Raw genomic sequence first — 288,358 nt, 5'->3', positions numbered from 1 at the left:
CTTTACTTCATTTTACAGTAAGGAAAACTTTTAAAAATGGATTTAGCAGGGGTGGCTAGGTGGCACAGTGGATAGTGTACTGTCTCTGGAGTCAGGAGTACCTGAGTTCAAATCTGGCCTCAGACACTTAATAATTACCTAGCTGTGTGGCCTTGGGCAAGCCACTTAACACCATTGCCTTGCAAAATCTAAAAATAGAAAAAAATGAATTTGGCATACCTATAGATATATAGTTCTTTTTTTTAGATTTATAATTGAGAGAGTGAGAGACATTTGGAGATTTCAGGTATAGTACTTTGTATAATGCTGTTTGTGCTATTTCAGAGATTGTCATGTATAATTTGCCTGACACCCCTATTTGATAAAGCAATGACCTTTGTATTATTACATTATATTAAAACCTATTTCCTCCTTTTTTTTATTTTCTGTAGTCCATGTAAGAAATTATAGGAGAAAATTGCAGAATAGATAAATTTTTCTGCTTTCCTTTCATAAAGGCATAACAGGAAGCAAAAGTCAAAACAACAAAGTATTACTCTTTTTGAAAACATGGCAATATTTGCTACAACAACCCTAGTATACACAATTCAGAGTTAAATGGATGTTTGTTTCCATTGAGCAGAGATGGACTCATATATATTCAGTGCATTCTCCATTCTAGTGAGTCTTAGAATGATCACTGTTAACAAGAATGTGAACAATATTGAGTCTCAATAAGAGATATGAACATTAGGTCCATGAGGTAAAAGAACTTTCTGCTTTTTTGTTTTTGCTTTTTTTTTCCTCTTTTTTTTTTTACTTCTTAGAAAAGACCTGAAGTGATCTGGTAGTTCAGTAAATTGGAAACCTGAGCAGGGGTGATTAAGATCTAAGGTCAAATTTGGTCTCAAATACTTACTATTGTGTCACCCTGGGCAAGTCACTTAGCCTCTTTCTGCCTGAACTTCCTCAACTACAAAATTGGGAAAATAATAACATTAATATCCCAGAATTATTTTGTGGATCAAAATGTGATAAGAGATAAAAAACAGTTAGTGTAGTACTTGGAGAATAGTAAGTATATAAATGCTATCTATCTATCTATTATTATTATTATTATTAGAAATAGAATTATAATTAAGAGCGTGAAAAATATTTTCTGGTAAAATATAATGACTACAAAAAATGCATGCACATTATTCAATTCAAAAAATGATTATTGACCATTTCTAATGTACAAAGACAAATAACATTCCATAGTGAAGACCAAATATAACTGGCTAAGTTTTAAGTTGATTTTTGTATGGCCTCCAAATTATGTTATAAATAGTCATATGGCCCCTTTCCCTTCTTTTCATCTAGAATATGATTTGTATTGCTCATTCATTCAAAGAATCAGAAATGCTAAATCTGTTTCTGAGTATTTGATATGTAATAAAATAGTTTGTATTGGGATTTTTTGTCATTGGTAACAACTTCCTAAATTCTCCAACGACCAGGGAGAACTATAATGTGGACCATGATGCACATGTATATGTTTATATGTGTGTATATGTATATATATATATATATATATATATATATATATTTATGCATATAAGTATATGAATTTGATATAGGATAGTGTGCAAATATATATGTATATATAAATATATGTATATAGCATTTACATATATTGTATATACACTTTATATTATATAATTATATTTTTAATAGTCATAACTAAAATATATGTTATGTACTTATATTTCATATATTTGCATTTATAAATGTATAATATAGTTACATTTATAATTATAATTGAAGAGATAGCCAGATATAGATAAGTATTTATATATAATATATATATATATATATATATTTTATATATAAATAAATATACTGGAAGATATAGATGGGTTGTCTTGTAACTCCAATTCCACTACCAGCCCTTCAATATCAAAGAGTACCAAACCAACTGAAGAAATGATTGATGGTGTGAGTTATTTATTATAGTGAGGGATATGCTATACAAGTCATCCTTCTCATTTATCTTCTATCCTATTGCATGATTTATAGGAAAGAGAAGTATTGATGATAGTATGGTAGTTGTAGGAGTCTCTTGTCCTTAAATTGATTTTGCTTCCTCTTATATAAGTCAGACACCACCAATATTGAGCAAGCACTATTATATGTTAAATTAATACCTAATACAGCGGAAGATAGCTGCCAAATTGGATAAAGCATTAGCCTTGGAATCAACCTGGGTTCAAATTCAGCCTCTGATACTTGATACTAGTTGTGTGAATATGGACAAGTCTCTTAACCCCATTGCCTTGCAAAATAAAAAAAAGACCTAATTACTGTTTGTCACTCCACTCAAAGACTACATAGGGTTAACTTAGTTTCTTACAAATTATTATCTCTTATTACTGCCTGGTGGAACTGCCTTACTGTTGATTTCCACCTTTTGGTATAAAATGTTTATATGAAAAAAATAAAATAGCGTCAAACTCAGGGACAGTGAAAATTCTCTATGAGAGGTTTAGTAAGTGTGAGAGTCCTACATGATAACGAGAAGTAAAATCAACTAAGTATTGTTTTTAAAGGTCCTTGAAATGACAGATTAGAAAACTTGGTTACCTCATTGAACATGTATGTGTGTGTGTGTGTTTGTGTGTGTATGTGTGTGTGAGAAATACATAGAGGGATGGATTTCGTCCAGTCAAATTTAGAAAAATATGACATATCATGATACTAATCATAATATTGATCTGAAAATATTCATTATGTAAGTCTTATAAATAAAATGCTTGATACTGTTCATCTAAATGTTTCACTGTTATTTACTCATTTCTACAAACTACAAAATATCAATGTAAATTTATCTCAATACCTGAAAGTAAATACTATGACTCTCAAAGACATTAATTTTAAGGTGTTCAAGATGTTTAGTATGTATTCAAGATGTTTTCCCATATTTGAAATGTGTAGAATGTTGGAATTCAAGTAAGGAAGAAAGAATCACATCCTCACTATGATGTCTGACTCTTTACAATGGTTAATGATTATATGACTTAAGCAACTTGTTATGATATAGCTACTAAGTAAATGAATAAGGATAATATGTGTGAGTGGATAGAATTTGCATCCTTGGAGAGACTGATAAAAAAACAGATACTCTGTCAACTTATAATATAAATTACCAGTGATTTGAATAAACATTCACACATATCATTTTATAAAACTTACTGGTTAGGATGTTTAATATATACATATATATATATATATGTATATATGTGTGTATTATAGGTATATTAATATATATATGTATGTATACATGTATATATATGCAAAGTGGTCTGAATTTTCATATGTTCCTTTACTTATTTTTATTATCTTTTAAAATAATTAATACAAGTCAAGTTTAGTTTTGAGAATAAATTAATAACTGATTTTAAAAAGTCTTGTGATATATAGTTTCATTTTAGACTATTAATAAGAATTTAATCTATCAATAGCATGATTTTTTTTAAGTCTTTGCAAGTCAGATGAGGTTAAGTGGCTTGCCCAAGGTCACACAGCAGGTAATTATTAAATGTCTGAGACCGGATTTGAACCCAGGTACTCTTGACTCCGGGGCCGGTGCTTTATCCACTACGCCACCTAGCCACCCCGATAACATGATTTTTAACATAAAAATTTTATTATTTTTATTTAGAAATTTCCTATAAGTGATTAAAAACAATCAGTTGGCAAAGGGATGTATGTATGGGAAGGAGTTTTTGTGATATTATCATTTCCCCTTCTCCACTGGTGGTTTTGTTAGATTCAACTCAATGCATATCCATTAGTCATCTAGTAAGAATAGAAGATTTTCCTACTTTCTAGATTAGTTAAAACAATAAAAAAAAAATAAAACAATGCTGTTTTAGTCTGGAATGAGCTTTTTCAAAAGTCTGTATAGTTTATTGCTTCTATGAACTCTTTAAAAAACAATGACATAAAACAACTAGGTAGTGCATTGGATAGAGCACCGGCCCCGGAGTCAGGAGGACCTAAATTCAAATCTGGCCTCAAACACTTAATAATTGCCTAGCTGTGTGACCCTGTGAGAATCATTTAACCCTATTGCCTTAAATAAATGTTTTAAAAAATTAAAAAAAAAAACAATGAAATGTGACCACTCAAATATAATTTGGGAGAGGAACAAAGTTAGATGTCAATGTGGACAAAAGTCTAAAGATAAAGGTCTCTAAGTCTAATTAGTTTATCCCAATATGCAATATTTTGAATGAAAAAAAATAAAAAAGAGAAATTAAATTATTTTAACCATCATCTCTAAAATCCCAATTAATGGTATTTCTATTAAAATTTAATATTTATACAATGTAACTTCTAAATATGCAAGTAGTTATATATATATATATATATATACAAATATGCTCACATGTGCATGCATATATGAGCAGATGCATGAATGTATTAAAGACATCTCTGTGCATGCATAACCCAAGAAATTTGTTTCAAAAGTTTCAAAGATAAGATTTCTTTTAAAGCATTTTTACATTTACCAGATGTCTGTACATATACATACATTCTTAAACACACAATATATATTTATATCTGCATATATGGTTGTGTAGTGTATACATAATTATATGTGCAATCTTATTGCAATGTCATGCATAATATAAATAGAATATTTTGTGTATATATGTGTATATATATTAACATATTAAACACAGAAGACACTTTAAAAGACAGCTTATTTATGAAACTTATGAAACATATATAATAAATTTTCATCTATCCATGAGAGAGTGGAGTAATGATTCTTGGAATAAAAACACTGGAGTTTATATCCATGATGTGATAATGGACAAATCATGTAATAGTTATATCAATAGAAGCTACTTCTCAGGGTTATCATGATATTCAAATGTCATAACATATTTATTTAATTGTTTGTGTGTTTTTTTGTTTGTTTCTTTTACTAAAGCAAACAGGGATAAGTGATTTGTCCAGGGCCACACAGGTAGCAAAAGTATCTAAGTCTGCACCTGGACTCACATAGATGAGCCTTTCATGCCCAGCTCTCTATCCACTGCACCACCTAGCTTCCTAAACTACTTTTTGAAGCAATTAACATTAAGTGATTTCCCCAGGGTCACACAACTAATAAGTGTCAAAGGCTGGATTTGAATGTGGTTCTTCCTGACTCCAGGGTCAGTGCTCTATTCACTGCATGACCTAGTTACTCCTCAAATGTCATAATATGTTTAAAGTGCTTTGCAAATAGTACTGCATTTGTAAATGAAATTATTATGATGATGTTGTAGATTATTGCTGTACTTCAGACAGAGGGTTAGGCACCTGAAATCTCCATCATGCCTTTGACCAAAGACATCTTGCCTACCTTTCAAATTCCTGAATGGTTTCCTATGCTTTTCTTTCCTTAATAAGAATTGTTTTCTTATTCTATAGAGTAATCATATCCATGCCATTATTCTGCAAAAAAGCCACTTAATATGAATAGTTAAATGAAAAATCAGAATAAATTATTCAAAAAAATTTAATTGCAAATAAGAAACAAAATAACTTGGTAAAAATGAATGATAACCATCACTTCAATTTGTCTACCACATGGATTGAGTAATGGAATTGAAGAGGAGGTAGTTGGAGAATCCCAAGTCCAATTTATCTTAACATATAATCTTTCATTATCTGCTGGGCAGCTATTCAGAACTCTTACTCATGCTGATATAACCAATGTGCTAAAAAGTTTAGGATTATTTCTGGGGTTTTACTGGAATAAGAACATAATCCACTAATACATTCCTGAATTATATATATATAGATATATATATATATATATATATAGATATAGATATAGATATAGATATAGATATAGATATAGATATAGATATAGATATAGATATATATAGATATAGATATAGATATAGATATAGATATATATAGATATATATTATCCTTGTCAAATAAAGAGGGAAAAACTCATAGGTCCGCTACAAAGAAACTTTATTAAGAGAAAGATTGCATTTACATATTAGGGTTTTATTGGGGGGGCAGATATAGGAAGAGGAATGGAGGAATTTGAATTTTGTACTTTATTTTTAAAATTTAGAATAAAACTCCATTTTCAAAAGGTAGATAATTTTCTTATGGAATAGTCATAGTCACACACAAAAAGAGTAAGAATTTTTTTAAAACCATATTCAGGGGTCGGATCTCTAATTTCATTCATATAGGAAAAACTCTGAAAATTCGATTTAGCAACACTGTTTGACACCTTTAACTCAGGTTTAGAATGTTAGCCTAGGGCACTGAAAGTTCTAGCTTTGGGCACAAATGATATACGGTGTCATATAGTCAACATATATTAAGAACAGGACTTGAACCCAGGTCTTTTTAGCTTCCAGGCCAGCTATTTGTCCATAACATAATGATTCCTCTCAATAATTGTTTTTAAAATTTCATTTCTTACCAGAATTCTTCTTGACAAGACATCCCAAATATTTAATTCATCCAAACTCTCACTGTGTTCCTTAGCTGTAAATCAAAATCAAAAATATTTAATGATATTCCATATTTTACTATCTAATGTTAACTTGTGTTCTATATTTAAAATAACTCAGGAATTATAAAGTGAATTCCTAAAATTCTCGAATAAGAATAACCCCCAAATCTGCATTTCTGATATGACATCGTTCTGAGCATTTGAAAATGAATCCTGAAATTTCACCTCATCTGAATTAAGGTGGATAACATTTGTTAATATAGTTTAGCACTTTTCTAAGTGTTCTAATATAGTTTAATCACTTTTCTGATGAAATATCATAAGAATGCACTACACTACATCTGGTAGATTAAAAGTATGATTTCTTATAATGTAAAGGGAATCACTCTTTCCTCTTTGACCTAGATAACCCAGAGACGAAAATGCACAAATAAAGTAGCAATGTCTTTAAACCCTCAGCTCTTTAATGAAGTGAATGAATCAGTGGAATTTACTTCTGACCCCAAATTTTAAATGTTAACAAGAAGATAGTACTTACAGGATTTGAAAATTTGTAAAAATAGGCCAAACATTGTCAAATGTCCTATCCTCCTTTCACATACTATTTTCCCCCCAAACTAAGTGTTTTTAATGCTACCATTGTAGCATATACTTTTCCCCAAATGAGCAAAGAAATCATTTAGGGATAGAATATATCATTTTTGTCTTGGTATTCCCAGTATCTGACATATTGCCTGGAACATATTGAATACTTCATAAATGCTTACTGAATTTATAGAAAGGCCCTGGAATATATAGAGTATAAATATTTAAAATAAATTGGTCTTGAATCATTATAGCAACATATTTCCCCTCCTGGTCAGTCAAATCTAATTCTGATTCACTGTTATACTCTTTACTCATTGACAATTACAATGTTGATTTAAGATTATATTTAGATAATTTTTTTTTCCTTTTGTGTCTTTTTTGAAGTATGCTCTGGGAGTGAAAATTGGAATTCAGAGCTCAGTTTCCTACATCAACATGATACTCTACTGAATGATAAAATTACTATAAGATGAAATAGCTAATTCCAGATGGAGCCTATAATTTAAAAATAAGTGGGCCTTGTATTTTACATTATGTGTGAAAGTTATCTCCATGGGGTATACCTATGCTTTAAGAATCAAAACCCATGGTGACATAGCATGACTTTAACATTTTACTCTGTTGGAAATTATTATTATAATGCCTTGCCAGTTTTTCCTTAGACTTGTGATTTCACGAGGGAAATGTCTAATGCCTCATCATTGAAAAGCAATACTTCTTTTCTAATTTATAAACTTAGATTATTACTTGAGAAATTAAGAGATTAAATGCCTTGCCCATGTTCACAAAGCTTGAGTCAGAAGAACTGAATTCAGTTTTTCTTACCATCAAGGTTACCCCTCTCTTCCCTATGAAATGTTATTTCTCTTTGTACATTAGAAGTGGTCAATTAATATTTTTTGAATTGACAAAACTTACTTTTTGGGAAGACTGTATCATGCAGTAAAAATTTTGCTAGATTTATAGTTTGAAGTCCTTTGTTTAAATCCTGAATTTTCAATGACCTATTTGCGTGACAATGGTCAAGTCACTTGGGTTTCAAATTTTATATCTATGGTTTTATAAAATCTCTATTAATTAAGTTTTCTCATTTATAAAATTAGTCTAACTGGACAATCACTTAAATTTCTTTCTGGCTCAAAATCTGTGATCTTATGTTCCCCTAAATTCTCAAGGCAAACAGTAAAATTTAGTTATTAATCTTAATAAAAAGGATTTATGTATTTTCAGGAAATAAATCATATTGATTTTCTTGTATATTTTAGAGACATGGGCATTATATATATATATATATATATTATATATATACATACATATATGTGTGTGTGTTTATATATATATACATATGTGTGTGTATATATATATGGCAAAGATGAAACAAAGTCCTGTGTGTGTCCATTAAAAACCCAAAGATATTTATGTTACTGAAATATGGATTAAGAATCAAAAGTCCTGTCCACTTACCAAATTTACAAGGGGACTCCTTCATTATAATCAATATTTTTCAGGTTTTTTTCTTATGTTGATGTTTTGATATTCTTATTATAGTCACATTGGATAAACTACCCATTTTTTATCTTATGTGTTATTATGCTTATAAAGAATCTCAAAACAGGGTTTATGTTTATATAACTATGTGATAAAATCAATTTTAATTTCCAGAAGATAGTTTTCTTTTTAGGAAATTCTGGCAAAAATATTCCTAAGAACTCCAGATTTTATAATTTCAAAAACTTTACATATTCTTAGAATTTTCTTTTTCTTTATTTATTAGTGCTTTTCAGTAACTAGAACATTTGCTTTTGTAGATGGGAAAATGAATGATTTGTGTGACTGAAACCTGTGAATTTTCTCAATGCAGTGATCTTCTTTTGGGGAAACTCCTTCAATGTCAGTTGTTTTCCCTGAAACTGAGTCTTAAATAGTTGTCTGATACTATAAAGTGTTAGATGACTTGCTACAGGGCCTAAAAATCAGTATGCAATAGAGATTGACATGGATCACTCTAACTCTGTAACTACAACCTTATCTGTTAATTCACATAGTCTATAATAAACCACATGGATATTTTCATTACTATTTTACAAAAGAATAAGTGAAGGTGCTGAAGAGTTAAAAGATTTGCTCATGATCACATAGAAATCAGATGCTTAGTTTAAGCACGTTTCTGTGCTTACAAAAATTTTGAGAACAAATTCTGAACTCTTTCAATTACTTTGTTACTTTAATAACTAAGAAGTCTGATTTTTGACTTGAAACAATTCTCTCTGGTATAACAATAGAGGATACACACACACACACACACATATATATATATGTATATATATATATATATATATATATATATATATACAAAATAGATAAAAGCAGAGGGATAATATATATTTATATAATTAGTTTTATAGCCCTTGAAAATACACTTTTTTCTTGAATAAAATCTTTATAGTAAACTTATTTACTAATGAGAAAAAATGGAATTCACATTAAAAAGAAATATTTTTCCCAGGCATACAAAAAATATAATTTAAAAATATTCGATGAAAAGTAGAAACGGTTTTTTTCCTGCTCTTTATTTTTGGTGCTAGAAACTGCTTTTGTAGTAAACTAAGAAAGACTACATGATAACATAACTGGTAACTATATGGAGCTGTGATTTACAAAGCAATCCACATAGATTATCTCATGAAATCCTTTAAACAACCCTCTGAGGAAAGAGATGTTGATAAATTTCTCCACCTTACACATGTAGAAAAAGAATTAAAGAAGTTAAGTTGGTACTGTGAAGTCTTTTATTGGATAAGTAATTTATGATAAAGGCAGAGGTTAAACCAGGATCCCTTGCTCTTTCTGCTAGACTACAATTTTTGTCATTTATCATCAATTTTCAAATTATCATAGGAAGTTAGGATTTCATACAGTAATACATCCTTTTTATTTCATATATGATAAACTAGAGACCTAAAAATAGTAATGTTAACATCTATGATGTGTATTACAAATATGCACAAACTGAGTAACAAATCAGATAGCAAAGATTTTTTTTATTTAAAGTTCAATGTTCTTTCAATAACAAAACATTATTTTATGTCTTCTCCTCCCATCTCTATCTTCCTCTACTTTTTCCTTCTTGTTTGGTTTTTGCTAAATATGGAAGTTTACACAGAGTTGCTACCAGAGACTAACAAATTTGGTACACATCTCCTGAATCTTATTTGAACATATTTGACAAATTCATCATTTGTTTCTTTAGGGTTTAATATTATTGTATTAAAAATTAACTAAATCCAAAAATGCTAAAAGTTAAATTTCTTTCTAATATCTAGATATTAATTTCTTTTTGGCAAATATAACAATACATATGGATTGTGATAAGCATCATAAAGTGAGCCTACCCTCAATGATCAGAAAGATTTGCTGAGTATAAAAGTAAATCACATATTGATGTAAAGACTTCTGTGTCCCTATTAATCCATTCTATTTTTGTTATATTCATCAACATCATATCTAGAGAAAGCCAATATGATAACCTTGACCTTTGATGAATATATTTCTGACTTTTAGAGCCTAGTCAGGGCTCTACACATTTCAGAAAATTTGAAGAACTTCATCAATAGAGATTTTTCTCACCATTGTGGTTTATTGTACACAGTTATAGAATGGTCAAACCTGTACTTCAAGAAAATCACTTTTAAATCTCTATGAAGGATAGATTAATAGGTTGAAGAGAAAAAACTTGAGTCATGGATATCAATTAGGAAGTTATTAAAGTAGTTTAGAGATCATGAGGGTTAAAGCAGTGGTTGTATAAATGAAGGTATACATGAGAGATATTAGGGAGGTATAATGGATGTGGTTTTATAACTTCTTCTAGGTATGGGGATTAGGGAGAATAATGATCTAAGGAAGATTAAACCTGCAAACCTGTGTGACTGTTAGCATGCCAGAAAATGAAATTTAGAAGTAGATTTTAGCTAAAAGAATAATGGCATCTGTTTTCAATTTTTAAAAAATAACTATAGCATATCTAGTTCAGTATTCTCAGTATCTGATTGGTGATTTGAGTCCAGAACTCAGGAAAGGGTCTTAGTGATGTCCCACCCTCATGATTTCTTACATATGAATAAGTACTATTATTCTCCAAATGATAGACATCTCCTTCCTTTCTTTCTTCTTTCTTTCTTTCTTTCTTTCTTTCTTTCTTTCTTTCTTTCTTTCTTTCTTTCTTTCTTTCTTTCTTTCTTTCTTCTTTATACTAAATATAGACAAAGGAAGTTTCCAACATTCATCTATTTGCAAGTTTATGAGTATCACCCTGTCTTCCCTCCCACTTCCCCATGGCAGCGACCAATCTATAAAAATCAAATTTGAACATAATTGTGTTAATATATTTTCATTAGTTGTTTTGTAAAACCAGAATTAGAACTAAGGGGGGGGGTATAAGAAACAAAAAAATAACTTTTAAAAAGTGCCCCCAATATTCATTCTGCATTATGTTCTACATAACATTTCTGTTTATTTGTTTTGTTCTGTTTTTCTGGATATGTATGTCATTTTTCATGACAGGTCTCTCAAGGTTGTCTTTGATCACTGAATTAATGACTGAGAGGAATAGCATCCATCACAGTAGATCTATCTCACAGCACTTCTATTAATGTGTACCATGTTCTCATTTGGTTTACTTCACTCAGCATCAGTTCATGAAAGTCTTTCTAGCTACTCAAGATTTCTTGCAGAATGCTAATAATTCCATAATATTCATATGCCATAATTTGTTCAACCATTCCTTAATTGATTGATATCAGTTTCTAATTTTTGCCATATTTTACACATCTCTTGAGTCTTGCATTTAATGATCAAATTTTCTGGTCAGTTCGGGTCTTTTTTATCAGAAAAGTTTGAAAGTCTCTATTTCACTGAAAATCCATTTTATACAAAGAGTATGCTCAATTTTTCAAAGTAGTTTCTTTTTTGTTTGTAATATAACCTTTGCCCTCTGGATTATCGTATTCCAGAACCTCTGACCCTAAATGTTGAAGCTTGTAAATCCTGCATAATCCTAGCTATGACTTTCATAGTTTTTAAATTGTTTCTTTTTGGGTGCCTGCAGTATTTTTTTTTTTTTTGCTTAGGCTGAGAATTCTTAAATTTGGTTATAATTTCCCTTGGAGATTTCATTATGGAGCCTGTTTCTGGAGGGTGATCAATGTATTATTTTAAGGACTATTTTTGCCTTCTTATTCTACTATATTAAGGCAGTTTTCCATAATAATTTCCTGGAATATATTGTCTAGGCAATTTCTTGATAATGGATTTCAGGATGAAAAATAATTTGTAAATTATCTCTCCTGTATCTATTCTCCAGGTCAATCATTTTTCCTTAAAGTTACTTTATGTTTTCATCTTTTTTTTCAGACTTTTCATCTTGTTTGATGGAATCTTGGTATCTCATAGAGTCCTTAGATTCTTTTTTTCCAATTCTAAATTCTAGGGTCTAATTTTCTTCAGTTAGGTATTGGGTTTCCTTTCCTTTCCTTTTTTTTTGTTTTTTTAGGCTTTTGCAAGGCAAATGGGGTTAAGTGGCTTGCCCAAGGCCACACAGCTAGGTAATTATTAAGTGTCTGAGACCGGATTTGAACCCAGTTACTCCTGACTCCAAGGCCAGTGCTTTATCCACTACGCCACCTAGTCACCCTTGTGTTTCCTTTTCAAGTTGGTCAATTTTACTTTTAGATGAGTTACATTTCTTTTACAAATTGGCATGTTTTATTTTAAAAGCAGCTGATTTCTTTTTTCCATTTGACCAATTTTAAAATTCTATTTCATGACTGTCATTTATTTTCTCCATTTTTCATCTTACTCTTTTCTTTGGTTTTTAAAATCTTTTTTTTTAGCTCTTTCAACATGTCTCTTTGGGCTTGAGACCAATATAAAACTGCCTTTGAGGCTTCATATGCAGGTATTCTGTCACTATGTTCATCTTCTGAAAATAACATTTTTATCATCTCTATCAGAATAGTAATTGTTAGTGCTCCATTTGTTTTTTTTTGCTCATGTTGATGGTTGAGTTCTGCTCCTAGGGTCACAGGGGGATGTAATCCCATGTTTTCTGTGCTGGTATCAGATGTCTGGTCCCTAGTTTACTGTTTACCTAGTTTATAGCCCATTATGTTTTAGCAGCTAGAGGTTTGTTCCCTTTGTTAGGATTGCCCAGTCCAGTCCCACCTATTTCACTAGAGTTCCTGGACTTAAACTATGCCTTCTGAGCTGGGGTCCGTGGCTTCACTGCTGCAGCATTGGCTTGTTGAGCTGGGACCTGAGATGAACTGAGACTAAGAGCCTTCCACTGGCTTCCTAGTTCTCCCAACTATGCTGGGTGATACACCACTTTTACCCTCTTGAGACTGATCTTTTCTGAATTTCTTCCATGATATCTTGAGTTGGGAACTTGCATCTTAGTTCCACCCAGGAAGTCCTATACTTTCCATTCAAAATAATTTGTATACCCATATTCCAAGTTGTGCAATACTATATTTCTTGTGATACCCACCATATAACACTTTTTAAATAATTTTTTTCATATAATATTGTCATATTATTCACAAATTCTGAAAAATTAAGCAGTCTTTCTACCACTTTAATAAAGAATTTGCTAGAAACATTTTCCAGTGTTTCTTTATTGGAATAATGCTGACTTGCAAAGGATGAAGGTAGCAAAGAATGATTTTCTAAAGGGAAGTCATAACATGATGATGTATCTCTTACTGTATTACAAAAAGCTCAGGAGCAGGATTATGTTGTTTTTTATACTTTAACCCCCCCCCACCAATTCTTGTTCAGTAACTTTTACACATAATAGACTCTGAATAAATGCTTGTGGATTGAAATAAAGAATTTTTTAAAATAGTCTTACTAATGTGTTTTCCCCAAAGTAAACTGTAACTTTAGGAAATAGTATAATATATTCTTGGTCACTGGGCTAGTCACAACTGAGCTGAGGGGGCTATGAATACTGATGAGTAGACTCATTAAAATACCTAGATATTTGCTCCAAGAAAGACACAAATTATTCTAGGAAGAATACCAAGCCTTGTGATATCATGAGTTAAGTGGCATAGTGATATTGATGGCATTTCATTCTGAAAGACCTGAGTTTAAATCCCACCTTTCAAGCTGTGTGACCCAGAGCAAATCAATTTACTTCTATTTCCCTTATTTTTTACACCTGTAAAATGTGATCATTACATTGAACTTCTAGCATTGTTGCAAGATTAAAATGAGATAATATTTGTCAAGTTCTTTGAAAAGCTTTAATTGGTATATAAATGCTAATTACTTATCATCTATCAATGTAATCCTAAAATATATCTGTTGTTTTATCAGTAACTATGCTCCAGGGTTTTATGGCACACAGTTTGAAAGATAATAGACTAGCCAATAGAGTTTCTGAAATTTCATGAAGGCACAGCACTTCTTCCACTACTCTTTTCTCCCCTTAAGCTCTCCTCCTAAGCACAGACACACACACAATTGCTATACTTGGATCACCTAGACAAGATTCTTCAAAATATTTTGAAACTAATGTGATAACAAAGATGTCTTTTTTGCAATTATAGTGTGCTTACTTCTAGGAAGTTTAATATCTCATGCTAATATAAACTCTAATATTCAATAGAACATAAACATGTTTATATTTCTTCTTAATTGAGTAAATTATTCTAATTATAGCCTTGGTATTTGAAAAGTAAGTAATGGCAGCAACTTTAATATCCAAGCTAGTATTTTCTTGCCATATATACAATATTCTATTAAACTTCTCAAGTATGAACAAATCTTGACATATAAAAGGCAAGTCTCACTTGAGTTTGCAACTTTTTGAATTTGAGACTTTGAGATGATTATTTCTGACAGTACTGAAATAAGAAATAGGCAGGTTGACAAATATGCATAGATTCAAGAATCACATTGAACTGGTTCCTGTAACTCAAATGATACCATCTTGCTTTGGAAATGGAAAGATAAGGATATCTGTGGTCCTTGATTTCTATGATGAGCTAAATTCTATGACAACAAAGAAAAAGCTATAATATATACATAATTTCTTCACAGGATGATAATGAATTAATTTTCTTATGTCATGAAACATTTTAATAAAGCAGAGTTCATGCTTTAGTCATTCCTTATGAATTGACAAAAACTTAGTGGTTTTGCCCCACCAGCAACTTATCATTCATATAATTTACATTTCTAATTTCATGAAAAAGCACATTTACAAAGCATTTCAATTCCTACCATTTTAAAGAAAGTAGAAATTAGCACCATAGAGCAGCTTGAAGTCAACTGTCATTATTTGATTGATCTGAGTTACAGTATCCTCTAATGTTTGCTTAAATTCAGGCATAGTCCTGTAGTGTATTAATTATAGTGGAAAGATAAAGATCATTATGTTATGAAAAACATAATTAAATTCCTTTTAATATCTTGTATAAGAAAACTTATCCAAGACACTGGGGTGCATATTGCAGAATTCATTGTTTATCAGTTTTATTTTTCAAATTATTCCTTGTTTAACATTTCTCCCAAAGAGCAGGAGATTTGCTAAAGAGTTTCTCCTAAAAAATAAATTCCAAAACATATTTGGGATATATTCATGAATATAATATTACTAACATTTTATAATGCACATTTCTTTCTCGCAATAATGTCTGAATAGTTGTTCAGTCAACAGATCTCATTCAAATACTTCAAGAGAATTCTCTAAAACATAATATGATTATTTGTGTTGTTCTTTTTTGAAGAAGGTTAAAGCTAACTGACTTCATATTCATCTCTTCACTGCATATATTATCCTTGTGCTAATGTTGTTATTCTTTCATGTTATCATATTTAAAAGGCTTCCATCAGAATTTTGTAACTCAATTGTAAATATATCTACTTTGGGTCTAAATGATTTGTAGACATACTTTAATCTCAGAGTAATAAATACAAGGTATCAGAGGAAGAGCTTCAAGCAAAGTCCTTTAAAGAATGAAAGATTTGATGCAAATGATCCCATAAATGTACCATATTAATATTAATATCTAATAAAATGGAATGAGAATCAAGAAGCAGATACAACAATCCATGTTCTGAACTATAGTTATGTCCATTATTATGCTGCCAGCCAGTTCTTTTCCTTTATATGTGTACCACCCTGTCCATCTATTAGTCATAAATGTGCAAAGCGGCAATCTGTTTCAAGTCAGAAGTCATAATTTTAATGGTTTGAGGTTTTCCAAGAATATACATAATCATGTTGAGTTAATAATTAGTGAATCTCTTCCTTTTATCCATGGAATAGTGATATTTCAAAGGAAAAAATAAAAGTTATAATTATTCACAGAAACATATCCTTAGACTCAGAAAGGGAAAGGACTAAAGAAGGAAAATAAACATTTATTAAGTTTTTTTTTTTTTAATTTCCCCTCCTCACAAGGGTGAAGAGGTGCCACAATGGATAAATACTGGGTCTGAAGTCAGAAAGACTTTCTGAGTTCAAATCTCATATCTCTAACTAGCTATTTGACCCTGAATAAGTCACTAAACCCTTTTTTGGCCTCAGTTTCCTCATCTGTAGAATATACAAAAGAAGAAAATGTCAAATCACTCCATATCTTTGCCACAAATACTCTAAATGGGGTCATATTATATTGTACATGACTAAAATGATTGAATAATAGTAAATGCCTACTAAGTGGAAGATACTGTTCTAAGTACTATATAAATAATATTATTTAATTCACCAAACAACTGTAGAATGGACCATAAAGGTGATCTTGACTAGGTATCACATTTTAAAGTTGAATAAACTAGGGATCTGAGAAATTACCACCCATGATAGCTCTGGTGTGGGTCTGAACATTGACTTAGGAGAATCACTCTCCTGAACATTTTGTGATAATTCTTGTATATATTTGTCTTCCATTTTTTTCCTTATTCCCCACTTGTACAGAAATAACTGTAGAGTTAGCTGTCTCAATGGCTGCCACAACAATTGATATTCCAATCATGATGCAACTAAGACATCTCTTTTGCCTAGTTCTCTATAATACCTTTTCTAAGAACTCATCAGTAGAAGACATATACCAGCCTTCTACCTTGGTGGGTACTATAGCAAATTTTGGTTGTCTTATCATGAAAATAACATCATCATCCATCACTTCCTTATTTACACATGCTTGAATAGTGCAATTGTAACAGTTAACATTATAACCCCCCTTTTTCTCTGATAATATTGAGATTTTTGAAAGATCCTATTATGAAAGCAATATCTGGTCCTGTGCATGCAGTCACAGACAATTTCTTTTCTGCATTACATATTTTGCTCAGTGTCTTATTCCATTGTATATATCTTATCTTATCTTTTGCTGTCATAGCCTTCCATATCCATGAATTAACTAACCCTATTTCTGGGTACATAATTGGTTTAATATAACCTGGAATACCCCCCATGAAGTGACTCTATCAGGAGAATTCCACACTTGCAGCAAAATAGAATGATAATAAATTCTTCTATTTGGAGTATAACAGGCAACTCAGGGTGGAAAGCATTCGCTTCATGTTGCATATCCTTATTAAAAATCTTTCTGTAGGTGTTAATTGTTTATCATTCAATGTTAAGAAATTCATGGTATATAAGGTGAGATTTACTCTCCTTCCTTGTTTCCCCTTTGTCCCTATATATTTCCCCTTCTTTTGCACTTCCGGAAATTTCTTAAGATCTTTATGTTTTCTTTCTACTAAAGCTTCATTAGTGGGGTTATAAGGAATACCTGTAATATTTTTTTATTGTAATATAGGCAGAATTGTTTAAATGCCAAAGAAGTATATTCAGGGTCATTATCTGTTTTTGTGGATTTTGGTATGCCTGTAATAGCAAAACAATGAAATAAATGATCAATCACACCTTCTATAGTCTCTGAATTTTGTGCTGTTGCCATTGTATATGAACTAAATGTATCTACAGTAATATGAATGTATTTCATTTTTCCAAAAGATGCATAATGAGTCACATCCATTTGCCACAATTCATCAGCAACCTGGTCTCTAGAATTCTTAGAATTATTTGGAGGGGTAGGTAAATATGGAATGCATTGTTGATAGGATTTTACTATATTTCTTGCTTGCTCTCTGCTGATTTTAAATTCTTTCCTTAGTAAAGAAACATTCTGGTGAAATTTTTTAATGAGACTGCCTAGCTTGCTCTTCTACTAAGTTTATAAGAAGTGGAAGGGTTAATTGATCAGCCCTATGATTGCCTTTATATATGGGCCCCAGCAATCCAGTGTGGGAATGTATGTGTTCAATCAAAAAAAAAGATTATATCTATCTCATAACTTGTAAATCTTTAAAGAATTGATATAATTCTTCATCAGTGCTATGTTTAATAAAAGCTGTTTCTGTGTATCTTGACTACATGACAATTACACTTACTATCTGTAAAAATGTTAAAGATTTGTGGCTGTCCTATTAATACCATTAATCAGGCATATAGTTCATTCTTTTCTTTTGATTAAAAAGGAATTTGTAAAAGAATTTTTTTAATTGCATTCATGCTTGGACCTACAGGTCTAGAATAAGGTCCATCACATAGTTTAAAAACTTCAGATATTTTCCCTCATTACCTCTACAGAGCAATCAATCATTAACTCCAGGCTTTGACATCATTACAGTAAAATAGCTTATGTTCATAAAACTGGATCATATAACTTTTCAACATCTTGCTCATCAGTAAATTACCTAACCATGGGCTACATAATATTCAATCTCCCAATGATTTTTCAAAGCCTCTCACATTTATTCAGTATTATTGGAAATAATTGCAGTTAAGCTATAACTTCCCAATTTCTTATACAACCTTATTCTAAGTTTACCATTTTTGCTTCTTTAAAATTAAACATTAAATTCTTAACCTACATGAAACACGTTTCCATGCTTACATCTCATTCTCTTAAAGTTAACCTTATAACTAAATATCTGTTACACACAAATTTCTTCCATATCTCTGCTTTATAAGCTCATTTTCCTCTTGTTCAAATATACTCCTATGTTCAAAGAGAAAATGATTCTATGAATTTAGTTTTACACACACACAGACACACATATAATAATTTCAAAAAATCCAATGTAGTTTTATATATATATATATATATATATATATATATATATATATATATATATATATATATATTAATTTCAAAAAATTCTATGTAAAACTTTTACCAATGACGGGGTTACAGGATACATATATAATTTCTTCTTCTTTATAACAGACATTAGGGGCAGCTAGGTGGCATAGTAGATAAAGCACTGGCCTTGGAGGCAGGAGTACCTGGGTTCAAATCCAGTCTCAGACACTTAATAATTACCTAGCTGTGTGGCCTTGGGCACGTCACTTAACCCCATTTGCCTTGCAAAAAAAAAAATAACCTAGAAAGGAAATAACAGACATTAAATAAGTTAATTTGATCTTACATATAAATATTTCCTTTAAGAAACACTAGGTGGAAGAGTACATCTTTTCACAATCTCTCTGAGCCAAAAGACCTTGAGAAATATAATCTTGTTGGCAAGGTATTCTCCAGTTTTCTTATAACAAATCTTGACAAAGGTGATGGATGATACTTCAATTCATCCATTATAACAATCTCAAAGTTTCAAAAAATTGTCTGAATCTGTTCTTATACAAAGTTTACTAATTATACATAACATTGTATATTCCCTTTACTCCCGAAAACTCTGTAATGCATAAAAATTTCTTGAGACCAGTTGTTTCTAAAAATCTCTTTTTATAATTAAAGGATTTTCTCTAAATTTCTCTTAATAATCTTATAAATTACAAACTCATATTCAAAATTACCATAAATTATTTTCCTTTTCAAATAATAAAAGTTTACAAATCCTTCTTATCTGTATCAGTGCTATTGTAACTTCTCAATGCTCTAACTTAAAAGAACTTTATATCCTCATTGACAAAATGATGTTCTGGGAATTGGAGTTTCCTCACATTTTGAGATATCAACTAATTATTTACCTTTACTGTTTATCATTCCTTGTTCACCCCCCAAAAATGTTTTTATATTTTATATATATATATATATGTATATACATATATACATATATTTTTAACATTCTAATTAAGACCAGTCCAAAAAAATAATTTTAGGGACAATTTCATTTTTTTCTAGGTCCCTTATAAGTATAATTTGCTGAATCAGTATATAAAATTCTATTAGTCTATCAGACCAGAGACGATAGAAAATAAGAAAAAAATAATTGAAACCCTTCTCCTCCAAAAACAACATGATTCTCAAGAAAATCTCCTTTTTTGGTACCAATGATGTGTTTTAGAAAAAAAGAAAATCTAATTTTGAAAAGCAAGAATGGAGAGAAGATTGGCCAATCAGAAAACAGAGAACAGCAGATCTGAGAGACAGCTGAGCGCTTCTCTTTGCCTGTATTTTAAAGCAAACACATATAGACACATAAACAGAGACAGAGCACTTATAACCAGAGAGGCCCCCGAAATTCAGGGAACCTCACTCTGCTCTCACACTCGAGGGTCCCTTTAAACATTAGGCGAAGACAAAAGACAAGATATCAGATAAACATACACACTGTGGCCAGAAAACAAACCAAACACCACCAAAAGTGACAAATCTTCCAAGAAACCAGAGGAAAAATTCAGAGAACATTCCATTTTTCACAATACATTTTTCCATTCAAAGGTTTTGATATCTAACACTTCTTGATTTTAACTATAAAATAAGTATAACTTTTGAGAAGGCAAACATTCATTCAAAAATCCCTCAGTCTAATTGGAATATCCCCTGTCCCCTTTCAGCTTAGAGTAAACCAAATAACTTCTTTTTAAAGGAACAGCCTTAAATCTTTTCTGGGAGGGGAATCTTTTGTTTTTAAATCCTCAATTGCCCCATTATTTTCTGTAATAATCAAATTATGTACTTTAAAATAAACCTGATTATCTTGTCTTTCTGAGACTAAATAGAATTTTTTAACATTTTAATTTATTTTGTTTTATTTTATTTTACCCAGTCTCTCTCTCTCTCTCTCTCTCTCTCTCTCTCTCTCTCTCTCTCTCTCTCTCTCTCTCTCTCTCTTATCTAGTGCTTTTTCTTAATTTTAATTCCTTTCTCAGTTAACTTCCAAGATCCAGATAAGAGAGCCATGAGCAAACAAATTATCTGATCTCTCATATCCTTGTAAACTATCTGTTGCAGCCTAGCAAGATATTGTGCAAAATCTTCATTAGCTCCTTGTTTTACTTTTTGTAAATGAAGTAAGTGTTGTCTCCTTCCTTTTAAGGAAATTTTAGCCACACCTGTTTCGAAGTATGTTACTGTTCCTGTAAACTATACCCAATTTGATTATCTACTCCTGTCCATGGACAAGTTCTAAAGAACATTTCAAATGTTAGTCTTAACCCTGCTGCTTCATTTATCTCGGCTTGACTAGTACAATTCTCAAAAAATTCAGTTTTCCACATTAAGTAATCTCCTGGTGTAAGAGAAGTTTTTGCTATCATGGTCCAATGTTCTGGGGCTAATATTTGTCTAACTAGTATGTCTATCATAGTTAAAACATATGGGCTATATTGTTTGCTGCTGATTTTAATTCTTTAAATGTTTTAAAATTTAAATTATTGTATTCTCTTGAAAGAATTCTTGGAATCTTTGGATTAGGTCTCTCAAATAAGGGAAAAGAGAACAATTTTTCTCTCATGCCCCATGGAATCTCCTCTCTTTTAGCCACTGCTTTTTGAGTAACATTTATAGGCCCCTTATCTCTGTTAATGTTTTCTTCTTTAGACAGTAAAGGAACAGAAGGTGAGTTATTAAAGTTAGGAAAAAGTGGAGCTGGCTGGGGAATCACTGCCACCAAAGTCCAATAGCATCAGCCAGGGAGACAGCCTCAGGGGGGGGCCTGGCTTTCCAGAGACTTTCTGATTCCTAAAGTGGAGCCAGAGGAGGATTCTCCTGGGAAGGTATGGCCCCATGGTCTTGGTCTTCACAGCCCTCCTTCCACCCAGGGGCAGGCACCAGAGGTGGCGTTGGAGGTAAAAGCCACCACTCTTTTTTACTCTTACCTTCCTGCTGAGTTTGAATATCTACATCAACTTTTAATATCCTCTGAGCGAAAGGAACATCTCCAGCTGGAGTCAGATAGATTTTTAAAATATTCCACAATGAAAAGACTCCTATTGGAAATGTCTCCTGACCTTCCTGTTTAAAATGTTCACTCATCTGTTTCCCCACAGTTTCCCATTATTCAGTACTTAGAATTCTATCTTCTGGAAACCAAGGACAACATTTTTGCACATTAAATACATTCTTCCAATTTTTTTTTGTTGTTATTAACAAGCCTCTTTCTTTAACTATCTGCTTTAGTACTTCCAAATAATGTCCTCTATCCTTAGACTGTCCCTGCCCCATATTAATGCTCTCTGTTTTAGATCTGATGAAAAAAAAAAATTATTTGCCTTAAACTGCCTGCTGTCCCTTTAAGAGCACAATTTATTTTTTGACCTAAAGGTGTCCAGACAGTGTCCTTCCTTTCAAGACTGATTCTCCTCCAGGTGCCTCCATCCCTGTTCAGGCAGCAGTCACCACCTGATTGCTCTGGTGTGGGTCTGGACATTGACTTGGGAGAGTCAGGTTAAGTAGAACTGTACACAAATGCAAGGTCATGAAGAAAAATTCTACTGGTTTTAATTTCGGAATTTCAGACTTTTTATAATGAAAACTTATCTCAGGAATGACCTGTTAAAGGACACCTAGTTTCATAATTTCCTAGGTAAATTTACAATATTTGTTCTTAGAAATCTGCATACTTCTCTATCAGAAAAGCCTTTTACAACCACCTCCAGAGTCACAGATTATCCCAGGTCAGGTTTCACTGGAGAACCAACAAATCCTTATAAGGAGCAAGAATATGTACATATCTCTGATGGAAAAGGTCACCAAGGAAAAGTGTAAATCACTCCCAGGAGCTGGCCTTCAACACCAAATGATCATAATGGAAATAGCTAGAAATCAGAAAAGCTAGATTTGATCTAAGATCCTCTAAGATACATCTTACTTTTTTCAATTTTCCAATGTTCCTTTATAACTCTAATTCTCTTGGAAAATGTGACTAAGAAAAGAATAATAATCTCATTATTTTACTATTATGATCCTCTCCAACTTCTGGATAAATTAAGGTTGTTATCTTCTCTCATTATCCCTCATCTGTAAACTATGGTCTCAGAGATCCAAAATCAAAATACAGGTGTTTATTGCAGCACCACTACTTATACTCCCATAGTTATCAACAAAAAGGTAGTTGAGTATTCTGGAAAAAAACGTTTTAGTACCACTTCAATGTAGCATGTTTCTAATCATCTCAACATTCAGTTTGGAATTTCTCTGAATTTTTGTATATCATTGTCCCCGTACTGGTGTTTAGTCAAAGAACACTTTGCAACTTGAACTATAAAGCTGAAAAATATTGCTTAATTTTATTCTTTCTAGTTATCATAAGACAAAGAGAAACTATTTCATGTCACAAAGGGATATTCTTTGACATCTTGCAGAAAACTCTTATTTGTTTTACCTGGAGAATGGGGGGGGTGACTTACCATTACAGAATGATACAGATATTCTTTCTGGCCATCAGCTGTTGTGGTGCTCTGCTAAGATTATCATAAATTTGATACTGCTTTCTATAAATGCAAATATGAAAGTTTTTATATATGAATTCATTTTTAAGTATGCCTATAATAAAGCTCATCTTAATTTTTATACCAATTTAAATATGAAATGCATTGGAACTTTAATGTATTTAAAGAAGAAAATACAATAAAATAGTTAAAAGAAATCCAACTAAATAAATATGCACTCTATTAGGAAAGAAATATCCTTTTTGCATAAACATTCTACTTCATTCACTCTCAAAGCATTACATTGAAAATGGATTTATAGACAGGGGGAATTAATCACAAAGTATGCAAAGTTTGGGATATTCTTCTGAGTGGTTCTTGGATTCTTAAGAGAATTAAATGACTTTTAAGAGCAAGTTTTATAACAATATGCTCCATAGCTTTAGTCAGTTTTAGGCAACCATTTTAAAAGATATTTCATTCAAATAATGGATTTGTTTTATTCTCAGATAAGTCAGCCAATAATCCCTTGCTTTGCAGCTTATAGCTGCCATAACCAAGGTTAATTAATTAGAAATATTAAAGCTTGGATTAACACTTGGACCTGATTCACAAATCATTTGCTTGACAGTTCCATAAGTTTCCCGATGGATTAAAAGGAAAAAAAAAATAAAACTTAACATTGCACTAAGAAAAAAAAAAAAAGTTAAATCATTTCACACTCCTGTAGACTCATGCTCTTGGCAGGCCACAGGAAATGGAAGGGATGCTTTTCAATCTAGATTTTTACATCAGCCAACAGGCCTCAAGCATTCTTTCTTTACAATCATTCCTGATGGTTCCTGCCAAAATTTTGTTGCTGTGTATTACGTATTTGTCAGGGCAGTGACTGTCCATTTCTTAAGTGTCTTCAGGGCAAGCAAAGATGTATGATATAATCATGAACCTTCATAACGAAAAGCAGCCATATTCTATCATAAAATTTAGGAAATAATATAGAATAGTCTCAACTACCCAATGATTTAATGGGAAAGAAATATGTAAATGTTTTAATAGATATATGATTTCATTAATATGTGTAACCCATTCATATTTGTCCATTCCATACATTTTTCTGTATAGTCTATAGCAAAATCACACAAAGGGTCTACTTAGTGTTTAGGGGGAATTTTTATAGATCTTTCTTGACTACATGGATAATAATGATGCAAGTGGGCTGGTTTTTGATTATCTGTGTGCCTAACAATATTTTTTTTTCAGTTTATACATTTTTTATATGAAATCAGTCTTTATGTGGCATCTTCTGCATTATTCCACATTTATACTGTGTTGGAGCTTGGTCATGTAAAATGCAATTTCCCATAGGTTATGCTATGAACCTTAATACACTTTTAGACTATGGCATAGAGTTGGATGGTGAGCTCATTGACTAAGTCCATTGTAAGAAAAGAAACATTTTTAAGTGCTTAGAGTATACTAGACACTCTTCTAAGCACTGGGGATACAAAAATAAGGGAAAAAGATCCTCTCTAACCTTACATGCTAAAAGGGGAAGACAATTCAACCAATGGAGTTAAAGAGAGGACCTGGGAGAGGGAATTAGGGTCTGGTATAGGTACATGATTTTGAAGTCTATTACTCAGCAAAAGGGGAAGGGGAGGAATGAAGCTTGACTAGGGCCTTTCCACAACATAGGGGAACTGGAAGGAGTTCTCCAATGGGAAGAATGGAACAAGTTTTGGAAATGAATCTGCCAATTGGAGAAGGATAGATATCTTTGTATATTACTGGTCAATGAGGTTGGTTCTTGTTCTTTGTTATCAAAGAAGACCAAAATGGCATCACTGTGTTTGAGACAAATTACAGTGTGTCCAACAGTGACTGATAAGCACAATATGAGTTTGGAATCTTCCACCACAGATTGGGTGCAAATAATCCATGGGACCACCTGAAGTGGGTACTCTAAACTTAAGTATGTCACATTTTCTTTGAGCCTGCTTCAATTCTGCCCTGCTCATAGCACACAGCCCCTTCACTGATGAGGGCAATGCTGTGCTGGGTGGTCCTATGTCAGTGTCTCCCAGGCTGTACAATCAACTCTAAAATTTTTCAATTAGACCTTCAGGATGTCTTGGTATCACTTCTTCTGACTCTCGTGAGAGCTTGCCCTGTGTGAGTTTCCCATAAAACAGAAATAAGAGTACCTCACAAAGAGGAAACTTACTAGCTGAAATACTAAGAAAAGGATTAATAAAGTTCATTTTTGTTTTTAACTCAAGATATCAGGAAACAGGACCAAGAAGTGACTATGCCTTGAAAAAAAACCCACAACATTTAGATAAAACCAAGATTCAGATTTGAATAGGGCAGAATTACATATGGCAAATTTTAATTTACTTTCCATGACACCAAACTACTTCCTGAAACAAAAGCCCAGCTTTATATCAATCAATGTATTTTCAGTGATTCTTTATTGATATGAATTATAGAATGCCATAATCTCTAAAGAATCAAAATTACAGAAAATCCTAAGAGAAATAAAGTATAGACTGGAGCTTATTGACAGAAAGAAATGTAGATCCAACGTTATATAAAATATGATTGAATTTTAAGTGGACTTCAACAGTCACACAAATTATAATTTCCAGTGGTTGTAGAATTTGCACTTGATTTCTTCAAACTCCAAATTCTATATGAATTTCATTATACAATGTTCCCACTGAACAAATATCCTACATTTCTAACTGTATCACATGTCCACCTGAATGACCAATAACTATCTTAAATACAAGTCAGCACATCCTAAACTGAACTTTATTTTCCTATCTAAAAATCACTCCTCTTCTCAGTTTCCTTAATTAGACTAAAAATATGCTATAGTCTTAAGCACTCAGACATAAAATCTTGGAATAACCTTTTAATCTCCCATAACAAAATCTCCCAAAATAAAAATATAGCTGTAAATATCTATTTTACTTGAAAACTAAATGATCAGGGGTGGCTAGGTGGTGTAGTGGATCAAGCACCAGCCCTGTAGTCAGGAATACCTGAGTTCAAATTCGACCTCAGACACTTAATAATTACCTAGCTGTGTGGTTTGGGCAAGCCACTTAACCCCATTGCCTTGAAAAAACCTAAAAACAAAGAAAACTAAATGATCAAAAATGCTTCACTAGGATATTATGATATATTGAGCATAATAAAAATTCTTATATTCTTGAGTATTCAAATATTCTAGTGGATTTGTGATATTTTAAATTGGACATTTCTTTTAATGAGGTAAATTTCCTTCTATTCATTTTAGCTCATAAATGCAAATATAGTTCACCATCCAGTATAAGTGTAGTAAATGTCTTTCTCTAAATTCACTACAATTGATTCAGATAATATACTAAGGGTTTTCCTCATTGACTTGTATTATCATATGAACAGCAGAATATTTCTTGGCTTGCCAATTTGTTATTCCTAAATCTTGCAATGTAATCTATCAATCTTCTCTATCAATTATAAATCCATATGAAGGAATGCTGGTTCTTTTTAATATTCTCTTCTCTATTGTGTCATAAACTATTCAAACCTACCAGGAATCTCTTCATTGTTTTCAAAAATGATACACTGTTCTGTTCTGTTTTATTTTGTTTTAGAGACAGAGAATAAGAAACACAATTGGAACATGATCAATGACAGAATTTATTTCCATTTACTGTATATTTGTGGCAAGAGTTTTAATTTACTTTTTCCTTTTTTTCCAAATGATAGAGTTGAAGGAAATGAAAAATATGTTAGTTAATTAAAAATGTTTTGAATACCATAATGCTTCATAATTTATCTCCATACTCTAACAATGAAAAATATGCATATATATATATATATATATATATATATATATATATATATATATATATATATATACATATGTAGGTTGAAAAAGATAGACTGTTTTTTCCTGGGGTGGTTAATTCATTTGATAAACTTTGAATTTCCTTAAGGCAAGCCACCCTACTTTTATTTTTCCTCTCATTGAATCATTGAATCCTGGACCCAACACATTTTCAATTTGTCTATACAAAATGCATATCTATATGCATATATACATATATATATATTTATATATATGTACTAAACACATACACATATATCAAAAATATATCAGCAATTTGCTTTATTGTTTCCTGTGGGAATGCTTAGACCAAATGAACAAGTGTCCAAGACATTTAGTTCAAAATACCTTAGGTTAGAGGTTATTACTCCATAGGGAGATTATAATCATTTGCATGGATTTGATAATTGAATCCATGGATGCTGCTGAGATCACAAATTTAAGTAATATAGAGGAAGAAGAACATGTGTAGAGAAGCAGTCAGTTGACAAGGAGGGAATGAAGACAAGTGAGAGAGTGGGGTGACAGGATATTTACAAACTCCATAGAGACTTGTTTGGATAGGAGCTAATACCATATCATTCAACTTGACCAATTTTCTTTGAAATTTAGTTCAAATGTTCTCTTACCATATTTGAAAACTTTTGGGATCCTTTCAATTGCTGTGATTTCTCTCCACAATATTATGTTTTCCATATACTTTGCATATCTTATTTTAAACATACTTGTATGTTTTCAAGTTGTCTCTTCATGGAGAATATAATATTTCTGAAAACAGGGATTTTCTATGTATTTGTACCCTAAGACATAATCAATTTGTTTTGAGTGGTTAAAGAGCTCTTAAAGAAAGTTCTTTGATCTTCCAGGACTTAATGAAAACTGCTTGAATACATATTCTAATTTCAGCTGGAATTCTTCATCAAATGTCTTCATTGATAGTCTTGATATACAAATATTTTCCAGATTTATATCTCTTAATTTTACTGATGAAAGTTGAACAAGATTCTTTCACTTATTATATGTTATACGTATCTTCAAATATTATCAGTTTTGAAAGGGAGACATCTTGTTAAAAAAATCCCATTTAAAGCCAGATGCTGCTCTACCAAATCATTTCTTTAATCAATAAATAAGAAAAATTGTATGTTGTATTCTCTCTACCATTCAGGCAGCTGCATGATATCAAATGGGTGGTTTATTTTTGAATATTGTTTATTAAAATATTAAATGAAGATCTCAGTGTTGCAGGGATGAATCACACAATATAATCTTATAAACTGCTAAATTGAATATTACATTTTCATATATAAATTTCTCTTAGGAATTATATAGATTAAAGCTAATTTTATTGATAGGAGGCACCTTAACATTTGTCTATTCTAACTACTTCATTTTACAGTCTAGGGAAGTGAAGCCACAAATGGTTAAGTGAATTGGCCAATATCAGGCAATAGTTACTACCTACAATTAACTCAAAAATCTCATTTCCAGTGTTAATTAAGAATCCAAAACATAGTTAAGAAGCAAAAGTAAATTAAAATGTCCTCTTAACAGGAACATGAAGAGCTGTCAAAAAGTTCATTCGCTTTTGCCTTATAGGAAACATGTCTACACAGTGTAAGAATCTGTGTTAATTGAAGCAATATGAGTCAGGCAGGGAGGAGGGGGAAAGGGGAAACCCATAAACAAAAAGATGGATGTTTTGATCATTGCCTTTATTAATATAAAGATATTTTCTTCAATTAAAGGAATTGCATAATTTCCTTGTCCTGTACTCTTATCAGAACTCATCTAGCTTACTGTGTTCAATTTTGGACACTACTCTAAGAACATAAATATGCTGGCACATGCGCAATAGATATTATGATGGACAACTATATTATAAAAGAATTGTTTAAAAGACTTGTGTAATAAGTCTGGAGAATTTCTAGAAGCAACATATTTTTTCCTTCTATATAGAAGAGGAATGGGACCTACCCTACTTAATTCCTATAACCAAAAGAAAAGTAAAGGGTGAATGTTGGATGAAGGCAAATTTTTCTTAAACATGAATCAAAACTTCATAAAAATTAGAAGTTTGCAAGCATGAATATGATACTTTAGTAGGTGGTAGCTAAAATAATAATAATCAGGAAATTAATGGTAGATAATATTGAAATTTGTAAAATGCTTTGTTTTTCAAAGCACTTTACAAATATTATGTAATAATATACATACTTATGTATATATGTATAATATTTTAAGATTCACAACTACCCCAGATAGGAGGTGCTATTACTAACCTCATTTATAGATGAAAATACCAAGGTGGATTGAAGTTAAATGACTTGTCCAGGGTTATCCAGCTACTATTAGTGGGTGATATTGAATGAGAACTAAGGTATCCCTAAGTCCAGTGCCATTCATTGTGCCATCTAGTACCTTAATGAATCACCCGTTTTTCAAAGTTCTTAGACCAAGAATAGATGAATATATACAAAGCATGCTGAAGAATAGCTTTCTCTTTAAGATTAGATTGAACTAGAATATTTCTATTTCTGAGATTTTTTTAAGAAGAGTAAAATGACAATCAGTCAATGATTGCCAATATTATATATGACATTAAGGTAAATAGTTGATTTTTTTTAACTTTAGTTAGATGACATAGGTATATTTTTATTCCTCCAAACAGTATATAAACTCTGGAAATATGAAAAGTATCAGGTTGGGTTGGAAAAAAGATGGAGATTAGAAAAAGATATACCATCAGCATCAAAAAGTTATTTCTGGGAGTGAGATGGAAAATGAAAAAAGTAAACATCTAAAGAGTAGAGTACTTCTGGACATTAAGTTCAGCTACAATCATCCTTGTATGCTCAGAAGGCACAAAAGACATCATTTATAATAGATGACAGTAGTTAACATTCATAATGATTATCCTGGATTTTCAAAAAAAAAAAGGCCAAATCATGTTTAGCATACTACTTAACGAAACAATACAATGTAATGCATTTTTAAAAGCTGCTATGAAAAACAAACTAAAAATTAATAGGTAATAATAGTTAGAAATTATAAACCACTTTAAGTTTTGCAAATCACTGTACATATGCTAAACTTATTGTATCCTCACAACAATCCAAGGAGTTAGCTGGGATGATTATTAATATTTTACAGATGAGAAAACTGAGGCAGATAGACGCTGACATTTGCATAATTGCATAATTAGTCTCAAGTAGGGTTTCAACCATAGATCTTCCAATTCTATGCTAGAGTGCTCTATTACTTCATTACTACCTAGTATTTTTAAATTTAAAGGAGCAGAGAGATTTCAATAATCCTGAACTTTTAATTTTGTTAAAAAATACTTCAATATTGGGCACATATTAGGAAATGAAGATGAGAATAAACATTTATATTAGTCCATACACTTACAAATATTATTTCATCTGATTCTCTCAACAGTCATGTGAGGTAAATTGTAGTATTATCTTAATTTTAGAGCTGAGGAGCTTGAAGCAAAAGAACATTTAAGTGACATGCTCAAGAAATATTTGACACCAGATTTGAGCTCAGTTCTTTGGGACCTCAGATCTACTTCTTTCTCTCCATCCACTCTACCAATAGCTCCCTCAAGTAGCTGATTAATAAATGTTTGTTTAATTGACCTGAAATGTAATTGTAGCAATTCCTTTCATGTTAAATTTGTAAAGTGACTGAATTCTTTGGTTGTAATTTTTTAATAGAGTATAAATTATTTTCCAAAGGAGCTTATGTAATCAAATATAGCTGTGGGAATTTTAAACAATAACTTAATAAAGTGGAACTGTTTAATGAGTTAACTTAAATGTCTAAAATGTAAAATACAAGCAAAAACTTTTCAATTCTGCAACTGTGAAATATAAATTAAATGCAGATCCTCAATAAAAATTGTAAACTTTTTGGTATATTAATGACAAAAAATTTCTGCTTTGTGTGCCGTCCACATTATATCTAGACTACTGACTAATCAATTTTGGACTGATAGGAACTTCCTGGTACCCTTCAAAAGTAACAATAAGGTTAAGAAGGCTAGAAGAATTGAGAAATGACTGCTGTCATAAAACTGGGATGTGGAATCAATTGTAAAATGAAAAAGAATTACTATGTGAATTACCACTTTAGAAGAGGCACTTGACTTTTTAGCTATTCTTTTCCCCATTCTTCAAATACAGCCATCAGACACACTTTACACAACATCTTTCACATTCACAAATGCTCTATATGATAGATTTCAACAAAAGATACCCAAATGCCTGCTTAGGGTAGGACAATAATAATAGCAGGAGAAAATATATCCAGAGCCTATTTTTGAAAAGAAAAAAATAAGGTTCCAATTCTAATTTTGTCTCTATCTCTGTCTGTTTCTCTGTTTAATGTCTCTTCCTTTGTTTCTCTCCCTCTGTCTCTGTCTCTGTGTCTTTTTCTGTCTGTCTGTCTGACTCTCTCTCTCTCTGTGTCTCTGTGTCTCTGTGTCTCTCTGTCTCTCTGTCTCTCCGTCTCTCTGTCTCTCTGTCTCTGTCTCTGTCTCTGTCTCTCTCTCTCTCTCTCTCTCTCTCTCTCTCTCTCTCTCTCTCTCTTTCTCTGTTGATGAGCACCCAGTTTTGAATCGGAGGACATGAGTTTGAATCTCTGCTCTGACATATCCTGTGTGTGACCTTGAGTATGTTAAAGGGTTTATGAACCTTAACTTCCTTAATTTATAAGATAAGACTAACCATTTTAGGTGTCTTCCAGCTCTAAATCAATGTTCTAAACTAATGTATATAAAACATTTGCAAGCTATATAAAGAGCAGTTCTTATTATTTAAAAGTTGGAAAAGTTTCTCATACTGGTCAATTGTGATGAATGCTGTGTCTATCTGTATACTATTCTGGTTAAATTCAGAAAGACTTAAAATCATGAGGCTGGTAGGAAGATAGTGATTATTTTCATCTCAACAATTCACAAAAATCATCTATCATGTAGTGAAAGAGCCACAATTGCCATCAATAAAGATAACAAGCAAATATATTAGAAATTATGCATCCTCATGAAAACTGCTTGGTTTAAATCTGGGATTTTGTTTAATTTTCCTTCCTCCTTTTTCTTTTCAACTAATTCAGATTTTTGTTTTGATATTGTATTATTTAGAAAGTCTATTTAATACTTTATAAATTTACCCACAGTGCTTGGAGGAATAACTACCACCATCCCCTTATACTACCTTCACTTCTGAAGAGAGGTGGGTATTGGGTTCACTGCTTAATTTAATTCCTATATAGTATTAATTCTAACAAAGTAAATTCTAAAGCTCAACTAGGTGAGTATTCTAGGACTCTTACTTTTCAGGTTTATATTGCTATCTTGATTATAACATACTGACTGACTATAGGACTCAGAAATTGTTGACACTATAGCTCTTATTTTGAAGATGCCATTCCCTCAACCTAGAATTGAAAAAGACAACATAGACACAATCCCAAAGTTCTCTAATTTGAGGGAGAAGGTAAATACACGTAATTTTACACATAAATATATAAAATATAAATAATAAAAATATGAAAGCCTTCTAAAAACTGTTTATCTTTTTTCTAGAAATGTTTTCATGTTGTCTCATCATACAACCTTTCATATATTGTTACTGCTTTTTCTTTTCTTTCATATTTGATAGATTCATTGCTGAAGATGTTATTAATTTATCATTTAATTGGTGAATTTTGTTTGTACCCTCTATATTTTTGGTATTAGAGCCTGTAAAGATTAGATTTATTGGTATTTTTTAACTTTTCAAAAACATTATGTTTCTGTTTTGCAAAGATAGATAGATAAATATTTGAAATAGTTACAATTTGTTGCTAATAAAATGGATAATTTTAATGTCTCCATTCAAAACTTATAAATTCTCTAACTAGTTTAAAATAGTATATTTGCCTTCTGTATATCTGTATGTAAGATTTGCCTCTCTCTGAAAGAGGAATATTAAAGCTTTCTGCTATTACTGTGTAGCTATCCCTTTTTGGATAATTCAGTTTTCTTTGCCTTTATTAATATAAATTCTGTATTATTTTGTATATTTATATTTAAAATTGAAATTAGGTAATTGTCTATATCATTGATATATCTTCCTTTTTAAACACTTTATGTATGAATCTTTATTTTTGATCTGTCTTAAAACATTGATATAATTATCTTTTCTTTAGAGTCAATATTGGCTCACAAACTTTGCAACATGAATTTTAAGTTTTGTTAGTGTATGTTTGTTCATTTCACTTCAATCATCACTATCATTGACTTTGTGTCATTATTTTTGCATGAAATTATGCCTTTCCACACTTTTCAGCATTCATCATGTTTGCCTGATTCTTTTTAAATAATCTTTTTTTTATTATTTTATTTTTCTTCAATTACTTCCAGGAATAATTTTTAACATTCATTTTTAAATTTTTTGAGTTCCAAATTATTTCCATCCCAACTGTCCCACTTTGGAAGGGCAAGGGTTATAAATGTGATGTCATACAAAGCATATTTTCATATTTGTCATGAAAGAAAACACAGAACAAACAAAAAAAGAAATAAAGTTTCAAAAAAAGAGCATAATTCTAACCTGATTCAGACTCTATCAATTCTTTTTCTGTAGATGGATAACATTTTTCATCATAAGTTGTCCAGAATTATCATGGATCATTGTATTTGAGGATAACTAGATCATTTATAGTTTATCATAGTATAATTTTGCTGTTACTCTGTATAATGTTCTCCTGATTCTGCTCATTTCACTTGTATTTCCAGCTTTTTCTAAAAACATCTATACAACATTTCTTATAGCACAGTAATATTTCAAAACAATCATATGCCACAACTTGTTCATCCATTCCCCAAATAATGGACATCCCTTGATTTTGCATTTCTTTGTCACCACTAAAAGAGGTGCAATAAATATTCTCTACATATGTCTTTTTTTTGTTTTTTCTTAATACAAAGTAGTAGTGGTATTGCTACTATTTTTATATGTGTTGTGAATTATATATATAAACATATGCATATGTATGCATACACACACATATACATATATATATATATATATATATATATATATATATATATATATATTGGGCACAATTACATGTGGGTGTGTATACACATATATAGGAGTTAGTGGGACTTGGAGAAAGTGACTAATTTGCCATGTTGCTATAGTTCATTCACATCACACTCAGGAAAGATTTCTAAAAACCTTCAGACAGATAATCTTTGGTAGAATGAGAACATTTGAATAGGGTGATTACATAACATTTGAATAGGGTGATTACAAAAACTAATATCTTTTTAGCCAAGAAACATTTTTTAAGTGCCTAAAATTTTTCATGTTAAATTCTCCTTATTCTAACTTTTAATATCTACCAAATGACTGAGAAAACTTTTCATTTTGAAATGATGTCACAAATATATGTCTCTAGCTCAAGAATATTTTCTTATTGTGTTATTAATCTTCTCTCCTTATTTGTTAGTATGTCTACCATTGACATCAACAAATGGCCATATAAGGACAATTGTTATGTATTTATTATTTTTCTGTAATATTATTGAATTGAAATACTTTTTTTGTATTGCTGAAGCATAATATTAAAACTCAACTGTGGGATAGCTAGGTGATGCAGTGAATAAAGCACTGACTTTGGAGTCAGGAGGAAATGAATTCAAATCCAGCCTTAGACACTAATTACCTGGGTGTGTGATCTTGGGCAAGCCACTCAATCCCATTGCCTTGCAAAAAAAGGCAAATATATATATATGTATATATATATATATATATATATATATATATATATATATATATATATATATACACACACACACACATATTTGTGTGTGTGTGTTTACACATGTTTCCTGTTATATTGACCTTCAAACTTGATTATGTGGGTTAAATTAGAGTATCAGAATCTCAAAGTTAGAAGGAACATAAGCAGCCATCTAGACCAATTCATATGTGAATAAGTAATATGGTGCAATGTAGCAAGTATTGGATTTAGCATCAAGTGGTGGGGATTCAAATTTGAACTCCATTTCAACTCATTTTTTGTTCTTTTTTATCCACATCTGTGAAATTAAAATGTGTAGGTATCTAAGATACCTAACTATATCTATTCACCAAAATTACTCTTTAGGATGGGATATAAATTTAATTAAATAACAGAAGTGATTTTCTAGGCTTAAATTAAATATGTCAAGGGAAGTTAAATGCCCTACTTCCTAAGGCAGTTCACTCTATTTGGGGATAGTTATTTTTTCCCTCATAAATTCTGAACTTATCTTTTGTAGTTTTTGTCTTTTTCCCATTTCAACTCATTTTTTGTTCTTTTTTATCCACATCTTTGAAATTAAGATGTTTGGGTATCTAAGATACCTAACTATATTCACCAAAATTACTTTTAGGATGGGATATAAATTTAATTAAATAACAGAAGTGATCGTCTAGGCTGTGATTAAATATGTCAATGGAAGTTGAATGCACTACTTCCTAGGGTAGTTCATTCTATTTGGGAATAGTTATTTTTCCCTCATGAATTATGAATTTATCTTTTGTAGTTTTTGTCTTTTTTTTCTTTCTTTTTTGTTTTGTGGAGACAAATAGGATAAATCTAACAGAGCCATTCAGATACATAAAATTTATTCCCAAGCATTTACTTCTCTAGATAAAATAACTTTTGTACCATTTAGCAATTCTAATATAGTTCAATTTAAGATATATAAGGCATGACTCCATGAAGTATTTATATTTATGGTGTGAAGTGAATTTTATTGGAAGTATGCAAAGGAGTAATGATCCATCCAAAATTCATTGTGGTAATGCATACATCCAAAGCAGGTTCAGACTCAATTTTCCCATTGGTCATAATGTTAACCTGAATCTCAAACTCCAAAATACTTGGAATATATCCAGTTATAAGAGTAGTCATATAATGAAGACATATGAAAGCATTTCTAATGGTAATAAGTGATTGATGCTTGTTTAAAAATGAATGGATGATTTTGAGAGATTTTTATGTCTCAAAGGAATGTTTCAGGAAAACATATTGACAGTGCCCTTGTAGTAGGTCACAAAAGAGATTTGTATATAAATTCCTCAAGGAGAAGTTGCAAGTTTGAAAATTTTTTGCCAAGTGACATGACTTTTCTAATCTGATAAAGATAAGTGAAGCTAATTTCTGATATTTAGAAAGTCAGAAAAGACCAACAAAAAGATGAATATGTGACAGTCATCTGAGCAATTACTAGAATTAGCCCAGTAATACAATTGGTGTCCTCCACACATGGTCTTAAAGTTCCTCACCATTCTAGTCAGTCATCCTTAAAATCTATCCTTTTCCCTTATCCACACCATCCCAACATTTGTTCTTCCTAGAGACTAATAATAGAAATTGTTGGCATTTAGATTTTAGGAGCATCGACTGTAATTATATTACTTTTCCTATAAATAACAGAAGCATGGGTGCTTTTATGATGGAAATGAACTCCAGTGATTGAATATTTATGAATTAGAATCTTTTTTCGAAGAGAATATGACAGTATTGAAAACATGCAATTACCAGAAATACCTACGATGATTAAAATGTTAATTAATGATAGCTACTTTTATTAGCATAAAAGAAAGTATATGCATATAGTAAAAATGAAAATCTTTTAAAGTGCTTTAACCACAAATTCATATAATCATAGAACAAAATCACTTAGCTGTCAGTTACTTTTTTAAGAATTAAAAAAACCTGATAAAAGGAATATATCCAAAGGACAGAATTATACATCATTTTAATTTCTTCCTCCCACTTCAAATAACATAGTGCAATCTAATATTCATGCCTTACAATTTGAAAATAAAAATTTTGAAAATCCCTAAGATGTTGATTACCAGTATACCTTCACATTCAAAATGGAAACATTTTGAAATAATTCAGCAATAAAAGTTCTGCAAGAGTGAAGTTCTTTCATTCTCTTTGCCTTTGTCAAATCTGATGTCATGTAAAGAACATTAAAGTAAGTGACAAGAGAACCCTGGTCTAGCAAATCACTTAATATCTTTTTTGTTCCCTCCACTTTTTAAAGTTGCAAAGAAAAGGGGCATCTAGGTGGGGTAGTGGATAAAGCACTGGCCTTGGAGTCAGGAGTAACTGAGTTCAAATCCGGTCTCAGACACTTAATAATTACCTAGCTGTGTGGCCTTAGGCAAGACACTACCATTTGCCTTGCAAAAACCTAAAAAAAAGTTGCAAAGAATAATTATACTATCTGTCTCACAAGTCTGAGGTAAGGAAAACAATTTATAAACTTCACTGTCATATAAATGTATGCTGCTATTAGTTATGAATTTATTGGTTGTAATAATATTAACTTTTGATTACAAATCCTTTTAAAAGTAAAATATTCATTATATTAATGGAATTCTATGCAATAAAATGTTTTGTAAATATGACCATTAGGGAATAGTGAAGTGTTTGTTTTTTTCCTGTTTATTGTACATTTTTTAGTTCTTGAAAATCTCAAAGTATAATAACAGAAATTTTGAACTATTGCATTTTCTTAATGACCTTCTTTTAATTACACAGTAATTCCTATTTTGATCTTACCTCTTTCTCTTATAATTTTAGTAACTGAGCAATGACAAAGAGTCTGCAGTTTTGTGAAGGTTGTCTCAAAACCTAATCCAATTGAAATAATTTAGTTCTGACATTATTTCATCAGAAAACAAGAAGCAGTAAGATAGAGAATAAAGCCCAGCTAAGCACAGAGTATTATTAGATCCTCTTATCTAATACTCAAATATCTATCATAAAAAAGTGTTATTCTGATAGTGCATTTTGTTCTAAAGTTATCTCTTGGCTTTTAAAGGCAACCAATCAATAAAAATAAAAATCCTTTTATTAAGTTACTAGCTTAAGAAGATAATACTAGGCCATGCAACAGAAGAGTTTATTTGTTACAGAGATGGTAAATAGCAAACCCAGAACCTGAACAAAAGTCCTCTGAGAAAAAAATACAATAATCTTTGCACTGTATAATAATGTATAATAATGTAAATCTGGAATTATTGGTAGAAGGTACATTATAGAGTCTAGAGTAAAGACTTTGAATTTCCTTACCCTGGCAATACTGAGCTACTGGAAGTTTTTGATGATCACATCTGAGATATAGGAATGTCACTTTTAGCAGCTTTTAGGAGAGTGACTTATAGAAAGAAAAAAAAATCAGCAGTGAAATTATCTATGTGAAAGGTGATAAGGGCCTCAAATAAGCTGGTGGCTGTATGAGTAAAGAGATGAAAATGAATAATATAGCTTTTGTTGAGGTTGAATATGCAAGATTTGTTAACTGGTTTTAGAGAATTATAGAAGGGAAAGAGGCAGGAACTATTCTAATATTATGAACTTAAATGACTTTAGAAATGTTGGTAGGGAAATTTGGAGGAGGGATGGGTAGGTAAGGATACAATACTTCCCAATTTGAAAATGTTGAATTGAAATATTTATGAGATATCACGTTATAGATCATTCATCAGCAGCTGACAATTCAGCATGAGAGTAAAGAAATGGGATCAACAAAAACCATACACATGGAGATAATAACTAAATCCATAGAAGCTGATGAGATGACCACAAGAGATGTTGTAAAGTCCCAAGTCAGAACGTTGATGATATCCACACTGTTTCAATATTATTTTATATTAAGCTAAGAATGTACCAAGGACAGAAAATACCTTCAACCTGACACATCGTTACTGAATGTATCCATATTTTGTTTATATAAAACTTTAATTCCCTGATACACATTTTGCTTTATAAAGTAATGTGAATTAATATTATATTTCATTTTGCTAGCTATTCAATATGATTGATGTTTATTTTTAATGTCTTAATTTTACAGAATGATTTCACTTTCATATAGTCTAGTTGGAAAAGTGGAATGGAAGAAAAGAAGTTTCAATGAATGCCTGCAATAACCCTGGACAATTTGAATTATTAGTCTGTCTTAATAGTTGATTCTTTTATAGAATTTTATTTTCTTTTATCAGCTCAAAGAATCAAAAGAAAAAGAAAAACATTAAGTGTAACTTTTATGTTCTGAGAAAAGTAGATGTAAGTACATGAATGGGGTTAAGGGATACAAACCTGTACATAAACCTAGCCTTTCATTTTACTGCAGTTGTGTCCTTCAAATAATTAGTTTCTAAAAATCATTAAAAAAATTAACCTCTCCCAAGATGAAAATCAGGCTTCACTAGAGCCTATCTTGAATGAAATCCTCACTTTAAAACCTTGACATGAGTAATTTTAGAGTGTGTGGGGTTTTGGAATGTTTATTCCAGCCATGGCTCTGATGTCTAAAAAGATACAATAGGAGAAACACTAGGGGAAATTTGAGAGAATAAAAGTGACATCAAATTATTTGCCAAATGTATTACATTACTAATATCTTCTTTGTACCAAGTTAAAAAAATTAATCTTGGAGGCGAAGGCCCTAAGGGTTTTTAGCCAAAACAGAAACAATTACTATTTATATTCACTTTGAAACATCCAAACCCTAACAAGGACCAAGGAAGGCTTGGACTAGAACCTAGTCATGGCCAACCCATAAGATTTAGAGTGATTTAGGTTTAAGATATGGTCTTTAAAAAATGAAATCTAGCCCATAATCCCCAAGATATCTTGTGATGTTTCTGGAATAAAAATGTATGTTCCTTTGGACATGGTTATTCACAGGTAAGGATGTGATTCCCTTTGTGCCCCATTTCTTACCTAGCCTTAAACACTGAATAGGCATTGTCAAAGACTTTGTATAGCTTAAATTTCACTTAAATCTAATTCACTTGCTAATCATCACATAACCCTTCCTGATGCCATGGTTCTCTTGAAGAACAAAGTTGCAAAAAAAAGGAACAACAACAACACTAATGATCTATTTTTGCTTCAATAATGCAGAAAATTATAACATAATATTTTCCTAGTTATGGAGACAAGAAAAATGATATTGTAGCTAGGGTATAAGTCATCAAGTCAGAAAGAACTAAATTTGATGCCTATCTCAGACACATAATAATTATGTGAACCTGGATATGTCATTTAACCTGTCTTGGACTCAGTTTTTTAAGATATAAAGTGGAGATGATAATAATTCCATACAAGGCCTTTATGATGCTGTTGTGAGATTCAAATTTTGCAGTATAGACTAAGCATTTTTATATATATCAATGAGCTTTATATTATGAACAACATATAATTTTTCTTTTTCAAAATATATGTTTGCTATTCTTAAATAAATCTTAAAACAATCTCCATAGTTTTATTTTATTAAAATTTCCTCAATAAAATTAAAAAGCAATAAATGTATGCAATGAGTATATCCAGTAAAAGAAAAAATAAAGTTCCTACTCTGCACAAAAAATGGCTTTGCTATTGAATTATTAGAATAAACTCCACAGATGAAAGACTTTATCATCAAACAAGCTTCACAACTTTCAAAATGACACTTTTTTTACATTATTTTAAAACATTTCATCTGCTCTTTTTTTCAACATAAAGGTTATTTTAAAATAAAAATAGTTATTGCTGAAATAAAAGTAGAACATTGTAATGTCATGTAAAAGTCCTTACTGTTTCACTTATAATTCTCTTTACTAATGAGAGTAGTTCTTTTAGTTGTTAATAAGCCTTATCTCATATGGATTTAGATAATTAATCTTCAGATAAGTACCTAACCATTGATTTTCATATTAGATGCTTTCTGACACAAATGCTATATGAGAACAGCTGGAAAACAGTGTCCAACTGACAAATGTTATTGAAGAAATTGACTTAATGCCAATTTACATTTAAATATTATAAAAATCTGAATCAATTAAAAGATGCTTTGATTTTCAATTTAATTGTTTAACATTAAATGAATATAATTAATGTAAAAAGAATATTTCTTCCTTCTAGAATGTTTTAGAAGCTTCAAATCAAATCAAGAATTCTTGTAATATAGTATTGCATTTTTCTCCACCTTTTCATCATTAAAATACCATTATTCCTTTTCAAAGATATTTGTCTCTGATTAATAATAATTTTTATCTATTTCATAAAATCTTGCACATTTTTCATGATATTCCATTATTTTCCTCAATTTCCTTGAAATTCAATATTTTCATTTTTCCATTCTTGTCCCTTTGCTGCAGCTTAGTCAAATGATATGGATAGGAGAATGATTCTTTTTTTCACTTTTCTCTTCCAGTTGAAGCACTACCCAGAAAAAGAATGATGATGATGATGATGATGATGATGATAATAATTAACCCAAGTTTCCAGTCCACTTTCTTAATTGTTGATGAGGATTCTTTGTTGCTGTGTGCCTGTGTAAGGGATAGAACTGATACTAGAGCACTGAGGAGGAGAGAACATTTCAGGATTAAATCAAGGAGGAAGAGAGCAAAAATACTTCAGGAAAAAATCCATGTTAACACATTCCTGATTTTCAACTTGCCTCTCTAGAGACTTTGGGGATTTTCCTCTGCCTATAATTGGGTCTGTCTAGGTTGAATAAAATCTTAGCTTGCTGCTTTCTAAAGAATATTTTGAATTTTTTTTTGTATTTTCTGATTTATTCTGATCTGAAGAACTGATATTTCTCTTGGCTATTTGTTTGGTTAAATAGATTTACTTTCTTTTTACCATTTGCTAAGGTCTTTCATATAACTAGTATTTGGGAGAAGTTGTTAAAAATGGAGTTATAAGTTTGAGGTACCTTTCAGCTTTAAGAAATATCAATCAGGAAAGGAACTTAAAACTAAAAAGAAATGTGTCCCTAGACCCTCAATATATAGGGATAAGGCATGAGGCATAATTCTAATCTTGTATACTTTTCTCTATGAAAACAATGGCTAACTTTATTTCTTCTTCTTTTCTTCCCTTTGATATTTTTTCCCTTCATCCTTGAAAAAAACTATGATATGGCAAGTGATGCCATGACAAGTACATGAATTGGATTTGAATGAGGGGTTGCTGTGCTAAGTCACTAGCCTCTCCTTCTCCTCCAGAGTTATCTGGGTCCGGTGGCCAGATATGAATCAGAATGACTGGAGATGGTACTGGATGGGATGCAAGCAGGGTTAAATGACTTGCCAAAGGTCACACAGTTAGTAAGGGCAAGTGTCTGAGGCTGTATTCCCTCCTGACTCCATGGCAGGTGTTCTATCCACTGTAGCATCTAGCTCCCTCATTTTGTTCTCTTTAATGCCAGAAAGAAACTCCCTTGGAGAAGGAAAGATTTAGGAAATATTTATCTATGAGACATATTTAGAAAATTATATGAGCATGTATATTCTATTTGGGCAATATATGAATTTACTTTTGAAAGATATAAATTTATAAAGAAATATTTTACCATATATAAACTTATTGAAGTTTTAATTCATAATTTCAAGTGACTAAGAGTAAGAAACTAAGGAAAATAAAATGTGGAGAGAGAAAAAGGAATGAAAATGATTCTTGAATTGTATTTACAAAGTACTTTAAGGATTCAAGCTTCATAACTGGAGTAATATGAATATATACCTTCTATGAATGAAGAATGCATACCTATTATAAGAGCTTGATATTTTATGTAAGAATTGCTTTGACAACAGTTTACTACTTGTGTGACTGTAGGAAATTAGTCCCCCACCTCCACCCCCAGGCCCTGGTTTCCTCATCTATAAAAATTGAGAGTGTTAGTTATGATAGCTTCTAAGAGTCTTTCTAATGCTACATCTATGATTCTATGGCCATTTAATACAAATACTGGTGATGAGTCTCTCCATAATTAACTAGGTTCGTCCTTAGGTTACACAGAGCATTATCAATCAGGTTTGTACTTGGAGACTTGACACCTTGCCACAAGTAGTTTTTCCACAGTTATAGCCTTCAAGTAATCAGATTTGCCACTATATCATAGTAAGACCTTAGAGCAATACTTCTGGGAAAATATTGGTTTGTAACCATCTAGGAAAAAAGGATTTATTTAGATATTAAAGAATTTGATGTGGTTTTGAAATTTCTTCAAAGAATTGCATATCTAGCTACAATATGAATAACATTGCTAAATAATTTATTAGGAATGTATTTTAAATAATAGTGATGATTTTTCAATTCAGAAACTTTCATGAAACACTGAAATATAAATGCTTCAGGAAACTGTATCTCTCAAAGAAATCTCTACAAACAAGCTGTGTACAATATAAATAGGAAATAATTGACAGAAAAAAAAGAATTAGAATTAAAAGGTTGTTGGCAGAAGTTTCTTATTGATGAGTTTTTAGTTAGGAGGCTTGAAAGAAGCGAGAAAACCAAGAAGTATAGCGAGGAGGGAGATCATTCCAGGTATAGATCTCAAGCAGAGTAATTGTCTAGAGCTGAGAGGTGTAACTTGTTCAGGGAAAAGCCTAGAACAGCTAGTGTCATTGAATTCAGGAGTGTGTGGTGAACAGTAAGTTAGAAAAAAAAACTGTAAAAGTGTATTGTGGAGACAGTTCAGTAGTACAGTGGATAGTGCACTGACCCTGGAGTCAGGAGGATCTGAGTTCAAATGTGACCTCAGATGCTTAATACTTACTTAGCTGTGTTACCTTGGGCAAGTCACTTAGCCCCATTACTTTGCAAACCCGCATAAAAGAAGTATATTTGTGGAGGAGGGTATTAAGGGACAATATTTTGCTATTGTTATTCAGCAACAAATGTGTACAAATAAGGACTTAGAGGTGATAAAGAGCCACTAAATGGTCTGACCCATGCTTTGACAGTTGATTGGAGGGTGGATTGGAGTGGGAAGAAACAGAGAAAGGCAGATCTATTTACAGGCTCTGAAAATAGTGCAAGCAGGAGATGAAAATATTATGCACCAAAGTAGTAGCAGTAAAAGAGAAGAGAGCAGGGTTTATTCAAGCAATGATGCTAAGATGAAATTGAGGGGACATTGGCAACAGACTGGACATGTAGAAAGACATATATTGGAGTAATCAAGGATGACCTCTAGAGCAAAAGCCTTGGAGACCCGATGATCAGTAGTTTTCTCCACAGTAATAAGAATGTTTTGATTATAGAGAAGTATTAAGGAAGAAAGATGACAAGTTCACTTTTGTTCATGTTAAATTTAAAATGTTTATTAGATATCCAATTTGAAATATCTGAAAAGGAAGTTGAATATGTGAGACTGGAGAACAACAGAAAGATTAAGGATAGATAAAGAAATCTGAAAATCATCACAAAACATGGTAATCCAATCCTTGGCACTGAAGATCTACATGAAATAACAGAAGAGAGAAAAGAAGAGGGTCCAGGACTGAGCTTTATGTAACATTTCTGTTTAGAGGGCATAGCTGAGAAGGGGAACAAGCAAATAAAACTGAAAAAGAGAAACAAGAGAGAATGGCATCTTGAACACCTAGAAATTATCAAGTTTCAAGAAAAAGAGGGTGGTCAGTAGTGCCAGTGATTGAAGAGAGGTCAAGAAGAATAAGGACTGAGTTCATTGGATCTAAAAATTAATAGATCATTGACAAATAGGAGATGATGAATTAAAGGAAGAGCTTGTGAAGGCTCTAGAAAGGACTTTGGAAGCACCTTACCTTATCCAAACTTTTCGAGAAAAATAGGGACAAACCCAATATCACACATTGTAGTTAGTGATATGCTTAAATTTAGAACCAAATCTCCTGGTTCTCAACTGCAATTTATTAAGCCCCTATTTGTACCCTACATGTTGTTGAATAACAATAACAAAATCTTGTTAGGGGCATCCTTTCATAGAAAGCTATCTTTAATAAAACAGTAGCATGATATAGGAGAGTGAAAAGGCAGAAATAAATAGAATATTGATAGTTTAGTAATAACAACCTGGGATGCAAGTTATGTTTTTACATATTAGATTATAATATTATAATTTAAAAACATATTTTCATAAGTACTTACATATTAGATTGTAATAATTGAATGTCAGTTCCTTTTTCTTTAACATGGTGAAAAAAATATCAGTAGGATTTGGTGATGAAATGAGATGATATTTCCCAAACATTTTGGATATTGTGAATAGATAATAAAAATGCGTATGGTTATTGATTATGTAGTAGTAGAAGTAGTAGTAGTAGTAGTAGTAGTAGTAAAAGTAGTAGCTTCATCATCATTGTCTTAGCAGTCCCATCAATCATTATCATCATCATCATCATCATCATAGTATCTAAAGAGGCATTGAATGGCTCTTCCCATATATTACATCATATAAATTGTCTTATGGGCAACACGTTATGAAAATATATATTATATCCTGAGATGATTAGATGACTTGAAGTTGGAGTTTCCAAAGACCCTTTCAAATTGATCATGCCAGGAATTTGCTGCTTTGAGAATTCCTTTCATCCATACAAATTCAAGACTGCCTAAGAGCCTATAGAAAGGTAAATAAGTCTTCAGCTGTTAAGTGAAGCTAGAGTGGTTGGCTCAAACAATTTCTAAGTGTCAGAATCAGTTATTGATTCCAGTTTTTGTTTTTGTTTTTCTCTTGAGACAAGTCTAATGCTCTATACATTGTGTCAATTATTCTCATAGTAATGCCTGAGTACCCCCACGAAGCCTCCTAAGACTTTTTCAAGGACCACCAGAGGTCAAAAATATTTTCATAATAATATCAAAATATTATTTTTCTATTAAAATTTTCATTCCTTTTCCAACTTCACATATAGTTGAAGTCATATTTTATTCATATACTTCAAATTAGAATAATATCTATGACAAAAGAATGAATGCAACAGATATAATAATCCTATAATTACTGACAGATAGAACTTACAAAAACAAATACTTTGTGAGATTCTTGATAATATTCAAGAATGAAAAGACATTTTAAAATTATTCATAAATTTGGCATTTATTAAGTGCCTATTTGTGCCAGATCTTGAATTTAGTGCTAGAGATACAAAATGAAAAAATTATAATAAAGTTTCAGTACTGCTAAGCTGTGACCTTGTGTATATAAATATAAACATATACCTATAAATATATATATTGATATATACATATATGTATTACAATTATACACATTTTCATTAAAATTAGATAAATCTATATTTAAATCAATTCTATGGCAGAATGTTTACCCAATTGAGAATATATCAAAGGAATTTTTATGGACAGTATGTCGAAAGTTTATTTTATTCTAATGTCTCTGACAACCTCATCCCCCAGTAAGAATAGTAAGATTTTATGTAGCTAATATGAGGTAACAAAGGCAGGAAATAAGATTGTTGAACTCCTCCCCATTTTTCTGCCACTGTGGTCTTTTCCAGTGAGTATTCAAAAACCTGAATGTTTTTCCCATCCAGATCCAAAGAAAAGATTTAGCAGTCCTCTTCCTTTAGTTAGAAATTGGGAGCAATAGGACTGAGACTATAGGCTTAATGAATCATCAAGGTTCACACAGTTAATACAGATTTGAAATCAAGACTTGCTGAATCCAGGTCCAGTACTTCTTTCATTTTGACAACTAGCTGTGTTTTATGTATTCCTTAAAAATTTAGTAGCTAATAAAGTGAAGTAGAGTGGCCAGCTGACCAAAATAAGGTATATTTAAAAGGACAAATGACTATAACAAATGTCACAAAAATCAGATCTCAGAGTTCTGATATCTCATTGTCTTGATCAAGAAGGTAAAGATGAGGAATTATAGAAAATTAGCTTATGATGCAAGACTATTTCAGACAATAATTTCATGATATCTGAATTCTATTTCCACAATTTTCTGCTCCTTTGTAACTTTGAAGACATGCCTTCAGTAATTAACTATAGATTTAAAAAAAAAGAAATGGAAATAGTAAATTACAAAAATACTATAATACCAATATGAAATCTAGTCAACATTTTTAAATGCATACTTTGGAATAAAATAAATGAATGAATGAATGAATGAATAGATGGATGAATGAATGAATAAATAAATAAATTGGAAATCTCAAGTTCATTGTTCATGCACACGTGGTACATTCCACTTCAACTTTAATAGGAACTGTGAACAGTAAGGTAAGAAGTGACCCTGTAATTCTTGAAATGAACTAGTTGGTCATGCACTGCTAAATTCATTGCTAAATTTAGTGTAGCACAAGGGGAAATTAATAACTTATAGTTTAGTGAGTATTATGGTGAGTTATACAATTGGTTCTCTGAAATGCTATATACTTTACAAATAAATTTCAATTTTAAATATTACAACTCATCTTGGTTTAGTAGTACTCTTGCCTTGACAACATTGAATGAAATGTTAGAGATATGATAAGCCTTTCGGCATTATTAGAATCTTTTAGATGAAACTGAGAATTCAAGGATTGAATAAAATGGAATGGGCTAACTTTGGTATATTACATAAATATTGACTATGTCCCCAATTTGCGATATATAAAGTTTATATTTTAATATTAAAGATATTATATTAATAAATATAAAGGAAAATAAGTAAGAAAGGGAAGCCACCTAGATGAACAAATATTCTACCAGTGAATCTTCTATATTTTTATCTTTTTTATTAAATTTATTATTTTTATTTTTAAAATTTGGGTTCCAAATACTATCTGATCCTCAGATGCCCTGATTCATTCTCTGAGAAAAAACAAAAGATGACATCAATTATACTTATGTTGATATCATACAAAACATGGTTCTATATGAGTATATATGCTTTTCCTACAATAAAACAGTAAATTATATTCTAATTTGTAGTCAGAGTTAATAAGTTCTCACTTTGGATGTGAAAGCCTTTTTTTTACCATGAGTGATTTGGAATTTTCTTGGATCATATTGATGAGAGTAGCCAAATGTTTCAGAATTGAACACTATTACAACATGGCTGTTACTTTGCATAACGACTTATCATCCTTATCTCTTCTCTTCAGATCAGTTCAAAGAGACTTGCCATGTTTTCCTAAAGTACTCCTCATATCATTTCTTTTAGCATAATAGTATTCTATCAGTGGTTGAGTTGCCCAATATTCCACATCAAAATTTTTTGAGTTTTTTTTTATCTTTCTTTCTATCTACATACACACACAGACACACACACACACACACACACACACACACACACACATATATATATATATATATACACACATACACACCACTCATTCTTTTATCTGCTCATCCATTTATTCATTTACATATTTATTAACAAGCAATAGATCATTAGAGATCTTTTTCACTTGTCTTTATTCTACTTTTTTATCTTTGATGATCTCAGGATATATTATTGAGTTAATTACAAAGAATTCTTTAAACTGGTTTTCTTTTTCTTTTTCTGCATTTATCTTTTTCATAAAGTCATAATTCCTCTATCATTATTCTTTCAAAATATTTTACTATCAACTATATATTCTCACACGATAGTGTCATTGGTTGCAATATATATATATATATATATATATTAATCTTATCAAAACTTCTCAAGGCAAATCATTGTTCAGTGGTATCCTCAATATCCCCAATAGAAATGATATAGCACACTAATGCTATGACTTTTATGCTGTTAACCTCCTATGGAACATCCCCTTCTCTCCTCTCTATCTATATAAATGTGATTCATCTTTCATTGTTTAGTTCCTTGCTATATTATTCATGAAACCTTCTCTTGACACTTCAGAAAGTACTTGGTTTTGCTCTCATTTGCCTTTATTAAGTATTTCAAAGTCTAATTCATGGAAATCAGAAATTAATGTAATTTCTTATATTTGCCTAGCTCATAACTAAAAATTAGTCACCCTAATCACATTGTACATTCCTAAACTGATTAAAGATAGTAGCAATTTTAGATATTTTCTTTAAATTTCCTATATTGACTAGAAAAATGTTATTTACACAATTTTAGTGACAACTGTAGTAGTAGAAGTAGAAGCAATAGTAATAGTATTAGAAGACAGAAAAGAGATGCATTTGCGTGTTGTAATAATCATAGTCATCAGAGTTATATTCATAGTCATAACCATCATCATTGCCATTGTCAGAGCAGTAGCAGTAAGAGTTGTAGTGATAGTAGTGGTGGTGGTAGTAGTAGTGGTAGTAGGAGGAGGAGGAGAAGGAGGAAGAGGAGGAGGAGGAGGAGGAGGAGGAGGAGGAAGAGGAGGAGGAGGAGGAGGAAGAGCAGGAGGAAGAAGAGGAGGAGGAGGAGGAGGAGTAGAAGTTAGCAGCACCAGTAATAGATGACATTAGGTGGAATAGTAGGAAGAACTTTAGCAAATTCTTTCCTATCTACTTCCCCAACAATTCTTCCACACAGACCTAGAAAATGTAACAGAGCAAATGGGGAGATATAAGGAAAGATAATTGACTCATTTTCCCTGACAAATATGCTCAGGGAGTCAAAGAGAGAAGCCTATGGAAGAGGAAGTTAGGATCTGGATAAGAAACTAGGAAAAAACAAATATCCAGGAAGAGACTATTAAAACCTAAAAGTCTTGAGCACTATAGGTGGCAATCATCATGCATGTGAATCAGATGCAGGAGTAGAATTTACCATTGTTTCCAACTTCTTGACAAATCCAAAAGCTAGAGAGGAATAATCAGAAGAGGAATCCCTAAGCAAAGCTTAGCCTTAAATTCTGTACTTGAAGCCAGAAAAGCTTTCAGTGCTAGATGAAAGAGGCTGAGACCTGCAGTTGTCTACTGTTGCTCAGACTAAAGCTCAGTGAACAATTTGCTTAGCTCAGATCAGGATGGGAGCATTCAGACTTTGCAGTAAATCAGATCACTTTGAGATCACTGAAAGTTTACAAATTTCCAGACTAAGCTGCCCCTGATGTTCTGGACCATACTATATTCGATACCACAAGAAAACAGCAACAAGACCAACCCAGACATTTCCTACAGAAATTCATAGAACCTTGTCCTAATAACCACTCTCAAGTTGAGAACAGACTAGAATAATGAGCAAACAATACCAAAAAAAGAATCACAACATAAGAAGCTATCAAGGTGTTAGAGATGTTTAAATTATAAAGAGAAGAAAATGATTCAAATGGTTCTACAAGAACCATAGTGTGGGCATAAATTCATCTAGAATTGCTAGAAGATATTAAGTAAGAGTTTGTTTTTCTTGAAATAAAAGTTAAAATGTGTTTTACAAATAAAATGTATGTGCTAAAGGAAAAATTTGGAAAAGAAATGAAATCTATGGAAGATTGACTCAACAAAAAGATTTAACAACTTGGTATAAGAAGTATAATTTCTTGGGGCAGCTGGTAGCTCTGGATACAGTATCAATGCTGCAGTAAGGAGGACTTGAGTTCAAATTCAGCTTCAGACATTCAATACTTAGTTGAGTGACTTTGGATAAATCACATAACCCCATTGCTTTGCAGAACAACAACAGCAAAAATAAATAGAATTCCTGAAATTAAAATGAAGCAAACAGAAGACAATGACTCCATGAGACAAAGAAATATTAAATCAATGTGAAAAGATTGAAGAGAGAAAATATAAAAATGTTTCATAGCAAAACAACTGAGTTAGAAAACAGATTGAAAAGAAAAACAAAAGAACTATCAAACTGCCTGAATTATGTGACTAAAACAAGTCCAGGATAATATTTCAGAAATCTTAAAAGAATATCAACCAGTTGCTTCAGAACCAAAGAGGTAAATGAAAATGGAAGGAATTCACCATTTACTTCATGAAAATGAAAATGAACGGAAATATTATAGTTAAAATTCAGAAATTTCAGGAAAAAAGAAAAATATGCAAAAATATGCAATGGGGGGGTAATGTTTCTGAATTGATGAATGGATTGGGTGGATCTCTATATCTATCTCTCTATCCATCTATCTGTCAATCACCACAATGTATACTAGTCAAATCAGTCTCCAATATAGATTTCAGTTGTCTTAGGATAAAGAATCAATATTCTAAAATCAGAAAAAAAGGCCAAGCAAACATCAGTTTTGAATGCTACAAGTTGATCTTACTAAATAATTTAAAAAGAAAAGCAAGTTTTATATAATAGAGACTTATAGTTTTATATATAATTCTCTTTTTTATTATGCTATCCAAATACTTATTCTATTTGATATTTGTAAAGATCGGAAAAAATAAAATTTATTTTTAAATAAGAAACAGCTAACATTTAAAGCACTTTGTATAAATTATTTTCATGAGTTTCATAACAATTCTGTGAGATATAGGCTATTACAATTGAGAACTGAGACCTAGAGAGTTTAACAGATTTTTTGATCATGACATGGGCAATAAATACCAGATTGAAGTTTCCACCCTAGTTTGCTCCTCACTGAGGATAAAGCAGATAATTAAGAAGAGAAATGGGTTATTTTTGAATCAGAAAAATCAGGATGCTCTCACAAATAATTTGCAATCATTTAAAACATAAAAAAATTAAACCTTGAAAAAGAGTTTATCAAATAAAGCACTAAAAGTAAGTTAATTTTCTGTTTTCTGCATAAGAAATAAAATAATTAAGGCAACTTTACCTTGGACCTTGATTGAGAAACATATGATTAAGAACATATATAATATTGAAATTTGGTGTTTTAAAAAGTAGGGTTTTATGCTGACACAATTTATGGACTTGATAATTCATCTAACCTCTCAAAGCCTATTTTCTTCTTTTAATGAAATGTTTTAACTGGTTGGAAACTAAAACTCCAGTTTCATATCTCAAATCAGTCTGGAATCTAAGAAAAGAAAAACTTCTTATAGAATAGAGAAAAGGGCCAATAAGAATGGAAACCCAGATATGTACTAAGATAAGTTATAGTGATTATAAACATCTATGTTTTGTCCTCATGAAAAAGAGGAAAATCTGTTTAGGAAGGGGAGAGTGATATTGTTAATAAATAAGATGTTTCCCAAGGTTATTAGAAAAACTGAAGGGTAAAAGCATGGATTAGATAACCAGAAGAAACACATTATAGGAATAAGTTATCAATTAGCCAAATTCAGCTGAGTCTAAATATTACTTCCCAAGACATGGTCATCAATAGAAACATAATATTTTAGAGCTTACATTTTTATAAAATATGTAAAAATTTTTCTCCATTCATTGTTTCATTTCATGAAGTCATATATTTAGTGCAATAAGCAGACTCAAGATGATATTATTGATAAGAAAACTGAGGGCCAAATAAATTAAGTTCCCTGCCAAATGTCACAAAATAAAGCTAGGATTTGAACTCATGTCATCAGTCTCTAAATTCCTAGATTTTTCAACTGTTCTACAAAAAAATATACTGGAATAAAGCTCATAAACATTGGTTGTTAATTTGAAACATGAGTATGTACAGTTCAGAATACTGGAAACATGAATCAGTTTTGGTTTATTGTTCTGTTGTTCACATGGATTTTAAAAATGAGAAAATATTTATAAAAAAGATGTATCTTAAAATTTCCCATGTATATGCATCCCTTTTAAGTGTGCTTTTATTTAAATAAATTTATTTATTAATCCAACTACATGCAGATAGTTTTCAACACTTGTTTTTTTGTAAGATTTCGATTTCAACATTTTTCTCTCTCTGTCCTTTTCCTCCCCTCCCCTTGACAGTGAGTAATCTGAAATAAGTGTTACATGTTAACTATGTTAAAATGTTTCCATATTAATTGTGTTGCAAAAGATGAATCAGAACAAAAGGGAGCAAAATCCATGAAAGGCTAAAAAAAAATAAAGTAAAAAATATTTTAATGGAAAATAGTAAGCTATTGACCCTAGAGTTCTTTCTCTGAATGTTGATGGTATTTTATATCACGAGTGTTTTAGAATTGCCCTAGATGCCCCCTCATAGCAAAAATTGGCTTCTAACAGACTAAGTGATCATAAGGAGAAGAGAAAGACACAATATGAGAGTGACAAAGGCAATGAGTAATGCAGAGTGCTGTACTGATCACAGATGCATCCTCTCTAAGCTAAATATTGATATTCAACAAAAATGGCAGCCCCAAGGCAAAATTAACACTATAAAAATTAATGTCAAGAGTTTAGAATATCTCTCTGAACGGGAACAATTTGTTTCTAACTTGGAGTGAAACCTACACCAAAACACAGTTGGCAATACTGGACAGAACAAGAGTAGGCAGTTTTCAGAGATATGGTGTACAGTGCTGCTTTTTCACATCTAAGCCAGAACACTTACAAACATGGAGACATCTATGATGAAAATGATGGGGAATTACAGAAGCTTCCAAATGAAAAATGAGAACTCCACAGGGTTTACTAGCAATATAGCTTATCGATTTCTAAAAAGGCAACATTTAATTCCATAAAAAATAAAATGCAAATGAAACTTAGAGAGTTTCAGGACTCCTGGCTCAGTAGGAAGGCAGAGGAAATTCACTTTTATATAGGAAATAACAAATCAAAATGTTTTTATGATGCCCTGAAGGTTATTTATGGACCAAAGACCTATGGTGCATCTCAACTACTGAGTGCTAATGGATCCACATTGATCAACAATAGGGACATGATCCTAGAGAGATAAATTGAACACTTCCATTGTATGCTTGAGAGGCCATCATCAATCAATGCAGAAGCCACTGACCATTTACTTCAAGTTGAAATCAATCAGTCCCTAGCTGAAGTTCCAACCAAAGAAGTTTTGAATGCCATTATATTCTTTTCAAGTGGCAAAGAACTTGGTGCTGATTCTCTTCCAACTGAGATCTACAATGTGAGGAGTCCATTGCTCATCAAAAACTGACTGAAACTTTCCAGTTTATATAGCATGAAGAGGTCATCCCCCAAGAATTCAAGGATGTCTCTATTGTCCATCTCTATAAAAATAAAGGGAATAGATTTCCCTTTGATAATCACAGAGGCATTTCTATTTAGCCAAGGTTGGTAAGATTCTTGCCAAATATGCCAAATGATACTTCACTTGGAAGATGGTCACCTCTCTGAGGACCAGCGTAACTTCAGGAAGGATCAAGGAACAGTCAATATGGTGTTTGCTACCTTTCAACTCCAGTAAAAATGCTAGGAACAGAATAGAGATATGTATACAACACTTATAGATCTGACCAAGGTCTTTGATACTGTCAGTCATGAGGGTTTATAGAAAATTTTGTCAAAATTTGGTTTCACAAGAAGTTCAGCAACATTGTTCATCAATTTCATGATGACATAGATACCTAGGTTCTGGATAGTGGACAATGCTCTTGAGAGTTCCCAGTCATCAATGGAGTAAAACAAGTATGTGTCTTTGCTTCCATAGCTTTTTAGCATCATATTTACAACAATATTTTTAAAAAAACTTCATTGAGGATGAACATGGCATTAAAGTCAGCTACTTCATGATGTCAAATTATTCAACTTGAAAAGGTTACAGACCAAAGTACAAGGAATGTTAGTGCATGATCTTCTATTTAATAAGAAGCAGCCTCTAAAACTGAGATGCAACAAAGTATGGTTTAAATCACTGCTGCTTATGCTAATTTTGGCCTAAGAATTCACACCAAGAAAACACATGTGCTCCATCAGCCAGCACCAAACCATCCATATGTGCAATCACTGGTTACAGCAAATAGAGAAGTTCACTTACCTTCACAGTAACCTTTCCAAGGAGGTACACACTGACAATAAGGTTGATACTTACATTGACAGATATAGTTAAGTATTTGGGAGTCTCTGAAAGAAAGTAGGGGAGGGGGGATGAGGTATTAGACTGACTACCAATCTGAAAGTCTACAGTTGTTGTGCTGACCTCATTGCTATATGCTTGTGAAGTCCAGACAGTCTATCAGAACCTTGTCAGGAAACGGAATCGCTCTCATTTAGTTGTGTTAGGAAGATTCTAAAGATCACCTGGCAGAAGGCAATATTAGACACTTAAGTCCTTTCTCATACTAAATTGCCTAACATTCCAAACTACAGAGAGTACAACTATGATGGACTGGTCATGTTGTTAGTATGCCAGAAGTACATTTGCCAAAAAGTCTATTCTTTGGAGAGCTCACACAGAGCAAATGCTCACAATGGGATCAGAAGTAATACTTGAAAAAACTGAAGATCCTCTTAGGAAATCTGTAAGTGATTGTCCAGCATGGGAGACACTGGCACAGGACCATCCAGCATGACATGCCTTCATCACTGAGGGTGCTGCATTCTATGAGAAGGGTAGAATTGAAGTAACTCAAAGTAAATGTGACATTCATAAGTTTAGAGTACCCCACCCCAGGTGTTCCCATGGATTATTTGTGTCCAACCTGTGATAGAGGATTCCAAACTCATATTGTGCTGATCAGCCACAGTCAGTCACATTATAATTTGTCTCAAAGATAGTGATGTCATTTTGGTCTTTGATAACAAAGGACAAGAACCAATAGTTTTAGATCTGGTACAGCCAGGCCAACTACCTTGGCATTTTTCCTTTGATAGTCTTGATTAATTTGCCTTATATTCTTGAATTTTTATTTCTCCAGGTGAAGTTAGTTACTATTTTTTCAAACTCTAAAATATTTTTGGTACTTCAATTGGTATTGCATTGAATAATTCATTTCCCAGTTACCTAGATCTGATTTTCTGTGGAGTGTCTCTTAATTGTTTTAATATAGTTTTTGAGTTTGTTTTGACAGACTAACAAGCATTTTATTTTCTCTACAGCTACTTTAAATGAAATTTTTCTTTTTTATCTCTTGCTGTTAGACTTAGAAATGTTGATGATTTATATGAGTTGTGAGTTTATTTTACATTCTAAAATTTTATTAAATGGTTATTTCAAGTGTTAATTGATTTTCTAGAATTCTCTAAAGTAAACCTTCATATCTTCTGCAAAGAGAGTTTTCTTTCCTCATTGTCTATTCTCATTCCTTCTATTTTTTCTTATTACTAATGTAAAATTTTTTAATACAATATTAAATAGTAATGATATTAACTGACATCCTTATTTCATCCTTGATCAAATTGGCAATGTTTCTAGCTTAAACCCATTACTAAAATGTTTTGCTGATAGCTTTAGATAGATATGCTTATAATTTTAAGACAAACTCCATTCATGGTGTTTTTTACAGGAGAGGGTGTTGTATTATGTCAAAAACTTTTTCACTATTTACTCAGATAATCATATGATTTCTGTGAGTTTTTGCTATTGATAAGGACAATTAAGGTTATGATTTTTTCTAATTGTGAACCAACCCTGCATTTCTGGTGCAAATCCTACCTGATCTTCTCTTGTTGTTGTCTTTTAGGTTTTTGCAAGGCAAATGTGGTTAAGTGGCTTGCCCAAGGCCACACAGCTAGGTAATTATTAAGTGTCTGAGACCCAATTTGAACCCAGGTACTCCTGACTCCACTTTATCCACTGTGCCACCTAGCCACCCCCTGATCTTATCTTATTACACTAGTGATAACTTGATGTAATCTCTTTGCTAATATGTTATTTAAAATGTTTGCATCAATATTATGAAAATTCATCTATAATTTTCTTTGTCTGTTTTGACTCTTCATAGTTTAAGAATCAGTACCATTATTGTTATCATACAAGGAATTTGGCAGAACTCCTTCTTTGGCTATTTTTCAAGTAATTTATATGGAATTAGAATTAATTATTCTTTAAATGTTTAGTAAATAAATCCATGTGGTTCTGGCGATTTTTTCTTAGGGATTATATTTACTGTTTCATTAATTTCTTTTTTCTGAAATGGGATTATTTAAGTATTTTATTTCTTCATCTGTTAATCTGGGCAATTTATATTTTTGGAAATAGTCATATTTCATTTATGTTGTCAAACTTATTGGTATATAGTTGGGCAAAATAGCTCTGAATTATTATTTTAATTTCCTCCTCATTGGTCGTGAATTCGTCCTTTTAATTTTTGATACTGGTAATCTTATTTTTTTCTTTTTAAAAATCAGAGTAATCTTGTAATTTTTTATTTTTGTTATTTTTCTATTTTTTCATAAAATCAATTTTAATTAATTTAATTAGTTCAATTTTTTACTTTCAATTTTACTGTATCTCCTCTAATTTTCAGAGTTTCTAATTTTCTCATTTTTTTAGTAGCATGTGTGATTTCATTGATCTTCTCTTTCTCTTTTTTTTGGTATGTAAGCATTTAAAGATTTAAAATTTCCTTCAATAGCAGCTTGGATATATCCCACAAGTTCTGGTATGTTTGTGTCATTATTGTCATTGTTTTTAACAAAATTATTAATTATATCTATGATTTATTATTTGATCCATTCATTCTTTGAAATTAGGTTATTTAGTTTACAATTAATTCTTAGTCTGTCTTTCCTTGGCCCTTTATTATCTGTGGCATCATGATCTGAAGAGGATGCATTCAATATTTCTTCCTTTCCAGATTTCATTGCAGAATGTGTGATCAATTTTTATGTAGGTGCTATGTATTGCTGAGAAAAAAAAATTATTCATTTTTACTCATTCAATTTTCTGCAGAGAACTATCATATCAAACTTCTTTTAAAATTCCATTCACCTCTTAACTTACTTCTTTTTTATTTTATCATTATATTTTCTCTAATTTTGAAAAAGGAATATTGAGGTCCCCCACTAGTTTAGTTTTGTTGCCTTCCTGGAAATCATTTAGTTCTCCTCTAAGAATTTGAATGCTAATCCACTAAGTGTATATATATATAATTACTATTGCCATAACTTCATTGTCTGTGGTCCCTTTTAGGAAGATGTAGTTTTCTTCTTTATCCCTTTTCATTAGATCTATTTTTGCTTTTGCTTTGTCTGAAATAAGACTTGCTTCCCCTGTTTTTTCACTTTAGCTGAAGTATAGTATATTGCTGTTCAGCTTTTTTTACTTTTACTCTGAATGTATCTCTCAGTTTCAAACTCATTTCTTGTTAAACAACATATTGCAAGTTTCTGTTTTTTTTAATCCATGCTGCTATCCATTTTTGATGGGAGAATTCATCCTATTCACCTTCATAGTTATTAATTCAAACTCTGTATTATCCTCTATCCCATTGTTCCTCAGTTTGTACTCTCTCTCCTTTCACTCTATTCCTCTTCACTTCTTCACTTCTGATTTCAACCAATCTCAATCTGTCCTCCCTTTTATCAGCACACCTCCCTTTACTTTCCCATTTTTTTTACTTCCCCCCATTTTTTCCCTTCCTTCTATCAATCCCTCCTACCTTTTCCCCCTTTCCCCTCCTAATTTCCAGTATGGTAAGATAGGCTTCTGAAATAAATGAGAGTATATTATTCCCTTCTTGAGTCAAATACAATGAAAGTAAGATTCAAGGAATTCTCACCCCCTCCCTTCTTTCCCTTTATTGTCATAGGTCCTTTGTGGCTCTTCATATATATATTCCTTTCTAACTCCCCTTTCCTACTGTCCCATTACAATCCCCTTTTTTATTGTTTTAATTTTTTAATATAATCTCATCAACATCAACTTAAGTCCATACCTTCTATTGAAGAGTACTCCTTCTAACAGCATTACATTTCTCCAGAGTTGTAAGCATTCTCCTCCTATTATAGGTATGTAACCACCATTGAATAACATTCTTTTTCTTTTCCCTTTTTTACCATTTCATATACATATATATGTGTGTGTGTATATATATATATATATATATATATATATATATATATATATATATATATACACATCAATTGAGACTCATGTTTGAAGATCAGATTTTCTCTTCAGCTTAAGTTTTTTCATAAGGAAAAATCTGAAAGGCACTTATTTTGTTAAATATCCATCTTTTCCTCTGAAAAGTGAGCTCAGTTTTGATGGGAAGTTCATTCTTAGCTGTAATCCAAGTTCCCTTTCCTCTAGAATAGGATATTTCTAGTTCTTTGAACTTTTCATGTTGATACTGCAAAGTAACTTGTGTAATCTTGACAATGGTTCCTACATACTTGCATGAGTTCTTTCTGGCTTCCAGCAGTATTTTCTCCTTGATCTGATAATTCCAGAATTGGGCTACAGTATTACTTGGTATTTACATTTCAGGATGCCTTTCAGGAGATGATTATTGAATTGTTTCAAGGAATATATTATCTTCTTATTCTAGGATATCAGGACAGTTTTCCTTGATGATTTCTTGAAAGATGTTGTACAGGATCTTTTTGATCAAAGCTTTCAGGTATTCCAGCAAATCTTAAATTATCTTTCCTGGATCTATTTTCCAGGAAAGATTTTTTTTTTCCCAATGAGGTATTTTATGTTTTTTTCCATATTTTTCATTCTTGTTTATTTTTCTTAGCTAAATCTTGATATCCTACAGAGTCATTGACTTCAACTTGTCCATTTCTAATTTTTCAAGGAATTATTTCCTTCAGTTATCTTTTGCATCTCCTTCATTTGGCCAATCCTATTTTTAGAGAGTTCTTTTCTCTGCCTATTTGACAAATTAAAATTTTAAGAGATTTATTTTCTCCAGTGTATTTTTGTGTTTCATTTTGCAAAATGTTGAATTTCACTTGGATTTCTTTTCTCAATTCTTCTACTTGATTTTTAAAATCCTTTTGAAATTCTTCCAAAAATATTTTTGAATGCAGACTGATTCCTGTTCCTCTCTGGGGTTTCACATGTAGCACATTTTTCTGCCATCCTCTTCTGAAATGTTGTTTTGCTCTGTATTACCTTCAAAGTAACTTTTTATCAGCATATTTTTTTTTCTGAATTTTTTTACTCATTTTGGTCTCTTCTCTCCTTAGCTTCTTGTGGTGGGGATGGGCCCCATTCATAGACCTTCTGTTTTGGGAACATTAGTGACTTCTTCACTGGGCTGGGGCCATCCAGTCACACCAGTTGAACAGAGAGTGTGGCTTGGAGTCTTCCAACTTGCTTGCTGTGCTATTATTATTAGTCTGAGGAGCCAGGAGCCAGTGACCTCTGATGCAGATCTCTGCTGTGTCTGAGAGGCTATGGTTGACCTTATTTGCACCCATCCCGGTCTCAGCTCCTGTGCTGTGCACTGCTCTGTTCCCCACATTGAACCGTACTCACATCTACACTAGTAAAGTTCAATTTTTTCTGAAATCTAGATATCTATCTATATCTATATATCTATCTATCTATATCTATATCTATATCTATATCTATATCTATATCTATATCTATATCTATATCTATATCTATCTATCTATATCTATATCTATATATCTATATCTATATATCTAGATATCTATATATCTATATATCTATATCTATATCTATATATCTATATCTATATCTATATATATATGTAGATATATATATATAGATATATATATATATATATATCTCAGACCCAGTCCAAGCAACAAAAAAAAAAATGACTTGGATCTATACTCTGTATATCCCAGGAGCAGAGCTAAAACAGCAAAGATGAACAAAAAAACTATAAGAGTGCTCAATATAGAACACTACTTTACAAAGATGAAAGTAATGACATGTCTGAAGAAGAAAGCTGTAAAAGTGAAAATAATCACTCACAGAGGAAGTATCAAAATAGTCTATAAATTGGTCACAGATACAAATGCTCATCAAAGTGCTTAAAAAATAATTTAAAAACCAAAGAAGAGAGGAAGAAGAAAAATGGAAAAAAAGAAATGAAAGTCATGCAGAAAGATTATGAAAAATTGACCAAAGAAATAAACTCTGTTAAGAGCAAAAATAACCAACTGGAAAAGGAAACCCAAAAGCTAATTGAAGAAACTAAAACTCTAAAAAATTACAATTGAACAAAGAGAAGTCAATGAATCTACAAGACTATGAGATTCTATCAAACAAAATAAAAAGGCTGAAAAAATTGAAGAAAATTTAAAGTACCTTTGAGGGAAAATGAATGACCTGGAAAATAGATCCAGGAGAGACAATCTACATATCATCAGACAATTAGAAAGTCTCTATCATAAAAACAACCTAGAAAATACCCTGCAGGAAATTATAAGGGAAAACAGTCCAAGTGCACTAGAACAAGATAACAATATCACCATTGAAAGAATCCACAAAGCCCCTCCAGAAAGAGACCCCAGGATAAAAACTCCAAAGGCTATAACTGCCAAATTCCAGAACTCTCAAATAAATATTCCAAGAATATAGTAAGCAGCAAAAAGAAAACAATTCAAATATAAAGGAAAAAGAATCAGACTCACACAGGACCTATCAGTCTCAACATTGAAGGATTGGAAGAACTGGAATAGCCCATTTCTGAAAGCTAAGGATCTGAGATTACAACCCAGAATGTACTACCCTGCAAAATTCAGCATATATTGTCAGGGGAAAAAGACGGATGTCCAATGAAATAGAGAACTTCCACAATTTCCTGACACAAAGACCAGAACTGAATGGGGAATTCAATTGCCAATACTCAACTCAAGAATTGCATTTAAAAAAACGATAGATGAAAAAGGGAAAGAAAAACTCAAAGCAAAACAAAACAAATGTTGGTCAAGACTATCAAATTGTATATAGCCTTAAAAGGAAAGATATGACACTTAAATTCTTTAGAACTTTACTGCTCTTAGAATAATTAAAAGGTAGAATATAATTGAAGAGAATGAACCTAAAGGATATGGGAATAATTGGATCTTATCTCTCAATTGAAGAGGTCCAAGATGACATCTTCAATTTAATTGAAGACAAAAATCCCTGAAGAAAAGCAGGGGTATTAACTTTAAATTTAATTGTCTCATTATCCTTTGACTCACTTTAATCCTAAGGTGCTTACCACCTTGTCTAATGAGGGCATCATAAACTGGGAGGACCTGAGTCACTGTATCTATAACTTACATCATTTGTAAAGTTCTCAGGTGAGACCTTCAGAGCTTCCCATTACTTTAATCTTTAAGATTCTCACAGTTAATTTGATCAGGGTTTGCCTTAATTGATGCTTCACTTGTCAAGTGGTTAAGTATCTTAGGTGGGGAGGGAGAGGTAAAGTACCAAGGAAAATAGGACTGGGGAGAAGGGCACAAATAGTTCAAGCAATGATATGGCTTTTGGATGATACTTTGCTAAGTGAGGAGGATTGTGTGTACTTGAAAGAATCCATTTAGAGGTTTCATTAATACTATTTCTAAGGAAAGGAAAGGAGAGTCTAGGGAAGTTGCTGACCTCTCCCCACCATTTTGACTCTACCCCTCGCCATGTACTTTGTCTTTTCTCCCAAGAGGAGTAATTTTTAAATATTTACCATCATATATCTGTAGTTCTCCTTCATAATGGTACTATTTGAAATACAACTTGCAATTCTATCCCTATTTTTCGGATAAAGTACATTAAGTTACATTATTTGAGGTCACATATCCAATTGAATGGACATAGGGAGCTAGATAAGCAAATATATATGTATTGAAAAAAAGCCTTGGACATTTTATGTGTGTCTAAGGCTTTTTTTTTTCAATACAGCATCTAATTACTTTTATCCTATTTTTGTCCATATTTCAGTAGAAGGAAGTTTGAAAACAAGGCAACAATTCAGAATAAGGCTATATATAATAATGAAACTAGATAAGGTTGGTTTCCAAAATGTAGAAATTATTACTATTGGCATACAACTACATGTTATGATGGACATACAACCACAGAGGTCCAGAATACCCAATAGATTCCAATTGAGACTTTCTCAAGTCAGCATAGTTCTATTTAAAACTTCTGGGTCTGGACTTAGAAGTTCAAGGTTTATATCTGAAGATTTATTAGCTACAAGCTATATGACTTTGGGTATATACAAACCTTCCTGAATCTCAATTACGTGTTAAATGAAAGGTATTTGTTAAGTGAGCTTCAGTGTCCCTGCAAGCTCTAATTTATAAAAAGAATCTCTCTTCTGGTATTCATCTCACTGTTTTGCCCTAGACTAATTTTCATCATCACTCATATTGTCCTAAAATATATTATTTAAAAAAAATCTAAAATTCTTGAACTAGTGAGGAGGGAGGCAGAATGAGATACCAAGTTACAAAATGAACAGTTACCTCCCCCAATGGAGCCATTTTAAAATTGTTGCTTAGATGATTTTTCAATGCTTATAAATTATCCCTTGCTTGCTTTATAGTTGGTACTTATTAAAGTCCCTTGAAATATGACTTTCCTTCATCTGTTCGAATAAGGGACAAAATGTACCTGAGAAGCATCCCAAAGGGATAATTATCTCTTTATAACCAGTTCCCCTCTTTATCTTAGTACTAATTAAATTAATTAATTAAGTAGCCTTTTCACAAGCAGACATGATTTAATGTAGTGTATACAATTAACAACCTTCAAAAGTGGAAATGAACTTATTTTGTTGATGATTGGACAAAGGCATGTTGAAATCATATATATGAGATGAATTCTCATATTTTTCATCATACATATAAAGAAAACAACAGCAATTTTTTACTATTCATGAAAACATATGACAGTCATTGGAAGGATAATAGACAAGAATCTACTGTCAAGATTATAATTTATGTTACCTTTAAAGTTATTCAAATTGAGAATAAAATTGGAACATCTCTATGTGGTATGGATATTGGTGGAAGAAAGGACTGAAGGACATTTAAGTCAAATAATAACATATATACAGAATAGAGAGATATTAGGAAGGAGATAGCCAAAACATTTCCTCCAAAGGAGCAAAAATAATAAAACTAATTCTGGCAATTAAAATATTAATACTTTACATTTTAACTGATACCCTGTAAAAATAAGTCTTCTCTTTCCTTTATTATTATTACAACATAAATGTTCAAATTAAATTATGGAAATGTCAGCATTAATTTGTTCTATTTTAAATATTTATGTAGTTAAATAAATTAGATTCTAAAGCATTTGGGCTAAACTTGCATTGAAATTTTACACTAGATATTTAGTCAAATTTGAGACATATCCTCATAAGCTAAACCAGAAAAACACAACTTTTGACAGTTTTTAGCAAGTCAGGCTTCATCAAAGACAGGCAAGATAAGATTGTTAAGGGACAAGCAAGAAGTTAACTGTAGGTCTGACTTTCAAGGAAGCTTGAAACAATTGTTCGACTTGGTGCAATTCTTAAAAAGAAGAGGACACCTGGTATCTGAAGGACAGGGGAGAATCAAATAAAAGAGTAGGTCAGTAGAGCAGAGCAGCTCAGTTGAGAACCAACAAAAATCAGTGTAATAAAATACCCCAAGAAATAGTATCAGCTGCTTTGGAGGGAAGCAGTAAATGAAGACTTAAGGCACAAGAAGATATTCTATATGGAATGTAGCATTTGGAGAGTTAACTTGCCCCAGCCCTGTTATTGTGTCTCATTAATAGCAAGGGGTAAATGGAATATTTGTTATTAAACTGACAAAGAAATTTTACTTTTTTTATCTAAGACTATCCAAAATCACAATTTAAAAAACACAATTAAAGAACTTTATAGAAAGTAAGTTCTTTGATGAGAAGACTTGTATCAATTCTCCAATATTTTGAACAATGTTTTACATAGAGTAGGCAGTCAATAAATATTAGAATAATTAAACGTATTTGATCTGATTTAAATAAAATCAGTTAATCATGTAATTTTCAACCTATTCTGAAGATTTCAATTTGTTTTCCAAAGATCAATTTTAGAATCACAGAATCATAGCATATGAAAGATTTTGACAGTTTCTCCATTTCCACCTTTTAGATGTGACCAGATCTAATTAAAGGGGGTTGACAAGAGCCTGACTTAGCCAAGGAACCAAATATGAAAGAGAAAGTCAGAAGAATAAATTCCCCTCTTCCTATTGCTCTATGATCTTATATGAAATGCCTGTTTGGGGCTTCCATGTTTATTTCAACAACCGAAATCTGCTTTTTCTTTTATCCAGAAATTTGTTCCAGGTTCCAGTCCTTTTTCACACTCCTGGGTTTCCCATAATAGACTTTTTGCTTTCCCACATATGATTTTTGCTCCTGCTTGTTGGGATGCTAAAATGGACCACTTTTTTTAGCATCCCTGACCAGCCTGCCTTTTCCATGAAAGTTTCTAATTCCCCCAAAGCAGTGCAATAGCCTAGTGTAATATACCACTCCGACTGGAATCACCTACACTTTGTCTTTGTGTATTGAAGTAGGACTGGAACAGTAAGGAAATAACAATATAACAGTGCATATGGTCTTGGAAAAAATTGACTTCTTCTTGATGCATGAATTATTCTTTGTGAATCAAATACTAATCCCAGCACTCCAACAATTCTGGGGCAATTGACTTAGAATAAGATTCTTTCTGTCTTTTCAAGATACTGGAGGAACATTTTGAAAGCAGAAAGACCCTCTAAAAGGAAGATAGAAATCCTCATATCTTGGTGAATAGGACATAAATCATCAATATTCAATGTATTGAACCATGAACTGCTGATTAATGAAGGGTACTGACCTACACTTTTTAATACTAGAACAGACACAGATATCATTGCTTATCATCTTATAGTTAGAGGAATTATTACAAGGAAATTACCTTGTGGGGGGGAAAAGTGTCTATAAGGAAATCTCAAATCTGATTTTGTACACATATCCACTAACTTAACAGAACTAAAATAATGCCTTTTCTATCTGCTTTCTAACAGGGTCTAGAATAAAATATCTGATCCTGGTTCATAAGACTATATTGAGCTAACAAATAGTATTTCCCTGACAACTTACTGTTCTTCAAATTCAGATAAAATTCTGTTTACTATCTTCTTGTCTTTGCATAGATAGCCAGTCCTCTATTGTATGAATATCCTTCTTTACTCATCCCCATGTCCTTCTTTCCTCATTCCCAATGCTTAGAATCCCTAAGTTCCTTAAAGGACAACTTCCTTTAGGACATCTTTTTGAACTTCAGTTATCAATCTTGTTAGGGTCTTTTTTCCCTCCTGAAATTATTTCTGTAAAAGTAATATAACTCCAATACAAAGCAAGCTCCTTGAGGAAATATTTTATGTTCTGTCTTTGTATCCTCAAAATGAAGATAGGGTCTTGCCCATTTTAGTTGTTTAATAAATGGTGGTAATAATTTAATTATTGATTACTATTTAATAAATGGTGACTTGACAGTATCTTGGGGTAGTCAAGTGGTGCAGTGGATAGATCACCTGTCCTGGAGTCAGGAGAACCTGAGTTCAAATCTGACCTCAGACACTTAGTAATTAATTAACTGTGTGACTTTGGGTAAGTCACTTAACTACATTGCCTTACCAAAATAAAACTTTTTTAAAAAAGTATCTTAGGAAATTTTTGGCAAAATTGACACCAAAACATAATTTTTGAATGGGTATTGACAAAAAGATTTTTATGGAGATAGATTATATCTGGAATCATGCTAAATAGTGACAAGGAAGCATAAGATATAAAGTATTTTCTACTCTTTAAAATGTTATTCTCATCAAAAACTAAAATTTTTCTCCATAAATGCATTTCAACATTTCTTACTGAAAATGTCATTCTGGGGCGGCTAGGTGGCAGAGTAGATAAAGCACTGGCCTTGGAGTCAGGAGTACCTGGATTCCAATCTGGTCTCAGACACTTAATAATTGCCTAGCTGTGTGGCCTCGGGCAAGCCACTTAACCCCACTTGCTTTGCAAGAAAAAGAACCCTTAAAAAAAAGAAAATGTCATCTGTTTGTTTTATCTTGTCCTATGCTTTGAAAAGGCAAAATGATGATTCCTAAACAAATGCACTTAACTCTTCTCAAGATTTTACTACTATGTTATTTATCCAGAGCAATAAAATCTTTATAAAGTAGTGTAATGTTCAGTGTGATGTAATTGCTTGTACTGCTTATTTTTTTCAATCAAGGAAGGCTTATATACCTGTTATTGAGATAGATTATCATTTCTGGTCTGTGCCAGAATTTTAAACCTCCTTTCAATTACAACAATTCATTTTAATTTATTGTTCAGAATTATCAACATGATTTAGCATAATGAAATGTTGCAATAAATTCACCAATGCCAGGTAATAGCCAGTCCTTGGGATGATATCACCTGGGGCTTAAGATAATTTCCAATCTCTATAGGTACTTCCCTGCCAATTGTAAATGATGAACAAAATATAGTTCATCTTGATGGTTTAATATATCTGTCTTCTTTTAGTTTTTCCTGTTAAAAAATATGCTATTGAAAATAAAGTCATGACCATAGCATTGACCTCTTCAAGTTATTTTCTGTGATTCTTTTTTTTCCTTTTCCTCTTTTGGGCTTTTACAGTATTCACAACACCACTCTGGTTTTTAAGTCCTTTAATAACTTGCCAACTCCCTTTTTCAGTATACTTTCAGTATTCCTTACTCACCTCTATATACTCTGCAATACAAAGTCATTGACATCTTTGCTGTTTCTTGAATAGAACACATCATCTACAAACTCCCAGAATTTTCAGTAGATGTCCTCATCATGCCTGGAATGCTCTCCCTCCTCATTTCTGTCTCCTAGTTTCCTGGTTTCCTTTAGGCTCAGTTTCTATAAGAAGCCTTTCTGAATTTTCATTAAACTTAGTATCTTCCTTCTGAGATCACTTCTAATTTATATTGTATATATGATGATAGTGCAAAATTATTTTCATGTGTTCTCTTCCATCAGAATGAGTTTCTTGAAATTAGGATTGGACTTTGTTTGTATGTTGGTATTTTGATTTTTCCCTTTATTTGTGTCCCCAGTATAGGGGATCAGTATAGGGGCTAGAGGCAACTAATATCTTTTTAGAGTGGTTTAAAATTAATTATGATCATGTAATCTATTAGCCAATTTGAATTACTTCTTGTTCTCTGAATTAAATTGTTCATTGGGTCTCTGTACCATATCCATGGCTTGATCCCATGTCTATAATATTCAGTATTTTAAGCCCTGTCTTTACAGCCCAGTCTTTCAAGAGTCTGCTCAAATTCATTTCATTATTACTTCCCTTCCATGCACTTTACCCCATTTTTCTTATTTCTTCCATGCATATTTCATTCATATTTTTTAGTTATTATTTTCCCCTCAGGAAAAATTAATAGATTTGAAAACAATAAAAGTTTTTGTTTATTTTCTTACTTGGTTTTTTTATGCCTAATGCAATGACCCACATAGTAAGTATTCTAAGTATCTCAGAATTGTTACTCTGTCAGTTTTCATCTTTAGAGGGTGGGGGATTAGGTTGGGAATGGTGAGTGAGTGGCAGTGCTCATTTCAGTAGTAGTAGTAGTAGTAGTAGTAGTAGTAGTAGTAGTAGTAGTAGTAATAGCAGCAGCAGCAATACCCAATATTTATGTAGTGCTTACTTTGTGACAGTCACTGTACTAAGCACAAGACTAATATCTAACTTGATCCCCACAACAGCTCAGCAAAGTAGGTACTCTATTATCCTCATTTTACAGTTGAGGAAACTGATGCAAGCAGAAGATAAATGATTTTCCTGGCATTTCACAATAAGACTGGATCTGAATACAGGTCTTTCTCAATTCAGCCTCAGCATTCTATCTACAGTACCATCTAGCTTCCTTTTTCATTAGTCTAAATATATGACTAAAATTTGACAGCAAGAAATATGTAATTCTCATTTACATAGCACTTTACACACACAATACCAATTGATCCTTATAACAAATCTAGGAGGTTGACACCATTTTTTTTTTTAAATTAGAGTTTTACTTTCATTGTCATAGGGAACTGTAGGTGTGGAAACAACTTCCAATATCTCCTTCCTATTCTATAATTAATGATGCTAGAGACTAATCTAGGATATTAGAGAATTTAGGTGACTTGCTCAAAGTTCCATAGTAGGTATCAGAAATAGGGCTTGAAATCTGGTCTTCTTATGCCTAAGGCTGACCCCTTAACCACTGATTTAGGCTACATCATTGTCTAATCTCTATTTTGAGCTAACAAAAATAAATACAGTATTAATCACACATCTTCCTTCAAAAACTGGGAACTCCTATTTCTAATTATGTGAAGATTTCTAATTCATCTACATTTCAGAAACATATTGGCTTGTTGTGTAGCAACTGAATTCTTATCTTTGTCTTGTTAGACTTGGTTCCACATTGTTAGATTTTAATTAGTTACTAGGGTCAAATACATGTTTTATCAGATCATGTGCTTCATAAATTAAATCCCAGTGTTGATGTAGCATTCTTCAATGGAGTAAACCTTTTTTGCTCTAATGGCATGTAACAAAACCTTAAATATAAAAATGAAGCATATACTGGTCTACATAAATCAATAGAGTTTTATATTTGGATTATTAGGAATAATTTGAGAATTGATAAAGCATGCTACTCTATGATGGTAATAGCAGAATTACCAGAAGTATAAATTTTCCAGTAATAAATCCTTGAATTACAGGTCATCTCGTGCTACATAAGGTCTAAGTATTTTGAAGGAATGTCTAGGTTTATTATCAGGCACAACAGGAAAGTTGAGGAAATATATGTATGTCACTCTCTCTTTACTCTCCTTTTTCTACCCCCCGATACTAAGACCAATTCTGTATTTTTAAGCATACAGCTTACAATATTTCAGATTTTGCTATCTTGTAGAGAACAAGAAATTGTCGAATTAGCTTTTATCATTATCAAAGATGATTGTAATTCTCTGAAAAATTATAGTTGGGAATATGAGAGTTCCTTTGGTGGAGAAGGATCTTTTCCTTTATCACTACTTTCTTGATCCAATATTCCCTCTTTGTTAAGAGAGTGAATTTTTTTTATTCTCTTTATTATTTCATCAGCTTCCTCTACTCCTCTTAGGATTCAAAACAAGTCTCATACCATCACTTAGGCCAGAATTATAGCATCAAATATCACATTTTTGTGCTTGTCCAGCAATGGGGTACACCTTGGTGCCTCACTAATATGGGAGGAAGAGAAATCAAGTAGTATCTGAGAGAAAAGATGAAACTGAAGACTAGTCCATTGAGAGATAGGTTAGGATATGTCGGGTCATCACATTCTGTATCCAAATATCACATGATAGTGATTGCCTGGCATTGATGAAACACCATGGTACCTCACTGATACAGGAGGAATCAAAGCCAGTTGAAGGCTAAGATACTCCCATAGCAGCCAGACCAGCTCCAATTATAAGGCAAAGATGTAGAACTATTCTAGGAAAGTGAGAAGGATGCCCTGCACAACATATAAAAATAAATTAAGTAAGTGATAACTCCATTTTACAGAGAAAGAAACTAAGCTTCAGTAACTTGCAATAGGTCAAGCAACTAGAAAATGTATGAGTGGGGAATCAAAACTAGGTGTTCCTGAATGAAAGTTCACTATTCTATTGTGCCACAAAAAACTCACTCTAATTGAAGTCATGGCTAAAACTATTTAACAATAAAAACAATTTCATTTAAAATAAAGACACAGAATGAAATTAATGTTATATTATTAATAACATTCATAATTTATGATCCATCATTTTCCCTCCTATTTTGGTGTCAAGACTCTATTCTTGGAAAGTCTCATCATTCTCTGAAGGACTTCACTAAGTTTTAGGATCACTCTTATCCCCAAGCACCTGTTTTCTTACCTAGTTTGGACTGAGTCCCATCAAAATGAAACCCTACCATTTTCTTATCTACTATTATAGTATCCCATAACTTGAGCCCCCTTCCCCCCTCCCATTAAGGTACATCCTACCCTGTTGCTAAAGTAATTTTCCTTAAGTCCCAATCTGACCATGTGATTGCCCTCCCCAAATCCAGGGAGGTCATATTGGTTGTAGGATGAAGTGTAAACTGTTTAGTTTTTTAATGCCTTACCTGATCTCATCTCAACTTATATTTCCAACTTTACTGGAAATTTCTCCTTTTCCCAGATTGTACTGTGTATGCTACTACATTGACCTCTTCTTATTCTTTACCATTTCCCATCTCAGTGCCTCTGACCTGGCTGTCTTCCAGCCTGGAATGTATCCTTCTATTTGTCTGTCTCATAGAGTCCTTCTCTAATCTTTAAAAGTATCTTTGGAACTATCTTTTTAATTCTTTCAACTGCTAATGAATTCCATCCCAAATATCTCAAATAATGTAAAGACTATCTACAACAATATACTGACTAGGGGTCATCTACTCTCACCTGAAATGAAATATTTTTTTATTTTATTTTTTTTAGGTTTTTGCAAGGCAATGGGGTTAAGTGGCTTGCCCAAGGCCACCCAGCTAGGTAATTATTAAGTGTCTGAGGCCGGATTTGAACTCAGGTACTCCTGACTCCAGGACTGGTGCTCTATCCACTGTGCCACCTAGATGCCCCCACAATGGTATTTTTGAATGGCACTAATGGTTAGGGACATATTCCTTATATCAAAGCTAAATTTGTTGCTTTAGAATATCTATTGATACCCTCTATTTCTGTTCTTGGAGGATGGGAAAGAGATATTTTAATATCATTTATTCATAACAGAAAATCAAAGGCAAAACATTTAGATAGGATGATGCCATCATTTAACTGACCTTTATGAAAAAGAATTTTTTAATGAGCCTTGTTTTTTCTTTTGTTCATTGATCATTGATTCTGACAAAAAAAATAGGGTCTAGAATGAATATGCCTTGAATGCACTATCATTAATACCAGCAGATAAGGGGAATGGTCAAACAAATTATGGTACATAAATACTATGGAATACTATTGTTCTATAAGAAACCATAAATGGTTAGACTCTAGAGAATCACGGAATGACTTACAGCATCTGATGCTGGGCAAGGGGAGTAGAAACAAGAGAACAATGTACACATTAACAACAACATTGTGAGATGAACAACCCTGATGGAAGTAGTTCCTCTCAGCAGTTCAGAGAGCAAGGACAATTGTATTAGACCAGCTATAGACAATGTTATCCTCATCCAGAGGAAGAAAAACAAAGCAAAACAAAATAAAATTTAAAAAAAGCTTCCAAATCTGATAAACACTTTATAAAAATTATCTCTTATGAATCTTTCCTTTAATCCTAATTCTCATGCTGAAAAATGGCCAATCTATAAACGAATTTATCAAAAATATTACATAAAATGCAAAGCTGACTGTTAGCTGCTGAGAAGGGGGGTGGGGGTAAGAATGGAGAGTGGAAAGAATTTTATAACTTAAAAATATATATGTGCATATGGATGAAAATAAATTAAAAATAAAGAACACTAGATGAATTATAAAGTTGGTAAAAGGACCACTAGCCTTTATTACCAGTCACTTCATTATATTCCTGCTCAATCTTCTATTCCTTAATAATCTCCTTTTGCTGTTTTGTTTACCTTTCTTCCTTTTAAAACATGTCCCTACAAAAAGTTTTCTGAAATTCATTTAAATATGAGTATAAATAGTTAACTTATCCAAACTATCCAAAAGGTATTTCCAGTTTAACAGAGGATAAAACGTCTTTATCTTTAACTAAAATTAAACAGTACAATTTCCCAAAGAGAGGGACAGTGTAGGCTACCACTGTGAAATGTTAATCATAGGCACTAGCCAGCTACAGAGGGAAGATGTAGCATCCTTTCTGGATAAAGGGCCACTTTTTTGACACCTTGGAAACTTAGTTCCATATTTCAGTTCAATCCAACCAGCATTTAGTAAATGACTATGTAAATACTATATACTAGCCTTCAGGGAATATAAATTCTCCTGGAGAAAAACAATATTTGCATACACATAAGTATAAAATTCAAAGTAAATATAGAGCACTTTCAGAAGAGAAGTCCTAATAAGTGTAGATTTATGGAAATCTTTATGGAGAAAACAGTGTATAAACTTTATCCTGAATGGAGATAGAGTTTCCAAGTTAATGATTTGAGGTTCAGATTTGACCATTTCCCCACAGGTATCCTTACCTGATAAGTTTCAAAAAAAATTGAAGTCCTTGGTGCTATGGGGAGGAAAAGTTCCAGATTGATTCAAAGTTATTTTAGAACTAGTTAGCAGATTCTAAATAACTCATGTCTCTTGGATCTATGAAATTGTGTATTTGTTTATTTAATTGCATACTGTTCTAGTATATTGAAATTAAATAGAACAGATAACAGAGAATTAAATCCCAAGCAGTCAACACCTTAGTGACCTCCACCAATCAGTTTTTTACCTGCTGTATTCAGGAAGTATGCATCTACTTTAACTCTTTGTCATAGTATCCAATATGTTAACTTTTGTTTCTACTCTAGGTCTCATTGAAAAGATAAACAGACACCACACATTTTTAAATGTCTCAATATTGAAAGAAGAGAAATAAAACTAAATTAAGGAAAGTTATATTATCTGAAAAAACAAAACAAAACATAAGACATTTTTCCATTAAACTCTTCCTTGATCAGGATTATTATTTTGAAATTTCTGGCACCATATTTCTAGTATATACATTAATATCAAAGAAGAATGACCAGTGAAAAATCTTGAGATGTTGCAATCTAAGTACCAGTTGAAGAAATTAGACTAGCTTAGAGAATGGAGAATGGAGTGAGATGGAATGATTATCTTCAAATATGTGAATGACTATCACATGGGAAAGGGACTGAATTTATTTTACTTGGTCTCAGGATAACAATTAAAGGCAATAGTTTGAGGTTGGAATGAGATAAATATAGTTTTGATTTGGGGGAAGGACTTTAAAACGTTAGCCCTACCCCACAATAGTGTGATATCTCCATTATATTTTTTGAAACCAAAGCTGCTTGCCAGGTATGGATTGTAAAAGATATACTCCAAGGATTCATCTAACCAAGAAATTCTAATTCCATAAAAGCTTTCTTTATAATTATTCTAAGCCCAAAATAATTCTTGTTAAGAAAATATCTCCTCCAAGCTCACAATATTCAACTCCCTCAGTACATTGGAGAATAAAACTTTCCAGTCAAAGGCAGGACAACAAATTGATTAAAGATAGGCAACATGGTTGTTTTCTAGGAAATTTAGGCATAGCACCACTGAAGAACAGGTACAATGGCATCTTTCTTTGATTCAAATGATTTTGAAGTCAGAGAGTTGTAAGAGCATGCTTTTTATAGCATTGTGACAAAAAGGTTAATGACTTGTTATGCTTCAGTGTCACTCACCTTGTCTGGAGAACATCAGACCTAAATTGAAAAAGGCACATCTTTTTGATTTTGTCATTGTCTGATTAAAGGAGGAAGTCAAGTCCGGTACTTTTTAAGTGTTTGTGGATGTTTCTATTTTAAGGTCTAAAGATGGCATTCATATTAAAATGCCTATTTGGTGCATAGTCAAAAAAACAAAAAAAAAATCCTAATTTGTATATCTAAATGTGTGTGTGTATATATATATATGTGTGTGTGTGTGTGTGTGTGTGTGTGTGTATACATATATGCATTAATGCAAACATAAATATAAATATATGTAGTTTCACATATATACAAATCCATTGAACAATGTGTTCAATCTATTAAAATATTATATTGCTATATATGTCTAAAATAGAAATGCATATTGAGCATGTTTATATTTGTATAAATGCATTTATACGTAATTGTATATTTTCCTTTGGTTTATGCTATGTTGATATCAATATAGCTATTGATACTGATATAGATGGATATTTATAGATAGTCATGAGAGAAATAGAGATAGAGATATAAATGGGAGTTTAGAGGATAGAATAAAAAACTCTTCCCAAAGTATCTCTTTAAAAAGGACTCAGAAACCTAATCAATGGGTCATTTGCCACCAGCTGCCCTTGCTTGGTTTGGACTCCTCTGTCATCATACCAGATGTAAGTTATTAATTTTTATTGTATTATAATGCATCGCAGTGTGCTGAATTATATAATCATTACCTCATTTTAACCTCACAATCTGTGACCCTAATGTTAGATATAGATGATAATACTTCTAAGCATCCCTTGCAGTATGGTTAGTCAATGAAAATTTGTCAAGTCCTTACCATGTGCCAAGTACTGTGTATGCAAACACCATATCATTTTTCCCTCCACCCTTTCTGAAGCCATACTGGCTCTCAGGTAGATGCTCATCTTCCATTAAGGAGAATTCTAGGAAGAATCTTATCAGCAATGACAAGAAAGAGACAGAGACAGTGGGAGGGAGAAAGGCAGTGGGGGGTAGGGAGATGAGATACAGAGACAGAGAGAGAGAGAGAGAGAGAGAGAGAGAGAGAGAGAGAGAGAGTTTTTGTGTAAACAATGGACCTCCTACCTTGTAAATCTGTTCTTTGCTAAGCACCTTTGCCTTATGAAAGGAATCTAATGGCATTCAAAAGTTTCTTCAATTAAAACTTCAGCTAGGGAGGGATTGACTTCAAGCCGAGTTAAATGGTCAAATGACTTCAGCATTGATTGATGATGGTCTGATGAGAACTCTGAAAATATTCAGTCCATTTCTCTAGGATTATGTCCTTATCATTAATCAGTGTGACTCCACAAGTATTGAGTTGTTGAAATGAACTATTGATCTTTGGCCCCTTAATAGCATTCAGGGTTTTATAAAAGAGCTTTGGATTGTTACTATCAGCAAAAAATTACATTTGATAGAATTAAATGCTGCCTTTTTTAGAGATGGATGACTATTTTTGCTGGTAAATACTGTAAAGTTCTCATATTGTTTTATTTAGCAAATATCTGAATTTTCCCATCATTTTTGTCAAACTAGACTTGATGTTTGTGATTATTCTGCCCAGATGAGGAAATGTTGTGCTGTACACTAAATCTCTGAAAACCGTTCACTCCTTTTTAACTGTTGCCAACTGTCTGCTGGCTCAACTTACCTTACAATTTAGCAACATACTATTATAAATCAGAGAAGCATTCTAAACTCTTGACAATAATTCTGGTAGTCATTTTTCCTTGGAGCTGCTGCTTTTGTTGAATATGAATTATTTAGCATGGAGAGGATGAGGCTATAATCAGTCCAGGACTCTTCACTACACATTGCCTTTGTCACTCTCACATCCTTCTTGTCTCTCCTTACAATCACATAGCTTATTAAATGACAATCTTTGCTGCAAGGGTGCATCCACAAAGTTCTATTGTGCTTAAGTAAATGGAAGACAGTATTGGTGATGAGAAGATCCTGAAAGGCAGAAATCTTCAGTAGTGACTATTGCTGATACTGTTTTCTTCTCCATTCCTACTAAGGAATTCTTGCATTGTCTGATAGTTTGAACCTTCTCTAGCATTGAAGTCATCCAGAATTATAAGCTTGTTCTCTTTTAACACATTGATAATAAGGGTCTCCAGATCTTCCTAAAACTTTTCTTTCACCTTATCAGGGTGCATCATGGTGGAATTATAGACATGGATGATGGTAGTACGACATTTTCCAGCAAGTGGCAACTGCATGGTATGAATCTGTAATTCACTTATTTTAATAGGCATGTAAGTTTGTTGACTAAATTAATTTTGATTGCAAAAGCTACACCAGTTTTATGGCACCCCCCTTCACTATCGACTCAGAAAAGTGTGTATACAGGTCTGACTTTAGGAAGTTGGCTTTCATTTGCCAGTCTTGTTTTCATTCAGAGCTGCTGTTTGATTGTGATAACTACTGTGTTTTCTTGCTACAAGCTACTGTTTGTCTTTCAGGTTTACTGGATTTTGTGTTGACTATGAGTGTGCATACATTCCGTGTACCAATTGTGAATGGAATCATCTTTGTAGATGTTTTTATTTTGCTTTGGATTTTTTTACAGTTTTTTATTTTGACCTCAGGGTGAGATTAGGCCAAGGATGCATAATCTGACAATTTTTGGGACACATTTTCTAGCCCCTTCCTCACAACAAGAAGTGAGCAGTGTGATCCCTAAAAGACTACTAAGAATTCCAAGGGGTTGCCAAATTCCCTAACTGCTTGCAGTAAGAAGATCCTAAGGCCTGGGATTTCTGTGTGCAGACTTGTGACCATGGCTTCCAGTGTAGTTGCACTTACTGCTCCTTTACTTGCCAGTCTTCACATGACTTTGAGATAGGTAAAAATTGTTAAATGGTATGAACCATGTCTTGATTCATTTGTAGGTTGAATTTAAGTGAGGCAGTTTCAGGAAGTCTTTGGTCTCTCTCTTCCATGATTATCATAGTCAGTGACAGAATACAATCAAGACAACTGGTGATAGTTTCAAATACAGTGGATGAGCTTGGCATCTTCAATGTCTAACCAAGATCTAAGTTCTGCCCAACTTCTGCTTTAACTGTTTTTATCTGTTTCATCAGGGAAAGAGTTCACTTGGTAGATAACCCCATAACTCACCCTGAGACCTCTTGATTACCCTTAATCTTGTTTAGTCTATCTGCCAAAATACTTTACGAGCCACTGTGGCCAGTGACAACTGTGTATGCTAAAACTTCTTGAGTCACAGGTAAGAGTTGGGTAGATCAGATGAACACCAAAGTTGGAAAGCAGCCCTATCACCAGAGGTACCAATCTTCTCTGAGCATAACCTACAATCCATATATATCCATCTATGGATACATACATATGCATGCACATACATATATACAACTATACTTTCATATACCTTCATATATACACATGTGTCTACATGTGTGTAGCTAGATATAAACATGTAGATATATATGATTTATTCAAAACCCACAGTTCATAAATTATAAGGTCACACTCAAACTCAAAACTATCTTCTAGTCTAATCAAGCATCTGCTCTATCATGTTAGTTATATCAACCTTCTTAAACAACTTAAAGGGGTAAAAAAATATTATTGATGTTTTTCTTATAGATTTAACCCAGGCATTTATCAATATACCACCCATATCCCATTCCACATATATCCAGTGCTTTCTGAATTATAAATATATTATCTATAATATATTATTAATATACTATCTATTGGAAGAGGGAAGATACAGTACAAAGTCCCTCCACTGAAGCATATATGCATATTTTATTTAGTTTTCATGAACTAAAGTTTAAATGACTTGCATTTTGGCAAAAATGTAAGATATGCCAAAGGCAAGGTATGAATTCATCACTTTCTGTTGGGGAGCATATCCACTACATTCTGTTCCCTGTAATCTTAAAGTAAATTAATGAACATACCTATCATCAATGAATAAAATGCTATTCACAGTGGGGAAAATAAATGAAGGCTCTAGAAATGATTATTTGTGTAAAATTCAGAGTATTAATTAATTAATTGTTTTGATTATTTATTAATTTAAACTATTGATTGATTATTAATTAATTAAAATTAAATTATTAATTAATAAACCATTAAAATTTGAAGTCAAGTTGTGGATAAAGTTTGGAGATGGGGTCAGGAAAACATGTTCGAATTATGTATCTAATAGTTACTAACTCTTGACAAATCAATTAACTTCTCTGAAGCTGAGGGTGCTCATCCGCAAAATTAATAATTTTTTTCCACAGGGGTCATTGTAGAAAATGTGTGCAGAGTAATTGATAAAATTTAAATTTCTTCATAAATATTAATTTTTAATATATCAAATATACAAAAATATTAGGAAAGACTATAAAGTATGTGACTATGTAAAGTCAAATATCAAATTAACAATTTTATTTTATTTTTGCTGTTGATATCATACCTGATCTACAATAGCTATTCTTTTTTTTAACAAGAATACATTTCATAAAATTAATTCATCATGCAGAGACTGTTGAGCACCTTGTTATACCTTCTTTTCTTGAAGTTCTTCCTTTCTAAATAGAAGATACATAGCCATAGAGACATATACAACTGTTGATTGACATCATATGTATTATCTAAATGAGTGCACTTTTGATTAAATTGACTTGACATTTCGAGGTTATGTGAAGCTGATCTCAAATAACAACTGCTCTAGGCCAAGCATCAGGCAAGAAATTGTTTAGTTTTGTTTTGTTTTTCATTCTGTTCTTCCTGAGCAAATACTCTGTTTCCCTGCTGTTAAATGAAAGGTTTGTATGTGTAGGTCCCTTACATTCCTAAAGTCCCATGAAACTGAATAACTGCAGTTCCACATAATTTGAATTGAATTATCACCACCTAAAATAAATACATAAAAATGAAAAGATTAGAATCTGTCCCATCATATTTCTATCTGTATTTGACATTGTTTGAATTATGTATATAATCTTTAATAGTTTTTTAATAGTCTTACAATCAAATAACTATACAATACTTTTTTTTTCCTGTTAACTGAGATGTAGTAGAAAAAGTACAAGTTTTGCACTGAAGACCTTAGTTCAAATTTCAGTTCTTTTGTTTACTGCCTTTATCTGGGTTTCAGTTTCATTACCTGTTAAATGAATAGAGCTGCTGCTGAGTTGGTCCCTTCCAGCTCTAGAGTTTTGCCCAACAAGTGATCACTAGATTCAGCTAACTCTCAATTCAGTCCATTCTGAATTGAATTGGATAATTCAAATTATTTGAAAGGTTTAGTCACAGTTTAAAATAGCACCTCTGGTCAACAGGACCTCTTTCATTCAGCTTAAGCAGTTGCATGTAAGAAGTGGAATGACAAAACAAAACCACTGCTAATTTCTTATTTATTTCCAGAAGTCTACTAATAAACTGTCCCTTTAGCATAATATAATCTCAGTGAGAGTAAGATCTATAAATGTTAAATCTTCAGACCCTTCCCCTCACCTTTTCTTAGTTCATAAACATCTTAACATTGGAAGAGAAAATGTAATGGAAGGGTTTGTGATGGATAGTTGTAAAAGTTTTTAAGTTTTATGTGCATTTGTGTTTCTGATTCTACCTATGTACATATGTGTGTGTGTGTGTGTGTGTGTGTGTGTGTGTGTGTGTGTATGGGTGTGGGGGTGGCTATAGTGATATATTTAACAATTGTTGTTTTGCTGTTTAGTTGCTTTAGTCATGCCCAACTCTTCATGACTTTATTTGGGGTTTTCTTAGCAAATATACTGTGATTTCCTTCTTCGAGCTCATATTACAGTTGAGGAAACTAAGAAAAACAGGGTTAAATGACTTGCCAAGGGTCACACAGCTAAGAAAATAGCTGAATCTGGATTTGAACTCAGGAAGATAGGTCTTCCTGACCAGGTTTGGCATTCTATCCACCGAACTTTCCTTGGTTTTAAAAATTAGAACTTTTTAAAAAATTGAAATGAACAGCTAAATGAGGATATATAAAGTTCCTACTCATTAGATATTCTTAGATAAAGTAGAGTGATGATTTTTGTGAATGTTAGAGGAAATTTATGTTAATTAATATATTTAGTAGAATGGCCTCTGAGGTCTCTTCCAATTCATATTCTGCAAATTCTTTGGAAGGAGAACTGCCAGATTTAGTTAAGTGCCATGGTGGATAGAGCACCATATAATGAGGCAGGAATCCCTGAGTTTGAATTTTTACCCTGACATTTACCCATTTACCAGTTTTATATGAGATGATCAAATTTACAAATATTTGCATGTGGACTATTTGTACCTGACTTTGATAGAGCCTTCCAGGTTCATTCTGGTTTGATCAACCATACTCCACTACACTTTACCTTGACAGCAACATACTGATGTCATTTTAGTTCTCTTCAAGAAAGGACAACCAACCAACCAATTCTTCTTGGTAACTGGTATTTCTGTTTTGTTTCTGTGTTTCTGTCTTGCAAAAACTGTCTAGATTTGTCATCTTTCTAAAGTTGAACATATTTCTATAATAGAAGAAAACTCTGACCCACCCTGTGTCTATACATCCAGTTCAATTTTTTCTAAAGCATATGATTGTCACTTGGGCTAAAAGTTTCTCTAAGGAATGTAAAATATATTTCTATACCCAATATGAACCTTTTTGAATCTGAAAATTTCTTTTCATACATCCCAGAGACTCACATAAGCTAGATATATTTGTATGTACCTATATGTGGGTATGTATACACACTTATTGGTGGGTGGGTATACTTGTGTATAACCTGGGATTTTCACTAAATTCCATTTTTTTCCTTTGCTATTGTCAAGTTTCATTAGCAGATCTAGTCTTTTGGAGGAAAACTGTCAGAAATTCAAACGTTTGACCGAAAGATTATTTCCATCAGGAGGATTAGGTGAGGGAATTTACTGTCTGAGTTGATGAACATTCATTTATCTCCAATAAGCAAGTAATAGAAAACTGGAGACAGAACTATGTAAAATGGAATCTCTCAATTCATCAGAAGAAATTATTAATGACCTTAAAATAACTTTCAAAGGTATTTCAAATTATTTTATGAATGTTAACTTTTCTTTTTTTTAAATCTTTAAAATTCTGTATCATCATTAACAATTTACATTAATGTTTCCAATTTCCTTTTTAAGTAAAATGATGGTAGAAATTTAGATATTCTCTCTTGTAGAAAATAATAATTCAAAAATCCTTAAGCAAAAAGGTGACTTTGTACCTACTTTTTACAAAATTATTTAAAACATCAATTCATTAATGTGAATCTGACTTTTTATCCCATTCTATTCAGTTGAAACCTGGTTAATTCCACATTAAAGCACCTGACTTTTCCCTCAGTTGTATTTGAAAAGTAGATCTCTGACTGAACACTTCCTAACAAGAGGAGAGACAGCTTCATTTCAGTTGCTTCATACATATCATAGCTCCTGCTGAGCTATCTATTTCTCTGTGGGATCATAAGTTATTTCTACATTATGCAAAATGCAACATGCATCAAAGGTGACATATGCCATTTTGGGGCTTTATTATGGCTCACCTAACAAATTGTAAGGACAGTCAAGTCAAAATGAGATTTTCAGAATACCAAATATGCATTTTGGCCTGTGGCTCATCTGATGTGAGACTCTTTTATATTCTTGTTCTGTTGCATTTAGGAAATGCCTCCAGAGAGTCAAGTATAAAAAGGAACACTAAGTCTGTCTCTCACCAAGCACTGCCTATGTGTTTGATTCTGTAATCTCATTTTAAATGTCTCTTGCAAATTGAGTCATGTCCTGTGAGGATAGACACTATCATCTGCAACAAAAATACACAGTTAACGACATACTGTACTGTTCACATATGGCTAAACATATTCCCTAATATGTTTAGGTGAAAATAGATGTTTCTTCTGCACGAGGCTGCATACTCTGACACTTTCTTTTTTTCCCCCAACATATGGTTGAGAGAAGGCATAATCCCTAATTATGGTACAGAGGTAACAAAGAGCAGAGAAATTAAAGCTGAGATATTTTCTCCCATATTCTTAAAGAAATACATATACCAGACTGATAGCCAAAAGAAAGTTTCCATTCCACTTTTTTTCAGTTCCTATTTTTGCCAGGGAGAGAAGTCATGGTTTGAGAGTAAGAAGACCTAGTGTTTTATTCAATTTGTTGAAAATATTTTGGCTTTTTTGAGAAGGTTTGCCACTGTCATGGAGAATATCTAGGGTAGAAAAATATGATCTGTCCAGAAACTGAGAGCTCACAGAAGTAAGAGAGTTGAGGTTAGAGGATATAATCAGGAAAAAAAAATTGTAGCAGTGCCCGCAAAATACACGTGTGTAGCAAATAGCTAAAACTCATTGTCAATTTTGGTTATGTAGCTCAAACCAAGCTCCTACAAGTTATTTTGTTTCATATTTGAAAAAACATCTAGGCACTCCTTACTGTCTCTGACTGTGCAGTAGCGCTAACCTTAATCCTGGTATTTAGTTTTTGTTTATCATTTTACCGGGTAAGAGAGATTTTTCCAACCAACTTTTCCAACCATGCTATGTTTTGCCTATTTCTTCTTTTCCTCTCCTACTTTCATGAAGAGAGAAAATTTTGATACATATATGAGAACAATACAGACCTTCTTCAATGATGTGGCCAGACCACAACTTGAGGGTAAGATGAGCATGAAAGTAAGAAACAATACAACTAATGGAAATTATAAAATAACTGAAATACATGGATACTTCTTCTCTATGACAATAGCAACAATAACATGATCCAGAGAAACACAAGTCCTTTCTAGAAGGAAGGCAATGAGAACTGCATTCAGAACAAAAGATCTGTTTGTAAAGTAATTCTGCCACTTAGTACTTATGTGACTTTAGGTAAGGGACTCAACCTCTTAGTTATTTTTTTAAAGAAGCAAGCAAGAAATTTAACTAAGTGAACTCTAAGGTTCCTTCCATGGGCAGTTGGATTTGAAGTTAGGAATTTCATCTTCTTGAGTTCAAATCTGGGATCTTTCACTAGCAGTGTAAACCTTGAGGAAGTCACTTTATATCTCTTTACCTCAGTCCATATATAAAATGAGCTGGAGAAGAAAATGGAAATGACACTCCAGTATTTCTGCCAAGAAAAGCCTATTTGGGATCACAAAAGAATTAGATACAAATCAACTAAATATGTGAATTTAAGATTGTATTTCTTATATGAATACAATTTCACAGGGAAAAATTAATAAGGATAGTAATCATGCGAACATTAAGTGTTAGGTAGAAATAAATATGAAGGAATTTTTGAAAGTTCAAAATCAAAAACTATATGAGAATAATCAAATTTCATTACTGGATTTTATAAGTGAGAGTAAAAACAAGCAGGATATTAATCTGAATTCAACTAGAGTATAAAAGCTGAATAGGTGAATGTGACTATTCATAATAGGTGTAGAATTAATGAGGATTTTAAGAGCCATAGGCAGAAAATCCTTTAAAGAATTTGCTAACACAGATTCAGATCTGGTTTTGATGGAATAATTGAGTTCTATGGATCTTTAAAGGCATAGTGGTATACATCAAGAAAAATCACCTAAGAGATTCTAATAAATGAAAGTCAAATTTAAAGAAAAACTATATCTTTCCTTAATACTTATCCAAACCAGTTTCCAGTTGTTCATTATCCAATATTTGAAGAAAGTTAAAGCACAGGAATTTACAAGACAGCAAGGCAATGTACTTCATTTTGGGATAGTTTGATTTTGGAGAAAAACTTTCTTCATTTTAAGTCAAAATCTTCCTTTGTAATAACATCTTGCTCCTTATTCTACTCCCTAGAAACAAGAATTTCTCTTTAACAAGAAAGATCTTTCTAAATTTGGATATACTTTTCAAGTATCCCCCCCTTTCCCAATATATTATAAAAGCTTTTCTTTTCCAGGCTAAATATTCTGTTTCTTCCACAAATTCTCATATGGCCCATTCTGTTGTGTTTCATTCCAATACTTGTCTCCTAGATAAACTCTACTTATCTTTCCTAAAATATGTTAGTCCAGAAGTAAAGACATTATTTTTGACTAGATCAATGTATTACCAAACTAATACTTTCCATATTCTTCACATTATCACACTAAATACAATAAATACAATTTTAGATGACATTTCTTTCCTTTTTTATTTCCTGAATTAACTCAGATGATTTTCATCAACTTTGAATTTTAAGAAAACCACTTCCTTTCACAAAATATTATCTAATAAGATATCCACAATACCATATTTACAGAGCTAGATTTTAGAATTTCAGGTTTTGATATTTACATTTATTTCCATTAATTTTTATTATAGTATAATTATTCTACTTTACTGAGATCTGTTTTGGATCCTGCTATCAAATATATTAGATATTTTACCATGCTATGTGTCATCTAAAACTTTGATATGTATCCTATATATTGATATAAGTTATTGACAATAATGTTGAACCACATTTGGGAATGGATAGATCTTTGAGAAACATAAGCAGAGATTTGTATCAAAAGTGACAATAATTTTAGCTCTTTGAGTGGGTGCTTTATTAAAGCTTATTGATAGTTTAATAGATTATTAATAGATCAATCCAATAATGATTATTGTAATTCTGTAATTTTCCATGTATAAATAACCAAACTATCATGTTTTAAAGCATAACTCTTTTGTCAGTGCTTGTCTGAAATCTAAGAATTAAATGTTTAGAGTATTCTGATCTGCTGAGCTAAGTTTTCTGTCAAAAAAGGAATTTTCATTTATCTGGAAATATCAATTTTTTTAAAAAGTTAGCAATAAAATCCTTAGGTAAGATGTCATGTTCTATGGTGGGTTATTAGACTATAAATTCTTTGGGGAAATGAACATGGGACACAACCATATGGAACTACTTTTAGTCTAAAAGACTTTATGTCCTAGAAGAAGAGGGCATTCCTGTAGCAGTGCATTGCTTGTCTCTCTTGGAGTCCCAAGTTGATTTTCTGTTGTCTCATGATGACCTTAACCCAAAAGGGTATTATGACCTGTCTCTTCTCTTTCTATTGTTTTATTTGAATATGCAGATAAGATAATTTCTAATATTTTTAGGGGAAGCACAACAAAAAGAAAATAATGAATAGCCTATAAGATTAAAATATTCATTGTAAACACAATGTTGGATCATAAATTACAAGGTAATTCAATTTAATCTTTTTATCATTATTTGTTACCATTTATATTATTCTAAACACAGAAATATGCCTTATTGAATTCTCCTCTTATTTACAACAAAGCTTTATAAATCTTTTTTGTTTCATCATGTACCTGGCCTTTGATCTTTCCTAGCAAAACATTTCAGATAATATCCCTTATTCCATTTTCACCATGAAGTACTTTAGTTGTGATAATCAGCAAGATATCCATTCCCACATGCACCTTTGCCTTTCTTTCTTGGAGACCAGAAACCTTAATTCTTCTGACATTATATTTTCTGAATTCTATAAAGATCACAACAATAAGAATTCTGCCATTACAAATATAGGGCAAGTTTTTCAGGTCTCACCTTGGAATAATTAAGAGTAGAAAGCAAAATTTCAAAAGTAATTGATTCTTCTACAATTTGACAGATAAGATCATTTCAATACTATATCCAATATAGATACCATTTCATCTACTCTCTCCTTCCTTAATTCTTATAGAGTATATTAGACAGCCTAGCAAATTGTAGACTAACTTGCTCCAGGTAGCTTAAATTACTAATGCATGTGGCTTAGTCATGGAATAACTGATTAGAGAATATTCAAGCTATGCAAAGCTTAGTGACCTACAGCATCCCCTGGCCCATACTATCAATCACTTTCAGTTTTGAGAAATTGAATCCAGTATGAATCAATGACATACAAAGCATATTTATACCATAAATAAATTAATTAATTAATAATCAAGAGCAGGCCAGCTCAACGTCTAGTTCAGGATATTGCCAGAGAAAACATTTGATAATTAAATGTTTTGTTTGTTCTAAGTCCCTACTTTTGGTTTTATAAAAAACAAAACCAACAAAAAACCCACAAATCTCAAGATTAATGAGTCAGAACCAAACTGTGACTAATCTCTGTGTCAAATAACTCTGCCTTTGATTTCATTGATTATTACCTATGTGCATCTTCAGTTTATTACCATCACTAAACATTTTTATCTTCCAAAGTTACCTAAGGATGATTTAAATAAATTTCCAAATAGAACCAGATGTGATGTCTTTATTTCCAGAAGAGCAACATTAAGTTTGTGAAATTTAGGGAAAATGAAAAGATTTGGTCCAGGTATGAAGGGTAACAAGTACTGATAAATATAAGAAAAGGAAATCCTTTTTTTCATATGTGTTTAGTTTTGGTAACTAGTAGGGAATTTTTTGTTCAATAATAAGTGTACATAAAGGGATGTGTATGTGTGCGTGTGTGTGTGTGTGTGTGGCACTATTGTCATTGTGATTTCCTGTTATAACTTTTGAGGAATAGGAGCAAAAATATTACAGAATTGCAGAATTATTTGGAATGTCAAAGACCATCTTGTCCAATCCATATCTAAATTGATAAGAATGTATTCTGTATATCCAAAGAGTACCATGGAACTGATAAACCACTAAAATAGTCTGTTCAGGGGCCACTAGGTGGCACAGTGGATAAAGCACTGGCCCTGGAGTCAGGAGTACCTGGGTTCAAATCTGGTCTCAGACACTTAATTACCTAGCTGTGTGGCATTGGGCAAGCCACTTAACCCCATTTGCCTTGCAAAAAAAAAAAACCTAAAAAAATAGTCTGTTCAACTTTCAGAGAGCTCTAGTGGTAAGAAAATATTTTTCCCCTGGAATCAAGTCCAAAATTTCTTATTTGCAGTTTTCACCCATTGGTCCTCATTCTTCCCTCTGATGACAAATGGATCAAAGTAGGTATCTCTTCTGTAAGAGGACCCTTCAAAGTGGGTAACATCTAGCTTGCTATTTCTTTCCCCACAAGTTTAATCTACTCTATTACATATATATATATATATATATATATATATATATATATATACACACACACACACACACATATATTTACATACACATTTGCATGCATGCACATATATGCATATATTTGCACGTGTTTATTTACATACATATGTGCATGTACATATATACATTAATACATACATATTTATGTATATATGTATGTGTATATTTATATATATATATATATATATATATATATATATATATATATATATACCATTTAGTAGTCATTAGCTATGAGAATGGTCACTTAACCACTTTAAGAATCCAGGACATAAAGAGAGAATGAATGGTCTTTCCACATTTCTAGTACATAACCTCCCTATATTTCTGTAGATAGTTTTCCAATTGGAAAAAATAAGCAAGTCTACATCAACTTATCAACTTTCTTGTGATAAACCTCTTTGCATTTAGTACATAGCAGAAATACAATGTATCTCTGGGCCTTTATTTGAATGCTCACATTGAGTAGAAATTGACAAATTTAGATCTTTCTTGTTACAGCATCATGGCAAATCCTTAGTTTATTGGAGAAAGAGCTGGACTTGGAAGATTCAAGTACTTAAAAGCTTTATGACTCTAGTCAAGTAACATCCCGTCTGGGGCTCAATTTCATTGTACAACAAGTGAGTTCTACTTCATGACCTTTAAGGTCCCTTTTATCACTAAGTCTATGATCTTAAAATTTTAAAGCAGCATAACTCTGTTATGTCATGATTTGTCACTCAATCGTATGGATCACATTTCTCTGAGTTTTCATACATTCTTTTCATAATGGGAGAAGAGTTCAGAAATATACAATTTGGGTAAGTGTCATTAATCCATTATTATTTATTAAAGACTTGCTTATATTCCAGGTACTATTCATTGGCAAGGAAAATATAAAGACAAATAAACTAACAAACAAAAATACAAAAAATCTATACCTCAAAGTCCTGGTATAAAATTCTGTTTGGCCCCACCATGGCTGCTCCAAAGTTTACAGCGGTGGGTGGGGGGGGCAGGATGAAGGGGTCCGCTGGGCCGCGTCGTGGGGGTCCCACAGAGTGATGGCCAGCTTTGCCGGGCAGCCGGGCCGCCGGCACGTCCTACAAGCCCAACTCGGGCGCCCCCCGAGTGGGGGACGTGTCCACTCTCCTTCCGCCAGCATGGCGACATCGACTCAGTATTGGCAGCTGATCAATGACTATGGACCCCTATCTCTGGGCTATACCCAGGGTTCGGGGAGCAGCCAGGTACCTCAAAGCCAATATGCAGAACTTCTAGCTATCATCGAAGAGCTAGGGAAAGAGATCAGATCCACATATGCAGGGAGCAAAAGTGTCATGGAGAGGCTAAACCGGGCATCACTCATGCTCGAGGATTAGTCTGGGAATGCCTGGTGGAGACTGAACGCAATGCAAGATCCTAGCCTTCCACTTCACTTCCAAAGTTTTCGATTTCTTTGTGAAGAAAAAGACTAACACATTCCTCTGGTGACTTTCAAAACATTCATATCAATCTCTTCTTCTGAATGGTCCAAAAGTTTTGGTTCTTTCCCCTTTTCTTCTTCCCATCCCCAGCACAGTCTGTAAGAATAGGAGGTCATTTTGTAGTTAAGATTTCTATTATTTGTAGTTAGCAACCTAGGTCACTTTTTTACAAAAATATTGAGTCCAGACCATGCATGTAGAAAATTCTGCTTCTGTTGCTGCCAACTCTAGTTTACTGCCCTGCTAACTTAACCCCAATCTTGGATTTTCTTCCTTTGAATACATTTAAAACCACCCACCTAAATATCATTCTTTGCACCTTTTCCAGAATCTCCAATAACTTTTTAAAGATTTTTTTCACAAATCGATGCCAACTGCATTGACATACCCTGACAGTTGGGTATCTCCCAGTTAGGGCTACATGATGATCTATGCTTTAAAAAACAAAGAATGTGGGTTTGTTTTTGTTTTGTTTTTGGTGTGTGAGCTTTTTTTATGATTGTTCCTGCTTTGAAGTCAATTTAAAATGCATGAGTTACAAATACAGATGATTGATCAGCCCACTAAAAAATGAAGAACACACAGTTACTTTTCAGACAAAGACTATATGTAGATTTCAAATCTTGAGTTTGCCATAGAATGATTTAAAAAATCTGGATAAATGACTAAAACTGTTATGTGCATCTTTGTAGGTATTTATTACTTGATGTAATAAAGCTTATTTTCATTAACAATTTGAAAAAAAAATTCTGTTTGGCAGCATCTCATTAGCATTCCTCAGAATAAGGAATCACTATGACTATACATAGCATGAGATAGAAAGTTGGATCCGGTTTATGTATTATATGACAGTAGGGTCTAAATTCCTTCATGTAATTCATTGAACAGTGGTCAGCTGTCAATTCTGGGAATATTCCTAACATTCTTTCTAGGAATGTTTCCTATAGATGATAGATAGATGGATAGATTAGATAGATAGATAAACAGGGTACTTATTTTGTTTAAGCTCTCCACCAACTACCTCCTGATGAATCATTCCTCTAGACCCTGAACTATTTTACATCAAAATTGAATTCTATTCACCTATTAACTGACTCTCACAAATACTTAATTCAGGCACTCAGTCCACACTCCTTCTTTGCACTAGTTTCTAAGTTACACTAGTTTCTAAGGGCTAACACAAGCCTGGACTACTTTCTGACTCTTATACAAAAGTAGAAAATTGGAGACAGCTGCACTCTCCCATGGCCTCAGGCTTACAGCTGTTCCTCATTTCCTGGCATATTCAACTTAGGAACTCCTGCCATATAATCAAATACCAGAGGAGAGTTTTAGTGAAGGTAAAAATTGGCATGAACTGAAGTCATTCATAGCCTATTACTTTTACCTTATCCTTGGTTTTCATCATTTTAATTTAATTGTATTCATAATGAATCAGCTTTGTATTACTTACTCTACATATTCTCTAATTTATAATAAATGTGCATGTATGTAACCAGCATCAATAGAGAGATACTAACTAAAATTTAAAGGAAAATATCTCATTGAAAGAAGCATTAATTTAATCTATATTTGTGACTCTAGGCAAATTACTTAACTTTTCATTCAACTAAGAAACTATACATATTTTGACAACATTCTATAGAGAGTTGTTAGATCAATGATAGATAGTAGGTAGATAAGAGATGATAAAGACAAGCACACAATATGTTCATGCACAAATATACATGCATATACAGATGTAGATGCAGATGTGCATGTCCTATCTATGCACATAAACATACATGCTTATAAGTCCAAGTTTGTAAACATATATATATATATATATATATAATATACATATATATACATATATATGTCTGTGTATAAGCTAATTCAATCAGAAGAATTAAGGAATTCTAAGGAATAAGGAAGAGTATTTTCCTGTTAGACTCTGGTAAGACCTAATAAGTATTCTTATGCTCAGTCCGAGAAGTCAGTTTTAAGGAAGACATTGATCAGCTAGACACATTCAGAAATCAATAACATATGTTCATCAGTTAAAGGAAATGAGTGTGTTTATGAGGTAGAATAGAAGACTCAGAAAATTTGATAGTTATATTGAAAGGATTAAGATGTACTAGGCTGGGGCAGCCAGGCTGGCCCTGGAGTCAGGAGTACCTGGGTTCAAATCCCATTTCAGACACTTAATTACCTAGCTGTGTGGCCTTGGGCAAGCCACTTAACCCCATTTGCCTTGCAAAAACCTAAAAAAAGAGAGAGAGAGAGATGTAATAGGCAGATTCATTTTGGGCCCAGGAGAAATTAAATGATGGAAAATGCACAGAAGATAAATTTTGGTTTGGTGCAAAGAAATCTATGAAGAACAACTTTGTTGAACAACAAGATTTGAAAGAGTCTAGGACCAATTAAGATTTATTTGAGGGGTCCTCTTTTTAAAATTTTCTGATGTTATTTTACTAAGTTCTTATTGGGAAGAAAGTTATTTGTCTTAGATAAGTTTTAAAAATAAAGGCACATTGATTTTGAATGGTAATGATTTTTATTTGAACTATGAAATCCAAAAACTGAAATGATCTCATCATAGAACACTGAATGGAGAAAAACTTTGTCTGTTCTCATACTTCACAGAATCAATTGTTGTCAGTACAGATGTAGTTAAGCTAAAGAAATACTATATTTCAAATATAGGCCCTCTTTGGGAATATACATGCTTTAAATCATGCAACAAATTTTCCTCTGCCTAGTAAGCAGAAGAAATTTAATCTGACTTTTAATGAATAAAAATGGAATTGCACTTCACAAGAAATCATTCTAGCTAGTTCATGGTAATATTTTTTTAAATTTATTTAAGGTAACCCATAGGGTTAAGTGACTTGCTCAAGGTCACACAGCTAGGCAATCATCAAGTGTCTGAGACTGGATTTGAACCCAGAGCCTTCTGACTTCAGGGTCCATGCTTTATCCACTGAACCACCTAGCTGCCCTTCTTGCTAATAATTTAAACACTGATGGGAACAATGAAGATTGTGCCTGTCATATAGCAGATGCTTTATAATTGGCAAACTCACTGAAAGGGAGGAAGTGTGAAATAGTCAATAGAGCATTGACTTTGGAATGAGAAAAATCTGAATTCAAGTCCAGACTCTAATATATATACTACCTCCATAAATCTCTCATAGATCTATGCAACTTTGTAAGACTTAAATTTCTGAAATGTCTTTCATGAGTAGAATCAGAACATTACACACACTAACAACAACATGGGATAATGATCAACCATGATGGACTTACTCATTCCATCAGTGTAATAATCAGAGACAATTTTAGAGAATTTGTGATGGAGAATACTACTGTATCTGGAAAAGGAGCTGGCGAGTTTAAATGAAGATCAAAGATTATTATCTTTAATTTTTTTAAATAGTCTTATGAAATATGTAATTTTGCTATCTCTAATGTATTCTTTCTTTCTTTTGGATCTGATTCTTTTCTCACAATATCAATTTCAATCTATGCTTATCATGAATGTAAATGACCTATATCTGATTGCCTTCTGTCAGGGGCAGAGGGGAGAGAAGGGAGGGTGGGAGAAAAACTGTAAAACATAAAACCTCACCAAAAAAAAGTTTGTTAGGAACAATCATTGAATGTAATTAGAAAACAAAATATTTATATAATAAAAAAGAAAAAAAAAGAAATGTCTCTCACTGCATTGATAGCACCTGCCATTCTTAGAATTCCCTTTACCATAAACTCACACATGCAGACCTAAATAATAACAAAACAACAAAAGGAACTTCCCTTCCCTATAAAAAAATATAATGACCATTCCTTATTTTTCTTATTTGTCACCATTTTATGATATAAATGAAGATTTTTAAGACAAACATATTTATACAAAAACATCAGGTGACTTTTAAAGAATATGTTGGGTTTTGCCTCTTTATCTTACAGAGATATAAGTTGTGCTCTATCATCTATTATTTCATCTTTTAAGTGTCAATATGTTTGATTACTTGGACTTTATTTCCCTAGCATTGCCTACACAGCTTGAAAATAGTTTTGTTGTTGTTTTCTTCAAATCACCATTTTCCTTCTAACTGTTGAACACTAACCATATTCCTGAGGGGACAAGAGAAATAATTACTTAGTACCAAGATACATGAGGTAATATTATGATTAGAAGATAATGTTATCTAAAAACACTCATAAAATCCAGAATAGAGAAAAATAAATAGCAATTTGAACACTTTATTACTAGAAATTATCTGGCAGTACAATAATTTTCCCCTAATTTTAGAAATGGAGAAACTGATAGAGAAATGAAATTTTTCAGGTTTATTCAGTTAGAAAAATGCTAAAAAAAGAAAAAAATGCTCAAGCAAAGACATAAACTCTTTTCTTGTGATTACAAGACCATTTTACTTAAATACTACTGCCTTTATAGGAAGGAAATCATAAATAGAGATGAAGCATAGATTATTTAATCATCACTGATGAAATATTTTAAAAATTAAATTATAAATTATTTAATCTAATTATAATAAAATAATTGAAAAATAATACTTTTCAAGAAAGTATTAATTTTTTAAAAATATTTCTCTTTTCCTTTTAGAAAATCATTTCCGACTCCAAGTCAGATCCCAAAGATCCCAAGGGGCTTAATTCAGTCCTGGAAAAAAAGCTTCACTTGTTCAAGCAAAATGAATTAAAAGGCTGAGCAATTAACCACTGACCAAATAAAACAAATAGATCATTTAGTCTCCAGCTAACTTCCCCAACCTCCCTAAGTTTTTTGTTGAAACTCAGTAAAATTGACTGCAACAGTGGTAGTAGGTTTTCTGGGAAACAGTTTTGTCCCACTAAATTTAGTTGATTACTGACTGAATAGTTTAAAAGACTCTGTTCCTGTATAAATACAATATCCTGACTCAAGTAGGAACTATAATATGTCAATAAGCTACAAATGATACCTCCAAAAGTTTAAATCACAGTTTCTCTTGCCCATTTCTCTTTTTTATAAATCTTCATCTAAAATTAAAAGCCCCAAGTACAAATTTACTTTTAAAAAAATGGTCAATTTAAATTGACTATCAATTATGGGATGAATATGTGCTTATTTGTACTTTTATACTTTGCATATAGAAATCTAGAGATATTTACAGATGTATAGTTTCATATATTAGATATCTGTACAAATATGATTATCAAATAATAGGTGAATATATCTATATGCATAAATTTATACAGGTAAAATTTTATAAGGAGATTTTTATTTCTATCTAGCAATCTACTGCAAATGTCACTTGTATCTAAATTAGTATCTCTATCAAGTGTGTATGTGTGTGCCTGTATTTTTGCATAAGGAAAAGACAAACAGCCAGAGACAGCCAGAGAGCCTGAGATAAATGGGGGCGGGGGGGGGGGGGAGTCAGAGAAAAAGAGAGAGACAGAGTAGTTGGGAGAGAGACAGAGACAGAGAGAGAGAGAGAGAGAGAGAGAGAGAGAGAGAGAGAGAGAGAGAGAGATACCTTACATTCTTGCCCTTAAAAGAAACAAATCGGTTTTTAAATTTGGTATCTGTTTAGCACTATTTCTATCTTTCCACTATTTATGTCTATAAATGCACACACACACACAAATGACTAAATGACTAATCATTTCTTCATGCACATACATAAATACATAAATACACATACACACATATATATGAATGTACATATAAACACATACCAATTGATATTAATATAATTATAATGAGAGATAGGGGAAGGAGGAGGAAGGGAGCAATACATCTATGTGTATATATTTTATCTTTATATTTCTACATGTATATGCACAAAACATATAAATGCTTATGTAATTGTGATAATAAATTATATGCAATGTATATACATATTTAAACACCACTTACGCATATGTTTATGTGTGTGTATATACATAAGCAAAAGTTATGACAGCCTTCAAGTGTACATAAAATACTCATTTGAGTATTGGCTTCTCTAGATCAAATATCTCTAGTTACCTTGTGTTGATACTAACATGATTACGAGAATCATTTGATTCTAGTATTCAGAATGAGTTTTAAAAAGTAAAAGTAATTTGCTAGCTCTACCTTAAGTAATTACCAACTGTCAACTTGAACAAGATTTTTCCTAGAAGAAAATTTAATTTGGGCTGCAATGCATTGTGTGAATATTTGGAAATATAAAAGCACAAGACTTAAACAGACTGAGAAGGTCTAAATAGACTCAAATTTGTAATATTTCAAGTTTCATTTATAATGGCTGTATCAAAAGTCAGTAATACCCTAGCTTCTTGCTTCCATCAATAAAGAGTTGTCTTATTCCTTTAAGACAAAGAACTCAACAATCATAATCTCCAGGAAGTCTTTCCAGGTTTTCCCAAATGTTAGTGCTTTTCCAAAAACCATCCTGCATTTAAAAAATTTGAATGTATTTATCAAACTTGATTTAGATTTGTGATGTAAATTTACATAAAATATATTTAATTATGAATTTCTTGTCCCCTATTAGAATGCAAGTTCATGGAAAATTGATATTACTTTTTCTTTATACTCATTTTCCTCAGTATTATTGAGGAATAAAGATTATTAATAAATTTTGACTTAGGAGAAATTCAATGATAAAAACTGAAAAGAAGTTCATTATCTTTCTTGATTTAAGAGACCCTTCCTAAGCTTCAAGCTCTTTTAGAAAGAGAAATCCCATTCAAAGTAACCTCAGACAATATAAAATACGTTGGAGTCTATTTGCCAAGACAGACTCAGAAACTTTTTGAAAACAATTCTAAAACACTTCTCACACAAATTAAATCAGATTTAAATAACTGGGCAAATATCAACTGCTCATGGATAGGTAGATCTAATATAATAAAAATGACAATTTGACCCAAACTAAACTACCTGCTTAGAGCCCTACTAATCAAAATTCCAAAAAATTACTTTAATGAGTCAGAAAAAATTGTAAGTAAATTCATATGGAGAAATAAAAATTCAAGAATTTCCAGGGATTTAATGAAAAAAGGGCAAAAGAAGGGGGCTTAACCCTACCCAATCTAAAATTATATTATAAAGCATCAGTCATCAAAACTGTCTGGTATTGGCTAAGAAATAAGGTGGTGGACCAGTGGAATAGACTAGGTGTAATTGCAGGAAACAATTATAATAATCTGCTGTTTGATAAACCCAAAGAGTCCAGCTATTGGGATAAAAACTCTCTTTGATAAAAACTGCTGGGAAAATTGGAAGTTAGTGTGGAAGAAACTTAGATTAGACCAACACCTCACACTCTATACCAAGATAAGATCCAACTGGATAGACATAAAAAACTTTAGACATAAAAAACAATACTATAAGCAAATTAGAAGATCAAGGACTAGTTTGCCTGTCAGATCTATGAAAAAGGAAGCAACATATGACTAAGGAAGAGATGGAGAATATCACTAAAAACAAACTAAATGATTTTGATTACATTAAATTGAAAAGCTTTTGCACAGATCAGACTACTGTAACCAAGATCAAAAAAAAATGTAGAAAACTGGGAAACAATCTTTACAACTAATGTTTCTGACAAAGGACTCATTTCTAAAATATACAGAGAACTGAGTCATATTTAAAAAATAAAAGCATTCCCCAAATGACAATCAAAGGATATGCAAAGGCAATTTACAGATGACAAGATGAAAGCAATCCATAGTCATATGAAAAAATTGATCTACATCATAACTTATTAAAGAAATGCAAATTAAAGCTTCTCTGAGATATCACCCCCCACCCCATCTCCTCAGACTGGGCAATATGGCCAGAAAGGATAATGATCATTGTTCAAAGGGTTGTGGGAAATCTGGGACACTATTACATTGTTGGTGGAGCTGTGTGCTCATCCAACCTTTCTGGAGAGAAATTTGGAACTATGCCCAAAGGGCAACAAAACTGTGCCTACCTTTTGATCCAGCAATACTGGGTCTATACCCTGAAGAGATTATGAAAAAGGGTAAAAGCATCACTTGTACAAAAATATTCATAGCAGCCTTATTTGTGGTGGAAAAAAATTGGAAATCAAGTAAATGTTCTTCAATTGGGGAATGTATGTCATGGAACACTATTGTTCTATGAGAAACCAGGAGGAATGGGAATTCAGGGAAGCCTGGAGGAATTTGCATGAACTGATGCTGAGTGAGATGAGCAGAACCAGAAAAACACTGTACACCCTATGAGCAACATGGGGGTGATGGTCAACCTTGAGGGACTCGCTCATTCCATCAGTGCAACAATCAGGGATAATCTTGGGCTGTCTGCAATGGAGAATACCATCTGTATCCAGATAAGGAACCATGGAGTTTGAACAAAGTCCAATGACTATTCCCCTTAATTTAGGGGGAAAAAACTGACGTCTTATTGTCTGATCTTGTTATCTCTTATACTTTATGTTTCTTCTTTAAGGATATGACTTCTCTCTCATCGCACTCAACTTGGATAAATATAAAACATGGAAACGATGTAAAGACTAATAAATTACTTTCTGTGGGGGAGTGGGAGGAAGGAAGTCAGACTGGGGGAAAATTGTGACTCAAACTAAGTAAAATTTTTAATTAAAAAAAAAGAATTCAAGCTCTTTAGAGCTTGTCGAAGACTCCCTTCATTGGAGGTCTTCAAATTGACTGTATCACCATTTGTATGCTATTTTATTGGGTAAATTCTTCTTCAGATTCTGTTAATGTTTGGTGGTTGTTTTTTTTAAGGTTTTTTTGCAAGGCAATGGGGTTAAGTGGCTTTCCCAAAGCCACACAGCTAGATAATTATTAAGTGTCTGAGACCGGATTTGAACTCAGGTACTCCTGACTCCAGGGCTGGTGTTCTATCCACTGTGCCACCTAGCTGCCCCAGATTCTGTTAATGTTAATATTAGTTGTAAATATATTTAAAATAATTGACCTCTATATTCTGACTCAGATTTGAAAATGCAGCTGTTGGCAGATGTTGACAAAGAAGTCAAAGAAGCACAAAAAAATTAAGATAAGTTTCATGAAAATAAGAGAGTAAGAAAGAAATGTCTTTCCTATCTTTTCTTGTGTTATTCATTTTTCCTGTGGTTGTATTTTTTACCAGGAAGGATGCTAAGGTTTTAGTTGCCTAGTTATCTTAGGAAGAATTGATAAATTGGTCAAAACTTATTAGTATATATTATTAGTGTGGGAATATATATTTTAGGCCTGTCGATTTTTTCAGGGATAAGTATTTGATAATTGTTGTGAAGCTCCACACTTGTTCCATGTCTATATACTATATGTGGAAAACTATGTGAATTTTATATTAAATTAACTGTTTTTCTCTATTGCCAACTTACAAATCTACCTAGTGGGATGCCAAAATGTGAATGAATTATTTGTTAAATTATTTCTTCAAATATCATGCTATTTGATTTTTCCTTTGACTCCAGTCCACTAGTACTACAAGCTCACCATACTACACTTCTTTGCTTTCGTACTATCCTAATGAGTGTTGTATTTCCCATTTGCATTTGGAAAAAAGCAAAACAAAACATAAAAGAAACAAATAAAAAAACAGCTAGTCATTATTTATATGTCCCCTTAATAATATAGGAATTTGGTCCCCCAATTTTGTCTGTTTTGTCTAGTGATCTAACCATTCTGTTTTCTGATTTGATTTAGAACTCTAAATGAATTGAAACACTACTTTTTACTATAATGGCATAGACTAACAATGAAGAACAAATATTAGTAATTATTAAAGTCTCCCTTTTATTTTATACTCAAGAGATAGAAAGAAGTAACTATAAAATAACCAAAGACAACATTAAATACTTAGGAATCTACCTCCCAAGCCAAACCCAGAAACTGTATGAACACTGTTATAAAACACTTTTCACCCAAATAAAATCATATCTAAATAATTGGGAAAATGTCAATTGCTCTTGGTTAAATTGAATTAAGATAATAAAAATGGCAATTCTTGCCAAAATAAAGTACTTATTCAGTGCCATAGCAATTCAATTTACTGAGCTAGAAAATATAATAAATTTCATCAGGAGCAACAAAAGGTCAAGAATGACAAGGAAAATGATGGGGCAAAAAAATGGAAAGAAATGTGGCCTAGCTCTACTAGAACTAAAACTATACTATAAAGCATCATTAATCAAAACTGCCTGGTACTGGTTAAGAAATAGAATAATTAATCAGTGGATTAGGATATGTTCAAAAGAAACCTCAGGTTTTTGTTCCTCCAAACCTCACACCTCTCAGATTGGCCAATATGACCAGAAAGGACAATGATCAATGTTGGAAGGGATGTGGGAAATCTGAAACACTAATACATTGTTGGTGGAGCTGGGAACTCATCCAACCTTTCTGGAGAGCAATTTGGAATTATGTCCAAAGGGCAACAAAAACGTTCATACCCTTTGTTCCAGTAATACCACTACTGGGTCTAAACCCTGAAGAGATTATGAAAAAGGGTAAAAACATCACTTGAGCAAAAATATTCATAGCAGCCCTGTTTGTGGTGGCAAAGAATTGGAAATTAAGTAAATATCCTTCAAATGGGGAATGTCTTAACAAACTGTGTTACATGTGTCTCATGAAACACTATTCTATTAGAAACCAGGAGGGATGGGAATTCAGGGAAGCCTGGAGGAATTTGCATGAACTGATGCTGAGTGAGATGAGCAGAACCATAAAAACAGTGTATACCCCGATGGTGGTATGGGGGTGATAATCAACCTTGATGGACTTGCTTATTCCATCAGTGCAACAATCACGAACAATTTTGGACTGTCTGCAATGGATAACACCATTTGTATCCAGAGAAAGAAATGTGGAGCTTAAACAAAGACCAAAGACTATTAATTTAATTTAGAAAAAAAAACTGTTATCATGTAATTTTGCTATCTCTTATACTTTATTCCTTAAGGATATGATTTCTCTCTCATCACATTCAACTTAGAGAAATGTATGCAATGAAAACAATGTAAAGACTAACAGACTGCCTTTTGTGGGGGGTGAGGGGAGGGAAGCAAGATTAGGGATAAATTGTAAAACTCAAAATAAATAAAATATTTAAAAAATAAAAATAAAAATGAAATATCAGTAAATGACAATAGCAACCTGCTATATGACAAACCCAAAGACATCTGTTTCTGGGATAAGAAGTCACTATTTGAAAAATTTGGGGGAAAATTGGAAAATAGTATGACAAAAACTAAGCATAGACCCACATTTCACACCCTATAACAAGATAAAGTCGAAATGGATGCAAGATTTAGACATAAAGGGAAACAATATATTTGAATGAATATACCAAGAAATTACCTATCAGATTCTTCAAAAAAGGGACAAATTTATGACCAAACAAGAAATAAAGTATATTATGAACAGCAACAAAAATGGTTTTGACTATATTAAATTAAAAACTATTTGCACTAATCAAATTAATATTACCAAAATTAGAAGGAAAGCAGAAAACTGGTAAACAGTCTTCAGAACTAGGAGTTCTGATAAGGGTCTCATTTCTAAAATATATAGAAATTTACATCAAATTTATAAGGTTACAAGTCATTCCCCACTTGATAAATGGTCAACCGATATGAATAGACAATTTTCCAATAAAGAAATTAAACCTATGTAATTATATGAGAAAATGCTCCAAATCATTATTGATTAGAGAAATGCAAATTAAAACAACCAAGAGGTATTAGTTCACACCTATCACATTGTCTAGGATGACAAAAATGAAAAATTATCAATGATGAAGAAGTTGTGGGAGGATTGGGACATTAATTCATTGCTGACAGAGTTGTGAACTGATCTAACCATTCTGGAGAGCAATATGAAACTATTCCAAAAGAACTGTAAAACTATTCATTCCCTTTGACCCAGGAATTCCAATACTAAGTCTATATCCAGAAGAAATTATAGAAAAAGGAAAAAGTCCTACGTGTACCTAAATATTTATAGAAATTCTTTCAGTAGTGGCAAAGAATTGGAAATTGAGGGGATGTGCATCACTTGGGGAATGGTTAAACATGAATAGTATGGAATATTACTGTTTTATAAGAAATTATAAATGGTCAGATTCTAGAGAAGCATAGAATGACTTGCAGGATTTGATGCTGGGTAAAGGGAAAAGAACCAAAAGAACTATGTACACATCAACAACAACAACATTGTGAATTGAACAATCTTGATGGAAGTAGCTTGTATCAGCAGTCCAGAGAGCTAGGACAACTGTATTAGACCAGCTATGGACAAGGTTAACCCAATCCAGAGGAAAGAAAACAAAATAAAACAAAACAAAAACAAAAACAAAAACAAAAGCAAAAAACACTTCAGAATCTGATGAACACTTTATAAAATTTATCTCTTTTGTATCTCTTCCCCTTCATCATTCCACATACTGAAAATGACTAATCTGTAAACATGTTTGTCAAAAATTTGTATGTACAATGGCAAGCTGACTGTTCACTGCTGAGAGTAAGGAGAGTAGGAAAGGTGGGTAGAAGAAAAAACATATAAGATCATGTCATACCCAAGCAGAACAGGCTGATTAATGGCTCCATAGGAATCTGTCCTCACATTTTTGTCTTTCTTTCTAGAATTTTTTTTTGGTCATGTCACTTCCACAGAGTTAATTATGTTCTCTATACTGATGGTTTTTAAATATACTTATCTAGCTGTATCTCTTCTAATCTCCAAATTCAACTCCCTATTAGTCATCTCAAAGTGTATGTCTCAGCGACATCTTAACATGTCCAAAACTGATTTATTATCTTCTCCCTCAAATCTTCTAATCTTCTTATTTCTCCTATTAATATTAAAGGCAACCATATCCTCCTTCAACCAGGCTCACAATCTGCCTGTCATACTTGATTCTTCTCTCTGTCTCATTCTTTATATCAATCTGATTCCAAGTTCTATCAGTTTTACTTTTATAGTATTTTCACATTTTCTATACTTACTCTGCTTCCACCAATTTACTGTGAGCCCTCATCTCATGACTGAAATTTTATAATTGCCTGCCAGTTAGTCTTGCTGAAAGTCTACACACACAGTATTTCATTATCCATTCAACTCTCAAAGTGTTTCTAAAACTCTATCAGGTCTGATAATGTCAATCAATAAATTCCAGGTGCTCCCTAAGAACTCAATAAATTCCAGATGCTCCTTAAGAACTCCAGGATCAAATATAAAATCCTTTCTTTGGAATTCAAATCCCTTTATAACTCATCTACCCCTAACCTTTTCACTTTTTTTTAATTCCTTTCTCACACTTTATTCAATACTTTTTTTAGGTTTTTGCAAGGCAAATAGGGTTAAGCGGCTTGCCCAAGGCCACAGAGGTAGGTAATTAGGGATTTGAATCTAGGTACTCCTGACTCCAAGGCCAGTGCTTTATCCACTATGCCACCTAGCATTCCTATTCAATACTTTTTGTATGTGATCCCAATGACACTAATTTTTCTTTCATATGACATTCCATTTCACAATTTTCCATTTCTGTAACTATGGTCCAGGCCTGGGATTCTGTCTTTCCTTTTCTCTGCTCCCTGGATTGCTTCAACTCCCAGTTACAATCTCACCTTCTGTAAGATGCCTTTCAAAATTAAAAACAAACAACTTTTTGTTACCAAAAAGGTATTGAGTTCTAATAGGAGAATAAAAAGTACTGTGATCCTCAAATAAAAAAATGATAAACATTTCTCTTCTCTCTCTCTCTCTTTCTCTCTCTTCTTTCAGGACATAAGGATGGAGACTGACCCTTCGATTTCATTCATAATAGGAACTGGCAGTTGAATAAATTTCTTTCTGTTAATTCAAGTCAAGACCTTTTCTTCAAGATATAGTTTTTAAAAGTTTCCCAAAGAATTTAGATGTCACATAACTTGCTCATGGTTCTGCATAGTTCTTTATTTTTTACAATCAAGATAGATATTAACATAGTTCTTAAATTTAAGCTCAACTCTCTGGTCACTAATCAAAATACCTCTCTTTCTTTTTGGAGGCAGACAAAAATTAGTTTAGAATAAAATTGGAGAGCACAAATGAATGGCTTCAATCACAGTGAAATAACACCATCTTTTAGCTTAGAAATTAAAATTCAGAAATGTCCTATTTCTAGTATAAGTCACATTATTTTGCATCAAGAATATCTTCATTTATCCTTTTTCAGCCTTGAGGTAATATACACTTATAATTAGGGAAAGATTCATGAAACATCCTTTCTAGTGATGCTATCCATGGCTCTCTAGGGCCAGATTTGAACTCCGGTTTACCTGTCTTTAAGGTCAGTGCTCATCCCCTGTGCAAACAAGCTGCTACTTTGCTTAGCAAGACAAAACTAAATATAGAGGTTATAAAGCTTCCTTAGAATTTGGAAGAACTGAGTTTGTCTTACTTTTTCATATCTACGATATAAGAAATGTCACAAGTTGAAGTCATTATTTCTCAGCAGTGAAGCCAATTCTTCAAAATTACAAAATGAAGAGAAAATATTGAACTTCATCGAAGGAAGGAGTTCTCTAAATTATTAAAATCACCCTACTCCTAAAATTAGGACAGCTGCATAGTAAAGACAGCACTGGGCCTGGAATCTGGAAGTCTCATCTTCCTTAGTACAAATCTGACCCCGACACTTAGAAGCAATGTGACTCTGGGTACATCACAGCACTATTTGCCTTAGTTTCCTCATCTATAATGAGCCGGAGAATGAAATGGCAAACTACTCTCCTATGTTCAGCAGTAAAATCTCAAGTGGAGTAGTTATACATGGCAAACAACTCAACAAGAACAACCCTAAAATTATTGTTTATTATTTCTAAAAAGTCATGGCTACGTGGTGCACTAGATAGAGTAACAGATCTTGGAGTGAAAAAGACCTAAGCTCAAATTTGGTACCTCATAAGATTACTGACAATTTGTCTCTGGGAAAATCACTTAATCCTATTTACCTTACTTTCCTCATCTATGAAATGGATTGAAGATGGAAATGACAAATCACTCCAGTCTGTTTGTCAAGAAAACTTCAAAATGGAATCACAAAGAAATGGACATAACTGAAACAACTGAACAACATTATTGGAGAAATCTAATAGGCCAAGTTCAATTGCACCCTGTCTTAGGTCTTGGGTATAGAAAATACTAGGGCCATGTTTGGGGAATAGATGACCTATCTCAAAAAGAGTGAGAATCCAGGAAAACATTTAAATATGAAAAACCAGAAGTGTATATGAGAGATATACAGAGTGAAAAAAGAATAGTCTTTTATAGTGTAATGAGGGAGATTTTTTTCCAATTTTTTTCTGAGAGGTGAAAGAAATCTGTCTCATAAGGTCAATGACAGCTAAATCCTTGAGACCCCTATCTAGAAAGGACCTTTTCCTTTTTTTCTTCTGATATGTGATTGAAGCATACATAAAATATTAAAGGATCCAAAAATACAGATATTTTCAATATTTCCTATGCCATGGATAATTTATATTACTTTAGTATTCAAACATTATGGTCTAAATAAGACTCAATAATGAAAAGAATCTAATCTTATAAAATAAATTTTTCTGAAGATATCTAATGAAGAAAAATCTGAATGCAAAAGTTCTGCATACCAATTTGCTAAAATGAACACTAAATTTGTATTTGAAATGTATTTGCAAGTATTTTGTTACTAAAGAGGCAATTTATTTGTATAATTAATCAGCAAAAATGTCCCTGAGGATTTTTCTCCATGCTGAAAGATACCTTTTGTCGTTTGCAAGTATTGAAAACATTTCATCAAGGCTTGGTGGTGTGATTGATTGTCTTTGTTGGTGATTTTTTTTTATTCCTTTGTCTGAGTAGTGCCTTGAGCTCTTTTATTCACTTTTGTGGTATTTAGAACATGCTTCTAATTCTTTACTATTAACAAGTGTTTCCTCTATAGGAAACCATTACCCCTACATTTTTAAACACTGCAAATCTTTATTTTGATTTCAAGCTAGGATGTTTTTGCTTTTGTGTTGTCTACAGATAGATAATCTACTGAATAATTTACCAGGAAAACCTTAAATGCTTTCAAAAAGGTAATTATCAGAAACTAAAAGCCTTTTTTTTAAAACTAAAAATATATTAACAATAAACCCAAGAATTCTAAACCATTGTGCTTGTCCTATTGTAAAAACAAAACAAAACAATGACTTGGCACTGGAGGGGATAAAGAAAGGTCTATGCTAATTTCATTTTTATTTGAAATCTTACATAACAATATTTCTAAATCATTCTCAAAATAAAGGTCAAGTACCAGACTATAGGGGATCCAAATCTCATTGATGAAACAAAGAAGTTTCTCAAAAAATATACATTGAAGAGAAACAGTAAAATATTATTTTACTGCTAATGTGTAAAGGGGAAAATTAATCTTACTATGACAGATGAATAAGTTTTTACTAAATTTCAGGTTGGATTTGATATTGAGAAAGCAAAGTTTACTATACAATGTACAGAAGTTAATAAAATATTAAAACAACTTAAATATAACAATTATAACATAAACTTCCAAAAAAGGGAGAAAGCAGAATGATGACTAATTTTCTGACTTTTAAAATTATTAATTTTTATACCTCCATAGCTCTCTAATACCATTTAGTTCTTCATAATAAAGAAAAATAGTCAACTAAAAAATAGTTAACTAATGATCCATTGATTGTATTTGACCATGTGTGCTTCATCTTGCCTCCATACCCAGCCCCAATTCTCTACAGAGAATAAGGATATATTTCATTAATTGTTGAACTAGACCAAGATAAAGTGCTACCTTGACATGACAATTCATCAGGTTGCAAGTCTGGTAGAATAGAATATGTTCTTTGAGGGCAGGAAATATTTAGTTGATGTTTTTATTTATCTAACACTCTGTACAATGACTGTCACACAGTATGTACTTGCCAAATCCTTATTGAATATATAAGAATTTTTGTGAGGGGAGGGAAGATAGGTGTTCCTGTCAAATTTGTTAAAGCAAATATTGTTCTTTTATTATATTTACTATTTTTTGTTTCAGTTCATACCAGTTGTATGTTTCCCATTATTCTTTGGATTCCTCCTTTAGTTTCTTATTTATTTTATATTACTATATTTTCTGGTTGCAGAAGAGTATTTCTTATGCTTATTTAATATATTTTCTTCATCTATGACCTAACTGAAATATATTCCCTTTTATTTCAACTTTATATTTCTACTCTGGTGTTATGAAAATGTTGGTATATATGGAATTTATTTCCTCCATTGTGATCTTTTTGAGCTTTATTATAGATTGTGAGATATTCAGTCAAGTGGCATTAACAATTTCAATTCAAGAATCATGGGACTAATTCACAGCTCCACACAAGAAATAAGCACAAAGTTGATGTTTGAGAAGTATTGTTTAGTTAAGATTCTGAAAGAGCTCACAACTTCTCGATTCAATGGCTGACTACATAGAAAAGTAAAATATCATGGAATGAAATAGGGACTGTGTGTGTGTGTGTGTGTGTGTGTGTGTGTGTATTTGTATTCCAGAAATGCAACATTATAGATGATTGCTACAGGATCAGATGATTCCTATTAACAGCAATTCTGGGCTTTGGGGGACTTAATTATAGTGAAAGGACAAGTCTTCAAAATATTAATGGGAGAAAATATGTCAATAATTCATCACATGATATGATATATCAATCTTTAAAAACTGTTAAAGTAAACATTTGTAATAACTATTATAATCACCCTATTTAATGCATTTTCTGAAATGTTGTTTCTTTTTAACACTATTTTTATGTATAAACATCTACAGTGGCAGATAGGTGTTGCAATGAATAGAGTACTGGTCTTGGAATCAGGAAATCCTGAATTCAAATCCTGCCTCAGACACTCACTAGAGATAAGACATTAGATAAGTCACTTAACCCCTCTCTATCTAAGTTTTCTTATCTGCAAAATGGAGATTAAAATTTTAATTCACAGATTCGTCATGTGGATCAAACGAGGTTAGGTGCTTTGGATACTTTAAAGTGCAATATAAATCCTAGCTATTATGAGCATTATCACTGCAGCTGTTATCATCATCATGGTAATTCTGTACTTAAAATACTTTTCATTTTAATTTTGAAATCTATGAAAGTCACAGTAAAATATAATTATAAATATAGCAGCTTCTGATTATGAAAAAATAAATGTTTTCAAAATGTTTGCTTTAAATATCCAAAGGTTCCCCTAAGATCAAATGGAGATAAGAAGAAAATGTCAGTAATTTCTGAAAATTATAATCAATATAGAAATAAGTAACAATGTTGAATAAAAAAATGCTATCTAAGAAAGTAGATTTGGTTACACTTACCTCATATATACTTGGAATGGTTTTAGGCCTCTGTGGTAGATAACACTTTATAGTTGATGTTGAAATTAAAGATGACAAATATATAACATAAGTTAAGAGAAAATTTGAATTAAATTCTTCTTTCATCAGTCATTAAGAATTATTAACCTGACACCTAGATGTCTCTGTGGATAGAGCACTGGCCTTGGAGTGAGGAGGACAGGAGTTGGAATCCAGCCTCAGATACTTGCCACTTATTAGCTGTGTGTCCTTGGGCAAGTCACTTAACCATGATTGCCTCTCATTCAGGGACATTGCCAGTCATTCTGATTCATTTCTGGCCATTGGATCCATGTGGCTCTAGAGGAGAAAATGAGGCTGGAGACTTAGCATTGCACACACTCTCTCAAATCCAATTCATGTGCTTGTCATGTCATCACCTCACTGATTCCATGGTCTTTGAGAAAGAAGGACAAACATTATTAATAATTATCATTACTTCTTCATTTCAAAAAAGCACTTTTTGCAAATTTCTTGAACTTTACCCTGGGATACAGGATTTGTAAATATTTTTGTTATAACATAAAGATATTCATGAAAGGTACTCAAAAAAAGGAAGAGATATGGACAAGCTCAAAAGGTCCCTTTTAACTTTTTTAGTCCTAAGAACCTAAGAAGGAGATGGAGATCCAGTCCCTAAGAAAACTAACATCAGAGGAAACAAAGTGAGAAAATGAAGAGGAAAATAGAGTCAGAAAAAAAGACTGAAATTAAATAAAGATATCCAGAAAATAAAAACTGAAATACCTTGAATACAAGCAGTTAAATCGATAGGAAAAATAATAACAAAAGGGAAAAAATATGGTTTCCATGTTTATTAAATGAGTTCAGGCATTGAGAAATAAATAAAACAATGGTAAATAATGAAATGGAAACTAGCAAAACACTTGGTGAAATAGAAAATCCTGTAGTATGTAAGGTCATGAAACTAGAATATGTATTTCCTTAATAGTTCAAAAGGTAAATGAGAATTATTATGAGAGAAAAATTTAAGACTCATATACAAAAATAATGGGGCAATAAAAGAAAACTGGAAATGGAATTTGTAATGGCAATTTCATCAAAGAAGCAGATGAGAAAATAGTAGCGTATAAATACAGATCTGGAACTATAAATTATATTCTATGAGAAGAGAGGCAAAATATACTCATTATACAAAAGGAGTATTAAAGGGAATGCTCATTATACAAATAAAAGTGAAATCTCAAAGATAAGATTCAGAGAGACAACCTAAAAGTAAACAGCCTCCTAGAAGAATATGATTATCAACAAGAATGCAACTCATAATATCATAACAAAATAAAATAATATAAGAGCATTGTCCCAATCTTTAAAATATAGAAAATGAAACACTAATTGGAAGAATTCACAGATGTCCTACAGGAGGAAAAAAAAAGTGAACCTGCAAATCTCAAGATTCATGGCAGTTAAATTTTTCAATGCAATTCAGAAACAAATTCTACCCATGATCAGGAGAAAGACAAGGAAATTTAATGAATTAAAAACTATTTTGCATCCACAAGAAAATGTAGGAATTCTTGGAATATAATATGTTCTGAGGAACAATGCATCTCAGAATCCAACTCAGGGGGAAATACACTGTAAATCTGATCTCAACCATATATGGTAAAAGATGAATTTCAATAATAAATAAGCAATTAAGACATATTTAGAAAGTTATAACTGAAGAGATTATTTCTTAAATATTTCAAATGAGAAAAATGCATAAGTCAATAGATGCAGTTACCAAGGAAAACAGTAAAGTTAAAGCAGAGAAATAAGTTAAAAATAAAACAAAATAAAACCAAAAAAATTCTATGCGAATACAAGGAGATTTTTTTAATTTTGTTTTTCTATAATAAATACCTTGGGAAACATAATTACATTACAGGAAAAGGAGAGCAACCAGATAATTTAGAAGCCATGAATCAAAGAGTAAAGTTCTAAAGAATACTTAATAAAGAATGGATAATAAAGAGTGAAATAAATTCTTTTTTTTGTAAAACTGTCACTGCAAAAAAAACCCCAAAATTAATTAACAGAATTAATTGAATTGGCCAAGAGGAATGGAAATCTTCTTGACCATGTGAGAGTTATAAAAGGAGTTAATATTTATTTAACCAGACAAAAGCAGTTAAATAGGATAGAGATTTAAATTAATAAACAAAACTCAAGAGGAAAAGAGGGAAAATGAGAGTAAATTATCAGAAATGAGAGGAAGAAAGGTATTGGGGGAAAGGCCTCCTTAAGAAATGATTATGAGAGAAGATCTAGCCAAGACTGAGAAGTAATCAGATAGGTAGGATAAACAAGATAGAGTACCACTCAAACCATAGCAACAACCAAAAAGAGAGAGAGAGAGAGAGAGAGAGAGAGAGAGAGAGAGAGAGAGAGAGAGAGAGAGAAAGGAAAGTATGAGAAGTACAAAGTGGAAAAGTGTCATTTGCTTCACAGAAGTGAGGAAATAGGCTATGAGGACAATAAATCTGAATATTAGCTGAACAATGGAAAGAGAAATTTTAGTGTTTTGATGAAATTAAATTCAGATTATCAAGGACTTTAGAAGTAAGAGGAGAAAAGAGAAAATGAAGGTACTAAATTAAATGGCTCTGAAGAGTAATTTTTGTTGGAAGCTTGAAGAGAGAAATGATTTCAAATGACCACAGTGATGAGTAGAATCAATCAGTGAGAAGTATTTATATTTCTTTATTGTAGTACATGACTCAGTTGAGATTATAAAGCATAAATTTCCTATGGATCTAGTTATTCCAGTTTTGTTACCAATTCATTCTATTTATAAATCTCTTTGGAGGAGTAAAAAACATAGATGACAGTAACTCATAATTAAAGTTTTGGAAGGGATGACAAACAATAGTAAAAGGAAATAAGGGAATAGAAAAATGATAGTCTCTGGTTGAATTAGTTTACAATGAGACCAAAATTTACAGTGCAGGAGAACAAAAGAGATTGCTTCAACTCATAATAAGGAAAATTTAGTCAAGATTATAATGAGGACAAAGAAAAGATTTAGGCACCTAAAGAGAGAGAGAGAGAGAGATGAAGAGATTATAGTTGAATTAAGCATATTCAGAGATCTTGAACATGAAAGAGAAGAAAATGGTGAATGTTTGCAAGATCAATGGTCTGACCATACTGATGTGTGCCTGATATGGAATGAAAGAATAAATTTCATAAGTTGAATAGATTGAGGGATAGGTAACTTGATGATTTGAGAGAACAGAAACATGTATATTGAAATATCATAATAAAATGAAGAGCTGAAATGAAGGGGACAATAAATCAGCAAATTCATTGAGAAATGAGGGATGATATTCTAGAGGTTGCTCAATAATGGCAATCAGAATTTGTTTGGAGTTTAGAGTTGAATATGTTTGGAGTACATGAATCTCAAAGTACAGGTTTACTGATTAAGGTAGAGGGGGACCACAGAGTGATAATTGAGAAGTATTCTACAACAATTACAATTACCTCCTCCAGCATGAATAGTTAGTCAGGAAATATGGGTAAATGTGTACACATTATCAGAAATCAAATCCATGAACTCAGTGTTATCTAGAGAGTCAGGTCTAAGATTCCAGAAAAATGAGATGACTGAGACAGACAGCAAAGCAAGATGAAAGATTTGTTAATTTTAGCTCAAGTATTATAGAGGAAGAGGAATGCAGAAATGGAGTTAAAAAATAATGGGTGGTCACGATGATGATGATGATGATGATGATGATGATGATGATGATGATTTTTTTTTGTCCTTCATCCTGTAAGAAGACCATGACTTCAGGCGAGATGATGACATGATATGTAAATGAAATGGATTTTATGAAAGGAGTGTGCTGTGCTAAGTCACCAACTTCACTTTTTTCTCCAGAGTTATCTGGGTCCAGTGACCTAGTTATGAATCAGGATGACTGGAGATGACCCTGGATGCAAGGCAATCAAGGTTAAATGACTTGCCCAAAGTTACACAGCTAGTAAGTGTCAGGTGCCTGAGGCAAGATTCAAATTCCTGTCCTCCTGGCTTCAAGTCCAATATTCTATTCACTAAGCCACCTCACAGCCCTTAGGTGGTAGTGGATAGATTGGGAATGATGTAACAGATGGCTTCACCTGAGAGAGAAAGTTTGTTCTTTAGTATTTGGTGATTTGGTAGTACAGAGATAAAGAGAGTAAGACAGTTGTGACATTCTAACCATTGGGAAATATTAAATTATTTCTGCCATTCCTGTTATTACTCAATGAGTCCTCAATTGTGAGAACTTGGATGCTTAAGTGAGATTATACTAGCCTTGGTTATTCCTCGGGAAACTGACAAGCTCTCATGGCCTCGCTTTGTAAATAAAAATTAAGAGAATGGAGTAGACTATATTTAATGTAATTTTTTTCTCTTAAATTTTATGGTAATTGAAATCAAGAAATAGTCTATCATATGAGAAATGACTAAACAACTTATTTCATGAGAGATTGCATATACTCTGATATATTTATTTTATTAGTTGGATTTTGGTTAAATTTTCTTTGTTGGGAGGAAAGTTTGAATGTTTTACATTTGAAAATGGTGACAGTGTAAAAAAAATTAATAAATCATAAAATAAAACTAAAATTAACTAGTAATAGAATTCAAAAGTGGTCAGAAAAAATAAGACAGTTATTGTATAGTTAAAAATGCTACATAGAAATAAATAATTTTCATCTATCTCCTACTAACTCTGCCATTTGTCAAGTAGCTACTAATTAGATATCTATGAAAGGGTTTGATGTTTTTCCTCAATCTCAGAAAACATGTCTGTTATTGAGGTGTACAACAGATTTCTTTCATGTTCTAAAAGCTGTGAATTAAAAAAAAAAACAAAATTGGTTTCTTCAGAGGAAAAAGAAATTCAGACTAAACTCACAGAGTATTTTCATTATCAAAGCTACATTTTTAGTTGGTGGTATGTTTCTATAACAATAAATATAAAATAAAAGGGAACTAAAATTTTAACATTTAATAATTTAAAATGGCCAATATGAAAATGTTATTTTATAAAGACCACTGTCTGAATTCAAAAAACCTGGGCTTGCATTTTTCAGCATTGCCATTAACTAGTAATATTACCTTTGCAAATTCTCAAACTGTTTGAGCTTGTTTCCATGTTGAAATATGCCCTATATTATTTATCAATTTTTTATTTTTCCATACTCTTGTTTTTCCTTTCTCCCCTTATGTATCCTTCTCTACAAATAAGGAAAAGTTAATAGAGGAGTTTACTTAAGTTTTAAGTGATTTATTATATAACAGAATACTGATAAATTGGTACATTTGAATTTCAAATTTGAATTGATATGAATGAATTGATAATATTCTCTTTTGATGCCTTTTTCCTCTCCTTTTTGTGATGCCCCACTATTACTATAAGCTCAATTTTTTAAAAAAGATGTTTCCTTTTAATTATCTCTCCATACTCCATTCTACTTATACATATTCCCTCACTGGCCTGACATATTTCTTAAGGATATTTTCCCAAATAATTCTTTGATTCTTTTTATAGTTGAATATATTTTTCCACTAAATGGTATGTGTGTGTTGTTTGCATATGCTATTTTTTTTATTGAGTTGTGATGAAAGAAAGTTTCATGGGGAGCCTATTCTTTATCCCTTTATGTTGCTACACTACTTATCTTTGGCAGCTCTATCATGTTAGATACTAAGTTCCTTCCTTTTCTCCGCTTCTTTCTAATACATTCCCTTTCCCCTCCCTGTTAGCTCCTCATACGAAGATGATCAAAATAGTAAAAAAAAAAACATTTATAGACTCTCTGTCCAATTTAACTTCTTTATGACACATGGAAACAGAGTTTTGAGAGAACATTTAATCCTTCTCGTCCTGATAACAAATAATCTATCCAGTAGTAATATTTAATCAATGCTTCTTTCTTATTTCTATATTTCCCTAAGACTTTTTTACAATTCTGATCTTTTCATTAGGAAAGTATATAAATCTACTATTTCATTAGAGTCTATATTTTCCTCTCTCTTAGTTGATACTCAGCTTTCCTATATAGGTAATTTTTGGTTCTTAGTTTTTTTCTTTCAGCTTCCTGAAAAATATTTCAAACTACCTTCTCCTTCACAGTTCTATCTGCCCTGAACAGAGTGATCCTGACAATGTTTCATATTAATACTCATATTAATTTTTTAACATTGCTTCTAGTATCATTGTTTTCTTTGATGTGGAGTGTCTCAATTTTGACTGTGTTGTTAAGTATATTTTGGTTTGGGATTTGTTCTATTTTAATTTTTCCTTATGGTTTTATGAAACACTTATGGTTCCTTGAATTATATTATACAGGATTTTGGGGGGAATGAGGTGGCATGTTTTTGAGTTAATCAGAGATGCCTTGACAAATTTTTCAATTCAGTTCTTTTTAGTGCTGTTTCTTTTTCAGCATCTGATATTAATATTTCTTTTTTATTTCATGGAGTTATTTTATATTTGGTTCATTCTAATTTTAATGAATTAATCACTAACTTCTAAGCTATTAATTCTCTATGACATTATTTTCTCTCCACTTTTTATTTTATAATTCTTATTTCTTTTCTCCCAAGTACTAGTATTGTTTTGTGTGATATTGGTATCTCAACTTGCTTTTTCTTGAGACTATATTTGAGTTTGTTGTGCAACTGCTATCTTCTTTTGGGTTTTTATAAACCAAAATAATAGCAACAACAAAAAGGAGCAAAAATTATCATTTATATAAAACACTGATGTTTGCAAGTGCTTTGTATTTATAAAGTACTTTGATCATCACAACAATACTCTAAAGGCAGGTTTTATTATTATCCACATTATACATATGAGGAAACTGAGGCAGACAGTGGTTACGGAACTTAACCAGGGATATACAGCTAACAAAGGTCTGGGTTGGGGTTGGAATCCTGGGCTTCTTTCAGTTCACATTATTTCTTTATTGTGTTTGATTTATGTTTCCTGTATAGTCATATCTCTAGATTATTTTCTTTAGTGTGGCTTTTTCCTTAGGTCAGATTCTTTTTGTTTTGGATATTTTGGATGATATTATTGATTGGTGACAAAGTGACAAAGACTAGTCCTCACCTTCTGTTGGAATTGCTGAGTTTAAGCTCACATTCTTCATGGAATAACTCAGGATTTGATCACTTCTTGTTTATTTCAGAACTGATTAAGTGATTGCCACCCTTCATTATTGAAAAAGACTATGACATCAATTTTAATGATGAAATGACATGCACATTATGTTGATTAAAGTTTGAGTAAGATTGTGCAAAGGCATTCTTTTTACTGACTCTTCCAGATCCTTCTACATCCAGTGATCTGCTAGTATAAGAATCAGGATTAATGATGTTGATGTGTATACAAGGTGAAGCCTTGATCATTTAGACATGATTGCATATAATCAAGTCACCTTTGTGTTGAAGTAACACTGAGCAGAGCAACAATAAGATATTTTTGATGATAAATTTATAACATTATGGTAAAGCTAACTTGTCCATGGATGGTCTAAAATGTTAGTATGGTGATTTCTATGTTGATTCACTTTGAACAGTAGGATTAGGCAAAACCTACCATTTGATGTTCCACTCTTCAGTATGGCAATTTCATGGCAATGCGCTAACCTATCTCATGATGTGCTAATTTATCAATATGGTAATATTTGGTGACAAGGCTTTTTAGTAGGACAAAGTTAACTTCACTAAATGGTCTAAACTACTTTACTCTAATACTCTAAGCAAAGACTTTGGTTGCTTCAAAAGTTGCCTGTCTATTCATGGATATAAGGATCACTTATGGTTTGAATTAAGATAATATCCTTTGTCTTTCATTCTTTATTAATGAAAACATTCTTGGCAAATGCTTTTGCTCTAGTATATCAGAAATTTGTCCAAAAATTTTACAACTAGCAGCACAATATGAATCTCAGCCGTCACTCTTAATTATGGCCCAGTTTCAAAATCAACATTAATTCCTAGGTGGGGTCTTCAGGCAACCTGAGTCTGCTTTAAAAACTGAACTTGTTCAAAGTCAGTCTTAACCACCTCCAACAACTTATGGATGATTGTGTTTGGATCCGGTTTCCTATAAAGCTGTAGGAATTTTGCAATTCCAGGTACTGACTTGGCCTTTTCTTCTTTCATGGTTTGGTGTATATGCTGCCTGAGTTCTGATCTCTTACTCTCCTATAATTTTGTGAAGATATGAATTGCTTAGATTTTTCACTGACCACTAATTTATCTCTTTCTCTTGCACTAAGTCCATGATGCTTGCTAGCATTGTTCATATTTTTGTCCATCCATGTCTTCATTTTTCAGCAACTACTTTGCTTGATTTCAACTTCACCATCATCTTCAATAGGCCATTCCCAGGATAAATTTTTCACTAGAAAATCCCATCACCTGGAAGCTTATGATGATGGTAATTGCTTCAACTTTGTTATTTACACCACTCTCTAATTAAATGAAAATGGCTGAGTGCTTTGTGTCTATGACCCTTCTCTACTTTTTCCCTACAAGGACCTGAGAAATGTTGCCCCTATCTTCTCTAATAAGTGTGTGTCCAGAAGAAACAACTTCTTAATCAGATGGCGGAAGAGGAAGAAAGAATGGAGGGGAAAGGACAAATTACTCCCTATCTAATATTTACCGTAGTTGGACCATTTTTCTAAAAGTCTTTCTTTACCAAACTCTTACTTTCCCCCATTAAACCAAATATACCCAAGAAGTCAAGATTTTTAGGACTTTGTACAGCAAGATTTGACTAGCCACTAATTGTAATCTCTGCAGATAATACAGCAAGCAATCCACTCTTATTCAGCCTGGCAAAGAGAATGGAAGAGAGAAAGAAACAGAGACAGACCAACAGTGTGACAGAAAAAAGAGAGAAAGGTGAAGGTTCAATAAGTTTGGGAATAGAATGAGCCATAGCAAACAACCACCTTGAATAAGATTAGTTAAAGCATTTCTAATTTACACATCTTTTAGAAGAAAAGAATAAGTTCAGAAAGAATTGAAACTTGAATTAGGGAGAATAACTGAAATCTTTCTTGATTGATATTTTCTGGAAGCAAATTCAGAATATCTCCATGCTATATCTTCACCCTGTCCTTAAGGATTTCCCACTATTAATCTTTGGGTAAAATATCATAAATAATCATATCTTCTAACTCTGAATATTATATCTTTGGAAGGAAGATCTGCCTGTATAACTAATAGATTTGCATCATGGTTGTCTTCCTAGTTTAACCAGCAAAATCTGGATGACAGCAAATCATGTTCAAAGTAATCAGGGTGAAAAATTTTAAATTTCTGAAACTTTGACTAAAATTAATGAAGCCATTTTCCTTTTTTGGAAGAAATCAATATGACTATATAATTTTCTATCATGCACAATTAATTTTGTTTAAAATGGTAGCTTTTTTTCCTTTAAGAATTTGAAAGTTTGCCATGTAAAAGAAGATTTGTGCAGCTTAAACCCAGAAGGCAGAATCACATCTGGAGCAATGAGAAGCTGAATTGTTTTTTTTGCCAGGGCAAGTAAAAAGCAAACAAAATTCCTATAATCAGAGTTATCCAAATGTAACATGGGTTGCTTTAGGAGATAATGGTCTCAACTTCATTGTCTTCAGTTTTATTACAGAAGAGATTTGGGGATGGGGTACAATGTTTGTATAGGATGACCCTGAGTTCTTTCCAGATCTACCATTTAATGATAAAAGATAGGATTAAATAAGGGTGAGCATGTGCTCTTGTGATTGACTACAAACCTTTTGGTCCAGAATGTCACCAAAATTTGCTATATTGTCCTAATAGCCTCTGGGAAAACTAATTATATGGAGAACCAATTTGTCAAATCCTTTTATAACACCACTTTACTTAAGGACTTATTGATTGATCTGATGAACTAGACAAACAAAAAGACATTTTACCCCATTATTCCCCATATAATAAGATCATTTTAAATTGTTGGTACAAACCCTGCCCTTATCCCTACAGCTAAGAGTTCCAGGAAAACAAAACAAAACAAAACAAAACCCCATAAGGTCCTATTTACAGGGACACTAAGAATTAAATTTTCTAAATGTAATAAGTGCTACAATCAATCTTTTGCATTTAAAAGAGTTTAGAAGAAGAAAACAAAACCACATAATTCTTGAATATTACTGCTATGTGAGCTGCTATCTTTTAGTCCAATTGACTTACAAAAATTATTGAAATATGAACATGAATCACATTGTCTAAATAGCCAACAATAACAAAATTCACAATTAACTTGAAATATGATTTTTTTTAAAACTTCTATACCAAAACTTTCTCACAAATTGAGAAACAACAAGTCAGGCATAAGGAGTTAGAATTCATTTTGTTCAGGAAAGACCTGAAGAAGTGACTCAGATTTTGGTTGCATGGCTGGTAGAGACCCAACATATTTCATAGTCACTAACTGTACATACACACATACACACACACACACACACACACACACACACACACACACACACACACACAAATAGTGCAATTCACTATTTCATGTACTACAAATATATGCATATGAAAACATATATGAACAGCTAACCATATATAAGATTACATTCTGAAAATATATAATTCAATAAAATTATCAGATTTACTTTAGTACAAAGGAGAGCTCCCAATGATCAATTCCACTGGCAAATCACCTTAGAGAAACTACTTTTCTTGATTATCTGGATTTTTATATTGATATATAACCTTTAAACTTAATCTTCATGTTTAGTGACTGTAAAGAAAGTCACTGATATAGCAGAGGTACTACAGTTTACCTTAATACCTGCAATATAATGGAGACAAATGCTTTTTTTTGCTACATATGGAAGTCAAAAAGAGTGTTCCTTGGAGCTTGATACAGCAAAGGAGACCTCACATTGATCCCACAAAAAGTTAGCATTTGATGCCAAGAATTGCAAAATGTGAATACAGTTCAGGGAACAAGGAATAAAAAAATTCTCACAGAACCAGAAAAATTGGTCTATATGTATTCCTATTTTAATAAACTATTTCTTCTATGTATATGATCTGTATAGATTCTACATTGTTAATCTCCAGCACTATGGACAGATAATTCACATACTATGTCTTCATATATTTTTTAGGAAACATACATTTGAAGTATAAACATACCGAATGAAATGTCAAATCAAGGAAAATTGCAGCAAGGCAAAGAGAAGTTACAAAGAAGATCAAAAACAGAGCTGCTTGGGGTCACAAGATCCTTATTTTTTTCTATTCCTCATTATTACTCTGTATTAAATCTTCTTGAGGCAAAGTGATGTAAACAAATCTAGAGAACACTCATGATTAACTACTGAAAATTATTGTTAAAAACTCTGATTAATTCTTTTCCTTTACCTTCTCTTATTCCAATCTTGAGCATAAGACTAGGATCTGATGCATCCTGAAATCTTCCCTGGAGTGTAGCTTTCTTTTTCTGGTGTACAGAACGATTTATTGCTTCCTCTTACTGCCTGCTACATACAATTAGCTTCCTAAAGAAAGTAATGTAAACCATGTTCAGAACATGCAGCAGCATGCCTTTAGCAGAGGAGGTCAGAGAGCATAGAAAAGTTAATCAGTAAATCAATAAAATTTATTTAGAACCTACTATTTTCGGAGCTCTTCATTGGCTTTGAGAAAACAAGTACAAGTTACATTTAAAGGCTAACTAATTATATCAGAGACAACTAGTGATTGGGAAAAAGAGTAAATGAGTTCAAAGTACTATATTCAACATGTAAATAAGATATCACCCCAAAATATAAATATAACAGGATTTGAAATTATGTGATAATGTGTAGCAAATATAAACTGGAACTATTTCTAAATTTGAAGAACTAGGAAGTATAGCCATTATTTTCAACTAGAATCATTTTGAACTCGTGTAATTGTTACTTTAATGAATTTTCTGTAATCATTTCAGTCAATAGCTTTCTCCAAACTCAGTTCAGATGTCATCTTTTAAAACAAATATTTCTTAATTCTTGTGTACAAATTAATGCCCCACCTCTGAAGTCACTTTGTGTATGTATGAAGGAATATATTTATGTATCTGAATTATCTATTTAAACCTCTCAAGAGTAGGAGCTGATATAATTTAAGATTTGAATTCCAAGTTGTACAACAATGTCTTGAACACAGACACTTGCTATGTAAAGGAAAAAAATGCATTTTGAACTATAAATACATAAAAATGATATTTTTTTCTTTTTAATTTATGGAATTAAAGAAACATTTCCATTATATAGTATATTTAAAAAGATGCAAGTGTACTATGAAAAACTTGTTATTCATTTCAAATATACTTCAAAATTATCATGCACATATCTTTTTGTTCCCCTCATCCATCACTCACCTTGAAGATAACAGCAATTGGACTCAAATAGGTTGCCTATGTCTGTGTTACATGTATACATACACATATTTTATATGTAAAATTATTCTATGTACATTTCTATTTATCAATTCATTCTCTTGATGCATTGAAGGAAAAATATTTATCTAGCTTTTCTCATGTATCAGAACTATTTGTGCTTGTCTGATATTTTCTGAGGACTTCCTATGTACCCTTCCATTATTCAATGTAAGCCTCTAATCAAGTGTAAAGTCTGTCTTCCTTTCCATTGTTCCTTTCCATGGAAATTCACCAAGATAATAGAAAGCAACTTCAGCTCATTGCCCTATCCCTCCTCCACCTCCCTGGTTCTCAATCTTCCAAAGTAGCTTATGACCCCAGTCAGTCTAGGTGGGTCATTTTTTGACCCATCTGACTCCTCCCTGCAAAGAAAGGCAAGACTTTTCCATAAAGTCTTCCATATATGTTTGACCAGCACCATCCTACATGTTGGACCTATGTGGTCTAAACCCAATAATTTCTCCAAGGAATTCCTTTCTCTCTTTCTCCTCAAATATTTTAGACTAAATCTTTATAATTCAGTCTGCCTTAAGAAACTCACATTCTCTACAGAGGAGTTGAATTTGTGAACTACTTGTGATTATCTATGAATTACAGTCTGAGTCTATGTTACTTCCCAGGTTTTCCCTGAGATTTCTACTTAGAGCAAACCCAAAATTTAAGCCCTTTCCCTGAAGGCATCCATTTTTCCATCATCAGATCAGATATAGCAATGTTATTTTAATACTACAAAATGGTAACTCTATAATTCTATATCATTCATATAAATGATTTAAGTAGATAAAGGAAGTACTAGGTTTTAATAATGTTAATAGTCCTTATGTATGAGAACGGAGTATGAACAACAATATTTTTTTAACCTTTGAAGTAAATGTGACAGATGGTATTACCATGTAAGTTGTCCTTTCAGATATTGTTCTAACCTCCCAGTAACACTGTGTGCGACCCCTTTAATGCACCTGCTCTTCTAAATAAATGCCATGAGTCCCATCTTTAGAAAGGGCTACAAAGGTACGGCCTCAGGGAGAAAATGTTAGCAAGCTGCACTTTCTCTGTGATACTAGCAAAGTGCCATATCATTTAATCAACTGGGGCTGAAAGTATAACAGCTGTAACCTGCTACAGACAGCTTTTGAAATAGGGACTTTCAGAACTTCATATTAAGCTGGAAATTCCTAGTAGATCACAATGAAGCCATTAGTGGTGTTTTCTAAACATTTCCATGAAAAATAAAAGCTGCTGGGGGATTAGGGTCAGGATCATCCTGAAGTTTTAAAGAAGCTAACTTTTTTTTCTCCCTGTTATCAGTTTCCCTGTTTCTCTCTTTTATATTCATGATTCTTCCCTCAGCCAAGTATTTAGTGACTTCACAGTTCTCTAGAAATTCAGGAATTTTCCCTCCTGTGAATTCCCAAATCTGGACATGTTCGATTCTACTTCTCCTTCTTAGTCTTCTCCAGAAATCCTTTCCTTGGCCCTTCCTCCTCTTTTCTTCCATTCCCTTGGAACTTTGCTAGTTACTTAAAAAGATGACTCAATAAATTAATTTTGGACAGTGTTAATAAGTTAGTGCACTCCTGCAAAATATTATCATTTTAAAAATAAAGATCATCATGATTTTGTTCTTAAGAATGACATGCAATGTGAATTTCAGAGTACAGGTTCCAGACCCACAGTTGTTTGCTAATAACTGCAAGAGGATGCAAGGATTTCCTATGGTCTTTCTGAAGAAAACCATTGGGTCTGAATGATTCCTGACTTGAATAGATGATAAATAGCTGGATGGTAGATAGAAAGATAGATAAATATGTAGTAGAGGAAATATTGGACAAAGAAATACATTCTATTATTAATTTGTTCCTTCTGCATTGGCAATATACCTTATATTAACACTGATCCCCATCCCATTGTCCAAGCTATTAAGATTAACAATACTTTTAGTAAAGCACCTTGCCCTCCCTGATAAGGATTCAGTAAATCCCTGTTTCCAGGAACAAGACAAGCCCCTATCAACAAAACAATGGGTTCCTGCCTTAGTCTGAAAGGTTTAAGTCTTTGAATTTTGCCCCTCATCTACATTTCCCTCACTATTTCATCTCTATTCTCTGAGTTATTGTCCCAATCCACTTAATTACCTCATTTTCCTACCCCTTTAAAATCTCACTCACTGCTCAGTTGAGTTGCTCCTCTTCCTTTGGGAAGCAAGTCTTTTCTTCTGGAGTATAATTTCACAGAAAAACTCTCATGACCCTATATCCTTCTTTTGCTGATCACAGCAAAGGATTAGTTGTTGCTGCTGCTAATCTCTCTCTTCCCTTACTTTCTGCTATCCACAGAAATACCTAAAGAAACTTTGTTTTGTCTCTAAATTCTTCTGAGTCAGAGTCCATACTTTAATTAGTAAACTCTCCCAGTCACTTGAATTTTTTTTAATTATTCATTTTAAAAATTCTAATATTAAAATATTAAGTGTTCTATTGGTTCTGATTCTGCCATTCATTAAATTATACAAGGTTTTTCACATGTCTGTACCTATTATTCATCATGTCTTGATGTATAATACTATATTCATATACTATCATTTAATTCATCCATTTCCCAAATTATTAAGTACAAAACTCTTTTGTGTTTTGGAGCTTTATCCTACTTTCCCCAATATTTAAAGCATATTTTCTGTTAAAATGTTGATTGCTTAAGTTATGCCCTACTACTATCTGGTGCTCTGGACAATTTGTCTTTGTAAACCCCTGAATTTCATTATAGTTTCTGTTTCATTTCTTTTGTTTTTGTTTGCATTTAAGATCCTGCCCATCAAGTCATTGTCATTAAATCTGACAATATACTTCCTATTCCCTTATTCTATTCCTAAAGGAAATTATGTACACTTGATACTAGGGTGTAGCTTAGGTAGTTTAGGGAGAAGGAATGGGAGCACAATAAAAATCATATCCCATTATAAAATTATCTGATATTCTCATTGTGACATACTTGTTTCTTTCATTGGAGTTAACAGGAGATAAATATTTGACTCCAGAGAAATTTTCAAAGAGAGAGTCAGAAAAAGAATCTGTCACTATAATTACAGTTCATTATTTCACCCTATAAAACAGTTCCTTCAAATTTTAAGCCAATGTAGTAGTAACATATTCTTCTTGAATATAGTATCATTTGATTATAAATCTTCATCATTTGGAGTACGATTAGATCTTCATATTTTGTCATCAACAATATTCTCTTCAATACAAACATTCAATACAATATTCCAGATAGTATTAGTTGCTTGCCTATAGTCATCTTTTCCTTTCTTATTTTGATAGATACTTCTCTATGCTCCAGGATTAATTAAAATTGAACCCGTACAATTCAATCCAAGTAACTCCTATTATTTGTTTTTTTTTCCAGTCTCACAATCCTGAAATCTGTACAGAAGCAATTTATTTAGATGAATCCTCAAATTTTAAATTGTTATTTTTATTCTCATTTGTTTTTTATTTTAATTTTCTTATTTTAGCTAATGTTATATCAACATTTTTAAAAAGATTTTTTAATATTTACATTCCTGAGACTTATTGCTAATGGAAAATACTTTCCCTTCATTTGTATTATTATATAAGTTTATATTTCCTTATATTCAAATGTTAGAAGTAAAAAGTAGAAGTAAAATAGCAGCTTGAGCAGCCATTCAGTTAAACCTACCAAAAATCAAGAAAAATGAGACTTAAACATGCAAAAGTTTTATATTTTTTGAATCCAGTCTTTAGTCACTTATTATTGGCTTGAGCTTCAGGAAAGTAGTTAGCATCTATCTTCCTCAATTTCCTTGTCTCTAAAAATGTAGATAATAATAGACTCAATCTCCTGGGTTGATATGAAGACAAATGAGGGACAACTAGGTAGAGTGATAGATAGATTTTAACAATGTTAAAAATTGTTTTTACATATAAATGGGGAAATAAGAAATAGGAAGAGGGTGAGAGAGAAACTGAGAGAACCAATAAGAAAGCTCATATAATAGTATAGGTAAGAAGAGAAAAAAAGTTTGAACCCAAAGGTAATTCTATGAATAGAGAATATGGAATAGTTCTATGGGGAAAGGAATGATAAAGAATCTAGGACAGTTCAGAAGTTGTGAATGTGGCTTCTTGGAAGAATGGTGATATTCTCACTTCAATAGAAAAGGGAAGTTAAGGCGAGGAATGGGCTTGGGTGGAAGTAGAAGCAATGAATTCTGTTTGAGACATTTTATTTGAGTGTAACATTCAGTTAGAGCTATTATCTAATAACTAATTTATGATTTAGCACTGAAGTTCAGGAAAGGAAAATTAGGAATGTATTTAAGTATAAATGAATGTAGCCTGCAGTGAAGTCATATTTGAAGCTGTGGGAGCTGATAAAAATAAGAGAGAGAAAAAACCCAGGATAAAAATCCAGCTTATACTCACTCATATAATAAGATAGGATGGGAATGATAATTCAGGAAAGGTGAGTGAAAGGGAGTGGTCAGACAGAATAAACACTTGAAACAGTCATAAAATCCTAATTTGAAAGATGAAGTCAAAAACAAGATCTTGAGTGGCTGAAAAAGCCCAGAAATGAAGGAGGTGAGACATATGTGGAATAACTTCAGGAGATCATATGATGAAATCAAGAGTTTTGTTTTGTTTTGCTTTTTTAGAATTAGGGGACCAGGATTTCACTTGAGGAAAACATTTTTTAAAAAGGAACGAAACACACAGCTTAAGCATGTACTATATTTCAGGTACTGTACTAAATACTTTAAAAAGATTATTTCATTTGATCTTCATAACAATTCTTTTGAGGAAGAAGCCATTATTATTCCAATTTAAAGTAAAGGAAACTGAAGCAAACTGAGATTAAGTGATGTTCTCAGGGTTACATAGGCAGTAGGTGACTGAAGCTAGATTTTAAACTCAGAACTTCCTGATTCTAGGTTCAACCAGGTATGTCCAAATCAAGACCATTCATGTGGCATTATTACATTTTATTATTAAATTTATGGGTAATATGGGTCACAAACTAATCTATATGTGGCCATTGAGAAGAATTTTGTTGGGTGATGCACCAAGTAGAGATAAAAAATTGGACATTCAGTCATCGTATTATTTTTTACTATTTTTTGAAAAGAAACAGTGGATAGAGGCATGAAAAATTAGGAAGGGCATGACTAAATCCCCAAGTTGAAGAAGAGCAGATGAGATCAAATGCACAACCAGAAGAGTTAACATTTTTAAGAACTACCCCTTCCCCATCAGTAAACTTATGCAACTTGAGCATGGAGAGCCACCTAGTGGTGTTCTTAGAAAGAGCAGCTTGAGCAGACACTGGTAAACCTACTAAATTATATTATAGAGATCAAGAAAAACTCTTCTAAATTGCTTTCTAAAACAGATCATATATCTTAGATCATAGAATTGACTGAAAGATGAGGGCAATGGATCAAACTCTGGGTTAATTTTTTTTTGTATTTTTAAATATTCAGAAGATCAAAATGAAGACTAAAAATATTATTTCCTTATAATTAATTTTGTGGAAAAGCTAAGTGGTTCAATGGATAGAGCACCAACAATGTAGTCAAGAGGACCTAAATTAATATTTGGACTCAGACACTTAATAACTGTGTGACCCTGCGCAAATTTCTTAATCCCAACTGCCTCAAAACAACAGCAATAATAATTTTTCATGCCTAAGTGAAGATCATGATCATCTAATAATCTTTCCATCATTTACATTAAAAAGCTATATAAAAAGAACTCATGACTGGCAAAGATAGTCTTGTTGTACAAGGAACTGTATCAATTACATCTAATCATCATGATGTTTTCCCAGCATTCTTCATGATTATAGGGAGTAGTTAGGTAGCATGATTGACAGATTCCAATGGCCTTGGAATCAAAAGGATAGGGATTTGAATGTGGCTTCTGAACTTGACACCAACTGCTATGTCCAGTCATCCTGATTCAAGTTGACTACAGATCTATTTGGCTCTGGAGAAAAAACTGAGGCTGGTGGTATAGCACAACAACCACTCACTCAAATCCAATTCATGTAATTGCCATGGCATTACCTCCCCTGATGTCATGATCTTCTTTGAAAATGAAGGACAAAAATCATCACCCATGATTACTCAAAATCAAACAAAAAAAAGATGCAAAAATGCCTAATTTCCCAACATGACATTAAATTTAAATAATTATCAAGTCATTGTATAAACATGCAAACAAACACATTCTCTCTTATGTAAGGCCAAAGAAAAAAAAAGATTAACTCAATTTAGGAAAACTAACTGGATTTTGTTTAAAGAAATTGCTGCAGTTTTAAAACTGTCTTCTCCTCCAACACATAGATGCATTAGAAAGAACACACTCATGGAAAAATATCTTTAAAAAATATCAATGATTTCCCAGATGCTTACGCATGATCACATATTTTGAACCACCTCAGTCTCTGAAGAATCACTTTTATGAGTGACACAAAAATTAATGGAGAGACAAATGATTGAAAAAAATTGGCAGAAATATACTTTTCATTAGGTCCAAGAAATTATATATATATATATATGATATAATCTAATATATATATATATATATTCAGAAAATAAGGTGAGCTATTTCTACAACAAGAGGAAAAGTTAAGAGACAGAAAGTCAAGTTAAAGATGAACTTATCATGTTGGCAAAACAGACATTTAGTACACAAAATAATCTTTTTTTAGTAGACAGTTTTTGTCTAATAAAATTTTAGTCAGCTTATATTTCATACCACATCTGTGATTGTCCCCTTCTTTGTTCAGAGAAAGTGAAATTTATCCAAGTCTGAGTCAAATCATTAAAATTACTCTGTAATTTAGAAACTACAGTGTAATTTTAATGGTGCTCTCATGTATGTTAATTAAGTCATTTTATGTTTGGTTCTATATCACTAATAGAGTCTTCCCATATTTATCTGAATCCTCACTATTATCATTTCCTATAGCACCATAATATTCCATGACACATAATACAATTTGGTGAGCCATTTTCTACTCAAATGGCATCGATTCTGTTTATTTTAAAAATATCTGATCTTATGTACAATATGACAGTAAGTCTATTTGTGCTCTGAGTTCCTTCCAACAATATAGATTATAACTCATCTATGCTAACATATTCTGTGGAACTCTCATCTAAATTCTTACACAAATTTACCATGTGAGTCCCAAAGAATATTCTGAGTTTTTCTCCCCACATTATATAAGATAATAGTTGACAATACTATTTGTCTCTTATCTCTTGCTTTCTTGATGTGACCGGACAATCTTTCTTTTATTTCACACATCCTTTATGTTTGTTATTCTTTAGATTTTTCCAATGCATATATATTAGAAAACAAGTGTTTTTTATTTCTCTCTGCATGAATGCTTTTCATTTTTCATTCTTCAGAAGTAATGTTCTAGCTCTTCCTAGTCCAGTGTTGCTCTTTTTAAAAATGTTGTTGCTCTAGATATGAATGAAAATAGGGTGTTGATTTTTTATGTTATTTTTTATTAAATTTTGTTTAATGATATCATCGCCATCTCCAAGGTTGAATCCATCCTTGTGATAAAAAGTTAAATAAATTAAATTTAGAAGTCCATCCTACTTAGAGATTAACACATTATTCTGTTCTACTATCCCCACATGAAGATGAGATATATTTCATTATTTCTTTTTTAATTGTTTTATTTTAATTGTCCAATTATATGCAATGATAAATTTTAATATTCATCCATTTGCAAATTTTTGAGTTCCATATTTTTCTATCTCTTTCCCTTTCTATTTCCCCTCCCCATAATGACAAACAGTCTGGTAAAAGTTCATATTTAAGGGATCTACGTAAGAGTAATATTGTGAAAGAGAACTTAGAGGTAAGAAAAAAACCATGAGAAAGAAAGGAAAAACATAAAAGAAGTTTTTTTTTTTAAGTGAAGACAGTATGCTTTGTTCTTCTCTTAGACTACATACTTTTTTCCTTTGGATGTGGATAGTGTTGCCCATAGCAGATCTCTCAGGATTTTCTTTGACCTTAGAATAACTGAAAGGAGTTGCTCCATCAGAATTGATAGACTAACTTTATTGCTGTCAAGGTGTATGAAGTTCTCTCAGTTCTGCTCAGTTCACTCAGCATCAGTTATTTCAAGTCATGGTTTGCTTATTTGTTTGTTTGTTTACTAAAAGCAGGAGCTTTTATTTTTTCATTATATCCTAAGTACCTTGCAGAGAGCAGACACAATAAATGTGTTACATTGGGTTATCACTAGGGGATTATTCCCTATACCTTTTTATATAATGATGAATCTACAATGAAATAATAGAATCTAACAGCTTTAGTCCACAGGAATAGGGTGCCTGCAGTCCAGGTGAGAAGCAATGCTGTCTGTTGTTGTTTTTTAATATTTTACGTTATTTTTCCAATTACATGTTATGAAAGTTTTTCAACATTTATCAACTTGCATTTTTTTAAGTTACCCATTTTTCACTCTCCCTTTCTTCCCACTCCCCTCACCCCCCACAATGTCAAGCAATCTGGTAAAAGTTGTACATATACCCTTGTGTTTAATATGTTTACATGTAAGTAATTTTGTGTTTGAGGAATTAGGATAAGGGAAAAAGAAGAAAACCATGGGATAGAAAAGAAAAAACATAAGAGCAGTGTTTTTTTAAAAAAGTGAACATGGGGGCAGTTAGATAGCACAATGAATAGAGTACCGACCCTGGAATCAGTAATACTTGTGTTCAAATCAGCCTCAGACACTAGCCCCTTTTCTTTGTTTTTTTGGTTGTGGTTTTTCTCCCCACTAGATATGAATGGTGTTGTCCATAAACAGATTTCCAAGAATTGCCCCACATCTCTCAACTGTTTATTTATTTATTTATTTTGCAAATCAATGGGGTCACAAAGCTAAGTAATTATTAAGTGTCTGAGTTTAGATTTAAACTCAGGTCATCTTGACTCCAGGGCTCATGTTCTATCCATTGTGCCACCTAGCTCTCCATAGCATAGAAGTTTCTTCATCCTGTGTTATTCTGACTATGATGCCATAATATTTGAATTATTTCATTTTGTTTACCTGCATTAATTTCTCCAAGCTGTTAACTCTTTTTATAATTCTTTTTTCTTTTAGGTTTTTGCAAGGCAAATGGGGTAGTGTCTGAGACCAGATTTGAACCCAGGTACTCCTGACTCCAAGGCCGGTGCTCTATCCACTATGCCACCTAGCCACCCCTTTATAATTCTTTATAATTCTCTTTCATCATTTTCATTTCTTTTCTCATTTTTCTAATTTATCTCTTATTATTTTAATGTCCTTTTTGAGCCTTTCTATGATTTGTTTCTGGTTACAAGATATGGGATTTCATCATTTTTGATTCTTCATGTAGTGACACTGTTTCAGTATAGCCATGGGGAAAATGAGAAACACTCTACCATCCTCAGCACATACCAGATACATCCACTAGGACCTCAGTTCAGTACTAGGCAAGCTGACAGACCCCTATGTTCTCCAAAAGAGCTAATCATGCTTGACTTCATCCCTTCAGTACGACACCAGACATGAGAATTCCATGTAGGACTCTGGGCAACCAACATAGCACCAGGTAAACAACCAATGTGTGAAGTCATTGAGACAAGAATCCTGAGACCCCTTCAACCCTAGCTCATATTTTTTTTTTAAAAAGAAAAAGATCATGGGCAGGTAGGTGGCACAGTGGATAGAGCACCGGCCGTGGAGTCAGGAGTACCTGAGTTCAAATCTGGCCTCAGACACTTAATAATTACCTAGCTGTGTGGTCTTGGGTAAACCACTTAAACCCATTGCCTAGCAAAAAAAAAAAAAAAAAAGATCAGAAGAAGATGAATGAAAAACAACAACAGCAACAAAAAAGAATCTGAACATAGAAAGGTATTACATTATAAGGGAAGACCAAGAAACAAATGTGAAAAAGGACAATAATGTCAAAATACCTATAGACAAATTCCCAAAGAAAAACAGGAAGCAGTCTCAAGCCCAGAAAGAAAATATAGAAAAGCTCAGAAAAGACATTAAAATAATATAAAAGAATTTAGAAAAATGAGAAAAGGAATGAGAATGATAAAAGAGAATTATGAACAAACAGCTTGAAAAACTATTTAAAAATAAAATTGGCCAAATGCAAAAGAAGATAAAGAAAATCATTGAAGATACTTCTTAATAGCATAATTGAAAAAGATTTTGAAGGAATTGCAAATGCTAATTGAGAAAACACACCTTAAAAGCTAGAAATGGGCAGTGGAAACTAATGCCTCTATCCAACTCCATCCAACTCCATCAAACAAGTTCAAAAGAGTGAAAAAAAATGGAAGACAATGTAAAATATCTAATGGGAAAAACAATTGCCTTGGAAAATAGAACCAGGAGAAACAATATCAGAATCACTAGCCCTTCTGAAAACCACAATCAAAGGGAAGTCCTAGATAACATTCTTCAAGAAATTATCAAGGAAAATTGTTATTAAAAACTAGTGGACAAAATAAGAATTGAAAGAGTCCACCAATTCAGGAAAAATCTAAAAATAAAAATTCCAAAGAACAATGTAGTCAAATTTCTGAATTACCAGATCAAAGAACAAATATTGGTGAGTCAGAATTAACATTACCAAGGAATTGACAGCTGATTAAAGAATCATACATGCAAAATAATATTCAGGAAGACAAAGGAACTAGGACTATAACTAAGATTCACTTATTAAGCAAAGTGGGGAAATGGTCATTCAATGAAGGATTTCAAATTTTCAAAAGCAAAAGACAAGAACTAAACCAAAAATTTGACCTACAATATCAAGAGATATAGAGAATTTTTTTTTAAAAAAGGAAAAGAAGGGGGTGGCTAGGTGGTGCAGTGGATAGAGCACCAGCCCTGGAGTCAGGAGTACCTGAGTTCAAATCCAACCTCAGACACTTAATGATTACCTAGCTGTGTGGTCTTGGGCAAGCCACTTAACCCCATTTGCCTTGCAAAAAACCTAAAAAAAAAGGAAAAGAAAACATAGAGCATGGAGAATGGATACAGATAAATGTATATACACATTATGGAAGTTGTTTTACTTTTTTCCTTTTTTTAATTCATAAAGTATCTCAGATATATAGATTTCTTCTGTGCTCCTTATAGAGTCTTGAAGCTTCCTTTTCTAGATAGGTTTAACCAGGATTTATACCTTCATCCCTTGAATCTTGACTCTAGATTTAGGGCTATTTCTACTATAGCACATTGTTTAATAAAAATAATTTCAAGTTAATCAGTAGCCAAAGCTATTGAAGAGCATAATTCTATCGTTTCTATTTCTTATTATCTATTTGTCTATCAAATAAAGTTATATAAAAGAACTAAATATGTAGGTATATATAAGTGTGTGTGTGTGTATACATATGCATATATGCCTCTTATGTGAAACAAATTAACCCTATCAGTTTCTGAAGGAAATGAAGTTGGAACAAATGGAAAGGGAAATTGGGTGAATTTGGGAGGGCAAGAAGATCAAGAAAAGAAAATTTTTCTACAGTCTCAAAATTTAACAGTGCTACTTTTTCTCCAAGGCAGATTCAGAGAAGGTTTTGAAGTTAACCTAAAAGACATATAGTCATTTGAAAGATTTGAGAAAAAAAATTTCATACTTCTAGCAAACATGCCTACTTTTTTGTAAAAATCTGTTCAGCCCAAAGAAGGCAAGGAAAATATTATTGTATAAAAAGGAAGGAAATGGCAACTTTAATCCAAAATTAAAAATAAAAAATTATTTTTCCTTCAATACCAGATTCTGTGGTATAAAAGAAGGTTCATATAATTTAAAAAGTATACAAGCTCTAACATATGTGTGAGAATAATTAAGGAAACAAGAGCATGTAATATTTTATTTAATTCACTTTTAAAATTATCTTGTGCATCCTAACAATTGTCCTGTAATACAACTTATTAAATCTCTTTATAAAACTATTCATGAAGATATTAGAGATGTGCTTAGTCTCAATATACAATCAAGTTAAAGAATGTGCTATAATCTCATGATTCATAAGGAGTACACTTAAAGTGTGTCCAAGGGATAATGGGAGGTCATTTGTATTCTGTTTATTTAGAATTCAACTGATATTCTGATATTATCTTCATAGCTGAGTTAATATTCATGGTTTTATGTGAAGTTAAGAGACTAGAGTATGTTTTTTTTTTGTCTAGGCAATGGGGTTAAGTGACTTGCCCAAGGTCACACAGGTAATTATTAAATGTCTGAGGTCATATTTGAACTCAGGACCTTGAAACTCCAGAGCCAGTGCTCTATTCACTGTGCCAACTAGCTGCCCCAAGAGACTAGAATATGAAGTGAAAAATTATATAATTATTTGAGATTTTTTTTAATGCAACATAAGAGGACTAAATTAAGAGAATATGAAACAGTTATAACTTGAACAGGTAATCGATTAAACTAATGAAAAATTTGAGACAAATGGGTTGAATTAAATTCAATACAAAATAATTAATAGTAGAATCGTGACTGTTTTTATAAGACTCGCATAAAATGTGGAAAGAATTTAATATGTGGTAATAAACAATATATATTTTTTACTGAAAGTAGATTAAAGTAATATTTTATTTTATGGAAATTTGATGTGACAAAATAGCATTTAGACTCAAAAAGTATAAAAAAATTTAATGTACTACAAAAAGAAAGCACACTGAAGGTTTGGGGTTTAAATGTGAAGGGAAAATTGCATCAATAAAAGAAGCCAAAGGAGACATCAAGTTATCAAGAAGGAAGTACAGTCTATATAGGCTCAAAAAATGACTGGAATTCTGAGATAAAGTTTAATTGAAAGAATACACTTAGAATAGTTTATACCTATATAATACTAACACTAACATGCATCTTTTGGCATGTTAGAAAAGATGATAATTCTAGAAATTTTCTGAATAAAATATATATAATTTCTTTTGTTTGCTTAAAAATTACTTATTTTGAACATTCATTAATGTTAATTGAGTTCCAAATTCTCTCATTCCCACTCTTTTTTGTACACTTTGAGAAGAGAGGCAATCTAAGATTGATTATACATGCAAAATCATTCAAAAATATTTCCATAATGCCTGTTAGAAAAAAAAAGAAAAATAAAGAATTCAATTTTCACTCAGTTCATTTCTTTCTTTCTATGGAGATAGATAGAATTTCCCATCATGTATCCTTCATAATTTTTCAGTTATTTATACATTCATTTATTCATTCATTTGTTTTTTTCAACTACATGAAATAGTAGTTTTCAAAAATCCTTTTTTGTTACATTTTGAGTTTTGTATAAAATATATATGATCTTAATGAAATTTAAAGTTTATCATCACCCAAAGCAGCTATAGAAAATTACTATCTCATTTTTAAAAAAAGTCCAAACCTTGCAAGAATATCCCCAGAGCACATGATAAAAGTTTAAAGAAATACTTTAGTAGCAAATAGACTATTGCTTCTCAAAGAAGTATTAAAAACTGGCAACAAATGTCCACTGATAGATTTATTTTGTGCACTGGAAGGTGATTTGTTTCTGAATGGAACCTATAGAAATTGCAAAGATTAAAGACAGGGAACAAAAAACCTTAAAAAGTCAACTGAAAATGCATTAAATCCAAAGACATTTTCACATAAATGTAGAAAAAATAATTGGCACATATGCATGAATCATAATTTTAAAATGGGAGTGGGGGGTTTAAGTTGGAAATTCCAGATTAATATAAAAGTATCACTCCCAGATATGATGGAAAAGGAAGAAAAGGGGTAATGTCACAGATACTCAACATAATAATTATATCTTTCAGCTATGAGTGACTTCACTTCTTTCAGTGCTGAAGACAAGTGACTCAGTTATAGCTTTTAAAAATTTGTTCCTCAAGATCTTTAATGACTACATCATTTCTAAAAAAATCATTCTTTGAAGATTGACTAGATGATTTGTTAAGTTTCTTTTTTCTTTGAAATTTGATGAATGGGGAAACAGAGCAAGCATGCTAGAATGAAGGCAGAGACTTTCTTGAGCTTTACCCCAATTCCCTGCAAAAGAACTTTAAAAATAATACCAGTGGATCTAGGTTCATCCTCCCCCCCTTCTGATATAGACCTTTCCTAATGATCTCTTAAGTTGCTCTAGACTGGGAAAATCATTTTACTTCAATCTTTTTTTGAGTCTCTACCTCCTGAATTTAGAAAAAAGAGATGACCTGGAAAATAATTCCAAGAAAGATAATACAATAAATATAGAAACATTTGAAAGTCATAATGAAAAAAAAAATGAGTCCAGAAATCATATTATCAAAAAAATTGGGCAACTAGGTGTTTCAATGGATAGCATGCTGGGTCTTAAATAATGAAGACATCTTCATAATTTCAAATCTGATGTAAATATGTACTAGCTTGTGACCTCGAGCAAGACATTTAAGTTTGTTTGCCTCAGTTGCTCATCTGTAAAATAAACTGGAGAAGAAAATAGCAAACCATACCAGTATTTTTGCCAAGAAAACTCCAAATGCGATTACAAAGTGTTGGACATAACTAAGAAACTGAGGAACAGAAAAATACAACCAAATAAAAGAAAAATGTTCTGATTATCCTAAAACAAGAGGGAATATAGAAATTGAAAGCATCTAATAGTCACCTCCTGAAAGTCATTTCAAAATGAAAACTCCCAAGAATACTATAGGCAAATATATCTCCCAGATCAAAGAGAAAATATTGTAAGCATCCAGAAAGGAATAATTTAAATTTCATGGAGATTCTGTCAGAATGAAAAAAGAGAAAAGGAAATCCAAATTGAAGTCACAAAGGGAGGACATAAGCCAACATATCTGAAGATGCAAATACAGAACAAGCTTGTAAGTAAGAAAAAAGGAAAAAAGGGCTTCAAAATTGAAATGGAAAAAGTTGTATTTTGTGCAAAAGACAATTAAAGACCAGCAAAGCTTCTTGACCAATGAAGTGGCTTGGTCAAATATGCTCTAAGCATATGTAGGTAATGATAATCTGATTTTTCAGCAATACATACACAGAAACACATATATGAACACATACACATATATAGAAAAATATATGTACACACATATATAGTGTGTGTGAGGGTGTATGTGTGTGTATGTGTATGTTTGGGTATCACATAGGTTTTTTTTTTGTCTTTTTATCACTTATGTCTACTGATGCCTGGAATTATAAGATCTTAATGCTTGCTTAAAGGATGAATGAATGAGTGCTTTGGATTTAAATCTCTGTACATATCATTTAATATATGCATTTTTTGAATTTTTTGCCTTGTTAGCTCTATTAAAGTGATCTCGTGTGTAAAGTTCATTTAAAAAAAAAAACTACCTAAAATAGTTATTCCTCAACTATTCATTAAATAGTTCACCAGAACAAGGCTAAAGGAAGAAGTCCCTATCCCTATCATGTGGATCTCTTCCCAGCCCTATTTTAATTCATTGAGTAATCAACACTTTGTGGAGAGTTCAACTGACTGTAATGTCAAATAAGACATCATTTGGAACATATTTTGCCACCTTATCCAAAAGGTATCTTCAGAAACCTTAAAAATATTTGGTTCACATCTAACTTCACTGACTTTATGAAAGTAACAACATAAGATCTTTTAGGAAGAACATTTTTGAAATTTATTTTAGACACAAATCTACAATGGTAATTCTGTGTCAAGGGTATGCATAGTTTTCTCCCTTTTGGCCAGTTACAAATTGCTCTTCAGAAAGAATGGGATAACTTCACAATTAGCCTCAACCTCAATTTGAATTAATGATATGAGGGAACTGTTAATCAAGGTCATAGGTTCTGACTATTTATTTAAGAATATAGTGTTGCTTTAATGAAAAATGATAATCCTGATGTTCATTCTATTCTACAATAGTCTAACCACATGTGGACTATAGTATCCAATTATATTCATCATGAATTATATTCATCTTTAAAAAAAGAGACAAACTGAGAAGCAGTATGAACTAAGGAAGAGATTAAAGCTCATCCTCTCAGGAAGATCTTGATTCAAATGCTGGCTCGGCCATTCACTCCCTAAGGAATGATGAGCACACCACTTAAACTACTGTGAATCTTAAGCAACTAGTTAAAACTTATCATTAAGTTACAGAAGGATTTTGATTTCCTTTGTTGAAAGATCTTTATTCCTACTGAATATTATATATCTATTATGTATCAATGTACTTATAAACTGGAAAAAGTCTGCTATATTTGTGTAGAGAGAACTTGGAGGTATGTGATGAAGGACCTTTTATTATAAAAGAAAATTTCGAAAACAATGAGAATTTAAGGAGTTTAAAGGGAGACATGATAGTGGTCTACAAATATTAAAAAACCTAACAATCAGAGAAATGAGTAGATTCTATGTGGCTCTAGTCAGTCAATCAATAAATATGTTTTAAGTTCCTTCTATGTGTCTAGAATTGTCCCATGCACTAGATATACATAGAAAGACATTTTGCTCTCAAGGATTTCAGTCTAATTGGGAGACAACTTGCAACACACACACACACAAACACGTGTGTGTGTTCCTTGTACATTGTACATATTTGTATATGCATGTATACATATATATGCATCATTGTATACAAATATTATCCAATGAGAGTTATTATTTTCTTATTGATAAATATTAATAATGATTTAATTTAGTTTCTAAAAATCCTTTTCACAGGTAGACCCTAAACTGAGAATCAAAAAGAATGAAGCAACTAGAGTAATTCATTTCAATCTTGACAGAACTGTATTCTTTTCCTGACCTGTAACACTTGCCCGTGTTAAGCGAATGAATCAAAAAACTGTGTAACTTGGTCTGTACCCAAATGAACTCACAAGAATAAACAATCACATACCATAGGACTCAAGGATACCTGAATTATAGTACTTGAATGGTCACAACTCCCAAAACACATAGTAAATATTGCATTATTTTTTACTGGTGGGCTTATCCTGGGAAAATCACTCATACCTTGATACTGATTTTTCTATGATTCACCTCCCTTTCCCATTATGCTCATATATATATATATATAATATCTGTTTCCACCACAGGATGGTGGAGCTCCAATCAGGAGAGAAATCCTGAGATTTTCAAATCTCTTCCTTGCAACGAAAGCAATTAATTAAATTGCTATCTGATTACTGGCAGTCTGTCTCTGGTCTGCTTAGTCATGCCCTGGTAGGACATTGGTTTAGTAAATGTTCCATGAATATCTGCATATCTACTTACAAAAATACAAATACAAACATATATGCATTTATATATATATATATATATATATATATATATATATATATCATATGGAAATGGAAGACAGTTAGTTGATTTAGAGGATAGAGTATCAGCCCTAGAGTCAGTAATATTTGAGTTCAAATCTAGTCTCAGACACTAACTAATGTGTAACTCTGGTCATGTCATTTAACTTTGTTTATCTCAGTTTCTTCATTTGTAAAATTACCAGCAGAAGGCAAAACAAACTGCTATAGTATCTTTAGCAAGAAAACCTCATGAAATATCAGACATGACTGAACAAACTAGAAAATAATGACAACTATCATCAAGGAGGATTGGGAAAGACTTGCCATAGAAGATCACGTTTTCCTGGGATTTGAAAGAAGTCAGGGAAGATTGCAAAATGTAGAACTAGGGAATATTTTCATTTCAAGTGAGGAATAATTACCTGAAAATAATTACATTTCTTTATCTCATGACATATATCCTTATCATATCCTCTAGAAATCGGTAGTCAGAATCCAAGACACCTAAGGGATAAATGAAGAATTATTACAGCAGCCGCAATGGGAGAAAAAAAAAATCCTGTGACTGGGAAGAATGAGGCTTAGAGAATGGTTGGAAGAAAAGGAGGGTGGTGTGAGTCCATGGAGGTCATCTCAACATCTTACCACAACCTATTAACTAGAACTACAATAAATCATTACAGAATGAGTGGCACTAACCTAAGTGAAAATATTGGAGCAGACTGGCAAAACTACCCTCTTTCTTTTTTGAGCAGCAGTCTAATTCAGATCTATCTCTTTGAAGTAACTGAACTGTAGCATAGTAGAAGTAGAGCTCTCTTGGACTTTTTCAGGTCTTCTAAACAATATACAAACAATATACAAATGCTCCTTATGAGATTATGGGGTTAACAAAGTTTAATGATTGTATTTCTTTTTAAGGATGAAGGAGACCTGAAAAAGTTTTTAAGCAATATGAAAGCACCCAGAACATATGGAATGACTGAAAATTAGAAGGGATAGTATTAATAAGAAGGTCAATATCTGGAGGAGATGGAAATGCAGAAGCTGAAAGATTACAGGGTGTGTGCAAAGGAATAAGTTTCGGTAAGGAAAAGGTCAGCCTCTTCAGAAACTTGAGCATTCTAGTTCTTATTAGAGGAATGAGAGATGAAGTTACAGAAAAACAACACAGAGAAAGTAGCTAAGGAAAAACCCATCATTTAAATAAAATATAAAGTGATCGGGTTCTAAACTAGGATTGTGGTAGTAGACATTGAAGAGAGATAGAGAAAAAAGGAAAAAAATAGAATACTAAGATAATTAAATAAAATACTAAATGTAGACAGCCACTGCTATTTTTATGAATATGTAATCTTTTTTACATAATTATGCTCATTCTTAATAATTTGACCTCTTGCATATATTTCCCTGAAACACCCTTGCACAAGATGAGCAATTTTCACTTTTGTCAGCTTATACCTGATATTAGAAAATGTGGTAACCATCAATAAAAATATTCAGAATTGCTTTTTTGACATTATAAAATGATTTTCTTTAAGTAGAGAGCTTTTGAAGCCATTTCTTTATTTTGGAAACTTCATCAATGATATTTTCAAAGTAACATGAATGTCTTTTTTTTCCTTTCTATAAATTTGTTTTAGTGATAATAGGTACAGAGTACCAGGGAGCATGATGTGCTCAGGTTCTGACATAAATATCTCAGCTATTTGGAAGAGATAAAGGAGATTCCATGGAAAATGTTATATGGATGAATTTTCTTACTGTGTTTATTATTTAAGTAGCTACAATCTCTGAAATGCCATGATGGTCTCCAAGTTTCCTTTCCATGAAAGATTTAACTGTTATTTTAAAAAAATAATAAAATGGAGAATATTTTTGGAGAATATTTTCTTGGAGTTATTTTTCATTTGATTGGTTTAACAAAAAAAAAACACACTAACACATAGAACCAAGTTTGTTTCCATAATGTGTTCAGACTTTAATAGGAAAAAAAGAGGTGATAGAAGTTATGCTGTTAATGCATTCATTTTTAGAAAGTGTGATAGTAATTGAAGCTCCTGGTAAAAGTTGCTAAAGGTTTTTTTGTGATTTTATGGAATTGTTCTATATTTAGAGTCTACATATTTGCTAATGCATCTCATGAATGAATTTCAATCATTCCTCTTTTAATATGTTAACCAATAGGAAAATGTAGCTTTCTTTGGAGAAAAAAAAATTCCTACTGTGCCAATACACACTAAATGAGCACTATTTCTTGAGAAGTACCATTAATATAAGTTACTATCATTAACTTCAGAGGGAGATTCTTTTCTGTGTTGCTTGATATTAAGAATCTAATGGAAGTAGGTCACAATATCAAATGATAATTTATCTTCATCATGTTTCAAAAAAGCTTTCCAAATTAACCACTGGAGCAGTTATGTGAATGCTAGTGCAAAGGCACTAAGTTTCTTGATTCCCCATCACCTAGTGATCAAACTAATTGGCACCCATGTCAACATCAAAGATAGAAAGAATGGGCCCATGAATTAAGCAATATCATTAATTGGGCATTGACAGAACAAAGTATAATATATAGCTATAATGAAATATTATTTTGTTGAAATATGATTAATATGATATATTATGAAGGATATATTATATGAAATAAAAGACCATATTCTGTGTATGTTATAATGAGTATTTCATTTTAATAATGATTAGCCTACATAGTTCTTTCAAAAATGCATTTAGGTAGCACAGTGTTTACAATAATGAATTTGGATTTAGGGAATTTTTTAAAATTAAGCTTTAGACAGTTATTGGTTGTGTGACCCTGCCTGGTAATTCATTTAAACTTTAAATGCCTCTGACATCTCATATGTAAAATGAGTTAAAAAATAGTACTTATCTTTTAGAGTTATTGTGAGGATAAGAGATAGTACTTTTTTTGTTTTCGTTTTTGCAAGGCAAATGGGATTAAGTGATTTGCCCAAAGTTACAGAGCTAAGAAATTAACTGTCTAAGACTGGATTTGAACTCAACTTCTCCTGACTCCAGGAACTGTGCTCTATCCATTGAAACACCTAGAATGTGCTCCAAGATAGTATTTTTAAAATAGTTTTTATATCTTAAAGCACTGCACAAATTTTGTTGTGGCTATTGATTACTATTTACCATCCAAATCTAAAATTTTGTGATTACGTTAACTAAGGAAGCACAAAGTAGGTAAAATTGAAACAAATATATATATATATATATATATATATATATATATATATATATATATACACAGTATCAACAATGATGTAAACAAAAATACACTCAATGATAGCTAAGTTCTGAATATTTGAAGTGATAAATCTTATTTCCTCCTCCCAGCAGAAAAGTGAGTCTAAAAGTGCATACTATGCTATAATAGTCAAACTGAATCACTGTGGGTTCTTTTCACTGAGCTGTTTTTGCTTTTTGTTTTTCAATGTTTCAAAATTAACTCCCTTGTTTGGCTTTGCTATAGAGATATCTCTGTTGTGTATCGAGTTCAATGAAGCAACTGGTCAAAAATGAAAGGTAATAAAATGCTGATACATATCTACTCATGTATAACTATATCTATTTATATGTATACATACCTTCTGGTTTGTTACTACATCAAGAGATAAAGGATCTATGATATATATTCTTTATCTCTTGATGTAGTAACAAATCAGAATATATGCATACATACATATATATGCTATATCTAATATGCATATTGTAAATACATGTATACATATCCAAAAGAAAAAAAAAAGATTAAGACTCCAGTTACATTTTCAGTTTCATCAGGAAGAGAAATCAGAAAGAAATTGTATTTTCCTGAAGGGAAAAAAATGTAACTTTTAAGTGAGACATCCCTCTTACTCTATTAAACCATTGGCATGGGTTTTAACCTACCTACTTCTTTTCAATAATCTAGTCTTGACAACTTGACAATGAACTCAATTTTAGCATCCTAAAAGATAATAAGTTTCAGGAAAACATTTGTGTTTGCCCCTGGTATACCTTGATTATTTCCTGCTTTCCATTTCATTGCCAGGGGGAAAAAAACCTGACAACAATCGTTAAGTACTCTAGCATTATACTTCCCCATCATAGAATCTGGAACTTTAGAGTTAGAGATCTCCTGCTTCAAAAGCTTCATTTTGTACATAAAAATATACTCAGAAAGAGAAAAAGTGATCACTTACTTAGGGGAAAATATCCACAATTTATCCCAAGCAATGTTTATTTTCACTCCTGTTGCAAAAATACAGTAGCAAAAGATACGATAGATTATTGAAAGATGAATACATATGCAAGGTAACACAAGGTAAGATCAAAATTAATTCACTACATACACAAAAAAAGAGATAGTGCAAAAAATGAAGAACAAGGAATATATAAATATTCATACATATATGCAATTATATATGTCTATATATTTACAAATATATGTGCTCATATATACTCTCAGATTTTATGGATAGGTACACAATCTATAAGTAAACAGAGGATAGAGAACAGTGTGAGGTGTAAAATGAATAATTTTGATTAAATTGGAAGGTTTTTTCCAAAGAAAAATGTATTCAAGATCAAATAAGAAAAAAATAAATTGGAGGAATAAATACACACACACACACACACACACACACACACACACACACACACACACACACAAACACAGAGATTCTCAGGAAAAAGGTCTCATGCCCCAAATAAATAATGTTGTCAAATCTAGAATAAAAATCATTCCCTAACTGATCAAAGCATATGAATAGGTAATTTTTTGATTCAGAAGCCAAAAATCATTATTGAGTAGAGAAATACAAATTAAAACAAACTTGAGATATCATTTTATGTCTATCAGATTGACTAAAATGTTTAGACTGGAAAAGAACAAATGTTGGAAGAGATGTAGAAAAAAATTGAGACACCAATTCATTGTAGGTAGAACTATGAACTCTTCCAACCATTTTGTAAATCAATGTGGAATTACACCCAAAGTCTTATTAATCTGCTACTGACACAGCCTATTTATTGGTTCTGTTAACCAAGGTGATCAGGGGAAAGGGAAAAGAACCTATATATTTTAAAATATTTATAGCATCACTTTTTGTTGCAATAAAGAACTGGAAATTGTATAGATGCTCATCAATTGGGAAATGGCTGAACAAATTTTGGTATATGATTGGGATGGAATACTATTGCGCTATAAGAAATGATGGGTTTGCTGATCTTAGGGGGAAAAAAGAACAATCACATAGATAGACTTGCACAAAATAATAAAGCAAAAATGAGTCAAACCAAGAGAACACTGTATTTTTTAAGAGCAACTTGCAGTGGCTAACTCAAAATGACTATAAAAGAAATATGAAGGAAAAATTATCTGTATTCAGAGAAAGAACTGATAACATGATGTATGTATATGATGGTTTTAGGTATATACAAATGTGTTTAATGATAGTTGTCTCTAGGGCAGGGACAGGATGAAAAAAAGGAAAAAAAGAAAGTTACATAATAGCTTTATCATATATGTTGAAAAGGAATAGAAAGTTGTCCAAAATCGATTTACAGTTTAAATTACAATCATGTTTTCTAATTTTCTATATTTTGGGAATATGTATTTCATATATTCACAATAAACTAAATACAAAATTAAAATGCATAAATAGGAAAAACAAGTTAAATGTATGGAGAAACTGATTTGATTTTTTTATTCCTTGTCCTGAATCATGTGGCTTTTGTCTATTCAAAAAAGGGAGCTTGTGGTGATTTATAATAATCTGATCAAAACATTCAGCATCTGCAATATTACATACATATATTTCCTTTATCTCCACTCATATACAAATTCAATATACTCCTCACCCCAACTCAGTTCAATGCCCCCCAATACCTCACTTTGGAAATATTGCATAGCTTTCCAATTATTCTTCCTGTCTTTAACCTCTCCCCTTTCTAATTGCTTATCTAATTGGAAAATTGACTTGTTGAAAGAGTGGATTACATAAATTTCTGTAAACATTTTCATTAAAATATGCATTTTTTCCTAATGCTCTGATGGAAATAGTCTTGTCTACTCCAATTGAGACATGAGTTCCTTATATTCAAACCCTGAAACTCAGAAATCACTGGCAAAGAAATTGAGGCTGTAAGGGTCGTCCTTACAGTCAGAAAACTAAAGACAATAATATTATTGTAATGGTTTTTAAATTTCATATTATATATAATCTCATAAATGTCAAAATAAAAAAAATAGAAGGCAAACTATGGGAAATCCAATAGGATAAGTGTTTAATTTCTTACTTGCCACCTGGAAAGACTGGGATGTAGAGATCTTTAGGAGTTTAACTGCCCTGGAAACTGGCAAGTCTTTAATTAGTCATCAGTTCACAAAGGAGACAAGTCAGAGCTACTTGTTAAAGTTGCTAATTATATCAAACATTTTTAAAGGATTTTTTTAGGGTTTTCCAAGCATGCTATTGTAGCATCTGCAAAGAGTGAGAGTTTTGTGTCCTCATTGCCTATTGTAAACCCCTCTGTTTCTTTTTATTCTCATATTGGTAAAACGAATATTTCTAATACAATGATGAATAATAGTGGTGATAATGGGAATCCTTGTTTCATTACTGATCTTATTGGGATTGCTTCTACTTTATCCTCTTAAATATAATGCTGGCTGATAGTTTTAGATAGATTCTGCATCTCATTTTAATGAAAATTTCATTTATTCCTATATTTTCTAGTGTTTTAATAGTAATGTGTTGTATTTTGTTAAATGTTTGTTCAACATATATATATATATATATATTCAATTTATTTCTGTTAATTTGTTATTGATTTTGTCAATTATGCTGATTTTTTCTAATATTGAACCATTCCTGCAAATCTAGTATAAATCATATTTGACCATAGCATATTTTCCTAGTGATAACTAGAAATCTCTGCTAATATCTTATTTAAAATGCTTGTATAACTATCCATTAGGGATATTAGTCTATACTTTTCTTTTTCTGTTTTGGATCTTCCTAGGTTAGATATCAGCACCATGTTTGTGTCATAAAATGAATTTGACAAAACTTCACAAATTTTTCAAATGTTTTTTTTTTTTTTATAATTGGAATTGTCCTTTTAAATGTTTGGTAGAATTCACTTGAAAATCCATCTGGCACTGAACATTTAATTTGTTTTAGTTTATTGCTGAGTTCTTCCTTTTCTTTTTTTTTTCTGAAATGAGGTTAAGTATTCTATTTTCTTTTCTGTTATCAAGGGAGTTTATATTTTTATAAAAATCTATTTCACTTTTATTGTCAGATTTGTTGACATATGGTTAGGTAAAACAGCTCTGAATTATTGTTTTAATTTCCTTCTCTTTGGTAGTAAGTTAACCCTTTTAAGTTTTAATAGTAGTAATTTAATTTTCTGAATTTTTAAAAATATCATCTATTTATTTATTTGTTTATTTGTTTGTTTGTTTGTTTAGTTTTTAAAATATTTTTCAAGGCAGTGGGGTTGAGTGACTTGTTCAACATCACAGCTACATAATTATTAAATGTTTGAGGCCGGATTTGAACTCAAATCATCCTGTCTCAAGGGGCAGTCCTCTATCCACTGCACCATCTAACTTCCTCTTTTTAAAAAAAAATCACATTCAAAAAGGTTTATCTACCTTATTTTCCCCCAGAAATCCAATTCTTAGTGTTATTTACTTTTTCTATAGGTTTTTCTTTTGATTTTATTAATTTATTCGTTGAATTTAGCATTTCCAATATGATATTTAATTAAGGATTTCTAATTTTTTTCTTTTTCTAGCTTTTTTTAGTGGCATGTCCAATTCTGTAATCATCTCTTTATTTAATTCATAAAAGCCTTTAAAGTCATAAAATTTCCCTTAATAACTATTTTTGCTCTATACCACAAGATTTGCCAGGATGTTACATCATCATTGCTTTAGATTAAATTATTGATAATTTCTTTTGTCTGTTGTTTGAGTCACTCATTTGTTAAAATTAGGTTATTTTATTTCAAATTCATTTTAATTTATTTCCCATTCCCTTTATTATATGTTATTTTTAATATAACATGACCTAAGATGGATACATCTCATATTTTTGCTTTACTGCATCTGATTGTGAAGATTTATGTCCTGATACATTGTCATTTTTGGGTAGGTGTCATGTGCCACTAAGAGCAAGATATAATCATTTCTAAACCTAGTTGGGAATGTGCATTATTCCTTCATTGAATCAAGTATGTCAAGAGTAAAATTTACTCAAGGCACATACACTCCCTTCTTTTCCTCTCCTATATTGCGTCCTTTGTGGTTCTTCATGTAGTGTTATTTATCCTTTAGTGTCTCTGTCTTTTTCTCTCAGTAAAATCATTTGTTATGTCATAGTTGTTTTATACCTTCTTTGTACCCAAAACCTCTATCAAAGTATCTTCCTTTCAGGAGTCCTGATGTAAGTATAATTCTCAACGGTCATAAGGGTTACAAGCAGGATTGTCATATCAATTTATAACCATACCCTCTGTCCAAGCACACTTTGTTAACCTGTTCCAATAGAAGGTAATTCTCAAGAGTTATAAATATCTTTGTAATAAATTTATGCCCTCACCTTCTATATAAGTCAATATTCCTAAGAGAAATGCACAAGAAGTATTGAATTCCCATGCAGGAATATAGATATTTAATTCTTATTGGTTAACATTTTTTTATTGCCGTTTTACTCATCTCTTGAATTGTGTTTTTGAAGATCAAATTTTCTATTCATTTCTAATCTTTCTATCAGGTAAATTTGAAAGACCTTAATTTTTCTGGAATTTTGTCTTTTCCCCTGAAAGAATACTGAAATTTGCAAGGTAGTTAGGTTTTGGCTGTAATCCAAGCTCCTTTGCCACCAGAATATCATATTTCAGGTCATCTTTTCTTTTACATTTTAAAGCTGACAAGTCCTGTATAATCTTGATTGTGGATCCCTGGTATATAAATTGCTTCTTTTTGACTTCTTGCAGTCTTTTCTCCTTTAGCTGAGAATTCTGAAATTGGTTACAAAATTCTTTAGAATTTTTATTTTGGGATCTCTTTCTGGAGGTGAGCAACAGATTCCTTCAAGGACAGTTTAATTTTCATGTTGTAGGACATCAGAGCTGTTTTCCATGATCATTTCCTAAAAGATATTGTCTAGTTTTTTTTTTCTGATTTTGACTTTCAAGTAGATCAATAATTCCTAAATTATCTTTCTTGGATCTGTTTTTCAAAGTCAGTCTCTTTTACATAAGGTACTTTACATTTGCTTCTATTTTTAAAGTATTTTGGTTTTGATTGATTAAATTTTGATGTCTCAAAGAGTCATCAGTTACTATTGGTCTAATTCTAATTTTTATGGTTTTATATTCTTCAATTTGTTTCTTTTTCCAATTGGTTAATTTTAGTTTAAATATTTTTTTTCCTTTTTTCTAGTTGGTCTATTTTACTTTTAAAAGAGTTTTTTTCTTTTTTTTTTCCATTTGGGCAATTTTACTTTTGTTTCCTTTTTTTTTTTTTGACAATTTTACATTTAAAGGTTATATTTTTTTCATTCAATTTTTCTTAATTCTCCTGTATGACTGCATTTCTTTCCTCAAAGTTTGCCTTCATTTTTTATTTGGTTTTTAAAATTCTTTTTTAACTATTCAAAGAGGTCTTTCTGGATTTGAAATTAATTCATAATCCCTTTTGAAGTTTCACTTTTACCCCTTTGATACCCTTTTGAGATGCATTTTGCCACTACTTTCCTCTTCTGAGATGACATTTTTATCTTCTCCATCAGAAAAGTAGCTTTCTACGCTTATTGCTTTTTTTTTGCTACTTTTGATAATTGGGCTCTGGTGCACAGGGGTTATATTCCCAAACATTTTTGTGGTAGGGGCTAGAGGCCTGGTCCTGACTTTTCACTCTGAAATTTTAGTTTCTCTCAGTTTGTTCTCTGAGAAAGGGTAGCCTACCCAATCCCACCTGTTGCACCAATATTCCCAGACTCAAAACTTCACCTTCTGAGCTCCTGTTAGTACCCTCCCCACTGGTCTGCTCTGCTATTGGTCTGCTGAGGAAGGACCTGAACTGTGCTGTGGCTTAGAAACACCCACTGACTTCACAAATCTCCCACCTATGCTGGGTTACACTTCCCTTTTACCTACATGAGACAAATCCTTTCTGAAATTCCTCCAAGATATCTTGAGTTGATAATCTATTCCACTGAGTTCTGTTGCTTTAGGGTCTGCTTAGAGACTCCATTTAAAATTGCTTCAGAAAAACTGTAGGAGATTATTATTCTATCTTGATTCTGCAAGCGCTACCCTTTTAAGAAGGACATTTTCTTCCTTCCATTGATGTTCCCTAGAGTTAATTTGAAGTCTGATGTTTTTATTGTCATTCTCATTGATTTTTATCATGATCTTTTAGCATTTTCCTTATCTTTGTTGTGTTTTCAAATATTTATTTGAATTTATTATACACATAATTTCTTTTGTATAATAACATTATGTTACATTATTATGCCACAATTTTTCAGGCATTTCTTAGTTGATAGAAGGGCTAATTTATTTTTAGTTTTTCAATTACTGCTTGGTTTGTTTCTTTTTTAATTTTAGTACTGTACAAAATTATGGTTAACAATATATTGGCATGCATGAATTCTACCCTTGACATTTTTGGGCAATGTCCAGTAAATGTATGACTTCTCAAAGGATCTCAACTGTTTAGTCACTTTTCCAAAGGAGACAATTTTAATATTTTAGAACCTCAATATATATATATATATATATATATATGTATATGTATATATGCATATATATATATATAATTTTGTTCTCTATTCAGGTTCAAAATAAACAATAGATATATAATTTGGAATTCAGAAATTATTGTCCTAGTTTTCCATTCATGAGTAAATACATTTCCTCTGTCTCACACATATTCAGACTGAATTTTCTCTTCACTTAAAATGTTTGTGTTCTAAAGAGTTGTATACCCAGAATATCTAAAGGGAACATTTGTGTGCTTCCATAATTTCCTGAATATACTAGCAAATAATGTTTTCCCCCCAGATAAAGGAATTTATAAGAAAAATTTTAAAAGATTCTTAAGTTGGATTTAATGGAGCTTGACAGCAAGCAACTCAAAGATAGAATCAAAGCTGACATATTTAGAACAACCAATAGAACCCTTGACAAAGTCAATAAATAATTATAACTTGAATATGTCTTTAAGTGGTTGTCTTGTGAATTCTAAAAACGATGATAATAGATGCATTAAGGAGTGGAATCAACTAGTTAATTCTAAACAACAGCAAGAATAAAAAAATCATTATGAAAATTTAAGTAGATTGATTGATTCTACTAATAATTGCTCTTTTTTGCAAGGCAGTGGGATTAAGTGACTTGCCCAAGGTCACACAGCTAGGTAATTATTAACTGTCTGAGTTGGATTTAAATGCAGGTCCTTCTGACTCCAGGACCAGTTCTTCCAGATCCTGTGTAATCCACTGCACCACCTAACCATCCCTGATTAATTCCACTAAAAGATATTTCCAGTTATTGTTATGAGATATTCTAAGAGGAATCTTAGCCACTAATACTTATGAATATAATACTTATGATCTAGATAAGTTAAATTGGGCTTTTTTGAAATTAATGAAAATTTTATATTTTCATGGTACAACATAAAAATCTTGCAAATCAAAGTAAAGCTATTTACAACAATAAAATAGTTTTCATGACAAATAAGATTTCTTAAGGGAAATGATGTTGCCATTAATCAAAATTCTTATATATACAGTTAAAAGGAATGTCAAATATTATGACTATAATCTTAGTGAAATTATTTTATGAAAATCAGTGAAATTTGTTAAAGTATGATTATAAATTAATTGTTTTGAAGAATAGAAAAATTTAACAACTATTTAATATAGTTCTTATATTTAAAAAAATCATAGTAACATGGTCAAGGCATTCAAAGTCTGATAGAATAGACACATATATCTGGATGTAGTATGTTTCATCATATACTAGAAGACAATAGCAAAGAATTCAATTTTAGAGATTAGATTAAGAATGAAAATTCTTTGACTTGAGCCATATATTACCTGGGCATTGCCCAATAAAGTCAAATATAGAAATCATTTGTATTTTCATTCAAATGGAGCTGTCTCACAGGTAAATATGGGTCATATTATTTATTCGAAATGTAAATAGAATAAAGACTCAAAAGTTTCCCTGTAATGAAATGGCAATTAATTGTTTGGTACAGGATATTTATCACTCAAGACTTTTGCATCCTCTAAGTAAAATTATAAGGCATCTTTCATCTAAAAACATTGTACAGGATTTTCTGAAGGTTATATGCAAAACTGGGCAGCATAAACAAAGATAAAATGGAAAACTCACCAAAGAGATTACATTCACATAATATATTATTTTGGCAAAAACTTACCTGAGTTTCTTACTTTCTTTTTATAGTTTTACCTTTTATAATATGTAATTGTCTAAGAGCTCATCAAGTGTTTCAGGTTTCTTCTCCTTTTTTATTTGTAATTTCAGATAAAAGAATGGAAGATTTAGAAGTATAACTAGGGGATCCCAGAGGCCCTAGAGAGTCTCCCAGGGGGAAAAACGAGATTTTGGAGGACCTTCACAGGATATTCCAAGTCCTACAAACCCTTAATGCACATGCTACTAAGAACTGTGTAATCCTTACTGTAGTGCCTTGATATTTGAATTGTTTCTCTCTGTCCACTTGTAATATTTTCTCTTGGATTTGGGGATTCTGGAATTTGGCTACAATAATGATGGGAATTAAATTTTTGGATATCTTTCAAGAAGAGATTAGTGGATTCTCTCAATTTCTATTTTATCCTCTGCTTCTAGGATCTCAGGGCAATTTTTCTATGAATTTATTTAAAACTGTAGTGAATTCTCTCTTCCTGTTCGTGACTTTCAGGTAGTCCCTTAATTATTAAATTATCTCTTTTGGATCTGTTTTTCCAGGTTTGTTGTTTTTCCAATGAAAAATTTCATATTCTCTTCTAGTTTTCATTATTTTGGTGTTGTTTTATTGCTTTTTGATTTCTCACAAAGTCATCAGATTCCTTTAGATCTGTTCTACATTTGAAGCAGTTGTCTTATTCAGAGAGCTTTCTTATTTCCTTTTCCATCTTCTAATTCTGCTTTGTAAGGTATTCTTCTCCTTGTTATCGTTTTGGACTGCTTTTTCCATTTGATCTAAACTGGATTTTAACATGTTATTTTCTTTGGCAGTTTTTGAATCTCCTTGACTAAGGTGCTGACTTTGTTTTTATGTTTTTCGCTCTTATTTCTCTTCCAAATTTTACTTCTACCGCCCTTACTTTATTTTCAAAATCTTCTTTGAGTTCTTTCATAGCCTGAGTCCAATTCCTATTTTTCTTAGAGGCTTTAGATATAGAAACACTAACTTTGTAATTCTCTGAGTGTGTGTTTTGATCATTCATGGGACCAAAATAATTATCTGTGGTCAGGTTATTTTTTCTGTTTACTCATTTCTCCAGTCTGTGCCCTAGTTTTGAGGTAATTCCCAAGCTTTTGAGTGTTATGCAGACACCCCCAAAAGGACCTCAGCTCCATCAAGGTCTTATGAGAGCCTCTGACTACTCTCCTGGTCTGTGATATGCTCTGTGGATGGCCACAAGCCCTCTCCTCTGCCCTGGAGTTTTGAGGAGGGTCCCTGTTCTATGGCAATGATGTGCCCCAGGCATAAATGAAGCCACAGAGTATTTTCTCAGGGTTAGTGGAGACACTTTGGCAGGCTCCCCCCATTGCCTTACCTTCTGTGCTCTGTAAGCAGCTGCCTGGCAGCTCCCTGCTGGGTGATTCCACAAGCCTGCTCTCTTTCTCAGACCAGGACTACTCTGTGGGCTATGACTGTACTGTGGGTCATGATTGTGCTGGCCTGGGCTCCAGGTTCATTCTGGCAGTTTACCTGCTGATCTTCCAAGTTTTGCTTGGTAATCCCTGGGTTGAGAAGTCTGGAAAATGTTTCTGCTGCCTTGAGCTGGCATCCCCCAGGGATCCAGATGCTGTGTCAGCTGTTACTGGAAGACCTGAGCTGTTCACTCAGGCCCAGCCATGTGTGGCATGACCCTGGCTGCACTTCCTGTCTTCTGACACTGGTGGAACAGAGCCTTCCCCTGGATAGTCAGGTTACCTAGGGCTAGAGAATTATTTCATTGGGTCTTTTCTGCCTCTCTAAATTTTAGATAGATTTATAATTTAAAAATTTTTTGAATATTTTGGAAGAGAGCTTCTGGGAACTCGTGCCTTCATGTTGTCATCTTGACTTTCCCACTTTCCCCACCACCACCCTCCCCCCCCCCTCAGGGCCTTCACAGCATGCTAATTAATACCTAGACTTGATTCTTCATGGATTTTTCATGGATGTTTGGAGAGTTCAATTTATTTTGAGTATATATATATATATATATATATATATATATATATATATATAGTATATATAGTATATGTATATATATATTTATATATTTATATATATATTTATATATATATATTTCTGTGAATGGAAATTTGGTTTAAATTTTACAGCACCATTTGAGGAGTAGCATTTTACAACACCATTTGAGGAGGTAGAGAGAAGCAAGTTTGAAATGCATATGTGGAATGGATTATGACAGTTGTGGTAAAGAAAGTAGTTTGGATCTAAAACAATCTGAATTATCACCTATTGATAGTTGGCAGTAATGAAAATCTATTTTTTTCCATTTTTCCTCTCTGTATTTCTTTATTTTATATATATATATATATATATATATATATATATATATATATATTTCTTTATTATATATATATTTCTTTATTATATATATATTTCTTTATTTTATATATATATATGTGTGTGTGTGTGTGTGTGAGTGTGTGTATCTGTAAACACATGGATGTGACATATATAGAAAGATATATATACATACACATATATACAAATAAATATATATACATATATGAATATATATATATATATATATATATATATATATATATACACACTTTACCCCCAATTACATTTGAAAATAATTTTTTTAACATTTGGGTTTTTCTTGTTTTTTTTTTAATTTCTCAGTTTTAAATTATATCCTTCCTTCCTTCCTCCCCCAGCTTTGAGATGGTAAAAAATTAATAAAGTTATGTATATGCAATCATGCAAAACATTTCTATATTGATCAATTTGAATAAGAAGATTAGAAAAGAGTAAAAGAAGGAAAGAAAAAATGAGCAATAGCATCCTTCAGTCTGTATTTGCAGATTTTTTGAGTTTACTTTCATCTAAGGGGATAAAAGATATAGACAAATGAGTAAATGCTAAACATATCAAATAGATCCTTCCCACCCCTCTTTTCTCATGTCATTGAGACAGTGACCCAATGGTGGCATTTCTGAATTACATGGTAAGCATGCTATATAATGTATTTTTAAATTTCTCTAAGTTATTTAATTTTGATTGATGAAAACAATCATCCTCATTTTCCCAAAGAAAATTTTTGCACAGTGAATGAACCAAGAATGAATGATTAGCACTGATTTTGCCAATTTCCAGGCTTTTTCCTAATTCATAATTCCCATTTCCATGCTACTTGAATATCTGGATTGACTTTAGTACATAGGACTTGTCAAGAAATGAGATGTCTTTGATACAATACAATACAAAGAAACAGATGGTAGAATTGAGAGACTTAAAATTAATGATGATCTTCAGTGGATAAATTTGAATATGATTAGAAAAATAAAACTGGAAATCTGTAAACATAGATTTGAGTCAAAAAGGGGGAATAATTAAGTTGAAAATGGATTATTTTATTAATGTGAGTGCATTAAGAGAAAAATACAGAAAGAGAAATAACAATGGAAATAACATTATGAACAGGAAGATCAAGACTTTCTGTAAAGAAATTGTTTTGAGTTTTCTGGGGAGATTATTTATTTTATATTATTATAATGATCTTGTTGTGAGAATAAACACAAAACACCCCTCCTCCCCCCAAAAAGATGAGAAACCTCAAGAATAGTGAAAGAGAAAAAATATACTTCAGTCTGTGTTCAGATTCCATTGCCTCTGTTTCTGGGATGAGTGGCCTTCTTTATCGTAAGTTCACCAAAGAAGTTGCTTCAATATTCTTCCCAGAGTTGCTATTACTAGCTGTATTTTCCTTCAGTCTATTCCTTCCCCCTCTCATTTATTCTATTCTCTCTCCTTTCACCCTGTCCCTGTTCAAAAGTCTTTTGTATCTCAGTAAACTTTCCCAGGATCTTCCCTCTCTTCTATCACCTATTTACCTCTTCACTCCCCCATTCCCCTTATCCCATTCCTTTTCTCTCATTTTTCTCTAGGGTAAGATAGATTTCTCTACCCATTTCCTCTCTGAGCCATTTCTGATAAGAAAGAAGGTTCACTCATTCCCCCCAACTGCCTCCCCCCTTTCCACTCCATTAAAAAAGCTTTTTATTGACTCTTATGTGAAATATCTTAGCCCCTTCTTCCTTCCTCCCAGTACTTACCTTTATCACCCATTGACTCTATCTTCTTTTTATAATATACCATTATATTCAGTTCCTTCCTGTGCCTTAACTATATATGCTTCTTCTGTTGTATGAATGAGAAAGTTCATATGAGTTATCAGTATATTCTTCCCATACAGGAATGCAAACAGTTCAACATCATTACCTTCCCCATAATTAGTTCTTCCCTTCCACCTCCCTCTATGGTTCACTTGAGTTCTGTACTTGGAGGTCAAACTTTCTGTTGAACTCTGATTGTTTCAGTAGGAAAGTTTGAAAGCCCCTTGCTTCATTGAAAGTTCAAACTTTCCTCTGAAGCAGGATGTTCAGTTTTGCTGGGTAGTTGATTCTCGAATGTAAACTAAGCTCTTTTGCCTCCCAAGCCCTAAGAGCTCTTAATGTAGATGCTGCCAGATTCTGCATAATCTTAACTATAAAACCACAGTAGTTTAATTTATTGTTTTTGGCAGCTTTTAGTATTTTCTCTTTGACTTGAGAGTTTTGGAATTTGGCTATAATATTCCTGGAAGTTTTTGTTTTGAGGTATCTTTCAGGATATGATCACTGAATTCCCTAAATTTTTATTTTATCCTCTGCTTCTAGGATCTCAGGGCATTTTTGCTGTATTATTTCTTGAAGAATGAAAACTAGGCTCTTTTCCTAATCACAACTTTCAGGTAGCTCAGTAATTATAAAATTATCTGTCATGAATCTGTTTTTGAGGTTGGTTGTTTTTCTAATGAAATATTTTACATTTTCTTTGAATTTTTTGGAACAGTTTTATTTCTTCCTGATTTCTCACAAAGTCATCAGCTTCCTTTAGTTTCATTCTGCATTTGAAAGCATTATTTTACTCAGAGAGCTTTTTTTATTTCCTTTTCCAGCTGGCCAGTTCTTCTTTTTAAAGCATTCTCCTCATTTGACTTTTGTTTTGCTTTTCCCATTTGCATTAAACTAGTTTTTAATGTATTATTTTCTTCAGTATTTTTTTGTATTTCTTTCACCAAGTTACTGATTTGGCTTTCATGTTTTATCTGCATCATTCTCATTTTTCTTCCTAATTTTTCCTCTACCTCCCTTAAATTGCTTTTCAAAGTCTTTTTTGAGCTCATCCATAGCTTGAACCCATTTTCTATTTCTCTTAGAGGTTTTTGGATACAGAAGCTTTGATTTTGTCATCTTCTGAATCTTCCATCCGACCAAAATAATTTCCATAGTCAGATTTTTCTTTTTCTTTTGTTTGCTCATTTTCTCAGCCTACGATCTATTTACCACACTTCCAATGCTTTGGGTGGTTTTGGGACAACCCACAGGAACTTTAATTCGTCCCAGGTCTTATGAGAGGCTCTGACTACTCTCTTGCCTGTGCTTTGGTATGTGGATGGCAACAGGACATCCCCTCTGCCCTAGAGCTGTGAGGATGGTCCTTGCTTGGCTATGGTGGTACGAGGGGCCAGACTGTAACTCTGGATCTGAGTGTGGGCAAACAGCTGAGTCCTGCCACAGGGAGATCAGAGAGAACTCTGCAGCCTCCCTGACTCCTTTACCTTCTGTGGGCTGTGTCCTGGAGATGTAGGCAGGCTTCCCCAATTCCTGCTGCAGGTTGTCACTGCAGGGATACCCTGAAGGCATTTGCTCCGCACTCACTCTGGTGATGTAGAGTTCTCTCACTACTCCTTTAAGCTGTTTCTCATGATCTCTGGGCCAGGAGATCTGGAAACTGCCCCCTGCCATGAAGCTAAGTGCCCCAAGGGATCTAGGCACCAAGTCCAGCTGTCCTGTGTTGTGGCTGAACTCATCACTGCTTTTTCTACCTCCTGATCCTGTGAAACAGACTTTCCTGTGGAACTTCTAAGTTGTCTTGGACTGGGAAATTGTATCACTCAGTCTTTCTGTGGGTTCTTCCCCTCTAAATTTTGGCTAGTGTCATAATTTGATGGCTTTTGGAGTTTTGGGGAGAATGAGCTTCTGGGAATTCCTGCCTTCATGTTACCATCTTGGTTCTGCACTGTGAAAAAACTGTTAAAGAAGATTAAGTAAAATCAGGATATGGTTCTAAATTTGAGATTCATATTCATAAAGTTGACCATTGAAGGAATGGGATTAAATGATATCATCTAGGAGAAAACTGTCAAAAGAAAGAGGACTGTGATTTAGAAAATTATGATATAGCTATTGAATGAGAAATTTCCTACAATTAAGTAAGGGTTAACAGAGTGGTAAAAGCCTTGAACTAATTGAAGAATTGATAAAAAGTCATTTTATTAAAAGTAATTTATGGTCTTCAGAAATACATAATGGAAAATAAATGAGCCTAACTGTAATTACTTAAGAAGCTTATAATGAGAGGATATTTGATGGCAAGGGGAAGTGGGTAGTTGGCAGTGAAGTAAATAAATTCATAGGATAATTTGAAATAGCATAATAATTTAAAAATCTTCCTGTCCATACAAAATACACATATATTTTGGTTGCTTTGCTGAGGTTGGTGGTCTAACAAGTCAATATAACATGTTGCCAAGAAAATGGAATTTAAAAAGGAGTTCACAAGACATTTAATCATTTTCAGAAAAAATAAAGAATAATTGGTTTCATATGGAATAAACTTTACTTTTACTGAGTATCTTACTTTTTTGTATTTTGACAGAGTTATGTTTATTAAAATATACATTCATGTGTAACTATGCGTGTCAGCCTCTGGTTTTGTTCATCTTTGTTGTGTTATTTATTTCTCAACACAATCATTTGAGTCCCAGGCCTCATTTTCCTTCCTTTCAGCCCCACATTGTTGACCCCTGACACTTTGCCTTCCCAGTTTTCCTTTTACTAGTCCTAAAAGAGATTTCTAGACTGTTAGGATTTTCTCCTTTAAAAGATAACCATCAGTGACCTGCAGAAAGGGAAGATTCTTCAGGACAGCAGTAACTTTGAAGGAGCTTGGGACTAGGATAACTGTTTGCAAATGTCAACTGTTTCTTATGCCATCACCTGTCAAGATTTCATATTTTAAAACCAAAAGGCACCCAGACTATAGATCTTGGGCTATGTCATCAAAACTTGGTTAAAAATATTAGAGAGAAACTCAAAATAACTTAATTCTTCAGTCAGTGTTTGTGAATAACTTACTTTTTAAAAATTGTATTGTTATAATTTTGTTTGCTTCTTTTATTATGTTTAAAACTTCTAGTTATTTTAGCATTATCTACTTTCTATATATGCTGATTTAAAAGTTCATGTAACTGAGATGGACTATGCAAAATCCAGCAAAAGACATAATATTCCTCTTTTTTTCTTAGTAGATAATAAACTATAAATTCCTAGAGAAAATTTTAGGACAGATTTTCATACATAACTAAGGCAATTAGGTTCACTAACCATTCAAACTTGATATTGTCACTGTTGGAGTGAATAGTTGTATGAATTAAGCTACAAATGTGCAAGTATTGAAGTAACTTGGCAAACATATGGTATATAATTAACATGTTATAAATGTAGTATCTCTACCTGGAGAATATGATACAACAGTTAGACTTCTGGAAACTCCCAATATTTAATGCTTTTTGAGTTAACTTTATAAAGAGTATTGCAAATAACAAATTTGCTTATACAGCTTATACAACAACACATTGAGGAAGCCTAGGACAGACATTCATATAAAGAATTTGTCCATACAACATCAAATAAATGCTTGGGAAACACAAAAATATCATTAGTATCAGTTTAGTATACAAATGCCTATACCAAGATGATTTCATTTTAACTTGCTTTCTTTCAGTTGAGTTAAATTATTTTTCCCTTTCATCAAATTATTTCAAGGCTCTTCCATTTAATTCTGATTAGGGACTTAATTTAGGTATCACTATATAGAAATAATGATCTGCTGCATTTTAATTGACTTAACAAATAATTCTTTTTCACTAGATGGCACAATAGAATATGGAACTAGGAGTCAAGAATACCTGAGTTTGAATAATGAGTCAGGTTCTAACTATGTATATCTGGGTAAATCCTTTAATTTTTTTAATGTCTCTATTTTATTTTCTTTAAAATGGTAATAATAATAGCAACTAACTCGAGATTGTGTGAGAATCAAATTTTGTTAATATAAATGAATCAAACAAAGCTTAAAGGGCATATATAGGGCTTTGCAAACTTTAAAGGGCTACATAAATGTTACATGTTGTTGCTATTATTGTCTGCAAATAGAGAAAACATTCATTAAACTTTTCATTTGGAGAATAGCAACAGCCACAACCATAAAACACCTCTTACCGATAAGGAAATCCAATATATGGAACACCTGTTTGCTTCATTAAGAACAAGGTATAATTCACCTGTTTTAGTATTGATGGTGAGTACCTTCCATGAACTAATAGCTAAGATTTTGAGAAACATATGTTCTTAAGGGGTGTTATTTTACTGCCACTTTGATTTTCTCTCATTAAAACGTATGCCTTCCCTATACAATATAAAAAATTATTCTAGTGCAGTGGAATTTCAAAAGATAAGATACTCATTTATATCTATGAGATCATTGCACCCTTTGGTTTTATTTAATTGTATTATTTTCAGTGTCTCTGTTTCCTAATTGTAGATGCTTGTCCTTCATTCTCACAAAAGACCATGACATTAGGGAAGTGATGTCATGACAAGTCCATGAATTGGATTTGAGTGAGAAATACTGTGCTAAGTCTCCATTCTCACTTTCTCTTCCAAAGCAATCTGGATTTAGTGATATTAGGACCTGATCAAAGTATTCATGATTGTGGGGATAAAAGTATGCTTCATGTAGGAGGTGGCAACTGATATGAGTCTGAATGTGAATCTAAATTTAGGTTTTTGCAAGGCAAATGGGGTTAAGTGGCTTGCCCAAGGCCACACAGACAGGTAATTATTAAGTGTCTGAGACCGGATTTGAACCCGGGTACTCCTGATTCCAGGGCCGGTGCTTTATCCACCTAGCCGCCCTGGAAAAGGAGTATTTCAAAGATGATTTGTAGCCTTTACGTGATTAGGAAATCAGTGGACAATGGACCCCAGAGGGTCAATGGATACATTTTAGGAATACTTATGAACTTGGAAGGGGAAAATATATTTTTATTTTTACTCATCTTCAGTTTCTTTTGAAATCTTAAATGTTTTCCATTTAAAATACTATTCTGAGAAGGGTCTATGAGCTTCAACAGTTAGTCAGGCATGCAAACATACATAGATACACACACACACACACACACACACACACACACACACACAAACACACACACCTGAGCCTTTATTTTAAGGAGAATTGCAAATATACCAAATAATCAAGTTTGACTTAAAGTTTGAATATCTAAGAATGAGTAATGGGGAATATTTTGAAAATAGATGCTATAGTTATGTTATAAACATCTTTAAATGCTTAAAGAGTTTATATTTTAAATGTTTTTTAATTTAAAGAATTTATAGGGGCTTCTGACTCTATGCCAAAGCAAGAATGAATCTTTTCAAATCTTGGGGTTTTTAGAAGATAAATTTCAGTGCTTCTTGATCTCTTACTCAGAGACAAATTCTGTCCTTAAAATTAATTTTTTAAGTATGACAGAAGACTGCTTCTCCAAAATTCTTTGACTTTTTTATTGAAGTCTCAAAAAAATACAATGTGTATAGTTACCAATAATATAACATTTCAGTTCTTTGATGAATCAGCAATCACCTTTACATGGGCTTATCCTCCAACAATGTGAATAGAAAAATATCCATGCCACTTCCTACTGGGTACTACTTGTTCTTCCATCAACCTTCTACATGCAGCTTGCCCATCTTGATGAATTTCTTCCTCTAGGTCTTAACATTGCAAGAGTACCGATGTAACACATTGGTTGTACATCTGTTATAACTTGCTCCCTCTGTGTGACTGGCCCACCTCTTATCCTAATCATTCATTTTCTGGATGATATCTTTTATACCACAATTTATCATAAGGAATATGTTGCAGACTGTTATACCCACCATATGTCTCTCCATTGTCCTTTTGGTGACCTGCAATTTTGTTTTTCTGAGCTTGTGAGCCATATAGAAGCCAACTTTAATGCAAATAAATCAAAGAGGATTAGACTTGGTTGGCTTTGAAAGGAAAACCTCATAGAAATGCCAAGTACCATATTACTCCCAAAACCCTGCCCCCAGATTTGACATCATGTAGTTTAGTAGAAATAGATCTGAAATGTAATCAATGGATCTAAATTTCAACTCTAACTCTACCATTTGCTTCCTGTGTAAATTTTGGGAAGAATTTTTTTCCTCTTTATGCTTCCATTTAGCCATATTTAAATGGGGTTAAACTGACTGATCTTGAAAGTTCTTTCAAACTCTAAGTGTACTATTATCTGATGTATCATAATGTGCAACCATAAGGCAGAACATTATATTAAAATATTGGCTTTGGGGGATGGGTGAGGGAGAAACTGCATTATCAAAAGTAATAGACAATTTCTTAATTGAAACTTACTTATTTCAAATCTTGTTCCAGTTTATTCATATTCATATCCATATTCATATATTCTATATATTCATATACAATGGATGGGAATATTTACTCTCCATTGACTTGATTAGATAGTCTGTAATTTAAGGACATAAGTATGAGAAAAATAGAACTTCAGTATTTAGAAATGTAGGTAACTCCTCTGAAAGGTAACTTTGTATGAGTCTGTATTGAAACCTATATTAACTTGGTTTTTAAAAGGCAACTTCTTTCAAGCTCCCATAGTTTGGGACCAAAGGGATTTAACAAGTTTATACAAATGATTTATATACCCTGGTGATATTTAATGACATTTTACTCTAACTGAAGTGCAGAGTTCCTGCAGGAAACTCAGCAATGGAAAGATGAAACTCCCATCTTATTAAAAGTAATCATTTAGATGCTGATAATACTCATGCTATTCCATGTCAGTTGGATTGTATTTGAAATGTCACATTCATCCTTTAGTATCATGCTTTAGGTCATTGCCAAAATGTACAAGAACTGATACAAAGTGAAGTGAGCAGAACCAGAACATTTTACACAGTACCATCCACATTGTACAATGGTCAACTGTCGATTCCTCAGTAAAAACAACAATCTAAGTTAATTCTGATGGACTTATGATGAAAAATACAATCTTAACTCTAGAGAAAGAACTCTGATGGAATCAGAATGCAGATCAAATCAGATTTGTTAAAGTTTGGTTTTCTTGTTTTGTTTTTCTTTGTTTTCTTTTACAACATGGCTTATATGGAAATATGCATTGCATGACTATATATGTATAATCTGTATCAAACTGCATTCAAAAGGAAGGGAAGAAGACAATTTAGAATTAAATATTTAAAAAGACTTTTAAAATTATGCTACATGCAATTGAAAAATATTTGCATATGGTTATATGTGTGTATATGTGGGCATATTTACATACATGTGGGTATATAGATATAAATATATTCACACATATATCCTACTTGGGTAGGTATATTGTACTTAGTTTTAGAGATTAAAAAATGTAGTACTTTCTCTTTAAATTTTTTCATTAAAATAAGAGCACCTTGAGGGGAGTAGTTTTTGAAAATTTTCTCTATGCCTAGTACTTAGTATAATTTCTGTCATATTGTAGGCTCTTATATATCAAATAATTTGGGGAGGGTGAGAACAGCTAGGCTCAATTAGGCTATGATACCTGAGTTATGTTTTGAAGGAAACCAGAAAGATGTGAGGAATGAATCCACACTAACACAAGATTTTGTTTAAATCCCTTGGTTAATGTATTTAACTTTTAGAAAAATGAAAACTCAACAACCACATAGCAGATTTTGTTACACAGAAGTGCATTTGAATAGGAAACCTTTTTTGGCCTTCATAATTTAATGCAGCATTTTATTCCCATTTAAATAAAGGGCACTTTTCCAATAGGATTTCCTGAAAGAAAGAAGCATTGTATTTAGAAAGCTGTGGAAACCTGTCAATAATACCCATGTGTCCTATAAAATGTTTTTATTTCTTTCATGGTATGTTATGCTTCATCAATTTCCTTAATCCAAGCTGCAGTTCACGTTGCCATCCTGAAACACCTCACTGAGCAGTAATTTATCTCCTGACTCAGGCATAACAACCACAAATGCAGGTTATTCTGGGAACTGGGATTTGCAATGCATAAACCGTATTTTAAAAAATCATTTTAAATGAGATTAATTCATGATAGGGAAATTATTCTTCTATTTTTGGATTCAACTTCTAAGAGATGTGATGACTGAACCTGGAGTGTTTGGTTGAGTATAGGACAGAATCTTCATCTGAGGATTACAGAGTTCTCAGAGAAGTACAATCACAAGAGAAATGAGAAGATTCTTCCCTCTATTTGTTGTAATACCCTTTTACAAACTGGCATTAGGGAAGATAATGACAGATTGTATCTTAGAATTCATCATCTATGTCCTCCATGGCTTGTATTACTTTCCAATTAGACTGACTGGTTTAGTTTACTTGCAGATCACCAATATTGTTGGAAAGATATTGATGGGTATATTAAAATGAGCAGAAAATTCAAACTGAAGGATTATGGCTGTTCTCCTCACTTAGGAAGAAAACTTCTCAACTGTAAGTTGTTGTTGCAGTTTCTTTTGCTGCTGCTGCTTCTGCTGCTACTTTTACTGACTTTTTTTTTCTTTTAGGGAAGTCCAGGTGAGTATAACTTCCTTTTTTTGAAATTTTTCAGCAACTTATGGTCATGGAATGACTTTATGAGAATTTACTTTATCATGTTGAAAGTGGAAATGACAAATCTCTTAGTAACACAACTTTGCTAAGATCACTCAAGGCTATCTTCTATAGAATGGTCCATTTAAGGAGCTCATTGAATGCAATAAACTGTCCTTTTAAAATAAAATGTCATAAATTAAGCTCATTAATGGGTGATGCATTGTTGCCTAAGGAATTGAAAACTAAATGACTTACCCAGGGCCATTCAGAATTAGGACTGAACAAAGTTCCTTTTGATCTGATGAAGCTCATTTTATAAGTACTATTCCCTGCTGCTACTTACCCTGAATCAATATATAATTTTCTATTTTTTAATTAAAAAGACTAGATCCATTTTAATAGATATGCTTATTATTGAAACAGGTAAAACAGCATGCTTTTATATTAAAAATCTTCCTCCAATCACCTGCCCAAATGACCAAATTATGTGTGGCCTGGGTTTAAATATTACAAGAAAAAGATCGCCCAAGTGAGATGAGCAAGGTGAAAAATAGATCATGAAATATGAACTATTCAAACTGTGGATACAGTTTTTTAATCATAGTTGAAGCAAGACTATCAATATTAATTGTTCTTGAGCACCGAAGCTGACTTGAATTTTAATACTGGGATTGCTCGGAGCTTTGAGGATTTGACATCATCACTATGATTTAAAACTATTTCTCACAATTATTTACTATAGATTCTTTAATTTATCAAGATTCCTGTCCTCCAACCTTTCCACCATCCTGAAAGTCATAACTGAAGTGATATGATCTATATTCTGTTTTTCACAAGAAACAAAATTCTACAGCTACTACTATTGTGAGTGAAATGTCATCTTATTTTGTTTTTTTGTTCACACTGGTCAAAAATCTTAATCTCAAAAATTAATTCTAGGAGATAATATTTTTTAAAAACTACACATTTTAAAAATATAGTATAAGCTTGTACTATAATCTGAGTTTTTCCCAAAAGGTGGAAAAGAAAAAAAAAGTGTGAGGATGCTACCATATTAAACCCATGATATTTTGTTGTCAATTCTGTTATTCTTGCCACCTACTCATCTTCTTATCAAAGATATTAAGGTCTAGTGTGAGTTCACTTGCCATTGCCTTCTATTGAACTGTGTGTATTTGAAACCCCATTTCATTTAAAATCTGAGACACTCCATCCAACTATGTGTTTAGTACCTTATCTATAAAAAATGAAAAGTACATAAAAATGTTCTATTTCTGTACAGCTAATAATTCATACTTTATTTGAAATTTACAGATGCTAAATAATATCAGGAGATCAAACATATTTGCTAATATTATTTTAATAATGTAGCAGGGATTGATTTGAAAGCCAAATTCCTGTTTAAATAAGTTACTATAATACTTTATCCAAGTTTGCCAGTTTTAATGATACTAATTCTGGGTCTAATAATATATTATGTCGCTAATCATGTTATAATTAAAATTTTAGTACGCTGCCCATTGCAAACTAGTGGCATCTGACTTATGAAAATTTACTTTATTATGTTGAAAGTGGAAATGACAAATCTCTTAGTAACACAGTTTTGCTAAAGTTACTCAAGGCTATCTTCTAAAGAATGGTCCAGTTATGGAGCTCACTGAAACCAATAAATTGCCCTTTCTAAATAAAATATCATAAATTATACCCAATTAATAGAGGTGTCACAGTGGTCCTTTAGCTTATATTATGCTACTAATGTTCTTTTGCCTAAAAAGTTTTTATTGTGGGTGGGGCTGAGATGGTGGCTTGAGAACAACCTTTGCTAGGAGCTCTCTCCAAAATATGCCAAAAACCTTAAAATTTTTGAGAGACAGAACCCACAGAAAGATCCAGTGAGGCAATTCTCCAGTCCAAGGAAACATGGAAGATCTTGGGAAAGCTCTGTTCCATAGAGGTAGAAGGGGCAACAGTACAACCGGGAATATCATCTTGGAGTGAAGGAGCTCCATTCTTCTGGGAACAGCCTGCTGTGTGCCTGTGTGCCTGGATCTGTGGGAATATTGGTTTCCTGACCTGTAACCCAGGGGACACCAAGCACAACTTGGAAGATAAGCAGGGAAACCTCTAGCAGAGAAAGCGGGAAGCCCAGGTCAACTTGGCCCTCCTCAGCACAGTCATGCCCTAGCACAGCTCAGATCTCAGGAAATTGAAGCAGGTATCTCATTGAAAAAAAAATGGATCTGGGAAAACAGAACTAAGAGAGAATTTAAAAATTATTGGACTACTGAAAGTCATGATCAGGAAAAGAGCCTCGATCTCATTTTAAAAGGATTATTACAGGAAAATTGCCCAGATATCCTAGAAGCAAAGGGCAAAATAGAAATTGAGAGAATCCACTGATTTCCTGCTGAGAGAGATTAAAGAAAGAATACCCAGGAATATAATAGCCAAGTTCCTAAACTCCCAAGTCAAAGAAAAAAATATTGCAAGCAGTCAGAACAAAACAATTCAAATATCATGGAGCTTTAGTCAGGATCACACAGGATTTAGTAGCATCCACAGTAAGGGCTCTGAGGTCTTGGAATATAATATTCCAGAAGGCAAAAGAGTTTGGAATGCAAGTAATAATCAACTACCTAGCAAAACTGAATATCCTTTTCCAGGGGAAAAGATGGACTTTCAGTGAAACACAGGAATTTTAAATGGTCCTTTTGAAATGACCAGAGTTGAACAGAAAGTTTGATCTTCAAGTACAGGACTCAGGTGAAGCATAGAGAGGGTGGACCAGAAGGGTAAATTATGAGGGATTTAATGATGATGAACTATGTGTATTACTGTATGGGAAGATGATGCTGATAATACTCATATGAACCTTCTCATTTATTAGAGCAGTTAGAAGAAGTTTATATAGATAAAGTATAGGAGAGAGCTGAATTTGAAGGTAGAATATATTTTTTTTTTAAATGGAGTCAATGGATGAAAAGGGAATGCACTGGGAAAAAGGAAAGGAGAGGTAGAATAGACTAAGTTATTTGATGTAAAAGAGACAAGAAATAGCTTTTTGCAATAGTATGGAAGGGAGGGAAGGTAAGGGGGAATGAGGGAGCCTTCATTTTCATTGGAAATGATTCAGAAAGGAAACTATATATGTGTATATATATATATATATATATATATATATATATATATATATACTTAATAGGGCATATAAATCTAGAAGATAAAGGAAAGAAAGGGAAAGAGAGAAGGGAGGAGGGATAAGGGGATACAGGAGAGGATAGTCAGATAGAACACATTTTCTTTTTTTGCTTTTTGCAAGGTGGTGGGATTAGATGGACTGACTGGGATCAAGGGATGGGTGGTTACTGGGTCTCTGGGAGGGGAATGTAGGCTTGGGGCCTCTTGACTCCAGAACTGGTACTCTATCCACTGAACCACTGGGCTACCCCACAGCACACTTTTTAAGAGGGACAGAGTGAAAGGAAAGAGAAAATAAAATAATTGTAGTGAGGAGAAATGAATGGAGGGAATTACAAGCAGCAACAGCAACTGTGGAAAAATATGAAAGTAACTTCTCTCATGGACTTATGATAAAGAATGTGATCTTCCCCAGAGACAGAGCTGATGGTTTCGGGACACAGACTGAAACCCATTTTTTCCCTTCTTTCTTTAATTTTATTTCTTGTGAGGATTTTATTTTTGTGGAGGGGGATTATGTTTACTCTTAAAATAAGATTGTTTTAGTAATGTGTAAATAAATAAATAAAATCACAGAAAAAAAGCTTTTATTTTTGAAACAACATACATATTTCCCAGGATAATATGAGAAAAAAATTACAAAAAATTCCCTCCCAAAATAGTTAGCATGTGAATAGTTTTTTTTTTATTATTTTTTCTTTTTAGTTTTTCACAAGGCAGTGGGTTTAACTGGCTTGCCCAAGGTCACAAAGTTAGGTAATTATTAAGTTTCTGATGTCAGATTTGAACTCAGGTCTTCCTGAATCCAGGGCCAGTGCTTTATCCACTGCACCACCTAGCTGCCCCTGGAATAGAATTTTTATTCCACCCAAGTCCATTTCTTTTTCTCCTGAGGAAATAGGGTAAGAATTTATAACTGATGTTTTAACTTATCCCCCCCCCCCCCCAAAAAAAAAAAACCAAAGCTGATGTAGAAGAGAATGTATTATACCTGGATTCAAAAAATACCTAAAGTCAGTTTCAACCTCAGATACTTACTAGCTGTATGATCTTGATCAATTCAATTGTTTTCTGTTTGTCTCAGCTTCCTCAGGCTTGTTGTTAGAATCAGATGAAATCATATTGGTAAAGTGCTTAGTACAGAGTCTGACATATATTACATACCTAAAAAAAGATTCTTGTTTTCCTTTCTTCCTTCCTTCCTTCCTTCCTTCCTTCCTTCCTTCCTTCCTTCCTTGATCCTGTCCTTCCTTTGTTCTTTCCTTCCTCCCTTCCATCTTCCTTCCTTCCATCCTTCCTTCATCCTGTCCTTCCTTTGTTCTTTTCTTCCTCCATTCCATCCTTCTTCCCTCCCACCTTCCTTCCTTCTCTCCCTATTTCCTTCCTCTTTTCTTTACTATCTCCCTCCCTCCCTCCTTCCTTCCTTCCTTCTTCCTTCCCCCTCCATGGAATCAATTTTCAGTCTAAAAAGATACCCATTCCAAGGAAGCCTTCAATATAGTGCTTGTCCTCCATCACCAATTTATGTTAACTTATTTTGCCACAATCTAAATTGCACAAAATGAATCTTGGAATCCTTTAGTGAGATTTGAAAAGCATATTAACAATATTCTTTTTGTCTTTCTCTTATTTCGACTCATTGTCCAGTGTTCTTTCCTATACCTAAGCTGTTTCATAAATTTATATTGTGCTTTTTTTATTGGAATCAGCACCTCCTCCTTAATGATAACATTGTGATCATTTTTAGATTTATATCACAGTCATTTTGTTACTGTTTAGGAAGTATGATTTTTTCCTTCATTTTTCCTATTGTAAATAAATTCTAGAATTATACTGTGGAATCTCTCAGGGTTATGTTTAGAAAATGTTAACTTGCTCCATTTTAAAACACATTTTCATCCTGATTGAAAGTTATGCAAAATCTATGACCATGAAATCTATGAACTAGATAAACAGGCATGTACTTTATCCTCTTTAACAGAGATAATTATTGTTTGTTGTTATTATTTGTGATTAATGCTAATACAATTATTATGATTTTTCTGTTACATAGAACTCTATTTTTATTTCTCTCCCATGAGAGAGGTCATGTCACTTATCAGACTGTGCAATGGTAAAAATTAAAAAAAAATGAACAGCAACATCCTAGGTTTATTCTGTGAGAAATATTTGTGGTAGTTGGAAAATCACTACAATGCACTGAAACATTCAGAAGCTTCCTAAGCAGAAAAAAAATGGCAATGTTACCATTAGTGATGTTTATTCACTGTTCTATAAAACCTTGTTTAATTTTGAGAATTTCAAGGCATATTAAAGCAAATTTATATTCTTTTTACTGTAGATTTTGATGATATATTAGAGATCAGTTTCTGAGGAAAACATTTTCATAATCATATTTAAAAGTCAAGAAATCTATATGTAAACAAAACATATCTATTTCTGTTTATGTTGGGACTTGAATGTTTATTTGGGACAAATTGTTTACATTGAAAAAATCAAAATAATTATTAATCTTTTTAAAGAAATCATCATTGCATATATTATAGAACAATTCATTCATTCATCTGAACATATATTTACAAATATAAAGAAATGAATACAAATAATATCTTTAATAAAAATTAAAAAAGAAATGAATATACAGAAAAAGAAGATTCATCATTTTATATTATACTAAATTCTGAATTGTTACTGGTAGAACTGAAAGAACTTTAAGATATTTTCATATATATATATAAACATATATATATATATATATATATAAACATATATATATATATATATATATATATGTACATAGTTGCATACAGACCTATGTGGAATCTATTTTTATATGTGTATATGCATTCATGTTTTCAGGAATATATTTTTTTTTGAGGTGGAAAGGAATCTGAACCTACAAGTTTATCAATGTAAAAAACATATAATGACAAAATTATCTCTATTAATATAAATTGACCTCTCAGGTATTTCTATACTTCAAAAGAGTAAAAGCCTTTTATAAGTTAAAAGATTTATTTAGAAGAAGAAGCTATGTAGCCTCTCCTACAGGACAGACTGGATACAGGCACTAGAACTAATAGCTTTGACAGTCAATGGGATATGCTAGCAAATTAAGATCTAGAACTTCAAGACAGAAATCTTCAAACATTCAACTTTAGGTTACCTTAATTTTGGAATAAAAGAGACAAAAATGAAAACCTTTCCTACTCTCAGAGATTTATTTCTTCATAAGAGTTAACAAGCGCACATAGCCAAAGTAATAGGGGAGGGAATTACTGACAACTGATGGAGTCAGGAAAGACTGCCTAGATGTAAGTAGGTGACAGCATGAGTTCAACTCTGAATAAAGCTAAGATTCCAAAATTTAAAGCTGAGTTAGGAGAGCATTTCAGATATCTGGATGAGACAGAGAGAAAGACAGAGAAACAGAGACAGAAAGAGAAATAGATGCAGAGAGACAGAGGGAATCAGAGAGGGACAGAGACTAGACAGACACAGAGCTGGACAGACAGTGACAGAGTGAGACAAAGTGCCTATCAAAGAGAGAAAGGCACAGAGACAAACAGAGACAAGAGACAGTCATAAAGACAGAGACAGAAACAGAAAAAAGAGACAGCCAGACAGAGAGACAGAAAGACAGACTGAAAGACAGAACAGATAGATAAAGACAGAGACAAAGAATGATCTCCTTGGGTTACTGGAACCATGGTATTACAGCTTATTATTAACTAGAAAGGAAAGAAGTCTTAGTATAAATATTCAATTCAAGTGATAGAAAGCAATGAGTTTTGTATGAAAAAGGGGAACCACACCAAACTGTCTTCCTTTAGTTATTTCTGCCTAGGAGCAAAATATCATAGAGCAATTACAAGTGATAAAAAGTTGGTTGGAAGAAATGATAATAATCTCAAGAGGAAAAGTGTTACAACAAAAAACATGCTAGATTTCCATCCAATCACTTGAATTCAAATCTGTACTGTTTTTCCTATCTATATAATATCTTCTAAGTCATTTAGCCTCCATTTTTCCTTATTTGTACAATGATAATATTTGAATAAATGATCTATAAATTTAGTTTATAAATGATCTCCCTCCATAGCAGCAGATATATATTAAATAAAGATTTATTAGTTGATCAATCCTAGAGTGAAATATGATATAAGAAATAAAGTATATTTTGTTGATGTGTAGTAGGCTTCAGGCCTACCTGAAGCATGACTCTTATTGCATAGCTTGAAGAGAGATAGATGAGACATTTCTAATCTCTTCTTCCCCATCCCTTTCTCCAATGGGGGACTTTCACTTTTGTCAAAAGGGGCAAAGCTAAAAATACATCTATATGCTCTCATAAATATTGATTGTCTAGGAGGTGGGGCTGGGTTCCATTTAACTTTTGATCACTTTGTTATTTGGGAAAAAGAAGGGCTGTAATTTATATCCAGTTTTGCCTCCTAAAATCACTTCTACCTTAAACACACATTGGAAATAATAAAGAAAAATCTTTATCCAAATCATGGAAAATAAAAATCAGGGCAGTTACATAGGAGCATAAATACCAGGTAATACAAAGGGCAGAAGTTCTCATATTGGGAGAAAAGTGATTCAACAACAAGAGTCCCTGATCTCATCCAAGAGGAAACTCCTCCCTGCAATCTTGAGAGTAATAGACTGGTAATAGGAACATGATGGAGATTGCTATCTCCTGTCTCATGTCTTTCCTTCAAGCAAAAGTGTGAACCAGTAACATCTCAATGCTAAAAGAAAACTCTCATTTGGAAAACTCTCCAAAAGATATAATCTTAGGGTATTGGTGAAGACTAGAGCTCTGCAGTCTCTTGCTAATTCTATAGCACCCCTCACAGGGCAGAGCATTCATCTCCAGTAACGGAGTAATGGGCTTTGAAACAGAGGTTATACTATAATCTTTTATCATGGGGCGGGGTAGGCTGAGGGGCATATGTGTGAAGATCTGGAATCCTTGATTTTTCCCACTCTTTAAGACAAATAACTCTCACTGTTTCATAACCTAAAGTGCTTGAAAGTATTAACTCTCTCCACAATTAATCTCTCTCTCTCTCTCTCTCTCTCTCTCTCTCTCTCTCTCTCTCTCTCTCTCTCCCTCTCTCTTTCTCTGTCAATGGTGTCAGTTCTTCACTTTTAAGTGATCAGAAGATGCCATACTAATAAAGGTTTAATGTTGCATGTTCGAGGTGAAATGATTTTAGTAGATACTGATCGGGGTTATATGAACTAGCTGCATTGCAAGTCTAAAGATAAAGATGCATCTGTTCCCTAAGAAATCTTGAAAGTTCCAGGAGTATTAACTTAGCTCAATAATACAAAATTGACCAGGGACTTCACTTCATTGCTTGCATCAGAAACCATGCCAACCTTCTGATGTCAATTACTGCAGCCTAGTAAATAAGTCCTTATACCCATACATTACATGTAGTCCCTAAGTGAGTTAGGCTCATCATGTAAGATTAATCTCAATTGAAATCAATTTCTTTCACCTTGTCAAGATGTATTCGAATTAATAGGGGATTTTTTTCAGAATGCCCAGTGGGTTTTATCAGTTCTAGTTTTCAATGTCAGAGAGTGAATTTTTCAATTGAACTTCTATTGAGATCATTTTCAAATAGTTTTTTTTAAATTTGTTTCCATTCTTGATTAAACATAGAAACTGCATTCTCTGTGCCAGTTCATAAATGTAAAATATTTCTTTGTAATCATATTTTTATATTTTGGTTAAGATAATTAAATCTTTTAGGGAACTATGTTTGGGTTCTTCTGATCTTTTGATCATTGTAAAGCATGCTTTTAAACTTTCCACAATGTAAAAATAAATCACAATTGAAAAAGTTAAATTGAGAAAAAAGTTGAAATCAAGTCAAATTTTATTTCTGTCAGGATAAATATAGAAACCACCATGACAGTTATGTTACCTAGTTTTGAACAACAGACAATGGTTTAATAAATAATCCAGTTGTTAAATGAAATATTGGAAGAAAATTAGGAATATCTTTAGAATACTTATTGTAAGAAAATTAAACTAGGAATGAAAAGAATAATCTTTTTTTAGTTTTCTTTTTGTAAGGCAAATGGGGTTAAGTGGGTTGTCTAAGGCTACACAGCTAGGTAATTATTAAGTGTCTGCTACCAGATTTGAACCCAGGTACTCCTGACTCCAGGGCTGGTCCTTTTATCCACTACACTACCTAGCCACCCAAGAATAATCTTTATGCATACTTAAATTCAAGGAAAAACCTACTTGCATGCAATTGACTTATAAAACAAAAAGTAGTTTATCATTTACTCCATATAATTAACTCTAATATTTGTGATCTGATAATTACTTTTAATCACTAATAAAGAGAAAATGTTAAAATAATTGAAAATTGAAAATTAAAAGCATTTTGAATTGTGGAACTTGTTTGTTTTATTGTCATCATAGAGTTTTATAAAGAGAAATAGGCTGTGCCACAGTTCAAATGTGGTTATTCTTCACAAATCAAAATACCATTCTTTATGAGCTCTTTAAGTTATGTATAACAGATTTTTAGAAGGATCCTTGGAGTTCATTTAATCTAGTTCACTCATTTTTTTGAAAAGAAAATTGAACTGCAGACTGAGAAGTGATTTGATCAAAGTTGCAAAGTAAATAAGAAGCAGGAACTGGGATTCAAAACAAAATATTTTGAATAAAATTACCCCTATTTGAGTTTTTTTAGCTTTTTTATTGTTGTTTAGTTGTTTTCAGTCATAAATGATTCCTTGTGACCTCATTTGAGTTTCCTTTGCAAATGCACTGGAGATATTTGCCATTTATTTCTCCAGTACATTTTAAAAATGAGGAAACTGAGACATAGAGGATTAAGTGATTTTCCAGGGTCATACAGTCAGAAAAGTTCTGAGGCTAAATTTGCACTCACAGAGAAGAATTTTCTTGATTCCTAGTCCAGTAATTTTATTTATAGGGCACCTAGAAGCTCTTTTAATTTTGTAATATAGAATAAAATACAAGGGTGGCTAGATGGCACAGTGGATAGCACATCGGCCCTAGAGGCAGGAGTATCTGAGTTCAAATACAGAGTCAGACACTTAATAATTACCTAGCGGTGTGACCTTTGACAAGCCACTTAACCCCATTGCCTTAAATAAAATAAAACTAAAAAAACGTATTACTAATATAAAACAAAATATAAAGAGAAAATATTCTTTAAGTAAAATAGACTCTGTAAATGCTATTTGAATATTCTACAAGGTTCTTTTATCACCCTCTAATCTCCAAAAAGCTTCAGTTCCCTGTCACCAACTGTTTTTTGACTTATCTAACAGGTTATTCTTTAGATATATCAAGTTCAACATGCTCCAAAATGGAAACTGTTATTTTCCTCCCAATCTTTTCCTTTTCTGAAACTTTTTATTACTAGAAAGTGCATTATGACTTCATTACTCAGCCTCACAATTTTGAATTTTTTTTTGGTTTTTGCTAGGCAGTGGGGTTAAATGACTTGCCCAAGGTCACACCGCTAGGTAATTATTAAGTGTCTGAGGACGGATTTGAACCCAGGTACTCCTGACTCCAGGGCCGGTACTCTATCCACTATGCCACCTAGCTGCCCCCTAGGCTCACAATTTTGGAGTCCTTCTCAATTTTTCATTCACACTCCCCACAGATATCCATATTGTTGCTAAACCTGGTTGATTCAATGTTCACAACAACACATATACATTTCCATTGCTTTATCCATAGCCACTACCCTAAAACAGGTTCCTCATCACCTCTTGTATATACTCTTAGAATAACTAATTAGTATTTTTCCTTAAATCTTCCCCAGTCTAATTGAGCCTTCACAGCACATGCATGCTCCCATCATGCCCCCATTTAATAAACTTCAGTGAATATTTATTCTTTCAAAGATCAAATACAACATTCATGATTTGACAGCTACATCTCTTTAAAACATATCTTTTTTCTTCCTTTCTAGTTTTTTCACTGTTCCCCATTGATGGCTAAATTGCTTTCCTTATATGTAACACTTCTCTCATTTTGATGCCTTTTTCTTGCCTAAGTATAAAATCTAGAATCCCCATGGTCATCATCTTTATTTTCTAGGCAATTTGTCTTGCTTTAAGATTGTATTTAAATCCAACATTTAGTGGAACTTTCCAAAAGACCCTATCTGCTTCTGTCTTCCTCCTAAAGTTAATTTCCATTTATTTTTAACCTGTATTATTAATCAATATACATAACTTCTCTTACATTGTTGCTCCCATTTGAACATTAACTCCTTAATGTCAGAGACTATTTTTATCTTTACTTATAAGAAGCAGGAACTAACACCTAGCATATTGACTTAAAATGGATTAAAATATATTTTCCATACATTCAGAAGATTTGGATTTGAATCCCAGATCAGCTTTTGATTTACCTCTATGCATCTCAGTTTTCTCCTATGTAAAATGAAGGAGATGAATTAAATGAAGTGAATAGAACCAAGGAAACATTATATATAGTAATTGCAATATTGTGTGATGATAAACAATGATAGCTTAACTCATCTTAGAAATAAATTGATTAGGGGCAGCTAGGTGGAGTAGTGGATAAAGCACCGGCCTTGGAGTCAGGAGTACCTGGGTTCAAATCTGGTCTCAGACACTTAATAATTACCTAGCTCTGTGGCCTTGGGCAAGCCACATAACCCCATTTGCCTTGCAAAAAACCTAAAAAAAAAAGAAATTGATTAAATATGATTCCATAGGACTTGTGATGGAAATGCCATTGATATCCAGAGAAATTATTATTGAATGAAAATTATTGAATGAAAATTGAATGAAAATCAAAGAATACTGTTTTCAATTTAATTTGTTTTATTTTCTTTTTTCATAGTTTCCCCTTTTGTTCTGAATCTTCTTTCAAAACATGTTTAATATGGAAATATGCTAGCTTGATTATACATGTATAACCTTTATCAGATTACTTACAGTGTTAGGGAAGGGGAAGGACAGGAAGGAAGAGAGAAAAATTTAAAATCCAAATTTTACAAAAATGAATGTTCAAAATTATATTTACTTGCTATAAGAAAAAACATTAAGATAAAAATGTAATTTGATTTGGAAAATAACTTGGATTTATGGAAGAAATTATATATGAAATAAAGTCAGAAATGGAGGTAGACTGGAATAATGGGAAAAGAACTAGTTTTGAGACCAGAGCACCTGAATTCAGGATCCTTCCTTGAAGTACTTATTAATTAGCTGTGTAAATTTCAATAAGTCACTTATCTTCTTGGGGCATAGTTTACTCAACTCTAAAATGAGCAAAGTTTATCTATGTGATTCCTTCCAATTTTGAATCTGTAATTTTTTTGTATTATGTGATTAATCATTTCAAATACTTTCCCATTTTACCATAGCATCTTGAAATAAGTTTGCAGAATGATGTCATATCAATATTTTGTCTATATGAAGAGAAGCATTGGACTTTGATTCAAATTTCAGAAACTATGCTTAACAGCAATGTGTCCCTAAGTAAGTAAAAAATTTCAGTTTCTTAATTTCTAAAATTGGTATCTATTTCATAGGGTTGTTGTAAGAATCAAAATTATGAAAACTTTAAAATGACTATCTGAATATTTATCTAAATACCATTATTTTATCAGAGAAGGAGTACCCTATTATTTTGAGACTAGCATATCCTCCTGCTAGAATATTATAGTAACTATTGTAAATAGGGTATTTCTCTGCCTTTCTCTTTTCCGGATGTGAAGGGGAATCTTTTCAATCATAATTGCTCTTAGTTAGGAAACATAGAGGGATATTGAAGGAGGGGAATTTCATTATTCTAAACATATTTTTCTTATCATTTTATAAAGAATTAGTCACAGAAGTCAGCTGTTTAGAAGGCTGCTGCTCCTGGTATCATCTTATTTCTCTTCTCCACCCCCAATTCCATTGCTAGATCTTCAGGGCATTTCAGGAAGGCTGGGAACATTTTATTTCTTTCTGTTTTTTTTTTTTACTTGTTCCAGATTCTTTTCTTTTTTATTTTTTTCCAAAATAAAAACAGATCTGCCTGGCTACTATAGAATATCTGCCACCTGGTGGAATTTCCTAGAACTGAAAGTACAGTTAAAATTCAAATGTATTTTGTACAAAAACAAAAATACTTTTTTGAAAATAATCTACAAGAAACAAACAAAAAGCCTACTGAAATTTAAACACATCAACTTGGATATTAACATGAAAAAAATGGCAGAGAATATGATCTTTGTTTTTCATCTTCAAATGCTTTTGAAATAACCTTGAACAAAAGACAGTTTCCTTCTGCATAATGTTCTTCCCTATTTTTTCCCCACGAACTATTTCTGAAAATTAATTGAGTAATCAAATTCATGTGTTCTGCAGCACTTTTAAATCCCCAGAAGATGGGATTTAAATCCCAGAAGTTGGACCATGGCCATTAATAGATGTCTCCCACCTCAAGGAAGAACTGTTCATTGTCCTTTTCCTTAGTCTAGCATTTGCTGAATTCCACTCCAAAACAACCAATTGTACAACAGAGTTGATAACTAAGTGCAAGTACAGTCAGAGCAAGTCACCTTAGGATTTTTATAGAAAACCCTGCCTGGGGTCTATTATATCTTATAAAATGATAAGAAAATATGTATAGAATAATGAATAGAATATTGATATTATTACCTTAAATGTAAGGTGATAGTTTTCTATTTCCCACTGAAAACAGAGGGTAGTCTGGGGAAGGGTGTGTGAGAATTTTAGACAGGGAATAACCATTTAAATGGTTTTATTTTTGATTAATGACAATAGTTAATTTATACCTGAATCACAGCCTCTTAGCCTCTATCTTCAGCTCCCCCAACAAAAAAACTGGTAAAATAACATAGGAGGTAATGTGTGGAGGTATGTGTTTGTTTTCATTTTTGACTCTGAATTTAATTTAACATTCTCTCCCCAATCCGAATTAGAATATCTATGGACTTGGTAATTGACATAAACATTTTTTAACATTTTAACATTTTATTTGTTTACAAATTTTATACAATAGTAATATGTACCCATAATTTTTTGCAAGGCTCTGAATTATACAATTTTCCCCCCATCTTCCTTAGCTCCCCAACACAAGACTGTCTGATAGTCTCTACATTGTTTCCATGCCATACATTGCTGTAAATTGAATGTGTTATAAGATTAAAGATAAGAGTAAATATAAACCCCCTCCCCCCCAAGAAGATGAGAAACCTCAAGAATAGAGAGAGAGAGAAAAAAAATGTACTTCAGTTTGCATTCAGATTTCAATGGCTCTGTCTCTGGGGTGAGTTGCTTTCTTTATCATAAGCCCACCAGAGAAGTTTCTTCAATATTTTTCCCACAGTTGCTATTACTAGCTGTACCTCCACTCTATTTCTCTCCATTCTAATCTATTCTATTCTCTCTCTCTCTCTCTCTCTCTCTCTCTCTCTCTCTCTCTCTCTCTCTCTCGCTCTCTCTCTCTTTTCATCCTGGCCCTGTCCAAAAGTGTGCTGAATCTGAGTACCCTCTCCTTCGATCTTCCATCTCTTCTATCACCTATTCTCACCTTCTTTCCCACCATTCCCTCTTATCCTGTCCCTTTCTTCTTATTTTTCTCTAGGTTAAGATAGATTTCCTCACCCTATTAAGTGTGTATGTAATTTCCTCTCTGAGCCATTTCTGATGAGAATGAAGGCTCACTCATTCCCCCTTGCCTCCCCACTTTCCACTCCATTGAAAAAGCTTGTTGTTGACTCCTATGTGAAATTTCTTAGCTTCTTCTTCATCACCTTTTCCTTCCTCCCAGTACTTTCCTTTATTACCCATTGACTCCATCTTTTTACAATATTATACCATTGTATTCTGTTCCTTCCTATGCCCTGTCTATATATGCTCCTTCTAACAGCTCTTATAAATGAGAAAATTCATATGAGTTATCAATATCTTCCTCCCATGCAGGAATACAAACATTTCAATATCATTAAGATCCTCATAGTCCTTCTCTTCCACTCCCTCAATGGTTCACCAGAGTCCTGTAATTGGAGACCAAACTTTCTTTTCAGCTCTGGCTGTTTCAATAGGAAAGTGTGAAAGTCCCCTGTTTCATTGAAAGTTCACCTTTTCCCCTGAAAGAGAATGTTCAGTTTTGCTGGATAGTTGATTCTCAGTTGTAAGGAAAGATCTTTTGTCTCCCGGAATATCATATTCCAGTCCCTATAAGCCCTTGATGCAAATGCTGCCAGATCCTGTGTAATCCTGACTGTGGAGCCTCAGTAGTTTAATTGTTTGTTTCTGGAAGCTTTTAGAATTTTCTGTTTGATTTTGGAGTTTGGGAATTTGGCTATAATATTTCTGGAAGTTTTTCTTTTGGGATCTCTTTCAGGAGGTGACCGATGAATTCTCTCAATTTCTATTTTACCCTCTGCTTCTAGGATCTCAGGGCAATTTTGCTATATTATTTCATTTTTTTTAGGTTTTTGCAAGGTTAATTGGGTTAAGTGACTTGCCCAAGGCCATACAGATAGGTAATTATTAAGTATTGGAGGCCGGATTTGAAATCAGGTACTCCTGACTCCAGGGTCAGTGCTCTATCCATTGTGCCACCTAGCCACCCACTATATTATTTATTGAAAAATGAAGTCTAGGCTCTTCTCCTGGTCGTGGCTGTCAGATAGCCTAAGAATTTTTAAATTATTTCTTTTGGATCTATTTTTGAGGTCGGTTGTTTTTCCAGTGAGATATTTCACATTTTCTTCTAATTATTTTTTTTGTGGAAGAGTTTTATTTCTTACTGATTTCTTGCCAAGTCATCCTCTTCTTTTAGTTCCATTCTGCATTTGAAGGAGTTATTTTCTTTAGAGAGCTTTTTATTTCTTTTTCCAACTGACCAATTCTGTTTTTTAAGGCATTCTTTTCCTCATTTGCATTTTGTTTTGCTTTTTCCATTAGGCCTAAATGGGTTTTTAACATATTATCTTTTTCAATATTTTTTTGTATATCTTTCACTAAGCTTTTGATTTGGTTTTTATGATTTTTCTGCATAGCTTTCATTTCTCCTCCCATTTTTTCCTCCATCTCCCTTAATTGCTTTTCAAAGTCATTTTTGACCTCATCCATAGTCTGAGCCCATTTTCTATTTCTCTTGGAGGTTTTTGGATACGGAAGCTTCGATTTTGCCATCATCTGATTATGTGTTTTGATCTTCCATGGAACTAAAGTAATTCTCTGTGGTCAGATTCTTCTTTTTATGCTGTTTACTCATTTCCTCAGCCCAAGCCGGCACTTTTAAGGCTTTTATTTTGGGGGGGGGGATACCCCACTGGAATCTTTATTCCTTGAAGGTATTATGCTCTCTTGCCTGTGCTTTGATATGTAGATGACCCCTGTACTTCCCTCTGCCCTGGGAATATAAGGAGGAATCCTGCTATCTTAGTATGGAAACCTAAACTGTAACCTGGAACTGAGTGTAGGCAAACAGCAGAGTCCTACCCCAGGGAGAGCAAAGAAATCTCTGCAGACTTCCCTTACTGTCTCTGGGGGTGCGGGCTGCTTTCTCTAGATTTTCACTGCAGATTCTGCCTCCGTTGCTCCTCACTCCACACTCATTCTTGTGTAGCAGAGTTCTCTCCCTGCCATAAGCTGTTGCCAGTGATCTCTGAACTTGGCTGGGCTGAGCTGCACTGTGACCATGGCTTTTTTTCCAACCCCCAGTCCTGGTGAAACACACCTTTCCTGTGGAACTTCTAAGTTATCTTGGACTGGGAAAATGTATCACTCAGTCTTTCTGTGGATTCTTCCCCTCTAAATTTTGGCTAAAGTCATCATTTGTTTGTTTTTTTTGGAGTTTGGGGGGAAAGGAGTTCTCAGGAAGGGCTGCTTTCATGCTGCCATCTTGGCTCTACCCCTGACATAAACATTTTTTTTTAAATCCAGAAAGTTAATTACAGCATCTCATGGTTTTTACTGTAGTGAAGTTAAGTTTAATGGTTAGAGAATTGACTTTGGAGATAGAAGGACCTGGTTCAAAGTTAACCTCTGACTCAACCTATTGTGCCAGTAAGTCACTTAACTTCTCAGTGACCAGAGGCAACTTTCTATGGCCATGAATTATGGATGAGTTGCTGCTCTGCATCAACCCAGAAAGATTTTCTGTCCTTTTCTCACTTAGATTAAAAATACAAAGTGGGAACAAAAAAACTTCATATGATGACAATAGATAAGAATTTTATAGCACATTAAGCCAGATTCTTTGCACATATAATCTCATTTGAGCCTGTCAATAATCCTCCTAGATGAATATCATAACATTCCTGATTTATGGATAGTGAAAATCTTCTGTTGAATGATATAACAAGTAGGAACCAGAGGTGGAATTCAAATTTGAGTTGCACTGGACTCCAATTCCAGTCCTCATTTCACTACTATCTAGGATATAGAATAGGAACAATAAAAGACATTGATAGTTTTCAGTACTTCTCTTGCACTAGGAGAAAATGGCAGAATTAGCTTTGATTTTAATGGGCAAATCACTGGCGCAATTTGTGTCTAAGACTTACTATCCATTCATCATAGTCTTTTAATCAAAAAAAGTATAATGAGTGTCTCTAATTCAGAGGGAGTTTTTAAATTTTTTTTAAATGTAAGGTGATAGTTTTCTATTTCTCAATAAAAATAGATGGTAGTCTAGGGAAAGGGTGTGTAAATTCTAGACGGGAAATAACCATTAAAATGGTTTTATTTTTGTTTAATGACTATAATTAATTTATAACTATCAGAAAGTTTTAATTTCACCTTTCACCCCACTAACTCTCTACCATCAAGTAGGGGGAGGAGAAAATTAGAATAACAAAGTAGCATGAAGGTGGTATTGTAACCTTGGAGAAACCTTGCATAACCTTGCTCAGACAAATTATATTTTTAAAGTCTCCTTTTTTGCTTGAACTTGACTAATGGTGGACAGTAGATATAGTGGGATGGAAAGGGGAAAAGTTCAGATAACTCTCAACAGTCAAATAGGCTTTGGAGTCAGAAAGAAAATGATCAACTTCAAAACTTCAAAAGCAAGTAAAGGGTTTGGAGGCTATGTAGAATATACATTGATAATAATATCACAGATTTAAAAATAGAAGAGAGTTTGAACATATGGCACATTTGAATTATGCTGTATTGCCTCAAAATTTTGTAATTCTTTTTCTTTTTTAATTTCTGAAGTGGAGGGCAGATGAAGAAAAGTCAGAAAGGTAACTAAAGTCTGAATATTATTCCATTTAAGCATTAGCTGTGTTTTCAATTAATTTGATTGAGATGAGTGGTTACTTCAAATTCAGTTACCTTAGTCTGTTAAGTTACTTTTAATTGTTGCTCTCAATATGAATGAAGTACATAGACTAGTAGGTGTATATATGTATGCATATGTGTCTAAGTATGCATTTTCCAGAAATGGAACAAATCATCATAAGTAAAACCATTTTCAAAAAAGGAAGCTGAAGGGGAAAATGAAGGCATCTATAATGGATAAAATATAAAGGTATACAAATTGTAGACAGCTGGTTGAAGCAGTAGACAGAATGCCCCAGCCTGGGGCAATAAAGACCAATATTCTTGAGTGTAAATCTGAACTCACACATTTATCAGCAGTGTGACTGTGGGCAAATCCCTAAACTTTATTTGCCTCAGTTTCCTAACATGTAAAAAAAGCTGTAAAGGAAATGGCAAGCCACTCATTAAATTTGAATCTTCCCTTTATTCACAGAAGGGAAAAAACCCTACATCATCATCATCATATCATCATCATCATTATAATTAGTTGTAGTACTAGTAAGAAATAGCAGTAGAAGTAGTAGTGGTAGTAGCTATTGTTACAATTGCTTTTATTATCATTTAATGCTCCTTTCCAAGCATGAACTGATAGCATTTTTTCCAATGCTGTTGATTTGTTATATGATAGAAAAATTTGATTCACTATATGATAGAAAAATTCATCCATTTGCAAAGAATCTATTCCTAACTCGTACTGGGCATTTTTCTTTATGGTGTTATACAACAAATCCATGAAGTAATAGAATGATTCTTGTATCACCTTATTAACTCACTCAAACACCCTTTCTCACTTTCTAATCCTCAGTCTGTCATGTTTACATATTTGTCTATATGTTGTTTTTCAGTCTTCTTTCACAATTCATGTCCCTATGGACAATAGCAAACCAGGTTCTTCTATCCCACACTATTTCTCAAAGTCTTTCCAAGTTCATTTTTTCCACAACACTCTGAGTATCTCATCCTCTGCCAACCTCTATCACTTTTGTCTTCAGTCCTTATCAACAAAAGATCTTTTCCAATGAGTCCTGTCTTTTCATTATGTGACCAATGTATTGAAACTTTATATTCAACATTTGATCTTCTCCTAAACTAAACTATTTGCTTTTTGAGGAACTCTTAAAAGTCTTCTCCAGGACCACAATTTGAAAGTGTCAGTTATATAGTTCTCAACTTTCCTCATCATCTAACTCTCACAACCATACATTGCTATTAGGAAAAAATATAGGAATGGCTATATAGACCTTTGTCAGAAAGATGGTGCCTCAGCAAGATACTTTTTTAATATATATTGTACAGATTTCCAAGGAGAAATCCTCTTTTAATTTCATGGGTACAAATTTCATTGGCACCTGAAGTGATCTTTGAACCCAGGAATATAACATCTGTCATTCTTCCATTTATTCTCCCTCTGTTTGTAAAGAATTGATGAGATCAGTTGGGGATTTTTGTTTGTTTGTTTTGTGGTTTTTTGATGTGTAACTTCAAGAAAGCTTCTGCACTCTCCTCTTTCACTCTCATTAAGAGGCTTCTTAATTTCTCTTCACAATCTACCATTAGATTGGTATATGCACATCTGAGATTTTTGATATTTCTGGGTTTTGATTCTTCTCATATAGCATTTCATGAGATGTACTTTGCACATACATTAAATAAACATGATTACAATATATCACCTTGTTGCACTAGATAACCGATCTTAAATCAGTCAGTTATGTTATGTTTCCAACTGTTCTCACTGTTCATTCTTGGTCAATATACAAGTTGCTCAGAGACCAATAAAATAATCTGGTGCTCCTATCTCTTTAAGGACTTGTCACATTTTGATGTGATCTACACAGTGAAAGTCAAGAAATTGTAATCAATGAAGCAGACATAGGTATTTTTCTGTAACTTTTTTAATTGCACCACGATCCAATAAAAGTTATTTGATGTCTAGTTCTTTCTGCCTCTTTGAAAACTAGCCAGGTCTTCTGGTAATTCTCACATCATATAATGCTGAAGCCTAGCTTGTAAAATCTTAAACATAACATTGCTGACCTGTGAAATGAGTGCAATTGTTTGGTAATGTTCAAGTTTAACATTCCTTAGCATTACCTTTAGGACTGGGATTCAAACTGATTTTCTTCCCAAATTTGTTTGCATATTTGAGTATAACAATGTCAACTGGAGAAATCTGAAATTATGCAACTGTCAGGAATTAATGAATTTATTGGTTCATCAATTAACTGATTATAAACTATTTACTGAGCACTTATTTTAAATGCCAAGACATATGTTAAGTTCTAGAGAGAGAGGTATAAAAACCAGGAAGTCTTTGATAAAAAAGAACTCGTTCTAATTTGGGAAGATGAATTAGTTAGATTCTTCTGAAGATTGAATGAAAAGATCCAGTGGTCATTGCTATTTTCAAAAACATTACATTTTCTGGCTCCTTAACTTTGAATTCACATGAAATGTCATATACCTCTGTATTCAGAGATTGGTAGTCTGGGAGTTCTGGAAGACTTAAACACTTAACCATTAGGAACCAGGAATTGATCCAAGGATTCAAATGAATGCCTAATACTAAAAGTCAACAAGTATATTGTTGGAAGTTCATTGTAAATGGAATTTATATTCCACTTTATCTTTGGATAAATGATTACTGAGATCTGATACAGTTATGAGATTTCAGGTTATCCCCCTCCCCAAATGAGAATAAACAATAAAATGATACTAACATTATTATAATAAGCAAAAATATTTTAAATTCTAGGAGTTATCTTTTATTCCTTTTGCTTACTTATTTCCTGTTTCAATCTCAATGTCCATTCTTGCTTATTCTCATTTTTTGCTAATATGATACCTAACATTGATAAGATTTTTTCTTAATAGATTGCTGATTTGTTTTCCTATTCTTACTTTCTTTTCCCTTCTCTAACCCATGCTACATGTAATAGAGAAATTCATTTCCACAAGAGAATGATATAATTTAATAACCTTCAGGGACTCCTCTTTTCCTATCAAGAAATGACTCAACTTATTAAAATTGTCATATAAAAACCTTTAACTCCAATTCATATATCTAATCAGATATCTACCTAACATTTATATATAATCTTAAAGTTAACAATGAACTTTTAAAATAGTATTTTGCTTTATCCTCAAAATAGTCCAGGGGAGTTGAAGCTATTATTGTTCTTATTTTAGAGTTTGGAAATTATGGCTGAGAAAATTTCACAAACATTTCCAAGGAAACACACAGGTATTTGAACTCAAATCCTTTTGACTTTAGGTCCAGCACTTTCTAATGTGCCAACAAACTACTGATTTACGATTTTTTACCACAATATTAAATCCCATAAAATTAAACTGATTCTTGAACATACTTGAACTTGCTTTCTGTGTGCGAAATGAGTTTGCTCAATCAAAAACATAGATCAGATGCCATTTCAAAGAGGAAACTTTCTCTAATATTCTTCTAGAAATGATTTCTTTTTCTAAATTTTTATAGCCAGTTATTTGTGTCATAAAGATGGAAATCACCACTTAATACATTTCACTGCCTTATTTTTTTTCACTGTCACATCAACCCTCCTCCTTAATTTCTTTGGAGCAAGACATATGTCTTACCAAGGTTTATGGACTCCACAATCAGAGCATCTACTTCCCAGGGCTATTATAAGTATAAAATGAGATAATATTTGCAAATCAAATTGCCAACCTTAAAACACTGTGTAAATGCTAGTCTTTCATATAGTGAACACTATTTGTTTTTTTTTTTATTTAATGACTGAATATAAAAGGTAGAGATAGAATTATGCATATAGATCTCTAGATAGGTCCATTAGTCAATCTATAAATGGATATTTATATATCTATATAAATCTATCTATATCAATGTTTATTATATATGAGAGATTTTCATGCATGGAAAAGATAAGTATTTTTTATTTTTATTTGATATAGAAACAGCAAAGTTGAATACAGGAAATATTGGAATGAATAAGGACTCAGAGACAATTCAAAACTTGTTCAACATAGATTATAAATTTAAAAATTAGTATCTTTTCTATTTTCTTGACTTTGAATTTGGGATACTATGTCATTTAGAAAGTAGATTGACTTGTTTATTTGTATTTTTTAAAAGAATTCTTTAGTGACATCTCACAAGAAATTTTCTTCTTTTGGTGAATTTTGAAGATATTCAGACAATGTTAAAACCAGGGATTGAGAACCTAACCTTTCCTTATCTCTATTCATTATATTTTTACCACAAATAAAATATTTACCAATTATGAAATGACCTATCAAATACAATACATTATATACTATAGACTCTAGAAAAGATTCTTCTTTGGATATTCCAGAATTGAAAATGAACAAAGACAGAGCAGTTGTAATAATAGATGTGAAAATGTGGCTAGCTAATTTCCTTTACCCTTCAATAGCAGTGGAATTTCTTTTGCATTTGAAGGAAGCATGATAATATTAAAATTAATAAATATCCTTCTAGTTATTCCTTGCTACAAAGATATTGCTAAGTCATTTTATTAGTATTCCAAATCTTAGAGATAGTGTTTGTTCTTTAATTTTAACTCCAATATAGTCAGGACCATAATCAAGCTTCTTAGTAAAGAGAATATTGAAATCAAAAATCACTATTCTAAAATCCTCACCAGTTACTTCATCTTTAAATTGGGGATAATAATAGAACCCATTTTTTGAAGTTCTGGTGAGACTAAAAGGAGATCATGTATAATAGATTTTTGCAAAACTGAAAAAGCTATGTTAATTATTATGACTAGCCATGATTGTTGTTCCAGGAGCAAATTGGGATCTAAAGAGGACTGGAAGAAGACAAGCCACATGACAGACAAAAGGTCATCCTTCTGAAGGTATAATCAAGGTAGAAGATAGAGAAACATAGGAAGAAGTTATAAATGGAACCCAGGAGAAAGCACCATGGCAGTGGAAGGGAAGAATTGTCTAAGATTTATTAGACCACTGAAGGTCTAAGAAATACCAAGTCTATAGGCTGGAAAATATGGCTATAGGAGGAAAATCAATTTTCCCACCTCAGACTCTTAAATTCACAATCAATCTAGAAAAAAATCTTCATTTATCCATATACTATTTTCAGGTCTGGCCTATAATCAAAGATAAAAGTCCAATAAATAATCACCAGTCCTTTGATTTGTTATTTTATTTTTTACTTAATATTCTGTTTGTGAAAGTTGGATTGATAAAGTCCTGGAAGATTTCACTCAGTTTCTAGCATTTATCACCATTTTCTATCATTGTCATTTAGAGCTTGTTAAAAGAATTCATTGCTGTTGCAATTTGCATATTTACATAATAAATGTGTATTTATAAAGAAGTTTAAAAACACAAAAAATTATCTTTAGAACATATGACCAAACTTTGAGGAGACAGAATAAAGGAAGTATAGATGATTGCCTATTTTGGATTATTAATGTCTGGGTTCATTCCATTTGAAACCATAAATGTGAATATATTATTATTTTTTAAATTAATGCACAAAACCAAAACCAAACTATTACAAGTTTCCTCAGTGACTTTAGAAATTGACCTTGAACTCATATTTTCAAAACTTCATAGTCTTCATTTGTAAAATAAGGATAATAATGCTTACTCACCTCACAGGGGTGTTTTGAAGCTTAATTATGTTTACAAAGCTCATTAAGAGGCTGTAAAAATGCAAAGCACTAAGTATGAATGAAAGAAAATGCAGTTGTTCTAAAAATATTAAGCCCAATGGAACTGGTTAGACTTATCATTTTTACATGGGGAGAAAAATCAAACTGAGGATTTTGTATTGTATAAAAGATCAATGAAATGTACTTATTCATTCCTGGTCACTTTCTTTTTCTGTTCTTTCTCAAAAATTTCTTTATAAAAATGATTAACACCCAGTGCATATGGCAAATTATATATCTTATTACAGATTCTCATAATTTTGTAGCTAAAAAGTATGCTATTCAGCATCTAATGCAGTTAATAACCCTTCTACCTAATACACATACACATATCTTATTTACTTTTCTCAACAATATAACTAAAAGTGATAATCTATTCATTATTTGGAAAAAAATATCTCTGTTTTATATATTGGGAAAAAAAGGACGAGTCTTGTGAATCTATGGTCTACTTTTACCTAATTCCTTCTTTAACATGACAATTCTTTACATGTGAAAATAGCTAAGATTGCCTATATCTCCTATTCTTCAGAAGAAAAATCCCAATTTCTTTAACAAGAATTGCATAGGGTAAAAATTGGGATTTCTTTACTAGTTTGGTCTGGGCATTTGTAACTTCACAACTGACTTTCTAGACTATAGTACCTAGAACTGAACACAAAACTTCAGACAGAGTATAATTGGACTATAACCTTCTTATTCCTGGAAAATGTACCTCCCTTGATGTAATCAAGACTATATTGCCATTTTTGGTTGCCATCTCACAAAACTGGCAGACTAGCCTACTTAAAGCAAAAGGTCATCTTACAGAAAATGGAAGAGAACATGTTCAATTCAAATGATCATCATCACTTTGACAGCAATTTTCTCTCAGACCCTTATAGAGACATTACAGAAGTTTAAACTCAGTAGACTTTTGAATTGTAATACTTCTAGCCTATTTTGCACAACCTTTATCTTGAAAAGTAACGCAAATGAAGATGTAACTGGCAACTATTCCTGCATAGGCCATAGATACATCTATTGAAGATCCAGAAAAGAAAATGTACTTAATCCAATTCCTTGGAACTTACAAATCATTCTTCAGAATTTAATATGATCTAATTAGTGAAAACTACATTAATTAAGAACCACTATCAACGATTTTGCTACTGCAATCTCAGGACTATGGGATCTTTCCGTCTGGCAACTGAAACCCATGATTGTTGCCCTCCTCATTAGAACATGAGATCTTTGAGAAAGTATATTTTTTTTCTATTTGTATCTCTTGCATTTACTGTACTCCACTGAGTATAATGGATTGCATTATGCCCTTGGTTGGTTTATTGAGCTTTCTATACACTAAAACTATAAAGATTGTTCTCATACAAAGTACTCTTTAGCTATAATACCTATTTCTTATACCTATGTAAATTTTTTAAATTTGATGAATGTTCACCTTTCAATTCAGTTGTCTTTCAGTCATGTCTAATGCCTTGTGTACCCATTTAGAGTTTTCTTGGCAACGATACTGAAGTTGTTTGACATTTATTTTTTCAGTTCACTTTATAGATGAAGAAACTGAAGCAAACAGGGTTAACTGACTTGCCCAAGGTTACACATTTAAGAATTATCTGAGACTAGATTGAACTCAAGTGAGTTTTCCTGACTCCAGGTCTAGTAAGTACTTTATTCATTGCTGTACTCAACTACCCACACACTTATATTCTATTCCACATATTAAAGGAATGTATCAGAAGGATTTCATACATATTAATCACATACATATTATACATATAATAAGTTTATAATATACATAGAATATTATACATATTATACATAGAATAAGTTTAAATGTTTTTTCCTTCTAAATCCATCATTAAAGCACAAGCATTATTTATCTGCCAGTTCAAATTTGTGAGCAAATTTTGATCAGGGCCTAAGTATAATTTCTTTGATATATTGATCACATTCAATATAAGAGAAAGATGTAATATATTAAATATATAAACATAAATAGAAATGATCTATCTTGGAATCAGAAGATTTAGTATCTTAGCTTTTTTTCACATACCTAACCATTGTGAAAAAATAACTGATAGCCAATACCCCAAGTAATTTTCAAAGATAATTGTTTTATGGTTTTTTTGTGAACTCAATATATCAATAAATGAAAATTTCAATAAATAAGAACAGAATTAATATAATGTTAAAAAACTGTCATTTTTATTCCTGTCAAAGATTCTTTTATTATTTCATTGATGTTTATTTCTTTATTTTATTTTTTTTAGAATTGTCATCAACCAACTTTATGTCCCAAATTATTCTCTTTTAATAACTTAATAAAGTCAAAATACTCTACATATTTGTCATCAAAAGTTATTTGTTGGGGCAACAAGGTGGTACCGTGGATAGAGCACTAGCCCTGAAGTCAGGAGTACCTGAGTTCAAATCTGACCTCAGAAATTCAATAATTATCTAGCTGGGTGTCATTGCGCAAGCCACTTGACCCCATTGCCTTGCAAAAACCTAAAAAAAAGTTATTTTTCTCATTTTGCATCCCAAGTCCATAATTTCTTTGCCTTAGACAGAACGAATTAAAATTTTATAATCAGTTTTTGTAAGGCACTATATAGTTCAGAATTATAGAGCTTGCAGGTGGAATAAAGAAGACTCCCAGGAGCTCTCCCCTAAATGAAAAAAGATACCTTTAAACAATGACTCTAACCAAATTGGAGAGTGGCAGAACCCAAAAAATAGCTGAGTCAAACAATATTTCAGCCAAAGACAACTTGGATCCAGGGGAAGAGTCTGCTAAACCAGGGTTATAAAGTGACCACAGCATAACCCAAGCTGTTCTGAAGCAAATGAACTCCATGCAACCAGGAAACAGACCACAAGGCATCTGGGTCCCGAGCAGCAGAAGCAGTTTCCAAAGCTCTCAGCCTAGGGATTGCGAAAGACAACTTGGAAGCTCAGTAGGAAAACTCTGCCCCACCAGAGTAAGAGCAGAGCCCAGTCCATCAATGTAGACCCAGCCCCCAAGGACCAGGAGCAAGCCTGGGGATCCAGCTCTCAGAGAGTCATCCAGCAGCTGTATCCAGAGATCTCAGTCAACAGGTTATATGGGGGATTGGGGGAGATTGCAGAGATCTCTTTGCTATCTCTGAGGCAGGACTCTGTTGCTTTGTCACAGTCTGGAGCCCCAATCTCAGGAAAAATAGTAGAAGTCCAACATAGTATACAGCCTGCAGCCTCCTCACAGTTCCAATACATAAAAGAGTACTTGGAGTCACCCACAGAGCAGAGCACAGACCAGGATAGCAGTCAGAGTCTCTCTTAAAATCTTTGAGGAACTGAGAAATTTCAGGTGTCTGAAGTCCCTGAAAACCGCTGCAAAAACCCTCAAAAACTTGGGACAATGAATCCTCCCTTTAGAAGCAGAGTTCCACCTTAACAAAGTTAAAAATAAAGTCATAAATTGAGAGAACTGAGCAAACAACATAAGGAAAAAGTCTGACCATAAACAATTATTTTTATCCTATGTAGGATCAAAAATACACACTTAGAACATAACAAAGTCAAAGTGTCTGTATCCAAAAGCTCCAAGAAAATATGAATTGCTCTCAGCTTATGGAAGAACACAAAAAAAGATTTCAAAAATAAAGCAAGAGAGGTAAAGGAAAAGTTGGGAAGAGAAATAAAGAGCAATGTGGGGAAAGCATGAAAACCAAGCCAACAGCTTTGTGAAGGTGATACACAAATAATACTGAAGAAAAATAACATCATAAAAATCATTTTGGGTCAAATGGGAAAAAAAATTCCAAAAGGTCAATGAGGAGAAGAATGCTTTAAAAAACAAGGCAAGGAGATATAAAAGTTCTCCAAAAATAATCCCTTCCTATGTAGAATGGTGATAGGAGAAGCTGATGACTTTGTGAGAAATCAAGAAGCAATAAAGCAAAACCACAAGAATGAAAAACTAGAAGAAAATATGAAATATCTCAGTGGAAAAACAACTGACCTGGAAAATAGATCTAGAAAAGATAATTTTAAAATTATTGGACTTTACTGATGACAATAATGTGTCAAGACATCGATTTTCAATATATTTTCTAGGAAATATATTGAAATATATTTCTGCCCTAATATCCTAGAAGCAGAAGGTAAAATAGAAATTGAAAGAATTCGCAGATCACTTCCTGAAAGATATACCCAAATGAAAACTGCCAGCAATATTAAAGTCACATTTCAGAACTCCCAAGTCAGGAAGATAATATTACAAACAACCAAAATGAAACAATTCAAATATCCTGGAGTTACAATCAGGATAGCACAATATTTGGTAGCTTCTACATTAAAGACTCATAGAGCACAGAAGGATTCTAGAAGTCAAAAGAGCTTCGATTACAACCAAAAATCAACTATCCAGCAAAACTGATCATATTTCAGGGGAAAAGATGGACATTCAGTGACATAGGGGACTTTCAAAATTTTTTGATGAAATGACCAGAGCTAAACAGAAAGTTTGATCTTCATGTATCGCACATAGGTCATATAGTGGGTAGGTGGGAAGGCCAAATTGTGGGGGAATTAATGATGTTGAATTGCTTGGATTCCTGCATAGAAAGATGATATTGATAACTCATATGAACCTTCTCATTTATTAGGGTGGTTAGTTATATAGACAAGGCACAGGTGGGAGTTGAATTTGAATGTATAAGATATTGAAAAGATTGGAATAATAGAGGAGAATGGAATGTGCTGGGAAAGAGAAAGGAGATGGAGAATGGGATAAGTTATTTCATATAAAAGAGGCAAGAAAAATCTTTTGCAATAGAGTGGAAAAGGAACAAGGATAGGGAGAGTGAGGAAGTCTTATTCTCATTGGAAGTGACTCAGAGAGAGAATAACATACACACTCAATTGCATTTAGAAATTTATATTACCCTAGAGGAAAATAGGAGAAGAGAGGTATGGGAGAAGTGAGACAGAGGGAGAGGAGGGGAGTGTAGGTGACAGAAAAGAGTGAAGTTCATGGGGGAGGGTAGTCAGATAAAGGGGATGGGGGAATAGGACTGAGTAAAATTCAACTAGCAATAAAAGTTGTAGGAAAAAGTGTTGAAGGAATTTCTCTGTTGTATTTATGATAAAGAATGCTATCCATCCTATGCTTTTTTTTTTCTCACTTTATTGTTCTTGAGGTTTCTCTTTCTCTGTGGGGGGCAGTTATATTTTCTTTTACAACATGACTACTTGCAGTAATGTTTCTCATGACTACATATTTTTAACCTACAGAAAGTAACTTGTTTTTTCAATAGAGGGAGTAGGGTGGGAGGAAGGGAGAGAATTTGGAACTCAAGGTTTTGAGAGTAAATGTCGAAACTCACTTTTGCATGTACCTTGGGGAAAAATTTAAAAATAAAATAAATTTTTAAAAAGATATTAAAAATAGAAGTACAGAGCCCAAGGTATAAGTTGCAGGGGAGTAGTCAATCTAAGCTTATAGAGTTTTTCACAGAGGTAGGTAGGTCCCTATACCAATTAAGTCTCATGTTTCTAAGTTCATGGACAAAAATCCAGTAAACTTATGAATTCCTTTTCAATCATCTTACAAACTTCAATCTATCTTTTCAGCCAAACTCATGAATTAAGAAAGAAAAGCATTTGCATTAATTTCAAAAGTATATTCTACATTGCTGAAGATTTCACAACTCAGGGTTGATAATCATTATTCTGATATTTCAACAAAGATATATGCATTTTATAAATGAACAAATCACTTTCTTGTTTATGGATTCTACAAATATTATGATTTCTCTTATTTTAAGCCTCTTGATAATGTGAACATTCATTTTTAAACTATAAAACATCAGATTATTGAAATTATCCCATGTAAAATTTCATCATTGAATTGTTTGGTGCTGCTAAAGTGAAGACAAAGTCTTTATCAGTTCATTATGTGATAAAATCCATGACAAAATCAAAGAAATAGAACACTATTGTGGCAAAATTGATGCTTATGTGCTACATCTGCACAGAGAATGGAAAAAGTCTTTAAAGAACATGACAGAATTCCCCAAACCAATTCAACAATTCAACCAATTCATAATCAGAGATATTAATGTGAAGCTCAATATTGGGAGAAAATTGAGAAAAAAACTTTTGATTTAGACTTTAGAAATTTAAGAGTTCAGAGGTTACTTCAAACCTGGCTATTATGAATTTTTCATGAAGATATTCAGAAAGTACACAGCATTACAAAGCAGGAAACTAAAAAACATCCTGTATCAAAGATAAGAAATAACTTGGGAGTATTGGAAAAAAATGGAAGCAGACTACTAATTAGAAAAAAAAAGTTTTACTTAAGCTCATCTACAATTTTTAGATTTCTAGAAAAAAATATTCTATATTCATCATTCCCCCCCACACACACACTTTCTTTTTCTCACCTCTATTAGATCAAACATAACTTCATTGCTAAAATGGAATTGCCCTCTCCAAAATTACTGGCAACCTCTGAAATGCCAAATTCCTTTTTCAATTCTTGACTTTCTTGACTTCTCTGAAACATTTGACATTAATTACCCTGTCTACTTTGATATACTTTCTTTTCTGTGTACTAGTAATATTACTTTTTCCTAGTTCTCATACTACCTAACTACTCTTTCTCAGTCTCTTTTGCTCTATATTTTCCAAATATTAGTACAATGCTAGGCTTTGTCTTGAGTACTCCTCTCTCTACCCAATCTCTCAATAATCTCATCAACTCTTCTCAGTCAAATTGACATTTTTATGTTAGTGACGTAATGGTCTATGCATTCAGATTTAATTTCTTGAGTTATGTTCCTACATCAAAAATTATTAGACATTTCAAAGTGAAAAAATCCTATATACATCTCAAAACGTATATAACCATATTAAAAACTTATCTTTTCCACCAAATCGACCTCTTTTTCACTTCCCTATGTCTGAATGACCATTATTCTGCTAATCTAAAATACTCAAAATTTCACTTTTGTGACCCCGCATTTCCAAATAGGTGCCTTGTTATGTTTACTTGCACAATATCATTAACATTTATTCCTTTTCTTTACTCACATAGTCAATACTTATGTTTAAGCCTTGATCAGTTTTCATCTAACCTCTTCTAAGGGTCTCCTCCTTGTAGGTTTCAAATCCACCCTCAATACATTCTCCACACAGTTCAAAAACCTGTTTTGTTTTGTTTTAGCATAGATTTTACTTAAATGTTGCCTTCTTCTGAAAATCTTTCCCAAGTCCTGCAAATACTGTTGCCCTTTCTCTCTAACTACCTTGTACTAACTACCTAGCATTTACTATTTATTCTATATTAATTTCATATATATGTATAAAATTTCTTTATATATAATATTTTTATAAAATACATTATTATTTATTATTTATATATTTTAAATTTTTGCTCTAAAACTATATTCACACCTATCTTCGCTGGTAAAATGTTATTTCCTTGAAAGTAGAAATTTTTTTCTTGTCTTGATATTTCAAAAACAATATCTTCCATATAAGAGGAACTTAATAAACATTTATTGATTAGTTGATTGATCAAGGCTCAAGTTCTTAATATCCCTTGAAATTATATTTACTTTATATATAGTTAGTATTTAATCATTCACCTGTTGCCTTTTCCTATCTAGGTCCTTTAGTTAAGTTTTTTCCTATGTAACTTTGATGCCTAAGAGGCACTTAATAATTTTTGTTGATTGATTATTGAATGAATGATTGAATGAATAAATGAAAACCAGAAAGGTTATATCCTTAGAATATTCCATTATAATTTTCTTTCAACATTGGCATGTAGTCATTCACTGTGATTATTTATTATAATTGATTATAATTATTATATTTTATTATATATTAACTATATATTATATATATATTAACAGTTTTTCCTTTCCCTCCGTCTTCATCACATTTTGTGATCTATTTGTTATATTTTGCAAGCTCATCTCTGAGGTTCTCCATCTGATCTGGAGATGTATATTATACTTGGAAGAAAGTATCACTTTTCATTCTCTCCCACCATTGACATTTAAATATTATCCATTTTTCTTCTGTTATTCAGCTTATGAATCTTTTTTTTTATTTGAATATGCAACTCAAAAATCCCATTATAATTTTCATTTTTAAAACATATTTCAAAGTTATTTTAGTCATAAGCCTCATCACACTAAAACTTATTGGTTTCTGAGAAGTTTGATTTACTTGTGATATTTCTTAAATTCACTTCCTTGTTATAAATCTTATATGGATTCCAGTTATGGTGCTTTTGAAAAGTTTTTTCTTGAGAATTGTTGATCTATTGCATTATTAATAAAGATGTCACTTTTGAGATTGTTTTCAATTTAAATTGATCTTTATAATAATTTCCATTTACATAGTTGAAAATTTTTAGAGATTAAAAGTACCTTAGAGTCCTCCAGTTCATTTTTTAAGGTTTTTGTTAGGCAGTGGGGTTAAGTGGCTTGTCCAAGGCCACAGAACTAGGTAATTATTAAGCATCTGAGGCCACATTTGAACTTAGGTACTTCTGACTCCAGGGCCGGTGTTCTATCCACTATGGAACTTTGCCACTCCGCCAGTTCATTTTTGAATGAGGAGTGAGAAATAATATGACATTTCCACTGTCAAGCAATTAAATTCAATAATAATAATAATAACTATAATTTTTATTATGGAAAAAATCTGAGTTTATGTACTTTAAAAAGTGTGTTGTGTACTTCATTAGTAGTTGTAAATGGTTATATGTTTATGCAACAGACAGAATAATGTCAGTCAATAAAGATTTATTAAGTTTATGGAATTTAAAAAAAGCTTAAGAAACAAATTTCTGTGTAATTTAATCATTTTACAAATAATGTCAGTATTTAAATATTTTTTAAATTAAGTAATTAATTGATTGATTTTAATTCCATATGCACATGTATATTTTTAAGCTACAAAATTTCCTTCCACTCTCCTTTCTCACCCTCTCCCCTCAGCGGTGGTCAAGTGAGTATTGTACATACATATTTCTGATAAGCATGTTTACAGATTAGTTATGTTCAGTATGTGGAATTACGAGTAAGGGAAAGAGATACATGAGATAATTTGGTCATCAAATTTTGAAGGGTTTGCTTTTTGGTTTTGTTTTTGGGGGTTGTTTTGTTTTGTTTTTCTTCTTCTGGATAGGAATAACATTGTCCAGAGTCAGTCTAATACAGTTCTCCTAGCTCTCTGGACTGCTGAGAGATGCTGCTTCTATCAAGGTTATGCATCTCACAATTCTGCTGTTAGTGTGTCCTTTGTTCTCTTGGTTCTATTCTTTTCTCTCAGCATGAGATCCCATAAGTCATTCCATGCTTCTCTAGAGTCTGATCATTTATGTTTTCTTTTATGACAATAGAATTTAATCATATTGATTTGCCATAACTTGTTTAGACATTCCTTTTTCTTTTTCTTTTTTTTTTTAGTTTTTTGCAAGGCAAATGGGGTTAAGTGGCTTGCCCAAGGCCACACAGCTAGGTAATGTTTAAGTGTCTGAGACCGGATTTGAAACCAGGTACTCCTGACTCCAAGGCTGATGATGCTTTATCCACTGCGTCACCTAGCTGCCCCTAGACATTCCTTAATTGATGGGCATCCCCTTAATTTCCAATTCTTTGCCATTACAAAAATAGCTGTTATGAATATTTTGGAATATGTGGGACATTTGCCTTTTTTTATAATTTCTTCTGATTATAGACCTAGAATTGCAATTACTGGGTCAAAGGGTATCAACAGTTTTATTACTCTTTGGACATAGTTCCTTATTTCGCTCCAGAAAAGTAAAATTCATTAACAACTCCATCAGCAATGTATCAATGTCCCAATTCTCCTACAACCTCTCTAACATTGATGATTTTGCCCCTTTTTTTTTCATATTGGCCAATATGATGTGGGAAGTGATACCGCGTTGTTGTTTTAATTTGCATTTCACCAATCAATAATAATTTGGAGCATTTTTTTCATAGGCTAATATATAGGCTCAAATTCTTCATTTGAAAACTGTTCATATCCTATGGTCATATGACTTACAAGCTTACAAATATGAGACAATTCTCTATGTATTTTAGAAATGAGACCTTTATCAGAACACTTAGTTGTGAAGATTGTTTCCCAGTTTTCTGCTTTCCTTCTAATTTTGGCAATATTGATTTTATTAGTGAAAAACCTTTTTAATTTAAGATAGTCAAAATTATTTCTTTTGCAGTTTATAATGTGCTCTAATTCTTGTTTAGTCATGAATTTATCCTTTTCCATAGATCAAATAGATAGAGTATTTCTTGGTCTATTAATTTATCTATGGTGTCACCCTTTGGCTAAATCCTGTACCCATTTTGACTTTATTTGGTATCAGGAGTGAGATGAGGATCTATGCCTAGTTTTTCCCATACTATTTTCCAGTTTTCCCAACAATTTTTGTCAAATAGTGAGTTCTTATCTATGTCTTTGAGTTTGTCAAATAGCAGATTGTTGTAGTAATTTATGACTGAATCTATATTAATGCACTGATCCATTACTCTAGTTCTTAACCAGTACCAGGTAGTTTTGAAGAATGCTGCTTCATAGTATAAGATCTGATAGACCTAGGCCATCTGCCTTTACATAGTTTTTTTCATCAGTTCCCTTGACATTCTAGACCTTTTGTTGCTCAGATGAATTTTCTTATTATTTTTTCTAGTAATTAATAAAAGTTTGGCTTTTAGCAGTCTCTCTCTAAGAGCAAAGATAATCATGGTGGCAGACTCAAAGTTTATACACCCTTCAAAGTGTAAGTGTTCCCTTGGGGGGGGCATCAAGCCTGAGTGTTTAAAAATTAAAACTAGAATAAATATTTTTATGAAAGAGAACTAATATTTTAACGGACATGAATTTTGATTTTAATCTATTTCTAAACTTCCCCCCCCAGGGGAGGCAGAATTAATAGGGCACAGTGGATAGAGCCATGACCTTGGAGTCAGGAGGACCTAAGTTCAAATCCAACATCAGACACTTAATAATTACCTAGCTGTGTGACCCTGGGAAAGTCCCTTATGCCCATTGTCTTGCAAAAAAAAGAATTAATGCCCCACACAAGTCTGAGTAGAACACTATGACTGTCCTACCTGGTTAAAGTCTAGAGAGAGAAGATGGTTTACCTTCTGCAGATGAACTTTTTAAATTAGGATTTAAGAAAAAAGGGAACTCTGGATCTTCCCAAATCACTTGTTATTAATAACCAATTCCTCTGAATAACAATATTTTAAAGAAATTATACTACTCATAATAGATGCAAAAAATGTCAATAGAAAAAAGACTATCCTGCTTTCAAGATGCTCTCAATCTAATGTAAAACATAAAAATAATTATCTACAAAAATAGCTCCATACATCATAATTTATAAATAATCACAAAGAGAAGTCATTAGAATTAAAAGTATAGAACATAACTTCCTGTTAAGTTGGGATTTTAGCTGAAATTTTGGAAGCAGCCAGTGAAACCAGGAGGAGAGGAGAAGGTAGAACATACTGTTCTCATGGGAAAATCAATGCCAATATCACGAGTCAGGACACAGAATGTCTTATTTTAGAATCTTAAAGAAGACTAATGTAACCAGATTATGGAGTGCAACATCAGGAAAATGAGTTTAGTCGAGAAGGAGGAGATTGTAAGAAGATTGGATAGATGGTGGGGGACAGGTCCTTTTTTAGTTTCTTGTTATAGTTCACAATGAAGCAGAGTTCAGAAATTTAGTCTTTAGCCTAAAAATCATAAGCAGTCAAAGGGCATCAAATCATTACTAATCTCACTGCAAAGTAGATATAGGAATTCTGTGTCAACTGACAGGAATGAGCAAGTATACCTGAGAAGCAACAACTATTATTCAAAGACTGAATTTTCATTCATTCCTTCATTTATTTATTCAATCTATCAACAATGGATTATTAAACATTCACTATATAAAGTTTAAGAAACCTAATCCTGAAACATGTTCTATTTGGAAGATGCATCCATTACAAGGTTAAAGAAAGAGACAGAGAGAACAAAGAAATAGAAAGATAAAGAAAAGTTTATTTTGGAATATTATATCCACATTGATCCTGGAAATGAAGTAAAGATTCAGAGGTAGAGGGGAAGGAGCGCCATGAAGACAAACATTGGTTTGGCACAGGGATGCCCTGGTTCAGAGAACAGTAAACAACACAAATTGGATGAAAACATTATATAGTTATAGGGGAATAATCTATAATAAATCATGAAAGCCAGGGTATTAGGTAATTTTGAAATTTGTAAACACCTACTTAATAATTTTGCATAGGTGTCTGAAAGGGAATAGAAAACTATGCTTAGAATCAAGACCTGAGTTTAAATTGATCCTCAGAATCATACTTGCTATACTACTTGGGCAAGTCACTCAACCTTCTCATTTTCCTTATATGTAAAATGAGTGAAGAAAGAAATGAAAATAAAACCCTAGATAGGATAATTAATAATTGGTCTCTACCAAACAACAAACAATTTTAACTTAGAGTCAATTGGGAGCCATTAAAAATCTTTTGAGTAAGGAGATGACATGATAAGATTTGTGCTTTTCTAGCTTTCCACTACCCTTCTCTATTTTCTTACTCATATCTGCTTTTGACCTCCTTCATTGCTTACTGTGGCTTCCTTTGGAAATCATGTAAGCTTCTTTTTTCACCTCCTCTGGTCATCCCTACATATTTTCTAGGAAAAATTCCAGTTACATTTACTATATGAAGCTTTCCTTATTTAATCCAAATGTTAATCTCTCTCTCTCTCTCTCTCTCTCTCTCTCTCTCTCTCTCTCTCTCTCACACACACACACACACACACACACACACACATTCATACTACATTTTTATTTGTTTTGTACAGATTTTGTAGTTACTTGTTCACACACATTTTACTTATATCTCAGTTAAAAATAAATTCCTAGAATTTAGTGAGCAATGGGATTGTTTAGCTTTTATTTTTCTATCCCTAGACACTAGGCAATGTGCTAATGATGATGATGACGATAAGTGATATTTATACAGTAGTATGTATTAATCATCATCCTAAGCACTTTACATTTATCTCTCATTTAACACTAACATTGGAAACAACTATTTATTCGTATATTCATTTTACAGATGAAAAATACTGAGGAAAAACTGAGGCTAATTGACAAGCCCAGGGTCACTGAACTAGCAAGTTCCTGAGCTCAGATTTGAACTCAGATTTTCTGAACACCAAGTGAAACACTGTATCTACTGTACTCCTGGCTTCCCCTAAAATATAGACTATTGTTAATAAATACTATATAGAAAGAAACAAAAAAGAAGGAAGGAAAAAAGAAGAGAAAAAAAAGCAGGAGCAGGAAGAAGATGAGAATTAAGAGAAGGAAGAGGAAGACTAGGAGGAGAAAGAAAAAAGAGATAATGAAATTGATGAAAAGTTGAAATAGAAAGATTATAAGAGGAATAGAAGAAACCCATCAGAGAGAATAACAAACAAACAAATAAACAAATAGTTAACATCTCAGGGTGGCTAGGTGGTGCAGTGAGGGGTGGCTAGGTGGTGCAGTGGATAGAGCACTGGTCCTGGAGTCAGGAGTATCTGAGTTCAAATGTGGCCTCAGACACTTAATTATTACCTAGCTGTGTGGCTTTGGGAAAACCACTTAAACCCCATTGCCTTGTGAAAAACCTAAAATAAAATAACGAACATCTACTTGTTCATTTTGCTGAATTGTTCGTAAATATGAGGAAGATTTAATGGGTAAGATAAGGAAAAGAGACTAGAATTACTAGGTCATGCATTCAGGGCTAATTTCTGTTATTCTTAAATACCATTTTTTTCACTCTGGAACATTGCTCTCTGATGTGTGGCTATTCAATAAACAGTGACAGTTTTGTCCTCATCTGCTTTACTTGGAATCAGAAGAGCTCCAGGTACCTTTTGTTATAATCATTTGAATACAAAATAAATGAGGTTTCACTATTGTGGAGTGTTTTCATTCAAAATTGGTGATATTTCTAACTAGGACTGCTCTGATCTCTCTTGTTCAAAGCTCCTTTCTACAGAGATTGTAGTCTAACAGTTTAAATCAAATTATTAGGGAACTGTTTAAAATACCAGCTGTTTTCAAGCTCATAAAAATCCTATAGGACCCATTTATAAATAATCATTTGATGTGTTAATTACAAATCAATCTTCGCTATTTGCTAAAGCAAGTTTCTTAAAGAACTCTTTTAGGGAACACTATATTTGAAATAAAACTTGAAGTATTTCCCATGGAATGAACTCATTCTTTCAATCCAGTGTGAGGAAAAGAAGGTTTTCTCTAAATATGGAGGACTTAGTTGTATTATTTTAGTCTCAGTTACATTATTTTTAAAATGAGGATATTGGTCTAACATACCTGCTAAGTTTTTCTTAGCTCTAAATATAAAATCATTGCTTTACTAATTAGTAGTTTTTGAAAATTCAAACTGTACTGATAATATTGATTTTCACACTCAATAACTTAGAAAAAAAGACATTATTAGTCAATTAAAATATTTATTGAGAATCTTCTAAGTAACACTGTTGTGCTTTGCTTCATTTCAGCACAAATTTCTTCATAGGAAAAATCTCCCATTAAATGCTGTTGCATAAGTTAAAAGCATTTGGTGTGCCACTTATTCTCTTTAGGACTCAGTTTACTAATTTACAAAATGACAACAAAGGACAAGATGTTCTTTTTTGCAGGCCAAAATTTTTAATTTTTTTTAATTAGGCGAGGCCAAGATGATGGTATTTATTCTGAATTTTTTGCAACTTTGCCTTATAATAATATTTTTTTTAATTTCTCCTTATCTCCCTCCCCAGGATGGAAGATTTATATGAGCAATTTAGTTCTTTTTAGTTGATCTTGCAAGAGAAAAGACGAGAACTAATGGAAAAAAATGCTTATTTCTAGTTTTCCATCTATGTTACTATGAAGTTGGTTGGTGGCCCTGATATTCATTAAGCTAAAATGAAAGAACTGATTAAATTCCAATCTTGTGAGTTTAGTGTTCCTTCATTGCCAACACATCCTTTATAAGTTTAAAAATAAACAGAGAGTTAAGTAGGTCTTCATGATGTAAGAATTAAAAAAAAATAGGAATTAAAGAAAAGTTTGATAGGTTAGCACCAGTCTGACCTGGTTACAATTTCGTATTCACCTCCCTTTTGAGGTTTCCTTTACCCTGGTCTAGAAGCTACTGTGTCAGTGTCCATGGCCTAGTCTTGTTGCCTTCTATTCATAATAATATTTTAAGGATATTTTAATGTATCTGTTGTTTAAACATAAAGAACAAAAAAGTCATTTCTTAAAAATGTACTATACTTGCAGAAGAGATTTTAAAATACTTTGTACTTTTCTGACCTTAGAACTCCCTGTGTTTCTGTCCATATTGCAATCTAGATCCTGTAGAATTTTTGCCTTTAGCTAAGATGATGTCATAGATGAACTCAATCATTATCTTTCTGCAAAAACTCACTTTTCTTGTAAGCTTCTCTCTCTCTCTCTCTCTCTCTCTCTCTCTCTCTCTCTCTCTCTCTCTCTCTGTCAGAGATACCACTATCCATCAGGTAACAGGAAACCAAGGTCTGTGACTTAGGAGTCTGTCAACTCTTACCCTCTTCCTCACCCCCTTTGTCAAATCATTTATTGAAGGTTTCTCAATTCTGCTTTCATAATATTTCTTGCATTGAATTCCTTTTTTCCACCTAGGCAGCAATTACTTAGGAACTAATATATCTCACTTGGACCACTGTAATTACCTCCTAAATAGTTTTTTTCTTAGTCTTTCCTCTCTAAACTGTCGTGCACAAAACTGATAGTCTAATATTTCGAAGGTTCAGACAATACATCTCTTCATTGCTCAGTAAGATTCATGATTTCGTTTTTCCAATAGAATAAAATATAAACTTCTCTGGTTGGCATGAAAATATCTTCCTAATCTGATTCTAGTCTGTGTTTCTAGTCTCATAAGAAATTGCTCTCTTCCATAAAATTTAAATTGCAGTCTAAGTGATCTCCTTGCTGTTTGTCATATACAATATTCCATTTCCTCTCTTTGGATTTATACAACTTGGTCCCCTGTTGTTTAATTCTCTCTTTTCTGACCACTGTATCAGAATTATTATTTTGCTTCAAAGTAAAATCTGAAACTTTTAATTTGCTTGATTTTTAGTCAAATCCTTTAAACTCTGTTTACTCAACTGCAAAATAAATGGATTAAACAAGATATAAACTGTGAGGTTGCTTATATTTCTACTTCTATGTCTTTTGGAACACTATTTTAATTCTCATCTCTTACCAGTAACCCATTAAGATTATGCATCTTTGTAGGGTTCCTTAACTTAATTAGTTAATTTTTATTTTTTATTAACTTTTGTATTTATTTAACTGTGTGACAAGTCTATGAGGCTAGAGATTGTTTGTATTTTCTTATTGGTTTCCAAACATCCAACTCAATACTATGACACCTAAGTATCACTGAATTTTTATTAAGGAAGACCTGAATTTGAATCCTACCTCAAAGCCTGGTCAAGGCATTTAATTTCTTTCAGTCTTAATTTTGTATAAATCATTTCACAAACCTTAAATTACTATATAAATGCTCTCTATTATCTTTCAATCTATCTTATTCATCTATTTATATATCTAGCCAGTCATGCTAATTCATATCTGTCCATTGGATACAGATGGCTCTGGAGGAGAAAGTGAGGCTGGTGACTTATACAGCCACCCTCACTCACATTCAATTCATGTGCTTGTCATGGCATCACTTCCCTGATGTCATCGTCTTCTTTGAAAATGAAGGACAAACAACAAAAACAAGCTAGTTGAAAGCAAAGACTGTAACAGTAGCAACAATATTAGCAGCAGCTAGTTGCAGTAGCAGTAGTAGGAGATACTGGGAAGCATTTAATTAATGTAAGCACTTTATTATTTTTTTGCATTCTTTCATTTGTAAATTTTAAAAATTTAACTTTAACTTGTCTTACATGGGGCGGCTAGGTGGCACAATGGATAGAGTCCTGGATTCAGGAGTACCTGAGCTCAAATCTGGCCTCAGACACTTAATAATTACCTAGCTGTGTGGCATTGGGCAAGCCACTTAAACCCATTTGCCTTGCAAAAAGCTAAAAAAAATAAAAATAATAAATTGTCTTACATTATAGCATCACATTTGTGTGTGATTCATGATAGAATGATTTATATTTCATAGTGCCATCTTTTTTACTGATAAATTGATTTTTAAGGACTCAAAATGTGTTTTCTTAGCGCTCATCCCAAACAAGAAATGATTTGTAAAAAATCTCACTTCATACCTATGAAAGCATTTCACAAACATTACATCATTATTTATGTATATTTGATATTGGTAAAATATAAATATGATTCATTTCTTGAACTAATTAAAAATTTTTCCAAATTAGCATACTCTCTGGAACTCAAGATCATTTTAGGGTGATAAATTATGTAACACAGCTTTGTTCTGAAATAAAAATATCTGGATAAATAGTGATATACTAGAAGAAAGTACAGACTTAGGAGTAAAGAGACCCAAGATCTCATCCTATTTGTTCCGCTAAGATAGTTGTGTGACCTTGAACAAGTCAATTACTTTCTCTGGTCTTCAATTTTCTCATCTGAATAAAGAGGACAGATGGCAAAAACTAAGATTCATTTCAAATATAAATTGTAATCCTTTGATATGTAAGTACTCATCATGTCTGAAATTATGCTTTTTATTTCTTTGTTCTGAATAATTATATTTATAATTTATATAAAATTTAAATTTGAAAAATATTTTACAAATTTCATTTCTCACATTTAAGAGGTAAGAAAGCTGAGGGTAAGGATGAATTAATTACTCCTATTAATGTGATTATCAAGTACCAGAAAGATTTATTTCTAGATCATTAAAAATAGTACTGAAAAATAGGTTTCATTAATATAAAGAACTCCTAGAAAAGGAAATTCTCTCTACCATTGCAGAACAGCATCTTCTCTGTAACATTAATACTATATATTAAAATAATGTATATACTTGTAGAGTTAACAGTTTCATTTTCTTATCATCAAATTTCCATTTTCATTTTATGGAGATGTATGCTATGGAGAAGTCTTATTGAAACTACAACTAATGTTGAGACCACAAACATGCTCATTACAATGAGACTGAAGTATATCAGACACCTTATGAAATTACTGTGATGACAACCTTGTAAATGAGTGCATAAATCACAACATTATTTAAGAAGCAAACCAATCAGAAATGTTTTAATTCCAAAGAATTATTATAAAGCCAACAGAAATCCATGAGGATTTAGAAACATGTCAGTGTCAGTTATAGCAATTTTTTAAGCTTTTTTATAGCTTTATTTTTTAGCTTTTTTCTGTATCATTTACATTTTAGGAAAATGCTGTGAGTAGAAAAGGATGATCATAATGTCTTTAAAAGTATTTCTCCTCAAAATATTGCCTCTGTACTTATAATCCATGTTAGACTTGTAATGGTTCATTTTTCATCTAAATAACTGGTTCTATAACAATTTTAATTTCTTATTTCAGAAAAATTAAGACAAAAGTATGCAAGAACCTCAAACTGACTACAACACTACGGGATGAAGTTTGGTACTTTCAAATGAGCACTGGGATTGGAAAAAGGAAGAAATAGTTTTACATTTTGACTCTGTTAAAAGTGGGAGCAAGTTATTTCCATCATTTTCTTTTAATTCATTTGTTTGAATCACAAGTGAATTATTTGAAGTATGTGAAACTGTAATTGTGTATATTTAATTATTCTTCAAGCTATGACATAAAAGTGGAAATATTAGACTCAGGAATCAAGAAGAATTTTTTTATTTACTAGAGAGTACACATGTTTGGGTAGTTAGGTGGTGAAGTGGAAAGAATGCCCATCCTGGGGTTAGGATGACCTGAGTTCATTCATAACTGACCTCCGATACTCACTAGTTGTATGACCCTCAGCAAGTCACCAAACCTAGTTTGCCTCAATGTGCTCATCTGTAAGATGAACTAAAGAAGAAAATTTCAAACTATTCCAGAAACTTTGCCAAGAAAATTCCCAAACAGGTTGTGAAACCACAAATATCCTTTGACCTAGCAAAACTACTACTGGATCTATATTTCAAAGGGGATATAAAGCAAAAAATAACAAAGACCAATATATCCAAAATATTTATAGAAACTCTTTTCTTGTGGCAGGGAGTTAGAAATTGAAGGGATACACATCATTTGGGGAAAGTGTCTGAATAAATTCTCATATGTGATTGTGATAGAAAACTATTACCATGGAGGACATGATGAACAGGTACCCCCAGAAAAACCTGGAAAAAATTACATGAGTTGATACAATATGAAATGTACTGTGTACAAAGTGACAGCAATATTGTGAGATGATCAGCTTTGAATAACTTAGCTAGACTCAGCAATACAATGATCCAAGACAGCTTTGAAGGAATTAGGATGAAAAATCCACTCCAGAAAAAGAACCAAGGTCTGAATACAGATTAAAGTATACTTGGTTTGCTTTATTTTTCTTGAGTTTTTTTCTTTTTTTTCATTACATGACTAGTATGGAAATATTTTCCTTGACTTAACAGGAATAACCTATATCATATTGCTAGCTTTCTGAATGGAGGAGGGGAAGGGAGAGAATTCAGAAGTCAAAGTTTTAAAAATGAACATTATAAATTGCTTTTAAATGTAACTGAGGAAATTAAAATACTAAAGAAAAAAGAAGACTCCAAATTGAGTCACAGAGAGATAGCACTGACTGAAATGACTCAACATCAAATACTACAAAGTCATATTTACAGGCTTCCATTACTTTCTTCTTCATACATTTTTATTATTATTTTCAAAAGAAGAGCAAAATGGAGGTTGGCTAGTGATGAGAATTTTATGAGCAATTTAAATCTATGTTCATGATGGGATGAATCTATATGGGCTCATGAGTGATGATTGTTAAATTTTCAGTATTAATATTTATATCTCAGAAATTGACAGATGCTACAAATTACAGACTTGATTTATTAACTTTCCTGATAAATTGATTTAGAAAAAATATGGAGAGATATTAATGCCAACTAAATTTAAAAGTGTATTTTGCATTCATTTGTTTCCCCCCAGAGAAATGTTTATTAAACTTTTATCAACATAACACATGGTAGATAGATAAAAATTGAGCCAGAGAACAGAAAACTGCCATCTTGCTGAAAATGTGCCTGCACCTTTAGTCATCCCCTAGAAATGGACAGGTGGAGAACTGCATTTTTGTTTTGTTTTGTTTTTAATCTCCCTCTTTTGCCAGTCTTTTAGGGTGTATGTCACTGGTTAGATTTTGTTCCACAAGTAGAGTTTAGCATTTGGAGGCCATACCTGATGTATGAAAATTCCTGATTATGGAAAATGGTATCAGAGCATGTTAGAAAGTTTCAAATATTCAGAAGTATACAGTAAACATATGAAAGCTATTTAGTGTTAATAAAGGTCAGAAGATTTCAACTTCTCAATTTGAGCATATTTTTTAACAATACTAAAAAAATTCCTCTGTCAACAATTTTAATCATTTCAACATCTATGTTAACTATTTTGAAAAGTTAAAACATTTCAAACTGTGCTGGGAATTCTATTTCTCTCTTTTATTGAATATATTGTTATTTAGTAGGAATAATGAGAATTGATGATTGTCATTGCATGTACATTTGATTCACTTGAAAAGATGATAAAGATTTAGATCTTTCACTCTTTCTTGTGACAAGATATGTACCATTAACCCTTTGCCAGGAAATATGTGCCTTCCATAGCTCCTCTGATTGGTCTCCAGAAGACTGAAGCTGTCTCTTGATGAATAGTTGACTGGGGCCCAAACAAATCTTATGAGAGAATTTCCCCTTTGTGAGCTTGAAATGATTTAAATAGAAATTACTCTGCTTATCTCTTTTTAAGTTCTCTTGACTTTTCCTTGCATGAATTATTTTCTACTGGCCTCTATGGCTGGCATTTCTCTTCAGATGGAATTATTAATCAATTTGTGCTGTATTCCTAAAGTACAACAAATCTTAAAAATATATGAATTTATTCATTATGCTACTACTGACCTCTCACTATCCACTTATCAAAGGATTCACAAACTCCAGGTCTTTCTCTCCTAAATAAATTTTCAGCTTTATCATAATATTTATATCAAGCATTTAGCTTTCTGTGGATTTCAAAACTACTTTGGACTATAAAAAAAGAAGGTAACAACAAAAAGAGAAATCAACAACTTAGAAGTTTAGGAATTTCTAGTATAAGGCTTTGTGCAAGCACACATTTCCTTTGGCTATAAACTTTACTTAAAATTCACTATTTTCTAATAGAGGATTTGAAGAAGGAGATATCTGTACCTTCCCCACCCCTTCATTGAAAACTATAAAGAAGAGAAACTTGGAAACATAGAATCAAGATAAATTCTTCAAAATCCTTTGCATCATAGGTCACAGCCTTCGTGACTTTAGACCAGTTACTTACCCTCCCTGTGCCTCATGTGATTATGTGTCTGTATTTACATCTACAATATTTTTGTTATATTACACAATAGAATATATTCTTGAATTTAATGTTTAAACAAATTTTAAAAAACTTCCCAATTAAAGAAAGTTAAGATGGACAAATACTATCCAAACTTGAAAAAGAGAAAAGAAATAGGTATGCATAAATTCATGTGTGTGTGTATATTTATTAATATGAATAATTAAATATTTGTGCTTATGTGCATATATATGATTTATGTTTTTTCTCAGTCTATATGTTTTGATATAATGCACAGATAGAAAATTTTCATCACTGAGATACTTGTTAATAACTGATTAAATTTTAAATTACCTAACTTTAATTTTAAATTTAAATTACCTAACTTTTTTAGACAGTATTATGTGATTATCAAATCTCCTTAACAACTTAAGTAATTTCAGAATTAGAATTTTAACTTTACCAATTTAATAAAAAGTTCCAATTTTTCTGTAAATTTTATAGCCTTTCCCCTATAAAGACCTGCCTTAATCTATTCAAGATATGGTGAAGTATTTCAAAAGGCTAAGCAGAAAACTGCAAAAACAGTTAATAGTTGACTAAATCCCACAGTTAATTTTTTTTCTCAAGAAATGGTATCTATCCTAGACTTCATCAGAGAACTTAACTGCAAAACATAATGATGTCATGGCTACTGTGAAATAAAAGGCTTGTGATTTACTAAAGTGATTACAGATGTGAAAATAGGTTACACAAATCCCATTTTTTTCTTTTGCTTGTTACTCTTGAGTGCTCAAGGGAGGCATTTGCAGTAGGTTATGAGTGTATTCATATTTTTGAATTGGTAAGGAAATGGTGTCTATTTATTAAAGATTTCTCACATCCTCTATGAATCTGACAGCAATGTCAAAGGGAAGCGGAATGGTGGACACTTGTTATAATGTAATGCTTGATGGGTTCAGCAGAGCTACACAAGGTAAAAGGAGAATAAAAAATGAAGTTTTTTTTTATGATGATCTGACTGAAAAATCAGCAGCACAATGCAGTAGTAGTAAGAGTTGTGGGTTTTTGTAGTAGTGTATAAAGTGTTTGGGGCCTGGAAGTAATTAATTGTTTGTCTTTATAAGCCAGCAGGAGTTCACTTAGACAAATAACTAGCATTTACATAAGCTTGGAAGAAACAAGAGTAAGATAAACTTACCAGCAGCCACTAATCTGAATTTATAAAGACTATAATAATAGCAGAAAGCAGGCTTTATATTTCAGGCAAAGTATCACTAAAATGTTTCCTTCTTTACAAAGAGAATTAAAACAAGCTCTAAGCTTCAGTTTACTGGAACATTAGCTAACAAGGAGTGAGAACTGAAAGGAAAGCACAAAATGGTCACTTCAGAAATCACAAAACTGCTCTCTCCCACTCACTCACCCACCCTCTCATCCCCAAAATAATAAATCCTTCCTGAAATACCAAATCCTACTTCCCCCAGAACATATCACTAAAACACAAATTCAATATCTGGAGAAAGCTCTGCGTGATCCAATCCTTTTCTACAATCCAAGACACTTTTATCTTTCCACATTAAACTTCCTGATTTATCAAGGAATTTTAGTTCATGTCCATATCACTAAAACATTCCCTCAAATTTTATTCTTTGGATAATAGAGAATTAAACCAAAGGAAATAGATTAGTTTTAATTCAGGAGAGATGAAGATGCACTAAGTATGTTACTAAAGATATAGATGCTGTTTTGGTTCAAGCTATTTCAGTTTTACAAAATAAAAATAAAAGTCACTTATTCCAACAAAACTAGTTTTGTTTCTATAAAAAAATCCAAAGCAAAAACCAAATATTTGTGTATAGTTTGTTGACACCCAATTCTATTCAAGCTCTGGGACTGATATTATTTCCAGTGTTTTGCATGTCTCTAATACACTATTTTGTTGTTCTATATGGATGTCATAGTCACATTGTCTCTGTGCAGATTCTGAATAAGTAAACATGATAAAAGAAATTTCCCAAAGTTTTAATTAATAAACTGGTTAAGTAATAGGAATGAAGTAAGAAGGAATGTGATTTGGTGTATTATGCCATGTTCTTATAGAAGTTTGGGAACATTTGAGAACTAATATATGTATTAAATTTGGTTTAGAATTATGTTAAAATTCCAGACAACAGATTCTATGATATATAATTCACTTTGTTGTGTTGAACACACAACAATACCTTTAAGTTCATAAACACAGTTTAGGAATTATATTAATAAACTGAAGAATAACCGGAATAATGAAGGATTTTGAGTTCATCTGATATATAACCTACACATCTATTAGAGGAGATATAATAAGTATATTCAAATATTTTGAGAAAAAACACATAAGTGGAAAGGTGATCTTTTTTTTACTTATCCCCAGAAAAAAGAATGGGGAACAATGGATATAAATCATGAAGAAACAAATTTAAATTTAATTTAGACTTGCCTAATTTCAAAAACTAGAAAGGATAGCCTTAGGAATAAGCAATTTCTTCCACCTGACAAGCTATAAGCAAAATCTCAGTCAGCATTGCTGAGTAAGATTATTTTTTATAGTATGAATTGGAATGATAATTACTAAGGTCCCTTGCACTTCTAAAATTCTATAATTATGCATTATGTTCATGATCATCTTTCAAAGATGATAGAAGCTAGGATTGTCAAGGGACTTAAGTTCTAATGATCTCATTTTTGAAAAGAAGAGAGGAGATTCTACAAATTATAAACCAGTGACCTTGACTGATTTTTTGAGAAAATTAGAACATATAATCAAGGTGATAGTTTTTAAACTTCCAAAAGGGTAAGCAGTGATTAGAAAAAAAAATTAAATTAATTACTGAACCTCATTTACTCATCTGACATTTTCCCCTACATGAGTGAATTAGGGAAATGATGTAGATATAGTTAATCTAGTGTTGGTGAAGCATTTAGCAAAGTCTATTTTGCCACAAAAAAATGTGGGATAGCTGACAGGTTAGGTAAATGTTTTTGTTCAAAATTAGTTCAAAAGAATAGACATTAAAATCTTGAAGTAAAAATAAAAACAAGACTATGAGAATTTCCAGGCATCTCTAATTGATTCTGAATTATAAGATAGATTTTTTGTTTTGTTTTAATTAAGCAATTTAATGAAATTTACAAATTATGGGACAAATGGACAGTGGAAGACAAGACATTTTCTTCAGTCCCCACATAGTTTCTACTCTTTCAAATCCCCACAATGCACACAAAACATGAACACCTTTCTGTTCTTTTAATCTTGCCCCTCTCTCTTCTATATACTATAAATATGTTCCAGTGATACAGGCCTCCTTACTCTTCTGTAAAGTAGGAACTCCATTTCTCAGCTCTAAGCATTCCCTCTAGTTGTTCTACATGCCTGAAATGTTCATTTTCACTTTTCGTTCTTTGGTTTCCTTCAAATTCCCAAAAAATTCAGATCTTTAAAAGGAAGATTTTACTATTGTCTCTTAATTTACTGCCAACATTCTTTGAATTCTATTTTTTTAGTTTTTTTTTTTTTTTTGCAAAGTATGACTAGCCTAAGGTCACACAGCTAGGTAACTATTAAATGTCTGAGGCTGGATTTGAATTTCAATCCTCCTGACTCCAAGGCTCATGCTCTATCCACAATGTTACCTAGCTGCCCCATCTTTGAATTCTTTTTAATCTATTTTGTATATAATTTGTTTATACAATTTGTTTATTTCTTCTTTCTTTTTATTTTGAGCTGCTTGAGATAAAGCCTATCATTCGCCTCCTTCTGTATCCCAAGTATTTAGCACAATGTATGGCATATAATAGATGCTTATCAAATGTGGATTCATGATTGAAAAAAACTCACAAATGAAAAATTATATGCCAGCTATAAGGTAATTACAGCAATTTCCATGAGACAGAAATAAAGAAGCTCTAAATTCTTATGAATTAACTGTGGAAAATAGTAATCTTTAATGAACTCTCTCAGAATTCCTAACTCAGCAACTTCCAAGACAGCAAAAAAAAAATTTATACTTTGATAACCAAACAGGATTACAATTCTTGAAATTATTCCTATGTATTCTGCCCCTAACCTTCTTCTAGCATCCTGTTACAACAAGCAGAGAATTTCAAATCTATTCAGTCACATGAAGAGAGAGAAAAGGAGATAAAAGACAGAAAGAACCATGCTTTACTCTGCTTAGGTTAGTCCTTGGATTATAGAACTCTAAAGTACCATAAACTCAACCGCAAATACCCATGCTACCTATCCTCTAGTCTGTAAAAATCCAGGAGACACTCTGCAATGGTGGAAGTATGGCTAGAAGTTATTATGAGAGGTTACGCTGAACTGGAATGAAAGATGCCTGTATTCTTGTCAGGACAAGTCTTATCCTCAGAGAAGTACATTCTTTAAAATAAGAGGGGATTGAGATAAAAGCCTAATCAAAAAGGAAAGAAGTATAACATGAGTAATAAAGGAAAATAAGGAGGGGAAAGATACATTACAACCTAAAATATCAAGGAGCATGATAATGTAGTTAAAACCTTAAACTATAGGCAGAAAAGTTAATAGGAAAGTTATTGAAACTGAAAGGAAAATTTATACCAAGACAATCAAACAACTGAAATTTTTTTAAGTTTTGTTTTTTTTTTTGTTTTTTTTTTTTGCAAAGCAATGGGGTTAAGTGGCTTTCCCAAGGCCACACAGGAAAAGTTTTTTTTTTTTTAAATAAAACTTCAAAATACAGTAAATTGAATAAACATGATCATATACTGAATTCTCTAGAGTCCCAAGAAGCAAAGAACCCCAATACAAATTCATAGAAAGGTTTAATGGCGGAATCAGAATCTTGAAAAAAGTTGGAAGGGAAAAATGGAAGAATCTCTGCATAGCAGAAATAATTTGTGAATAAGGACTTCAGTTTATACTGATAATTCTCTCCAAATTAGCAAATTAATGAATAGATTGGAATGGTAAATATCTTAGTGAAAGATAATATGAAAGAAGAGAAACAACCCCCCAATATGTTTTTAAATATGATTTCTGCAAAATTTAATTAAAACACAATGATGACAAATACAATGATGTGTGAAGAAAACCTATGGGTTCTAGTCCCTCAAGAATAGAATGACAAATCTAAGACTTGAATTGTATAAAGAAAGAAATAATATAAGAAAATTATCCAGAACATCTGAATTAAAAAAGAACCACTATTGGAAGGAATTGCCATTAAGAAAAAGAACAAATAAACTTTTGCATCTAACTACAATCTATACATTATTAAAATATAATAATTGTATTGATAAATAATAACTTCTGAAACTCAGGAGAAAGATCTTGCAACATGAAGGAAAAAATTGAATAATGAAGTTCATCTGGCATCGATAGAATAATATATTACAAAAAACAAGGAAGCTCAAGATGCATCCCAAATGATACCTGCAACCTTGAAAATAATTATCACTGAAAAATTGTGGGCATACCAAAGAAGAAAACAAGAGACTAAAGTACTTCTGCAAAAAAAACACAATTTAGATGTGCAAATAATTTAACTTTCTAAAACCCAAAATGGTTGGTTCTTGACCTTCATTATCAAAGAAGATCAAAATGACATCACTGTATTTGAGACAATTACAGTGTGTCTGACTGTGGCTGATCATACTAATACAAATTCAGAATTCTTTACCACAGATCAGACACAAATAGTGCATGTGAACACTTGAGGTGCTTACTCAAAAATTGCATATGTCATGTTGCTTCAATTCTGCCTTCCTCGCAGAGCTCAGCCCACTGATGAGGGCACACCATTCTGGCTGGTCTTGTGCCAATATCTCCCATGCTGTACAAATACTTCTAAAGTTTTTAAGAGACACCTTCAGGGTGTCTTGGTATTGTTTCTTCTAACCCCCTTGTGATTATTTGCTCTGTGTGAGTTCTCCATAAAATAGTGCTTTGGGCAGCATATTTCTGACATTTTAATTATGTGCCCAGTCCATCGTAGTTGCACTTTTCATAGTGATGCTGGAATGTGAGGCAGCTTACCTCAAGAATGGACCTCAGTTTGTGGTATCTTTTCCTGCCAAGTGATCTTCAGAGTTTTCCTAAGGCAATTTAAATGGAAGTGATTCAGTTTCCTGATATGGTACTGGTAGATTGTCCAAGTTTCTCAGACATATAGCAATGTGGTCAGCAATCTACTCTGGAGACCTTCAGTTTGGTAGTCAGTCTAATACCTCTTCTCTCTCACACTTTCTTTCAGAGCCACCCAAATACTGAGTTAGATCTGGCAATGAATGTGTCAATCTCATTGTCAATGTGTACTTCCCTGGAAAGCACAATGACAAGGTATGTGAACTTGTCCACAATACTGAAAACTTCTTCATTTACTGTAATTGATGTTTCCAGATATAGATGGTATAGTACTGTCTGATGGAGTACCAGTGTTTTCTTAGTTTTAAGTGTTAGACCAAAACTAGCACAAGCAGCAGATAATTGATCCATACGTTGTTGCATCTCTACTTCAGAGGCTGCATTGAGTATACAATCATCTGGAAACAGAAAATCATGCACCAATGCTTCCTCCACTTTGAACTTGTCTTATAGTCTTTTCAAGTTGAAGAATTTTCCATGAGTACATTTTCATCCTTGGTGAAGGCATTTGATAACATGACTGAAAACATCATGCTAAAAAGCATAGGAGCAAGGACACATCCTTGTTTCACTCCATTAAAGATTGGGAAATATCAAGAGCTCTATCCACAACCTGGGCAAGCAGGCCATTCTGAAATTGATGTACAATACTGATGAACTTCTCCAGGCAAATAAATTTTGACATAATTTTCCATAAGCCTTCACAACTGATGGTATCAGAAGTCTTGGTCAGATCTACAAATGTCATATACAGATAGACAAAAGGATATACAAATACACAAATATTTGCTTTCTGGAATTTTCCCTGGAGTTATTGGTCAGCAAACACCACATTGACAGTTCCTCGACCTTTTCTGAAGCCACACTGACTTTCAGGGAGGCAACCATCTTTCAGAGCAAGGACCAGCCTATTGAGAAGGACTCTGGCAAGAATCTTACCAGTAATGACCAAAAGAGAAATGTCCCTTTGATTGTTATAGGAAAATCTTTTCTCTTTGCTTTTTTAAAATTTTATTTATTTAAAGAAATGGTATTTAGTGACTTGCCCAAGGTTACACAGTCAGGCAATTATTAAGTGTCTGAGACTGGATTTGAACTCAGGTCCTCCTGACTCCAGGGTCAGTTTTCTGTCCACTGCACCACCTAGCAGTCCCCTATTCAATTTACCTTTATAGAAATGGATGATGGAGACATCCTTGAATTCTTGGGGGATAAATTCTTCATGCAATATAATCTGGAAAATTTCAGTCAGCTTTTAGATGAACAATGAACCCCTCACCTTGAAGATCTCATCTGGAATAGAATCAAGGTCAGGGGCTTTGCCATTTGAAAGGAGCCTAATGGAATTCACAATCTTTTCTCAGTTTAATCATCAATTGGGGACTGCTTGACTTATACTTGAGATAAATAGTCAATGGCTTCTGCATTGATTGACAATGGTCTATTAAGAACACTGTGGAAGTGTTCAACTTCTCTCTCTAGGATCAGATCTCTATCACTGATCATTGTGGATTCATGAGTGCTGAACAACCTTTAGGATATCATAATAACACTTTGGTTTGTACTATTTGCATAAAACTGAATTTCATCTGCATTCTTACTGAGGCAAGAGTTCTGCATTTCTCTAAGCATCTCACTTCACTTGTACTTCCCTTTTGATGGCATTAAATGCTATTTTCTTAGAAATAGACAAACTATCCTGCTGATAACTCTGTGGAGTTCTCATTTATCATTTAGTAGCTTCTTTATTTCCCCATTATTTTCATCAAATCAGTCTTGATGATTGAAAGTGTTCTAACCCAGATGGGCAAATTCAGTGCTAGATCTCTGAAAACTACCCGATCTTTTTCTGTTCCACTGTTGTGAACTGTATGTTGGCTCAGTTTTCCCTCTAAATTAGCAACTAGCTGTTCCCACTCAGAGAGACTCTCTTGACATTAATTCTTTTAGTAGTCATTTTGCCTTAGGGACACCACTTTGGTTGAATGTGAATATTTAGCTTGGAAAAGATGAGTATGTGGTCAGTCCAGCACTCTGCACCACACTTTGCCTTTGTTACTTTCACATCCAGTCTGTCTCTTCTCATTACAATCACAGTCTATTAGCCTTACAATTACTTAGGAAGTAACAAGGAAGAAACTCTCTATTTCCAGGGATTTCTTAAGAATAAACCAAAATAGTGAATGCACATAAGGGGTTTTAAAATAAGCAGCAAAAAAACAATCACTAAAATTCTTTGTAAGTGTATATGAAGGGATAAGTATGAGAGTAGATTTAAGAAATAGGAATTTAAATAGGAATAAGGCTAAAATATCATCATCCCCATCCTCAAATTCCTCTCACCCATTCACAGAATGCAAATGATTCACTATATTTTATAAAACTAAATTAAATAATGAGAATTCATAAAAGGAGATGGTGAAGGTGGGAAATAGAAATTCCCTAATCAAGTCCACAATAAATAGTGAAGGAAAGATTATTCCTACCACTTCTCAATAAAATGGCTAACAGGAGAATGAGTTGATAAAGAGAAGAATTGAATCAGAGGGAAGGATAGGAAGAAATCCCAATTCAAGGAGTAAACATGTCTAAAATGAATCTAAGCTACTTCTTGTTCTATTAAATAAAGAAAACCTAGGGAAACTTAAAATACCTTAATCACCTTGTCAGAATAAGACAATGCCAAAAGTCACTTCCCCTAGTATGAATATCAACCCACAGTCATAAGTATCTAATCCCCAATCCTTACTCTCTTCTCACTAGGGATGATCCTACTCAACCCACATAGAACCATGCAAAAATTCTACCAGATTTTATTTATTTTGGGCTGGATCCCTCCATCACAAACCACAAAAGACCTCACCATTTTCATTTTCCCTGATTACCCTTATTATCATGACAATAAAAATATAATTGTTTTATTGTACTGTGTACAATTGTTTTATTGTACTATATTATTATTCTAAGATTTCCTCAATATTTCTTAAGTCGTGGTCACTATGAAAAACAACTGTTAGACATATATATATTCTGAAATGAGTAACTGACCTCAGACACTTGACACTAACTAGATGTGTGATCCTGCTAAAGTCATTTAACCCTGATTGCCTTGCATCCAGATTCATCTCCAGGCATCCTGATTCATATCTGGTCACTGGACCAAGACAATTCTGGAGGAGAAAATGAGCCTGAAGACTTAGCACAGCAGTCCCTCACTTAAATCCAATTCAGAAGCTTGTCATGGCATTACCTTCCTGATGTCATGGTATTCTTCAAGAATGAAGAACAAATACTGAGAACTTAAAATGGAATCAGTTTTATATCCTCAGGTTTTTGAACAATTCTGGCACATTGTATGAACATAATAACATTTTTGTTGAAAATGATTTCAAGAAGTTGATCTTCAAGGACACAACTTCTGAGAGCTTTGTACTAACATGGCAATATCCTATGTCAAAGAAAGGTAATTATAATGCTAGGGGCCAAACACTATGGAGAAAGATGAGTGATCCGGGATGGACTCAGAGAAGAGACTATATTATAAATGGATAAGAAAATTTTCACAGGGAGTACAATGATAAGAAATAACTGCATAATTTGAGACACAAGGAAATTTCAACACTTGGACAATGCTTTTAATATTGATAATAATTGTTAATTCTAAGAGAGAGATACAACTCAAAACAAGAAATGAAAAAAAGCTCAAGACATTAAAAGAAAAACTAATTGTAAGAGGTAACAAAATTGTGCTTCAGAAATTTCAATACTTAGAGAAACATAAAATACTAGAGAATAATTAAGTGTACACATTTTGAATCAAATAAACTTTAGAATAGAAAGAAAGGAAAGATAATTAATGAAGGCAAATTGTAGAAAAAGCTTTAGAATGCAAAGAAAAAACAAAACTCTCAAACAAAAACAGTAAGAATGGAGGAGAGGGTTAAGGATACTGACCCAAGTAAATAACTGAGGAAAAAGAGGCTGAAAGATTAGAGAGTGAGATGACTAAATAAAAAGAAGAAATAAATAAATTAAATAAATTTTCAAAACCAACCAAATGAATTCCAGAAACTATGGACAAGAAAGGAGTGGAGATAAGGGTTCATAAAAATAAGATTGTCATATTCACATATATATCTATATAAACATCTATTTATCTATCTTTCATCCATTTATCAATGTCTTGTTATGAGAGAACTCTCTGGGAGTAAACAAAGTAGAGAGACACTGGAGGGAGAACAAAGATAATGTAAAATTAATAGTAAAATGTGTTTATAAGATAAACATTTGTATAAAAATATGGATTCCATGCTTATCACACTTAAAAGTAACCCAAAGTTGTTAAGGAGATAGAAGCTTAATAGCTTTGAACAGAACGTAATTTAGTACAAATAAATGCAAATTTCTATAAATATGCTCAAAAATCAGCATTATAAGTAAAATCTGAGGAAAGTATTCCTGGGAAACAACTTATTCAAAAATGTCTGAAGGTTTTATTTTGCTATAGGTTCTATTAATAAGTATCAACTATGACATAGCTGTCAACAAAATTAATGCAATTCTAGAAAGTATTATGAGAAACTTGGTAAACTGTGTCAGGTAATGAGGCAGGTAATATTTCTTCTATATATCTTCATGTTCAAGTCACATCTAGAGAGGATCATGTTTTGTTCTGGGTGCCATATTGAGGAAATAAATTATTGCCAACTTAGTTTTATTGAAAAGCAATGTAAGTCATTAAAGTTTATTAATTAGAAAGAGAAAAGAGGAGACAAAAATATACAATTTAATTTCCAAAAAGTAGTTATAATGATAGGAAGAGGAATAAGAAAAATATATTGATGCATCTTTTGGAAATAATTTCTGTAGACATAAATTATCCATAAGGTAAAATTAATTAGTTACTATGAAATCAATTCTATGTTATGGTTGGGGTAGACAATCATAATCTTGGGGAGTTTTCTTAGTATTTCTTTAAAGCTTTGAATAATTGGAATGGACCTCTCTTGTCTCACACTATGGAGCAATAGTACAGTAGCAATTGAGTGAAGTTAGCTATATAAGAAAGCTTACATTAGTTGCTATCTTTTGAGAAGTATATTGCTGTTAGACTACATAGCAATCAAATCCAGTGGAGTGTTATATTTTGTCACTTTAGCCTTCCAGAAGAAAATCAACATAAACCACAGAACAGAAGTAATAATTATCCTTCATTTAACATTCGCATATATACACGTCTCAGGCAATAAAGGAAGTTGAACCCTCAGATATCTGGAATCATACAAGTCTCAAGGTGACTCAATCTTTTAAAAATAACCATTTAAACTCCCACAGGACTAGTGGGGAAATGAAGACTCAAAGTCCTTCTGAAAGACTATTTAATTTAAGAAAATATTGGTTGTCTTATGATTTAAGGCCTGTAGAATTTGAAGATTTAAAGTCATGACTTTCCTAATGAGCACTTGTTATTACTTTGGAGCTTGTGAAACATAATAGAGTCAGCATGAAGGGAAAAACATTAGAAATTACATCTGATATTTAACAAGAATTTTAATGAGAACACACCAATTTTAATTTATTCATATTAAAATCTACATAGCCTATTGATTGTTATTAATCAGCTTAATTACTCCCCAAAATTGATTGCACATTAGACATTTTTAGTGACTAGATCTGCATTAAAATCTAGCCAGAATTCTTTAAAAATTCTGCCTTCCAGTAACCATTTTAAAAATGAGTTCTATTTGTTGCTTCTTTGATTAGAATTACCAGGGAAGACTTATCTACTATTCACAGGTCCCTTTGGTCCTCATAACCTACTGGCTGGCTTCTTCTTTTCTTTCATTTGTACTAATTAGAATACTTATTGGCTAGCATATTAGCTGGACCATGTCCCCATGGTGAAATATCTCATAATGAGGGCTACCTGTCCTGTCTATGTAGGTGAGCAGGGTTACCAGCTTCCAGTGCCTTCCCAGCAAATTAATTCATATGAATTAAAATAAGGTCATTAAAATTAATAATGTGGAAAAATACTCATAATGTCTCACTAACAAAATGTCTTTTTTTTTAGAAATCATTTCTAATTTCCTGAGGTTTCCTTATTTTTCTAATAGGAGATTTTTATTTTGAGATTTTACTTTCTATAGAAGATAGTTATTATTATAATGATAGTTTCCCCATTTCTAAATAGTCCTAGCTTACTACAAATCTTTTTTTAGTTTACTTCTTTCTTATTTTTCCTTTATCTTCCCTGTCACTGACAGCTTGTCCTAAGGCCAAAGGAAATGGTAATGGATTTGGAAAGGACTTTTGCCAATTGCTGGTCAGATTACTTTAATAATTCTTTGGCTAACTCATCCACTCCTCTGGATTCTATAAACTAATGGTTTTGGTAACTTTGTTACCATATGTGGAAGTTCTACTGAATTAGCCAATTTGGAGTTCCCTCCCTGGCAAGACAGTGAAAACTTGCTGAACTTGCCACCTCTGCCTAGTAATATTTTTTTTAATCCCATGGGGTAAAAGAGCATTCTAATTCCATTATTAGAGTCATTCCTGACATGAGCTAAAATCCTTAGAGATTTGACTTGAATGAATGTAACAAGGTAAGCATTTAGTCAAAGCAGATGGTGACATTAGGCACAAGAGAATAAGACCACTTTCCATTCCAGGATAGTTAGATGATAAACTAAGCTTTGAACTAGAAGTAAATACAACATAACAAGAAAGATGAAGGAATGAGCATTTTTACCTCCAATTATATGCCTCCTAGGACAATTAGAGTTGAACTCATAAAATAAAATTCAACTGACAATGATTATAACTGGAAGTTTTATAATTGCAGTGAATATTAATTACTACTTCTGCTACTAATATAAAGAAAGAATTTATTTCCTTTTAAAGCTTGAATATTGCTTGACACATTATACCTTACCTAATTTCAGTAGCTCTGGTCAGTGCCATAAACCTCCCTTGTCTAGAGAAGAAGAAATTGAGACTCAGCAGGCAAGTGATTGGCCTAAGGTCATCTGCATATTGTCAGAATAAAGATGCACATCCAAGTCTCTCTTAAGACAGAGTTTAGACCTCTTTCTACTAAACCTCTGTGGTATCTATATAATATGACCCTTGTTGTAGGGGCGGCTAGGTGGTGGAGTGGATAGAGCACCTACCCTGGAGTCAGGAGTACCTAAGTTCAAAGCCAGCCTCAGATACTTAATAATTACCTAGTTGTGTGCCCTTGGGCCAGCCACTTAACCCCATTTGTCTTGAAAAAATCTAAAAAAAAAAATGAAAAGATATATGACCCTTGTTCAATAACTTAACTACAAAATGTTCTGAATTCAACCTGTGTAAATAGCAAGTCACAGACATGGAGAAGGACCAGAGTAAAGTCTGGATTCCTCTTATGTCACTTAAAGTTATTTACTGCCATCAATTATAGGATATCAATACACATATTATGCAATTGTATCTCTCTTTTCATGTTGCATTTGTAACTAGTGGCACTGTGCATAGAGTTGATTTGAAGTCAATAAATCTTAAGCTCAAATATAACTATAGAATAATAGTTGCTGTATAGACCTGAGCAAATCATTTGATTTCTATATTCCTCAGTTTCCCAATTAATAAAAATAGGTTAATAAGAGCACCCCCCCACCCTGGGCTGTTGTATAGGAAAAAATGAAAAGCTTTAAGTGTTGTATAAATGATAATTGTTGTCTTTGTAGTGTTGTTGTTATTATTGAAGTAGGGGAATTATTGAACAGAAATGTATGTTTTATAATTAAACAATCCCCTCTGCACAGACCATATATCTTGCATTTAACATTGCTCAAGGCATTATATACCTCTATCATATCCCACAGTACAAGTTATTGAGATGAAGTCAATAAACTTTTTTTAAGATTTTATTTATTTTGAATTTTACAATTTCCCCCTAAACTTACTTCCCTCCCCCCACCCTCCACAGAAGGCAGTTTTCCAGCCTTTACATTGTTTTCATGGTATACACTGATCCAAATTGAATGTGATGAGAGAGAAATCATATTCTTAAGGAAGAAACATAAAGTAAAAGAGATAGCAAGAACAGACAATAAAATATCATTTTTTTTCAAATTAAAGGTAATAGTCCTTGGTCTTTGTTCAAACTCCACAGTTCTTTCTCTGGATACAGATGGTATTCTCCATCACAGACAGCCCCAAATTGTCCCTGATGGTTGCACTGATGGAATAGCAAGTCCATCAAGGTTGATCATCACCTCTATGTTGCTGTTAGGATGTACAATGTATTTCTGGTTCTGCTTATCTCGCTCAGCATCAGTTCATGTAAATCCCTCCAGGCTTCTCTGAAATTCCATCCCTCCTGGTTTCTACTAGAACAATAGTGTTTGAAGACATACATGTGCCACAGTTTGCTAAGCCATTCCCCAATTGAAGGACATTTACATGATTTCCAATTCTTTGTCACCACAAACAGGGCTGCTATGAAGATTTTTGTACAAGTGATGTTTTTACCATTTTTCATCATCTCTTCAGGGTATAGGCTCAGTAGTGGTATTGCTGGATCAAAGGGTATTCACATTTTTGTTGCATTTTGGACATAATTTCTTCTTTTATTTTTAGAATTTCTAATTTGGTAGTTAATTGGGGTTTTTAATTTGTTCTTTAATTTTTTTAGTTGCATATTTAGTTCATTGATTTCCTCTTTCTCTAATTTATTTATGTAAGCATTTAAAGATATAATATATCCCTTGACAGCCACTTTGAGTGAATCCCATAGGTTTTGGTATGTTGTTTCATTATTGTCATTATCTAGGATAAAAATATTTAATTCTTTCTATAATTTGTTGTTTGATCCACTCATTCTTTAAAATGAGGTTATTCAGTTTCTAATTATTTCCGGGTCCATATCTTCCTGGCCCAATATTGCATATGATTTTTTTTTTTGCATTATGGTCTGAGAAAGATATATTCACTATTTCTGCCTTTCTGCAAATAATTATTAGGTTTTTATGCCCTAGTACATGGTCAATTTTTGTGTAAGTGTCATGTACTTCAGGGAAAAATAGTATATATTCCTTTCTAGCCCCATTCAATTCTCTCCATAAGTCTATCATATCTTGTTTTTTGTTTTGGTGTTTTGGTGTTTTGGCAAGGTGAATGGGGTTAAGTGACCTACCCAAGGCCACACAATTAGGTAATTATTAAGTGTCTGAGGCTGGATTTGAACTCAGGGACTCCTGACTTCAGGGCCAGGGCTTTATCCACTGTGTCATCTAGCCACCCCCATTTTTTGGTTTTCTAACAATATATTTAGCTCCTTAACTTCTTTCTTGTTTATTTTATGATTCTATTTATCTAACTCTGAGATTGGGAGGTTGAGGTCTTCCACTAGTAGAGTGTTGCTGGCTATGTCTTCCTTGTAGTTCTTTCATCTTCTCCTCTAAGAATTTGATTGCTATCCCATTGGATGCATAAATATTCATTATTGAATCCACTTTATTGTCTATGGTACCTTTTAGGACAATATAGTTTTCTTCCTTATCTCTTTTAAGGCTATCTATTTTTGCAGCTGCTTTGTCTGAGATAAGGATTGCTATCCTTGCCTTTTTTGCTTCAGCTGAAACAAAACATAGTTGCTACAACCTTTTACCTTTACTCTGTATGTGTCTCTCTGCTTCAAGGGAGTTTCTTGTAAGCAGCATAGTATAGGATTTTGTTTTTTAATCCACTCTGCTATTCACTTATGTTTTAAGGGAGAGTTCATACCATTCAAAGTTATAATTACTAACTCTTTATTGCCCTCCATGCTATCTTCCCTTTGTTTGTATGTTTCCCCCTTTTTCCCCTTTATCCATATCCCCAGTATTTAGTTTCTGAATACTGCCACCTTCAGTGTGTTTGTCCTCCTATATCCACCCCTCCCCCTTCTTTCCCCTTTTTCCCCCTTTTGCCTTCCCTTCTTTCTGCTAGTTCCCTTTTTTCTCTCCTCTCCCTGTCTCCACCCCTCCCCTTTTTGTCTTTTAACATCTGAAAGGTAAGATTCTTTTTAAGTTAACATGAGTGTGTGTGTGTGTGTGTGTGTGTGTGTGTGTGTGTGTGTGTGTGTAAGTTAACTTTAAACCAAGTCTGATGAGAGGAAGATTCAGGTGTTTCTCATCTCCTCCCTTCTTCCTCTCTATTACAACAGGTGTTTTGTACCCCTTAATGTAATAAGATTTACCCCATTCAATCCCCTCCCTCCTCCTGTCTCCTTCCTGTCCCCCCTTTTTAAGGAGGAAGTGTTTTAAATCATTCTATATAAGTCATAGAAAATTCTAAATATCCATCACTTCTGGCTAAGTATATTCTCTCTGATAGAGTTACAGTTCCCAAGAGTTACGAGAATTTTTTCCCATGCTGAGATATAGTTAGTTTCATCTTATTGGATAGCAGGTCTTTTTTCTTTACCCCCCCCTTTGTTTTTAAGGTTTTTATGTGTCTCTTGAACCTCCTGTTTGATGTCCTAATTTTCTATTTAGCTCTGTTTTTTTTTTCCATCAGGAATTGTTGGAAGTATTCCATTTTATTAAATGTCCATCTTTTCCCTTGCAAGAGAAGGTTCAGCTTTGCTGGATAGGGAATTCTTGACTGTATTCCCAACTCCCTTGCTCTTCAGAATATCTTGTTCTAGGCCCTTCAGTCCCTTAATATTGATGCAGCCAGGTCCTGTATAATAATTACTGTGACTCCTGATTTAAATTGTTTCTTTCTGGCTGCTTGCAGGATTTTCTCTTTTATTTGATAGTTCTGTAATTTGTCCACAAATTCCTTGTGTTTTCATTTTAGGATCTCTTTCTGGAGGGGATTGATGTATTCTTTCAATAACTATTTTGCCCTCTGGTTCCATGATATCAGGGACATTTTCCATCACCAAATCCTGTAATATTAAGTCTAGGCTTTTTTTTTCTCTTCAGTGTTTCAGGAAGATCTATAATTCTCAGGTTGTCCCTTCTGGATCTATTACTGAGGTCAGTGGTTTTACTAATGAGGTACTTTAGATTTTCTTCTATTTTTTCTATTTTTTGGTTTTGTTTAATAGACTCTTGCTGACTCATGAAGTCATTAGTTTCCACAGACTCTATTCATTTTTTAGAGAAAAATTTTCTTAATTTACCATTGCAGCTCCTTTTCCAGTTGATCAATTCTGTTTTTGAAAGAGTTTTCCATTTGACCAATTGATGTTTTGCAAGAATTATTTTCTTTTTGCATTTGTCCAATTATATTTTCCAATGATTTATTTTCTTGTTGCAAGGTGTTAATTTTCTCTCCCAAATTTTCTGATTGATTTTTAAAATCCTTCCTTATTTCTTTAAGGTCCTCTTTCTGTGCTGGAGAGCAGGTCATATTCTCTTCAGAGGTTCTAGGTCTCTGTGAGTTAGTGTCTTTTCCTTCCAAGAATTTTTCTATAGACCCTCCTTTGAGCTGGCCTTTATTCATTATCCTAAAACCTTTTACTGGGAAGGGGCTGGTTCACAGTGATTTGGTGTTAAATCCCTAGAGGCTTTACTTCACTGAGTGTAATATCTTCAGCTGGCCAGTAGGGTGTGCTGCTTGCTTTTTCTGGAGTATCTGTGACCTTGATTGAGGCTCTCTCCCTTAAACTAGAGGGAGAGGTTAAAGCTGTTAAATATTTTTGTCTTTGATCAATAGTGGGCTATACCCTGGGGTGAGGTGATCACTGTCCCTATTGTCAACTGAGGTGGTTCTGCTGTTCTGCCTTAGCCTGGGGCAGAGGTAGTCTTTAATTGCCTTTGTTCTGGGAAGAGGCTTCAGCTGAATCTGTGACCTTTGAGTTCTTGACCAGAGGGGCTCAGGGATGGATGTCTGCAACTCTACTGCACAGGAAATCTTCCTCTAGCACTGCCAGCAAACTCCAGAAAGTCAGTGCCACTACCAATACCTCTGCTCCCTAGTTTGCCCAAGCCCCTGCCATCAACCAGGATCTAGGCCTGCTCATCAGGCATCAAGCAATTCTCAGGTTTCTCAGGCCCTCAGTCCCCTGGGCTCCAGCTCTGCTACTAGTCAGGCTAATCTGCAGCTGATCCAGGCTTCTGCCCTCTGTGCCCAGACTCAACCAGAATCTCAGAAGACACATCCTAAGATGGATGTTCTTCTTCTGGATATTCCTTCTGGGTTTTTTCTATCATATTTCTGTTAAGAGGTTTGTTCATATTATTTATAAGGGAAGATAAGGAGATTTTAGAACTGTGCCTATCTACTCTCCACCATCTTGTTTGGAGGTACCTCAGTAAACTTTTAGTAATGTTTTCCCTTCCCAGGCAAGGCCAAAACTCCTATTAACAAAACAATGAATCTCTGCCTTGGCCTGAACTATCTTTCATCAACATATTCCCTCATTACCTCTCTGAGCTACTGCACCCTCCCACTCTACATAATTATCTACATTTCTCTATGTACGCCTTTAAAAATTCACCCTCCACTCATAGAATTGCTTTTTTTCCTTAATGAAACTAGCCTGCTCTTGGGGAGCATGATCTCAGATTTAATTTCTCCTGTTTCTGTACCTTTCCTTTCTGCTCATTGTCTCATGGCAGTTTACCTTGCTGATGTAGATGTTGTAGATGCAGCTGTTGCTGCTGCTAATCCCCTTTGGGGGACAATAGTTTATAATTTTTTTTTCCTCTTTATCTCCTTTAGCTTCTGCTAACCACAGCAACAGGTAAATAAATTTTTTGTACCTAAATTCTTCTGAATCAGAGTTGATCTTATAAATAAAATCTTTCATAAATCAGACACATTTTTGACAAAATAATTATTATTAACATCAAAGCTCAGTTTATTTTCTAAATCTTTTGAAAAGGAAGAACCATCATGATTATGAAAAAGGAGGTTCATAGATAAGAAAGGTATGTAAGATAAAATTGAATATAGAAACTAGCACAAAATTGTGAAAGTTCTTGAATGGCAGGCAAAGGAGTTTGACATTATGATTTTTTTGTTTTTGTTTTTGTCAGCAAGAAATTATTAGAGGTTTCCAATCAGAGGAGTAGCATGACCAAAAGTTTAATGTAGATCATTAAGTTTTATCCTGAAAGACTTTAGAAATTTAACTTCCATATTGTTGAGATAGGGAAACTAATAAGTCAAAGAAAGGTGAGGAGACCTTGCCCTCAGTCATTCAGGTAGTATGTACCAGCACCAAGATTTGAACTTTAGTTTTAGACAAAATTTGTACAAGTCAATATTTCTATTGTTCCACATGGCTTTTATTGGCAATACAGTGAAGGAAGAACAGGAGAGACGTAATGAATGGTGCTGAGATGGCATCTTATAAGGTTATTAAAACAGCTGAGTAAAGTGTTTTGAGGACTGATTAAAAGACTTAAAGCAAATTTGGAATTGATATGTCTATGGTCATTGTATTTGTAATCTATATATTGGTGATGTGAGTTCAAATTGCAAAATATGAAGGGAAAGTAAACATAGAAAACTTAAAAAAAAATTTGGTGATATAGAGGGAAGAAGGAAGCTATTCACTGGTAAAGTAGAAGGATCAAGGAAGACCTTTCTCAAATCGGATAAAACTGGGATATTTTAAAGAAAATGGGAAGAAACAAAAGAAAAGGGAAACAAATAAAATCAGAGAACTGAGATCATATGGAAAGTACAAAGGAAAGGGATCAAGATAGCAAGTAGAACTAGCCTTAAAAAATGTAAGGCTAATTTTTCCTCTAAAACAAAAAGGAAGAAACAGATTTTTGACTAATGTTTCTAAACTGTTTTGAGGCAGGAAGAGGGAAATGCTAGTACTTGTCCTTTGAAGAATTTTAATTTCTTAATTATAGAGTTAGCTCACAAATTATTCTCTGGGAAAGGTGAGAGAGTCAGTATTCAGATGAGATTTTAAGTGAGCAGATAGGGTTTGAAACTGTAGTTCATAAGAAAAATAATTTAGGAGAATAGAATAGAAAGACTGTTTTATAATAATGAAGACCAATCTGAATATTTTAAAAATCAGCTTATAGGGTGGAAAACATTTGCTCAATTGATTTGTTCAAATGATGATTATTAAATCAACTCTAAAAATAAAGTATATTAAAATAAAATAGATTGCCCTGTGAAAATCACAGGGGTATTTCTCTTTTAGCCAGTGCTATTAAAATTTTTGCCAGAGTCCTTCCTAGGATAATTCTTCACCTGAAAGATGGTTACCTCCTTGAGAGACAGTGTAGCTTCAGAAAGACTCAAGGAAGAATCTATATGGTAATTGTTGCCTGACAACTCCAGGGAAAATAGCTGGAACAGAACAGAGGTCTGTATACAATATTTGTAGATCTGACCAAGGCATTTGATACTGTCAATTATAAGGGTTTATGGAAAATTATGTCAAAATTTGCTTGTGCTGTGAAGTTCATCAATATTGTACATCAATTTCATGCAGCATGTATGACTAGGTTCTGGATACTGGACAATGCACTCAAGATTTTCCAGTCACTAATGAAGTGAAACAAGGATGTGTCATTGTTCCCATACTTTTTAGCATGATATTTTCAGCCATGCTATCAAATGCCTTGACTGAGGAAGAAAATGACCTCACAATCAGCTATTGCATTGATTGTAAATTCTTCAACTTGAAAGGGCTACAAGCCAAAACCAAAGTAGAGGGAGTGTTGGTGCATGATCTTCTGCTTGCAGATGATTGTACATTCAAAGCAGCCTCTGAAGCTGAGATGCAACAAATTATGGACCCATTCTTTGCTACTTATGGTATTTTTGGTCTAACAATTAACACCAAGAAAACACTGGTGCTCCATCAGACAACACCACACCATCCATAAGTGGAACTATCTATTATAGCAAATGAAGTTTTGAGTATTGTGGACAAGTTCATTTACTTTGGCAGTGTCCTTTCCAAGGAGGTACACATTGTCAATGAGGTTGACACTTGCATTGCCAGAGCTAGCTCAGCATTTGAGAGGCTTTGAAAGAAAACATGGGAGACAAGAGGTATTAGAATGACTACCAAACTGAAGGTCTACAGAGCCTTTGTGCTGACCTCATTGCTATATACCTGTGAAACCTGAGCAGTCTACCAGGACCATGTCAGGAAACTGAATCACTCCCATTTAAATCATCTTGAGTAGATTCTGAAGTTCACCTGGCAGGAGAAGATACCAGAGCCAGCTACATTTTTTTTTAGGGTTTTGCAAGGCAAATGGGGTTAAGTGGCTTGTCCAAGGCCACACAGCTAGGTAATTATTAAATGTCTGAGGCCTGACTTGAACTCAGGTACTCCTGACTCCAGGGCCGGCGCTCTATCCACTGTGCCATCTAGCTGCCCCCACAGGTCCATCCTTGAGTTAAAGCCTGACATTCCAACATTACTATAGAGAGTGCAATCATGATGGGTTGGGCACCTTGTTAGAATGTCAGATGCATGCTTGCCAAGAACACTATTTTATGGAGATCTCACACAGAGCAAGTGCTCACAAAGGGGTCAGAAAAAGTGATCCTGAGACACCTTGAAGGTCTCATTGAAGAACTAGAATTGATTGCATAGCATGGGAGACACTGGAGTAGGACCATCCAGCATGGCATGCCCTCATCAGTGAGGGAGATGCATTCTATAAGGAAGGCAGAGTTGGGAAGCATCTTCAAAGGAACAGTGACATAAGTTTAGAATTCCCATTCCAGGTGTCCACATGGACTATTTGTGCACTACCCGTGATTGAATATTCCAAGCTTGTATTAGTCTGATCAACCACAGTCAGACACACTGTAATTTGTTTCAAACATAGTGATGTCATTTTGATCTTCTTAGATAACAGAGGACAAGAACCAACCAAAGCAAAATTCCCTGAGAGTATACTAAGTGAAGTTTATAAAAGGAAATTAGATCTGAGATTCCCTTCTCAGAGTAAACAGGAGCTACATATCCATATCTCTTTCCTACTTTATTTCTTAACAACCATTTCCAACATGATAGCAAAGTTTCTAGTGGTTCAGTTGATTCCTCACTGAAACCTGTTGTTGCTTCATTTCAAAGACTTTCACCTTTCAGTTCAGGATCACAAAGTAGTAGGAGGCTATGTCAGATATAAAATCATACTAAATTGTCCTCTCTCATTGGGATTTTCCACCCAAACTTCACCCTGTACTGCATATTGGAGTTAAACCATAGTTGTTCACCACTTCCTTCTGCTTGTGTTATTGTGTTCCTGCCTTTGATTTAACTCCAGTAAATTTCTTATCTATGAGATAAGCTCCTCTAAAGGTCCTGCAATCTTTATTTTTGTACCCATGTCTTTGGTTAGCATATAATTTTGGTTTCTTTGTCCTTCTTCCTGTATTGTGCTCTATGAGTCCCCAGTTTGATGCTGGGGGGGAATGAGCTAGTAGGAAAATTCTAACTGTTCTTAACAAGTTTGATAATTGATCACAATGAAAAACTATGGTTCATTTACTCTGATGAATTCACAGTTAGCTAATAAAAGAGTGATGGAAAAGGAAGAAAATGGAATAAAGATCTATTTGTGCCTACTGATAGTTAGGAGGTACCAGTAGATAAAAAAACTCACTTTCTTTGACTTCTAATCTGACCTCAGACACTTAGAAGATTTTTTGATCCTAAGCAAGTCACTTAACCCTATTTACTTCGGGTTTCTCATCTATAAAATTAACTGGAGAAGGAAATAGTAAACTACTCTACTATGTTTGCAAAGAAAATTCCAAATTGTTTTTCAAGAGTTGAACACTTGAAATAAAAACAACAAAAATAGTGCCTATACAGTCCTAGGCACTGTCTTAGTTGCTTTAAAAAATCTTATAATCCTGAGCTGCTGTTACTATTCTCATTTTAAAATTAAGGTAACAGAGACAATTAGGGTTTAAATGAATTGTTCTGGATCATGTAACTCATAAGTATGTAAGATGGTTTTTAATTGAGGTCTTCCTTAATCCAGGAACAGTGAACTATAGACTCGGAATGTATCTTTAGAAAAGAAAGGAATTTTGTGATAGAAGAAAGAACACTGCATTTGATTTATAAACATTCAGACAGAATTGAGTTAAAAAAATGCATTTCATTAAGCAGGGAAAGAGGAGGAAAGGGGTAGTGCTAATGAGAAGGTAGATTAAAAGACCCATTGTACTAAGAAAATACCAAAATATACCATAATTCTATATTTCTTTCAGGGATGAGACTGTGACCATAAATAGGAAATGCATGAACAATCTATATCATATAAAGGTAATGCAATGTTATTAAGCTATAATAAATGAAGAAAATGATTTCAGAGAAATCTGGAGGGAACTATATAAACTGATGCACTGTGCCAATGAAACCAAGACATTTTCTACAACTGCTTCAACATTGTAAAGATGAGCATCTTGGAAAAATAATTGAAATTCTTTGTAACTAAATGAAGTTACAATTCCAGAGACCTAATAAAGAAACATGCTACAGATAGAAAGGTGAAGGACTCAGAATGTAGAATATAAAAGAAAACATTTATTGAACAGGGTCAGAGCAGAAATTGTATAGCTTGACTAAATATTTTAATAACCATGGGGGGAAAAACACAAGATATATGCTCATAAAACTTGACTTTGAATCTTGGTTTTGCAACTTTTTAGCTGTGTGGACCTGAGCAAGTTGTGAGAGCTAATTTTAAAATTTGTCTTTTTAGAAGCTTGAACAAAATAGTGATTTCCTTTTCTTAGATGAAAATAAGATTCCTAATTCAGACAACTACTATAACAAGCCCCAACTCAAAACAAAACAACATACTCAAAGAAACCATCTCCTGGGATGATTCACTAAAAGAATGTGTTCTTCATTTTACTCATTAAAGAAAATATAGAACATTTTTCTCCCACCCATTGCACTATATGAAAATAATTATATAATAAATAATCATTGTGTTCAAAAATTAAAGTCTTATTTTACATTCTGACTCTATCACCTCTATCAGCAGATGGAAAGGATTCTTCATCATAAATCCTTTGTGAGTCATTACTAAATGTTGCATTAGTTAGAATTCCTAAGTCTTTCAAATTTCTTCATTTTTATAATGAATGGTCAATATGTAGTATGTAGCTATAATACAAAATTTGTTCTTTTTGTGAAAATTCTCTTCTCCTGTGAAGTTCATTGGCCATTAGTCTAGGTGAATTTTCCCATGTTTCTCAAAAAAATCTTCATTTCTCACAACATAATAACATTTCATTATATGCAAATTATATTTTTTAGTCATTTCTCAAATGATAGGAATATTCTAAATTTCTAGTTCTTTGTCACTACAACAAAAGACTGCTAAAATAGTTGTACAAATAATTTCAATTATTTAAATATATTCTGTGGTCATAAATTCAATAGTAATATATCTGTCACTGATGAGAATGGAAAGTTTAGAAACTTTTAGCCATAATTATAACTTCCTTACATGCTAATACTAGAAAAACATTTGATAAAGTACCTAATACTATTATTTTTTAAAATTATACATTTTAGTCATAATTATAATAATTTGTTTTTCTGTATATTTGTGATTCAGGTCATTTTTGAATATTACAATTGATAGCATGAATTTCTATCTTAGGAAGTTAATTTTAACTAACTTGTTCATTTGGAGAATGGTTTTTAGTTTTGTAATTTTGAATTGATTACATATATACATATATATGCATGTATATCTGTGTCTAGATGAGTCATTCATATGTGTGAAAATATATACATTTGAATTTGTTTCATATAGTTGCAGATACTTGAATATATAGTATAATCATTTGAATTTGTTTCAAATATAAGGTAAATATATAAACAATGGTTTCTATGTATAGAAACAAATATCTATATATACCTACATGTACACTGAGAAATAAACACACACACATACATGCCTTTGCTTTCATATGCTTCAGACCTAACTGATTCAACAGACTGACCTATTTTTAAAATAATTTGAGATTTTGTAGATAGTTTGATATCTGGTATATTTAGATCTCCTGTTGACCACTTTATTTATTTCCCATCACTTCCCTCAAGACTCTTGCTATTTTATTCATTCAGATAAGTTGTTAATATGGTTTTGTGATATACTCTGTTGGTAGTTTGAATTGTAAGTTCCAGAATAAGTAAATTAATTTATTCTTTATATATTTTGTTTATACATATTTGTTTACATATTAGTTCCCACATTATATTGTCAACTCTCTGATTACAGAGACGGCTTTTTTATTTTTTGACTGACTTTTTGTTTCTAATGCAGGGTCTAATACATAACAAGTTCTTCAAAAATATCTAGTTTTTTGTTTGGTTGAATTTTTGTTGTTGTTTTCAGGGAACTGGGTCTAAAAACTCATTAACCACTTTGTGCAAAGAAGTCATTGAAAACTCCAGTCTGTTTTGGACCTGGACTTAAACAGATGATCTGCTCTGATCTTGCTTTACTGGTTAATCTAGGAGATCTGGGGGCAAAGTCCTCAATGCCAACTCTTTCTGGGAAATATCTTGATTTCCAGCAGATTATACATGTTGATAAAGTGACTCCATTATCTGTTCTTAGTCACCCCAAATTTGGGATTCTGGATTGTGAAGATATACTCGGAATTCTTCTGCTATTGGTCTGGTTCTAGGATGAGTCTGAAATAAGCTCATAATGTCATCACATTACTGTGCCAGCCAGGAGACCTGGGTGTTACATAAAGGATTCCAACCAAGTTTTTGGTCTCACAGTTCTTACCCTGATCACTTAATTCTAAGTGGAATTTATGATTGTGAGTTGGAATTATGACTTATTGTCATTTCTGCTTCAAAATGCCACTTACTATTCAATTTGAGATTTTTTTTTTAGAGTTTTGGAGTGGCTGTAGGGTGAGCTTAGATATATTATTCCCCCCAGCTCTTTGATAATGATTTGCCTCAATTCTCTATCCTTATAAAGGTATTTCATTATTTTGAAAAAAACCTAATTACCATGCCTCATATCATTTTAAACATCCTTAAATTGGATAATCCTGATGATATTCTGCAACATTCTAGGTTCTTTGATTTCTTGGGTAAATGATTTCTGCACATGGAAAAATAATGAGATTCAAAAGCAATAATTCATATCTATATAATTTTTAAATATTCTTCCAGTTTATATTTGTTACAAAAGATTAAAATATTTTTATCAGGAAGAAAGGGAGGAAAAATAGAAAGAAAGAAAAAAGGAAGAAAGCAAAAGGAAGAAAGTAAGAAAAAATAGGAATATATATCTTATTTTGAAAAAAAAATATTTTATTGGCCTTATTTGATTTTACATCATAGAAAAAATTTAAACATAATCAAATATATGAAACATTTACACCCAATCCTGTCCCCTTCCCTGCCATCTACCTAATCACTTAATTCTTCAGATGTTTCTTAATCTACTTTTGAGGGCACCAGTGTAAATAGTATTCAGAAGACTTATTCAGTATTTGGTTTACTTTTATTTTCTCATTTATTCTTTTTTGTTTATTTTATTTTGCCCATATCATGAAAAAACAATTTTTAACATCCATTTTTAGAAGTGTTTCAAATTCTTACCCTTCCTTCCTCATCCCCTCCTCCCCTCCCCACATTGAGGAAACAAGGAATTTGAAAGGCAAAAATGTGCAGTTATGAAAATTTTTTCCCCTAATATTATATTGGGGAAAATTGGAGACAAAAATAAACTTCAAGAAAAACAAAGAAAATTTAAAAATACTTGCTTCAATTTATATTCGGACACTATCAGTTCTTTCTCTAGCATTTTTCATTATAAGAAATTCAGAGTTAGCTTGGATCACTGTAGTGCTGAGAATAACTAAATAATTCTTAATAACAATCTTGCTGTTATTTTTTACAAAGTACATTTCACTTTTCTTCAGTTCATGTTTTTCCATGTTTTTCTGAGATTATACTGCTCATCATTTCTTTTGTATTCTATCACATTCTTATACCATAATTTGTTTAGTCATTCTCCAACTGATAGGCATCCCCTCCCAGAGAATTGTTAAAGCATTTTTTTAAATACAGATCCTTTTATTTTTTAAATCTTTTTTTGGAAACATAGTTAGTAGTGGTATTGCTAGGTCAAAAGTTATGTGTGATATTGCAGTATTTTTGGCATAGTTTGAAGTTATTCTACAGAATGGTTGGATCAGTTTACACTCCACTAACAATGCATTGTCATTTTCCCCATATGCCTCCCATATTTGTCACTTACCTTTTCTGTTCTAAAAGCAAATCATTATAGGAATAAAGAATCAATCAATAGTGAGTTAGGGCATTTTTTCCCATAGAACTATGGATAGTTTTGATTGGTGCATCCAAAAACTGATGATAAATTTCCTTCTTTTATCAGTTGGGAAATGGATCTTATTTCTTGCAAATGTAGCTCAGTTCTCTATTTTTGAGAAATGAAAATTTTGAAGAAAAATTTGCTTTAATTTTTTTCCAGATTACCAACTATATTTCCCTTGAACCTATTTCTCCCACTATTTATCCTATCTCTCCTTTCATCTTGTCTCTTTGCAAATGTGTTTTGCTTCTGACTATCTCCTCCCCAAATCTGCCTTATCTTCTTTAGTTCCCCACTTTCTTTAATCCCTCCCTCCTGTTTATTAAAGGTTAAGCTAGATTTCAATACGAATTGAATATGCACATTATTTCCTCTTTGAGACAATTCTGATGAGAGTAATGTTCACTCAGTCCCTCTCAGTTTTCCCTTCTTTCCTTTCACTATAAAAGCTTTTTCTTGCCTTTTTGGTAAGATAATTTACCCAAATCTGCCTCTCCCTTTCCTTTTCTTTCAGTAAATTCCCCTTTCACTCTTTAATTTTATTTTTTGTTGGCATCCCTTCATATTCAACTCATTCTTGTGTCCTCTCTCTCTCTCTCTCTCTCTCTCTCTCTCTCTGAATATATATATATATATATATATATATATATATATATATATATATATATATGTATATATACTTTTTAACTGAACTTTTCATTAGGAAAGTTTGAAAATTTACTATTTTATCAAAAGCCTCTTTTCCCATGAAAGAGTTGCTCAATTTTGCTAGACAGGTGATTTGTGGTTATAATTCTAGTCCATTTACCTTCTACAGTATCATTCTCCAAGCCTTCCAACCCTTTAATGTAGAAGCTGCTAAATCTTGTGTTATCCTGATTGTGGTTCCATAATACATGCATTGTTTTTTCTAGGTACTTAAAACATTTTCTTCCTGACCTGGGAGTTTTAGAATTTGGTTATTACATTTCTGGGAATTTTAACTTTAGCATCTCTTTCAGGAGGTGATTTCTTTCAATTTCTTTTTTATCCTCTAGTTCTCCAATATCAGGTTAGTCATCCTTGACAATTTCTTGAAATATGATATCTAGGTTTTTGTTTTTAAATTATGATTTTCAGGTAATCTAATAATTTTAAAATTAGCTCTTCTGGATCTTTTCCCACATCAGTTGTTTTCTATTTTTTTCATTCCTTTGGTTTGTTTTGCTTTTTTGTCTTATAAAATCATTATTTGCTCATTTCTAATTTTTATGGAAGTATTTTCTTCATTGCTCTTCTTTTTCATTTAACCAATTATGCTTTTTAAATCATTCTTCTTTTCACTGGATTTTTTTAAACCTCTTTTACCATTTGGTTTAGTCTATTTTATAAGTTATTATTTTCTTCTGATGTGTGTGTGTGTGTGTGTGTGTGTGTGTGTTTGTGTGTATGTGTGTGTGTGGGTGTTACCAAGCCATTGACTCATTTGCCACTATTTTCTTGCATAACTTTCAATTTTCTTCTCAGTTTTTCTACCTTCTTCCATTTCCAAAATCCTTTTTGAACTCTTCAATGGGTTCAATGGGTCCCTGAGGATGCCTGGACCTGTGGTAGTGGTCGTGGGGGCAGATTTCAGACCTTCCATCCCAGGGATTGCCAATCCTAGGATTGTCCAGGAAAAGTATCAGCATACAGCTAGCAGTAGCAGACCAGGAACAGGACTTAGGGCCTAAACAGCAGCTGCTCCCACAGAGCTCAGCCCACAAAAGATAAGGGAAATGAGGGAGATAGCAGAAGCATCTTTATTATCCATGAAAAAGGACTCTGTTGCTTTACTCATACTCAGAGCCAAATCAAAGTCTGAGGCCCTAGACTCAGAAAAAGGAGCAGAAGCACAACAGAGTTCACTGCCTACAATGGAGAAAGGACTCTCCTCATAGTTCCAGAGCTGTAAAAAGAGTTTGTGATCACCCACAGACTAGAGCCCTGGCAAGGAGAGCAGTCTGCAAAAACACTCAAAAACACTCATCCCACTCAGTGTGTCCTCCCACCTGGAAGCAGAGTCTCACCTTAAGAAAGAGTTAAAATCAAGTCATAGGCTGGGGAAATGAGCAAGAAACAGGAAAAAAAACCTGCCATAGACAATTACTTTGGTCTTATGGAGGATCTAAATACACATGCAGAAGGTAGAAAAGTGAAAGCTTTTGAATCCAAAGTCTTCAAGAAAAATTTGAATAGGTCTCAGTCCGTGGAAGAACTCAAAAAAATTTGAAAATCAAGCAAGGAAAGTAGAGGAAAATTGGAGAGTGAAATGAGAGCCAGATGAGAAAATCATGAAAGTCAAGTCAGCAACTTCATGAAGGAGATGCCAAAATATACTGAAGAAAATAACATCTTAATAACCAGTTTGGGTCAATTGGAAAAAGCAGTCCAAAAGGTCAATGAGAAGAACAAAGCTTTAACAATGCCTTATAAAGCAGAATTGACTTGATGGAAAAGGAGATACAAAAGTTCTCTGAAGAAAATAATTCCTTAAAATGTAGAATGGAGTTAAGGAAAGCTCATGACTTTATGAGAAATCAAGAAGCAATAAACCAAAACGAAAAGAAAGAAAAATTAGGAGAAAATATGAAATAGCTCATTGAAAGAACAACTGACTTGGAAAACAGATCTGGGAGAGATAATTTAAAAATTATTGGATTAAGTGAAAGTCATGACCATAAAAAGCACCTAGACACCATTTTTCAAGAAATTCTCCAAGAAAATGGTTTGTATGTCCTAGAAATTGAGGGCAAAATAGAAATTGAAAGAATCAACTGATCTTCTCCTGAAAGAGACCCCAACATGAAAATTGCCAGGAATATTATAACCAAATGTCAGAACTTCCAAGGCAAGAAATAAATCTTAAAAGCAGACAGAAAGTAATAATTCCAATATAATCGACCTACAGTCAGGTCAAAACAAGATTTATAAGTAAATACATTAAAGAATCATAGGACTTGGAATATGGTGTTTTAGAAGGCAAAAAAGGATGAAATACATCTCAAAATCAACTACCCAGCAAAACTGAATGTGCTCTTTCAGGAGAAAAGATGGAAATGCAATGAAATAGGGGACTTTACAACTTTACAACTTTCCAAATGAAACAACTAGAACTGATCAGAAAGTCTGATTTTCAAGTACAGGACTGAGGTAACATAGAGAGTGTAGATGGGAAAGGCAAATCATGGTGACTTAATGATGTTTAACTGCTTGACTTTCTACCTGGGAAGATGATACTGATAACTCTAATGAACCTCCTCATTTATTAAGACAGTTAGAAGGAGAATATGTTGACAAGGTACAAGGTATATTTAAAAATTGAGTTAATGTAGGAGAAAAGAATGTATTGGAGAAAAGGGGGAAAGTAGAGGAAGAATGGGGTAAGTTATTTCTTATAAAGAGAAAAAAAAAGCTTTTACAAAGGAGTGGAAGGGGAGGGGAAGGTGAGGGGGAGTGAGTGAGCCTTACACTCATGGGAAGTGTCTCAGAAAGGGAATAACATACACACTCACTTGGGTAAAGAAATCTATCTCTCCCTAGAGGAAAATAAGGAAGAAAAGAAATGGGAGAAAGGGAACAGAGGGAGAGGAGGGGGTGTAGGTGATAGAAGAGAAAGAAGATCTTGAGAGAAATAGTCAAATGCAACACACTATTGAGAAGGGACAAGGTGAAAGGAGAGACAGAATAAATGGAGTGAAGAAATGGGAAAAAATATTGAAGCACTTTCTCTGATGGACTTTTAAAAATTTTTTTATTTATTTTAGGCAATGGGGTTAAGTGACTTGTTCAAGGTCACACAACTAGGCAATTATTAAGTGTCTGAGGGAATATTTGATCTCACATCCCCCTGACTCCAGAGCCACTGCTCTATCCACTGCCCCACCTAGCTGTCTTTTGATGGACTTTTGATAAAAAAGAGTATCCATCCCAAGGTCAGAGGTGATGGTATCTGAATACAGATTGGAGCATATTCTTTTTATTTTTCACTTTATTTTTCTTGAGGTTTCTCTTTCTTTATTGGGGAGGGAGGGGTATTATAATAAAGTTTTTCATGGCTACACATTTTTAGCCAAATATCTTGCTTTCTCATTGGGGGGGGGATAAGATGTAGAAAAAAGAGAGAATTTAGAAGTCAAGTTTTGGAAGCAAATGGTGAAACTTGCTTTCTAGATGTAGCTGGGGGAATTTTTAAAAATAAAAGTAAAAGTAAAATTTCAAAAAAAAAAATAAATATAATGATATTTGGAAGGATTTGGGGCAGAGCTCTTATGTGTCCATGACTTTATTATACTATCTTGACCAAAAATATTATTGAATTTTCTTTTTATTCTTCAATCTCCTCTATATTTTTTACTCTGTTTTCTTCACATTGCCAATGAAATATATACCAAGTTCTTCATATTCCTCATATCTTATAGTGAAGTAAAATTATATTGTGATTATATAGCACAATTTGCTTAGAAATTCCAAAAAATTAGCAATTTGCTTCTAGCTTTTTGCTATCATCATAAATGCATATTTTAATGTTTTCATAGCTATAGTTTTTCTTTTCACTTTAGATTAATTGACATTCACATCTAGTATTATAATCTTAGTATCCAATGATCTCCATAGTTTAGAGACTTTCTTCTGATAAATAATAATCAACAATTCTCCTTTTTATCCTAGATGTATTGTTCCTATTTATATTTTTGTATAGTCTAAATTCTTTTTTCCCTTTTATGATCACTTTTACTTCATTTTTGTTTTAAAATTATATCCAAGGCATAGTTGTAAACCAGAACTTTTTCAATTTCCTTAAGTCTTGTTTGTTTGTTTATTTTTATTTTTATTTTTAAAGATGTAGACTTTCCTAAGATTTCCCTTTGCACATGCAGCATCGGCTATTTTGTGCTAAATTGCTCTCTGGTTTTCTAAACAGTTCTTATTAGGTAGAACTTTCCTATCCCAGATAGTTTATTTCCTCTTGATTTAAAACACTGGAATAATCTGCTTCTTGAGTATTTAGTCTAGTTAATAGTTAGACTTTTATATTTTAAACAGCAACAAATATTTTTAAAAACTGATTTATATTTGTAACTTGAAGTTAGAGTTGTAATCTCTTTACATTCCAACATTTTTCTCAGGATTTCCTTTGATAATTAATTTGTCTAGTTCTGCATTGTGATCTTTGATAGCTTGGTGGGTATGTCATTAAACATGAAAATTAACTTAGAATTTTTTTATTACTTTGTCCATCTTAACCATGAATAATAATTGTAATCTTCCTTTATTTCTGTGTGTGTGTGTGTGTGTGTGTGTGTGTGTGTGTGTGTGTGTGTGTGTGTTGATTCCCAGATTTCTAATACTTTTTGGAGTTATTTTAAGTTCATTACTTTTTTAACAGGCTAAGGATTTTTGCAAATTTATTCCTAAACACATGTTTATATAGGTAACCATGTTTACACATTTGTCTATTACTATGTTTATATGTGTATATGTACTACCTAAATATATGTATAGCATTAGGGAGAACCATATATAAAAGTCCAAAACATTTAGATGAGTGTTTCTTATGGATTCAAAGATATGTCATACAAAACCATACTTAACCTGCTTTCAATTATTTTCACCATAGAGTTGGGAAGAGGAAAAAAGAAGAGGAATGGTATGAGCATTTATATAATGCCTACTATGTGCTAGACCTTTTACAAATGTTATCTCATTTAATTCTCTTAATAACCTCACAGCAAAGGTGTTATTATTATCTCCAGTTTATACTTGAAGAAACTGAGATAAACAGCAATATGCCCAGAATCACATAGCTAATAAGTATCTGAGGTCTGAATTCAAGATTTTTGCTCTATCTCCTGTGCTACCATATGCATATGGATTGTACATTATACTGTCTATGAACATACATTTTGTTTGAAATAGATATTTTTCCCCATGATCTTAAACCTGAGAGCTTAAACTCTCATTTTCTGAGATATCACTGTTTGCTTAATAAATTCATTTCAGATATTATTAAAGGACTCATTATATTTTAAATAAATTTTATTAATTTAATAAACAAACTCAAGGTAATAAAAAAGAGAATTATCATTTATCAATCAATGATTCTTTAAAACTTCACAGTCAAATGAGACTTATAAATAATATTGGAATTTTAAAAATACAGTCAAGGAACTATATAAAAAAATTCACAATCCATTCCATTCATCCTTAAAATCTATAAATATCTAATGGTAACAATTTTTCCTGTAAATTTGAGGCAAATGGCTCTCTGGGAGAGTCCTTTAGCTATAATTGGAAAGAAGTCCTAACACTTTTGAAATGAATTTACTAATTGGTCATTATAGTTTCTTAGGATAAATTCATAGATTTGAATTCTACAAAATAGACAATTTTCCTACTTCAGAACAAGAAATGAGCTGATGTATCAAAGTATGTTTTTTACATTATTACTAAAAGACCCAGGAAGAAATCCTGGAAAATCCTCAAATCTTAAAAAGAAATTATAAGGACAGACTTTCTGAACATACTTCTTCAAAAAATTTACAAATTAAATTATTTTATTTACCAAGAACAACAAAAAGAAATAAGGTATTTGGGATTTTACTCCTGGGTATTCTTTTAAAGTGATACAGGGATATTTATACACATAGAACAAATGGAGGGCTCATTTTTATTCTTTTTCTAATTTATCTTTATAGGATCAATGAAAATTGGAGAGAGGTTTAAAAAAAAGAATTTTTTTTGTTTGTTGCAAGGCAGTGAGGTTAAGTGACTTGCCCAAGGTTGCACAGCTAGGTAATTATTTAATTATCTGACATCATATTTGAACTCAGGTCCTCCTGACTCCATGACTATCCACTGTACCACCTAGCTGCCCCCAAAAAATTTTTAAAAAAGGTTTCTTTAGTACCCACGTTTCCTTAAAATGAGTAAGGAAAGTACATCAATACAGTAAAAAGGTTTTATTACAAAAGCAGAAATTTTAGTTCATTACTTCTAAATTGCATCATATTAATAAAATGAGAAGAGAGCAAATATCATTATCTCTATTTCTTAAGAGAAATAATAATGCTGTCTAGAATTAACTAAACTTGCCCATATTTTGGTAGATAACTTCTGCATGCTTTCAATGAATGGACAAAATATGTTCAATTCAATTGCTTATATCCATCATTATGAACTATTCCATTACTTATTCAGTAATACAGTCACTATGCCAATGAATGACTTTTCTTGATATATTTAATTACACAGTTTCTGTCTAATTAATAGGCATGAATACACTTTTAATACTCTAATGTTGCAGTTATTTCCAGAAAATACTTTTATTTCCTATGAGGAAATGGAATGAAATCATCAAAATTTACCTGAAATTTCAGAAGTACATAATGTCAACAAATAAATAATAATGAATGTTTAGAAAACAAAATTATTGCTCAAGTATTATAGAATCATGTGCATTTTTAATGAAAATCTTTAAATACTGCACATATGTATGGAAGCTACCCACTTAAAGGAAAGCCTGCAAGATGATTTTTTTCTACCAAATCAAATGCTTTTAAAAATAATCTACAGATAAAAATCAGTGAGTTTTACTATTCTTTTCACTTTACATTCAACTGTGTGATTATGAAGAGATGCATTTTCAAAAGTCTGCTCATTTTTATGTTTTTACTAAGGATATCTTATACTTCTGAGATTTTTGCTTAGATTTCATGTCACAATAAGGAACTTTACTGTCAGTTTTATGGCATAATTATATATATATATATATATATACATATATATATGTATACATAAATAGGTATATCACAATTAATCCTATATAAAAATAGACCTATGTCATTTGATAAATTCAATTTATATAGGCTATATGAATGGTACTTTGATGATAACTACTCCAAATTCCCAGGTTATTGTTAATACAGTTCCCTCAGATTATAACATGATGCTGTCAGAAGACTGTTGGATACTAGATCAACTAAATGACTCAGTTTTAAACATTTACATAGATTTCACCGTGGAAAAATTCACCCAGTCCCAACTCAGAAAGGACTGATAAGTTTATAGTTTCTTTATTCTGTGATTGGTGATGCATATCTGCTTTATGTTGATGGATTGAATTATCTGTGACTTTGAACTTGATAGATCACATATTCAAAAACATATTATGCAAGTCAATGATACTGATTACATGGAGTCCATGTAGTCTAGGAGAAAGAGCCCAGACTTTGAAGTTGGAAGGTATGGTTTTGAATACTGATTCTGGAACCTGTTTCCTCATTTTTTTGAAAACAATGTGCAATTTATTTTTTAAAGTATATTTCAGACTCAGCATCTTAGCTTCAACTTTGTCTTGCTTGTCTGTGTCTCCTTCTAAACTTCTACTCTCTTCTGTGTGTTTTATTTTTTATGGTTTATTTATTTTAAATTTTTAAATAATCTTGTGGTGAAAGCAAACATATACCCCTCCCCCAAAGTTAGATAGAGAAATTTCAAGAGAAATGAAGTGAGAGAGAAAAAGTGTTCTTCAGTCTGTGTTCAGATTCCATTGGCTCTGTCTCTGAGATGAATTTCTTTCTTTATCGTAAGTACATCAGAGAAATGTCTTCAATATCTTTTCCCACAGTTGCTATTTTCCTGCATTCTATTACTCCACACTCCCATTTATTGTTTTCTCTCTCCTTTTACCCTGCTCAGAAATGTATTGTATCATATTACCCTCTCCCTTGATCTTCCCTCTCATCCATCCCCCACCCCACCCCCTCCTCTCACCCATCACCATTATTCCATCCTTTTCCTCTCATTTTTTTCCTATGGTAAGATAGATTTCTATACACTATCACATGTGTATGTTATTTCTTCACTGAGCCACTTCTGCTGAGAACCAAGTCTCACTCCTTTCCCTTTGCCTTCCCCCATTCCACTCCATTGCAAAAGCTTTTTCTTGACTCTTTTATGTGAAACATATTATCACATTCTACTTCTCCTTCCCTTCGTCTCAGTACTTTCCTTTATCACCCATTGACTCCATCTTTATGCTATTATATACCATTATATTTAGCTCCTTCCCAAGTCTTGTCCATAAATGCTCCTTCTAATTGCTCTTATAAATGAGAAGGTTCATATGAGTTATTACTATCTTCTTCCCATGCAGGAATACATGCAATTCAACATCATTAAATCCCTCATTATAAGTCCTTCTTGTCCACCCACTCTGTGCTTCTTCTGAGTTCTGGTCATTTCAATAGGAAAGTTTGAAATTCCCCTGTTTCACTGAAAGTCCATCTTTTCCCCTGAAATAGGATGTCTAGTTTTGCTGAGTGGTTGATTCTTGGTTCTTAATCAAGTGCTTTTGCCTTCTAGAATATCATATTCCAAGTCTTATGAGCTCTTAAGGTAGATGCTGCCAAATTCCCTGTCCAGACAGTAGCATCATGGTAGTTGAATTGTTTGTTTCTGGAAGCTTTTAATATTTTCTCTTTAACTTGGGAGTTTTGGAATTTGGCTATAATATTCCTGGGAGTTGTTCTTTTGGGATCTCTTTCATGATGTGATTTATATATTCCCTCGATTTCTATTTTATCATTTACTTCTAGGATCGCAGGGCAATTTTGCTGCATTATCTCTTGAAAAAAATGAAACCTAGACCTTCAGGTAGCCCAATAATTTTTAAATTATTTAAATTATCTATTCTGGATCAGTTTTTAGATGAGTTGTTTTTTCCAATGAGATATTTGATATTTTCTAGTTTTTCATCCTTTTGGTATTGTTTTATTGTTTTTTGATTTCTCACAAAGTCATCAGCTTCCTTTAGCTCCATTTTATATTTAAAAGAGTTATTTTCTTCAGAGGGTGTTTTTTTTAATCTCCTTTTCTAGCTGGCCATTTCTGCTTTCTAAGGCATACTTCTCCTCTTGCCTTTTGGGTTGTTTTATCCATTTGGCCTAAACTGATTTTTAACATATTATTTTCTTCAGTATTTTTTTGTATTTCTTTCACCAAGCTGCTGACTTGGGTTTCATAATTTACCCACACCACTCTCAATTATCTTCCCAATTTTTCCTCTACCTCCATTACTTCCCTTTCAAAATATTTTTTCAGTTCATCCATAGCCTGAGCCCATTTTCTATTTCTCTTGGACACTTTGGATATAGAAATTTGGACTTTGTCATCTTCTGAGTGTATATTTTGATCCTCCACTGGACCAAAGTAATTTTCTATGGTAAGGTTCTTCTTTTTCTGTTGTTTAATCATTTCCTCAGTCTATGACTGATTTACCTCACTTCCAAGGTTTTGGGAGATTTTTGGTACACCCCCTCAGGGACCTTAATTCTTTCAAGATTTTAGGAGAGCTTCTGACTGCTCTCTTGCCTGTGCTCTAGTCTGTGGATCCCTCCTCCTGCCCTGAGTTGTGAGGGAAGTCCTTGCTCCTCTGTGGTAGTATGGGAGCTCAGATTGCAACCTGGATCTGAGTGTGGGTAAACAGCAGAGTCCCCAGGGAGAGCAGAGAGACCTCTTCAGTCTCTCCCTCCCCCCTTAACTGTCTGTGTGCTTAGCACTCTAGACATGCTGGGTGGTTCTGCAGGTTTCCATTGCAAGTTCACACTGCAAGGCAGCTCTGAGAAAAGCGCTGACTAGGCCTTCAAGGTTCACTCTGGTGCTACAGAGTTTTTTCACTGCCCCTTCAAGCCATCCCAGGTGATCCCTGGGCCAAGAGGTCAGGAAATACTATGTCTTCCATGGACCCAGACGATGCCAGGTACCCAGCCACACTGTGGGTTGTTCCTGGAAGGCTGGAGCTGGTTTGCTCCAGCTAGGAGCCTGCACTAGGGCCTGGATGTGCCAGGCTCTTTTCAACCCCCAGTCCTGGTGAAACAAACCTTTCCTGCAGATCTTCTAAATTGTCTTGGATTGGGAAATTGTATCACTCAATCTTTCTGTGGGTTCTACCCCACTAAATTTTGACTAGAGTCATAATGTGATGGCTTTTGGAGTTTCTGGAAATTCCTGTCCTCATGTTGCCATCTTGGCTCCACTCCCAGTTTCTTCATCTTTAAAAAGTGGAATTAATGATCTTTCAATCCCATTCTATCGCTAATTTTAATGTTTATCTAATAGGGAGTATATATCCTATAAAATAATAAAGCATGATTCTCTAATTTGTTACTTATAAGTTTATGAAATGAAACTTCAGAGTTCACTTTCATTTCTTTTAGTTTTTTTTCTGAAGTAGCTAACAGGTCATATGATAATTTAGTCACAGCTCTCAAAAATAGTTTAAACAAATTGAAATGGTATCATTTCATTGACAAACTATTTGAAAATATTTAATTAAAATAGGAAAGACTTCCAATAAGCATGACATTTATACATTCATTTCTCCTCACACATATTTAGAGAATAAAATCAAAGTAATATTTTCCACCAAAATTATTGAATTTTAATGGTACAAGAAATCTAGAAATTGTTTCATTCTGTCTTTTTGTTCACTAGATTCGAAAATTAAAGATTATTAAGTTCTTTCATTATAACAAAGTTGCATATAATAGGTGAAAAATATACTTTAATTCAAAAGTATACTTTAATTCAAATAATATTTTCAAATTTTCAAAGTATTTTCTCATGTTATCTTAATTTAACTTTACAATTCACATAGCTAATTCGGGCATGATTATGCTTATTCTGTTTGTAGCATAGAAAGAGGTTTAATGACACCATAAATCCCATGATTAATAATTGTGAAAGAAAAAAATCAGTCATAAGATTTAAAGCTGAAAGGACCTTATATTGCATAGAGTCCAAACATCATTTTTCAAAAACAGAAACTTAAACTTAGAGAGTTAATTTGACTTTCCCAGAGTAAAATAATTATAAAGTGTCTGAGGAAAAATTTGAATTTCTATCTTTTAACACCCAAGTCCATCAATCTAATTACTAAGTCACCTAGTTTCCTATAAACCACATCACTACCTGGATGAATCTTCTAATTTTCTGTCTAAAATTCTCTCAAATTTTCCCATATTAGCCACCTAGTAAGTGTCAGAACTAGAATTAGAAATCAAATATAGTCATTCCTAAGTTAGTGGCCTTTGCCACAACCCTTTAATGCCTTTGCCATTCTGTTAATTTCTCAACTCCGAAATATTAGCAAAGAGTTTTCCTTAGGCAAAATCCACTTTATGTGTTTCATTTTAGAAACTGATTTGGAATCACAAGATCCAATTAAAATCTCAAGTCTGCTACTCCTTGCCTTTGGGTAAATGGGGACATCATTTGATCTCTTTCGACTTCAGTTTCCTTTAGGGCCTGCTAGATGATAGAAAAAGTGCCTTCTAGCTTTGTCTTCTAACAGTGGGTTCTATTAGTGGCATGCCTTGAGGAAGGGAAAAGAAAGAAGAGGTAAAATTTTTTTAAAATTTTATTCCATATCACTGGTCCTAATTCCAGTCAAATGGCACTTATCTAGTCACACTGTGAACAATTTATTTGAAGAATGTGGGAAACAGTTTCTCAGAATGTTGAATAAGAAGAACTAGGATCAAATTTTACTTTAGTTAACTATGTTTGTGTCCTTGGCCAAACCATTTAACAGCCACAAGTTTTGGTTTCATTATGTGTGAGGAAAACTTGATGGCTGATAAAGTTCCTTTTAACTCTCAATCTATCATCCTGTTCATTATGGATATTTGACCAGGAGAAAAGTACTTGAAGGTTTGCTCTCTTGGAGGAAATATTTTTGTCTTTGTCTTCAAAATACAGAATGAGGTGCAATTACCAAAAAAAAAAAAAAAACCCTTAAAAAGGAAAATTTAACTTTTCTGTAAAACATTTAAACTAATAATAGAAGTCAACCAAGAGTGAAATTATCTGCCTCAGATGGTGTCTAAATCCTAAGGTGTTTAATAAAAGCTAAATAACTGCCTATCAGAGATGTATTCCAAATAACATCTGCTATTCTGAATACCATATTATATCCCCTTTCCCATGAACTTTAAATCTTTGTGCATATGTTTCAATCATATTTTAAAATCCTAAATTAATTTATTAAAATATTTTCTCTTGACATGATTTATTTTGATTCTTGACTGGATCAGCAATCTCATCGATGTGGGCACTCCCTTCAGTATTACAGATAACAGCTCATCGACAACTTTTCACCTATAAAATTTTTTTATATCTTATTTGAAATCTTCAATAGGTATATTTCACAGAATTCTGAGATTTTCCTTTTAGACCTACTGACATTGCTTAAATGTACATAGGCAGTCTATTGAATATTATTCTTTTTATCATATTATGCTTTTGTTAATATTTCTTTCTGATTATATTCTTTATGCTATTTTTTCTTCAAAATTCATTAGAAATGTATTATGGTCAACTTATGCCCACCACGGATAGCATCATTACTCTTTCTGTGACCTTCAACTTTGGTTTTTCATGGACTGTAATAATTTATCACTTGCATAGAGAGCAGGATAAGGAAGTACATTTTTCTTTAAGGTGGACCTTTATTTCATGAAGTTTGCAGCCATTATAAGCACAGTGCATTTTTTTAAAAGAAAGTCCAGACTTCCTGATTTAATCATTGATAAGATTGGTTATTAATTTGAAAATATACCAAATGACTTTTATATGTAGTAGGAAAATATAAAATTACATGCAATTTCTTGAAAACATAAAATATATTTTGCATCTATTTTTATCATGGTTAAAGACAATATTAATTAAAAATTAATTAAATTCATAATACTCTGAGTAAATTCTTGGTGGAAAATACTATGTTTACTTTTCTAAAAAGATGATATTTCAATGAATTCTTGACAAAAAAAGATTTTTTGGCATTGTAAATGAAAGTTTCTAATCAACTTACCTTAATTTACCTTAATCGACTCACATTTTACTTTTTGAAGAGTTATTTGATGTCCAAGAATCTTAAAGAAACTTTCTTTAATAGATTTCTGTGATTTTGTTTCTCAAAAATGAAAGAATTCACATTTGCTAAAAATAAATATCAATACTTAAAAGTTTGGCCTCAGTTTCCAACATGAATTCCAGGAGTTTAAATGAGTTCTGCTCCTAGCAACAGAGCTATTTGATTGGAAATAAGGGTTTTCTGTGTAAGGTTCCAAATCACCATCTCAATTAAACTTGGCTTTTAAAAGCTTTAATGAAAGTAACTATAAAAACAATGACTCCATTACTATTGTTTTCAGGTGCATAATCAGTGAAGAATGGGCACTTCCTAGGGCATCATTGATGCAGTAGATTTTTATGAACTTTATAAAACTTCATAAGCATTTCTAAGGGTACATGAAGCAAACAAGTCCATAGAGATTCTATTTCAATTACAGTAATGGTGCTTTTCAAGAATAGGATGTATTTTAATTTTTGATTATATTTTAGAAACATAGGATGTTACAGTTGGCAAGGACCTCAGAGATCATTTATTTTAGCCTTCTCATTTTACTAATTAAGGAAAATGAGGATCAGAGGGATTAAATGACTTCTCCAAAGTCATGTAACTTGTGTATGGCTGAATTGAGATTAGACCTGGGTTTTCAAATGCCCAAACTTGTTAATATAGGAATTACCATTTCCATATTGGTTTGGGAGGACTTATATTACAGAAAATATTTATAATATAGCAGGAAGGAACCTCATATGTCATTTATTCCAATTGCCTTATTTTGCAGATAAGGAAAATGAAACTCACAAAAATTGAGTGATTGTCTAAATTCACAATGGTAAAACCAATATTAGAATTAGAACCTAGGTCCTTTGAATCCAGAGTCATTTCTCTTTGGTACCAAACAATAGAATATAGTTGTAACATGAAAATATTTATTCACACAAAGAAGTCCTATAACAAACAAGTGAAGAATATGGTCTACGTTATTTGAATGAAGGGAAGTAGTGGAAGAAATAAGAATGATATTTAAAAATAAAATGAAAGGAGGCAAAAAATGAAAAAATTCAGAACATCGATCACTTATCTGGAAAAGAGACATAATATATAATAATAATAATTGGGTACTTCATTTACCATATATGCTGGAGTTCTCTCTTTCTCTGCTAAAAGTAGAACTAATATATTCTTGGCTTGTCAATGATAATTTCAACCTTGAGAAGATGGAAGAAGCAACATGGTCAAGTATTGATATTTTCAGCAAAGAAAAAAAGAAAAGAATTTATAGAGATTAAAAGTTAACAGTTTTTTGGGTTACTTTGAGAATAAAATGAAATAATTAAAATAAGATACTTTCCAGACTAAAATTTTTCATCAATTTTAGGTATCTTTATTATATTATTGTTATATGATATATATTATATCATATTATATATTATTATTATTATTATCAACTTCATTATTCATGATATAACAAAGGAACTAATAAGAAAATGTCAACATAACAGCAAGAATGAAAGACTATCATTCTTTTGTTGCCAGAAAAATGTGTCCTGCCCAAAGTTTCAGGAATTTGTGCAGATGTGAAAGAATTCACTTTAAAGACTGAAAGTCCTCAGATGGAATGGGTTAATGAGAACAATTTGTTCCAATAGCCATAATAGTGAATGAAATAGACTACAGAGTGCTTAGAATTTTCTTTAATCATCAAAGGCACCAAGGTTATCCACTGCATAATGGTCATTGACAGCTGTCTTTACTTTTATTTTGCCACTGAACTTCAAAGACCTTAGAAGAGAGAGAGTGAGGCTGATGATTTTGAGCACTGCTGCATTTAAATCCAATTCATGGGTAAATTGAGACATCGACCCATGAAATAATGGTTCTTCAAAAATAGGGACAAACAATAAACAAATAGGTTGGTAGTTTGCATAATTCTCTAACATAGTTTATGGTTTCTTCAAAACTATTTGTCCAAATCTCTTATGCTATACAAATATATATGCTGATGAAGGAAGGAAGCAAGAATTTTTTTCAAGAATGTTGCCATATGCCAAACATTATGACAAGTGCTTTACAAATATTATATCATTTTATTATCACAATAATTTTTATGAGGGGGGGATGTTTTTTTATTCCCTTTTATAGTTGAATAAACTGAGGCAAAAAAATTTAAGTGACTTCTCCAGTATCATAGTTATTTGATGTCTGAGGTCAACTTTAAACTCAAATTTGTCTCAGATTTGTCTTCAACCTTAAGCACTCTATCTACGGTTATCACCTATTTGCTATGCTGATAACTATTCTCATCTAGAGTTAAGTGCGAATATACTGTAATTAGATTAAAAGTTTCAAATGAATAAAAAAAAGAATTAATATGATTAGAGATCAGTTCACCAGAAAGCCAAAAGGACCTGTTCATGACTCAAAAAAAGAAACAAAAAAGAATGTGAGAAAGTAGTTTTCCTCTTTAACAGCTTTCCTCTATTAAGACATCATTTAAGGCCCCCAACAGGTAGAGTCATAACTTTGCATCGGTTCATTGAAGTCATGAGATAATACATGTAAAGTACTTTTCATTTTTTAAAGTGCTCTAGAAATATTTGTTGCATTTTCATTATTGCATTGATCATATGAACTTATGCACAAAGAAATGAGCAGAACCAGAAGAGTAATTTATATAATGAGCATAACATTATAAGACAAAAAAATGGAGAGACTTAAAAATTCTGATCAATACAATGACTACCCATGATTCTAGCACACAGATGATTAATCATGATGCTATTCACCTCTTTTCATAGAAGTGATAGTGTGTGAAATTAGAGTTTTTTAATGACAAGACCAATGTGAGAATTTGTTTTTCTAGTTTAATCATAGTTGTTACAAGTATTTTCCCCCCAAAGGCAGAGAGGCCAAGAAGTACATTTTTGCTACTTAAAAAAAGCAACATTCTTAAATGAGAGAGAGAGAGAGAGAGAGAGAGAGAGAGAGAGAGAGAGAGAGAGAGAGAGAGAGAGATACTGGAACAATAAAACTTCTTTTTGAGTTTCACTATCAAGTTAGCATTCTGGGAAGATGGGAAAGGCTATAAATGATGAAATTTTCCAGATGCTCCCATCTACAGATGACATTGGTCTGATCCCACTCTCCTCAGTCCTTTTCACCTTTTCACTCATTACAGGAATGAGGTTACAGAAGCAGACACCCAGAACTAGAATCAGGGATGGCTCTCTGGAACATTAAAATGGAATGAATTATCTTTGGTGGCTCCAACTTCCTCTCTCTATTTTGTACCGTATCTCTGTCTGTCATTTGTTAAAGTATCATCCTCATATTTAATATTTAACCTTCTCTCTCTCTCTCTCTCTCTCTCTCTCTCTCTCTCTCTCTCTCTCTCTCTCTCTCTCTCCCCCTCTATCATTCCTCACATATAGCATGCATATGAATTCCTTCATTCTGAGTTGTGAACAGCAGATAAAGTTTAATATGGTATCTGTTTCTAAGGATATAAATGTTTTCAGAGTAGAATAAAATCTAAGGCAAAGGTATGATACACTGGAATTGTTTCCAGACAATAAGAAAGTGAGAAACATATTTTCTAGACATTCTGGTTTTCCGGAACCTGGAAATCTTATTCTACTATTTCATAATGCTTACCCTGAATAGAAGTCAGCTTCTTCCCCTACAAAGCTTATAACCTAACTATGGAAAGACAAGGTTTCACTTGAATCAACTTGACCATGGGGCAAGGAAATGCTATAGGAATTCTGAAGGGAAGATGATTTTTGTCTAGGTTACTAGGTCAGGTCACTTTTCATATGAGCCAAGGTGTTCACATACCCCAGGCTGATTTTTCATGATAACTTGCATTTATTTTCAGGCTTTGGATACATTACCCTTGACTTCTCACAGGTATTCTTATCAGCAAGCAGTGAAAATAGACATTTTTTGCTCTTATCTGCCCTTCCAAAGCAATAAGTGAGATAAGATTCTTTTTTGCTAGACCCTTTTGCTCATTACTTTCCTTTCTTCTTATTTCCACAGTTCTGTAAACTAACCTAATAATTGTACATCCTTCTGAAGAGCAATATTGCTCTTCCAACTTTCTTTTCCATCCTTTGAAAGGTATTGTTCTATAGAGGAGAACACACACACACACACACACACACACACACACACACACACAGCACAAAATATCAGTAACTCTCACTGTCCTTAAGTTTCTCCTTGTTATTCATGAAAAGCCTAGCAATGCAGATCAGACACTTTTGTTATCTTTTGCCTATTCACTCAAATGTAGCTCCTTAGTAGAAAGTTCTTAGGAGATTGTTCATCTTAATGTGTCATGGTTTTTAGAAAAAGAGTATATTTTTTCTGAGTTCATTAAGTTTATGAATACAAGAGGGGCATGTTAAATTGAAGTCAAATGAGTCTGAGGTTGATAGCAAATGTTGAATTAAATAATTATTCTTTTAATCAAACAATAGTGTGAACAGTCTCAGAAAGGGGTAGAATTAATCTGTCATACCAGGATTGTGTTTTAAGTATCAGAATTTGCTTTGACTATAATATCTCATCTTGCGATCATTTCCTCTGTTTTACTTGCTAGTGGACTATTATGAATTTTCTTACAAACAAAAATACCTCCCCGCTCCCCACACACAAACAAGTGGACTGTCTTTCATCCCTATTGGAGAAGATCGGCTATTCTGGTTACCATGCAAGGTCAAAACAAATACTTTCATTAGACATGCTTTTAAATATAAAATATTTCTCCCAGCAGTGAGGCTTTCTTTTTGGAATAACTAAAAGCATTTTTAATGGGGAAAAATAGATTTCCAGGAAAATTTATTTCACAGTTCAGGATTGGAAAATCTATTTTGCAGAGCGAAACGATGGCCTACATGGAGAAAGGGGAGGGATTTTTAGGAGTTCCTATTATGCCAGGAACCAAGCATGAATTCCCTCACTCACCTGACCACTAAGTAATATTGTTTCTTTATTTACTAATCATCCTATACAAGGGTTCTTTTATGAGCATTTATGGATTGATGAGAGGAACAGGAATGACAATAATCTTCCTCTTAATGCATAAGAACTTAGTCAAGACTATGCAATAAATCCTGTAATTTGAGGATTTCTTCTCTGAAGTTGAAAATGGGCTGAATGATCCATCCAGGCTAGGACCTTGGTCAAATATTTTTGAGGACACACACTCACAAAGGCAGGTGATTCACAGCATGAGAGAGAAACATGGTGAGTTCTGCTTCCCTGACATTCATGTTCTAATGTGATCCTCTTTGAATTAGAGAGTAAGAGGACAGGAAGACCCTAGAGTGTGAGCAGAGTGCTCCTCAAATTTTCAGCATCATTTCTGTGGATGAGTTTCTTGATGAAATGATGAAAAAGTGTTATTTCTGAGCACATAAGTTTGCATAATCTGATCATTATTTTTGCATAATTTTCCAAAATTGGACACAGAGTTCCTCAGGGTGTAATCATCCATTGAAAAGCAGTATAAAACAGCCAATCACACCAGTCTAGATTTTTAAGTTCCTTGATATGAATATTTTAGGTAAGATTTTGAGCTCCAAACTGACTTGTGGAATTCTAACCTATGCAAATATTTTATCAGGACTTAGCCAATTCATGGCAAAGAGCAGTTTGACTATAGACAGCAATCCAATTGGTGGAAGCCATCAACTAGGGGAAGATTTAGACATTTCGCTGGAAATAATGCATACATTAATTGTAATATACCTACTTCGTAAACGGTAAAACTTATAACTTGAACACAAAGGGGGGGCAGGAAGCAAACAATTAATAAATTAAATTTCTTTAAATGAAGATATCAGTTAACATTTTTTTAAATGTAACAATGTGTTATTGCATAACTTTTCAAAGTGACCTTTTCAAAGAATAGATGACTTTGGATGGTTTTCTAAGGGACATCTTTTATGAAAAAGGAAAGTGACAAGGCATATAAAGATAATGCTGTTTTAGGTTTTGATAACTCTTCACCATCTTTGCTTACATTTAGTTGGGAATGCATGTCTTTTAATATATGTGATTTCATCCATGTAGGTAGGAAGTTCTTTCATCTGTGGGGCAGATCACAAACCACTACTGCCTTAGAAAACTATCTTCCTGAAGTACTGGGCCCCCAAAAACAATAACCAAGAAACCTCCTTTCCAGTAAGGAACTTTTCTCATGTTGGTTGAGTTTGTTCTAGGTCAAGAGACATAAGCCTGCCTTAAAGACAATGCTTCCTGCTTTGAGAGAATCTACAAAAGTTTTCACTTTGATGGCATAGATTTGAAAATCATGAATAATCTTCTTGTTACAGCATCGGAGAATTTATGAGTTGAAAGGATCCAAAATGACCATCTAATCAAACTGATAAAAATAAATTTGTACAATAATCAAACAGATCCTAGAATTATTTGAGGGAGACTCTCCAGAAATAATCAATTTCAGTTTTGAAATGTTCTAATTAGGAATGATTCTTTCAATCTTGCCAAAATTTGTTTTTTAGAGACTTCCTTACATTGTTTTTAGTTCTACCCTCTGGAACAAAATCAAACAATTCTTTTATATATATAAAACAACCTTTCAAATTCTGAAAGAAAATGAACATGTCTTCACTAAGCTTTCTTTCCTACAGTTTAAACATAGCCACCCACTTTATAATTATATCTCACAGTGAGGCCTCAGAGAAAAACTTGTCTAAAAGTCTATGTTTAAATGACGCTTGCTCCAGATCCCTTATTAAGGAAAAATAGTATTTCCCTTAAAAAAAAAAAGTAACAGAACTAGAAGTGCAAATTTTACTTTAATTTCAAATCACATATCTTTTTTACATTTAATCAAATTTTATTTATAGATGAAAAATTTTCAAATAATTTCTGTATTTTCAAAACATATAAGCTACAATCATTTTAAATATAAATTTTCATAAACTTTTATAAACAAGATTTTATTTTTTTGTTTACTGGTTAATTTTTTATTTACTGGTTGGTTCTATCATATTTCTCTATAATCATATAGAACATTAAGACTATTTTATTAGAATAATTTATAAAATATTCTAAAAAACTTGTTTGAAAGGCTTCAAATTTCTTTTGTCTTATAATGCATCTTTCTTTTGGCAAGGTAAATGAGGTTAAGTGGCTTGCCCAAGGCCACACTGCTAGGTAATTATTAAGTGTCTGAGGTTGGATTTGAACTCAGATACTCCTGATTTCAGGGCCGGTGCTCTATCCACTGCACCACCATGCCACCTAGCCACCCCCTAATAATGTATCTTAATACAAAATCTATAAACTAGATTCCTTCCTGCTCTTGCCAGTCCCCACATACTCATCTGACAACTTCCTCTCTCATAGAATTCCTCAGTTTTTCATATCATTTTCATATTTGAATAAGTGCAAACATAGTGGGCAAGAGCATAAAGAAAGTAGACCCCAGGAAAAGGACAACTGTGATGGGACCCCCCAGGGATAATAGCATAGGATTGGGTAATAGAGTGAATATGACCAGAAAATTGTATTGCATAATGTGAGTCCATTGAAAGACCACATGATATAGATATAATGCTCTCTGCATGACCATAACCGGGTTCTCTCTATTAGATTGACTGATGCTTCTTCAGAATGGAAGGAATGGGAGTCACAAAACCAATTTTGGAAACATTAAACAGATTCTCAATCACTTCCACCTTGTTATGAATCTACAATGATTAATTGTTTCATATCTCTCTAGAAGAGGAAGTGGTAAGAGAGAAAATTATTATTTTTTTTTTGCATTCACATGGCAAGAATTTTCTTCCTCACTTGACATACTACCTGAGTGACCTTGGAGAGTCTACTTCATATCTCTGAGTATCCTTGTCTAAAAAAATATAAGAATATTTTTCCAATCTCCTTTACAGGGTTTTTCTGAAGAGATAACTCTATGATTTATAAAGTACCACAGAATTGTGAGATATTGTTATTATTCAACTACCTTAGCCATGACCCTTTTTATTGAAATACAAAGCGATTAGATTTGTGAATAGGGATATTTTCTAATGCTTTGATGACTGAATACAGGAGGGAAGCTCTTCTCTATCCCATTTAACTTACCCTTCAGACCCCTCATTCACTCACACTTTGGGAAATAGTTAATCTTAACAAAACATAAGAATTTAATGTACTTCACAAGGCCATCATATTCACATTTCATTTTCATATGAGGTGCTACTCTTCTGATTGATGAGTTTTTTTTTAATACAACACCTAAGGTAATTTTTTGACAGTTATTTTGTAGGATATTGACATCTAGTTATCAGTTGTTCTATAAACACAAGAAATGTTTGAGATATTATATATGAATATTCTTTACCACTCCATTCATCTCATTCATTCTTCCCTAAATCTGTGTATTTCTAGAATTGACCTTGGCAATATTTGACACAATAAAAGAAATACAAAATTATAAGCGCATATACAATGTATAGATGTGTATTGGCATATGCTTATATAGCTATATATGTATACATACATATAAACACATTATATCTAAATTTATATATAAACACAAAGATATATATTTCAAGAGATGGAAAATATCAGGCTATATTTCATATGGCCATTGTTTGCTGATTTCAATGATATAAAACTAATTTTTTTAAAGTTGTATTCTCTGAAGACAAATAACATTTGCTTTTTTTAAACTTTTGCTGAAGCATATTCATTTGTTACAGTACTATTATTTTATTTTCATATGGGTCTGTCTGTCTCTTATAAAAAACATATTTTTAGATGATGTTTTCAAATTCATTCTGGTAACTCCTTCCATTTTATAGGTAAGCTCATTCCATTCACATTCAAAGTCATGATTACTAACTATGCAATTCCTTCCATTCAATTTTTTTCTCTTTCTTCTTTTCTTTCTCTATTTTTATCCTGTTCCTACACTGCAAAATGAACCAGATTCTTAAGCCCTCATTTCCTGATGCTCATTTCCTCCTGTCTTCATTAGAAATTGACATAAAGCATAATTTCATAAAGGAACTTAAACAGTTTAAATTTATTGATTCCTAAACTTGCATAAATTATACTGAGTGACATGGGCAGAACCAGAACATTGTACACCTTAATAACAACCTGGAGCAATGATCAACCTTGATGGAAATGCTTTAAGGGATCCTTGATAGAGAATACCATCTGTATTCAGAGAAGGAACTATGGAGTTTAAACGAAGACTAAAGATTATTATCTTCAATTTTTAAAAAAGTTTTATGTATTACATAATTTTTCTATCTCTAATATTTTCTTTCTTACTTAAAGATATGCTTTTTCTTTCAACATATTCAATTTTGACCTATGCATACCATGGAAGCAATGTAAAGACTATATCAGATTAACTTTTGTTGGTTGGAGGGGGAGAAGGGAAGGAATTGAAAACTGAAATTCAAAACCTTGCAAAAAATGATTGTTAAAAACTACTATTGTATATAATTGGAAAACATAAAATATTTAACTAAATAAAAATAAATTGATTGATTCCCATATTACTGTTTCATTTTTGTGCTTCTCTTGAGTCTATGAAAGTCCACTATTTCATTAAATATTCTTTTATACCCCTGAATATTTATACATAGGGCTTTTTTTCCTGTTTTATTTTTTTCTATGTAGGCTAGTCTTAGCTCCTATTCCTTATAGAATTATCATATTTCAAGCCCTTCAGTCCTTGAATGTGGAAAGCCACTAAATCTTTTTGTGATCATGACTGTGGTTTTATTAAATAGAATTATATATTTTTGGCTTATTGTAGTTTTTTACCTTTTATCCAGGAGTTATGAAATGTAGCTATAATTTTTCTGATGGGATATTTCATGCTCTGTTCTACTTTTATTTATTCTTTTGACTTTGTTTTATTGTTTCTTGATGTCATGTACAGTACTTTCCACTTGCCTATTTCTAACACAAGGAACTTTTTCTGGAGTGAGATTCATTTGTACCTTTTTTTTTCCCATTGGGCCAAATCTACTTTTAAGGAAATTTTTTTCTTCAGTGAATTTTTTTTTTAAGCTTCTCTCTCTTTTTTTACTTACAAAGAGTAGTTTTAAGAAAAGTGCATTGTTAAATCTTTTTTTATGTGCATATGAATATTTTTAAGTTACAAAATTTCCTTCTACCCTCCCTTCCCACCCACCTCCCCTCTGAAGCAAACAGGCTAACATTTTACAAACATATTTGTGATAAACATGTTTACAGATTAAAAATTTTTGGTATTAGAATTTAGGATTAAGGGAAAGAGATACATAAGATATTTTTTTTAATGTTCATCAGATTCTGAAGGGATTTTTTTTTCGTTTGGTTTGGTTTTGTTATTCTTCTGGATGGGGATGACATTGTCCATAACCCATCCAATATCGTTCTCCTATCTCTCTGAACTGCTGAGATTAGCTGCTTTCATCAAGGTTAATCATCTCACAATATTGTTATAATGTATATGCTGTTCTCTTGGTTCTGCTCCTTTTGCTCAGCATCAGATCCTATAACTCATTCCATGTTTCCCTAGACTCTTATAGAACAATAGTATTGCAGAATATCCATATTATGTAACTTATTTAGCCAATACCCAAATGATGAGTATCCCCTCATTTTCCAATTCTTGCCACTGCACAAAAGAGCTTTTATGAATATTTTGGAACATATGGGACTTTTTCCCATTTTTAATGATTTCTTTTGCATATAGGTCTAGCATTGGTATTGCTGGGCCAAAGGAAATGATCAGTTTTATTGTTCATTGGACATAGTTTCAAATTGAACTCCAGAATGGTTGAATTAATTTGCAACCCCACTAACAATGCATTAATGTCCCAGTCCTTCTACAACCTCTCCAACATTGATAATTTTTCCTTTTAGTCATTTTAGCCACTCTGATAGGTATGAGATGGTGCCTCATAGTTGTTTTAATTTGCATTTCTTTAATCAGTAATGATTTGGAGCATTTTTTCTTATGATCTTTTAAAATTTATTCATTTGAAAACTGTCTGTCCATATCCTTTGACCATTTATCAGTATCAGTTGGGGAATGGTTTGTAACCTTATAAATTTAATTCAATTCCCTATATATTTTTAGAAGTGAGACCTTTATCAGAACCCCTGGTTGTGAAGATTGTTTCTCAGTTTTTTTTGTTTTCCTTCAAATCTTGGCAGCACTAGTTTATAGTGAAAAAACTTTTCTAATTTAATATAATCAAATGATTAATTTTGTAATTCATAATAATCATAAATAAGTTTCTCCCCTTTCCATACATCTGTTAGATAGATTATACCTTAATCTGTTAATTTAGACCTTCATGTCTTAATCTTGTGCTCATTTTTAAGTTATTTTGGTATAGGGTATGAGATGAGGGTTTATGCTACTTTTTCTCACACTATTTTCTAGTTTTCCCAACAATATTTGCTGAACAGTGAGTTCTTATCCCAGAAGTTAATGTCTTTGGTTTTATCAAATAGATTCTATAATCATTTACTATTTTTTCTCTTGAAGTTATCCTAATCTATTGGTCCATTACTGTATTTCTTTTATTATTATTTTTTTTTAGTTATTTGTAAGGCAAATGGGGTTAAGTGGCTTGCCCAAGGCCACACAGCTAGGTAATTATTAAGTGTCTGAATCTGGATTTGAACTCAGGTACTCCTGACTACAGGGCCGGTGCTCTATCCACTGCACAGCCTAGCCTCCCCCATTACTATATTTCTTAACCACTACCAGATAGTTTTGATGACTACCACTTTTTTCCATAAATTTTCTTGATATATTTGAACTATTGGTCCTCTAGATGAAATTTGTTGCTATTTTTTCTACCTTAGTAAAATAATTTTTGGTCATTTCATTCACATGACACTAAATAAGGAAGTTAATTTTGGTTGAAATGTAATTTTTATCATATTAACTTGACCTAACCAGGAGTGATTGACATTTTCCCAATTGTTTATATCTGACTTTATCTGTGTGGAAAATGTGTTTTGCAATGGTGTCCAATTAATTTCTGGATCTGTAGTGGGAGGTAAATTCCCAAGTATTTTATGTTGTCTGCACTTACTTTAAATTGAATTTCTCTATTTCTTGCCCTTGAGCTTTGTTGTTCATATATAGAAATGATGATGATTTATGTAGGTTTATTTTAAATCCTGTTATTTTGCTGAATTTGTTAATTGAGTCAAGTGGTATTTTAGATGCTTTTCTGGGATTTTCTAAGTATTCTATCATATAATCTGCAGAGTAAGAGTTTTGCTTTCTCATTGTGAATTCTATTTTAATTTCTTTTTCTTCTCATTGCAAAAATTAACATTTTTAGTTGTATATTGAATAATATTGTTGATAATGGGTATCCTTGTTTCATCCCTGAATTTATTGGAATTGCTCCTTGTTCATTCCCATTACATATAATATTTGTTGATGGTTTTAGATACTGCTTGTTATATTAAAGAAAACACCATTTATTCCTACACTTTCTTATGTTTTTAATGGGAATAGATGCCATATTTTGACAAAAGCTTTTTCAGCATCTATTGAGATGATCACATGAATTTTGTTTGGTTTGCTATTGATTTGTCCAGTTATAATGAGTGGTTTCCTATTAGGGAACCATCCCTGCCTACCTGTTATAAAGATTATCTGATCATGATGTATTATCCAAATAATAACTTGCTGCAATCTCTTTGCTAAAATTTTATTTAAAATTTTTGCATCAATGTTCATTAGGGAAATTGATATATAATTTTCTTTGTCTGTTTTGACTCTTTCTGGTTTAGGTATCAGCGGCATATTGGTGTCATAAAAGGATTTTTGGGGCAGCTAGGTGTCACAGTGAATAGAGCACTGGCCCCATAGTCAAGACCACCTGAATTCAAATTCAACGCCAGACATTTGACAATTACCTAGCTGTGTGACTTGGGCAAGTCACTTAACCCCATTGCCTTGCAAAAAAAAGGAATTTGGCAGACCTTCTTCTCCTATTTTTTAAAAATAGTTTATGTAGAATTTGTATTAATTGTCCTTGAATGTTAGAAATCACTTGAAAATTCATGTGGCTCTGGAGATTTGGTGAGTCTATTAATGTTCTCTTCAAATTCTTTTTTTCTGAAATGGGATAACTGAAGTATTTTATTTCCTCTTCTATTAATCAGGGTAGTTTGTAATTTATAAATACTCATTCATTTCTTTCAAATAATCAAATTTATTGCCAAACAGTTGAGTAAAATGACTCTGAATTAGCTCTTTAATTTCCTCCTTATTGGTGGTGAGTTCACCCTTTTCAATTTTGATACTGATATTGGGTATTATTCTTTCTTTTTTTAATTAGATTAGCAAAAAGGTTTATCTTTTTATTGTTTTTTTAATGAAACCAACTCAGTTTTATTCAGTAGATCAATCATTTCTTACTTAAAATTTTATTAATCTCTTCTTTGATTTTCAGAATTTCTAATTTGCTCTTTAATTGGAGATATTTAATTTGTTCTTTTTCTTTCTTTTTTAGTTGCATATCCAATTCATTGATGTCCTCTTCCTCTATTTTATTCATTTAAGCATTTAGAGATATTCAATTTTCCCCTAAAAACTGCTTTGTCTACATTCCATAAATTTTGATATAATACCTCATTGGTATCATTTTCTTGGATGAAATGATAGAATGTTTCTATAATTTTCTATTTGGTTCACTCACTCTTAAAAATTAAGTTATTTAGTTTTTAATTAATTTTTGTTTTTTCTTTTCATGGTCCTTTATTATATGTAATTTTTATTACATCATAGTCTGAAAGTATGTATTTACTGGTTTTTGCCATTCTGCATTGAATTGTAAAGTTTTTATACTGTAGTACAGGATCACATTTAGTATAGGTACTATGTACTACAGAGAAAAAATACATTTTTTTCTATCCCCATTCATGTTTTTTTTTTTTCCAGAGAGCTATCAAGTATAAATTTTCTAAGATTTTATTCACTTTCTTAACTTCATTACTGATTATTTTGTAATTAGATCTATCTAGTTCTGAGAAAAGGAATTTGAGGCCCTCACTTTATAGTTTTGCTATCTTCATCTCCTTATAATTCATTCAGTTTCTTCTTTAAGTATTTGGATACTATACCACTAGGTATATATAAGATTAATAATGATAAATTTGCTGCCTATGGTGCCTTTTAAGAAGATGCAGTTTTTTCCATTATCTTTGTTAATGAGATCTAATTTTTGCTTTGTCAGAGATTAGGATTTCTTCTCCTGATAATATAATTGGCTTCAATCTTTTCCCTTTTCCTGAGTGTGTATCTCTCTGCTTCAAATGTACTTCTTATAAGCAGCATATTACAAGATTCTGGTTTTTAATCCATTTTACCACCCGCTATATTTTGGGGAGGGTTCATCCCACTTTTATGGTTAAGATGACTAATTCTTTATTTCCCTCCATACTATCTCTTCCCATTTATATTTTTCTCATTTCTTTCCTCTCATTATTCCTCACCAATATTTTGTTCTCTTTCCCCTTGAACTTTTCTTTTAAATTTTAACTTTCAGTTTACTTTCATTTATGCTTCCACCTTCCCTTTTATCAATCCCTTCTTCCATTTTCTTTCCCTTTACTCCCTAGATTTCTAAGAAATGTATGAAAAAAAAGAAAAATGTGTGTTATTCCTTCTCAGTGTTGACTCAGTGTTCACATCCTCCCTTCTTTCCCTCTACTGTAATAAGTATTTGGTTCTCTTCATCTGGTGTTATTTATCCACTAATAACTAGTCTTTTCCTAATATAATCCTTTTTATTATTTTAGCCTTGTCTTATATTTACATCCCCTTTGTCAAAATATACTCCTTTTATTGACCTGATAGGACTACTCTCTTTCTTTCTTTCTTTCTTTCTTTCTTTCTTTCTTTCTTTCTTTCTTTCTTTCTTTCTTTCTTTCTTTCTTTCTTTCTTTCTTTTTGTTTTTGCAAGGCAGTGGGGTTAAGTTACTTGCCCAAGGTTACACAACTAGGTAATTATTAAGTTTCTGAATCTGTATTTGAATTCAGGTCCTCCTGACTCCAGGGCTGGTGCTATCCACTGCACCACCTAGCAGCCCCTAGAAGGACTATTCTCAAAGATCAACTGATTGATTACTCCCTTGACTGATAAGCAGCATTATCTCATAATCATTAAGTACCCTCCCCTCTTGTGTCTCATTAGAAATGTATTTCTTAAGAGTCATGAATCACATCAAATTAAAATCACTTTAAACTTACCCCTTTTTCATATACCCTCTGTGGACTTACAATCTTCATGAGACAAAGCATCTTGCAAAGGCAAATGATTTCATGATTAATTAATCTCACCCACCCACCCAAGCAAACTTTCTCAACTGTAGCCAATGACAAACAGATGCTTCATGTCCAGTCTTTCTAAATATACGCTCTCCCTCCAACTCTGTAGTATTCTAACCATAGCTCTATAACCCTCTGAACCAAAGTATCAGGTTCACTCCCTCCTACTGTCACTTTAGTACTCCAACCATGGTACTAAAACACTTTTAAACTATCAATTAAGGTAAGATCACTTCCTAATCACTTTATGTCAGACCCTTCTAAGTATGTCCCTATTGTACTACAAATCTCTTAGTATCTAGTTAAACAAAACCACTTCTGTTTTAATGATGTATATAGAACTTCTAAGTACTGGATCATCTTGATACTCTATCTTAAGTACTTTAGAATTGATTGTAAGGCATGGCAGATACTGATTTAGGACCACCCAGTATAAATTGCCCTCATCAGAGAATGTATTGAGCTCTATGAGCAAGACAGAATTAAAGTAGTTCAAAGAAAATATGAGCTATATAAGTTTAGAGTAAATAACCCAGGTGTTCACCTGAACTATTTGTGCCCCACTTGTGGTAGAGCATTCTAAATTTATATTGGTCTGATCAGTCACAGTTGGTCTCAATGTAATTTGTCTCAAGTATATTAATGTGTGGTCTTTTTGATAACAAAGGACAAGAACCATATCCTCTAATTACAATCTTTTTTGTTTTTAGATTTTTCAAGGCAGTGGGGTTAAATAGCTTGCCCAAGGCCAAATGGCTAGTTAATTATTAAGTGTCTGAGGCCAGATTTGAATCCAGGTATTCCTGACTCCAAGGCCAGTGCTCTATCTAGCTGTCCCTAAGTACAATCTTTCAATTGTATTCAATCTTTTAACTATCCTAAGAGAGATACAATTCTCATGAGTTACAAGTATTATTTTCCCTTTTAGTATTATATACAATTTAAATTCCTTGACTAACATTTGCTTTCCCCATCCCCTTTCCATTTAGCTTTTTATGTATTTCTTGACTCTTGTATTCAAAGATCAAATTCTCTGTTCAATTTTGGTATTTTTATCAGGGAATTTTGGAAATCCTCCATTTCATTGAACTTCCACTTTTTTCTACTCAAAGAATATGATAAATTTTGCATTGTAGTAAATTCTTGGTTGTAATTCAAAGTCCTTTGACCCCTGAAATACATATTCCTGGTACTCCAATCCTTTAATGTTGAAGGTAAATCCTGTGTAAATCTAGTTGCACTTCCTTTGAATTTTAAATTGCTTCTTTTTTGCATTTACAGTATTTTTTCCTTTATTTGAAAATTATGGGATTTGACTGTTATAGTCCTTGGAGTCTTATCCTGGGGTTCTCTTTCTGGAGGTATTCTGGGATGTCTTTAAAGGATTATTTTGTCTTCTTGATCTAGTATATTAGGACAGTTTTCCCTGATAATTTTCTGAAAGATATTTTCCAGGCTCTAAGTTTTCTAGTAAACTAATAATTCATAAATTATCTCTCTTGGATCTATTTTCCCGGTCATTTTTTCCCTTAAAGGTACTTTATGTTTTCTTCAATTTTTTCATGTTTTGATTTTATTTGATAGAATCTTGGTGTCTCATAGGTTCATTAGTTTTTATTTGCTCAATAATTATTTTTAGGATTTCATTTTCTTCAGTTAATTTTTGTGTTTCCTAATCCAGTTGATTAATTTTACTTTTTTGTAGAGTTCTAGTCCCTTCCCTACTGATTAATTTTTTATATTTTGAAGAGTTCCATTCATTTTCCATTTGATTATTTTCCTTTTAAAAGAGTTATTTCTTTGGTCAATTTTTCATAATTTTCCTGTATGATTCTCAATTCTTTCTTCCATTTTTCTTCTTCCTCTCTTCTTTGGCTTTTAAAATCTTTTTAATCTCTTTTATGAGGTTTGTAGATTTGAGTTCAATTTGTAGACTCCTTTGAACTCCCCATGTAAGTGGTTTGTCACTGCTTTCTTCTTCTGTGATAGCATTTTTCTCATCTCTATCAGAACAGTAGTTTTCTATGGTTAGTGCTCTTTTAGATTTTTTGAGGGGGTCAGTTTGATTGTTGAGCTCTGCTCCTAGGGTATAGGAAGTATAGTCCTGAGCTGGGGTCTGATCCCTGGCTTATAGCTAGCCAAAATGGTGCCTTGGTGACCCAGGCATTGCCTACATAGAGCTTTGTCTCCACCTTTATGTCCAGGTTCTGCCAATGCAGTGATTTGTTCCCAACCCAGTCTTGTCTTTTGCTCCAGTTTTCTAGGGTTCAGACTTTGTCTAGCATTGGGACCCCCTCTACTGTTTGATGTCTGTCTCTGGACCCTGGGTTCCACTGGCCTCCCACTGGCTTTCCCACTCTTCCACCTAGTTGGATTTCACTTTCACTTTCTCTTGAAGAGACAGACTTTCACTGAAATCCTTCATGATGTCTACATTGAAAATGCTTTGATCTTTTAAATTTTTTGGTGGGATCTAAAAATTTAATGTTTGTGTAGAGGTTTGATTTATTGTTGTATAGGGTATCTTCCATGAGCATGTTTGCTTTCGTGCCACCATCATACTGGGGCTCCACCTGGTGAAACCATTTACAATTTAGGTACCCCTAATTTATTCAAAATGTGTCCCACACCCTCAACCTTCTTATAACAAACTTAAATCTGCTTCAATATGATATTTATAGTGAAAAAAAGGGGGGATTATCTTTTCTCCATGATAGCTTTGTAAATATTTGGAGAGACGTATTAGTCCCCTCACACTGTCTTCTCTTCTCCGGGCTAAACATATTTAATTCCTTTAAATGATCTATGAAACTGAAGTTTGAAGCAATATAACTGAAAATCAGGAGAAGTGAAATTATATTCAGCATCTACTTTTTCCCTAGGTAAGTAAGAATTAACTGAGGAGAATGTTGATGATATTTAGTTCAAAAATTCTTTTATAAATGTTCACATGAACTCATTGATGGCTCAGTGAATATCAGAATGACTGCCCTTTACTTGTTGCTAAGGACACCTGTAGATTTTTTTTCCTGGAGATTTCATATGACAAACTCTACTTATTCAGGAAAATTGAAAAAGAGAAAGATTAATTAGATCCAACTCTCATTTAATAGAATGACCATTAGAAACACCTTAACTGACTGGTGCTCTTAAAATTTGCTGTAAATCTCTTTAAAACAATATAATAGGTATTTATCTTTACTCTTTTTTGTTTTGTATAATTTTTTTTCAGGTATGTCCATCTCTGTGATCTTTGTGACTCTATTTGGACTTTTCTTGGCAAAATCATTGGAATAGTGTGTCATTTTCTTCTCCATATCATCTTACTCATGAGGAAATTGAAGTAACCAAGGATTAAATTAATTGCCAGTGTCATATAGTTGATAAGTATTTGAGGATGCTCTCTAAATCTGGTAATCTATCTACTGTAACACGTAGCTACCAAAATTAAGACTATTACCAGCTCTCTAGCAAAGAGAAGTCTTTGTGGATGAGGTTTCTGAGTTAGACTTTCAAAGATAGATAGGAAGATAGGGAGGAAGGGTATTCTAGGAATGGGAACACAGATCAAAGGCATGGGAGCAAGATAATATATCATATGCAGAGATATAGTTCATTTTAACTATGAATTCATATAGAAAAGATCTTCATTGTTCATTCATTCAGTTATGTCTGACTCTTGATGATCACCTTATGAGCTTTCTTTGGCAAAAAGACTATATTGGCTTGCCTTGTTTTTTGCCAGTTAAATTTGCAGGTAAGGAATCTGAGGCATATAGGGGTTAAATGACTTTCCCAAAGTCACACAGCTAGTGAGCATCTGAGACCAGAACTGAACTCAAAAATGTGAAACTTCCTGACATCAGACCCTACTCTCTATCTGCTATACCAACTTTGCTGACCATTTGCTATTTAATGGACAGGAAAATTCATATTTTCTTTTCATTTTCATTCTTTCCCAAAGCCATTCATGTCCTGGCCTGAGGATATAGTTTATTCCAGCAGGAATTTGATCCTTATGTAGCACATATACCCTGAGACTTTTAACCCAATCTCTGCTAAAACCGACAAGTTGGATTCCCAGTTAATGGCTGCCCTAGGAATAGAATGATTTTAGCTCATGACTCACTCTCACTACCCTATTCCCCAATAATGATTGTAGATTGATATAAATTTAGTCTCCCAGGCTTAATAAGCTTTTCAGGAGGTATTTACTGAGATAAACATGAGTTGGTATAATTCCTTCCCCTACCCTTGACCCTCCCATCCCCTGCCCACTCCAACCCCAATCTGTGACACACTCCTTCCAAGTATACATAAAGTTCAGAGGAGGGAAAGTTCAATCTTAAAGAGTTCAAAAGACAAAGTGATCAATTCAGCTCCTAGTTTTTGATCATATCTTTTTCCTCTTAAAGAGCTGTTTGCTTTGTTTTATTTTGTTATGCTAGATTTCTTTTCTTTATCTTGCATCCTGCATTTCTATATGTTTATCTTGGACTCTGACATTACAAGAAAACCTCTAAGATGTCAGTGAACAAAGTCAATTTTCTATTACCCTAAAATTTATAAGCTCCTCTTCTAATTAATTGTGTCCTAGGCTAGAAAGAAGGCAGAAAGACGCAACACTAAGGCTTGATCTATTCTCCTCCACCTCTCTTACCACAACCCAGTGATTCCCTCTCTAAGGTTTAGCTGGAAGACTTCCTTCCTAAGTATTCAAATGTTTGAATTGTTCATTCTAAAGTAGCTTCTAGGTTTTGCATAAATCCCAGACCTGTGTTCTAGACTCCTAAACAAGCAGATTCTGTTTCACAGTAAAAATTCCTTAGATTGATTAATTAAATGAAGGAGCTGTGCAAGCTTTTTCCACATCTATATACATCTGATTGATTTACAAAGGATGTGTTCTTACCTTATAAAGGTATCAGGGACAAGTGGGCTGGGTTATTGTTTGGGAGGTTCCATTGATTCCCACACTTACACTTAAGTCCTGCCTTATACTATTACATTCTTAGATGACTGGAGATTCAGGATCTTATCATTTAAAGACAAATAAGCATTTGAATTTGAGATACACCTGCCATCTCAATTTCTGGCCAATGAAATAGAAACTAAAGGATCACACAGTCAATAAACAGCAAAACTGTATTTCAAAACCAAGGTATATGGTTCCAAAAGCAGGGTCTACACCACACTGCCCTACTTGTCAAGCTTATCATGAAATTGTCAGCTCTGCTGTCTGTAAATCTATTCATATTCTACCTATCAAAAATTTCAAAATAATCATATCTTTTTTTAGGTTTTTTTTTGCAAGGCAAACGGGGTTAAGTGGCTTGCCCAAGGGCACTCAGCTAGGTAATTATTAAGTGAACCCAGGTACTCCTGACTCCAGGGCCGGTGTTTTATCCACCTAGCTGCCCCTAAATAATCATATCTTTAAAAAATAATCATATCTTCCTAAAGAAATAAAAAATAAGGTAGTCATTTTTTCCCTGATGCTCCAACCAATAGGGTGGAATAAATTTCCTGTCTTTTTTTTCTTATTGTCTTATAAAGTTGATTTTTTTTAAAGTTGATTTCACTGCCTCTTTTCAGCATGTCTCTTCTTTGATTTGAAGCAGAGAAAATCACTAATTGTAATGTCAGTGGAAATGGTAAAAATTCTACTACTAGGAGCTACTAGGAGAAAAGGAATATGTACCAGAAGTTGACTGTTTCTCCTCACAGGAGTCTGCAAAAATGAAAGGAAGATTTAAAAAAGCCTCTGCACAGTGGAGAGTCTCCTGGTGACCGCATCTTCACCTGTCAGCTAATGCTCTGGAAGTTAGCCCAAGTATCACAAGCAATTTCTAAGTCTTAATAAAATAGTATGCAGTGAGCTGGGTGACTAATCTTAATGTGAAAATCTTTATCTATGGACATGTCTTAATATAACTTTTGTCTCTTTAAAGTTTTTATTAACACAACTAGGGAAGAGATGGGTTTTTTTCCCATTTCAATCTGAGCTCAAATGGACAAGTAAGACCTGGAAATATAAATTATTCTTTGTTACTACCTAGAAAAAAAAGTGTGATTTGTTTTTAATTGCCAAGTGTCCTAATTCAGAATGAAATATCTCTCAGGACAGAAGACAGCACTAACATGGAATCATTTCCACTTCAACTCTTTTCTATGTATTTTAGGGGGATGAACTAGCGATCTGGACATCTTATTTCATGTGGGGGAGAACTCCCAGTATAAAAACTTTCTCTGTCAATACACATAAGCAGCTCCTCTCATATAACCTTAGAAACTTCATAAAATTCAGTGATTTATCTGGAATCACACATTGTAACTTCACAACTTCAAGATTAGCATTCTGTTCAATATATCAACATTGTTTCTAAGATTGGAAATACATAGTCATAAATATCATTTCCTGTACTTAGCTTCATAATTATGTATTATTGTTCATATTTGAACTTTTTCCATCTATGACATTGTATGATAATCAGTGAGAATATTTTCCCTAATAAAAAGATCATTATTCCCAATAAGTCTTTTATGTATGTTTGTATATATGTGTTTGTGTATATCTCTCTATCCAGCCATCTATGCTTTTATACATATTGAGTTTAGTCTGGATGACAGTACTTAGACTATTGTGTCTTTAGGATATTAGATCTAACATAATGAAATCAATAATCAAACTCCAAAATTGTCTTACATCTGTCCTATTACCTCCTTCAAGTAGACTACCCTTCTAATTTAGGCCATTATCATTGTTTCACAATTATTAGAATAATCAATCTCTTATTCTGGATCCTGGTTCCTTCTTTACTAATCTGTCATTCACACTGGGGCAAAATCAATATTGCTAAAGCAGGTATCTATCAATGTAAGTCTCTTATTCAAAAAGTTTCGGTGCCTCTCTTTTCTCTTTAAGATAAAATGAAAGATCTCTTTTGCATTTCAAAAACTTAAAATTCTAAATTAAATCTCTGTTTTCAGTCTTATTTCATAAATTTTATATTCCAATCAAACTTACTTAGATTCACATATGAAACATTCAATCTGACTCCATATCTTGGTGCAGGATGACTCCATTTCTGGATTACTCTCCCTTCTTATACTTGCTTCTTGGAGTTTTGAAAGTCATAGCATTTTTGAAAGCTCATTGCTCTGAATTGAAGCTCTTCTTTATTCCACCTATTTTAGCCTTTGTGCAAGTGCAATTGCTATATATATATATATATATATATATATATATATATATATATATATACACACACACACACACACATATATATATATATATATATATATATCTTGTATTTACCTGTCTGTTTAGACTGCTTCTTTTCTTCCATGACAACAACGTGAGCAAAAAAAAAAAAAAGAATGTGAGCACAAGCTTTTTCATTGGAGATACAAAATCAAAGTACTTGGCAAATATTAAGGTCTTGATAAATGTGGAAAAATTAATAAAATCTGATAATTATAACCTATGATAGCCAATAACCTATATATGAACTATATATTTCTATAATATATAACATGAAATATAATATAATATATATTATAATATATAATATGAAAACTTCCTAGATCTTTGGAGCAATATGTAAGGTCACTGAAAACAGTAGGATCCTATGAGCAGAAGACAAGAAACTGACCACCTCTTTAGAGGATGATAAGCTGATTTTTATAACAGATTCTACTGAGAGGCCAAGACAAAATGCCTACAGAATATTCTAGCACAGAAAGTTTTAATTCTCAATTTTCTAAACAAACTGCCAACATTTTGACTAGGTCACATGATAATTTTTCGTTTCCAAGTAAATGGTTTTTAGGTTAATATATCTTTCCAGAATTTCTCTATTTTTTTCCCTCTTTAAACTTACCAGTGAGTGCCCTTTCTAGTAGGTTGCATGCTATTCAGGGACAACTTATGACAATTAAACCAGACACAAGGAAAACATAATGTCCAAGTCTAGACAACATGTATCCTTCACATACTGTCTCTCCTTCCAACTTCACTACATCTGTGCTTTTCCGGGAGAATTCTTGGGTAAATGTTGAAAAAGTACTGACATGTCAATTGTTTGTGATTTTCGAGGTGTTTCTAAAAATACTTTTCAAGATCAGTTCATTGTCACCAAACAAAAAAAAAGGAAATTTGTTCTTAGATATGAAGATACATTCTGCAAAAAAGAATAGTGATCTAACAAATCATTTCAGGGCATAAATATTTGTCTTCTATTGAAAACATGTTTTCCAGTTTTTCCCCGTCCCTAGGATTTTATATGATCATTTATGAAGAAGATTTCTCTCCCAATTGATGGAAAGAATACTGATACAGTATTGCATACATATAAGCCAATTTCTCCTTGATTTCCCCAACTTCCAAAGGTTTTCTTTCTATCATCTCCAGAGATAAAGCATGCCTAAAACCAGGATCTCCCAAATTATCCAATTGTCAATTCTTCCCCTTGTTCAGGTGCACAATATCTCTGCAATTATAGGAGCACAGAAAATGTCCCAGATTTAGGTCACACAATAAAATATGATTTGATGAATAAATTAAGATAGTATGACTCATCTTAGATATTATGAATTACATACAACAAATATTTCTATTATATTACAAATACAAACTTCAATATAACTTCAAAATTCAATTCAAAATTCAAAATAACATCACAAAACAAAATACTGCTCACAATTGAATGAGTATAGAAGACTGAAAAAAAATTTAGATCAACTTTTAAGTGAATCCTGCTGATGCAAGGAATTAAGGACATGGTGGGATGTTGTTATTGAAAACAATTTTTTTGGAATGAAAAATATTATTTGTACCTATCTGAGTAATTCTGCTGTTCAAAGTGACTCCATTTCAGGATGGGAGTGACTTTGGATTGTTCAACTTTCCTCCAGTTTCCCCCTTCCCTCAGTTTCAGATTTCTAGCTACCTGACTTTGCCCATTGATGAGTCAAGCTTACCCTGGCATGACAGGAAATGATATGGACTTCTAAATCAGGCACCTTGGGACAAGAAGAACCAGTGCATAGCTTGCCTATTGGAGAACACCTAGAGTCAGGTACTAGACCATTCCCCAAACAAGTTACCCTTTGTCCAATCTCCACAGAAGTGTATTTAAAAAAGTTCCACCTCTTCTCAATTCTTGACCCTACCTCCACCTTGTAAGGATGACTATATGACTATCTCTCTCTCTCTCTCTCTCTCTCTCTCTCTCTCTCTCTCTCTCTCTCTCTCTCTCTCTCTCTTTTTCCTGGGCTATGCACTATGTCTTGTGCTTGGACTAAGCCAGTTCTAATGTCGATCTGTCTGTCTGTCTGTCTCTTTCTTTTTCCCCCCTCCCCCCCACTCTCAATCAAACTTTTCCTACACTGTCCTCAGAGTCCTTACTGCTATTCTAGAAGAGAAAAGTTTTTAATCTGTATACTTTACAGCCTTCTATAATAAATCCTGAACAGTTTTAAAATCCCAAGGAAGAAGGTAAATTCAATTACTTTTCACTAACCCTCAATTTTTATTTGATGACCCCCCACAAATCTCATCCACAATACTACCATCTCAAATACTGATAATTTCAATGATACATAGGGAAGGGGGATGCCTTCAAAGTAGAGACATGGAAAAGAAATCAAGATCTTATTAGCATAGGATGAAGTCTCTATCATCACTGTTATCCTGTTTGTTTTTGGAGCTTTACCAATGATGCTTTTTTTTGAAAGTTACAAAAGATGAAGTTACATGCCAATATTTTTTAAAAAATCACAAAAAAGCACTCATTTTATCCACTTGTGTCAAGTCCATAGAGCATTGATAATAAAGGAGTAACCAAGATCATCTAATATTTATATCTCAACCTTACTGAAAAGATCAGAAAATTGAGATTATGAGCATGATAATAATAACTTTCAGTCACATAAGAGAAACAACAAAAATTTTCAGTCATTTCCAAATAATGCTGCTTGTTCTTTAACCATTTTGATTGACCTCCCAGATTTCAGGCTCCATCCTAACCTTTAGATTCTGATAAGTGAGCTGTCATCATAATTTTCCTAGAATTAGGCCAGCATGGCACTATATGACTTCTCATCCAATCTGAAGTGATGCTGTCAAATGAATCATCCTCACTTTTTTTCTTCTTCCATTTATGTGTTGCTTTTCTTCATAAGAAGATAAGGTCTATAAGAGTAGAGAATGACTTGTTTTTTTGTATTTGTGTTTAGGACAATTCAATTCTAGGACAGAACAATTTGTTAATAAATATCTTTTTTCATCAATTACTTCAAAATTAGAAAGGACTCAAAGTCAGAGTCAAATCAATATTGACATTTTTATTAAATTTAAAAATACCAATGGACTCAAGTATACAAGCTCAAATCTTTGCTGTGAAATGAATTATTTATAATGTAATTGTAATGGGGATACACAAGGGTATTAGACATCATTTTGCTATATAAAAGTTAACATATGAGAGTTTCTTAGAAATACAGGGCACATCATCCTAGCAAGACATCCCAAAGAAAATATCACCTGAGACAAGATATGCTGGAGAATGGGAAACCTCACCTATATATTTATCCACTGATTCTCTAGAAATTGGCATACTCTATACTTTAAAAGATGTACACAAGGTAGATTTTTTCTATCAAAAATCATTCCAGAGAATTGTTTCTGATTCTATATTCCATTAGACATAAAAATATTCCTTTCATCTGGGGGGAAGCAGGGAACAGGACAATTTCTCCTTTTCTATACTATATGGACTGAACTAAGAACTTTTTGTTTTGTTTTGTTTTGTTTTCTGAAACACCAATACCTTTGATCATCTAAACATGGCCAACTCATTCAGGAAGTAAACCAAGCTCTTAGCATCTCTCCTGGATGCTAGGTGGTATAATGGATAGAAGACTAGCCCTGGAGCCAGAAGGTTCTGAGTTAAAATTTGGTCTCAGATAATTGTTACTAACTATGTGACCTTGGCCACACCACTTAACCCTGATTGCCTCGCATTCAGGGACATTTCCAATCATCCTGATTAATAAATGGCCACTGGTCACAGATGATTCCAGAGAAGAAAGTGAGCCTGGTGACATAGAATAACACCCCTCACTGAAATCCAATCCATGTGTATGTCATTGTATCACCTCCCTGTTGGCACAGTCTTCAAGAATGAAGGGCAAACATCAATCACATTAAGATATGACATGTCAGTACAATTACAATGCTTGCATGAAGGGCAGAAGTAAAGAAAAGTTTAAATTACCATTTCCTTTCCAGATTTTACTTCATATATATTAAGCTATGAAAATAGAATTTTATCTATAATGAATTCAAATTCATGTCATATTTACATCATGTAAGTCAGGCCCTGTAAAAATAATTTTATCTATGATGAATTCAAATTCATGTCATAATTAATTTTTAAAATTGCTAAATACTCTAGAATACTTCTAAAGAAATATTCTTTAATCATACCAAATACATGAACCCCTTGAAGATTAGGATTGTGTCATTGTTTGATTATCAAAAGAACTATAAGATATTGATCTCGAAAGAAATACAATAAAGGACCATTCAAAAGGGGATGGGAATGCACATGATGGGTGTGAGCAGACTGAAATACTTTGCGAGAAAGTATTTGCCCAGGAAGATATTGTCAAGGATTCAAATACTTACCTGAAAAAAAATTGGACTAGTCACATTGTAAAGCAAGGGGGTTAACAGATAGCACTATTCCTTTGACAACCATGCAAAAGTAAGAGAATGAAAGGAAGATTTTCTCATATTGAGTGCTTCCCCCAAAGTGAATTTATGGGAGGACATGAATAAGTCATACAGAATAAGCATCTCTATATGGGTTATGATATTACTAATTAAAAAGAATACTCACATGGATAAGATCACAGATATTGAATTATTAAAAAAATGCAGTCCCGATTTCTAGAATAGGGATTTAAAGAAGTCTGAAAAAAATAAACCTTTTATAAGCATTGTGTTTATATGTAATAACAGTCTTAAAATGTTAATAACCTTCCTTAGATTCTGCTGTCTACTATGAAAACGTTTGGAATTTCACTATAGTTTAGAGGCAGTAAAACAATGCAATATACTGTATGTTCTTAAGCATAAAATCCTCTAAACTTTCTTTAACAAAATCTTTTCTTTAGATTGATATTTTCATGAAGAACTTGAATGAAAGACAATGTAAAAGCTATTCACAAGTCAGGTAGATACAGTCATAAATAGTTACTTTAAATTGTGCAATGTCTAAAAATTCATATAATGAACTACTTTGATCAACTTCATACTGTTTTAAAATAGTCTGTAGATTTCTTCTTTTTTTTTACTGTGTATTGGTCTTCTAGTCGATGCCCAAATTGAGCATGGGTAAATTCACCTAGAAAACAAATAATTTTGAGCACCTAGGTAGTGCAGTGGATAAAGAACTGGCCCTGGAATCAGAAGGAGGACCTGACTTCCAATCCAGCTCAGACATTTAATAATTACCTATCTGTGTGACCCTGGGCAAATCATTTAACCCCATTTCCTTGCCAAAAAGAAAAATGAAAACAGATACTTTAATCATTTCATTTACCCAATTTTCTGAAGTCATTTTAAAAGAGACATCAATGGAACTGGTGTTTTCTGCAGTCTGCATTATAGTATTAACTTCTACTGTGCTATACATCTAAACTAGGCATTTCCTATAACACTAAACCACAAAATATCATTGAAATAGTTATTATAAATGTTTGTAGTCCCAGAGTTCAGATGTAGAAACTAAGGTTCAAAGAGATAAAATAATTTATCATTATTATACAATTAATGAGTATAAGAAGTGGTATCAAAATCTATTTCTGTTTCTCTCTAGGCACCATAATGAAGACAGATGATTGAATATCTCTGTATCTTTAAGGTTATTAAAAATGCACACATATATACACACTACATATATATATATATGTACACATAAATTTGTGACTATTTAGATTTGATTATTAAAATAATTCTATAAAGTTACGGCTAATCTCATTTTATAGATGAGGAAACAGATTCAGAAAGATAAAATGATTTCTTCAGGGTCAGACAGCTAGTAACTGTTAGAGACAATTTGAATTCAAGTCTTCCTAACAAGTGTAAATAAATTAAAAAATAAATCTCATAAAAACACAGTGAATCTCTGATTACTTTAACTAAAAAGTATAGCTGAGTGGTATCAACAAATTATTTATATATGTATTACGAATCATCATTAAGTTTAACTTCTGAAATACAGGACAATGAACAAATATTCTAAAACTGAAATACAAAGAAAAAATATTAAACACCAGATGCAGCTGTTTTCAAAAAAAAAGTTTCAAATGGAAAGATAAGATTTTTTTAACCATCAAGTTTGAAGAGGCATTAATAAAAATATAAATCCCAAGTCATCTCTTTATCTTTTAGCTTGCAGACTATACCTCTTTGTCTAAAAACCGAATCATTTTTCCATTAAGTGCAAAACTAGAGTTTTTATAGGTTGCAACTCCAAACATAGAGAGAAGAATGCCTTGGTAATTTGGGCAGTCAGAAATAAAGCAAAAATAGTTTTAACTGACCTAGGCTGTAAGCCAATAGTATCAATTAATTAATTAATTAATTAACACATAAACAGTAAAGCAAGATAACAAAAGGATGAATTAATATTTTTACCTTTTGTAACTTTAACTATCTTTCCAAAAACTACAGTTTTAAAAATTTAGTTTAAGACTTGAAATAGGTAATTTGTGTATGTGCATACATATACATGTGCATTTTGTAATTTATCTTTAGGAATTCATAGTTCTGGGGACTTCTGGATTCATCATAGTGCCAGTTGCTTAAATCTGATACTTTCTGGGAATCTTTAGTCCAGATATTGTTTTGTACAACATAAAATGTTTCAAAATTTCTTTTAAAATTTAATTTAGCTTTTAAAACTATTTTTCAGTTCTCCTGTTTGACATATCTTATTAGAACTTTGGAGATTGATCTTGCTAGATTGCTCTAGCAGAATTGTTTCTCTTTCTCTCTTCCTAAGGAACATATTTTTGACTCCATAGACATTATTAAATTATAATTACTTTTCAGGGAAAGAGCATTATGTAATGCTCAGTAATGTGCATTATCATGCAATGATCATTTACAATATGAAATACTGGGGAAAACAGAATAGCACCTTATTCAAGATTTCAAATTAAGTACCTAACAATAATGATGGAAAATAGTGTTTTTTGAAATGTTAGTGAATTTTTCCAAATATTATTTTGATACATGTGTATATGTATTTGTATCTATCTATCTATCTATCTATGTCTGTATATAAATGTATGTACATGAGTATATATTTTACATCTCTCAGATTGCCTAACTTTTATTATTATTTCCCCTATCTATTTCCTTATACTTTTGAAATAGCACTATGAGAATTCATTCTGTCATTTGATATCACATTTGGGTTACTGTTCTAAGTTATATTGAACCTAATCATGGGGTCACTGGAAACAAGCAGCTTTGCTGTGTCTAATCTACCAACTGCACATTTTCTCTGAGATTGGAGAGGACCAGTCCTATTAGGATTTCTGACACAGAAGGTCAATAATTCTTTATTTCATCCATATTTTTTTTCATTGTTCAACCCTTCTCAGTTTCTTTTTTTTTAAATGGGAAGTCTGAAATCACCTATCACTAGAAGCTGATAGATATTCTCTTGTCTTCCTAATGCTTTCATCATGACAGCTATTATTCTTTTCTCACTAATTTTCACTCTTCCAGTAAATGACTTGTCCTTTTAACTTACTATCTCTACTACCAGGCTACATTAATATATTTAACTCTAAGTCATCACATACAGAGAATTTTCCATACAATTCTATTTTTGAACTTAAATAGAATGCTCAAAATATTGTTTCAGAAATTCAGCCAAGAAGTATAACCTTTTTTAAAAAATCATATTTTTTAAAGCATAAAGCTAAAATAGGAATTTACATATACATGCTCATCAGCATGCATGAATTATCTAAAGCACTTTAAGAAAGCTCTGAAAATGCTATATAGCCCATATGCACATAGAGGAATATATGAAAAAGACTCACACAGAATAAACAAGAATTGATAGACTATAATCTGCATTATGGGAAAGACCATACAACTGAGGAGATGAGGGGATAATATCGGGTATCCAGATTCCCTCAAAGTGTCATGATAGAGAACAAATGAGAGAGACAATAAGAACATTTTGAAAAATAACAGCAATACTCATTACAGACAGATAGTCTTCTAGGGTTTACAAAAGCACTTATACCTATTATTTCATTTGATCCTCACACAACACTGTTACAAAAGGTATTATCATTACTCCTACTTTATAGATTGGAAAATTGAGAATGAGAGGTTAAATAACTTGGCCATAGTAACAAAAATATCAAGTGCCTGAGGCAGCATCATTATAAGTTTACAAGTATAACACTCTGTGATTTTAAGGGTATTGGTATTTTCTTCTATAATGCATATATAAGCTTTCTATAATTTAATTTATGGTCTTCAAAGCTATTGTGGCTAAAAATTTATCATTCTTTGATCAGCCTAGTAATAAAATCTCTGTAGGATCCATTTTAGTTATTGGTGGCAGGCATATAACCAGGCCCATGGTTGTTGAGTATAGATGTCAGGATAAGATTTAGAGTTGTAAAAACATCTCAAATGACACTGAAAAGCAGCATGTAAATTGGTGATAGCATCTTGACTTAGCATCTGGAGAGCCTCTTCACATCTAGCACTTTGTTGCATGGCCTGGAGGGAATCACTTCACCCATCTTCAGATAAGTGTAATTAACTCACAGTATAAGAGAATCAAAGTTTTAGTGCTGAAGGGGCTCTTTGAGGTCATTGGGGCCTGGATTTTACAAGTGAGGAAACTAAGGTACAGAGAGGTAAGTGACTTTCAGTCTGTGGAGCTAATGAGTTTTTGAGGTAGGACCTGAACCTAGGTCTTTATGACTCTGGTGATCTATAGCATAATGCCTCTCATCTGTAAAATAATTACTGTAGTACCCAGACTGCATTTCGGTAAACTTTATAATATTGTTGTGAAACTTAAATAAATATTATTTATTTATTGATATTGTTGTTATTGTTAACCAGCCCTCTCATATAATAGATTAGGATTGTTTGTTGTTTGTCCTTCATTCTCAAAGAAGACTCAGGACGGAATCTGTCACAAAGGTAGCAACTAGCAGTACCAATACTCAAACACAGTTGATTCTAAACTAGGTATTTTTTATGCATATGTCACTGGGATTTTGTTTTGTATAGCTAAGGTGAGATGAGACCACCGCATAACAAAAATTATACAAATAATAGGGGGAGGGGAGGGGACAACTCTAAGTACTACTCAGAGCAGATAAGCAATGACAAATCATCACAATGGCCTAATATGACACTTTCAGATTTATATTTTTCACATTATTGTAATTTCTTTTCAAGGTATTTAAACTTGCAGGTTACTCACTTCCTCACTACCCTGATCTTTGTAAGTCATTTCCTAAATGTCTTAACAATTATATATGGTACCAGAAAAGTTAATTTAGTAATAGACTTCAGGAGATTCCAACTTATCCCATTCAGATAACAAGAGTTTTCAATTTCTTCAACAATTAAGTTGGAGGATTCTATCTGACCATTTTTTCTTTCCTTCATTATTCTCTAATTCAGGTCATAGAATCATTGGAGTTAAAAATGGAAGAGACCCTGGGGAATCAGATAATTTGTTCCTGTTTGACAAAAGAAGAAAGTGATGTCATAGAAATGAGGCAACTTTTTGGATTCTTATTTAAGTGATGCTAATTAATCCCTCAAAGCACCATTTAAATATCAGCACTCTAAGCACAAGTGGTTTCAAAAAGGTTCTCATTGTGTAAAATACCAAATAACAATTAATTTTATACAGTATGATAAAAAAGAAGTGAATTGTGTTCTATGAGGAAAACATAAGACACAATCTTACAAAATCCAAATTAATAGGGGGAAAAACAATTTCTCCACCAATGTTTCCATCCTCAGTTTATAATTTGTAGTCTGTGAGTCATAATTCTGAATCAAAATCAGGGAATCATGATGCTGCCCTGATATTGCTGACACAGATAATTGTAGCCTACCATACAAATTCCTTGTATGAATGATTGGTATTCACATTACAATCATATGTAATTAGGGAGTAAAATTGAGATCTCACATCTGAATAAGTAGTCTCTTGGAATAACATTGATTTTTGTGGGGACAGAAAAAAATGTTCCTCATGATTTATTTTTTCCTCATGTACCATATAAATTATAGCAAAAATGAAAAATTCCATAATTCTACTAAAGGTTTCCTGTAACTTTGGTATGTAAGAGCTAGTTAAAGGAAATAAAATTGCAATACAGTGTCACACAATTCTCCTACGCCCTATCCCTAATTGATAATAGAACTACCATCATTAACAAGGTTTAAAAATCAATCATTTAAAACAATGAGAAGCTGGAACAGTTAATTTTTATGGGACCAGTTCTTGACACTTGATATTACAATGAAGGAAATGAGAGAGAGAGAGAGAGAGAGAGAGAGAGAGAGAGAGAGAGAGAGAGAGAGAGAGAGAGAGAGAGAGACTGGAGCAAAATTTCCCCTAAGTCAGGTTAGCTGATGCCCAGTCTATGAATGGCATAAATTAACCCAGGACTAGAATTACAATTTCTGTTGCTGTAATTCTACTCTGAGAACTGTCTGAAGAGAAAAAGGGATACTTTCTGTTATAACTCCTGATAGCAACAGAAAAAAATAGGATGAGAACATCTTCACTCAATTGGAGCTCTGGAAGCAAAAGTGTTTCCTAATCCTTGTAATTGTGAGTGCTCTCTCCCTGTTAAAATCAATTTTACAATGTTGACTATGTTTTATGTTTGCTTCCTTTGCATATGTTGTGTCTTTCTGAATAGAAAATAAATCCCTTATTTTATTTTTAACTTCACATCTTTAGTACTTTACACAGGGTTTTGTACATAAGCATAATGACAGAAACTAGATCTGTGAATTCACTGATATTGTCAAATCCTAGATGTCAACATTCCCTCTATCAATGCAAGTTGACCATGTATCTATATCTGATAGGCTTAAAGAACTGCCAAAAGCACTAAGATGTTAAGTGACAGCAAATTGTTCATACTCAGACTTCTCCAATATGAAGAAATATTTCTTTCTTTATGCTCTGAGTTTATGTCAATATGAAATATATGACCCAACATATTTTAAATACCTTATGCAAGTCAAAAATAATCAAGAGTACACACAAACACACATATATATGGGATATCATTGCTGTGAATATTCTCACCATCAATATAGATAGTAACTTTCATATAGTATATGTAAGTTATATACATTTCCTCATCAATTTGCCTTAGGGTAACCACACATCATGCTGAAAACCTTACTCACTCATTTCTGGATGCTTTGAGAATACCAGTCAAGTACATGTATCATCCATTGACGATCTCATGTCCTCACCACACAACTTTTCTGAGTTATCTATTAGAACACAAGACATGGAAAGTTCTATTTTGCAAGAAAAATTTAACGTCAAAATAGTCTTTTCCCCCCTTAGCTAGACTAGCTAAGCATGGAGAGACTCATTGTCAACATTGGCTTTAGCCTGAACACACACATGGTAGTCAATACACATAGCACACACACAAACTCACACTTACATTCACATACAAACAAAAGGTTTATCTGTGAATATACGTGTGTGACTAAATAGGTAAATAATTTGATCAAGAGATTTCAAATGGAAGTTTAAATCATTTAAAAAAATTACTTAACAGTAGAAATCCCCATCATATATAAGGCCAAGATGAATGCCTTCAAAACTGAGGAATTTCAAAAACAATTATTATTAATTGGAATAAATGTATAGATTAAAAATAAGGCGCAGCACTCCAATTATCATTCTGTTATATAAGCCTATGTTCATTATTGGTCCACTGACAATTTTGCAATAAAATTACCAACTAGCATATTTTCTAAAACTGATGAAATGAAGAATACAATGGCATCTATAATACCAGTTGAGGGCTCCATTTCCAGTTGTCATGGTGAATGATTTTGATGCTGGAATCACAGGAATCATTATCATAGGTAAAAAAAGATGAAATACAACTTTCTTTTCAGGAACAAATTGAACCCATTTATGAGACAAGATATAAATATTTAAGAGTATTGAGGCCTCAGATACCTATCATGATAAGAGACTATAAAAATATTTCTCCAACTGTAAAGAAAGTTCTTTATTTTCTTCCATTGCAACTTTATTTTACCAGTGGTATAACACTTGTTTCATTGTTGTTGCTGCTGGTATATAATCAGGAAGTGTTTATGACAGTTAACATCCAAAAATTATTGGCATGTTAGAATATTAGCCAAATATAATAATAGAAAAGCAATAGGAATTAATATGGTCTTACATTGAGTTAAAAGTAAATGAAATTCGCAAATATGGGGTAGGTATAGCTAGAGATGATTTTTTTTTAAATCTTGTATTTTTTTAAGAAAAATTCAATATGCTTTAAAAAAGGTGAGATAATTAGAAAAAACGATATGATCTAAGGCTTTATTAAAGAAAATGAGATGATAGTCTATTCTACTCTGCCATCATTAAACCACCTATAAGAATTATGTTCTGTCTCTGGGAACTACAATTTAGCAAGGAAATACTGAAGCTAAAACAGAAGGAAAACAGGTGAAAATCCTTGTGTCCCTGTTATATGAGCAGTTTAGTAGAACTAGGGATGTCTGAAGAATAAGAGGGTTTGGTACTAGTGCGTTTGACTGGAGGGACGATGGGATAAAATAACTCACTTCAGCTATTTGAAGGACTATCCTGGTTGAGGGAATATACTTATTCTGTGTGGCATAAGTAAACAACACAATAGTAGATGCGAATTTCAAAAGCCCTTGCTGAAAGTGATTCCTAACAATGAAAACTACCACATGGAATAAACTGAATTTATAGGTTGTCATTTCTTCTCACTCATGATCTTTGAGCAGACACTTGATTTCTTCCCACAGATAATATAGAAAAAAAGATTCTGGTTCAGACAGGATCATTGGAGTTCCTTCTAATTCTGAGATTTAGTGATTCACTGAGGTTGCTTTTGAATGTGATAAACAAGAAGTCACACATGTAAACAGACTTGCTTACCCAGTGATCTAGAGCAGGGATTTTAATTTTTGTGTGTATATGTCAAAGTTTCTTTTTACAATCTGATAAGTCCTAGGGACCCTTCCTCCTAATAATGGTTTTGAACTCATAAAATAGCATATCTTTGCACAGGGCAGCAATTATATTGTAATATATTTATTTTCATATGCATATTTATATTCCTGTGTGCATACATGTGGGTGAGCATAGCTACATACATACATATATACACATACATATGCACATACATAAATTTTTATATAATATATGAATTTCTAATTCTTAGGCTATACACATAGTAAGTTTTTAATAGTTATTGAATGAAGGAACAAATAAATGAGCATTCTTGTCTAAATTCAAGCTGTGACAGTTTTCTTTTAAATCAGTTTCTTCTACATGGGTCTAAACTTAGCCCAAAAGCAATGAAATAAGTAGTGAAACATTAAGTGTTCAATCATTAAATAATCATTTAGTATTCATTGTAACAGCATTAATTGTAACACATTTATTTGGCACCCATGTGTTTGTCACATGTACTAGAGTTCAATTATATCAAGCATTAGTTAATGATTTCACTGTGCTTTTTGAGTTTACATGGTTATACAACATTTTCCTCTTTATATGATTCAGTGTTTGAGAAAAGACTACTAGCAACAGTCAGAATATTTAAAAAAAAATTCTTTCTCAACCTTTTCCATGTTATGCTACCAGGCAGCTATAGAACATTAACTAACTGTGGTTCCTCAAGGCTTTGTCCACATCAGAAAAAATTATATAAGTAGATTTGAGAACTTTCTATGTGTCCAAATATGTAGGGGACTATCTGTGAGGGAATTATCCACCACTAGAAGTTATTTCTGATTAATATTGTAATAGAAGTAAATAAGTATATGTGCTGGGAATTGTGTTTATATTTTGTATACCATATCTCATTTGATTCTCATAACATCTCTGGGAGGTAAGTGCTTTTGTTATTCCATTAGGCCTATTTTGAGCATATGCCTATAGTTGAGCAAATTGAGGCAGGTAGTAATTTAGCAATATGTCCAGGGTTGCATAGCTAGTGTCTATGGTCAAATTGGAGCCCAGTCTTTCTGATTCCAAGCTATGTCCTCTACTCATTATGTCACCATTAACTTCAGATGATTCACACATCAATTCACTCCTTTTCTGATCTTCCCTACTTCTGTCATGTTTACCAATATCCTTTCAGTCAGACTGGTTCACGAGCCTTCAGTTTCTTTCATCCTACTTTTTCCAATCAGGTGCTAGAAGAGTTAACTCTATCTACAACATAGTGATGCTCTACTGAATTCCTACACTGAAATTTGTTCAACAATTTGATAGAAAATTTTCCCCAATCAATGAGGGAGGAAATTTTGTTCATTTTGTTTCTAGATCTATGTGGTCAATTAAAAACCCTAGATCTATGTGATTAAAAACCAATTGTTACTAAAATGATTATTTACATTATATATATATATATATATATATATATATATGGAATTAATTTTTATCTTTGACCAAGTCTCTTATTTTCAGATGTTCAGTAAAGTGGATTAATTGTAACTTTGGGCTTTTTTTTTGTCTTCTCTATTCACCTAACTTGGGTACTTCAAATCTTAATAAATGCTTGCTTGAAGATATGTTGATCTGTGTGCAAGTATTGTAGATAATTAGTTTGCAGACTGGTAGTTTCTTCATATTTTTCATACATTTACCTAAAGGTAAAGTGTCAAGGACTAGCTTTGGAGGAGGTCCCATTTAAATGTTTTTGCTTATGTTGAGAAATTAAGTAATTGAGAAAAATAAACTAAAAATTAAATATATTTTTAACAAAACAAGAAGGCACTCCCACTACTTGATCAACTTGAGTAGTCCAAGGTAAAGTTCTAGTCTGTTATTTTACAAAAATTTAAGTTGGACTTCACTATATGATATAATATCTTTAGTTGTGGACAATGGATTATTATCACTGCTGGATTTATAATGTCACTATTTAGATACAGTGGTCACTGGCAGAAACTGTTAATTACTCAAAATGCTTTCCCTTTTTTGTGTAATTCTTTCCCATTTTTTTGCAACTCAAAAGAAATGTGTTGCAGCTCTTATCCCATTTCTTCTATTATTATTTGAGAGTTAACAAGGGAATTTTGGGGCTATTCTGGGTAACTGGGTTATACAGTGGTTAGAGTGCCAGGCCTAGAGTCAAGAAGATCCAAGTGCAAATTCAGCCTCATATATTTAGCTGTTTGTCCCTGGGGCAAATCACTTAACCCTACTTTCCTCAGTTGCCTCATCTGTAAAATGAACTGGAGAAAGAAATGTCAAACCACTTTTGTATTTTTGCCTAAAAAAATCCCAAATGGAGCTACAAAGAGTCAGAAACAACTGAAATAACTGAACAACAATAATTAAACTATCTATCCACTCTAGTTTACTGATCCTATATTACATACACATCTTTTTTTGATCATATATGATGATTTTTTTTATCTTACTTCAGGAATGAAGTGCTGCTATTAGTTTGCAGATACTTTATATCCTCACCAGTCTCCTTATTAGGAAGCTAAGCATTGTAGTGGATAGACTATTGGAAGGAGCTAAAATCAAATCCCATCTCTGATACCTCCTAACTGTGAGACCCTGAGTAAAATTTTCTTTGTCTCAGTTTTCTGATAGTAGGTATAATAATGCCATAGCAGGGATAACAATACCTACTTTACAGTGTCTTTGTAAGTATAGGATGAGATATTTGTAAAATACTAAGTTCTTAGTAAACAATTATTTCCTAT

At 32.5% G+C, this 288,358-nt stretch overlaps 1 pseudogene; it reads left to right on the top strand.

Moving 5' to 3' along the window:
- Window positions 1–88,826: 88,826 nt before the first annotated feature.
- On the top strand, window positions 88,827–89,089 carry LOC141516262 (cyclin-dependent kinase 2-associated protein 1 pseudogene; annotated as a pseudogene).
- The last annotated feature ends 199,269 nt before the right edge of the window (window positions 89,090–288,358 follow it).

Source organism: Macrotis lagotis, chromosome 3, assembly GCF_037893015.1.
Source record: "Macrotis lagotis isolate mMagLag1 chromosome 3, bilby.v1.9.chrom.fasta, whole genome shotgun sequence".
NCBI classification, from domain to species: Eukaryota; Metazoa; Chordata; class Mammalia; order Peramelemorphia; family Peramelidae; genus Macrotis; species Macrotis lagotis.
This window is presented reverse-complemented; position numbering and strand designations above follow the sequence as displayed.